We start from the raw sequence: 207,217 nt of genomic DNA, 5'->3' as shown, positions 1-207,217 counted from the left end.
CCGATGTGACCACCTTGGCTTTTGTCAAGAGAGTTGTAAGTAGGGTACAAGATTGCCTACAGCCACATCACCCTGAATGCGCTCGATCTCGTCTGATATCGGATGCTAAGCAGGGTCAGGCCTGGTTAGTACATGGATGGGAGACCGCCTGGGAATACCAGGTGCCGTAGGCTTTTTTCCATTATGTTGTTGGCTTTGGCGACCTGCTGTATTTTTCCTCTCGATTGCCCGAGGTGACCACCTTGGCTTTTGTCAAGAGAGTTGTAAGTAGGGTGCAAGATCACCTGCGGCCACATCACCCTGAATGCGCTCGATCTCATCTGATCTCGAATGCTAAGCAGGGTCGGGCCTGGTTAGTACCTGGATGGGAGACCGCTTGGTAATACCAGGTGCCGTAGGCTTTTTTCCATTATGTTGTTGGCTTTGGCGACCTGCTGTATTTTTCCTCTCGATTGCCTGAGGTGACCACCTTGGCTTTTGACAAGAGAGTTGTAAGTAGGGAGCAAGATTGCCTACGGCCACATCACCCTGAATGCGCTCGATCTCATCTGATCTCGGATGCTAAGCAGGGTCGGGCCTGGTTAGTACCTGGATGGGAGACCGCCTGGGAATACCAGGTGCCGTAGGCTTTTTTCCATTATGTTGTTGGCTTTGGCGACCTGCTGTATTTTTCCTCTCGATTGCCCGAGGTGACCACCTTGGCTTTTGTCAAGAGAGTTGTAAGTAGGGTGCAAGATCGCCTACGGCCACATCACCCTGAATGCGCTTGCTCTCGTCTGATCTTGGATGCTAAGCAGGGTCGGGCCTGGTTAGTACCTGGATGGGAGACCGCCTGGGAATACCAGGTGCCGTAGGCTTTTTTCCATTATGTTGTTGGCTTTGGCGACCTGCTGTATTTTTCCTCTCGAATGCCCGAGGTGACCACCTTGGCTTTTGTCAAGAGAGTTGTAAGTAGGGTGCAAGATCGCCTACGGCCACATCACCCTGAATGCGCTCGCTCTCGTCTGATCTCAGATGCTAAGCAGAGTCGGGCCTGGTTAGTACCTGGATGGGAGACCGCCTGGGAATACCAGGTGCCGTAGGCTTTTTTCCATTATGTTGTTGGCTTTGGCGACCTCCTGTATTTTTCCTCTCGATTGCCGGAGGTGACCACCTTGGCTTTTGTCAAGAGAGTTGTAAGTAGGGTGCAAGATTGCCTACGGCCACATCACCCTGAATGCACTCGATCTCGTCTGATCTCAGATGCTAAGCAGGGTCAGGCCTGGTTATTACCTGGATGGGAGACCGCCTGGGAATTCCAGGTGCCGTAGGCTTTTTTCCATTATGTTGTTGGCTTTGGCGACCTTCTGTATTTTTCGTCTCGATTGCCCGAGGTGACCACCTTGGCTTTTGTCAAGAGAGTTGTAAGTAGGGTGCAAGATTGCCTACAGCCACATCACCCTGAATGCGCTCGATCTCGTTTGATCTTGGATGCTAAGCAGGGTCGGGCCTGTTTAGTACCTGGATGGGAGACCGCCTGGGAATACTAGGTGCCGTAGGCTTTTTTTCATTATGTTGTTGGCTTTGGCGACCTGCTGTATTTTTCCTCTCGATTGCCCGAGGTGACCACCTTGGCTTTTGTCAAGTGAGTTGTAAGTAGGGTGCAAGATCGCCTACGGCAACATCACCCTGAATGCGCTCGATCTCTTCTGATCTCGGATGCTAAGCAGGGTCAGGCCTGGTTAGTAACTCGATGGGAGACCGCCTGGGAATACTAGGTGCCGTAGGCTTTTTTCCATTATGTTGTTGGCTTTGGCGACCTGCTGTATTTTTCCTCTCGATTGCCCGAGGTGACCACCTTGGCTTTTGTCAAGAGAGTTGTAAGTAGGGTGCAAGATTGCCTACGGCCACATCACCCTGAATGCACTCGATCTCGTGATGCTAAGCAGGGTCGGGCCTGGTTAGTACCTGGATGGGAGACCGCCTGGGAATACCAGGTGCCGTAGGCTTTTTTCCATTATGTTGTTGGCTTTGGCGACCTGCTGTATTTTTCCTCTCGATTGCCCGAGGTGACCACCTTGGCTTTTGTCAAGAGAGTTGTAAGTAGGGTGCAAGATTGCCTACGGCCACATCACCCTGAATGCGCTCTATCTCGACTGATCTCGGATGCTAAGCAGCGTCGGGCCTGGTTAGTACCTGGATGGGAGACCGCCTGGGAATACCTGGTGCCGTAGGCTTTTTTCCATTATGTTGTTGGCTTTGGCGACCTGCTGTATTTTTCCTCTCGATTGCCCGAGGTGACCACCTTGGCTTTTGTCAAGAGAGTTGTAAGTAGGGTGCCAGATCACCTACGGCCACATCACCCTGAATGCGCTCGATCTCGTCTGATCTCGGATGCTAAGCAGGGTCGGGCCTGGTTAGTACCTGGATGGGAGACCGCCTGGGAATACCAGGTGCCGTAGGCTTTTTTCCATTATGTTGTTGGCTTTGGCGACCTGCTGTATTTTTCCTCTCGATTGGCCGAGGTGACCACCTTTGCTTTTGTCAAGAGAGTTGTAAGTAGGGTGCAAGATCGCCTATGGCCACATCACCCTGAATGCGCTCAATCTCGTCTGATCTCGGATGCTAAGCAGGGTCGGGCCTGGTTAGTACCTGAATGGGAGACCGCCAGGAATACCAGGTGCCGTAGGTTTTTTTCCATTATGTTGTTGGCTTTGGCGACCTGCTGTATTTTTCCTCTCGATTGCCCGAGGTGACCACCTTGGCTTTTGTCAAGAGAGTTGTAAGTAGGGTGCAAGATCGCCTACGGCCACATCACCCTGAATGCGCTCAATCTCGTCTGATCTCGGATGCTAAGCAGGGTCGGGCTGGTTAGTACCTGCATGGGAGACCGCCTGGGAATACCAGGTGCCGTAGGCTTTTTTCCATTATGTTGTTGGCTTTGGCGACCTGCTGTATTTTTCCTCTCGATTGCCCGAGGTGACCACCTTGGCTTTTGTCAAGAGAGTTGTAAGTAGGGTGCAAGGTCGCCTACGGCCACATCACCCTGAATGCGCTCGATCTCGTTTGATCTCGGATGCTAAGCAGGGTCGGGCCTGGTTAGTACCCGGATGGGAGACCGCCTGGGAATACCAGGTGCCGTAGGCTTTTATCCATTATGTTGTTGGCTTTGGCGACCTGCTGTATTTTTCCTCTCGATTGCCCGAGGTGACCACCTTGGCTTTTGTCAAGAGAGTTGTAAGTAGGAGGCAAGATCGCCTACGGCAACATCACCCTGAATGCGCTTGATCTCGTCTGATCTCGCCTGCTAAGCAGGGTCGGGCCTGGTTAGTACCTGGATGGGAGACCGCCTGGGAATACCAGGTGCCGTAGGCTTTTTTCCATTATGTTGTTGGCTTTGGCGACCTGCTGTATTTTTCCTCTCGATTGCCCGAGGTGACCACCTTGGCTTTTGTCAAGAGAGTTGTAAGTAAGGTGTAAGATTGCCTACGGCCACATCACCCTGAATGCGCTCGATCTCGTCTGATCTCGCATGCTAAGCAGGGTCGGGCCTGGTTAGTACCTGGATGGGAGACCGCCTGGAAATACCAGGTGCCGTAGGCTTTTTTCCATTATGTTGTTGGCTTTGGCGACCTGCTGTATTTTTCCTCTCTATTGCCCGAGGTGACCACCTTGGCTTTTGTCAAGAGAGTTGTAAGTAGGGTGTAAGATTGCCTACGGCCACATCACCCTGAATGCGCTCGATCTCGTCTGATCTCGGATGCTAAGCAGGGTCGGGCCTGGTTAGTACCTGGATGGGAGACCGTCTGGGAATACCAGGTGCCGTAGGCTTTTTTCCATTATGTTGTTGGCTTTGGCGACCTGCTGTAATTTTCCTCTTGATTGCCCGAGTTGACCACCTTGGCTTTTGTCAAGAGAGTTGTAAGTAGGGTGCAAGATCGCCTACTGCCACATCACCCTGAATGCGCTTGATTTCGTCTGATCTCGGATGCTAAGCAGGGTCGGGCCTGGTTAGTACCTGGATGGGAGACCGCCTGGGAATACCAGGTGCCGTAGGATTTTTCCATTATGTTGTTGGCTTTGGCGACCTGCTGTATTTTTCCTCTCGATTGCCCGAGGTGACCACCTTGGCTTTTGTCAAGAGAGTTGTAAGTAGGGTGCAAGATGGCCTACGGCCACATCACCCTAAAAGCGCGCAATCTCGTCTGATCTCGGATGCTAAGCAGGGTCGGGCCTGGTTAGTACCTGCATGGGAAACCGCCTGGGAATACCTGGTGCCGTAGGCTTTTTTCCATTATGTTGTTGGCTTTGGCGACCTGCTGTATTTTTCCTCTCGATTGCCCGAGGTGACCACCTTGGCTTTTGTCAAGAGAGTTGTAAGTAGGGTGCAAGATCGCCTACGGCCACATCACCCTGAATGCGCTTGATCTCGTCTGATCTTGCCTGCTAAGCAGGGTCGGGCCTGGTTAGTACCTGGATGGGAGACCGCCTGGGAATACCAGGTGCCGTAGGCTTTTTTCCATTATGTTGTTGGCTTTGGCGACCTGCTGTATTTTTCCTCTCGATTGCCCGAGGTGACCACCTTGGCTTTTGTCAAGAGAGTTGTAAGTAGGGTGCAAGATCGCCTACGGCCACATCACCCTGAATGCGCTCGATCTCGTTTGATCTCGGATGCTAAGCAGGGTCGGGCATGGTTAGTACCTGGATGGGAGACCGCCTGGGAATACCATGTGCCGTAGGCTTTTTTCCATTATGTTGTTGGCTTTGGTGACCTGCTGTATTTTTCCTCATGATTGCCCGAGGTGACCACCTTGGCTTTTGTCAAGAGAGTTGTAAGTAGGGTGCAAGATCGCCTACGGCCACATCACCATGAATGCGCACGATCTCGTCTTATCTCGGATGCTAAGCAGGGTCGCGCCTGGTTAGTACCTCGATGGGAGACCACCTGGGAATGCCAGGTGCCGTAGGCTTTTTTCCATTATGTTGTTGGCTTTGGCGACCTGCTGTATTTTTCCTCTCGATTGCCCGAGGTGACCACCTTGGCTTTTGTCAAGAGAGTTGTAAGTAGGGTGCAAGATCGCCTACGGCCAAATTACCCTGAATGCGCTAGATCTCGTCTGATCTCGGATGCTAAGCAGGGTCGGGCCTGGTTAGTACCTGGGTGGGAGACCTCCTGGGAATACCAGGTGCCGTAGGCTTTTGGCCATTATGTTGTTGGCTTTGGCGACCTGCTGTATTTTTCCTCTCGTTTGCCCGAGGTGACCACCTTGGCTTTTGTCAAGAGAGTTGTAAGTAGGGTGCAAGATCGCATACGGCCACATTACCCTGAATGCGCTCGATCTAGTCTGATCTCAGATGCTAAGCAGCGTCGGGCCTGGTTAGTACTTGGGTGGGAGACCACCTGGGAATATCAGGTGCCGTAGGCTTTTTTCCATTATGTTGTTGGCTTTGGCGACCTGCTGTATTTTTCCTCTCGATTGCCCGAGGTGACCACCTTGGCTTTTGTCAAGAGAGTTGTAAGTAGGGTGCAAGATCGCCTACGGACACATCACCCTGAATGCGCTCGATCTTGTCTGTTCTCGGATGCTAAGCAGGGTCAGGCCTGCTTAGTACCTGGTTGGGAGACCGCCTGGGAATAGAAGGTGCCGTAGGCATTTTTCCATTATGTTGTCGGCTTTGGCGACCTGCTATATTTTTCCTCTCGATTGCCCGAGGTGACCACCTTGGCTTTTTTCAAGAGAGTTGTAAGTAGTGTGCAAGATCGCCTACGGCCACATCACCCTGAATGCGCTCGATCTCGTCTGATCTCGGATGCTAAGCAGGGTCGGACCTGGTTAGTACCTGGATGGGAGACCGCCTGGGAATACCAGGTGCCATAGGCCTTTTTCCATTATGTTGTTGGCTTTGGCGACCTGCTGTATTTTTCCTCTCGATTGCCCGAGGTGACCACCTTGGCTTTTGTCAAGAGAGTTGTAAGTAGGGAGCAAGATCGCCTACAGCCACCTCACCCTGAATGCGCTCAATCTCATCTGATCTCGGATGCTAAGCAGGGTCGTGCCTGGTTAGTACCTGGATGGGAGACCACCTGGGAATACCAGGTGCCGTAGGCTTTTTTCCATTATGTTGTCGGCTTTGGCGACCTGCTGTATTTTTCCTCTCGATTGCCCGAGGTGACCACCTTGGCTTTTGTCAAGAGAGTTGTAAGTAGGGTGCAAGATCGCCTACGGCCACATCACCCTGAATGCGCTCGATCTCGTCTGATCTCAGATGCTAAGCAGGGTCGGGCCTGGTTAGTACCTGGATGGGAGACCGCCTGGGAATACCAGGTGCCGTAGGCTTTTTTCCATTATGTTGTTGGCTTTGGCGACCTGCTGTATTTTTACTCTCGATTGCCCGAGGTGACCACCTTGGCTGTTGTCAAGAGAGTTGTAAGTAGGGTGCAAGGTCGCCTACGGCCACATCACCCTGAATGCGCTCGATCTTGTCTGATCTCAGATGCTAAGCAGGGTCGGGCCTGGTTAGTACCTGGATGGGAGACCGCCTGGGAATACCAGGTGCCGTAGGCTTTTTTCCATTATGTTGTTGGCTTTGGCGACCTGCTGTATTTTTCCTCTCGATTGCCCGAGGTGACCACCTTTGCTTTTGTCAAGAGAGTTGTAAGTAGGGTGCAAGATCGCCTACGGCCACATCACCCTGAATGCGCTCTAACACATCTGATCTCGGATGCTAAGCAGGGTGTCGGGCCTGGTTAGTACCTGGATGGGAGACCGCCTGGGAATACCAGGTGCCGTAGGCTTTTTTCCATCATGTTGTTGGCTTTGGCGACCTGCTGTATTTTTCCTCTCGATTGCCCGAGGTGACCACCTTGGCTTTTGTCAAGAGAGTTGTAAGTAGGGTGCAAGATCGCCTACGGCCACATCACCCTGAATGCGCTCGATCTCGTCTGATCTCGGATGCTAAGCAGGGCCGGGCCTCGTTAGTACCTGGATGGCAGACCGCCTGGGAATACCAGGTGCCGTAGGCTTTTTTCCATTATGTTGTTGGCTTTGGCGACCTTCTGTATTTTTCCTCTCGATTGCCCGAGGTGACCACCTTGGCTTTTGTCAAGAGAGTTGTAAGTAGGGTGCAAGATCGCCTACGGCCACATCACCCTGAATGCGCTCGATCTCATCTGATCTCGGATGCTAAGCAGGGTGTCGGGCCTGGTTAGTACCTGGTTGGGAGACCGCCTGGGAATACCAGGTGCCGTAGGCTTTTTTCCATTATGTTGTTGGCTTTGGCGACCTGCTGTATTTTTCCTCTCGATTGCCCGAGGTGACCACCTTGGCTTTTGTCAAGAGAGTTGTAAGTAGGGTGCAAGATCGCCTACGGCCACATCACCCTGAATGGTCTCGATCTTGTCTGATCTCGGATGCTAAGCAGGGTCGGGCCTGGTTAGTACCTGGATGGCAGACCGCCTGGGAATACCAGGTGCCGTAGGCTTTTTTCCATTATGTTGTTGGCTTTGGCGACCTGCTGTATTTTTCCTCTCGATTGCCCGAGGTGACCACCTTGGCTTTTGTCAAGAGAGTTGTAAGTAGGATGCAAGATCGCCTATGGCCACATCACCCTGAATGCGCTCGATCTCGTCTGATCTTGGATGCTAAGCAGGGTCGGGCCTGGTTAGTACCTGGATGGGAAACCGCCTGTGAATACCAGGTGCCGTAGGCTTTTTTCCATTATGTTGTTGGCTTTGGCGACCTGCTGTATTTTTCCACTTGATTGCCCGAGGTGACCACCTTGGCTTTTGTCAAGAGAGTTGTAAGTAGGGTGCAAGATCTCCTACGGCCACATCACCCTGAATGCACTCAATCTCGTCTGATCTCGGATGTTAAGCAGGGTCGGGCCTGGTTAGTACCTGGATGGGAGACCGCCTGGGAATACCAGGTGCCGTAGGCTTTTTTCCGTTATGTTGTTGGCTTTGGCGACCTGCTGTATTTTTCCTCTCGATTGCCCGAGGTGACCACCTTGGCTTTTGTCAAGAGAGTTGTAAGTAGGGTGCAAGATCGCCTATGGCCACATCACCCTGAATGCGCTCGATTTCGTCTGATCTCGGATGCTAAGCAGGGTCGGGCCTGGTTAGTACCTGGATGGGAGACCGCCTGGGAATACCAGGTGCCGTAGTCTTTTTTCCATTATGTTGTTGGCTTTGGCGACCTGCTGTATTTTTCCTCTCGGTTGCCTGAGGTGACCACCTTGGCTTTTGTCAAGAGAGTTGTAAGTAGGGTGCAAGATCGCATATGGCCACATCACCCTGAATGCGCTCGATCTCGTCTGATCTCGGATGCTAAGCAGGGTCTGGTCTGGCCTGGTCTGGCCTGGTTAGTACCTGGATGGGAGACCGCCTGGGAATACCAGGTGCCGTAGGCTTTTTTCCATTATGTTGTTGGCTTTTAGCGACCTGCTGTATTTTTCCTCTCGATTGCCCAAAGGTGACCACCTTGGCTTTTGTCAAGAGAGTTGTAAGTAGGGTGCAAGATCGCCTACGGCCACATCACCCTGAATGCGCTTGATCTCGTCTGATCTCGGATGCTAAGCAGGGTCGGGCCTGGTTAGTACCTGCATGGGAGACCGCTTGGGAATACCAGGTGCCGTAGGCTTTTTTCCATTATGTTGTTGGCTTTGGCGACCTGCTGTATTTTTCCTCTCGATTGCCCGAGGTGACCACCTTGGCTTTTGTCAAGAGAGTTGTAAGTAGCGTGCAAGATCGCCTACGGCCACATCACCCTGAATGCGCTCGATCTCGTCTGATCTCGGATGCTAAGCAGGGTCGGGCCTGGTTAGTACCTGGATGGGAGACCACCTGGGAATACCAGGAGCCGTAGGCTTTTTTCCATTATGTTGTTGGCTTTGGCGACCTGCTGTATTTTTCCTCTCGTTTGCCTGAGGTGACCACCTTGGCTTTTGTGAAGAAAGTTGTAAGTAGGGTGCAAGATCGCCTACGGCCACATCACCCTGAATACGCTCGATCTCGTCTGATCTCGGATGCAAAGCAGGGTCGGGCCTGGTTAGTACCTGGATGGGAGACCGCTTGGGAATACCAGGTGCCGTAGGCTTTTTTCCATTATGTTGTTGGCTTTGGCGACCTGCTGTATTTTTCCTCTCGATTGCCCGAGGTGACCACCTTGGCTTTTGTCAAGAGAGTTGTAAGTAGGGTGCAAGATCGCCTACGGCCACATCACCCTGAATTTGCTCAATCTCATCTGATCTCGGATGCTAAGCAGGGTCGGGCCTGGTTAGTATCTGGATGGGAGACCGCCTGGGAATACCAGGTGCCGTAGGCTTTTTTCCATTATGTTGTTGGCTTTGGCGACCTGCTGTATTTTTCCTCTCGATTGCCCGAGGTGACCACCTTGGCTTTTGTCAAGAGAGTTGTAAGTAGGGTGCAAGATTGCCTACAGCCACATCACCCTGAATGCGCTCGATCTCGTCTGATCTCGGATGCTAAGCAGGGTCGGGCCTGGTTAATACCTGGATGGGATACCGCCTAAGAATACCAGGTGCCGTAGGCTTTTTTCCGTTATGTTGTTGGCTTTGGCGACCTGCTGTATTTTTCCTCTCGATTGCCCGAGGTGACCACCTTGGCTTTTGTCAAGAGAGTTGTAAGTAGGGTGCAAGATTGCCTACGGCCACATCACCCTGAATGCGCTCGATCTCGTCTGATCTCGGATGCTAAGCAGGGTCGGGCCTGGTTAGTACCTGGATGGGAGACCGCCTCGGAATACCAGGTGCCGTAGGCTTTTTTCCATTATGTTGTTGGCTTTGGCGACCTGCTGTATTTTTCCTCTCGTTTGCCCGAGGTGACCACCTTGGCTTTTGTCAAGAGAGTTGTAAGTAGGGTGCAAGATTGCCTACAGCCACATCACCCTGAATGCGCTCGATCTCGTCTGATCTCGGATGCTAAGCAGGGTCGGGCCTGGTTAATACCTGGATGGGATACCGCCTAAGAATACCAGGTGCCGTAGGCTTTTTTCCGTTATGTTGTTGGCTTTGGCGACCTGCTGTATTTTTCCTCTCGATTGCCCGAGGTGACCACCTTGGCTTTTGTCAAGAGAGTTGTAAGTAGGGTGCAAGATCGCCTACGGCCACATCACCCTGAATGCGCTCGATCTCGTCTGATATCGGATGCTAAGCAGGGACAGGCCTGGTTAGTACCTGGATGGGAGACCACCTGGGAATACCAGGTGCCGTAGGCTTTCTTCCATTATGTTGTTGGCTTTGGCAACCTGCTGTATTTTTCCTCTCGTTTGCCTGAGGTGACCACCTTGGCTTTTGTCAAGAGAGTTGTAAGTAGGGTGCAAGATCGCCTACGGCCACATCACCCTGAATACGCTCGATCTCGTCTTATCTCGGATGCAAAGCAGGGTCGGGCCTGGTTAGTACCTGGATTGGAGACCGCCTGGGAATACCAGGTGCCGTAGGCTTTTTTCCATTATGTTGTTGGCTTTGGCGACCTGCTGTACTTTTCCTCTCGATTGCCCGAGGTGACCACCTTGGCTTTTGTCAAGAGAGTTGTAAGTAGAGTGCAAGATCGCCTACGGCCACATTACCCTGAATGCGCTCGATCTTGTCTGATCTTGGATGCTAAGCAGGGTCGGGCCTGGTTAGTACCTGGATGGGAGACCGCCTGGGAATACCAGGTGCCGTAGGCTTTTTTCCGTTATGTTGTTGGCTTTGGCGACCTGCTGTATTTTTCCTCTCTATTGCCCGAGGTGACCACCTTGGCTTTTGTCAAGAGAGTTGTAAGTAGGGTGCAAGATCGCCTACGGCCACATCACCCTGAATGCGCTCGATCTCGTCTGTTCTCGGATGCTAAGCAGGGTCGTGCCTACTTAGTACCTGGATGGGAGACCGCCTGGGATTACCAGGTGCCGTAGGCTTTTTTCCATTATGTTGTTGGCTTTGGCGACCTGCTGTATTTTTCCTCTCCATTCTCCGAGGTGACCACCTTGGCTTTTGTCAAGAGAGTTGAAGGTAGGGTGCAAGATTGCTTACGGCCACATCACCCTGAATGCGCTCGATCTCGTCTGATCTCGGATGCTAAGCAGGGTCGGGCCTGGTTAGTACCTGGATGGGACACCACCTGGGAATACCAGGTGCCGTAGGCTTTTTTCCATTATGTTGTTGGCTTTGGCGACCTGCTTTATTTTTCCTCTCGTTTGCCCTAGGTGACCACCTTGGCTTTTGTCAAGAGAGTTGTAAGTAGGGTGCAAGATTGCCTATGGCCACATCACCCTGAATACGCTCGATCTCGTCTGATCTCGGATGCAAAGCAGGGTCGGGCCTGGTTAGTACCTGGATGGGAGACCGCCTGGGAATACCAGGTGCCGTAGGCTTTTTTCCATTATGTTATTGGCTTTGGCGACCTGCTGTATTTTTCCTCTCGATTGCCCGAGGTGACCACCTTGGCTTTTGTCAAGAGAGTTGTAAGTAGCGTGCAAGATCGCCTACGGCCACATCACCCTGAATGTGCTCGATCTCGTCTGATCTCGGATGCTAAGCAGGGTCGGGCCTGGTTAGTACCTGCATGGGAGACCGCCTGGGAGTACCAGGTGCCGTAGGCTTTTTTCCATTATGTTGTTGGCTTTGGCGACCTGCTGTATTTTTCCTCTCGATTGCCCGAGGTGACCACCTTGGCTTTTGTCAAGAGAGTTGTAAGTAGGGTGCAAGATCGCCTACGGCCACATCACCCTAAATGCGCTTGATCTCATCTGATCTCGGATGCTAAGCAGGGTCTGGCCTGGTTAGTTCCTGGATGGGAGACCGCCTGGGAATACCAGGTGCCGTAGGCTTTTTTCCATTATGTTGTTGGCTTTGGCGACCTGCTGTATTTTTCCTCTCGTTTGCCTGAGGTGACCACCTTGGCTTTTGTCAAGAAAGTTGTAAGTAGGGTGCAAGATCGCCTACGGCCACATCACCCTGAATACGCTCGATCTCGTCTGATCTCGGATGCAAAGCAGGGTCGGGCCTGGTTAGTACCTGGATGGGAGACCGCTTGGGAATACCAGGTGCCGTAGGCTTTTTTCCATTATGTTGTTGGCTTTGGCGACCTGCTGTATTTTTCCTCTCGATTGCCCGAGGTGACCACCTTGGCTTTTGTCAAGAGAGTTGTAAGTAGGGTGCAAGATCGCCTACGGCCACATCACCCTGAATTTGCTCAATCTCATCTGATCTCGGATGCTAAGCAGGGTCGGGCCTGGTTAGTATCTGGATGGGAGACCGCCTCGGAATACCAGGTGCCGTAGGCTTTTTTCCATTATGTTGTTGGCTTTGGCGACCTGCTGTATTTTTCCTCTCGTTTGCCCGAGGTGACCACCTTGGCTTTTGTCAAGAGAGTTGTAAGTAGGGTGCACGATTGCCTACAGCCACATCACCCTGAATGCGCTCGATCTCGTCTGATCTCGGATGCTAAGCAGGGTTGGGCCTGGTTAATACCTGGATGGGATACCGCCTAAGAATACCAGGTGCCGTAGGCTTTTTTCCGTTATGTTGTTGGCTTTGGCGACCTGCTGTATTTTTCCTCTCGATTGCCCGAGGTGACCACCTTGGCTTTTGTCAAGAGAGTTGTAAGTAGGGTGCAAGATCGCCTACGGCCACATCACCCTGAATGCGCTCGATCTCGTCTGATATCGGATGCTAAGCAGGGACAGGCCTGGTTAGTACCTGGATGGGAGACCACCTGGGAATACCAGGTGCCGTAGGCTTTCTTCCATTATGTTGTTGGCTTTGGCAACCTGCTGTATTTTTCCTCTCGTTTGCCTGAGGTGACCACCTTGGCTTTTGTCAAGAGAGTTGTAAGTAGGGTGCAAGATCGCCTACGGCCACATCACCCTGAATACGCTCGATCTCGTCTTATCTCGGATGCAAAGCAGGGTCGGGCCTGGTTAGTACCTGGATTGGAGACCGCCTGGGAATACCAGGTGCCGTAGGCTTTTTTCCATTATGTTGTTGGCTTTGGCGACCTGCTGTATTTTTCCTCTCGATTGCCCGAGGTGACCACCTTGGCTTTTGTCAAGAGAGTTGTAAGTAGGGTGCAAGATCGCCTACGGCCACATTACCCTGAATGCGCTCGATCTTGTCTGATCTCGGATGCTAAGCAGGGTCGGGCCTGGTTAGTACCTGGATGGGAGACCGCCTGGGAATACCAGGTGCCGTAGGCTTTTTTCCGTTATGTTGTTGGCTTTGGCGACCTGCTGTATTTTTCCTCTCTATTGCCCGAGGTGACCACCTTGGCTTTTGTCAAGAGAGTTGTAAGTAGGGTGCAAGATCGCCTACGGCCACATCACCCTGAATGCGCTCGATCTCGTCTGTTCTCGGATGCTAAGCAGGGTCGTGCCTACTTAGTACCTGGATGGGAGACCGCCTGGGAATACCAGGTGCCGTAGGCTTTTTTCCATTATGTTGTTGGCTTTGGCGACCTGCTGTATTTTTCCTCTCCATTCTCCGAGGTGACCACCTTGGCTTTTGTCAAGAGAGTTGAAGGTAGGGTGCAAGATTGCCTACGGCCACATCACCCTGAATGCGCTCGATCTCGTCTGATCTCGGATGCTAAGCAGGGTCGGGCCTGGTTAGTACCTGGATGGGACACCACCTGGGAATACCAGGTGCCGTAGGCTTTTTTCCATTATGTTGTTGGCTTTGGCGACCTGCTTTATTTTTCCTCTCGTTTGCCCTAGGTGACCACCTTGGCTTTTGTCAAGAGAGTTGTAAGTAGGGTGCAAGATTGCCTATGGCCACATCACCCTGAATACGCTCGATCTCGTCTGATCTCGGATGCAAAGCAGGGTCGGGCCTGGTTAGTACCTGGATGGGAGACCGCCTGGGAATACCAGGTGCCGTAGGCTTTTTTCCATTATGTTATTGGCTTTGGCGACCTGCTGTATTTTTCCTCTCGATTGCCCGAGGTGACCACCTTGGCTTTTGTCAAGAGAGTTGTAAGTAGCGTGCAAGATCGCCTACGGCCACATCACCCTGAATGTGCTCGATCTCGTCTGATCTCGGATGCTAAGCAGGGTCGGGCCTGGTTAGTACCTGCATGGGAGACCGCCTGGGAGTACCAGGTGCCGTAGGCTTTTTTCCATTATGTTGTTGGCTTTGGCGACCTGCTGTATTTTTCCTCTCGATTGCCCGAGGTGACCACCTTGGCTTTTGTCAAGAGAGTTGTAAGTAGGGTGCAAGATCACCTACGGCCACATCACCCTAAATGCGCTTGATCTCGTCTGATCTCGGATGCTAAGCAGGGTCTGGCCTGGTTAGTACCTGGATGGGAGACCGCCTGGGAATACCAGGTGCCGTAGGCTTTTTTCCATTATGTTGTTGGCTTTGGCGACCTGCTGTATTTTTCCTCTCGATTCTCCGAGGTGACCACCTTGGCTTTTGTCAAGAGAGTTGTAAGTAGGGTGCAAGATTGCCTACGGCCACATCACCCTGAATACGCTCGATCTCGTCTGATCTCGGATGCAAAGCAGGGTCGGGCCTGGTTAGTACCTGGATGGGAGACCGCCTGGGAATACCAGGTGCCGTAGGCTTTTTTCCATTATGTTATTGGCTTTGGCGACCTGCTGTATTTTTCCTCTCGATTGCCCGAGGTGACCACCTTGGCTTTTGTCAAGAGAGTTGTAAGTAGGGTGTAAGATCGCCTACGGCCATATCACCCTGAATTTGCTCGATCTCATCTGATCTCGGATGCTAAGCAGGGTCGGGCCTGGTTAGTATCTGGATGGGAGACCGCCTGGGAATACCAGGTGCCGTAGGCTTTTTCCATTATGTTGTTGGCTTTGGCGACCTGCTGTATTTTTCCTCTTGATTGCCCGAGGTGACCACCTTGGCTTTTGTCAAGAGAGTTGTAAGTAGGGTGCAAGATCGCCTACGGCCACATCACCCTGAATTTGCTCGATCTCATCTGATCTCAGATGCTAAGCAGGGTCGGGCCTGGTTAGTATCTGGATGGGAGACCGCCTGGGAATACCAGGTGCCGTAGGCTTTTTTCCATTATGTTGTTGGCTTTGGCGACCTGCTGTATTTTTCCTCTTGATTGCCCGAGGTGACCACCTTGGCTTTTGTCAAGAGAGTTGTAAGTAGGGTGCAAGATTGCCTACGGCCACATCACCCTGAATGCGCTCTATCTCGTCTGATCTCGGATGCTAAGCAGGGTCGGGCCTGGTTAGTACCTGGATGGGAGACCACCTGGGAATACCAGGTGCCGTAGGCTTTTTTCCATTATGTTGTTGGCTTTGGCGACCTGCTGTATTTTTCCTCTCGATTGCCCGAGGTGACCACCTTGGCTTTTGTCAAGAGAGTTGTAAGTAGGGTGCAAGATCACCTATGGCCACATCACCCTGAATTTGCTCGATCTCATCTGATCTCAGATGCTAAGCAGGGTCGGCCTGGTTAGTACATGGATGGGAGACCGCCTGGGAATACCAGGTGCCGTAGGCTTTTTTCCATTATGTTGTTGGCTTTGGCGAACTGCTGTATTTTTCCTCTCGATTTCCCAAAAGTGACCACCTGGGCTTTTGTCAAGAGAGTTGTAAGTAGGGTGCAAGATCGCCTACGGCCACATCACCCTGAATGCGCTTGATCTCGTCTGATCTCGGATGATAAGCAGGGTCGGGCCTGGTTAGTACCTGGATGGGAGACCGCCTGGGAATACCAGGTGCCGTAGGCTTTTTTCCATTATGTTGTTGGCTTTATCGACCTGCTTTATTTTTCCTCTCGTTTGCCCGAGGTGACCACCTTGGCTTTTGTCAAGAGAGTTGTAAGTAGGGTGCAAGATCGCCTACGGCCACATCACCCTGAATACGGTCGATCTCGTCTGATCTCGGTTGCTAAGCAGGGTCGGGCCTGGTTAGTACCTGGATGGGAGACCGCCTGGGAATACCAGGTGCCGTAGGCTTTTTTCCATTATGTTGTTGGCTTTGGCGACCTGCTGTATTTTTCCTCTCGATTGCCCGAGGTGACCACCTTGGCTTTTGTCAAGAGAGTTGTAAGTAGGGTGCAAGATTGCCTACAGCCACATCACCCTGAATGCACTCGATCTCGTCTGATCTCGGATGCTAAGCAGAGTCGGGCCTGGTTAGTACCTGGATGGGAGACCGCCTGGGAATACCAGGTGCCGTAGGCTTTTTTCCGTTATGTTGTTGGCTTTGGCGACCTGCTGTATTTTTCCTCTCGATTGCCCGAGGTGACCACCTTGGCTTTTGTCAAGAGAGTTGTAAGTAGGGTGCAAGATCGCCTATGGCCATATCGCACTGAATGCGCTCGATCTCGTCTGATCTTGGATGCTAAGCAGGGTCGGGCCTGGTTAGTACCTGGATGGGAGACCGCCTGGGAATACCATGTGCTGTAGACCTTTTTCCATTATGTTGTTGGCTTTGGCGACCTGCATTATTCTTCCTCTCGATTGTCCGAGGTGACCACCTTGGCTTTTGTCAAGAGAGTTGTAAGTAGGGTGCAAAATCGCTTATGGCCACATCACCCTGAATGCGCTCGATCTCGTCTGATCTCGGATGCTAAACAGGGTCGGGCCTGGTTAGTACCTGGATGGGAGACCGCCTGGGAATACCAGGTGCCGTAGGCTTTTTTCCATTATGTTGTTGGCTTTATCGACCTGCTTTATTTTTCCTCTCGTTTGCCCGAGGTGACCACCTTGGCTTTTGTCAAGAGAGTTGTAAGTAGGGTGCAAGATCGCCTACGGCCACATCACCCTGAATACGCTCGATCTCGTCTGATCTCGGATGCAAAGCAGGGTCGGGCCTGGTTAGTACCTGGATGGGAGACCGCCTGGGAATACCAGGTGCCGTAGGCTTTTTTCCATTATGTTGTTGGCTTTGGCGACCTGCTGTATTTTTCCTCTCGATTGCCCGAGGTGACCACCTTGGCTTTTGTCAAGAGAGTTGTAAGTAGGGTGCAAGATCGCTTACGGCCACATCACCCTGAATTTGCTCGATCTCATCTGATCTCGGATGCTAAGCAGCGTCGGGCCTGGTTAGTACCCGGATGGGAGACTGCCTGGGAATACCAGGTGCCGTAGGATATTTTCCATTATGTTGTTGGCTTTGGCGACCTGCTGTATTTTTCCTCTCGAATGCCCGAGGTGACCACCTTGGCTTTTGTCAAGAGAGTTGTAAGTAGTGTGCTAGATTGCCTACGGCCACATCACCATGAATGCGCTTGATCTCGTCTGATCTCGGATGCTAAGCAGGGTCGGGCCTGGTTAGTACCTGGATGGGAGACCGCCTGGGAATGCCACGTGCCGTAGGCTTTTTTCCATTACGTTGTTGGCTTTGGCGACCTGCTGTATTTTTCCTCTCGCATGCCCGAGGTGGCCACCTTGGCTTTTGTCAAGAGAGTTGTAAGTAGGGGGCAAGAACGCCTACGTCCACATCACCCTGAATGCGGTCGATCTCGTCTGATCTCGGATGCTAAGCAGGGTCGGGCCTGGTTAGTACCTGGGTGGGTGACCGCCTGGGAATACCAGGTGCCATAGGGTTTTTTCCATTATGTTGTTGGCTTTGGCGACCTGCTGTATTTTTCCTCTCGCTTGCCCGAGGTGGCCACCTTGGCTTTTGTCAAGAGAGTTGTAAGTAGGGTGCAAGGTCGCCTACAGCCACATCACCCTGAATGCGCTCGATCTCGTCTAATCTCGGATGCTAAGCAGGGTCGGGCCTGGTTAGTACCTGGATGGGAGACTGCCTTGGAATACCAGGTGCCGTAGGATTTTTTCCATTATGTTGTTGGCTTTGGCGACCTGCTGTATTTTTCCTCTCGATAGCCCGAGGTGACCACCTTGGCTTTTGTCAAGAGAGTTGTAAGTAGGGTGCAAGATCGCCTACGGCCACATCACCCTGAATGCGCTCCATCTCGTCTGATCTTGGATGCTAAGCAGGGTCAGGCCTGGTTAGTACCTGGATGGGAGACCGCCTGGGAATACCAGGTGCCGTAGGCTTTTTTCCATTATGTTGTTGGCTTTGGCGACCTGCTGTATTTTTCCTCTCGATTGCCCGAGGTGACCACCTTGGCTTTTGTCAAGAGAGTTGTAAGTAGGGTGCAAGATCGCCTACGGCCACATCACCCTGAATGCGCTCGATCTCGTCTGATCTCGGATGCTAAGCAGGGTCGTGCCTGGTTAGTACCTGGATGGGAGACCGCCTGGGAATACCAGGTGCCGTAGGCTTTTTTCCATTATGTTGTTGGCTTTGGCGACCTGCTGTATTTTTCCTCTCGATTGCCCGAGGTGACCACCTCGGCTTTTGTCAAGAGAGTTGTAAGTAGGGTGCAAGATCGCCTACGGCCACATCACCCTGAATGCGCTTGATCTCGTCTGATCTCAGATGCTAAGCAGGGTCGGGCCTGGTTAGTACCTGGATGGGAGACCGCCTGTGAATACCAGGTGCTGTAGGCTTTTTTCCATTATGTTGTTGGCTTTGGCGACCTGCTGTATTTTTCCTCTCGATTGCCCGAGGTGACCACCTTGGCTTTTGTCAAGAGAGTTGTAAGTAGGGTGCAAGATCGCCTACGGCCACATCACCCTGAATGCGCTCGATCTCGTCTGATCTCGCATGCTAAGCAGGGTCTGGTCTGGTTAGTACCTGGATGAGAGACCGCCTGGGAAAACCAGGTGCCGTCGGCTTTTTTCCATTATGTTGTTGGCTTTGGCGACCTGCTGTATTTTTCCTCTCCATTGCCCGAGGTGACCACCTTGGTTTTTGTCAAGAGAGTTGTAAGTAGGGTGCAAGATCACCTACAGATACATCACCCTGAATGCGCTCGATCTCGTCTGATCTCGCATGCTAAGCAGGGTCGGGCCTGGTTAGTACCTGGATGGGAGACCGCCTGGGAATACCAAGTGCCGTAGGCTTTTTCCATTATGTTGTTGGCTTTGGCGACCTGCTGTATTTTTCCTCTCGATTGCCCGAGGTGACCACCTTGGTTTTTGTCAAGAGAGTTGTAAGTAGGGTGCAAGATCGCCTACGGCCACATCACCCTGAATGCGCTCAATCTCGTCTGATCTCGGATGCTAAGCAGGGTCAGGCCTGGTTAGTACCTGGATGGCAGACTGCCTGGGAATACCAGGTGCAGTCGGCTTTTTTCCATTATGTTGTTGGCTTTGGCGACCTGCTGTATTTTTCCTCTCGATTGCCCGAGGTGACCACCTTGGCTTTTGTCAAGAGAGTTGTAAGTAGGGTGCAAGATCGCGTACGGCCACATAACCCTGAATGTGCTCGATCTCGTCTGATCTCGGATGCTAAGCAGGGTCGGGCCTGGTTAGCACTTGGATGGGAGACCGCCTGGGAATACCAGGTGCCGTATGCTTTTTTCCATTATGTTGTTGGCTTTGGCGACCTGCTGTATTTTTCCTCTCGATTGCCCGAGGTGACCACCTTGGCTTTTGTCAAGAGAATTGTAAGTAGGGTGCAAGATCGCCTATGGCCACATCCCCCTGAATGTGCTCAATCTCGTCTGATCTTGGATGCTAAGCAGCGTCGGGCCTGGTTAGTACCTGGTTGGGTGACCGCCTGGGAATACCAGGTGCCGTAGGCTTTTTTCCATTATGTTGTTGGCTTTGGCGACCTGCTGTATTTTTCCTCTCGATTGTCCAAGGTGACCACCTTGGCTTTTGTGAAGAGAGTTGTAAGTAGGGTGCAAAATCACCTACTGCCACATCACCCTGAATGCGCTCGATCTCGTCTGATCTCGCATGCTAAGCAGGGTCGGGCCTGGTTAGTACCTGGATGGGAGACCGCCTGGGAATACCAGGTGCCGTAGGCTTTTTTCCATTATGTTGTTGGCTTTGGCGACCTGCTGTATTTTTCCTCTCGATTGCCCGAGGTGACCACCTTGGCTTTTGTCAAGAGAGTTGTAAGTAGGGTGCAAGATTGCCTACAGCCACATCACCCTGAATGCACTCGATCTCGTCTGATCTCGGATGCTAAGCAGAGTCGGGCCTGGTTAGTACCTGGATGGGAGACCGCCTGGGAATACCAGGTGCCGTAGGCTTTTTTCCGTTATGTTGTTGGCTTTGGCGACCTGCTGTATTTTTCCTCTCGATTGCCCGAGGTGACCACCTTGGCTTTTGTCAAGAGAGTTGTAAGTAGGGTGCAAGATCGCCTATGGCCATATCGCACTGAATGCGCTCGATCTCGTCTGATCTTGGATGCTAAGCAGGGTCGGGCCTGGTTAGTACCTGGATGGGAGACCGCCTGGGAATACCATGTGCTGTAGACCTTTTTCCATTATGTTGTTGGCTTTGGCGACCTGCATTATTCTTCCTCTCGATTGTCCGAGGTGACCACCTTGGCTTTTGTCAAGAGAGTTGTAAGTAGGGTGCAAAATCGCTTATGGCCACATCACCCTGAATGCGCTCGATCTCGTCTGATCTCGGATGCTAAACAGGGTCGGGCCTGGTTAGTACCTGGATGGGAGACCGCCTGGGAATACCAGGTGCCGTAGGCTTTTTTCCATTATGTTGTTGGCTTTATCGACCTGCTTTATTTTTCCTCTCGTTTGCCCGAGGTGACCACCTTGGCTTTTGTCAAGAGAGTTGTAAGTAGGGTGCAAGATCGCCTACGGCCACATCACCCTGAATACGCTCGATCTCGTCTGATCTCGGATGCAAAGCAGGGTCGGGCCTGGTTAGTACCTGGATGGGAGACCGCCTGGGAATACCAGGTGCCGTAGGCTTTTTTCCATTATGTTGTTGGCTTTGGCGACCTGCTGTATTTTTCCTCTCGATTGCCCGAGGTGACCACCTTGGCTTTTGTCAAGAGAGTTGTAAGTAGGGTGCAAGATCGCTTACGGCCACATCACCCTGAATTTGCTCGATCTCATCTGATCTCGGATGCTAAGCAGCGTCGGGCCTGGTTAGTACCCGGATGGGAGACTGCCTGGGAATACCAGGTGCCGTAGGATATTTTCCATTATGTTGTTGGCTTTGGCGACCTGCTGTATTTTTCCTCTCGAATGCCCGAGGTGACCACCTTGGCTTTTGTCAAGAGAGTTGTAAGTAGTGTGCTAGATTGCCTACGGCCACATCACCATGAATGCGCTTGATCTCGTCTGATCTCGGATGCTAAGCAGGGTCGGGCCTGGTTAGTACCTGGATGGGAGACCGCCTGGGAATGCCACGTGCCGTAGGCTTTTTTCCATTACGTTGTTGGCTTTGGCGACCTGCTGTATTTTTCCTCTCGCATGCCCGAGGTGGCCACCTTGGCTTTTGTCAAGAGAGTTGTAAGTAGGGGGCAAGAACGCCTACGTCCACATCACCCTGAATGCGGTCGATCTCGTCTGATCTCGGATGCTAAGCAGGGTCGGGCCTGGTTAGTACCTGGGTGGGTGACCGCCTGGGAATACCAGGTGCCATAGGGTTTTTTCCATTATGTTGTTGGCTTTGGCGACCTGCTGTATTTTTCCTCTCGCTTGCCCGAGGTGGCCACCTTGGCTTTTGTCAAGAGAGTTGTAAGTAGGGTGCAAGGTCGCCTACAGCCACATCACCCTGAATGCGCTCGATCTCGTCTAATCTCGGATGCTAAGCAGGGTCGGGCCTGGTTAGTACCTGGATGGGAGACTGCCTTGGAATACCAGGTGCCGTAGGATTTTTTCCATTATGTTGTTGGCTTTGGCGACCTGCTGTATTTTTCCTCTCGATAGCCCGAGGTGACCACCTTGGCTTTTGTCAAGAGAGTTGTAAGTAGGGTGCAAGATCGCCTACGGCCACATCACCCTGAATGCGCTCCATCTCGTCTGATCTTGGATGCTAAGCAGGGTCAGGCCTGGTTAGTACCTGGATGGGAGACCGCCTGGGAATACCAGGTGCCGTAGGCTTTTTTCCATTATGTTGTTGGCTTTGGCGACCTGCTGTATTTTTCCTCTCGATTGCCCGAGGTGACCACCTTGGCTTTTGTCAAGAGAGTTGTAAGTAGGGTGCAAGATCGCCTACGGCCACATCACCCTGAATGCGCTCGATCTCGTCTGATCTCGGATGCTAAGCAGGGTCGTGCCTGGTTAGTACCTGGATGGGAGACCGCCTGGGAATACCAGGTGCCGTAGGCTTTTTTCCATTATGTTGTTGGCTTTGGCGACCTGCTGTATTTTTCCTCTCGATTGCCCGAGGTGACCACCTCGGCTTTTGTCAAGAGAGTTGTAAGTAGGGTGCAAGATCGCCTACGGCCACATCACCCTGAATGCGCTTGATCTCGTCTGATCTCAGATGCTAAGCAGGGTCGGGCCTGGTTAGTACCTGGATGGGAGACCGCCTGTGAATACCAGGTGCTGTAGGCTTTTTTCCATTATGTTGTTGGCTTTGGCGACCTGCTGTATTTTTCCTCTCGATTGCCCGAGGTGACCACCTTGGCTTTTGTCAAGAGAGTTGTAAGTAGGGTGCAAGATCGCCTACGGCCACATCACCCTGAATGCGCTCGATCTCGTCTGATCTCGCATGCTAAGCAGGGTCTGGTCTGGTTAGTACCTGGATGAGAGACCGCCTGGGAAAACCAGGTGCCGTCGGCTTTTTTCCATTATGTTGTTGGCTTTGGCGACCTGCTGTATTTTTCCTCTCCATTGCCCGAGGTGACCACCTTGGTTTTTGTCAAGAGAGTTGTAAGTAGGGTGCAAGATCACCTACAGATACATCACCCTGAATGCGCTCGATCTCGTCTGATCTCGCATGCTAAGCAGGGTCGGGCCTGGTTAGTACCTGGATGGGAGACCGCCTGGGAATACCAAGTGCCGTAGGCTTTTTCCATTATGTTGTTGGCTTTGGCGACCTGCTGTATTTTTCCTCTCGATTGCCCGAGGTGACCACCTTGGTTTTTGTCAAGAGAGTTGTAAGTAGGGTGCAAGATCGCCTACGGCCACATCACCCTGAATGCGCTCAATCTCGTCTGATCTCGGATGCTAAGCAGGGTCAGGCCTGGTTAGTACCTGGATGGCAGACTGCCTGGGAATACCAGGTGCAGTCGGCTTTTTTCCATTATGTTGTTGGCTTTGGCGACCTGCTGTATTTTTCCTCTCGATTGCCCGAGGTGACCACCTTGGCTTTTGTCAAGAGAGTTGTAAGTAGGGTGCAAGATCGCGTACGGCCACATAACCCTGAATGTGCTCGATCTCGTCTGATCTCGGATGCTAAGCAGGGTCGGGCCTGGTTAGCACTTGGATGGGAGACCGCCTGGGAATACCAGGTGCCGTATGCTTTTTTCCATTATGTTGTTGGCTTTGGCGACCTGCTGTATTTTTCCTCTCGATTGCCCGAGGTGACCACCTTGGCTTTTGTCAAGAGAATTGTAAGTAGGGTGCAAGATCGCCTATGGCCACATCCCCCTGAATGTGCTCAATCTCGTCTGATCTTGGATGCTAAGCAGCGTCGGGCCTGGTTAGTACCTGGTTGGGTGACCGCCTGGGAATACCAGGTGCCGTAGGCTTTTTTCCATTATGTTGTTGGCTTTGGCGACCTGCTGTATTTTTCCTCTCGATTGTCCAAGGTGACCACCTTGGCTTTTGTGAAGAGAGTTGTAAGTAGGGTGCAAAATCACCTACTGCCACATCACCCTGAATGCGCTCGATCTCGTCTGATCTCGCATGCTAAGCAGGGTCGGGCCTGGTTAGTACCTGGATGGGAGACCGCCTGGGAATACCAGGTGCCGTAGGCTTTTTTCCATTATGTTGTTGGCTTTGGCGACCTGCTGTATTTTTCCTCTCGATTGCCCGAGGTGACCACCTTGGCTTTTGTCAAGAGAGTTGTAAGTAGGGTGCAAGATCGCTTACGGCCACATCACCCTGAATTTGCTCGATCTCATCTGATCTCGGATGCTAAGCAGCGTCGGGCCTGGTTAGTACCTGGATGGGAGACTGCCTGGGAATACCAGGTGCCGTAGGATATTTTCCATTATGTTGTTGGCTTTGGCGACCTGCTGTATTTTTCCTCTCGAATGCCCGAGGTGACCACCTTGGCTTTTGTCAAGAGAGTTGTAAGTAGTGTGCTAGATTGCCTACGGCCACATCACCATGAATGCGCTTGATCTCGTCTGATCTCGGATGCTAAGCAGGGTCGGGCCTGGTTAGTACCTGGATGGGAGACCGCCTGGGAATGCCACGTGCCGTAGGCTTTTTTCCATTACGTTGTTGGCTTTGGCGACCTGCTGTATTTTTCCTCTCGCATGCCCGAGGTGGCCACCTTGGCTTTTGTCAAGAGAGTTGTAAGTAGGGGGCAAGAACGCCTACGTCCACATCACCCTGAATGCGGTCGATCTCGTCTGATCTCGGATGCTAAGCAGGGTCGGGCCTGGTTAGTACCTGGGTGGGTGACCGCCTGGGAATACCAGGTGCCATAGGGTTTTTTCCATTATGTTGTTGGCTTTGGCGACCTGCTGTATTTTTCCTCTCGCTTGCCCGAGGTGGCCACCTTGGCTTTTGTCAAGAGAGTTGTAAGTAGGGTGCAAGGTCGCCTACAGCCACATCACCCTGAATGCGCTCGATCTCGTCTAATCTCGGATGCTAAGCAGGGTCGGGCCTGGTTAGTACCTGGATGGGAGACTGCCTTGGAATACCAGGTGCCGTAGGATTTTTTCCATTATGTTGTTGGCTTTGGCGACCTGCTGTATTTTTCCTCTCGATAGCCCGAGGTGACCACCTTGGCTTTTGTCAAGAGAGTTGTAAGTAGGGTGCAAGATCGCCTACGGCCACATCACCCTGAATGCGCTCCATCTCGTCTGATCTTGGATGCTAAGCAGGGTCAGGCCTGGTTAGTACCTGGATGGGAGACCGCCTGGGAATACCAGGTGCCGTAGGCTTTTTTCCATTATGTTGTTGGCTTTGGCGACCTGCTGTATTTTTCCTCTCGATTGCCCGAGGTGACCACCTTGGCTTTTGTCAAGAGAGTTGTAAGTAGGGTGCAAGATCGCCTACGGCCACATCACCCTGAATGCGCTCGATCTCGTCTGATCTCGGATGCTAAGCAGGGTCGTGCCTGGTTAGTACCTGGATGGGAGACCGCCTGGGAATACCAGGTGCCGTAGGCTTTTTTCCATTATGTTGTTGGCTTTGGCGACCTGCTGTATTTTTCCTCTCGATTGCCCGAGGTGACCACCTCGGCTTTTGTCAAGAGAGTTGTAAGTAGGGTGCAAGATCGCCTACGGCCACATCACCCTGAATGCGCTTGATCTCGTCTGATCTCAGATGCTAAGCAGGGTCGGGCCTGATTAGTACCTGGATGGGAGACCGCCTGTGAATACCAGGTGCTGTAGGCTTTTTTCCATTATGTTGTTGGCTTTGGCGACCTGCTGTATTTTTCCTCTCGATTGCCCGAGGTGACCACCTTGGCTTTTGTCAAGAGAGTTGTAAGTAGGGTGCAAGATCGCCTACGGCCACATCACCCTGAATGCGCTCGATCTCGTCTGATCTCGCATGCTAAGCAGGGTCTGGTCTGGTTAGTACCTGGATGAGAGACCGCCTGGGAAAACCAGGTGCCGTCGGCTTTTTTCCATTATGTTGTTGGCTTTGGCGACCTGCTGTATTTTCCGACTCGATTGCCCGAGGTGACCACCTTGGCTTTTGTCAAGAGAGTTGTAAGTAGGCTGCAAGATTGCTTACGGCCACATCACCCTGAATGCGCTTGATCTCGTCTGATCTCGGATGCTAAGCAGGATCGGGCCTGGTTAGTACCTGAATGGGAGACCGCCTGGCAATACCAGGTGCCGTAGGCTTTTTTCCATTATGTTGTTGGCTTTGGCGACCTGCTGTATTTTTCCTCTCCATTGCCCGAGGTGACCACCTTGGTTTTTGTCAAGAGAGTTGTAAGTAGGGTGCAAGATCACCTACAGATACATCACCCTGAATGCGCTCGATCTCGTCTGATCTCGCATGCTAAGCAGGGTCGGGCCTGGTTAGTACCTGGATGGGAGACCGCCTGGGAATACCAAGTGCCGTAGGCTTTTTCCATTATGTTGTTGGCTTTGGCGACCTGCTGTATTTTTCCTCTCGATTGCCCGAGGTGACCACCTTGGTTTTTGTCAAGAGAGTTGTAAGTAGGGTGCAAGATCGCCTACGGCCACATCACCCTGAATGCGCTCAATCTCATCTGATCTCGGATGCTAAGCAGGGTCAGGCCTGGTTAGTACCTGGATGGCAGACTGCCTGGGAATACCAGGTGCAGTCGGCTTTTTTCCATTATGTTGTTGGCTTTGGCGACCTGCTGTATTTTTCCTCTCGATTGCCCGAGGTGACCACCTTGGCTTTTGTCAAGAGAGTTGTAAGTAGGGTGCAAGATCGCGTACGGCCACATAACCCTGAATGTGCTCGATCTCGTCTGATCTCGGATGCTAAGCAGGGTCGGGCCTGGTTAGCACTTGGATGGGAGACCGCCTGGGAATACCAGGTGCCGTATGCTTTTTTCCATTATGTTGTTGGCTTTGGCGACCTGCTGTATTTTTCCTCTCGATTGCCCGAGGTGACCACCTTGGCTTTTGTCAAGAGAATTGTAAGTAGGGTGCAAGATCGCCTATGGCCACATCCCCCTGAATGTGCTCAATCTCGTCTGATCTTGGATGCTAAGCAGCGTCGGGCCTGGTTAGTACCTGGTTGGGTGACCGCCTGGGAATACCAGGTGCCGTAGGCTTTTTTCCATTATGTTGTTGGCTTTGGCGACCTGCTGTATTTTTCCTCTCGATTGTCCAAGGTGACCACCTTGGCTTTTGTGAAGAGAGTTGTAAGTAGGGTGCAAAATCACCTACTGCCACATCACCCTGAATGCGCTCGATCTCGTCTGATCTCGCATGCTAAGCAGGGTCGGGCCTGGTTAGTACCTGGATGGGAGACCGCCTGGGAATACCAGGTGCCGTAGGCTTTTTTCCATTATGTTGTTGGCTTTGGCGACCTGCTGTATTTTTCCTCTCGATTGCCCGAGGTGACCACCTTGGCTTTTGTCAAGAGAGTTGTAAGTAGGGTGCAAGATCGCCTACGGCCACATCACCTTGAATGCGCTCGATCTCGTCTGATCTCGGATGCTAAGCAGGGTCGTGCCTGGTTAGTACCTGGATGGGAGACCGCCTGGGAATACCAGGTGCCGTAGGCTTTTTTCCATTATGTTGTTGGCTTTGGCGACCTGCTGTATTTTTCCTCTCGATTGCCCGAGGTGACCACCTTGGCTTTTGTCAAGAGAGTTGTAAGTAGGGTGCAAGATCGCCTACGGCCACATCACCCTGAATGCGCTCGATCTCGTCTGATCTCGCATGCTAAGCAGGGTCGGGCCTGGTTAGTATCTGGATGGGAGACCGCCTGGGAATACCAGGTGCCGTAGGGTTTTTTCCATTATGTTGTTGGCTTTGGCGACCTGCTGTATTTTTCCTCTCGATTGCCCGAGGTGACCACCTTGGCTTTTGTCAAGAGAGTTGTAAGTAGGATGCAATATCGCCTACGGCCACATCACCCTGAATGCGCTCGATCTCGTCTGATCTCGCATGCTAAGCAGGGTCGGGCCTGGTTAGTACCTGGATGGGAGACCGCCTGGGAATACCAGGTGCCGTAGGCTTTTTTCCATTATGTTGTTGGCTTTGGCGACCTGCTGTATTTTTCCTCTCGATTGCCCGAGGTGACCACCTTGGCTTTTGTCAAGAGAGTTGTAAGTAGGGTGCAAGATCGCCTACGGCCACATCACCCTGAATGCGCTCGATTTTGTCTGATCTCGGATGCTAAGCAGGGTCGGGCCTGGTTAGTACCTGGATGGGAGACCGCCTGGGAATACCAGATGCCGTAGGCTATTTTCCATTATGTTGTTGGCTTTGGCGACCTGCTGTATTTTTCCTCTCCGTTGCCTGAGGTGACCACCTTGGCTTTTGTCAAGAGAGTTGTAAGTAGGGTGCAAGATCACCTACGGCCACATCACCCTGAATGCGCTCGATCTCGTCTGATCTCGGATGATAAGCAGGGTCGGGCCTGGTTAGTACCTCGATGGGAGACCGCCTGGGAATACCAGGTGCTGTAGGCTTTTTTCCATTATGTTGTTGGCTTTGGCGACCTGCTGTATTTTTCCTCTCGATTGCCCGAGGTGACCATCTTGGCTTTTGTCAAGAGAGTTGTAAGTAGGGTGCAAGACCGCCTACGGCCACATCACCCTGAATGCGCTCGATCTCGTCTGATCTCGGATGGTAAGCAGGGTCGCGCCTGGTTAGTACCTGGATGGGAGACCGCCTGGGAATACCAGGTGCCGTAGGCTTTTTTCCATTATGTTGTTGGCTTTGGCGACCTGCTGTATTTTTCCTCTCGATTGCCCGAGGTGACCACCTTGGCTTTTGTCAAGAGAGTTGTAAGTAGGGTGCAAGATCGCCTACTGCCACATCGCCCTGAATGCGCTCGATCTCGTTTGAGCTCGGATGCTAAGCAGGGTCGGGCCTGGTTAGTACCTGGATGGGAGACCGCCTGAGAATACTAGGTGCCATAGGCTTTTTTCCATTATGTTGTTGGCTTTGGCGACCTGCTGTATTTTTCCTCTCGATTGCCCGAGGTGACCACCTTGGCTTTTGTCAAGAGAGTTGTAAGTAGGGTGCAAGATCGCCTACTGCCACATCATCCTGCATGCGCTTGATCTCGTCTGATCTCGGATGCTAAGCAGGGTCGGGCCTGGTTAGTACCTGGATGGGAGACCGCCTGGGAATACCAGGTGCCGTAGGCTTTTTTCCATTTTGTTGTTGGCTTTGGCGACCTGCTGTATTTTTCCTCTCGATTGCCTGAAGTGACCACCTTGGCTTTTGTCAAGAGAGTTGTAAGTAGGGTTCAAGATTGCCTATGGCCACATCTCCCTGAATGCGCTCGATCTCGTCTAATCTCGGATGCTAAGCAGGGTCGGGCCTGGTTAGTACCTGAATGGGAGACCGCCTGGGAATACTAGGTGCCGTAGGCTTTTTTCCATTATGTTGTTGGCTTTGGCGACCTGCTGTATTTTTCCTCTCGATTGCCCGAGGTGACCACCTTGGCTTTTGTCAAGAGAGTTGTAAGTAGGGTGCAAGATCGCCTGCGGCCACATCTCCCTGAATGCGCTCGATCTCGTCTGATCTCGGATGCTAAGCAGGGTCAGGCCTGGTTAGTACATGGATGGGGGACCGCCTGGGAATACCAGGTGCCGTAGGCTTTTTTCCATTATGTTGTTGGCTTTGGCGACCTGCTGTATTTTTCCTCTCGATTGCCCGAGGTGACCACCTTGACTTTTGTCAAGAGAGTTGTAAGCAGGGTGCAAGATCACCTACGGCCACATCACCCTGAATGCGCTCGATCTCGTCTGATCTCGGATGATAAGCAGGGTCGGGCCTGGTTAGTACCTCGATGGGAGACCGCCTGGGAATACCAGGTGCTGTAGGCTTTTTTCCATTATGTTGTTGGCTTTGGCGACCTGCTGTATTTTTCCTCTCGATTGCCCGAGGTGACCATCTTGGCTTTTGTCAAGAGAGTTGTAAGTAGGGTGCAAGACCGCCTACGGCCACATCACCCTGAATGCGCTCGATCTCGTCTGATCTCGGATGGTAAGCAGGGTCGCGCCTGGTTAGTACCTGCATGGGAGACCGCCTGGGAATACCAGGTGCCGTAGGCTTTTTTCCATTATGTTGTTGGCTTTGGCGACCTGCTGTATTTTTCCTCTCGATCGAGCACATTCAGGGTGATGTGGCCGTAGGCGATCTTCCACCCTACTTACAACTCTCTTGACAAAAGCCAAGGTGGTCACCTCGGGCAATCGAGAGGAAAAATACAGCAGGTCGCCAAAGCCAACAACATAATGGAAAAAAGCCTGCGGCACCTGGTATTCCCAGGCGGTCTCCCATCCAGGTACTAACCAGGCCCGACCCTGCTTAGCATCCGAGATCAGACGAGATCGAGCGCATTCAGGGTGATGTGGCTGTAATCGATCTTGCACCCTACTTACAACTCTCTTGACAAAAGCCAAGGTGGTCACCTCGGGCAATCGAGAGGAAAAATACAGCAGGTCGCCAAAGCCAACAACATAATGGAAAAAAGCCTACGGCACCTGGTATTCCCAGGCGGTCTCCCATGCAGGTACTAACCAGGCCCGACCCTGATTAGCATCCGAGATCAGACGAGATCGAGCGCATTCAGGGTGATGTGGCTGTAGGCAATCTTGCACCCTACTTACAACTCTCTTGACAAAAGCCAAGGTAGTCACCTCGGGCAATAGAGAGGAAAAATACAGCAGGTCGCCAAAGCCAACAACATAATGGAAAAAAGCCTACGGCACCTGGTATTCCCAGGTGGTCTCCCATCCAGGTACTAACCAGGCCCGACCCTGCTTAGCATCCGAGATCAGACGAGATCGAGCGCATTCAGGGTGATGTGGCTGTAGGCGATCTTCCACCCTACTTACAACTCTCTTGACAAAAGCCAAGGTGGTCACCTCGGGCTATAGAGAGGAAAAATACAGCAGGTTGCCAAAGCCAACAACATAATGGAAAAAAGCCTACAGCACCTGGTGTTCCCAGGTGGTCTCCCATCCAGGTACTAACCAGGCCCGACCTTGCTTAGCATCCGAGATCAGACGAGATCGAGCGCATTCAGGGTGAGGTGGCTGTAGGCGATCTTCCACCCTACTTACAACTCTCTTGACAAAAGCCAAGGTGGTCACCTCGGGCTATAGAGAGGAAAAATACAGCAGGTCGCCAAAGCCAACAACATAATGGAAAAAAGCCTACGGCACCTGGTATTCCCAGGCGGTCTCCCATCCAGGTACTAACCAGGCCCGACCCTGCTGAGCATCCGAGATCAGACGAGATCGAGCGCATTCAGGGTGATGTGGCCGTAGGCGATCTTGCACCCTACTTACAACTCTCTTGACAAAAGCCAAGGCGGTCACCTCGGGCAATCGAGAGGAAAAATACAGCAGGTCGCCAAAGCCAACAACATAATGGAAAAAAGCCTACGGCACCTGGTATTCCCAGGCGGTCACCCATCCAGGTTCTAACCAGGCCCAACCCTGCTTAGCATCCAAGATCAGACGAGATCGAGCGCATTCAGGGTGATGTGGCCGTAATCGATCTTGCACCCTACTTACAACTCTCTTGACAAAAGCCGAGGTGGTCACCTCGGCAATCGAGAGGAAAAATACAGCAGGTCGCCAAAGCCAACAACATAATGGAGAAAAGCCTACGGCACCTGGTATTCCCAGGCGGTCTCCCATCCAGGTACTAACCAGGCCCGACCCTGCTTAGCATCTGCAATCAGACGAGATTGAGCGCATTCAGGGTTATGTGGCCGTAGGAGATCTTGCACCCTACTTACAACTCTCTTGACAAAAGCCAAGGTGGTCACCTCGGGCAATCGAGAGGAAAAATACAGCGGGTCACCCAAGCCAACAACATAATGGAAAAAAGCCTACGGCACATGGTATTCCCAGGCGGTCTCCCATCCAGGTACTAACGAGGCCCGACCCTGCTTAGCATCCGAGATCAGACGAGATCAAGCGCATTCAGGGTGATGTAGCCGTAGGCAATCTTGCACCCTACTTACAACTCTCTTGACAAAAGCCAAGGAGGTCACCTCGGGCAATCGAGAGGAAAAATACAGCAGGTCGCCAAAGCCAACAACATAATGGAAAAAAGCCTACGTCACCTGGTATTCCCAGGCGGTCTCCCATCCAGGTACTAACCAGGCCCGACCCTGCTTAGCATCAGAGATCAGAGGAGATTGAGCGCTTTCAGGGTGAAGTGGCCGTAGGCGATCTTGCACCCTACTTACAACTCTCTTGACAAAAGCCAAGGTGGTCACCTCGGGCAATCGAGAGGATAAATACAGCAGGTCGCCAAAGCCAACAACATAATGGAAAAAAGCCTACGGCACCTGGAATTCCCAGGCGGTCTCCCATCCAGGTACTAACCAGGCCCGACCCTGCTTAGCATCTGAGATCAGACGAGATCGAGAGCATTCAGGGTGATGTGGCCGTAATTGATCTTGTCCCCTACTTACAACTCTCTTGACAAAAGCCAAGGTGGTCACCTCGGGCAATCGAGAGGAAAAATACAGCAGGTCGCCAAAGCCAACAACATAATGGAAAAAAGCCTACGGCACATGGTATTCCCAGGCGGTCTCCCATCCAGGTACTAACCAGGCCCGACCCTGCTTAGCATCCGAGATCAGACGAGATCGAGAGCATTCAGGGTGATGTGGCCGTAATTGATCTTGTCCCCTACTTACAACTCTCTTGACAAAAGCCAAGGTGGTCACCTCGAGCAATCGAGAGGAAAAATACAGCAGGTCACCCAAGCCAACAACATAATGGAAAAAAGCCTACGGCACATGGTATTCCCAGGCGGTATCCCATCCAGGTACTAACCAGGCCTGACCCTGCTTAGCATCCGAGGTCAGATGAGATTGAGCGCATTCAGGGTGATGTGGCCGTGGTGATCTTACACCCTACTTACAACTCTCTTGACAAAAGCCAAGGTGGTCACCTCGGGCAATCATGAGGAAAAATACAGCAGGTCACCAAAGCCAACAACATAATGGAAAAAAGCCTACGGCACATGGTATTCCCAGGCGGTCTCCCATCCAGGTACTAACCATGCCCTACCCTGCTTAGCATCCGAGATCAGACGATATCGAGCGCATTCAGGGTGATGTGGCCGTAGGCGACCTTGCCCCCTACTTACAACTCTCTTGACAAAAGCCAAGGTGGTCACCTCGGGCAATCGAGAGGAAAAATACAGCAGGTCGCCAAAGCCAACAACATAATGGAAAAAAGCCTACGGCACCTGGTATTCCCAGGCGGTCTCCCATGCAGGTACAAACCAGGCCCGACCCTGCTTAGCATCCGAGATCAGACGAGATCGAGCGCATTCAGGGTGATGTGGCCGTAGGCGATCTTGCACCCTACTTACAACTCTCTTGACAAAAGCCAAGGTGGTCACCTCGGGCAATCGAGAGGAAAAATACAGCAGGTCGCCAAAGCCAACAACATAATGGAAAAAATCCTACAGCACCTGGTATTCCCAGGCGGTCTCCCATCCAGGTACTAACCAGGACCGACCCTCCTTAGCATCCGAGATCAAGCGCATTCAGGGTGATGTGGCCGCAGGCAATCTTGCACCCTACTTACAACTCTCTTGACAAAAGCCAAGGTGGTCACCTCTGGCAATCGAGAGGAAAAATACAGCAGGTCGCCAAAGCCAACAACATAATGGAAAAAAGCCTACGGCACCTGGTATTCCCATGCGGTCTCCCATCCAGGTACTAACCAGGCCAGACCCTGCTTAGCATCCGAGATCAGACGAGATCGAGTGCATTAAGGGTGATGTGGCCGTAGGCAATTTTGCACCCTACTTACAACTCTCTTGACAAAAGCCAAGGTGGTCACCTCGGGCAATCGAGAGGAAAAATACAGCAGGTCGCCAAAGCCAACAACATAATGGAAAAAAGCGTACGGCACCTGGTATTCCCAGGCGGTCTCCCATGCAGGTACTAACCAGGCCCGACCCTGCTTAGCATCCGAGATCAGACGAGATCGAGCGCATTCAGGGTGATGTGGCCGTAGGCGATCTTGCACCCTACTTACAACTCTCTTGACAAAAGCCAAGGTGGTCACCTCGGGCTATGGAGAGGAAAAATACAGCAGGTCGCCAAAGCCAACAACATAATGGAAAAAAGCCTGGGGGCGCATGCGCGAAGCTCACCATGACGGACGCATCCCGTTAGAGCTCCGCTCTCACCGCCGCAATCCCGAGCCATAGCACTGCATTCCCAGTCGGCAATCACCTCGATCTTTGAGGACCCACGTAGCGGACCGCCCTGTGCTTCTCCCGGAATGGTTCTGACCGGCCACCGGGGCAAAAATAAGCCGAAACCAATCAAAGAAGCACTGGCGCGTGCTTCCTCCAAAATGGCGGCGAAGGCCTCAGCGGCGGCCCAGCTCACTACCAGCCCGCAACATCATGGGAGCAGCGATGAGGAGGACACCTCCACGGAGTGTATGAACATACCGCAACCTACCTCACAGACAGGTATGTCCCAAGCAGACTTCTTGAAACACATGGAGACCATGCTCCACAAAGCCCTCAAAGCCACATCCGACCAAATAACAGACAGACTTACCCGTGAGATCCGTGACCTAGGCCAGCGCACAGCAGACCTCGAAACAAGGGCAGACGATACGGAACTCACAATACAAGAATTGGTCCGTGACCAAGCAAGCCTCCGAGATGACAACGCGGTCCTCCTATCCCGTTTAGAGGACGCAGAAAACCGCTCACGGAGATCAAATCTTCGCCTTCGTGGCATCCCCGAGACGGTAGACGACTTGCAGTCTTTTACGACCGCTCTCTTTCAGGAACTGTCCCCGTCGATCCCGATCGAACGTCTTGAATTCGATCGGATTCATAGAGCCTTAACGCGTCGTCAACCCGAAGGCCCTCCCCCGAGATATCATAGTGAAACTTCACTACTTCCGAACGAAAGAGCAACTGATTTCGGCCGCACGAAACAAACAAGATCTGCTATTCCAAGGCCACGCATATCAGCTCTTCACCGATCTTGCACCCTCGACGATTGCAAAGAGACGTGCCATGAAACCGCAGCTCCAAATATTGATGCAACATCAGATAAAATATGCTTGGCGCTTCCCTTTGCGCTCCACTTCTCCTTTCAAGGTCAACAACATACCTGTTCTTCATCCGAAGCCCTACAGAATTTATTGGAATCTCTCCACCTTGTGGCACCTGAACCTCGAGACACATCTCTCCCACGCACTCCAGCTCGTCCTGCTCCCTACTCCTATGCAGCCACACCAAGACGGAATCATCAAGCTACTCCAAGCTCCTCTTCTGCTAAGCGGGACACCCCGAAACGTTCCTCCAGCGTAGGCTTCCCTAGCCCGAAGGTCTTTATTCCCCGCTGAGAAACGCTCTTACCAGCTTTTTTGCCCTACTTTTTGCTTTGGCGTCCTCATTTTTTTGAGTCGTCAGTTCTTGGGACTTGCAAACCCTGATCTTCTCACAGTATTCTGTTTATCTCTTTTTCTTTTTGTTTTTTTGTTTTAGCATGGACATCTCTACCAACCATACGATTCTTATGATAGTTTCTCCACAGCTATATCGTAAAGCGAATCATATACTTCCCTTTCCCCCCCCCCTCCCCCCCCCTTTTTTTTTTTATTTTTTTATATATTTTTTATATATATATAATTTTTGATCTATTTTTACCCCCCATACTGTTACTTCACGGTTCACTTTTTACTGTGATTGAAACCCCTTTACACCTCTTTTATGTACACTTGAACTGCCACATTCATCTGGTAGAGTTTGTTGTTATTAAGTTTTGTTTTTTAACTATACTGTTAAATGTTACTTCAACGGGTACGCGGCGGTGAGCAGTCACTGCTCCCCCCATTTGTTGATGCACACTCCGCCTGCCCGCCCTCTGGTCGGGCGGACCGCAACACCAATTTGTTGGGCGGTGTGCCTTTGCTCGCACCGCCTCACACCTCTTCCCCCCTCCCTGCACAAACTTTTCCTGCTCTTACTTTTTCTTTTCCTCTGCTATACCCCTCCCTTTCTTTCTTCTTGGCTGGTCGGCCCACTCGGGCCCTAACGGGTCCCCCGAACATACTCTTTCCCTCACGCAATGGCCCCCCTGAACATTTTGTCCTTAAATGTTAAAGGACTTAACTCACCACAAAAACGGGTCAAGGCATTTCGCACGTTTCTTACCCTGAAGGCCGGCATAGTGGCCCTTCAGGAAACCCATTTCTCTAAGCACACTACCCCCAAATTCTTTCACTCCAAATATCCTCAGGTCTTTACAGCCTCCGCAGACACGAAACACAGAGGGGTCCTTCTTGCCTTTCACCATACCCTTCTATTCACCCCCGGAACCGAAATTAAAGACCCTGAGGGTCGATACCTTATACTCACAGGTCTACTCCAGGACACGGCTGTCACAATAGTCTTCTACTACGCTCCTAATACGAATCCCAACCCGTTCTTCTCCCACCTCCTTCAGGTCATCCGAACACACCACGTCGGTGCCCTATTTATGTGCGGTGATTCCAATCAAGTTCTTTACCCACACCTCGATAGGTCACCCTACTCCCCGGAACAACTGGCCCCCTCCATGAAACTCCGCAAACAATTTCAAAAGGCGGCACTTGTAGACACCTGGAGGGAATGTAATCCCCTTAAGAAAAACTATACCTTCTATTCTAATCCCCATAAGTCTTTCTCTAGAATAGACCATATCTTTATACCTGTAGCATCTGCTCCCACTCTCCTTCACTCACGCATTTACCCCATTACTTGGTCAGACCACTGCGCTACAATCACGACTGTTTCTTCCATTATCCCTCCTCCCGTTAGCAGAGAATGGAGCATGAATGAAACTCTCCTTTCCAACCAATCATATTGTCTAGATATCCAAGTAGCCCTCACGGAATACCTCACCCACAACACCACCCCAGGTATCTCCCCCACTCTCCTCTGGGAGGCTCACAAACCGGTTATTAGGGGCACGTGTATCTCTGTCGCCTCACAGCTCCAGAAGCTCAGGCAAGAGCGTTCCTCCCAACTAGAGGCCACCCTCCACCAACACTATCTCTCTTTCCAATCTGACCCTACGGTTTCTAATAGGTTGGCGTTCGAGAAAACTAAACTAGAGCTAGACCTACTTTTAACTGAAGAAGCTGATAAGCAACTCCGTAGATCCTCCCACACTGCTTACATTAAAGCCAACAAGCCCGATACTTTTTTGGCGATGCGTTTAAAGAACCCCGAGAAATCATATAAGCCCATAAGACTTCGAATATCACAAAGAGGTCCCACCAGTAACCCCGCTAAAATTCTCACTGAGTTCTCCACTCAATTGTCAAAGCTATACGCAGCCACATCATCCTTCCCTACTTCTCAAGCTGATGCCCTGCTCCGCCCTCTACAACTACCCCAGCTATCTCCTACAAATCTCGACACAATCGAAGCCCCTATTGCTTTATCTGAAGTATTGGCGGCCATCAAATCTCTCAAACCTCATAAGCGTCCCGGACCCGACGGATTACCTGCAGCCTACTACAAAAAATTCTCTGATACGCTAGCCCCAATCCTTACACACTCCTTTAATTCTATCCTCCAGGGTCAGTCTCTGGGCAGGGACACATTGACAGCCATTATCACCATGATCCCCAAACCCAATTCTGACCACTCAATTTGGTCCAATTTTAGGCCCATCTCTCTGCTCAACGTGGACATCAAGATCCTTGCCAAGGTCTTGGCCCTACGCCTGAACCCGATTATAGGTGGATTGATCCATAAAGACCAAGTGGGATTTATTCCCCAGAGGCAAGCTAGTGACAATATCCGTCGTGTGATTCTCCTCCAACATATAGCAAAATCGAGAAACATCCCTATGCATTTGCTCTCGCTTGATATACGCAAAGCGTTCGACACGGTATCCTGGCCATACCTTCACTATATTTTACAACGTTGGGGCTTCGGCCCCCATTTTCTAAGTTGGATAAACGCTTTGTATGCCCATCCCCAAGCTTACGTTAGATATGCTGGTTCACGCTCATCGCCCTTTCCCATTCAAAGGGGGACGAGACAGGGATGCCCCCTCTCCCCCATCCTATTTGCATTAGCAATAGAACCCCTGGCGGCTCTGATTAGGGCACACCCCGATATACGTGGTCTCGAGTTAGCTTCAACATCACATAAGTTATGCTTGTTTGCCGACGACGCCCTACTTTTCGTCACAACCCCCCACATTACTTTACCTAACCTCTGTAAGCTTCTAGATAGCTTCGCTACTATATCGGGCCTAGAAGTCAATCAAACTAAATCCAAGGCCCTCAATGTGTCCCTGCCAACAGATGACCTTAAACGGCTACAAAATAATTTCCCTTTCTTATGGTCCTCATCCTCCATCCCTTACCTAGGCATCCAATTGACGAACGACCCGTCCTCCCTCTACCGTACAAATTACCTTCCCTTACTCAAGAGATTTACGAGTATCTTGGCTTCTTGGCAGCCGCTTTGTGTCTCGTGGCTGGGTAGAATTACAGCGGTCAAGATGTCCCTTCTACCTAAATTACTCTACCTCTACAGAGTTCTCCCCACCACGGTTCCCCCGTATTTCCATCGTATCATGCAAAATAAAACCTTTAAATATATTTGGGAGCCGACCAGACCAAGGATTGCTAGATCTGTTCTCTTCCGCCACAAGACACAGGGCGGCCTAGGGGTGCCCAACTTCTTACAGTATTATAGAGCAGCTCAAGTGGCCCAACTAGCTCTTTACCATGCTACATCAGAAATTCCCTTGTGGGTTAGCCTTGAAGCTGTAGATGTCCACCCCATTGCCATTTCCAACCTACTCTGGTTACCCCATTCCAAGAGAGGCCCCCTCACAAATCCAGTTACCGTGCATTCCCTGAAAATTTGGGACGCTTCTCGTAAATCCTCCGCACTCATATCCACGCATACTCCATTGTTATCTATTTTTGGTAACCCGCTCTTCCCCCCGGCTCTCACTGAACCAGGCCTTTTTACAACCTGGTTCGGAGCAGGCATAACCAGAGTCTTAGACCTCTTGAGGGGCGGATCGCCAAAAACATTCCATGAACTCCAGGAACAATATCACCTTCCCAGTGTGGAATACTTCCGTTACCTTCAGATTCTACACTTCTTACAATCTCTCCCTAAGCCCAGCCCGACCCAACACCACATATCATTTTTTGAAAAAATATGCAACTCAGACCCACATGCCCCAGGTGTCATATCGCAATTATATGCTCACCTCAATTTCCCCCCCCCCGTCCCTCCCACCATACGCAACGAGGTGGTCGGCCGATCTGTCTATAGACCTAGACGTTGACGCCTGGTGCGAGATTTGGACTAATACCAAGAACGCATCTCAAAATGTTGTTGCCTCTGAGGCCAATTTTAAAGTATTAATGCGTTGGTACCTAGTGCCAGCTAGAATCGCCAAATACGTTCCAGGATACTCGGCGTTCTGTTTTAGGGGTTGTAACACTGCTGGCACCCACCTGCACATCTGATGGACGTGTCCGGTAGCCCAGCAATTCTGGGTAGCAGTGTTCCAAATGGCATCCACTTTATTCAAACTCACTTTACAGCCAGACCCTGTCTTCGCTCTACTCAATAAGTCTCCTGAATGTTGCACTCGCAATCAATTGAAACTTTTTCTCCAGCTTACAACTGCAGCGAAACAAACCATAGCACACGCCTGGAAAACCCCAACTTTACCCCTGCCTGCCGTTAAGAATAGGGTAACGCAGGCCATTATCCACAGTAGGACTGAAGCCAAATTCCTTGACCGCCTCCCCAAGCACAATAAAATCTGGCAACCATGGGCTGATCACTTTTTGCCTGTTAATGTCCACTTAGATGCATTGGACTGCTGATATAGCATGTTCAATACTACCCGAACTCTTGTTCTTTGTAGGCCCCCGTGCCTGGGTGGGTCGGCCAGCCCTTTCCCTCCTGTCTCACTCCCCTTCCCCTTCCCTGTTTCTCCCAGTCTTAGGCCGCGTACACACGCGCGGACTGTTTGCCCAACCTTGTTCGTCAAACAGTTTCGGCAAACAGTCCGCTCAAAATTTGCATGAGCGGACTTGCCCACACACGAGCGGACTGTTTCAGCGAACTGTTTGCCAAACAGTTCGCTCAACTTTTGAAATGAACGGACTCGCCCACGTAAGGAGGAGGCAAATCCGCCCATTTCGAGCGCGTGTACAGGTAGGCGGGGCCCGCGAAGGAGACGTCGCGGGCTCCGCCGCCTGGAATGGGCTTAAAGGGGAACCCCAACGCCGAAAAAAATCGGCGTGGGGGTTCCCCCAAAGTCCACACCAGACCCTTGTCCGAGCACGCTACCCGGCCGGCCAGGAAAGGGGGGCGAGCGAGCGCGCCCCCCCTCCTGAGCCGTACCAGGCCGCGTGCCCTCAACATGGGGGGGTGCCTTGGGGAAGGGGGGGCCGCGCGGCCCCCCCACCCCAAAGCACCTTGTCCCCATGTTGATGAGGACAAGGGCCTCTTCCCGACAACCCTGGCCGTTGGTTGTCGGGGTCTGCGGGCGGGGGGCTTATCGGAATCCGGGAGCCCCCTTTAAGAAGGGGGCCCCCGGATACCGGCCCCCCACCCTATGTGAATGAGTATGGGGTACAATGTACCCCTACCCATTCACCTGTGAAATAAAGTACAAAAAAAAACACAACACAGGGAAAAAATATTTTATTGCACAGCTCCGGGGATCTTCCGTCTTCGGGGGTCTTCTCGCCGGACTCCTCCGCTATCTGTGTGTAGCTCTTTTGCTAGCGGAGGAGTCCGGCTTTCTTCCTCCCCGCCGCCGGCCTCTTCTCCCGACTTCGGGGGTCTTGTCCCCCTCTTCGGTTCTTCTGCCGGGCCACCGCGCCTTCTTGTAGCTCTTTTGCAGGCGGTGGCCCGGTCTTCTGTCGCCGCTGCCTTCCGTTCTTCTGTCGCCGCCTTCGGTTCTTCTGCCGGGCCACCGCGCCTTCTTGTAGCTCTTTTACAGGCGGTGGCCCGGTCTTCTGTCGCCGCTGTCGTCGTCGCCGCCGCCGCCGCCTTCCGTTCTTGTTCTTCTTCTTGTTCTTCTTCTTCTTCTCCTGGAGATGTTGACTCGACGAGCTCTCCGGCCGGAATGCCAGGGACACGCTCCGCTGCCACTTATATAGTGACAATGGGGCGGTGTCACATGGCATATGTCACATGGGTTGGTCACATGGTGACCCCGCCCCCTTACGATGTCATAGTCCCCATGTGACATCAACCCATGTGACCAACCCATGTGACATATACCATGTGACACCGCCCCATTGTCACTATATAAGTGACCGCACAGCGCGGCTCTGGCATTCCGGCCGGAGAGCTCGTCGAGTCAACATCTCCAGGAGAAGAAGAAGAAGAAGAAGAAGAAGAAGAACAAGAACGGAAGGCGGCGGCGGCGGCGACGACGACAGCAGCGACAGAAGACCGGGCCACCGCCTGTAAAAGAGCTACAAGAAGGCGCGGTGGCCCGGCAGAAGAACCGAAGGCGGCGACAGAAGAACGGAAGGCAGCGGCGACAGAAGACCGGGCCACCGCCTGCAAAAGAGCTACAAGAAGGCGCGGTGGCCCGGCAGAAGAACCGAAGAGGGGGACAAGACCCCCGAAGTCGGGAGAAGAGGCCGGCGGCGGGGAGGAAGAAAGCCGGACTCCTCCGCTAGTAAAAGAGCTACACACAGATAGCGGAGGAGTCCGGCGAGAAGACCCCCGAAGACGGAAGACCCCCGGAGCTGTGCAATAAAATATTTTTTCCCTGTGTTGTGTTTTTTTTTGTACTTTATTTCACAGGTGAATGGGTAGGGGTACATTGTACCCCATACTCATTCACATAGGGTGGGGGGCCGGTATCCGGGGGCCCCCTTCTTAAAGGGGGCTCCCGGATTCCGATAAGCCCCCCGCCCGCAGACCCCGACAACCAACGGCCAGGGTTGTCGGGAAGAGGCCCTTGTCCTCATCAACATGGGGACAAGGTGCTTTGGGGTGGGGGGGCCGCGCGGCCCCCCCTTCCCCAAGGCACCCCCCCATGTTGAGGGCACGCGGCCTGGTACGGCTCAGGAGGGGGGGCGCGCTCGCTCGCCCCCCTTTCCTGGCCGGCCGGGTAGCGTGCTCGGACAAGGGTCTGGTGTGGACTTTGGGGGAACCCCCACGCCGATTTTTTTCGGCGTTGGGGTTCCCCTTTAAGCCCATTCCAGGAGGCGGAGCCCGCGACGTCTCCTTCGCGGGCCCCGCCTACCTGTACACGCGCTCGAAATGGGCGGACTTTCCGAGCGGGAACAGTTTGCTCATTTCGAAAGTAGCCTACACACGGGCGGACTGTTCGCTCAAACACAGTTTCAGCGGACAGTTTTTCGGAATCTCCGAAAGACTTTGTCCGTCCAACTGTCCGCTGAAACTGTCCGCTGAAAGCCCACACACGGGCGGACTGTCCGCCCAAACACTGTTCAGCGGACAAGGTTGGGCGAACAGTCCGCCCGTGTGTACGCGGCCTTACTTTCACACCTCTTGCTTTTCTTCCCCTTCTCCTAATATGTCCCCCTCACTGAAAATTGTCTATTACACAGGCCAACAATCCCTGCCTGGGATTGACCCACAAACTTAGGAAGGTTTTTTCCCTCGTTCTGAAGTTTCTATTATCTTATTACCTTCCTGTTCTCATATTTGTTGTGCATTTGTAATGTATCTTTTCATGCCTACTCTACTTTACTGTTCGGGTCTTGACACCCGTTGTATATGCAAAGTACTTGATACATTGTCGCAAAATGTTCTGTAATTCTGCACACCAACAAGTGAACTACACTGTGTAACTGTTATGATGCTTGTTAATAAAATATGTTTCAAGAAAAGCCTACGGCACCTGGTATTCCCAGGCGGTCTCCCATCTAGGTACTAACCAGGCCCGACCCTGCTTAGCATCCGAGATCAGACGAGATCGAGCGCATTCAGGGTGATGTGGCCGTAGGCGATCTTGCTCCCTACTTACAACTCTCTTGACAAAAGCCAAGGTGGTCAACTCGGGCAATCGAGAGGAAAAATACAGCAGGTCGCCAAAGCCAACAACATGTTGGAAAAAAGCCTACGGCACCTGGTATTCCCAGGCGGTCTCCCATCCAGATACTAACCAGGCCTGACCCTGCTTAGCATCCGAGATCAGACGAGATCGAGCGCATTCAGGGTGATGTGGCCGTAGGCAATCTTGCACCCTACTTGCAACTCTCTTGACAAAAGCCAAGGTGGTCACCTCGGGCAATCGAGAGGAAAAATACAGCAGGTCGCCAAAGCCAACAACATAATGGAAAAAAGTCTACGGCACCTGGTATTCCCAGGCGGTCTCCCATCCAGGTACTAACCAGGCCCGACCCTGCTTAGCATCCGAGATCAGACGAGATCGAGCGCATTCAGGGTGATGTGGCCGTAGGTGATCTTGCACCCTACTTACAACTCTCTTGACAAAAGCCAAGGTGGTCACCTCGGGCAATCGAGAGGAAAAATACAGCAGGTCGCCAAAGCCAACAACATGATGGAAAAAAGCCTACGGCACCTAGTATTCCCAGGCGGTCTCCCATCCAGGTACTAACCAGGCCCGACCCTGCTTAGCATGCGAGATCAGACGAGATCAAGCGCATTCAGGGTGATGTGGCCGTAGGCGATCTTGCAACCTACTTACAACTCTCTTGACAAAAGCCAAGGTGGTCACCTCGGGCAATCATGAGGAAAAATACAGCAGGTCACCAAAGCCAACAACATAATGGAAAAAAGCCTACGGCACATGGTATTCCCAGGCGGTCTCCCATCCAGGTACTAACCATGCCCTACCCTGCTTAGCATCCGAGATCAGACGATATCGAGCGCATTCAGGGTGATGTGGCCGTAGGCGATCTTGCACCCTACTTACAACTCTCTTGACAAAAGCCAAGGTGGTCACCTCAGGCAATCGAGAGGAAAAATACAGCAGGTCGCCAAAGCCAACAACATAATGGAAAAAAGCCTACGGCACCTGGTATTCCCAGGCGGTCTCCCATGCAGGTACTAACCAGGCCCAACCCTGCTTAGCATCCGACATCAGACAAGATTGAGCGCATTCAGGGTGATGTGGCCGTAGGCAATCTTGCACCCTACTTACAACTCTCTTGACAAAAGGTAAGGTGGTCACCTCGGGCAATGGAGAGGAAAAATACAGCAGGTCGCCAAAGCCAACTACATAATGGAAAAAAGCCTACGGCACCTGGTATTCCCAGGCGGTCTCCCATCCAGGTTCTAACCAGGCCCGACCCTGCTTAGCATCCGAGATCAGACGAGATCGAGCGCATTCAGGGTGATGTGGCTGTAGGCGATCTTGCACCCTACTTACAACTCTCTTGACAAAAGCCAAGGTGGTCACCTCGGGCAATGATGAGGAAAAATACAGCAGGTCACCAAAGCCAACAACATAATGGAAAAAAGCCTACGGCACATGGTATTCCCAGGCGGTCTCCCATCCAGGTACTAACCATGCCCTACCCTGCTTAGCATCCGAGATCAGATGATATCGAGCGCATCCAGGGTGATGTGGCCATAGGCGATCTTGCACACTACTTACAACTCTCTTGACAAAAGGTAAGGTGGTCACCTCGGGCAATGGAGAGGAAAAATACAGCAGGTCGCCAAAGCCAACAACATAATGGAAAAAAGCCTACGGCACCTGGTATTCCCAGGCGGTCTCCCATCCAGGTTCTAACCAGGCCCGACCCTGCTTAGCATCCGAGATCAGACGAGATCGAGCGCATTCAGGGTGATGTGGCTGTAGGCGATCTTGCACCCTACTTACAACTCTCTTGACAAAAGCCAAGGTGGTCACCTCGGGCAATCGAGAGGAAAAATACAGCAGGTCGCCAAAGCCAACAACATAATGGAAAAAAGCCTACGGCACCTGGTATTCCCAGGCGATCTCCCATCCAGGTACTAACCAGGCCCGACCCTGTTTAGCATCCCAGATCAGACGAGATCGAGCGCATTCAGGGCGATGTAGCCGTAGGCGATCTTGCACCCTACTTACAACTCCCTTGACAAAAGCCAAGGTGGTCACCTCGGGCAATCGAGAGGAAAAATACAGCAGGTCGCCAAACCCAACAACATAATGGAAAAAAGCCTACGGCACCTGGTATTCCCAGGCGGTCTCCCATCCAGGTACCAACCAGGCCCAACCCTGCTAAGCATCCGAGATCAGACGTGATCGAGCGCAATCAGGGTGATGTGGCCGTAGGCAATCTTGCACCCTACTTACAACTCTCTTGACAAAAGCCAAGGTGGTCACCTCTTGCAATCGAGAGGAAAAATACAGCAGGTCGCCAAAGCCAACAACATAATGGAAAAAAGCCTACGGCACATGGTATTCCCAGGCGGTCTCCCATGCAGGTACTAACCAGTCCCGACCCTGCTTAGCGTGCGAAATCAGACGAGATCGAGCGCATTCTGGGTGATGTGGCCATAGGTGATCCTGCACCCTACTTACAACTCTCTTGACAAAAGCCAAGGTGGTCACCTCGGGCAATCGAGAGGAAAAATACAGCAGGTCGCCAAAGCCAACAACATAATGGAAAAAAGCCTACGGCACCTGGTATTCCCAGGCGGTCTCCCATCCAGGTACTAACCAGGCCCTACCCTGCTTAGCATCCGAGATCAGACGAGATCGAGCGCATTCAGGGTGATGTTGCCGTAGGCGATCTTGTACCCTACTTACAACTCTCTTGACAAAAGCCAAGGTGGTCACCTCGGGCAATTGAGAGGAAAAATACAGCAGGTCGCCAAAGCCAACAACATCATGGAAAAAAGCCTACGGCACCTGGTATTCACAGGCGGTCTCCTATCCAGGTACTAACCAGGCCCGACCCTGCTTAGCATCCGAGATCAGACGAGATCGAGCGCATTAAGGGTGATGTGGCCGCAGGCAATTTTGCACCCTACTTACAACTCTCTTGACAAAAGCCAAGGTGGTCACCTCGGGCAATCGAGAGGAAAAATACAGCAGGTCGCCAAAGCCAACAACATAATGGCAAAAAGCCTACGCCACCTGGTATTCCCAGGCGGTCTCCCATCCAGGTACTAACCAGGCCTGACCCTGCTTAGCATCCGAGATCAGACGAGATCGAGCGCATTCAGGGTGATGTGGCCGTAGGCAATCTTGCACCCTACTTACAACTCTCTTGACAAAAGCCAAGGTGGTCAACTCGGGCAAACAAGAGGAAAAATACAGCAGGTCGCCAAAGCCAACAACATAATGGAAAAAAGCCTACGGCACCTGGTATTCCCAGGCGGTCTCCCATCCAGGTAATAACCAGGCCCGACCCTGCTTAGCATCCGAGATCAGACGAGATCGAGCGCATTCAGGGTGATGTGGCCGTAGGCTATCTTGCAACCTACTTACAACTCTCTTGACAAAAGCCAAGGTGGTCACCTCGGGCAATCGAGAGGAAAAATACAGCAGGTCGCCAAAGCCAACAACATAATGGAAAAAAGCCTACGGCACCTGGTATTCCCAGGCGGTCTCCCATCCAGGTACTAACCAGGCCCGACCCTGCTTAGCATCCGAGATCAGACAAGATCGAGCGCATTCAGGGTAATGTGGCCGTAGGCAATCTTGCACCCTCCTTACAAATCTCTTGACAAAAGCCAAGGTGGTCACCTCGGGTAATCGAGAGGAAAAATACAGCAGGTCACCAAAGCCAACAACATAATGGAAATAAGCCTACGACACATGGTACTCCCAGGCGGTCTCCCATCGAGGTACTAACCAGGCCCGACCCTGCTTAGCTTCCGAGATCAGATGATATCGTGCGCATTCAGGGTGATGTGGCCGTAGGCGATCTTGCACCCTACTTACAACTCTCTTGACAAAAGCCAAGGTGGTCACCTCAGGCAAACGAGAGGAAAAATAGAGCAGGTCGCCAAAGCCAACAACATAATGGAAAAAAGACTACGGCAACTGGTATTCCCAGGCGGTCTCCCATCCAGGTACTAACCAGGCCTGACCCTGCTTAGCATCCGAGATCAGACGAGATCGAGCACATTCAAGGTGATGTGGCCGTAGGTGATCTTGCACCCTACTTACAACTCTCTTGACAAAAGCCAAGGTGGTCACCTCGGGCAATCGAGAGGAAAAATACAGCAGGTCGCCAAAGCCAACAACATAATGGAAAAAAGCCTTCGGCACCTGGTATTCCCAGGCGGTCTCCCATCCAGGTACTAACCAGGCCCGACCCTGCTTAGCATCCGAGATCAGATGAGATCGAGCACATTCCGGGTGATGTGGCCGTAGGCGATCTGCACCCTACTTACAACTCTCTTGACAAAAGCCAGGTGGTCACCTCGGGCAATCGAGAGTTAAAATACAGCAGGTCGCCAAAGCCAACAACATAATGGAAAAAAGCCTACGGCACCTGGTATTCCCAGGTGGTTTCCCATCCAGGTACTAACCAGGCCCGACCCTGCTTAGCATCCGAGATCAGACGAGATCGAGCGCATTCAGGGTGATGTGGCCGTAGGCCATCTTGCACCCTACTTACAACTGTCTTGACAAAAGCCAAGGTGGTCACCTCTTGCAATCGAGAGGAAAAATACAGCAGGTCGCCAAAGCCAACAACATAATGGAAAAAAGCCTACGGCACCTGGTATTCCCAGGCGGTCTCCCATCCAGGTACTAACCAGGCCCGACCCTGCTTAGCATCCGAGATCAGATGAGATCGAGCGCATTCAGGGTGATGTGGCCATAGGCGATCTTTGCACCCTACTTACAACTCTCTTGACAAAAGCCAAGGTGGTCACCTCGGGCAATCGAGAGGAAAAATACAGCAGGTCGCCAAAGCCAACAACATAATGGAAAAAAGCCTACGGCACCTGGTATTCCCAGGCGGTCTCCTATCCAGGTACTAGCCAGGCCCGACCCTGCTTAGCATCCGAGATCAGATGAGATTGAGCGCATTCAGGGTGATGTGGCCGTAGGAGATCTTGCACCCTACTTACAACTCTCTTGACAAAAGCCAAGGTGGTCACCTCGGGCAATCGAAAGGAAAAATACAGCAGTTCGCCAAAGCCAACAACGTAATGGAAAAAGCCTACGGCACCTGATATTCCCAGGCGGTCTCCCATCCAGGTACTAACCAGGCCCGACTCTGCTTAGCATCCGAGATCAGACGAGATCGAGCGCATTCAGGGTGATGTGGCCGTAGGCGATTTTGCACCCTACTTACAACTCTCTTGACAAAAGCCAAGGTGGTCACCTCGGGCAATCGAGAGGAAAAATACAGCAGGTCGCCAAAGCCAACAACATAATGGAAAAAAGCCTACCGCACCTGGTATTCCCAGGCTGTCTCCCATCCAGGTACTAACCAGGCCCGACCCAGCTTAGCATCCGAGATCAGACGAGATCGAGCGCATTCAGTTTGATGTGGCCGTAGCAGATCTTGCACCCTACTTACAACTCTCTTGACAAAAGCCAAGGTGATCACCTCGGGCAATCGAAAGGAAAAATACAGCAGTTCGCCAAAGCCAACAACATAATGGAAAAAAGCCTACGGCACCTGGTATTCCCAGGCGGTCTCCCATCCAGGAACTAACCAGGCCCAACCCTGCTTAACATCCGAGATCAGACGAGATCAAGCGCATTCAGGGTGATGTGGCCGTAGGCGATCTTGCACCCTACTTACAACTCTCTTGACAAAAGCCAAGGTGGTCACCTCGGGCAATCGAGAGGGAAAATACAGCAGGTCGCCAAAGCCAACAACATAATGAAAAAAAGCCTACGGCACCTGGTAATCCCAGGCTGTCTCCAATCCAGGTACTAACCAGGCCCGACCCTGCTTAGCATCCGAGGTCAGACAAGATCGAGCGCATTCAGGGTAATGTGGCCGTAGGCAATCTTGCACCCTACTTACAAATCTCTTGACAAAAGCCAAGGTGGTCACCTCGGGTAATCGAGAGGAAAAATACAGCAGGTCACCAAAGCCAACAACATAATGGAAAAAAGCCTACGACACATGGTATTCCCAGGCGGTCTCCCATCGAGGTACTAACCAGGCCCGACCCTGCTTAGCTTCCGAGATCAGACGAGATCGTGCGCATTAAGGGTGATGTGGCCGTAGGCGATCTTGCACCCTACTTACAACTCTCTTGACAAAAGCCAAGGTGGTCACCTCAGGCAAACGAGAGGAAAAATAGAGCAGGTCGCCAAAGCCAACAACATAATGGAAAAAAGACTACGGCAACTGGTATTCCCAGGCGGTCTCCCATCCAGGTACTAACCAGGCCTGCCCCTGCTTAGCATCCGAGATCAGACGAGATCGAGCGCATTCAGGGTGATGTGGCCGTAGGCGATCTGCACCCTACTTACAACTCTCTTGACAAAAGCCAGGTGGTCACCTCGGGCAATCGAGAGTTAAAATACAGCAGGTCGCCAAAGCCAACAACATAATGGAAAAAAGCCTACGGCACCTGGTATTCCCAGGCGGTCTTCCATCCAGGTACTAACCAGGCACGACCCTGCTTAGCATCCGAGATCAGACAAGATCGAGCGCATTCAGGGTGATGTGGCCATAGGCAAACTTGCACCCTACTTACAACTCTCTTGACAAAAGCCAAGGTGGTCACCTCGGGCAATCGAGAGGAAAAATACAGCAGGTCGCCAAAGCCAACAACATAATGGAAAAAAGCCTACGGCACCTGGTATTCCCAGGCGCTCTCCCATCCAGTTACTAACCAGGCCCGACCCTGCTTAGCATCTGAGATCAGACGAGATCGAGTGCATTCAGGGTGATGTGGCCGTAGGCGATCTTGCACCCTACTTACAACTCTCTTGACAAAAGCCAAGGTGGTCACCTCGGGCAATCGAGAGGAAAAATACGGCAGGTCGCCAAAGCCAACAACATAATGGAAAAAAGCCTACGGCACCTGGTATTCCCAGGCGGTCTCCCATCCAGGTACTAGCCAGGCCCGACCCTGCTTAGCATCCGAGATCAGACGAGATTGAGCGCATTCATGGTGATGTGGCCGTAGGCGATCTTGCTCCCTACTTACAACTCTCTTGACAAAAGCCAAGGTGGTCAACTCGGGCAATCGAGAGGAAAAATACAGCAGGTCGCCAAAGCCAACAACATAATGGAAAAAAGCCTATGGCACCTGGTATTCCCAGGCGGTCTCCCATCCAGGTACTAACCAGGCCCTACCCTGCTTAGCATCCGAGATCAGACGAGATCGAGCGCATTCAGGGTGATGTGACCGTAGGCGATATTGCACCCTACTTACAACTCTCTTGACAAAAGCCAAGGTGGTCACCTCGGGCAAACGAGAGGAAAAATACAGCAGGTCGCTAAAGCCAACAACATAATGGAAAAAAGCCTACGGCACCGGGTATTCCCAGGCGGTCTCCCATCCAGGTACTAACCAGGCTCGACCCTGTTTAGCATCCGAGATCAGACGAGATCGAGCGCATTCAGGGTCATGTGGCCGCAGGCGATCTTGCACCCTACTTACAACTCTCTTGACAAAAGCCAAGGTGGTCACCTCGGGCAATCGAGAGGAAAAATACAGCAGGTCGCCAAAGCCAACAACATAATGGAAAAAAGCCTACGGCACCTGGTATTCCCAGGCGGTTTACCATTCAGGTACTAACCAGGCCCGACCCTGCTTAGCATCCGAGATCAGACGAGATCGAGCGCATACAGAGAGATGTGGCCGTAGGCGATCTTGCACCCTACTTACAACTTTCTTGACAAAAGCCAAGGTGGTCACCTCGGGCAATCGAGAGGAAAAATACAGCAGGTCGCCAAATCCAACAACATAATGGAAAAAAGCCTACGGCACCTGGTATTCCCAGGCGGTCTCCCATCCAGGTACTAACCAGGCCCGACCCTGCTTAGCATCCGAGATCAGACGAGATCGAGCACATTCAGGGTGATGTGGCCATAGGCAATCTTGCACCCTACTTACAACTCTCTTAACAAAAGCCAAGGTGGTCACCTCGGGAAATCGAGAGGAAAAATACAGCAGGTCGCCAAAGCCAACAACATAATGGAAAAAAGCCTACGGCACCTGGTATTCCCAGGCGGTCTCCCATCCAGGTACTAACAAGGCCCGACCCTGCTTAGCATCCGAGATCAGACGAGATCGAGCGCATTCAGGGTGATGTGGCTGTAGGCAATCTTGCACCCTATTTACAACTCTCTTGACAAAAGCCAAGGTGGTCACCTCGGGCAATCGAGAGGAAAAATACAGCAGGTCGCCAAAGCCAACAACATAATGGAAAAAAGCCTACGGCACCTGGTATTCCCAGGCGGTTTCCCATCCAGGTACTAACCAGGCCCGACCCTGCTTAGCATCCGAGATCAGACGAGATCGAGCGCATACAGAGAGATGTGGCCGTAGGCGATCTTGCACCCTACTTACAACTCTCTTGACAAAAGCCAAGGTGGTCACCTCGGGCAATCGAGAGGAAAAATACAGCAGGTCGCCAAATCCAACAACATAATGGAAAAAAGCCTACGGCACCTGGTATTCCCAGGCGGTCTCCCATCCAGGTACTAACCAGGCCGGACCCTGCTTAGCATCCGAAATCAGACGAGATCGAGCACATTCAGGGTGATGTGACCGTAGGCGATCTTGCACCCTACTTACAACTCTCTTGACAAAAGCCAAGGTGGTCACCTCGGGAAATCGAGAGGAAAAATACAGCAGGTCGCCAAAGCCAACAACATAATGGAAAAAAGACTAAGGCACCTGGTATTCCCAGGCGGTCTCCCATCCAGGTACTAACCAGGCCCGACCCTGCTTAGCATCCGAGATCAGACGAGATTGAGCGCATTCAGGGTGATGTGGCCGTAGGCGATCTTGCCCCCTACTTACAACTCTCTTGACAAAAGCCAAGGTGGTCACCTCGGGCAATCAAGAGGAAAAATACAGCAGGTCGCCAAAGCCAACAACATGATGGAAAAAAGCCTACGGCACCTGGTATTCCCAGGCGGTCTCCCATCCAGGTACTAACGAGGCCCAACCCTGCTTAGCATCTGAGATCAGACGAGATCGAGCGCATTCAGGGTGATGTTGCCGTATGCGATCTTGCACCCTACTTACAACTCTCTTGACAAAAGCCAAGGTGGTCACCTCGGGAAATCGAGAGGAAAAATACAGCAGGTCCCCAAAGCCAACAACATAATGGAAAAAAGCCTACGGCACCTGGTATTCCCAGGCGGTCTACCATCCAGGTACTAACCAGGCCCGACCGGGCTTAGCATCCGAGATCAGACGAGATCGAGCGCATTCAGGGTGATGTGGCCGTAGGCAATCTTGCACCCTACTTACAACTCTCTTGACAAAAGCCAAGGTGGTCACCTCGGGCAATCGAGAGGAAAAATAGAGCAGGTCGCCAAAGCCAACAACATAATGGAAAAAAGCCTAAGGCACCTGGTATTCCCAGGCGGTCTCCCATCCAGGTACTAACCAGGCCCGACCCTGCTTAGCATCCGAGATCAGACGAGATCGAGCGCTTTCAGGGTGATGTGGCCGTAGGCGATCTTGCACCCTACTTACAACTCTCTTGACAAAAGCCAAGGTGGTCACCTAGGGCAATCGAGAGGAAAAATACAGCAGGTCGCCAAAGCCAACAACATGATGGAAAAAAGCCTACGGCACCTGGTATTCCCAGGCGGTCTCCCATCCAGGTACTAACCAGGCCCAACCCTGCTTAGCATCTGAGATCAGACGAGATCGAGCGCATTCAGGGTGATGCTGCCGTATGCGATCTTGCACCCTACTTACAACTCTCTTGACAAAAGCCAAGGTGGTCACCTCAGGCAATCGAAAGGAAAAATACAGCAGTTCGTCAAAGCCAACAACATAATGGAAAAAAGCCTACGGCACCTGGTATTCCCAGGCGGTCTCCCATCCAGGTACTAACCAGGCCCGACCCTGCTTAGCATACGAGATCAGATGAGATCGAGCGCATTCAGGGTGATGTGGCCGTAGGCGATCTTGCACCCTACTTACAACTCTCTTGACAAAAGCCAAGGTGGTCACCTCGGGCAATCGAGAGGAAAAATACACCAGGTCGCCAAAGCCAACAACATAATGGAAAAAAGCCTACGGCACCTGGTATTCCCAGGCGGTCTCCCATCCAGGTACTAACCAGGCCAGACCCTGCTTAGCATCCGAGATCAGATGAGATCGAGCGCATTCAGGGTGATGTGGCCGTAGGCGATCTTGCCCCCTACTTACAACTCTCTTGACAAAAGCCAAGGTGGTCACCTCGGGCAATCGAGAGGAAAAATACAGCAGGTCGCCAAAGCCAACAACATAATGGAAAAAAGCCTACGGCACCTGCTATTCCCAGGCGGTCTCCCATCCAGGTACTAACCAGGCCCGACCCTGCTTAACATCCGAGATCAGACAAGATCGAGCGCATTCAAAGTGTTCTGGCCGTAGGCGATCTTGCACCCTACTTACAACTCTCTTGACAAAAGCCAAGGTGGTCACCTCGAGAGGAAAAATACAGCAGGTCGCCAAAGCCAACAACATAATGGAAAAAAGCCTACGGCACCTGGTATTCCCAGGCGGTCTCCCATCCAGGTACTAACCAGGCCCGACCCTGCTAAGGATCCGATATCAGACGAGATTGAGCGCATTCAGGGTGATGTGGCCACAGGCAATCTTGCACCCTACTTACAACTCTCTTGACAAAAGCCAAGGTGGTCACCTCGGGCAATCGAGAGGAAAAATACAGCAGGTCGCCAAAGCCAACAACATAATGGAAAAAAGCCTATGGCACCTAGTATTCCCAGGCGGTCTCCCATCCAGGTACTAACCAGGCCCGACCCTGCTTAGCATCCGAGATCAGACGAGATCGAGCGCATTCAGGGTGATGTGGCCGTAGGCGATCTTGCACCATACTTACAACTCTCTTGACAAAAGCCAAGGTGGTCACCTCGGGCAATCGAGAGGAAAAATACAGCAGGTCGCCAAAGCCAACAACATAATGGAAAAAAGCCCATGGCACCTGGTATTCCCAGGCGGTCTGCCATCCAGGTACTAACCAGGCCCGACCCTGCTTAGCATCCGAGATCAGACGAGATCGAGCGCATTCAGGGTGATGTGGCCGTAGGCGATCTTGCACCATACTTACAACTCTCTTGACAAAAGCCAAGGTGGTCACCTCGGGCAATCGAGAGGAAAAATACAGCAGGTCGCCAAAGCCAACAACATAATGGAAAAAAAGCCGACGGCACCTGGTATTCCCAGGCGGTCTCCCATCCAGGTACTAACCAGGCCAGACCCTGCTTAGCATCCGAGATCAGATGAGATCGAGCGCATTCAGGGTGATGTGGCCGTAGGCGATCTTGCCCCCTACTTACAACTCTCTTGACAAAAGCCAAGGTGGTCACCTCGGGCAATCGAGAGGAAAAATACAGCAGGTCGCCAAAGCCAACAACATAATGGAAAAAAGCCTACGGCACCTGCTATTCCCAGGCGGTCTCCCATCCAGGTACTAACCAGGCCCGACCCTGCTTAACATCCGAGATCAGACAAGATCGAGCGCATTCAGAGTGTTCTGGCCGTAGGCGATCTTGCACCCTACTTACAACTCTCTTGACAAAAGCCAAGGTGGTCACCTCGAGAGGAAAAATACAGCAGGTCGCCAAAGCCAACAACATAATGGAAAAAAGCCTATGGCACCTGGTATTCCCAGGCGGTCTCCCATCCAGGTACTAACCAGGCCCGACCCTGCTAAGGATCCGAAATCAGACGAGATTGAGCGCATTCAGGGTGATGTGGCCACAGGCAATCTTGCACCCTACTTACAACTCTCTTGACAAAAGCCAAGGTGGTCACCTCGGGCAATCGAGAGGAAAAATACAGCAGGTCGCCAAAGCCAACAACATAATGGAAAAAAGCCTATGGCACCTAGTATTCCCAGGCGGTCTCCCATCCAGGTACTAACCAGGCCCGACCCTGCTTAGCATCCGAGATCAGACGAGATCGAGCGCATTCAGGGTGATGTGGCCGTAGGCGATCTTGCACCCTACTTACAACTCTCTTGACAAAAGCCTAGGTGGTCACCTCGGGCAATCGAGAGGAAAAATACAGCAGGTCGCCAAAGCCAACAACATAATGGAAAAAAGCCTACGGCACCTGGTATTCCCAGGCGATCTCCCATCCAGGTACTAACCAGGCTCGACCCTGCTTAGCATCCGAGATCAGATGAGATTGAGCGCATTCAGGGTGATGTGGCCGTAGGCAATCTTGAACCCTACTTACAACTCTCTTTACAAAAGCCAAGGTGGTCACCTCGGGCAATCAAGAGGAAAAATACAGCAGGTCGCCAAAGCCAACAACATAATGGAAAAAAGCCTATGGCACCAGGTATTCCCAGGCGGTCTCCCATCCAGGTACTAACCAGGCCCGACCCTGCTTAGCATCCGAGATCGAGCGCATTCAGGGTGATGTGGCTGTAGGCGATCTTGCACCCTACTTACAACTCTCTTGACAAAAGCCAAGGTGGTCACCTCGGGCAATCGAGAGGAAAAATACAGCAGGTCGCCAAAGCCAACAACATAATGGAAAAAAGCCTACGGCACCTGGTATTCCCAGGCGGTCTCCCATCCAGGTACTAACCAGGCGTGATCCTGCTTAGCATCCGAGATCAGACGAGATCGAGCGCATTCAGGGTGATGTGGCCGTAGGCGGTCTTGCACCCTACTTACAACTCTCTTGACAAAAGCCAAGGTGGTCACCTCGGGCAATGGAGGGGAAAAATACAGCAGGTCGCCAAAGCCAACAACATAATGGAAAAAAGCCTACAGCACCTGGTATTCCCAGGCGGTCTCCCATCCAGGTACTAACCAGGCCCGACCCTGCTTATCATCCGAGATCAGACGAGATCGAGCGCATTCAGGGTGATGTGGCCGTAGGCGATCTTGCACCCTGCTTACAACTCTCTTGACAAAAGTCAAGGTGGTCACCTCGGGCAATCGAGAGGAAAAATACAGCAGGTCGCCAAAGCCAACAACATAATGGAAAAAAGCCTACGGCACCTGGTATTCCCAGGCGGTCTCCCATCCAGGTACTAACCAGGCCCGACCCTGCTTAGCATCCGAGATCAGATGAGATTGAGCGCATTCAGGGTGATGTGGCCGCAGGCGATCTTGCACCCTACTTACAACTCTCTTGACAAAAGCCAAGGTGGTCACCTCGGGCAATCGAGAGGAAAAATACAGCAGGTCGCCAAAGCCAACAACATAATGGAAAAAAGCCTATGGCACCTGGTATTCCCAGGCGGTCTCCTATCCAGGTACTAACCAGGCCCGACCCTGCTTAGCATCTGAGATCGAGCGCATTCAGGGTGATGTGGCTGTAGGCGATCTTGTGCCCCACTTACAACTCTCTTGACAAAAGCCAAGGTGGTCACCTCGGGCAATCGAGAGGAAAAATACAGCAGGTCGCCAAAGCCAACAACATAATGGAAAAAAGCCTACTGCACCTGGTATTCCCAGGCGGTCTCCCATCCAGGTACTAACCAGGCGCGACCCTGCTTAGCATCCGAGATCAGACGAGATCGAGCGCATTCAGGGTGATGTGGCCATAGGCGGTCTTGCACCCTACTTACAACTCTCTTGACAAAAGCCAAGGTGGTCACCTCGGGCAATCGAGAGGAAAAATACAGCAGGTCGCCAAAGCCAACAACATAATGGAAAAAAGCCTACAGCACCTGGTATTCCCAGGCGGTCTCCCATCCAGGTACTAACCAGGCCCGACCCTGCTTATCATCCGAGATCAGACGAGATCGAGCGCATTCAGGGTGATGTGGCCGTAGGCAATCTTGCACCCTGCTTACCTCTCTCTTGACAAAAGTCAAGGTGGTCACCTCGGGCAATCGAGAGGAAAAATACAGCAGGTCGCCAAAGCCAACAACATAATGGAAAAAAGCCTACGGCACCTGGTATTCCCAGGCGGTCTCCCATCCAGGTACTAACCAGGCCCGACCCTGCTTAGCATCCAAGATCAGACGAGATTGAGCGAATTCAGGGTGATGTGGCCGCAGGCGATCTTGCACCCTACTTACAACTCTCTTGACAAAAGCCAAGGTGGTCACCTCGGGCAATCGAGAGGAAAAATACAGCAGGTCGCCAAAGCCAACAACATAATGGAAAAAAAACCTACGGCACCTGGTATTCCCAGGCGGTCTCCCATCCAGGTATTAACCAGGCCTGACCCTGCTTAGCATCCGAGATCAGACGAGATCGAGCGCATTCAGGGTGATATGGCCGTAGGCGATCTTGCACCCTACTTACAACTCTCTTGACAACAGCCAAGGTGGTCACCTCGGGCAATCGAGAGGAAAAATACAGCAGGTCGCCAAAGCCAACAACATAATGGAAAAAAGCCTACGGCACCTGGTATTCCCAGGCGGTCTCCCATCCAGGTACTAACCAGGCCCGACCCTGCTTAGCATCCGAGATCAGACGAGATCGAGCGCATCCAGGGTGATATGGCCGTAGGCGGTCTTGCACCCTACTTACAACTCTCTTGACAAAAGCCAAGGTGGTCACCTCGGGCAATCGAGGGGAAAAATACAGCAGGTCGCCAAAGCCAACAACATAATGGAAAAAAGCCTACAGCACCTGGTATTCCCAGGCGGTCTCCCATCCAGGTACTAACCAGGCCCGACCCTGCTTTTCATAATCCGAGATCAGACGAGATCGAGCGCATTCAGGGTGATGTGGCCGTAGGCGATCTTGCACCCTGCTTACAACTCTCTTGACAACAGCCAAGGTGGTCACCTCGGGCAATCGAGAGGAAAAATACAGCAGGTCGCCAAAGCCAACAACATAATGGAAAAAAGCCTACGGCACCTGGTATTCCCAGGCGGTCTCCCATCCAGGTACTAACCAGGCCCGACCCTGCTTAGCATCCGAGATCAGACGAGATCGAGCGCATCCAGGGTGATATGGCCGTAGGCGGTCTTGCACCCTACTTACAACTCTCTTGACAAAAGCCAAGGTGGTTACCTCGGGCAATCGAGAGGAAAAATACAGCAGGTCGCCAAAGCCAACAACGTAATGGAAAAAAGCCTACGGCACCTGGTATTCCCAGGCGGACTCCCATCCAGGTACTAACCAGGCCCGAACCTGCTTAGCATCCGAGATCAGACGAGATCGAGCGCATTCAGGGTGATGTGGCCGTAGGCGATCTTGCACCCTACTTACAACTCTCTTGACAAAAGCCAAGGTGGTCACCTCGGGCAATCGAGAGGAAAAATACAGCAGGTCGCCAAAGCCAACAACATAATGGAAAAAAGCCTACGGCACCTGGTATTCCCAGGCGGTTTACCATTCAGGTACTAACCAGGCCCGACCCTGCTTAGCATCCGAGATCAGACGAGATCGAGCGCATTCAGGGTGATGTGGCCGTAAGCGATCTTGCACCCTACTTACAACTCTCTTGACAAAAGCCAAGGTGGTCACCTCGGGCAATCGAGAGAAAAAATACAGCAGGTCACCAAAGCCAACAACATAATGGAAAAAAGCCTACGGCACCTGGTATTCCCAGGCGGACTCCCATCCAGGTACTAACCAGGCCCGACCCTGCATAGCATCCGAGATCAGACGAGATCGAGCGCATTAAGGGTGATGTGGCCGCAGGCAATTTTGCACCCTACTTACAACTCTCTTGACAAAAGCCAAGGTGGTCACCTCGGGCAATCGAGAGGAAAAATACAGCAGGTCGCCAAAGCCAACAACATAATGGTGAAAAAGCCTACGGCACCTGGTATTCCCAGGCAGTCTCCCATCCAGGTACTAACCAGGCCCGACCCTGCTTAGCATCAGAGATCAGATGAGATCGAGCGCATTCAGGGTGATGTGGCCATAGGTGATCTTGCACCCTACTTACAACTCTCTTGACAAAAGCCAAGGTGGTCACCTCGGGCAATCGAGAGGAAAAATACAGCAGGTCGCCAAAGCCAACAACATAATGGAAAAAAGCCTACGGCACATGGTATTCCCAGGCGGTCTCTCATCCAGTTACTAACAAGGCCCGACCCTGCTTAGCATCCGAGATCAGAAGAGATCAAGCGCATTCAGGGTGATGTGGCCATAGGCGATCTTGCACCCTACTTACAACTCTCTTGACAAAAGCCAAGGTGGTCACCTCGGGCAATCGAGAGGAAAAATACAGCAGGTCGCCAAAGCCAACAACATAATGGAAAAAAGCCTACGGCACCTGGTATTCCCAGGCGGTCTCCCATTCAGGTACTAACCAGGCCCGAGCCTGCTTAGCATGTGAGAACAGACGAGATCGAGCGCATTCAGGGTGATGTGGCCGTAGGCGATCTTGCACCCTACTTACAACTCTCTTGACAAAAGCCAAGGTGGTCACCTCGGGCAATCGAGAGGAAAAATACAGCAGGTCGCCAAAGCCAACAACATAATGGAAAAAAGCCCATGGCACCTGGTATTCGCAGGCGGTCTGCCATCCAGGTACTAACCAGGCCCGACCCTGCTTAGCATCCGAGATCAGACGAGATCGAGCGCATTCAGGGTGATGTGGCCGTAGGCGATCTTGCACCATACTTACAACTCTCTTGACAAAAGCCAAGGTGGTCACCTCGGGCAATCGAGAGGAAAAATACAGCAGGTCGCCAAAGCCAACAACATAATGGAAAAAAAGCCGACGGCACCTGGTATTCCCAGGCGGTCTCCCATCCAGGTACTAACCAGGCCAGACCCTGCTTAGCATCCGAGATCAGATGAGATCGAGCGCATTCAGGGTGATGTGGCCGTAGGCGATCTTGCCCCCTACTTACAACTCTCTTGACAAAAGCCAAGGTGGTCACCTCGGGCAATCGAGAGGAAAAATACAGCAGGTCGCCAAAGCCAACAACATAATGGAAAAAAGCCTACGGCACCTGGTATTCCCAGGCGGTCTCCCATCCAGGTACTAACCAGGCCCGACCCTGCTTAACATCCGAGATCAGACAAGATCGAGCGCATTCAGAGTGTTCTGGCCGTAGGCGATCTTGCACCCTACTTACAACTCTCTTGACAAAAGCCAAGGTGGTCACCTCGGGCAATCGAGAGGAAAAATACAGCAGGTCGCCAAAGCCAACAACGTAATGGAAAAAAGCCTACGGCACCTGGTATTCCCAGGCGGACTCCCATCCAGGTACTAACCAGGCCCGAACCTGCTTAGCATCCGAGATCAGACGAGATCGAGCGCATTCAGGGTGATGTGGCCGTAGGCGATCTTGCACCCTACTTACAACTCTCTTGACAAAAGCCAAGGTGGTCACCTCGGGCAATCGAGAGGAAAAATACAGCAGGTCGCCAAAGCCAACAACATAATGGAAAAAAGCCTACGGCACCTGGTATTCCCAGGCGGTTTACCATTCAGGTACTAACCAGGCCCGACCCTGCTTAGCATCCGAGATCAGACGAGATCGAGCGCATTCAGGGTGATGTGGCCGTAAGCGATCTTGCACCCTACTTACAACTCTCTTGACAAAAGCCAAGGTGGTCACCTCGGGCAATCGAGAGAAAAAATACAGCAGGTCACCAAAGCCAACAACATAATGGAAAAAAGCCTACGGCACCTGGTATTCCCAGGCGGACTCCCATCCAGGTACTAACCAGGCCCGACCCTGCATAGCATCCGAGATCAGACGAGATCGAGCGCATTAAGGGTGATGTGGCCGCAGGCAATTTTGCACCCTACTTACAACTCTCTTGACAAAAGCCAAGGTGGTCACCTCGGGCAATCGAGAGGAAAAATACAGCAGGTCGCCAAAGCCAACAACATAATGGTGAAAAAGCCTACGGCACCTGGTATTCCCAGGCAGTCTCCCATCCAGGTACTAACCAGGCCCGACCCTGCTTAGCATCAGAGATCAGATGAGATCGAGCGCATTCAGGGTGATGTGGCCATAGGTGATCTTGCACCCTACTTACAACTCTCTTGACAAAAGCCAAGGTGGTCACCTCGGGCAATCGAGAGGAAAAATACAGCAGGTCGCCAAAGCCAACAACATAATGGAAAAAAGCCTACGGCACATGGTATTCCCAGGCGGTCTCTCATCCAGTTACTAACAAGGCCCGACCCTGCTTAGCATCCGAGATCAGAAGAGATCAAGCGCATTCAGGGTGATGTGGCCATAGGCGATCTTGCACCCTACTTACAACTCTCTTGACAAAAGCCAAGGTGGTCACCTCGGGCAATCGAGAGGAAAAATACAGCAGGTCGCCAAAGCCAACAACATAATGGAAAAAAGCCTACGGCACCTGGTATTCCCAGGCGGTCTCCCATTCAGGTACTAACCAGGCCCGAGCCTGCTTAGCATGTGAGAACAGACGAGATCGAGCGCATTCAGGGTGATGTGGCCGTAGGCGATCTTGCACCCTACTTACAACTCTCTTGACAAAAGCCAAGGTGGTCACCTCGGGCAATCGAGAGGAAAAATACAGCAGGTCGCCAAAGCCAACAACATAATGGAAAAAAGCCCATGGCACCTGGTATTCCCAGGCGGTCTGCCATCCAGGTACTAACCAGGCCCGACCCTGCTTAGCATCCGAGATCAGACGAGATCGAGCGCATTCAGGGTGATGTGGCCGTAGGCGATCTTGCACCATACTTACAACTCTCTTGACAAAAGCCAAGGTGGTCACCTCGGGCAATCGAGAGGAAAAATACAGCAGGTCGCCAAAGCCAACAACATAATGGAAAAAAAGCCGACGGCACCTGGTATTCCCAGGCGGTCTCCCATCCAGGTACTAACCAGGCCAGACCCTGCTTAGCATCCGAGATCAGATGAGATCGAGCGCATTCAGGGTGATGTGGCCGTAGGCGATCTTGCCCCCTACTTACAACTCTCTTGACAAAAGCCAAGGTGGTCACCTCGGGCAATCGAGAGGAAAAATACAGCAGGTCGCCAAAGCCAACAACCTAATGGAAAAAAGCCTACGGCACCTGCTATTCCCAGGCGGTCTCCCATCCAGGTACTAACCAGGCCCGACCCTGCTTAACATCCGAGATCAGACAAGATCGAGCGCATTCAGAGTGTTCTGGCCGTAGGCGATCTTGCACCCTATTTACAACTCTCTTGACAAAAGCCAAGGTGGTCACCTCGAGAGGAAAAATACAGCAGGTCGCCAAAGCCAACAACATAATGGAAAAAAGCCTACGGCACCTGGTATTCCCAGGCGGTCTCCCATCCAGGTACTAACCAGGCCCGACCCTGCTAAGGATCCGAAATCAGACGAGATTGAGCGCATTCAGGGTGATGTGGCCACAGGCAATCTTGCACCCTACTTACAACTCTCTTGACAAAAGCCAAGGTGGTCACCTCGGGCAATCGAGACGAAAAATACAGCAGGTCGCCAAAGCCAACAACATAATGGAAAAAAGCCTATGGCACCTAGTATTCCCAGGCGGTCTCCCATCCAGGTACTAACCAGGCCCGACCCTGCTTAGCATCTGAGATCAGACGAGATCGAGCGCATTCAGGGTGATGTTGCCGTATGCGATCTTGCACCCTACTTACAACTCTCTTGACAAAAGCCAAGGTGGTCACCTCGGGCAATCGAGAGGAAAAATACAGCAGGTCGCCAAAGCCAACAACATAATGGAAAAAAGCCTAAGGCACCTGGTATTCCCAGGCGGTCTCCCATCCAGGTACTAACAAGGCCCGACCCTGCTTAGCATCCGAGATCAGACGAGATCGAGCGCATTCAGGGTGATGTGGCCGTAGGCAATCTTGCACCCTATTTACAACTCTCTTGACAAAAGCCAAGGTGGTCACCTCGGGCAATCGAGAGGAAAAATACAGCAGGTCGCCAAAGCCAACAACATAATGGAAAAAAGCCTACGGCACCTGGTATTCCCAGGCGGTTTCCCATCCAGGTACTAACCAGGCCCGGCCCTGCTTAGCATCCGAGATCAGACGAGATCGAGCGCATACAGAGAGATGTGGCCGTAGGCGATCTTGCACCCTACTTACAACTCTCTTGACAAAAGCCAAGGTGGTCACCTCGGGCAATCGAGAGGAAAAATACAGCAGGTCGCCAAATCCAACAACATAATGGAAAAAAGCCTACGGCACCTGGTATTCCCAGGCGGACTCCCATCCAGGTACTAACCAGGCCCGACCCTGCATAGCATCCGAGATCAGACGAGATCGAGCGCATTAAGGGTGATGTGGCCGCAGGCAATTTTGCACCCTACTTACAACTCTCTTGACAAAAGCCAAGGTGGTCACCTCGGGCAATCGAGAGGAAAAATACAGCAGGTCGCCAAAGCCAACAACATAATGGTGAAAAAGCCTACGGCACCTGGTATTCCCAGGCAGTCTCCCATCCAGGTACTAACCAGGCCCGACCCTGCTTAGCATCAGAGATCAGATGAGATCGAGCGCATTCAGGGTGATGTGGCCATAGGTGATCTTGCACCCTACTTACAACTCTCTTGACAAAAGCCAAGGTGGTCACCTCGGGCAATCGAGAGGAAAAATACAGCAGGTCGCCAAAGCCAACAACATAATGGAAAAAAGCCTACGGCACATGGTATTCCCAGGCGGTCTCTCATCCAGTTACTAACAAGGCCCGACCCTGCTTAGCATCCGAGATCAGAAGAGATCAAGCGCATTCAGGGTGATGTGGCCATAGGCGATCTTGCACCCTACTTACAACTCTCTTGACAAAAGCCAAGGTGGTCACCTCGGGCAATCGAGAGGAAAAATACAGCAGGTCGCCAAAGCCAACAACATAATGGAAAAAAGCCTACGGCACCTGGTATTCCCAGGCGGTCTCCCATTCAGGTACTAACCAGGCCCGAGCCTGCTTAGCATGTGAGAACAGACGAGATCGAGCGCATTCAGGGTGATGTGGCCGTAGGCGATCTTGCACCCTACTTACAACTCTCTTGACAAAAGCCAAGGTGGTCACCTCGGGCAATCGAGAGGAAAAATACAGCAGGTCGCCAAAGCCAACAACATAATGGAAAAAAGCCCATGGCACCTGGTATTCGCAGGCGGTCTGCCATCCAGGTACTAACCAGGCCCGACCCTGCTTAGCATCCGAGATCAGACGAGATCGAGCGCATTCAGGGTGATGCGGCCGTAGGCGATCTTGCACCATACTTACAACTCTCTTGACAAAAGCCAAGGTGGTCACCTCGGGCAATCGAGAGGAAAAATACAGCAGGTCGCCAAAGCCAACAACATAATGGAAAAAAAGCCGACGGCACCTGGTATTCCCAGGCGGTCTCCCATCCAGGTACTAACCAGGCCAGACCCTGCTTAGCATCCGAGATCAGATGAGATCGAGCGCATTCAGGGTGATGTGGCCGTAGGCGATCTTGCCCCCTACTTACAACTCTCTTGACAAAAGCCAAGGTGGTCACCTCGGGCAATCGAGAGGAAAAATACAGCAGGTCGCCAAAGCCAACAACATAATGGAAAAAAGCCTACGGCACCTGGTATTCCCAGGCGGTCTCCCATCCAGGTACTAACCAGGCCCGACCCTGCTTAACATCCGAGATCAGACAAGATCGAGCGCATTCAGAGTGTTCTGGCCGTAGGCGATCTTGCACCCTACTTACAACTCTCTTGACAAAAGCCAAGGTGGTCACCTCGGGCAATCGAGAGGAAAAATACAGCAGGTCGCCAAAGCCAACAACGTAATGGAAAAAAGCCTACGGCACCTGGTATTCCCAGGCGGACTCCCATCCAGGTACTAACCAGGCCCGAACCTGCTTAGCATCCGAGATCAGACGAGATCGAGCGCATTCAGGGTGATGTGGCCGTAGGCGATCTTGCACCCTACTTACAACTCTCTTGACAAAAGCCAAGGTGGTCACCTCGGGCAATCGAGAGGAAAAATACAGCAGGTCGCCAAAGCCAACAACATAATGGAAAAAAGCCTACGGCACCTGGTATTCCCAGGCGGTTTACCATTCAGGTACTAACCAGGCCCGACCCTGCTTAGCATCCGAGATCAGACGAGATCGAGCGCATTCAGGGTGATGTGGCCGTAAGCGATCTTGCACCCTACTTACAACTCTCTTGACAAAAGCCAAGGTGGTCACCTCGGGCAATCGAGAGAAAAAATACAGCAGGTCACCAAAGCCAACAACATAATGGAAAAAAGCCTACGGCACCTGGTATTCCCAGGCGGACTCCCATCCAGGTACTAACCAGGCCCGACCCTGCATAGCATCCGAGATCAGACGAGATCGAGCGCATTAAGGGTGATGTGGCCGCAGGCAATTTTGCACCCTACTTACAACTCTCTTGACAAAAGCCAAGGTGGTCACCTCGGGCAATCGAGAGGAAAAATACAGCAGGTCGCCAAAGCCAACAACATAATGGTGAAAAAGCCTATGGCACCTGGTATTCCCAGGCAGTCTCCCATCCAGGTACTAACCAGGCCCGACCCTGCTTAGCATCAGAGATCAGATGAGATCGAGCGCATTCAGGGTGATGTGGCCATAGGTGATCTTGCACCCTACTTACAACTCTCTTGACAAAAGCCAAGGTGGTCACCTCGAGAGGAATCGAGAGGAAATCGAGAGGAAAAATACAGCAGGTCGCCAAAGCCAACAACATAATGGAAAAAAGCCTACGGCACATGGTATTCCGAGGCGGTCTCTCATCCAGTTACTAACAAGGCCCGACCCTGCTTAGCATCCGAGATCAGAAGAGATCAAGCGCATTCAGGGTGATGTGGCCATAGGCGATCTTGCACCCTACTTACAACTCTCTTGACAAAAGCCAAGGTGGTCACCTCGGGCAATCGAGAGGAAAAATACAGCAGGTCGCCAAAGCCAACAACATAATGGAAAAAAGCCTACGGCACCTGGTATTCCCAGGCGGTCTCCCATTCAGGTACTAACCAGGCCCGAGCCTGCTTAGCATGTGAGAACAGACGAGATCGAGCGCATTCAGGGTGATGTGGCCGTAGGCGATCTTGCACCATACTTACAACTCTCTTGACAAAAGCCAAGGTGGTCACCTCGGGCAATCGAGAGGAAAAATACAGCAGGTCGCCAAAGCCAACAACATAATGGAAAAAAAGCCGACGGCACCTGGTATTCCCAGGCGGTCTCCCATCCAGGTACTAACCAGGCCAGACCCTGCTTAGCATCCGAGATCAGATGAGATCGAGCGCATTCAGGGTGATGTGGCCGTAGGCGATCTTGCCCCCTACTTACAACTCTCTTGACAAAAGCCAAGGTGGTCACCTCGGGCAATCGAGAGGAAAAATACAGCAGGTCGCCAAAGCCAACAACATAATGGAAAAAAGCCTACGGCACCTGCTATTCCCAGGCGGTCTCCCATCCAGGTACTAACCAGGCCCGACCCTGCTTAACATCCGAGATCAGACAAGATCGAGCGCATTCAGAGTGTTCTGGCCGTAGGCGATCTTGCACCCTATTTACAACTCTCTTGACAAAAGCCAAGGTGGTCACCTCGAGAGGAAAAATACAGCAGGTCGCCAAAGCCAACAACATAATGGAAAAAAGCCTACGGCACCTGGTATTCCCAGGCGGTCTCCCATCCAGGTACTAACCAGGCCCGACCCTGCTAAGGATCCGAAATCAGACGAGATTGAGCGCATTCAGGGTGATGTGGCCACAGGCAATCTTGCACCCTACTTACAACTCTCTTGACAAAAGCCAAGGTGGTCACCTCGGGCAATCGAGAGGAAAAATACAGCAGGTCGCCAAAGCCAACAACATAATGGAAAAAAGCCTATGGCACCTAGTATTCCCAGGCGGTCTCCCATCCAGGTACTAACCAGGCCCGACCCTGCTTAGCATCCGAGATCAGACGAGATCGAGCGCATTCAGGGTGATGTGGCCGTAGGCGATCTTGCACCATACTTACAACTCTCTTGACAAAAGCCAAGGTGGTCACCTCGGGCAATCGAGAGGAAAAATACAGCAGGTCGCCAAAGCCAACAACATAATGGAAAAAAGCCCATGGCACCTGGTATTCCCAGGCGGTCTGCCATCCAGGTACTAACCAGGCCCGACCCTGCTTAGCATCCGAGATCAGACGAGATCGAGCGCATTCAGGGTGATGTGGCCGTAGGCGATCTTGCACCATACTTACAACTCTCTTGACAAAAGCCAAGGTGGTCACCTCGGGCAATCGAGAGGAAAAATACAGCAGGTCGCCAAAGCCAACAACATAATGGAAAAAAAGCCGACGGCACCTGGTATTCCCAGGCGGTCTCCCATCCAGGTACTAACCAGGCCAGACCCTGCTTAGCATCCGAGATCAGACGAGATCGAGCGCATTAAGGGTGATGTGGCCGCAGGCAATTTTGCACCCTACTTACAACTCTCTTGACAAAAGCCAAGGTGGTCACCTCGGGCAATCGAGAGGAAAAATACAGCAGGTCGCCAAAGCCAACAACATAATGGTGAAAAAGCCTACGGCACCTGGTATTCCCAGGCAGTCTCCCATCCAGGTACTAACCAGGCCCGACCCTGCTTAGCATCAGAGATCAGATGAGATCGAGCGCATTCAGGGTGATGTGGCCATAGGTGATCTTGCACCCTACTTACAACTCTCTTGACAAAAGCCAAGGTGGTCACCTCGGGCAATCGAGAGGAAAAATACAGCAGGTCGCCAAAGCCAACAACATAATGGAAAAAAGCCTACGGCACATGGTATTCCCAGGCGGTCTCTCATCCAGTTACTAACAAGGCCCGACCCTGCTTAGCATCCGAGATCAGAAGAGATCAAGCGCATTCAGGGTGATGTGGCCATAGGCGATCTTGCACCCTACTTACAACTCTCTTGACAAAAGCCAAGGTGGTCACCTCGGGCAATCGAGAGGAAAAATACAGCAGGTCGCCAAAGCCAACAACATAATGGAAAAAAGCCTACGGCACCTGGTATTCCCAGGCGGTCTCCCATTCAGGTACTAACCAGGCCCGAGCCTGCATAGCATGTGAGAACAGACGAGATCGAGCGCATTCAGGGTGATGTGGCCGTAGGCGATCTTGCACCCTACTTACAACTCTCTTGACAAAAGCCAAGGTGGTCACCTCGGGCAATCGAGAGGAAAAATACAGCAGGTCGCCAAAGCCAACAACATAATGGAAAAAAGCCCATGGCACCTGGTATTCGCAGGCGGTCTGCCATCCAGGTACTAACCAGGCCCGACCCTGCTTAGCATCCGAGATCAGACGAGATCGAGCGCATTCAGGGTGATGTGGCCGTAGGCGATCTTGCACCATACTTACAACTCTCTTGACAAAAGCCAAGGTGGTCACCTCGGGCAATCGAGAGGAAAAATACAGCAGGTCGCCAAAGCCAACAACATAATGGAAAAAAAGCCGACGGCACCTGGTATTCCCAGGCGGTCTCCCATCCAGGTACTAACCAGGCCAGACCCTGCTTAGCATCCGAGATCAGATGAGATCGAGCGCATTCAGGGTGATGTGGCCGTAGGCGATCTTGCCCCCTACTTACAACTCTCTTGACAAAAGCCAAGGTGGTCACCTCGGGCAATCGAGAGGAAAAATACAGCAGGTCGCCAAAGCCAACAACATAATGGAAAAAAGCCTACGGCACCTGGTATTCCCAGGCGGTCTCCCATCCAGGTACTAACCAGGCCCGACCCTGCTTAACATCCGAGATCAGACAAGATCGAGCGCATTCAGAGTGTTCTGGCCGTAGGCGATCTTGCACCCTACTTACAACTCTCTTGACAAAAGCCAAGGTGGTCACCTCGGGCAATCGAGAGGAAAAATACAGCAGGTCGCCAAAGCCAACAACGTAATGGAAAAAAGCCTACGGCACCTGGTATTCCCAGGCGGACTCCCATCCAGGTACTAACCAGGCCCGAACCTGCTTAGCATCCGAGATCAGACGAGATCGAGCGCATTCAGGGTGATGTGGCCGTAGGCGATCTTGCACCCTACTTACAACTCTCTTGACAAAAGCCAAGGTGGTCACCTCGGGCAATCGAGAGGAAAAATACAGCAGGTCGCCAAAGCCAACAACATAATGGAAAAAAGCCTACGGCACCTGGTATTCCCAGGCGGTTTACCATTCAGGTACTAACCAGGCCCGACCCTGCTTAGCATCCGAGATCAGACGAGATCGAGCGCATTCAGGGTGATGTGGCCGTAAGCGATCTTGCACCCTACTTACAACTCTCTTGACAAAAGCCAAGGTGGTCACCTCGGGCAATCGAGAGAAAAAATACAGCAGGTCACCAAAGCCAACAACATAATGGAAAAAAGCCTACGGCACCTGGTATTCCCAGGCGGACTCCCATCCAGGTACTAACCAGGCCCGACCCTGCATAGCATCCGAGATCAGACGAGATCGAGCGCATTAAGGGTGATGTGGCCGCAGGCAATTTTGCACCCTACTTACAACTCTCTTGACAAAAGCCAAGGTGGTCACCTCGGGCAATCGAGAGGAAAAATACAGCAGGTCGCCAAAGCCAACAACATAATGGTGAAAAAGCCTACGGCACCTGGTATTCCCAGGCAGTCTCCCATCCAGGTACTAACCAGGCCCGACCCTGCTTAGCATCAGAGATCAGATGAGATCGAGCGCATTCAGGGTGATGTGGCCATAGGTGATCTTGCACCCTACTTACAACTCTCTTGACAAAAGCCAAGGTGGTCACCTCGGGCAATCGAGAGGAAAAATACAGCAGGTCGCCAAAGCCAACAACATAATGGAAAAAAGCCTACGGCACATGGTATTCCCAGGCGGTCTCTCATCCAGTTACTAACAAGGCCCGACCCTGCTTAGCATCCGAGATCAGAAGAGATCAAGCGCATTCAGGGTGATGTGGCCATAGGCGATCTTGCACCCTACTTACAACTCTCTTGACAAAAGCCAAGGTGGTCACCTCGGGCAATCGAGAGGAAAAATACAGCAGGTCGCCAAAGCCAACAACATAATGGAAAAAAGCCTACGGCACCTGGTATTCCCAGGCGGTCTCCCATTCAGGTACTAACCAGGCCCGAGCCTGCTTAGCATGTGAGAACAGACGAGATCGAGCGCATTCAGGGTGATGTGGCCGTAGGCGATCTTGCACCCTACTTACAACTCTCTTGACAAAAGCCAAGGTGGTCACCTCGGGCAATCGAGAGGAAAAATACAGCAGGTCGCCAAAGCCAACAACATAATGGAAAAAAGCCCATGGCACCTGGTATTCCCAGGCGGTCTGCCATCCAGGTACTAACCAGGCCCGACCCTGCTTAGCATCCGAGATCAGAAGAGATCGAGCGCATTCAGGGTGATGTGGCCGTAGGCGATCTTGCACCATACTTACAACTCTCTTGACAAAAGCCAAGGTGGTCACCTCGGGGAATCGAGAGGAAAAATACAGCAGGTCGCCAAAGCCAACAACATAATGGAAAAAAAGCCGACGGCACCTGGTATTCCCAGGCGGTCTCCCATCCAGGTACTAACCAGGCCAGACCCTGCTTAGCATCCGAGATCAGATGAGATCGAGCGCATTCAGGGTGATGTGGCCGTAGGCGATCTTGCCCCCTACTTACAACTCTCTTGACAAAAGCCAAGGTGGTCACCTCGGGCAATCGAGAGGAAAAATACAGCAGGTCGCCAAAGCCAACAACATAATGGAAAAAAGCCTACGGCACCTGCTATTCCCAGGCGGTCTCCCATCCAGGTACTAACCAGGCCCGACCCTGCTTAACATCCGAGATCAGACAAGATCGAGCGCATTCAGAGTGTTCTGGCCGTAGGCGATCTTGCACCCTATTTACAACTCTCTTGACAAAAGCCAAGGTGGTCACCTCGAGAGGAAAAATACAGCAGGTCGCCAAAGCCAACAACATAATGGAAAAAAGCCTACGGCACCTGGTATTCCCAGGCGGTCTCCCATCCAGGTACTAACCAGGCCCGACCCTGCTAAGGATCCGAAATCAGACGAGATTGAGCGCATTCAGGGTGATGTGGCCACAGGCAATCTTGCACCCTACTTACAACTCTCTTGACAAAAGCCAAGGTGGTCACCTCGGGCAATCGAGAGGAAAAATACAGCAGGTCGCCAAAGCCAACAACATAATGGAAAAAAGCCTATGGCACCTAGTATTCCCAGGCGGTCTCCCATCCAGGTACTAACCAGGCCCGACCCTGCTTAGCATCCGAGATCAGACGAGATCGAGCGCATTCAGGGTGATGTGGCCGTAGGCGATCTTGCACCATACTTACAACTCTCTTGACAAAAGCCAAGGTGGTCACCTCGGGCAATCGAGAGGAAAAATACAGCAGGTCGCCAAAGCCAACAACATAATGGAAAAAAGCCCATGGCACCTGGTATTCCCAGGCGGTCTGCCATCCAGGTACTAACCAGGCCCGACCCTGCTTAGCATCCGAGATCAGACGAGATCGAGCGCATTCAGGGTGATGTGGCCGTAGGCGATCTTGCACCATACTTACAACTCTCTTGACAAAAGCCAAGGTGGTCACCTCGGGCAATCGAGAGGAAAAATACAGCAGGTCGCCAAAGCCAACAACATAATGGAAAAAAAGCCGACGGCACCTGGTATTCCCAGGCGGTCTCCCATCCAGGTACTAACCAGGCCAGACCCTGCTTAGCATCCGAGATCAGATGAGATCGAGCGCATTCAGGGTGATGTGGCCGTAGGCGATCTTGCCCCCTACTTACAACTCTCTTGACAAAAGCCAAGGTGGTCACCTCGGGCAATCGAGAGGAAAAATACAGCAGGTCGCCAAAGCCAACAACATAATGGAAAAAAGCCTACGGCACCTGCTATTCCCAGGCGGTCTCCCATCCAGGTACTAACCAGGCCCGACCCTGCTTAACATCCGAGATCAGACAAGATCGAGCGCATTCAGAGTGTTCTGGCCGTAGGCGATCTTGCACCCTACTTACAACTCTCTTGACAAAAGCCAAGGTGGTCACCTCGAGAGGAAAAATACAGCAGGTCGCCAAAGCCAACAACATAATGGAAAAAAGCCTACGGCACCTGGTATTCCCAGGCGGTCTCCCATCCAGGTACTAACCAGGCCCGACCCTGCTAAGGATCCGAAATCAGACGAGATTGAGCGCATTCAGGGTGATGTGGCCACAGGCAATCTTGCACCCTACTTACAACTCTCTTGACAAAAGCCAAGGTGGTCACCTCGGGCAATCGAGAGGAAAAATACAGCAGGTCGCCAAAGCCAACAACATAATGGAAAAAAGCCTATGGCACCTAGTATTCCCAGGCGGTCTCCCATCCAGGTACTAACCAGGCCCGACCCTGCTTAGCATCCGAGATCAGACGAGATCGAGCGCATTCAGGGTGATGTGGCCGTAGGCGATCTTGCACCCTACTTACAACTCTCTTGACAAAAGCCTAGGTGGTCACCTCGGGCAATCGAGAGGAAAAATACAGCAGGTCGCCAAAGCCAACAACATAATGGAAAAAAGCCTACGGCACCTGGTATTCCCAGGCGATCTCCCATCCAGGTACTAACCAGGCTCGACCCTGCTTAGCATCCGAGATCAGATGAGATTGAGCGCATTCAGGGTGATGTGGCCGTAGGCAATCTTGAACCCTACTTACAACTCTCTTTACAAAAGCCAAGGTGGTCACCTCGGGCAATCGAGAGGAAAAATACAGCAGGTCGCCAAAGCCAACAACATAATGGAAAAAAGCCTATGGCACCAGGTATTCCCAGGCGGTCTCCCATCCAGGTACTAACCAGGCCCGACCCTGCTTAGCATCCGAGATCGAGCGCATTCAGGGTGATGTGGCTGTAGGCGATCTTGCACCCTACTTACAACTCTCTTGACAAAAGCCAAGGTGGTCACCTCGGGCAATCGAGAGGAAAAATACAGCAGGTCGCCAAAGCCAACAACATAATGGAAAAAAGCCTACGGCACCTGGTATTCCCAGGCGGTCTCCCATCCAGGTACTAACCAGGCGTGATCCTGCTTAGCATCCGAGATCAGACGAGATCGAGCGCATTCAGGGTGATGTGGCCGTAGGCGGTCTTGCACCCTACTTACAACTCTCTTGACAAAAGCCAAGGTGGTCACCTCGGGCAATCGAGGGGAAAAATACAGCAGGTCGCCAAAGCCAACAACATAATGGAAAAAAGCCTACAGCACCTGGTATTCCCAGGCGGTCTCCCATCCAGGTACTAACCAGGCCCGACCCTGCTTATCATCCGAGATCAGACGAGATCGAGCGCATTCAGGGTGATGTGGCTGTAGGCGATCTTGCACCCTGCTTACAACTCTCTTGACAAAAGTCAAGGTGGTCACCTCGGGCAATCGAGAGGAAAAATACAGCAGGTCGCCAAAGCCAACAACATAATGGAAAAAAGCCTACGGCACCTGGTATTCCCAGGCGGTCTCCCATCCAGGTACTAACCAGGCCCGACCCTGCTTAGCATCCGAGATCAGACGAGATTGAGCGCATTCAGGGTGATGTGGCCGCAGGCGATCTTGCACCCTACTTACAACTCTCTTGACAAAAGCCAAGGTGGTCACCTCGGGCAATCGAGAGGAAAAATACAGCAGGTCGCCAAAGCCAACAACATAATGGAAAAAAGCCTATGGCACCTGGTATTCCCAGGCGGTCTCCTATCCAGGTACTAACCAGGCCCGACCCTGCTTAGCATCTGAGATCGAGCGCATTCAGGGTGATGTGGCTGTAGGCGATCTTGCGCCCCACTTACAACTCTCTTGACAAAAGCCAAGGTGGTCACCTCGGGCAATCGAGAGGAAAAATACAGCAGGTCGCCAAAGCCAACAACATAATGGAAAAAATCCTACTGCACCTGGTATTCCCAGGCGGTCTCCCATCCAGGTACTAACCAGGCGCGACCCTGCTTAGCATCCGAGATCAGACGAGATCGAGCGCATTCAGGGTGATGTGGCCATAGGCGGTCTTGCACCCTACTTACAACTCTCTTGACAAAAGCCAAGGTGGTCACCTCGGGCAATCGAGAGGAAAAATACAGCAGGTCGCCAAAGCCAACAACATAATGGAAAAAAGCCTACAGCACCTGGTATTCCCAGGCGGTCTCCCATCCAGGTACTAACCAGGCCCGACCCTGCTTATCATCCGAGATCAGACGAGATCGAGCGCATTCAGGGTGATGTGGCCGTAGGCAATCTTGCACCCTGCTTACCTCTCTCTTGACAAAAGTCAAGGTGGTCACCTCGGGCAATCGAGAGGAAAAATACAGCAGGTCGCCAAAGCCAACAACATAATGGAAAAAAGCCTACGGCACCTGGTATTCCCAGGCGGTCTCCCATCCAGGTACTAACCAGGCCCGACCCTGCTTAGCATCCAAGATCAGACGAGATTGAGCGAATTCAGGGTGATGTGGCCGCAGGCGATCTTGCACCCTACTTACAACTCTCTTGACAAAAGCCAAGGTGGTCACCTCGGGCAATCGAGAGGAAAAATACAGCAGGTCGCCAAAGCCAACAACATAATGGAAAAAAAACCTACGGCACCTGGTATTCCCAGGCGGTCTCCCATCCAGGTATTAACCAGGCCTGACCCTGCTTAGCATCCGAGATCAGACGAGATCGAGCGCATTCAGGGTGATATGGCCATAGGCGATCTTGCACCCTACTTACAACTCTCTTGACAACAGCCAAGGTGGTCACCTCGGGCAATCGAGAGGAAAAATACAGCAGGTCGCCAAAGCCAACAACATAATGGAAAAAAGCCTACGGCACCTGGTATTCCCAGGCGGTCTCCCATCCAGGTACTAACCAGGCCCGACCCTGCTTAGCATCCGAGATCAGACGAGATCGAGCGTATTCAGGGTGATGTGGCTGTAGGCGATCTTGCACCCTACTTACAACTCTCTTGACAAAAGCCAAGCTGGTCACCTCGGGCAATCGAGAGGAAAAATACAGCAGGTCGTCAAAGCCAACAACATAATGGAAAAAAGCCTATGGCACCTGGTATTCCCAGGCGGTCTCCCATCCAGGTACTAACCAGGCCCGACCCTGCTTAGCATCCGAGATCAGGCGCATTCAGGGTGATGTGGCCATAGGCAATCTTACACCCTACTTACAACTCTCTTGACAAAAGCCAAGGTGGTCACCTCGGGCAATCGAGAGGAAAAATACAGCAGGTCGCCAAAGCCAACAACATAATGGATAAAAGAATACGGCACCTGGTATTCCCAGGTGGTCTCCCATCCAGATACTAACCAGGCCCGACCCTGCTTTGCATCCGAGATCAGACGAGATCGAGCGCATTCAGGATGATGTGGCCATAGGCAATCTTGCACCCTACTTACAACTCTCTTGACAAAAGCTAGGTTGGTCACCTCGGGCAATCGAGAGGAAAAATACAGCAGGTCGCCAAAGCCAACAACATAATGGAAAAAAGCCCACGGCACCTGGTATTCCCAGGCGGTCTCCCATCCAGGTACTAACCAGGCCCGACCCTGCTTAGCATCCGAGATCAGACGAGATCAAGTGCATTCAGGGTGATGTGGCCATAGGCAATCTTGCACCCTACTTACAACTCTCTTGACAAAAGCCAAGGTGGTCACCTCGGGCAATGGAGAGGAAAAATACAGCAGGTCGCCAAAGCCAACAACATAATGGAAAAAAGCCTACGGCACCTGGTATTCCCAGGCGGTCTCCCATCCAGGTAACAACCAGGCCCGACCCTGCTTAGCATCCGAGATCAGACGAGATCGAGCGCATTCAGTGTGATGTGGCCGTAGGCGATCTTGCATCCTACTTACAGCTCTCTTGACAAAAGCCAAGGTGGTCACCTCGGGCAATCGAGAGGAAAAATACAGCAGGTCGCCAAAGCCAACAACATAATGGAAAAAAGCCTACGGCACCTGGTATTCCCAGGCGGTCTCCCATCCAGGTACTAACCAGGCCCGAACCTGCTTAGCATCCGAGATCAGACGAGATCGAGCGCATTCAGGGTGATGTGGCCAAGGCGATCTTGCACCCTACTTACAACTCTCTTGACAAAAGCCAAGGTGGTCACCTCGGGCAATCGAGAGGAAAAATACAGCAGGTCGCCAAAGCCAACAACATAATGGAAAAAAGCCTACGGGACCTGGTAATCCCAGGCGGTCTCCCATCCAGGTACTAACCAGGCCCGACCCTGCTTAGCATCTGAAATCAGACGAGATCGAGCGCATTCAGGGTGATGTGGCCGTAGGCGACCTTACCCCCTCCTTACAACTCTCTTGACAAAAGCCAAGGTGGTCACCTCGGGCAATCGAGAGGAAAAATACAGCAGGTCGGCAAAGCCAACAGCATAATGGAAAAAAGCCTACGGCACCTGGTATTCCCAGGCGGTGTCCCATCCAGGTACTAACCAGGCCCGACACTGCTTAGCATCCGAGATCAGACGAGATCGAGCGCATTCAGGGTGATGTGGCCGTAGGTGATCTTGCACCCTACTTACAACTCTCTTGACAAAAGCCAAGGTGGTCACCTCGGGAAATCGAGAGGAAAAATACAGCAGGTCGCCAAAGCAAACAACATAATGGAAAAAAGCCTACGGCACCTGGTATTCCCAGGCGGTCTCCCATCCAGTTACTAACCAGGCCCGACCCTGCTTAGCATCCGAGACCAGACAAAATTGAGTGCATTCAGGGTGATGTGGCCGTAGGCGATCTTGCACCCTACTTACAACTCTCTTGACAAAAGCCATGGTGGTCACCTCGGGCAATCGAGAGGAAAAATACAGCAGGTCGCCAAAGCCAACAACATAATGGAAAAAAGCCTACGGCACCTGGTATTCCCAGGCGGTCTCCCATCCAGGTACTAACCAGGCCCGTCCCTGCTTAGCATCCGAGATCAGACGAGATCGAGCGCATTCAGGGTGATTTGGCAGTAGGCGATCTTGCACCCTACTTACAACTCTCTAGACAAAAGCCAAGGTGGTCACCTCGGGCAATCGAGAGGAAAAATAAAGCAGGTCGCCAAAGCCCACAACATAATGGAAAATAGCCTATGGCACCGGGTATTCCCAGGCTTAGCATCCGAGATCAGACGAGATCGAGCGCATTCAGGGTGATGTGGCTGTAGGCGATCTTGCACCCTACTTACAACTCTCTTGACAAAAGCCAAGGTGGTCACCTCGGGCAATCGAGAGGAAAAATACAGCAGGTCGCCAAAGCCAACAACATAATGGAAAAGAGCCTACGGCACCTGGTATTCCCAGGCGGTCTCCCATCCAGGTACTAACCAGGCCAGACCCTGCTTAGCATCCGAGATCAGACGAGATCGAGCGCATTCAGGTTGATGTGGCTGTAGGCGATCTTGCAACCTACTTACAACTCTCTTTACAAAAGCCAAGGTGGTCACCTCGGGCAATCGAGAGGAAAAATACAGCAGGTAGTCAAACCCAACAACATAATGGAAAAAAGCCTACGGCACCTGGTATTTCCAGGCGGTCTCCCATCCAGGTACTAACCAGGCCCGACCCTGCTTAGCATCCGAGATCAGACGAGATCGAGCGCATTCAGGGTGATGTGGCCCTAGGTGATCTTACTCCCTACTTACAACTCTCTTGACAAAAGCCAAGGTGGTCACCTCGGGCAATCGAGAGGAAAAATACAGCAGGTCGCCAAAGCCAACAACATAATGGAAAAAAGCCTACGGCACCTGGTATTCCCAGGCGGTCTCCCATCCAGGTACTAACCAGGCCCGACCCTGCTTAGCATCCGAGATCAGACGAGATCGAGCGCATTCAGGGTGATGTGGCCATAGGCAATCTTGCACCCTACTTAAAACTCTCTTGACAAAAGCCAAGGTGGTCACCTCGGGCAATGGAGAGAAAAAATACAGCAGGTCGCCAAAGCCAACAACATAATGGAAAAAAGCCTACGGCACCTGGTATTCCCAGGCGGTCTCCCATCCAGGTATTAACCAGGCACAACCCTGCTTAGCATCCGACGTCAGACGAGATCGAGCGCATTCAGGGTGATGTGGCCGTAGACGATCTTGCATACTACTTACAACTCTCTTGACAAAAGCCAAGGTGGTCACCTCGGGCAATCGAGAGAAAAAATATAGCAGGTCGCCAAAGCCAACAACATAATGGAAAAAAGCCTACGGCACCCGGTATTCCCAGGCGGTCTCCCATCCAGGTACTAACCAGGCCCGACGCTGCTTAGCATCCGAGATCAGACGAGATCGAGTGCATTCAGGGTGACGTGGCCGTAGGCGATCTTGCACCCTACTTACAACTCTCTTGACAAAAGCCAAGGTGGTCACCTCGGGCAATGGAGAGGAAAAATACAGCAGGTCGCCAAAGCCAACAACATAATGGAAAAAAGCCTACGGCACCTGGTATTCCCAGGCGGTCTCCCATCCAGGTAACAACCAGGCCCGACCCTGCTTAGCATCCGAGATCAGACGAGATCGAGCGCATTCAGTGTGATGTGGCCGTAGGCGATCTTGCATCCTACTTACAGCTCTCTTGACAAAAGCCAAGGTGGTCACCTCGGGCAATCGAGAGGAAAAATACAGCAGGTCGCCAAAGCCAACAACATAATGGAAAAAAGCCTACGGCACCTGGTATTCCCAGGCGGTCTCCCATCCAGGTACTAACCAGGCCCGAACCTGCTTAGCATCCGAGATCAGACGAGATCGAGCGCATTCAGGGTGATGTGGCCAAGGCGATCTTGCACCCTACTTACAACTCTCTTGACAAAAGCCAAGGTGGTCACCTCGGGCAATCGAGAGGAAAAATACAGCAGGTCGCCAAAGCCAACAACATAATGGAAAAAAGCCTACGGGACCTGGTAATCCCAGGCGGTCTCCCATCCAGGTACTAACCAGGCCCGACCCTGCTTAGCATCTGAAATCAGACGAGATCGAGCGCATTCAGGGTGATGTGGCCGTAGGCGACCTTACCCCCTCCTTACAACTCTCTTGACAAAAGCCAAGGTGGTCACCTCGGGCAATCGAGAGGAAAAATACAGCAGGTCGGCAAAGCCAACAGCATAATGGAAAAAAGCCTACGGCACCTGGTATTCCCAGGCGGTGTCCCATCCAGGTACTAACCAGGCCCGACACTGCTTAGCATCCGAGATCAGACGAGATCGAGCGCATTCAGGGTGATGTGGCCGTAGGTGATCTTGCACCCTACTTACAACTCTCTTGACAAAAGCCAAGGTGGTCACCTCGGGAAATCGAGAGGAAAAATACAGCAGGTCGCCAAAGCAAACAACATAATGGAAAAAAGCCTACGGCACCTGGTATTCCCAGGCGGTCTCCCATCCAGTTACTAACCAGGCCCGACCCTGCTTAGCATCCGAGACCAGACAAAATTGAGTGCATTCAGGGTGATGTGGCCGTAGGCGATCTTGCACCCTACTTACAACTCTCTTGACAAAAGCCATGGTGGTCACCTCGGGCAATCGAGAGGAAAAATACAGCAGGTCGCCAAAGCCAACAACATAATGGAAAAAAGCCTACGGCACCTGGTATTCCCAGGCGGTCTCCCATCCAGGTACTAACCAGGCCCGTCCCTGCTTAGCATCCGAGATCAGACGAGATCGAGCGCATTCAGGGTGATTTGGCAGTAGGCGATCTTGCACCCTACTTACAACTCTCTAGACAAAAGCCAAGGTGGTCACCTCGGGCAATCGAGAGGAAAAATAAAGCAGGTCGCCAAAGCCCACAACATAATGGAAAATAGCCTATGGCACCGGGTATTCCCAGGCTTAGCATCCGAGATCAGACGAGATCGAGCGCATTCAGGGTGATGTGGCTGTAGGCGATCTTGCACCCTACTTACAACTCTCTTGACAAAAGCCAAGGTGGTCACCTCGGGCAATCGAGAGGAAAAATACAGCAGGTCGCCAAAGCCAACAACATAATGGAAAAGAGCCTACGGCACCTGGTATTCCCAGGCGGTCTCCCATCCAGGTACTAACCAGGCCAGACCCTGCTTAGCATCCGAGATCAGACGAGATCGAGCGCATTCAGGTTGATGTGGCTGTAGGCGATCTTGCAACCTACTTACAACTCTCTTTACAAAAGCCAAGGTGGTCACCTCGGGCAATCGAGAGGAAAAATACAGCAGGTAGTCAAACCCAACAACATAATGGAAAAAAGCCTACGGCACCTGGTATTCCCAGGCGGTCTACCATCCAGGTACTAACCAGACCCGACGCTGCTTAGCATCTGAGATCAGATGAGATCGAGTGCATTCAGGGTGATGTGGCCGTAGGCGATCTTGTATCCTACCTACAACTCTCTTGACAAAAGCCAAGGTGGTCACCTCGGGCAATCGAGAGGAAAAATACAGCAGGTCGCCAAAGCCAACAACATAATGGAAAAAAGCCTACGGCACCTGGTATTTCCAGGCGGTCTCCCATCCAGGTACTAACCAGGCCCGACCCTGCTTAGCATCCGAGATCAGACGAGATCGAGCGCATTCAGGGTGATGTGGCCCTAGGTGATCTTACACCCTACTTACAACTCTCTTGACAAAAGCCAAGGTGGTCACCTCGGGCAATCGAGAGGAAAAATACAGCAGGTCGCCAAAGCCAACAACATAATGGAAAAAAGCCTACGGCACCTGGTATTCCCAGGCGGTCTCCCATCCAGGTACTAACCAGGCCCGACCCTGCTTAGCATCCGAGATCAGACGAGATCGAGCGCATTCAGGGTGATGTGGCCATAGGCAATCTTGCACCCTACTTAAAACTCTCTTGACAAAAGCCAAGGTGGTCACCTCGGGCAATGGAGAGGAAAAATACAGCAGGTCGCCAAAGCCAACAACATAATGGAAAAAAGCCTACGGCACCTGGTATTCCCAGGCGGTCTCCCATCCAGGTATTAACCAGGCACAACCCTGCTTAGCATCCGACGTCAGACGAGATCGAGCGCATTCAGGGTGATGTGGCTGTAGGCAATCTTGCACCCTACTTACAACTCTCTTGACAAAAGCCAAGGTGGTCACCTCGGGCAAACGAGAGGAAAAATACAGCAGGTCGTCAAAGCCAACAACATAATGGAAAAAAGCCTACGGCACCTGGTATTCCCAGGCGGTCTCCCATCCAGGTACTAACCAGGCCCGACCATGCTTAGCATCCGAGATCAGACGAGATCGAGCGCATTCAGGGTGATGTGGCCGTAGGCGATCTTGCACCCTACTTACAACTCTCTTGACAAAAGCCAAGGTGCTCACCTCGGGCAAACGAGAGGAAAAATACAGCAGGTCGCCAAAGCCAACAACATAATGGAAAAAAGCCTACGGCACCTGGTATTCCCAGGCGGTCTCCCTTCCAGGTACTAGCCAGGCCCGACCCTGCTTAGCATCCGAGATCAGACGAGATCGAGCGCATTCAGGGTGATGTGGCCGTAGACGATCTTGCATACTACTTACAACTCTCTTGACAAAAGCCAAGGTGGTCACCTCGGGCAATCGAGAGAAAAAATATAGCAGGTCGCCAAAGCCAACAACATAATGGAAAAAAGCCTACGGCACCCGGTATTCCCAGGCGGTCTCCCATCCAGGTACTAACCAGGCCCGACGCTGCTTAGCATCCGAGATCAGACGAGATCGAGTGCATTCAGGGTGACGTGGCCGTAGGCGATCTTGCACCCTACTTACAACTCTCTTGACAAAAGCCAAGGTGGTCACCTCGGGCAATGGAGAGGAAAAATACAGCAGGTCGCCAAAGCCAACAACATAATAGAAAAAAGCCTACGGCACCCGGTATTCCAAGGCGGTCTCCCATCCAGGTACTAACCAGGCCCGACCCTCCTTAGCATCCGAAATCAGACGAGATCAAGTGCATTCAGGGTGATGTGGCCGTAGGCGACCTTGCACCCTACTTACAACTCTCTTGACAAAAGCCAAGGTGGTCACCTCGGGCAATCGAGAGGAAAAATACAGCAGGTCACCAAAGCCAAAAACATAATGGAAAAAATCCTACGGCACCTGGTATTCCCAGGCGGTCTCCCATCCAGGTACTAACCAGGCCCGACACTGCTTAGCATCCGAGATCAGACGAGATTGAGCGCATTCAGGGTGATGTGGCCGTAGGTGACCTTGCACCCTACTTACAACTCTCTTGACAAAAGCCAAGGTGGTCACCTCAGGGAATCGAGATGAAAAATACAGCAGGTCGCCAAATCCAACAACATAATGGAAAAAAGCCTACGGCACCTGGTATTCCCAGGCGGTCTCCCATCCAGGTACTAACCAGGCCCGACCCTGCTTAGCATCCGAGATCAGACGAGATCGAGCGCATTCAGGGTGATGTGGCCGTAGGCGATCTTGTTCCCTACTTACGACTCTCTTGACAAAAGCCAAGGTGGTCACCTCGGGCAATCGAGAGGAAAAATACAGCAGGTCGCCAAAGCCAACAACATAATGGAAAAAAGCCTACGGCACCTGGTATTCCCAGGCGGTCTCCCATACAGGTACTAACCAGGCCCAACCCTGCTTAGCATCCGAGATCAGACGAGATCACACGCATTCAGGGTGATGTGGCCGTAACTGATCTGGCACCCTACTTACAACTCTCTTGACAAAAGCCAAGGTGGTCACCTTGGGCAATCGAGAGGAAAAATACAGCAGGTCGCCAAAGCCAACGACATAATGGAAAAAAGCCTACGGCACCTGGTATCCCCAGGCGGTCTCCCATCCAGGTACTACCCAGGCCCGACCCTGCTTAGCATCCGAGATCAGATGAGATCGAGCGCATTCAGGGTGATGTGGCCGTAGGCGATCTTGCGATCTTGCGATCTTGCGATCTTGCACCCTACTTACAACTCTCTTGACAAAAGCCAAGGTGGTCACCTCGGGCAATCGAGAGGAAAAAAATACAGCAGGTCGCCAAAGCCAACAACATAATGGAAAAAAGCCTACGGCACATGGTATTCCCAGGCAGTCTCCCATGCAGGTACTAACCAGGCCCGACCCTGCTTAGCATCCGAGATCAGACGAGATCGAGCGCATTCAGGGTGATGTGGCCGTAGGCGATCTTGAACCCTACTTACAACTCTCTTGACAAAAGCCAAGGTGGTCACCTCGGGCAATCGAGAGGAAAAATACAGCAGGTCGCCAAAGCCAACAACATAATGGAAAAAAGCCTACGGCACCTGGTATTCCCAGGCGGTCTCCCATCCAGGTACTAACCAGGCCCGACCCTGCTTAGCATCCAAGATCAGACGAGATCGAGCACATTCAGGGTGATGTGGCTGTAGGCGATCTTGAACCCTACTTACAACTCTCTTGACAAAAGCCAAGGTGGTCACCTCGGGCAATCGAGAGGAAAAATACAGCAGGTCGCCAAAGCCAACAACATAATGGAAAAAAGCCTATGGCACCTGGTATTCCCAGGCGGTCTCCCATCCAGGTACTAACCAGGCCCGACCCTGCTTAGCAGCCGAGATCGAGCGCATTCAGGGTGATGTGGCCGTAGGCGATCTTGCACCCTACTTACAACTCTCTTGACAAAAGCCAAGGTGGTCACCTCGGGCAATCAAGAGGAAAAATACAGCAGGTCGCCAAAGCCAACAACATAATGGAAAAAAGCCTACGGCACCTGGTATTCCCAGGCGGTCTCCCATCCAGGTACTAACCAGGCCCGACCCTGCTTAGCATCCGAGATCAGACGATATCGAGCGCATTCAGGGTGATGTGGCTGTAGGCGATCTTGAACCCTACTTACAACTCTCTTGACAAAAGCCAAGGTGGTCACCTCGGGCAATCGAGAGGAAAAATACAGCAGGTCGCCAAAGCCAACAACATAATGGAAAAAAGCCTACGGCACCTGGTATTCCCAGGCGGTCTCCCATCCAGGTACTAACCAGGCCCGACCATGCTTAGCATCCGAGATCAGATGAGATCGAGCGCATTCAGGGTGATGTGGCCGTAGGCAATCTTGCATCCTACTTACAACTCTCTTGACAAAAGCCAAGGTGGTCACCTCAGGCAATCGAGAGGAAAAATACAGCAGGTCGCCAAAGCCAACAACATAATGGAAAAAAGCCTACGGCACCTGGTATTCCCAGGCGGTCTCCCATCGAGGTACTAACCAGGCCCGACCCTGCTTAGCATCAGAGATCAGAAGAGATCGAGCGCATTCAGAGTGATGTGGCCGTAGGCAATCTTGCACCCTACTTACAACTCTCTTGACAAAAGCCAAGGTGGTCACCTTGGGCAATCGAGAGGAAAAATACAGCAGGTCGCCAAAGCCAACAACATAATGGAAAAAAGCCTACGGCACCTGGTATTCCCAGGCGGTCTCCCAGGCGGTCTCCCATTCAGGTACTAACCAGGCCCGACCATGCTTAGCATCTGAGATCAGACGAGATCGAGCGCACTCATGGTGATGTTGCCGTAGGTGATCTTGCATCCTACTTACAACTCTCTTGACAAAAGCCAAGGTGTTCACCTCGGTCAATCGAGAGGAAAAATACAGCAGGTCGCCAAAGCCAACAACATAATGGAAAAAAGCCTACGGCACCTGGTATTCCCAGGCGGTCTCCCATGCAGGTACTAACCAGGCCCGACCCTGCTTAGCATCCGAGATCAGACGAGATGGAGCGCATTCAGGGTGATGTGGCCGTAGGCGATCTTGCACCCTACTTACAACTCTCTTGACAAAAGCCAAGGTGGTCACCTCGGGCAATCGAGAGGAAAAATACAGCAGGTCGCCAAAGCCAACAACATAATGGAAAAAAGCCTACGGCACCTGGTATTCCCAGGCGGTCTCGCATCCAGGTACTAACCAGGCCCGACCATGCTTAGCATCCGAGATCGAGCGCATTCAGGGTGATTTGGCCGTAGGCAATCTTGCACCCTACTTACAACTCTCTTGACAAAAGCCAAGGTGGTCACCTCGGGCAATCGAGAGGAAAAATACAGCAGGTCGCCAAAGCCAACAACATAATGGAATAAAGCCTACGGCACCTGGTATTCCCAGGCGGTCTCCCATCCAGGTACTAACCAGGCCCGACCCTGCTTAGCATCCGAGATCAGACGAGATCGAGCACATTCAGGGTGATTTGGCAGTAGGCGATCTTGCACCCTACTTACAACTCTCTAGACAAAAGCCAAGGTGGTCACCTCGGGCAATCGAGAGGAAAAATAAAGCAGGTCGCCAAAGCCCACAACATAATGGAAAATAGCCTATGGCACCGGGTATTCTCAGGCTTAGCATCCGAGATCAGACGAGATCGAGCGCATTCAGGGTGATGTGGCCGTAGGCTATCTTGCACCCTACTTACAACTCTCTTGACAAAAGCCAAGGTGGTCACCTCGGGCAATCAAGAGGAAAAATACAGCAGGTCGCCAAAGCCAACAACATAATGGAAAAAAGCCTACGGCACCTGGTATTCCCAGGCGGTCTCCCATTCAGGTACTAACCAGGCCAGACCCTGCTTAGCATCCGAGATCAGACGAGATCGAGCGCATTCAGGGTGATGTGGCTGTAGGCGATCTTGCACCCTACTTACAACTCTCTTTACAAAAGCCAAGGTGGTCACCTCGGGCAATGTAGAGGAAAAATACAGCAGGTCGCCAAAGCCAACAACATAATGGAAAAAAGCCTACGGCACCTGGTATTCCCAGGCGTTCTCCCATCCAGGTACTAACCAGGCCCGACCCTGCTTAGCATCTGAGATCAGATGAGATCGAGCGCATTCAGGGTGATGTGGCTGTAGACGATCTTGCACCCTACTTACAACTCTCTTGACAAAAGCCAAGGTGGTCACCTCGGGCAATCGAGAGGAAAAATACAGCAGGTCGCCAAAGCCAACAACATAATGGAAAAAAGCCTACGGCACCTGGTATTCCCAGGCGTTCTCCCATCCAGGTACTAACCAGGCCCGACCCTGCTTAGCATCCGAGATCAGATGAGATCGAGCGCATTCAGGGTGATGTGGCCGTAGGCGATCTTGCGATCTTGCGATCTTGCGATCTTGCACCCTACTTACAACTCTCTTGACAAAAGCCAAGGTGGTCACCTCGGGCAATCGAGAGGAAAAAAATACAGCAGGTCGCCAAAGCCAACAACATAATGGAAAAAAGCCTACGGCACATGGTATTCCCAGGCAGTCTCCCATGCAGGTACTAACCAGGCCCGACCCTGCTTAGCATCCGAGATCAGACGAGATCGAGCGCATTCAGGGTGATGTGGCCGTAGGCGATCTTAAACCCTACTTACAACTCTCTTGACAAAAGCCAAGGTGGTCACCTCGGGCAATCGAGAGGAAAAATACAGCAGGTCGCCAAAGCCAACAACATAATGGAAAAAAGCCTACGGCACCTGGTATTCCCAGGCGGTCTCCCATCCAGGTACTAACCAGGCCCGACCCTGCTTAGCATCCAAGATCAGACGAGATCGAGCACATTCAGGGTGATGTGGCTGTAGGCGATCTTGAACCCTACTTACAACTCTCTTGACAAAAGCCAAGGTGATCACCTCGGGCAATCGAGAGGAAAAATACAGCAGGTCGCCAAAGCCAACAACATAATGGAAAAAAGCCTATGGCACCTGGTATTCCCAGGCGGTCTCCCATCCAGGTACTAACCAGGCCCGACCCTGCTTAGCAGCCGAGATCGAGCGCATTCAGGGTGATGTGGCCGTAGGCGATCTTGCACCCTACTTACAACTCTCTTGACAAAAGCCAAGGTGGTCACCTCGGGCAATCAAGAGGAAAAATACAGCAGGTCGCCAAAGCCAACAACATAATGGAAAAAAGCCTACGGCACCTGGTATTCCCAGGCGGTCTCCCATCCAGGTACTAACCAGGCCCGACCCTGCTTAGCATCCGAGATCAGACGATATCGAGCGCATTCAGGGTGATGTGGCTGTAGGCGATCTTGAACCCTACTTACAACTCTCTTGACAAAAGCCAAGGTGGTCACCTCGGGCAATCGAGAGGAAAAATACAGCAGGTCGCCAAAGCCAACAACATAATGGAAAAAAGCCTACGGCACCTGGTATTCCCAGGCGGTCTCCCATCCAGGTACTAACCAGGCCCGACCATGCTTAGCATCCGAGATCAGATGAGATCGAGCGCATTCAGGGTGATGTGGCCGTAGGCAATCTTGCATCCTACTTACAACTCTCTTGACAAAAGCCAAGGTGGTCACCTCAGGCAATCGAGAGGAAAAATACAGCAGGTCGCCAAAGCCAACAACATAATGGAAAAAAGCCTACGGCACCTGGTATTCCCAGGCGGTCTCCCATCGAGGTACTAACCAGGCCCGACCCTGCTTAGCATCAGAGATCAGACGAGATCGAGCGCATTCAGAGTGATGTGGCCGTAGGCAATCTTGCACCCTACTTACAACTCTCTTGACAAAAGCCAAGGTGGTCACCTTGGGCAATCGAGAGGAAAAATACAGCAGGTCGCCAAAGCCAACAACATAATGGAAAAAAGCCTACGGCACCTGGTATTCCCAGGCGGTCTCCCAGGCGGTCTCCCATTCAGGTACTAACCAGGCCCAACCCTGCTTAGCATCTGAGATCAGACGAGATCGAGCGCACTCATGGTGATGTGGCCGTAGGCGATCTTGCATCCTACTTACAACTCTCTTGACAAAAGCCAAGGTGTTCACCTCGGGCAATCGAGAGGAAAAATACAGCAGGTCGCCAAAGCCAACAACATAATGGAAAAAAGCCTACGGCACCTGGTATTCCCAGGCGGTCTCCCATGCAGGTACTAACCAGGCCCGACCCTGCTTAGCATCCGAGATCAGACGAGATGGAGCGCATTCAGGGTGATGTGGCCGTAGGCGATCTTGCACCCTACTTACAACTCTCTTGACAAAAGCCAAGGTGGTCACCTCGGGCAATCGAGAGGAAAAATACAGCAGGTCGCCAAAGCCAACAACATAATGGAAAAAAGCCTACGGCACCTGGTATTCCCAGGCGGTCTCGCATCCAGGTACTAACCAGGCCCGACCATGCTTAGCATCCGAGATCGAGCGCATTCAGGGTGATTTGGCCGTAGGCAATCTTGCAACCTACTTACAACTCTCTTGACAAAAGCCAAGGTGGTCACCTCGGGCAATCGAGAGGAAAAATACAGCAGGTCGCCAAAGCCAACAACATAATGGAATAAAGCCTACGGCACCTGGTATTCCCAGGCGGTCTCCCATCCAGGTACTAACCAGGCCCGACCCTGCTTAGCATCCGAGATCAGACGAGATCGAGCGCATTCAGGGTGATTTGGCAGTAGGCGATCTTGCACCCTACTTACAACTCTCTAGACAAAAGCCAAGGTGGTCACCTCGGGCAATCGAGAGGAAAAATAAAGCAGGTCGCCAAAGCCCACAACATAATGGAAAATAGCCTATGGCACCGGGTATTCTCAGGCTTAGCATCCGAGATCAGACGAGATCGAGCGCATTCAGGGTGATGTGGCCGTAGGCTATCTTGCACCCTACTTACAACTCTCTTGACAAAAGCCAAGGTGGTCACCTCGGGCAATCAAGAGGAAAAATACAGCAGGTCGCCAAAGCCAACAACATAATGGAAAAAAGCCTACGGCACCAGGTATTCCCAGGCGGTCTCCCATTCAGGTACTAACCAGGCCAGACCCTGCTTAGCATCCGAGATCAGACGAGATCGAGCGCATTCAGGGTGATGTGGCTGTAGGCGATCTTGCACCCTACTTACAACTCTCTTTACAAAAGCCAAGGTGGTCACCTCGGGCAATCTAGAGGAAAAATACAGCAGGTCGCCAAAGCCAACAACATAATGGAAAAAAGCCTACGGCACCTGGTATTCCCAGGCGTTCTCCCATCCAGGTACTAACCAGGCCCGACCCTGCTTAGCATCCGAGATCAGATGAGATCGAGCGCATTCAGGGTGATGTGGCTGTAGACGATCTTGCACCCTACTTACAACTCTCTTGACAAAAGCCAAGGTGGTCACCTCGGGCAATCGAGAGGAAAAATACAGCAGGTCGCCAAAGCCAACAACATAATGGAAAAAAGCCTACGGCACCTGGTATTCCCAGGCGGTCTCCCATCCAGGTACTAACCAGGCCAGACGCTGCTCAGCATCCGAGATCAGACGAGATCGAGCGCATTCAGGGTGATTTGGCAGTAGGCGATCTTGCACCCTACTTACAACTCTCTAGACAAAAGCCAAGGTGGTCACCTCGGGCAATCGAGAGGAAAAATAAAGCAGGTCGCCAAAGCCCACAACATAATGGAAAATAGCCTATGGCACCGGGTATTCCCAGGCTTAGCATCCGAGATCAGACGAGATCGAGCGCATTCAGGGTGATGTGGCCGTAGGCGATCTTGCACCCTACTTACAACTCTCTTGACAAAAGCCAAGGTGGTCACCTCGGGCAATCGAGAGGAAAAATACAGCAGGTCACCAAAGCCAACAACATAATGGAAAAAAGCCTACGGCACCTGGTATTCCCAGGCGGTCCCCCATCCAGGTACTAACCAGGCCCGACCCTGCTTAGCATCCGAGATCAGACGAGATCGAGCGCATTCAGGGTGATGTGGCTGTAGGCGATCTTGCACCCTACTTACAACTCTCTTTACAAAAGCCAAGGTGGTCACCTCGGGCAATCGAGAGGAAAAATACAGCAGGTCGCCAAAGCCAACAACATAATGGAAAAAAGCCTACGGCACTCGGTATTCCCAGGCGGTCTCCCATCCAGGTACTAACCAGGCCTGACCCTGCTTAGCATCCGAGATCAGACGAGATTGAACGCATTCAGGGTGAAGTGGCCATAGGCGATCTTGCACCCTACTTAAAACTCTCTTGACAAAAGCCAAGGTGGTCACCTCGGGCAATGGAAAGGAAAAATACAGCAGGTCGCCAAAGCCAACAACATAATGGAAAAAAGCCTACGGCACCTGGTATTCCCAGGCGGTCTCCCATCCAGGTATTAACCAGGCCCGACCCTGCTTAGCATCCGACGTCAGATGAGATCGAGCGCATTCAGGGTGATGTGGCTGTAGGCGATCTTGCACCCTACTTACAACTCTCTTGACAAAAGCCAAGGTGGTCACCTCGGGCAAACGAGAGGAAAAATACAGCAGGTCGCCAAAGCCAACAACATAATGGAAAAAAGCCTACGGCACCTGGTATTCCCAGGCGGTCTCCCATCCAGGTACTAACCAGGCCCGACCCTGCTTAGCATCCGAGATCAGACGAGATCGAGCGCATTCAGGGTGATGTGGCCGTAGGCGATCTTGCACCCTACTTACAACTCTCTTGACAAAAGCCAAGGTGGTCACCTCGGGCAATCGAGAGGAAAAATACAGCAGGTCGCCAAAGCCAACAACATAATGGAAAAAAGCCTACGGCACCTGGTATTCCCAGGCGGTCTCCCATCCAAGTAGTAACCAGGCCCGACCCTGCTTAGCATCCGAGATCAGACGAGATCGAGCGCATTCAGGGTGATGAGGCCGTAGGCGATCTTGCACCCTACTTACAACTCTCTTGACAAAAGCCAAGGTGGTCACCTCGGGCAATCGAGAGGAAAAATATAGCAGGTCGCCAAAGCCAACAACATAATGGAAAAAAAGCCTACGGCACCCGGTATTCCCAGGCGGAATCCCATCCAGGTACTAACCAGGCCCGACGCTGCTTAGCATCCGAGATCAGACGAGATCGAGCGCATTCAGGCTGATGTGGCCGTAGGTGATCTTGCACCCTACTTACAACTCTCTTGACAAAAGCCAAGGTGGTCACCTCGGGCAATCGAGAGGAAAAATACAGCAGGTCGCCAAAGCCAACAACATAATGGAAAAAAGCCTACGGCACCTGGTATTCCCAGGCGGTCTCCCATCCAGGTACTAACCAGGCCCAACTCTGCTTAGCATCCGAGATCAGACGAGATTGAGCGCATTCAGGGTGATGTGGCCGTAGGCAATCTTGCACCCTACTTACAACTCTCTTGACAAAAGCCAAAGTGGTCACCTCGGGCAATCGAGAGGAAAAATACAGCAGGTCGCCAAAGCCAACAACATAATGGAAAAAAGCCTACGGCACCTGGTATTCCCAGGCGGTCTCCCATCCAGGTACTAACCAGGCCCGACCCTGCTTAGCATCCGAGATCAGATGAGATCGAGCGCATTCAGGGTGATGTGGCCGTAGGCGATCTTGCACCCTACTTACAACTCTCTTGACAAAAGCCAAGGTGGTCACCTCGGGCAATCGAGAGGAAAAATACAGCAGGTCGCCAAAGCCAACAACATAATGGAAAAAAGCCTACGGCACCTGGTATTCCCAGGCGGTCTCCCATCCAGGTACTAACCAGGCCCGACCCTTCTTAGCATCCGAGATCAGATGAGATCGAGCGCATTCAGGGTGATGTGGCCGTAGGCGATCTTGCACCCTACTTACAACTCTCTTGACAAAAGCCAAGGTGGTCACCTCGGGCAATTGAGAGGAAAAATACAGCAGGTCGCCAAAGCCAACAACATAATGGAAAAAAGCCTACGGCACCTGGTATTCCCAGGCGGTCTCCCATCCAGGTACTAACCAGGCCCGACCCTGCTTAGCATCCGAGACCAGACGAGATCGAGTGCATTCAGGGTGATGTGGCCGTAGGCGATCTTGCACCCTACTTACAACTATCTTGACAAAAGCCAAGGTGGTCACCTCGGGCAATCGAGAGGAAAAATACAGCAGGTCGCCAAAGCCAACAACATAATGGAAAAAAGCCTACGGCACCTGGTATTCCCAGGCGGTCTCCCATCCAAGTACTAACCAGGCCAGACCCTGCTTGGCATCCAAGATCAGACGAGATCGAGCGCATTCAGGGTGATTTGGCAGTAGGTGATCTTACACCCTACTTACAACTCTCTAGACAAAAGCCAAGGTGGTCACCTCGGGCAATCGAGAGGAAAAATAAAGCAGGTCGCCAAAGCCCACAACATAATGGAAAATAGCCTATGGCACCGGGTATTCCCAGGCTTAGCATCCGAGATCAGACGAGATCGAGCGCATTCAGGGTGATGTGGCCGTAGGCTATCTTGCACCCTACTTACAACTCTCTTGACAAAAGCCAAGGTGGTCACCTCGGGCAATCGAGAGGAAAAATACAGCAGGTCGCCAAAGCCAACAACATAATGGAAAAAAGCCTACGGCACCTGGTATTCCCAGGCGGTCTCCCATCCAGGTACTAACCAGGCCAGACCCTGCTTGGCATCCGAGATCAGACGAGATTGAGCGCATTCAGGGTGATGTGGCTGTAGGCGATCTTGCACCCTACTTGCAACTCTCTTTACAAAAGCCAAGGTTGTCACCTCGGGCAATCGAGAGGAAAAATACAGCAGGTCGCCAAAGCCAACAACATAATGGAAAAAAGCCTACGGCACCTGGTATTCCCAGGCGGTCTCCCATCCAGGTACTAACCAGGCCCGAACCTGCTTAGCATCCGAGATCAGATGAGATCGAGCGCATTCAGGGTGATGTGGCCGTAGGCGATCTTGCACCCTACTTACAACTCTCTTGACAAAAGCCAAGGTGGTCACCTCGGGCAATCGAGAGGAAAAATACAGCAGGTCGCCAAAGCCAACAACATAATGGAAAAAAGCCTACGGCACCTGGTATTTCCAGGTGGTCTCCCATCCAGGTGCTAACCAGGCCCGACCCTGCTTAGCATCCGAGATCAGACGAGATCGAGCGCATACAGGGTGATGTGGCCGTAGGCAATCTTACACCCTACTTACAACTCTCTTGACAAAAGCCAAGGTGGTCACCTCGGGCAATGGAGAGGAAAAATACAGCAGGTCGCCAAAGCCAACAACATAATGGAAAAAAGCCTACGGCACCTGGTATTCCCAGGCGGTCTCCCATCCAGGTACTAACCAGGCCCGACCCTGCTTAACATCCGAGATCAGATGAGATCGAGCGCATTCAGGGTGATGTGGCCGTAGGCAATCTTGCACCCTACTTACAACTCTCTTGACAAAAGCCAAGGTGGTCACCTCGGGCAATCGAGAGGAAAAATACAGCTGGTCGCCAAAGCCAACAACATAATGGAAAAAAGCCTACGGCACCTGGTATTTCCAGGCGGTCTCCCATCCAGGTACTAAGCAGGCCGGACCCTGCTTAGCATCCGAGATCAGACGAGATGGAGCGCATTCAGGGTGATGTGGCCGTAGGCGATCTTGCACCCTACTTACAACTCTCTTGACAAAAGCCAAGGTGGTCACCTCGGGCAATCGAGAGGAAAAATACAGCAGGTCGCCAAAGCCAACAACATAATGGAAAAAAGCCTACGGCACCTGGTATTCCCAGGCGGTCTCGCATCCAGGTACTAACCAGGCCCGACCCTGCTTAGCATCCGAGATCAGACGAGATCGAGCGCATTCAGGGTGATTTGGCCGTAGGCAATCTTGCACCCTACTTACAACTCTCTTGACAAAAGCCAAGGTGGTCACCTCGGGCAATCGAGAGGAAAAATACAGCAGGTCGCCAAAGCCAACAACATAATGGAATAAAGCCTACAGCACCTGGTATTCCCAGGCGGTCTCCCATCCAGGTACTAACCAGGCCCGACCCTGCTTAGCATCCGAGATCAGACGAGATCGAGCGCATTCAGGGTGATTTGGCAGTAGGCGATCTTGCACCCTACTTACAACTCTCTAGACAAAAGCCAAGGTGGTCACCTCGGGCAATCGAGAGGAAAAATAAAGCAGGTCGCCAAAGCCCACAACATAATGGAAAATAGCCTATGGCACCGGGTATTCTCAGGCTTAGCATCCGAGATCAGACGAGATCGAGCGCATTCAGGGTGATGTGGCCGTAGGCTATGTTGCACCCTACTTACAACTCTCTTGACAAAAGCCAAGGTGGTCACCTCGGGCAATCGAGAGGAAAAATACAGCAGGTCGCCAAAGCCAACAACATAATGGAAAAAAGCCTACGGCACCTGGTATTCCCAGGCGGTCTCCCATCCAGGTACTAACCAGGCCAGACCCTGCTTAGCATCCGAGATCAGACGAGATTGAGCGCATTCAGGGTGATGTGGCTGTAGGCGATCTTGTACCCTACTTGCACCCTACTTGCAACTCTCTTTACAAAAGCCAAGGTGGTCACCTCGGGCAATCTAGAGGAAAAATACAGCAGGTCGCCAAAGCCAACAACATAATGGAAAAAAGCCTACGGCACCTGGTATTCCCAGGCGGTCTCCCATCCAGGTACTAACCAGGCCCGAACCTGCTTAGCATCCGAGATCACATGAGATCGAGCGCATTCAGGGTGATGTGGCCTAAGGCGATCTTGCACCCTACTTACAACTCTCTTGACAAAAGCCAAGGTGGTCACCTCGGGCAATCGTGAGGAAAAATACAGCAGGTCGCCAAAGCCAACAACATAATGGAAAAAAGCCTACGGCACCTGGTATTTCCAGGTGGTCTCCCATCCAGGTGCTAACCAGGCCCGACCCTGCTTAGCATCCGAGATCAGACGAGATCGAGCGCATACAGGGTGATGTGGCCGTAGGCGATCTTACACCCTACTTACAACTCTCTTGACAAAAGCCAAGGTGGTCACCTCGGGCAATCGAGAGGAAAAATACAGCAGGTCGCCAAAGCCAACAACATAATGGAAAAAAGCCTACGGCACCTGGTATTCCCAGGCGGTCTCCCATCCAGGTACTAACCAGGCCCGACCCTGCTTAGCATCCGAGATCAGATGAGATCGAGCGCATTCAGGGAGATGTGGCCGTAGGCGATCTTGCACCCTACTTACAACTCTCTTGACAAAAGCCAAGGTGGTCACCTCGGGCAATCGAGAGGAAAAATACAGCTGGTCGCCAAAGCCAACAACATAATGGAAAAAAGCCTACGGCACCTGGTATTTCCAGGCGGTCTCCCATCCAGGTACTAAGCAGGCCGGACCCTGCTTAGCATCCGAGATCAGACGAGATGGAGCGCATTCAGGGTGATGTGGCCGTAGGCGATCTTGCACCCTACTTACAACTCTCTTGACAAAAGCCAAGGTGGTCACCTCGGGCAATCGAGAGGAAAAATACAGCAGGTCGCCAAAGCCAACAACATAATGGAAAAAAGCCTACGGCACCTGGTATTCCCAGGCGGTCTCGCATCCAGGTACTAACCAGGCCCGACCCTGCTTAGCATCCGAGATCAGACGAGATCGAGCGCATTCAGGGTGATTTGGCAGTAGGTGATCTTACACCCTACTTACAACTCTCTAGACAAAAGCCAAGGTGGTCACCTCGGGCAATCGAGAGGAAAAATAAAGCAGGTCGCCAAAGCCCACAACATAATGGAAAATAGCCTATGGCACCGGGTATTCCCAGGCTTAGCATGCGAGATCAGACGAGATCGAGCGCATTCAGGGTGATGTGGCCGTAGGCTATCTTGCACCCTACTTACAACTCTCTTGACAAAAGCCAAGGTGGTCACCTCGGGCAATCGAGAGGAAAAATACAGCTGGTCGCCAAAACCAACAACATAATGGAAAAAAGCCTACGGCACCTGGTATTCCCAGGCGGTCTCCCATCCAGGTACTAATCAGGCCCGACCCTGCTTAGCATCTGAGATCAGACTAGATGGAGCGCATTCAGGGTGACGTGGCCATAGGCGATCTTGCACCCTACTTACAACTCTCTTGACAAAAGCCAAGGTGGTCACCTCAGGCAATGGAGAGGAAAAATACAGCAGGTCGCCAAAGCCAACAACATAATGGAAAAAAGCCTACGGCACCTGGTATTCCCAGGCGGCCTCCCATCCAGGTACCAACCAGGCCCGACCCTGCTTTGCATACGAGAACGAGCACATTCAGGGTAATGTGGCCGTAGGCGATCTTGCACCCTATTTACAACTCTCTTGACAAAAGCCAAGGTGGTCAACTCGGGCAATCGAGAGGAAAAATACAGCAGGTCGCCAAAGCCAACAACATAATGGAAAAAAGCCTACTGCACCTGGTATTCCCAGGCGGTCTCCCATCCAGGTACTAACCAGGCCCGACCCTGCTTGGCATCCGAGATCAGACGAAATCGAGCGCATTCAGGGTGATGTGGCCGTAGGCGATCTTGCACCCTACTTACAACTCTCTTGACAAAAGCCAAGGTGGTCACCTCGGGCAATCGAGAGGAAAAATACAGCAGGTCGCCAAAGCCAACAACATAATGGAAAAAAACCTACGGCACCTGGTATTCCCAGGCGGTCTCCCATCCAGGTACTAACCAGGCCCGACCCTGCTTAGCATCCGAGATCAGACGAGATCGAGCGCATTCAGGGTGATGTTGCCGTAGGCGATCTTGCACCCTACTTACAACTGTCTTGACAAAAGCCAAGGTGGTCACCTCGGGCAATCGAGAGGAAAAATACAGCAGGTCGCCAAAACCAACAACATAATGGAAAAAAGCCTACGGCACCTGGTATTCGCAGGCGGTCTCCCATCCAGGTACTAACCAGGCACGACCCTGCTTAGCATCCGAGATCAGACGAGATCGAGCGCATTCAGGGTGATGTGGCCGTAGGCGATCTTGCACCCTACTTACAACTCTCTTGACAAAAGCCAAAGTGGTCACCTCGGGCAATCGAGAGGAAAAATACAGCAGGTCGCCAAAGCCAACAACATAATGGAAAAAAGCTTACGGCACCTGGTATTCCCAGGCGGTCTCCCATCCAGGTACTAACCAGGCCCGACCCTGCTTAGCATCCGAGATCAGACGAGATGGAGCGCATTCAGGGTGATGTTGCCGTAGGTGATCTTGCACCCTACTTACAACTGTCTTGACAAAAGCCAAGGTGGTCACCTCGGGCAATTGAGAGGAAAAATACAGCAGGTCGCCAAAACCAACAACATAATGGAAAAAAGCCTACGGCACCTGGTATTCCCAGGCGGTCTCCCATCCAGGTACTAACCAGGCCCGACCCTGCTTAGCATCCGAGACCAGACGCGATCGAGTGCATTCAGGGTGATGTGGCTGTAGGCGTTCTTGCACCCTACTTACAACTCTCTTGACAAAAGCCAAGGTGGTCACCTTGGGCAATCGAGAGGAAAAATACAGCAGGTCGCCAAAGCCAACAACATAATGGAAAAAAGCTTACGGCACCTGGTATTCCCAGGCGGTCTCCCATCCAGGTACTAACCAGGCCCGACCCTGCTTAGCATCCGAGATCAGACGAGATCGAGCGCATTCAGGGTGATGTTGCCGTAGGCGATCTTGCACCCTACTTACAACTGTCTTGACAAAAGCCAAGGTGGTCACCTCGGGCAATTGAGAGGAAAAATACAGCAGGTCGCCAAAACCAACAACATAATGGAAAAAAGCCTACGGCACCTGGTATTCCCAGGCGGTCTCCCATCCAGGTACTAACCAGGCCCGACCCTGCTTAGCATCCGAGACCAGACGCGATCGAGTGCATTCAGGGTGATGTGGCTGTAGGCGTTCTTGCATCCTACTTACAACTCTCTTGACAAAAGCCAAGGTGGTCACCTCGGGCAATCGAGAGGAAAAATACAGCTGGTCGCCAAAGCCAACAACATAATGGAAAAAAGCCTACGGCACCTGGTATTTCCAGGCGGTCTCCCATCCAGGTACTAAGCAGGCCGGACCCTGCTTAGCATCCGAGATCAGACGAGATGGAGCGCATTCAGGGTGATGTGGCCGTAGGCGATCTTGCACCCTACTTACAACTCTCTTGACAAAAGCCAAGGTGGTCACCTCGGGCAATCGAGAGGAAAAATACAGCAGGTCGCCAAAGCCAACAACATAATGGAAAAAAGCCTACGGCACCTGGTATTCCCAGGCGGTCTCGCATCCAGGTACTAACCAGGCCCGACCCTGCTTAGCATCCGAGATCAGACGAGATCGAGCGCATTCAGGGTGATTTGGCAGTAGGCGATCTTGCACTCTACTTACAACTCTCTAGACAAAAGCCAAGGTGGTCACCTCGGGCAATCGAGAGGAAAAATAAAGCAGGTCGCCAAAGCCCACAACATAATGGAAAATAGCCTATGGCACCGGGTATTCTCAGGCTTAGCATCGGAGATCAGACGAGATCGAGCGCATTCAGGGTGATGTGGCCGTAGGCTATGTTGCACCCTACTTACAACTCTCTTGACAAAAGCCAAGGTGGTCACCTCGGGCAATCGAGAGGAAAAATACAGCAGGTCGCCAAAGCCAACAACATAATGGAAAAAAGCCTACGGCACCTGGTATTCCCAGGCGGTCTCCCATCCAGGTACTAACCAGGCCAGACCCTGCTTAGCATCCGAGATCAGACGAGATTGAGCGCATTCAGGGTGATGTGGCTGTAGGCGATCTTGTACCCTACTTGCACCCTACTTGCAACTCTCTTTACAAAAGCCAAGGTGGTCACCTCGGGCAATCTAGAGGAAAAATACAGCAGGTCGCCAAAGCCAACAACATAATGGAAAAAAGCCTACGGCACCTGGTATTCCCAGGCGGTCTCCCATCCAGGTACTAACCAGGCCCGAACCTGCTTAGCATCCGAGATCACATGAGATCGAGCGCATTCAGGGTGATGTGGCCGTAGGCGATCTTGCACCCTACTTACAACTCTCTTGACAAAAGCCAAGGTGGTCACCTCGGGCAATCGAGAGGAAAAATACAGCAGGTCGCCAAAGCCAACAACATAATGGAAAAAAGCCTACGGCACCTGGTATTTCCAGGTGGTCTCCCATCCAGGTGCTAACCAGGCCCGACCCTGCTTAGCATCCGAGATCAGACGAGATCGAGCGCATACAGGGTGATGTGGCCGTAGGCGATCTTACACCCTACTTACAACTCTCTTGACAAAAGCCAAGGTGGTCACCTCGGGCAATCGAGAGGAAAAATACAGCAGGTCGCCAAAGCCAACAACATAATGGAAAAAAGCCTACGGCACCTGGTATTCCCAGGCGGTCTCCCATCCAGGTACTAACCAGGCCCGACCCTGCTTAGCATCCGAGATCAGATGAGATCGAGCGCATTCAGGGTGATGTGGCCGTAGGCGATCTTGCACCCTACTTACAACTCTCTTGACAAAAGCCAAGGTGGTCACCTCGGGCAATCGAGAGGAAAAATACAGCTGGTCGCCAAAGCCAACAACATAATGGAAAAAAGCCTACGGCACCTGGTATTTCCAGGCGGTCTCCCATCCAGGTACTAAGCAGGCCGGACCCTGCTTAGCATCCGAGATCAGACGAGATGGAGCGCATTCAGGGTGATGTGGCCGTAGGCGATCTTGCACCCTACTTACAACTCTCTTGACAAAAGCCAAGGTGGTCACCTCGGGCAATCGAGAGGAAAAATACAGCAGGTCGCCAAAGCCAACAACATAATGGAAAAAAGCCTACGGCACCTGGTATTCCCAGGCGGTCTCGCATCCAGGTACTAACCAGGCCCGACCCTGCTTAGCATCCGAGATCAGACGAGATCGAGCGCATTCAGGGTGATTTGGCAGTAGGTGATCTTACACCCTACTTACAACTCTCTAGACAAAAGCCAAGGTGGTCACCTCGGGCAATCGAGAGGAAAAATAAAGCAGGTCGCCAAAGCCCACAACATAATGGAAAATAGCCTATGGCACCGGGTATTCCCAGGCTTAGCATCCGAGATCAGACGAGATCGAGCGCATTCAGGGTGATGTGGCCGTAGGCTATCTTGCACCCTACTTACAACTCTCTTGACAAAAGCCAAGGTGGTCACCTCGGGCAATCGAGAGGAAAAATACAGCTGGTCGCCAAAACCAACAACATAATGGAAAAAAGCCTACGGCACCTGGTATTCCCAGGCGGTCTCCCATCCAGGTACTAACCAGGCCCGAACCTGCTTAGCATCCGAGATCACATGAGATCGAGCGCATTCAGGGTGATGTGGCCGTAGGCTATCTTGCACCCTACTTACAACTCTCTTGACAAAAGCCAAGGTGGTCACCTCGGGCAATCGAGAGGAAAAATACAGCTGGTCGCCAAAACCAACAACATAATGGAAAAAAGCCTACGGCACCTGGTATTCCCAGGCGGTCTCCCATCCAGGTACTAACCAGGCCCGAACCTGCTTAGCATCCGAGATCACATGAGATCGAGCGCATTCAGGGTGATGTGGCCGTAGGCGATCTTGCACCCTACTTACAACTCTCTTGACAAAAGCCAAGGTGGTCACCTCGGGCAATCGAGAGGAAAAATACAGCAGGTCGCCAAAGCCAACAACATAATGGAAAAAAGCCTACGGCACCTGGTATTTCCAGGTGGTCTCCCATCCAGGTGCTAACCAGGCCCGACCCTGCTTAGCATCCGAGATCAGACGAGATCGAGCGCATACAGGGTGATGTGGCCGTAGGCGATCTTGCACCCTACTTACAACTCTCTTGACAAAAGCCAAGGTGGTCACCTCGGGCAATCGAGAGGAAAAATACAGCAGGTCGCCAAAGCCAACAACATAATGGAAAAAAGCCTACGGCACCTGGTATTTCCAGGTGGTCTCCCATCCAGGTGCTAACCAGGCCCGACCCTGCTTAGCATCCGAGATCAGACGAGATCGAGCGCATACAGGGTGATGTGGCCGTAGGCGATCTTACACCCTACTTACAACTCTCTTGACAAAAGCCAAGGTGGTCACCTCGGGCAATCGAGAGGAAAAATACAGCAGGTCGCCAAAGCCAACAACATAATGGAAAAAAGCCTACGGCACCTGGTATTCCCAGGCGGTCTCCCATCCAGGTACTAACCAGGCCCGACCCTGCTTAGCATCCGAGATCAGATGAGATCGAGCGCATTCAGGGTGATGTGGCCGTAGGCGATCTTGCACCCTACTTACAACTCTCTTGACAAAAGCCAAGGTGGTCACCTCGGGCAATCGAGAGGAAAAATACAGCTGGTCGCCAAAGCCAACAACATAATGGAAAAAAGCCTACGGCACCTGGTATTTCCAGGCGGTCTCCCATCCAGGTACTAAGCAGGCCGGACCCTGCTTAGCATCCGAGATCAGACGAGATGGAGCGCATTCAGGGTGATGTGGCCGTAGGCGATCTTGCACCCTACTTACAACTCTCTTGACAAAAGCCAAGGTGGTCACCTCGGGCAATCGAGAGGAAAAATACAGCAGGTCGCCAAAGCCAACAACATAATGGAAAAAAGCCTACGGCACCTGGTATTCCCAGGCGGTCTCGCATCCAAGTACTAACCAGGCCCGACCCTGCTTAGCATCCGAGATCAGACGAGATCGAGCGCATTCAGGGTGATTTGGCAGTAGGTGATCTTACACCCTACTTACAACTCTCTAGACAAAAGCCAAGGTGGTCACCTCGGGCAATCGAGAGGAAAAATAAAGCAGGTCGCCAAAGCCCACAACATAATGGAAAATAGCCTATGGCACCGGGTATTCCCAGGCTTAGCATCCGAGATCAGACGAGATCGAGCGCATTCAGGGTGATGTGGCCGTAGGCTATCTTGCACCCTACTTACAACTCTCTTGACAAAAGCCAAGGTGGTCACCTCGGGCAATCGAGAGGAAAAATACAGCTGGTCGCCAAAACCAACAACATAATGGAAAAAAGCCTACGGCACCTGGTATTCCCAGGCGGTCTCCCATCCAGGTACTAACCAGGCCCGAACCTGCTTAGCATCCGAGATCACATGAGATCGAGCGCATTCAGGGTGATGTGGCCGTAGGCTATCTTGCACCCTACTTACAACTCTCTTGACAAAAGCCAAGGTGGTCACCTCGGGCAATCGAGAGGAAAAATACAGCTGGTCGCCAAAACCAACAACATAATGGAAAAAAGCCTACGGCACCTGGTATTCCCAGGCGGTCTCCCATCCAGGTACTAACCAGGCCCGAACCTGCTTAGCATCCGAGATCACATGAGATCGAGCGCATTCAGGGTGATGTGGCCGTAGGCGATCTTGCACCCTACTTACAACTCTCTTGACAAAAGCCAAGGTGGTCACCTCGGGCAATCGAGAGGAAAAATACAGCAGGTCGCCAAAGCCAACAACATAATGGAAAAAAGCCTACGGCACCTGGTATTTCCAGGTGGTCTCCCATCCAGGTGCTAACCAGGCCCGACCCTGCTTAGCATCCGAGATCAGACGAGATCGAGCGCATACAGGGTGATGTGGCCGTAGGCGATCTTACACCCTACTTACAACTCTCTTGACAAAAGCCAAGGTGGTCACCTCGGGCAATCGAGAGGAAAAATACAGCAGGTCGCCAAAGCCAACAACATGATGGAAAAAAGCCTACGGCACCTGGTATTCCCAGGCGGTCTCCCATCCAGGTACTAACCAGGCCCGACCCTGCTTAGCATCCGAGATCAGATGAGATCGAGCGCATTCAGGGTGATGTGGCCGTAGGCGATCTTGCACCCTACTTACAACTCTCTTGACAAAAGCCAAGGTGGTCACCTCGGGCAATCGAGAGGAAAAATACAGCTGGTCGCCAAAGCCAACAACATAATGGAAAAAAGCCTACGGCACCTGGTATTTCCAGGCGGTCTCCCATCCAGGTACTAAGCAGGCCGGACCCTGCTTAGCATCCGAGATCAGACGAGATGGAGCGCATTCAGGGTGATGTGGCCGTAGGCGATCTTGCACCCTACTTACAACTCTCTTGACAAAAGCCAAGGTGGTCACCTCGGGCAATCGAGAGGAAAAATACAGCAGGTCGCCAAAGCCAACAACATAATGGAAAAAAGCCTACGGCACCTGGTATTCCCAGGCGGTCTCGCATCCAGGTACTAACCAGGCCCGACCCTGCTTAGCATCCGAGATCAGACGAGATCGAGCGCATTCAGGGTGATTTGGCAGTAGGTGATCTTACACCCTACTTACAACTCTCTAGACAAAAGCCAAGGTGGTCACCTCGGGCAATCGAGAGGAAAAATAAAGCAGGTCGCCAAAGCCCACAACATAATGGAAAATAGCCTATGGCACCGGGTATTCCCAGGCTTAGCATCCGAGATCAGACGAGTTCGAGCGCATTCAGGGTGATGTGGCCGTAGGCTATCTTGCACCCTACTTACAACTCTCTTGACAAAAGCCAAGGTGGTCACCTCGGGCAATCGAGAGGAAAAATACAGCTGGTCGCCAAAACCAACAACATAATGGAAAAAAGCCTACGGCACCTGGTATTCCCAGGCGGTCTCCCATCCAGGTACTAATCAGGCCCGACCCTGCTTAGCATCTGAGATCAGACTAGATGGAGCGCATTCAGGGTGACGTGGCCATAGGCGATCTTGCACCCTACTTACAACTCTCTTGACAAAAGCCAAGGTGGTCACCTCAGGCAATGGAGAGGAAAAATACAGCAGGTCGCCAAAGCCAACAACATAATGGAAAAAAGCCTACGGCACCTGGTATTCCCAGGCGGCCTCCCATCCAGGTACCAACCAGGCCCGACCCTGCTTTGCATACGAGAACGAGCACATTCAGGGTAATGTGGCCGTAGGCGATCTTGCACCCTATTTACAACTCTCTTGACAAAAGCCAAGGTGGTCACCTCGGGCAATCGAGAGGAAAAATACAGCAGGTCGCCAAAGCCAACAACATAATGGAAAAAAGCCTACTGCACCTGGTATTCCCAGGCGGTCTCCCATCCAGGTACTAACCAGGCCCGACCCTGCTTGGCATCCGAGATCAGACGAGATCGAGCGCATTCAGGGTGATGTGGCCGTAGGCGATCTTGCACCCTACTTACAACTCTCTTGACAAAAGCCAAGGTGGTCACCTCGGGCAATCGAGAGGAAAAATACAGCAGGTCGCCAAAGCCAACAACATAATGGAAAAAAACCTACGGCACCTGGTATTCCCAGGCGGTCTCCCATCCAGGTACTAACCAGGCCCGACCCTGCTTAGCATCCGAGATCAGACGAGATCGAGCGCATTCAGGGTGATGTTGCCGTAGGCGATCTTGCACCCTACTTACAACTGTCTTGACAAAAGCCAAGGTGGTCACCTCGGGCAATCGAGAGGAAAAATACAGCAGGTCGCCAAAACCAACAACATAATGGAAAAAAGCCTACGGCACCTGGTATTCGCAGGCGGTCTCCCATCCAGGTACTAACCAGGCACGACCCTGCTTAGCATCCGAGATCAGACGAGATCGAGCGCATTCAGGGTGATGTGGCCGTAGGCGATCTTGCACCCTACTTACAACTCTCTTGACAAAAGCCAAAGTGGTCACCTCGGGCAATCGAGAGGAAAAATACAGCAGGTCGCCAAAGCCAACAACATAATGGAAAAAAGCTTACGGCACCTGGTATTCCCAGGCGGTCTCCCATCCAGGTACTAACCAGGCCCGACCCTGCTTAGCATCCGAGATCAGACGAGATGGAGCGCATTCAGGGTGATGTTGCCATAGGTGATCTTGCACCCTACTTACAACTGTCTTGACAAAAGCCAAGGTGGTCACCTCGGGCAATCGAGAGGAAAAATACAGCAGGTCGCCAAAGCCAACAACATAATGGAAAAAAGCCTACGGCACCTGGTATTCCCAGGCAGTCTCCCATCCAGGTACTAACCAGGCCCGACCCTGCTTAGCATCCGAGACCAGACGCGATCGAGTGCATTCAGGGTGATGTGGCTGTAGGCGTTCTTGCATCCTACTTACAACTCTCTTGACAAAAGCCAAGGTGGTCACCTCGGGCAATCGAGAGGAAAAATACAGCAGGTCGCCAAAGCCAACAACATAATGGGAAAAAAGCTTACGGCACCTGGTATTCCCAGGCGGTCTCCCATCCAGGTACTAACCAGGCCCGACCCTGCTTAGCATCCGAGATGGAGCGCATTCAGGGTGATGTGGCCGTATGCGATCTTGCACCCCACTTACAACTCACTTGACAAAAGCCAAGGTGGTCACCTCGGGCAATCGAGAGGAAAAATACAGCAGGTCGCCAAAGCCAACAACATAATGGAAAAAAGCCTACGGCACCTGGTATTCCCAGGCGGTCTCCCATCCAGGTACTAACCAGGCCCGACCCTGCTTAGCATCCGAGATCAGACGAGATCGAGCGCATTCAGGGTGATGTGGCCGTAGGCGATCTTGCACCCTACTTACAACTCTCTTGACAAAAGCCAAGGTGGTCACCTCGGGCAATCGAGTGGAAAAATACAGCAGTCGCCAAAGCCAACAACATAATGGAAAAAAGCCTACGGCACCTGGTATTCCCAGGCGGTCTCCCATCCTGGTACTAACCAGGCCCGACCCTGCTTAGCATCCGAGATCAGACGAGATCGAGCGCATTCAGGGTGATGTGGCCGTAGGCGATCTTGTGCCCTACTTACAACTCTCTTGACAAAAGCCAAGGTGGTCACCTCGGGCAATCGAGAGGAAAAATACAGCAGGTCGCCAAAGCCAACAACATAATGGAAAAAAGCCTACGGCACCTGGTATTCCCAGGCGGTCTCCCATCCAAGTACTAACCAGGCCCGACCCTGCTTAGCATCCGAGATCAGACGAGATCGAGCACATTCAGGGTGATGTGGCCGTAGGCGATCTTGCACCCTACTTACAACTCTCTTGACAAAAGCCAAGGTGGTCACCTCGGGCAATCGAGAGGAAAAATACAGCAGGTCGCCAAAGCCAACAACATAATGGAAAAAAGCCTACGGCACCTGGTATTCCCAGGCGGTCTCCCATCCAGGTACTAACCAGGCCCGACGCTGCTTAGCATCCGAGATCAGACGAGATAGAGCGCATTCAGGGTGATGTGGCCGTAGGCAACCTTGCACTCTACTTACAACTCTCTTGACAAAAGCCAAGGTGGTCACCTCGGGCAATCGAGAGGAAAAATACAGCAGGTCGCCAAAGCCAACAACATAATGGAAAAAAGCCTACGGCACCTGGTATTCCCAGGCAGTCTCCCACCCAGGTACTAACCAGGCCCGACCCTGCTTAGCATCCGAGATCAGGCGAGATTGAGCACATTCAGGATGATGTGGCCGTAAGAGATCTTGCACCCTACTTACAACTCTCTTGACAAAAGCCAAGGTGGTCACCTCGGGCAAACGAGAGGAAAAATACAGCAGGTCGCCAAAGCCAACAACATAATGGAAAAAAGCCTGCGGCACGTGGTATTCCCAGGCGGTCTCCCATCCAGGTACTAACCAGGCCCGACCCTGCTTAGCATCCGAAATCAGACGAGATCGAGCGCATTCAGGGTGATGTGGCCATAGGTGATCTTGCACCCTACTTACAACTCTCTTGACAAAAGCCAAGGTGGTCACCTCGGGCAATCGAGAGAAAAAATACAGCAGGTCGCCAAAGCCAACAACATAATGGAAATAAGCCCACGGCACCAGGTATTCCCAGGCGGTCTCCCATCCAGGTACTAACCAGGCCCGACCCTGCTTAGCATCCAAGATCAGACGAGATTGAGTGCATTCAGGGTGATGTGGCCGAAGGCAATCTTGCACCCTACTTACAACTCTCTTGACAAAAGCCAAGGTGGTCACCTCGGGCAATCGAGAGGAAAAATACAGCAGGTCGCCAAAGCCAACAACATAATGGAAAAAAGCCTACGGCACCTGGTATTCCAAGGCGGTCTCCCATCCAGGCACTAACCAGGCCCGACACTGCTTAGCATCTGAGATCAGACAAGAGCAAGCGCATTCAGGGTGATGTGGCCGTAGGCAATCTTGCACCCTACGTACAACTCTCTTGACAAAAGCCAAGGTGGTCACCTCGGGCAATCGAGAGGAAAAATACAGCAGGTCACCAAAGCCAACAACATAATGGAAAAAAGCCTACGGCACCTGGTATTCCCAGGCGGTCTCCCATCCAGGTACTAACCAGGCCCGACCCTGCTTAGCATCCGAGATCAGACGAGATCGAGCGCATTAAGGGTGATGTGGCCGTAGGCAATTTTGCACCCTTCTTACAACTCTCTTGACAAAAGCCAAGGTGGTCACCTCGGGCAATCGAGAGGAAAAATACAGCAGGTCGCCAAAGCCAACAACATAATGGAAAAAAGCCTACAGCACCTGGTATTCCCAGGCGGTCTCCCATCCAGGTACTAACCAGGCCCGACACCGCTTAGCATCCGAGATCAGACGAGGTCAAACGCATTCAGGGTGATGTGGCCGTAGGCGATCTTGCACCCTACTTACAACTCTTTTGACAAAAGCCAAGGTGGTCACCTCGGGCAATCGAGAGGAAAAATACAGCAGGTTGCTAAAGCCAACAACATAATAGAAAAAAGCCTACGGCACCTGGTATTCCCAGGCGGTCTAACATCCAGGTACTAACCAGGCCCGACCCTGCTTAGCATCCGAGATCAGACGAGATCGAGCGCATTCAGGGTGATGTGACCATAGGCGACCTTGCGATCTTGAAAAATACAGCAGGTCGCCAAAGCCAACAACATAATGGAAAAAACCCTACGGCACCTGGTATTCCCAGGCGGTCTCCCATCCAGGTACTAACCAGGCCCGACCCTGCTTAGCATCCGAGATCAGAAGAGATCGAGCGCTCTGAGGGTGATGCGGCCGCAGGCGATCTTGCACCCTACTTACAACTCTCTTGACAAAAGCCAAGGTGGTCACCTCGGCCAATCGAGAGGAAAAATACAGCAGGTCGCCAAAGCCAACAACATAATGGAAAAAAGCCTACGGCACCTGGTATTCCCAGGAGGTCTCCCATCCAGGTACTAACCAGGCCCGACCCTGCTTAGCATCCGAGAACAGACGAGATCGAGCGCATTCAGGGTGATGTGGCCACAGGCGATCTTGCACCCTACTTACAACTCTCTTGACAAAAGCCAAGGTGGTCACCTCGGGCAATCGAGAGGAAAAATACAGCAGGTCGCCAAAGCCAACAACATAATGGAAAAAAGCCTACGGCACCTGGTATTCCCAGGCGGTCTCCCATCCAGGTACTAACCAGGCCCGACCCTGCTTAGCATCCAAGATCAGACAAGATCGAGCGCATTAAGGGTGATGTGGCCGTAGGCAATTTTGCACCCTTCTTACAACTCTCTTGACAAAAGCCAAGGTGGTCACCTCGGGCAATCGAGAGGAAAAATACAGCAGGTCGCCAAAGCCAACAACATAATGGAAAAAAGCCTACGGCACCTGGTATTCCCAGGCGGTCTCCCATCCAGGTACTAACCAGGCCCGACACCGCTTAGCATCCGAGATCAGACGAGATCAAGCGCATTCAGGGTGATGTGGCCGTAGGCGATCTTGCACCCTACTTACAACTCTCTTGACAAAAGCCAAGGTGGTCACCTCGGGCAATCAAGAGGAAAAATACAACAGGTCGCCAAAGCCAACAACATAATGGAAAAAAGCCTACGGCACCTGGTATTCCCAGGCGGTCTCCCATCCAGGTACCAACCAGGCCCGACCCTGCTTAGCATCCGAGATCAGACGAGATCGAGCGCATTAAGGGTGATGTGGCTGTAGGCGATCTTGCACCCTACTTACAACTCTCTTGACAAAAGCCAAGGTGGTCACCTCGGGCAATCGAGAGGAAAAATACAGCAGGTCGCCAAAGCCAACAACATAATGGAAAAAAGCCTACGGCACCTGGTATTCCCAGGCGGTCTCCCAGGCGGTCTCCCATCCAAGTACTAACCAGGCCCGACGCCGCTTAGCATCCGAGATCAGACGAGATAGAGCGCATTAAGGGTGATGTGGCCGTAGGCAATTTTGCACCCTTCTTACAACTCTCTTGACAAAAGCCAAGGTGGTCACCTCGGGCAATCGAGAGGAAAAATACAGCAGGTCGCCAAAGCCAACAACATAATGGAAAAAAGTCTGCGGCACCTGGTATTCCCAGGCGGTCTCCCATCCAGGTACTAACCAGGCCCGACCCTGCTTAGCATCCGAGATCAGACGAGATCGAGCGCATTCAGGGTGATGTGGCCATAGGCGATCTTGCACCCTACTTACAACTCTCTTGACAAAAACCAAGGTGGTCACCTCGGGCAAGCGAGAGGAAAAATACAGCAGGTCCCCAAAGCCAACAACATAATGGAAAAAAGCCTACGGCACCTGGTATTCCCAGGCGGTCTAACATCCAGGTACTAACAAGGCCCGACCCTGCTTAGCATCCGAGATCAGACGAGATCGAGCGCATTCAGGGTGATGTGGCCGTAGCCGATCTTGCACCCTACTTACAACTCTTTTGACAAAAGCCAAGGTGGTCACCTCGGGCAATCGAGAGGAAAAATACAGCAGGTTGCCAAAGCCAACAACATAATGGAAAAAAGCCTACGGCACCTGGTATTCCCAGGCGGTCTAACATCCAGGTACTAACCAGGCCCGACCCTGCTTAGCATACGAGATCAGAAGAGATCGAGCGCATTCAGGGTGATGTGACCGTAGGCGACCTTGCGATCTTGCACCCTACTTACAACTCTCTTGACAAAAGCCAAGGTGGTCACCTCGGGCAATCGAGAGGAAAAATACAACAGGTCGCCAAAGCCAACAACATAATGGAAAAAAGCCTACGGCACCTGGTATTCCCAGGCGGTCTCCCATCCAGGTACTAACCAGGCCCGACCCTGCTTAGCATCCGAGATCAGACGAGATCGAGCGCATTCAGAGAGATGTGGCCGTAGGCAATCTTGCACCCTACTTACAACTCTCTTGACAAAAGCCAAGGTGGTCACCTCGGGCAATCAAGAGGAAAAATACAGCAGGTCGCCAAAGCCAACAACATAATGGAAAAAACATTACGGCACCTGGTAATCCCAGGCGGTCTCCCATCCAGGTACTAACCAGGCCCGACCCTGCTTAGCATCCGAGATCAGACGAGATCGAGCGCTTTGAGGGTGATGTGGCCGCAGGCGATCTTGCACCCTACTTACAACTCTCTTGACAAAAGCCAAGGTGGTCACCTCGGGCAATCGAGAGGAAAAATACAGCAGGTCGCCAAAGCCAACAACATAATGGAAAAAAGCCTACGGCACCTGGTATTCCCAGGCGGTCTCCCATCCAGGTACTAACCAGGCCCGACCCTGCTTAGCATCCGAGATCAGACGAGATCGAGCGCATTCAGGGTGATGTGGCCACAGGCGATCTTGCACCCTACTTACAACTCTCTTGACAAAAGCCAAGGTGGTCACCTCGGGCAATCGAGAGGAAAAATACAGCAGGTCGCCAAAGCCAACAACATAATGGAAAAAAGCCTACGGCACCTGGTATTCCCAGGCGGTCTCCCATCCAGGTACTAACCAGGCCCGACCCTGCTTAGCATCCGAGATCAGACGAGATCGAGCGCATTAAGGGTGATGTGGCCGTAGGCAATTTTGCACCCTTCTTACAACTCTCTTGACAAAAGCCAAGGTGGTCACCTCGGGCAATCGAGAGGAAAAATACAGCAGGTCGCCAAAGCCAACAACATAATGGAAAAAAGCCTACAGCACCTGGTATTCCCAGGCGGTCTCCCATCCAGGTACTAACCAGGCCCGACACCGCTTAGCATCCGAGATCAGACGAGGTCAAACGCATTCAGGGTGATGTGGCCGTAGGCGATCTTGCACCCTACTTACAACTCTTTTGACAAAAGCCAAGGTGGTCACCTCGGGCAATCGAGAGGAAAAATACAGCAGGTTGCTAAAGCCAACAACATAATAGAAAAAAGCCTACGGCACCTGGTATTCCCAGGCGGTCTAACATCCAGGTACTAACCAGGCCCGACCCTGCTTAGCATCCGAGATCAGACGAGATCGAGCGCATTCAGGGTGATGTGACCATAGGCGACCTTGCGATCTTGAAAAATACAGCAGGTCGCCAAAGCCAACAACATAATGGAAAAAACCCTACGGCACCTGGTATTCCCAGGCGGTCTCCCATCCAGGTACTAACCAGGCCCGACCCTGCTTAGCATCCGAGATCAGAAGAGATCGAGCGCTCTGAGGGTGATGCGGCCGCAGGCGATCTTGCACCCTACTTACAACTCTCTTGACAAAAGCCAAGGTGGTCACCTCGGCCAATCGAGAGGAAAAATACAGCAGGTCGCCAAAGCCAACAACATAATGGAAAAAAGCCTACGGCACCTGGTATTCCCAGGAGGTCTCCCATCCAGGTACTAACCAGGCCCGACCCTGCTTAGCATCCGAGAACAGACGAGATCGAGCGCATTCAGGGTGATGTGGCCACAGGCGATCTTGCACCCTACTTACAACTCTCTTGACAAAAGCCAAGGTGGTCACCTCGGGCAATCGAGAGGAAAAATACAGCAGGTCGCCAAAGCCAACAACATAATGGAAAAAAGCCTACGGCACCTGGTATTCCCAGGCGGTCTCCCATCCAGGTACTAACCAGGCCCGACCCTGCTTAGCATCCAAGATCAGACAAGATCGAGCGCATTAAGGGTGATGTGGCCGTAGGCAATTTTGCACCCTTCTTACAACTCTCTTGACAAAAGCCAAGGTGGTCACCTCGGGCAATCGAGAGGAAAAATACAGCAGGTCGCCAAAGCCAACAACATAATGGAAAAAAGCCTACGGCACCTGGTATTCCCAGGCGGTCTCCCATCCAGGTACTAACCAGGCCCGACACCGCTTAGCATCCGAGATCAGACGAGATCAAGCGCATTCAGGGTGATGTGGCCGTAGGCGATCTTGCACCCTACTTACAACTCTCTTGACAAAAGCCAAGGTGGTCACCTCGGGCAATCAAGAGGAAAAATACAACAGGTCGCCAAAGCCAACAACATAATGGAAAAAATCCTACGGCACCTGGTATTCCCAGGCGGTCTCCCATCCAGGTACTAACCAGGCCCGACCCTGCTTAGCATCCGAGATCAGACGAGATCGAGCGCATTCAGGGAGATGTGGCCGTAGGCAATCTTGCACCCTACTTACAACTCTCTTGACAAAAGCCAAGGTGGTCACCTCGGGCAATCGAGAGGAAAAATACAGCAGGTCGCCAAAGCCAACAACATAATGGAAAAAAGCCTACGGCACCTGGTATTCCCAGGCGGTCTCCCATCCAGGTACTAACCAGGCCCGACCCTGCTTAGCATCCGAGATCAGACGAGATCGAGCGCATTCAGGGTGATGTGGCCATAGGCGTTCTTACACCCTACTTACAACTCTCTTGACAAAAGCCAAGGTGGTCACCTCGGGAAATCGAGAGGAAAAATACAGCAGGTCGCCAAAGCCAACAACATAATGGAAAAAACCCTACGGCACCTGGTATTCCCAGGCGGTCTCCCATCCAGGTGCTAACCAGGCCCGACCCTGCTTAGCATCCGAGATCAGACGAGATCGAGCGCTTTCAGGGTGATGTGGCCGTAGGCGATCTTGCACCCTACTTACAACTCTCTTGACAAAAGCCAAGGTGGTCACCTCGGGCAATCGAGAGGAAAAATACAGCAGGTCGCCAAAGCCAACAACATAATGGAAAAAAGCCTACGGCACCTGGTATTTCCAGGCGGTCTCCCATCCAGGTACTAACCAGGCCCAACCCTGCTTAGCATCCGAGATCAGACGAGATCGAGCGCATTCAGGGTGATGTGGCCGCAGGCGATCGTGCACACTACTTACAACTCTCTTGACAAAAGCCAAGGTGGTCACCTCGGGCCAACGAGAGGAAAAATACAGCAGGTCGCCAAAGCCAACAACATAATGGAAAAAAGCCTACGGCACCTGGTATTCCCAGGCGGTCTCCCATCCAGGTACTAACCAGGCCCGACGCTGCTTAGCATCCGAGATCAGATGAGATCGAGCGCATTCAGGGTGATGTGGCCGTAGGCAACCTTCCATCCTACTTACAACTCTCTTGACAAAAGCCAAGGTGGTCACCTCGGGCAATCGAGAGGAAAAACACAGCAGGTCGCCAAAGCCAACAACATAATGGAAAAAAGCCTACGGCACCTGGCATTCCCAGGCGGTCTCCCATCCAGGTACTAACCAGGCCCGACCCTGCTTAGCATCCGAGATCAGACGAGATCGAGCGCATTCAGGGTGATGTGGCCGTAGGCGATCTTGCACCCTACTTACAACTCTCTTGACAAAAGCCAAGGTGGTCACCTCGGGCAATCAAGAGGAAAAATACAACAGGTCGCCAAAGCCAACAACATAATGGAAAAAAGCCTACGGCACCTGGTATTCCCAGGCGGTTTCCCATCCAGGTACTAACCAGGCCCGACCCTGCTTAGCATCCGAGATCAGACGAGATCGAGCGCATTCAGGGAGATGTGGCCGTAGGCGATCTTGCACCCTACTTACAACTCTCTTGACAAAAGCCAAGGTGGTCACCTCGGGCAATCGAGAGGAAAAATACAGCAGGTCGCCAAAGCCAACAACGTAATGGAAAAAAGCCTACGGCACCTGGTATTCCCAGGCGGTCTCCCATCCAGGTACTAACCAGGCCCGAACCTGCTTAGCATCCGAGATCAGACGAGATCGAGCGCATTCAGGGTGATGTGGCCGTAGGCGATCTTGCACCCTACTTACAACTCTCTTGACAAAAGCCAAGGTGGTCACCTCGGGCAATCGAGAGGAAAAATACAGCAGGTCGCCAAAGCCAACAACATAATGGAAAAAAGCCTACGGCACCTGGTATTCCCAGGCGGTCTCCCATCCAGGTACTAACCAGGCCCGACGCTGCTTAGCATCCGAGATCAGACGAGATCGAGCGCATTCAGGGTGATGTGGCCGTAGGCAACCTTGCATCCTACTTACAACTCTCTTGACAAAAGCCAAGGTGGTCACCTCGGGCAATCGAGAGGAAAAATACAGCAGGTCGCCAAAGCCAACAACATAATGGAAAAAAGTCTACGGCACCTGGTATTCCCAGGCGGTCTCCCATCCAGGTACTAACCAGGCCCGACCCTGCTTAGCATCCGAGATCAGACGAGATCGAGCGCATTCAGGGTGATGTGGCCGCAGGCGATCTTGCACCCTACTTACAACTCTCTTGACAAAAGCCAAGGTGGTCACCTCGGGCAATCGAGAGGAAAAATACAGCAGGTCGCCAAAGCTAACAACATAATGGAAAAAAGCCTACGGCACCTGGTATTCCCAGGCGGTCTCCCATCCAGGTACTAACCAGGCCCGACCCTGCTTAGCATCCGAGATCAGACGAGATCGAGCGCATTCAGGGTGATGTGGTCGTAGGCGATCTTGCACCCTACTTACAACTCTCTTGACAAAAGCCAAGGTGGTCACCTCGGGCAATCAAGAGGAAAAATACAACAGGTCGCCAAAGCCAACAACATAATGGAAAAAAGCCTACGGCACCTGGTATTCCCAGGCGGTTTCCCATCCAGGTACTAACCAGGCCCGACCCTGCTTAGCATCCGAGATCAGACGAGATCGAGCGCATTCAGGGAGATGTGGCCGTAGGCGATCTTGCACCCTACTTACAACTCTCTTGACAAAAGCCAAGGTGGTCACCTCGGGCAATCGAGAGGAAAAATACAGCAGGTCGCCAAAGCCAACAACGTAATGGAAAAAAGCCTACGGCACCTGGTATTCCCAGGCGGTCTCCCATCCAGGTACTAACCAGGCCCGAACCTGCTTAGCATCCGAGATCGAGCGCATTCAGGGTGATGTGGCCGTAGGCGATCTTGCACCCTACTTACAACTCTCTTGACAAAAGCCAAGGTGGTCACCTCGGGCAATCGAGAGGAAAAATACAGCAGGTCGCCAAAGCCAACAACATAATGGAAAAAAGCCTACGGCACCTGGTATTCCCAGGCGGTCTCCCATCCAGGTACTAACCAGGCCCGACGCTGCTTAGCATCCGAGATCAGACGAGATCGAGCGCATTCAGGGTGATGTGGCCGTAGGCAACCTTGCATCCTACTTACAACTCTCTTGACAAAAGCCAAGGTGGTCACCTCGGGCAATCGAGAGGAAAAATACAGCAGGTCGCCAAAGCCAACAACATAATGGAAAAAAGTCTACGGCACCTGGTATTCCCAGGCGGTCTCCCATCCAGGTACTAACCAGGCCCGACCCTGCTTAACATCCGAGATCAGACGAGATCGAGCGCATTCAGGGTGATGTGGCCGCAGGCGATCTTGCACCCTACTTACAACTCTCTTGACAAAAGCCAAGGTGGTCACCTCGGGCAATCGAGAGGAAAAATACAGCAGGTCGCCAAAGCCAACAACATAATGGAAAAAAGCCTACGGCACCTGGTATTCCCAGGCGGTCTCCCATCCAGGTACTAACCAGGCCCGACCCTGCTTAGCATCCGAGATCAGACGAGATCGAGCGCATTCAGCGTGATGTGGCCGTAGGCGATCTTGCACCCTACTTACAACTCTCTTGACAAAAGCCAAGGTGGTCACCTCGGGCAATCAAGAGGAAAAATACAACAGGTCGCCAAAGCCAACAACATAATGGAAAAAAGCCTACGGCACCTGGTATTCCCAGGCGGTTTCCCATCCGGGTACTAACCAGGCCCGACCCTGCTCAGCATCCGAGATCAGACGAGATCGAGCGCATTCAGGGAGATGTGGCCGTAGGCGATCTTGCACCCTACTTACAACTCTCTTGACAAAAGCCAAGGTGGTCACCTCGGGCAACCGAGAGGAAAAATACAGCAGGTCGCCAAAGCCAACAACGTAATGGAAAAAAGCCTACGGCACCTGGTATTCCCAGGCGGTCTCCCATCCAGGTACTAACCAGGCCCGAACCTGCTTAGCATCCGAGATCAGACGAGATCAAGCGCATTCAGGGTGATGTGGCCATAGGCGATGTTGTACCCTACTTACAACTCTCTTGACAAAAGCCAAGGTGGTCACCTCGGGCATTCGAGAGGAAAAATACAGCAGGTCGCCAAAGCCAACAACATGATGGAAAAAAGCCTACGGCACCTGGTATTCCCAGGCGGTCTCCCATCCAGGTACTAACCAGGCCCAACCCTGCTTAGCATCTGAAATCAGACGAGATCGAGCGCATGCAGGGTGATGTGGCCGTAGGTGATTTTGCATCCTACTTACAACTCCATTGACAAAAGCCAAGGTGGTCACCTCGGGCAATCGAGAGGAAAAAAATACAGCAGGTCGCCAAAGCCAACAACATAATGGAAAAAAGCCTACGGTACCTGGTATTCCCAGGCGGTCTCCCATCCAGGAACTAACCAGGCCCAACCCTGCTTAGCATCCGAGATCAGACGAGATCGAGCGCATTCAGGGTGATGTGGCCGTAGGCGATCTTGCACCCTACTTACAACTCTCTTGACAAAAACCAAGGTGATCACCTCGGGCAATCGAGAGGAAAAATACAGCAGGTCGCCAAAGCCAACAACATAATGGAAAAAAGCCTACGGCACCTGGTATTCCCAGGCGGTCTCCCATCCAGGTACTAAGCAGGCCCGACCCTGCTTAGCATCCGAGATCAGACGAGATCGAGCGCATTCAGGGTGATGTGGCCATAGGTGATCTTGCACCCTACTTACAACTCTCTTGACAAAAGCCAAGGTGGTCACCTCGGGTAATCGAGAGGAAAAATACAGCAGGTCGCCAAAGCCAACAACATAATGGAAAAAAAGCCGACGGCACCTGGTATTCCCAGGCGGTCTCCCATCCAGGTACTAACCATGCCCTACCCTGCTTAGCATCCGAGATCAGACGATATCGAGCGCATTCAGGGTGATGTGGCCGTAGGCGATCTTGCCCCCTACTTACAACTCTCTTGACAAAAGCAAAGGTGGTCACCTCGGGCAATCGAGAGGAAAAATACAGCAGGTCGCCAAAGCCAACAACATAATGGAAAAAAGCCTACGGCACCTGGTATTCCCAGGCGGTCTCCCATCCAGGTACTAACCAGGCCCGACCCTGCTTAGCATCCAAGATCAGACGAGATCGAGCGCATTCAGGGTGATGTGGCCGTAGGCGACCTTGCACCCTACTTACAACTCTCTTGACAAAAGCCAAGGTGGTCACCTCGGGCAATCGAGAGGAAAAATACAGCAGGACGCCAAAGCCAACAACATAATGGAAAAAAGCCTACGGCACCTGGTATTCCCAGGCGGTCTCCCATCCAGGTACTAACCAGGCCCGACCCTGCTTAGCATCCGAGATCAGACGAGATCGAGCGCATTCAGGGTGATGTGGGCGTGGGCGTAGGCGATCTTGCACCCTCCTTACAACTCTCTTGACAAAAGCCAAGGTGGTCACCTCAGGCAATCGAGAGGAAAAATACAGCAGGACGCCAAAGCCAACAACATAATGGAAAAAAGCCTACGGCACCTGGTATTCCCAGGCGGTCTAACATCCAGGTACTAACCAGGCCCGACCCTGCTTAGCATCCGAGATCAGAAGAGATCGAGCGCATTCAGGGTGATGTGACCGTAGGCGACCTTGCGATCTTGCACCCTACTTACAACTCTCTTGACAAAAGCCAAGGTGGTCACCTCGGGCAATCGAGAGGAAAAATACAGCAGGTCGCCAAAGCCAACAACATAATGGAAAAAAGCCTACGGCACCTGGTATTCCCAGGCGGTCTCCCATCCAGGTACTAACCAGGCCCGACCCTGCTTAGCATCCGAGATCAGACGAGATCGAGCGCATTCAGAGAGATGTGGCCGTAGGCGATCTTGCACCCTACTTACAACTCTCTTGACAAAAGCCAAGGTGGTCACCTCGGGCAATCGAGAGGAAAAATACAGCAGGTCGCCAAAGCCAACAACATAATGGAAAAAAGCCTACGGCACCTGGTATTTCCAGGCGGTCTCCCATCCAGGTACTAAGCAGGCCGGACCCTGCTTAGCATCCGAGATCAGACGAGATGGAGCGCATTCAGGGTGATGTGGCCGTAGGCGATCTTGCACCCTACTTACAACTCTCTTGACAAAAGCCAAGGTGGTCACCTCGGGCAATCAAGAGGAAAAATACAACAGGTCGCCAAAGCCAACAACATAATGGAAAAAAGCCTACGGCACCTGGTATTCCCAGGCGGTTTCCCATCCAGGTCATAACCAGGCCCGACCCTGCTTAGCATCCGAGATCAGACGAGATCGAGCGCATTCAGCGTGATGTGGCCGTAGGCGATCTTGCACCCTACTTACAACTCTCTTGACAAAAGCCAAGGTGGTCACCTCGGGCAATCAAGAGGAAAAATACAACAGGTCGCCAAAGCCAACAACATAATGGAAAAAAGCCTACGGCACCTGGTATTCCCAGGCGGTTTCCCATCCAGGTACTAACCAGGCCCGACCCTGCTTAGCATCCGAGATCAGACGAGATCGAGCGCATTCAGGGTGATGTGGCCGCAGGCGATCTTGCACCCTACTTACAACTCTCTTGACAAAAGCCAAGGTGGTCACCTCGGGCAATCGAGAGGAAAAATACAGCAGGTCGCCAAAGCCAACAACATAATGGAAAAAAGCCTACGGCACCTGGTATTCCCAGGCGGTCTCCCATCCAGGTACTAACCAGGCCCGACCCTGCTTAGCATCCGAGATCAGACGAGATCGAGCGCATTCAGCGTGATGTGGCCGTAGGCGATCTTGCACCCTACTTACAACTCTCTTGACAAAAGCCAAGGTGGTCACCTCGGGCAATCAAGAGGAAAAATACAACAGGTCGCCAAAGCCAACAACATAATGGAAAAAAGCCTACGGCACCTGGTATTCCCAGGCGGTTTCCCATCCGGGTACTAACCAGGCCCGACCCTGCTCAGCATCCGAGATCAGACGAGATCGAGCGCATTCAGAGAGATGTGGCCGTAGGCGATCTTGCACCCTACTTACAACTCTCTTGACAAAAGCCAAGGTGGTCACCTCGGGCAATCGAGAGGAAAAATACAGCAGGTCGCCAAAGCCAACAACGTAATGGAAAAAAGCCTACGGCACCTGGTATTCCCAGGCGGTCTCCCATCCAGGTACTAACCAGGCCCGAACCTGCTTAGCATCCGAGATCAGACGAGATCAAGCGCATTCAGGGTGATGTGGCCATAGGCGATGTTGCACCCTACTTACAACTCCATTGACAAAAGCCAAGGTGGTCACCTCGGGCAATCGAGAGGAAAAAAATACAGCAGGTCGCCAAAGCCAACAACATAATGGAAAAAAGCCTACGGTACCTGGTATTCCCAGGCGGTCTCCCATCCAGGAACTAACCAGGCCCAACCCTGCTTAGCATCCGAGATCAGACGAGATCGAGCGCATTCAGGGTGATGTGGCCGTAGGCGATCTTGCACCCTACTTACAACTCTCTTGACAAAAACCAAGGTGATCACCTCGGGCAATCGAGAGGAAAAATACAGCAGGTCGCCAAAGCCAACAACATAATGGAAAAAAGCCTACGGCACCTGGTATTCCCAGGCGGTCTCCCATCCAGGTACTAAGCAGGCCCGACCCTGCTTAGCATCCGAGATCAGACGAGATCGAGCGCATTCAGGGTGATGTGGCCATAGGTGATCTTGCTCCCTACTTACAACTCTCTTGACAAAAGCCAAGGTGGTCACCTCGGGTAATCGAGAGGAAAAATACAGCAGGTCGCCAAAGCCAACAACATAATGGAAAAAAAGCCGACGGCACCGGGTATTCCCAGGCGGTCTCCCATCCAGGTACTAACCATGCCCTACCCTGCTTAGCATCCGAGATCAGACGATATCGAGCGCATTCAGGGTGATGTGGCCGTAGGCGATCTTGCCCCCTACTTACAACTCTCTTGACAAAAGCAAAGGTGGTCACCTCGGGCAATCGAGAGGAAAAATACAGCAGGTCGCCAAAGCCAACAACATAATGGAAAAAAGCCTACGGCACCTGGTATTCCCAGGCGGTCTCCCATCCAGGTACTAACCAGGCCCGACCCTGCTTAGCATCCAAGATCAGACGAGATCGAGCGCATTCAGGGTGATGTGGCCGTAGGCGACCTTGCACCCTACTTACAACTCTCTTGACAAAAGCCAAGGTGGTCACCTCGGGCAATCGAGAGGAAAAATACAGCAGGACGCCAAAGCCAACAACATAATGGAAAAAAGCCTACGGCACCTGGTATTCCCAGGCGGTCTCCCATCCAGGTACTAACCAGGCCCGACCCTGCTTAGCATCCGAGATCAGACGAGATCGAGCGCATTCAGGGTGATGTGGGCGTGGGCGTAGGCGATCTTGCACCCTACTTACAACTCTCTTGACAAAAGCCAAGGTGGTCACCTCGGGCAATCGAGAGGAAAAATACAGCAGGACGCCAAAGCCAACAACATAATGGAAAAAAGCCTACGGCACCTGGTATTCCCAGGCGGTCTAACATCCAGGTACTAACCAGGCCCGACCCTGCTTAGCATCCGAGATCAGAAGAGATCGAGCGCATTCAGGGTGATGTGACCGTAGGCGACCTTGCGATCTTGCACCCTACTTACAACTCTCTTGACAAAAGCCAAGGTGGTCACCTCGGGCAATCGAGAGGAAAAATACAGCAGGTCGCCAAAGCCAACAACATAATGGAAAAAAGCCTACGGCACCTGGTATTCCCAGGCGGTCTCCCATCCAGGTACTAACCAGGCCCGACCCTGCTTAGCATCCGAGATCAGACGAGATCGAGCGCATTCAGAGAGATGTGGCCGTAGGCGATCTTGCACCCTACTTACAACTCTCTTGACAAAAGCCAAGGTGGTCACCTCGGGCAATCGAGAGGAAAAATACAGCAGGTCGCCAAAGCCAACAACATAATGGAAAAGACCCTACGGCACCTGGTATTCCCAGGCGGTCTCCCATCCAGGTACTAACCAGGCCCGACCCTGCTTAGCATCCGAGATCAGACGAGATCGAGCGCTTTGAGGGTGATGTGGCCGCAGGCGATCTTGCACCCTACTTACAACTCTCTTGACAAAAGCCAAGGTGGTCACCTCGGGCAATCGAGTGGAAAAATACAGCAGGTCGCCAAAGCCAACAACATAATGGAAAAAAGCCTACGGCACCTGATATTCCCAGGTGGTCTCCCACCCAGGTACTAACCAGGCCCGACCCTGCTTAGCATCCGAGATCAGACGAGATCAAGCGCATTCAGGATGATGTGGCCGTAGGCGATCTTACACCCTACTTACAACTCTCTTGACAAAAGCCAAGGTGGTCTCCTCGGGCAATCGAGAGGAAAAATACAGCACGTCGCCAAAGCCAACATCATAATGGAAAAAAGCCTACGGCATGTGGTATTCCCAGGCGGTCTACCATCCAGGTACTAACCAGGCCCGACCCTGCTTAGCATCCGAGATCAGACGAGATCGAGCGCATTCAGGGTGATGTGGCCATAGGCGATCTTGCACCCTACTCACAACTCTCTTGACAAAAGCCAAGGTGGTCACCTCGGGCAATCGAGAGGAAAAATACAGCAGGTACCCAAAGCCAACAACATAATGGAAAAAAGCCTACGGCACCTGGTATTCCCAGGCGGTCTCCCATCCAGGTACTAACCAGGCCTTACCCTGCTTAGCATCCGAGATCAGACGAGATTGAGCGCATTCAGGGTGATGTGGCCGTAGGCAATTTTGCACCCTACTTACAACTCTCTTGACAAAAGCCAAGGTGGTCTCCTCGGGCAATCGAGAGGAAAAATACAGCACGTCGCCAAAGCCAACAACATAATGGAAAAAAGCCTACGTTACCTGGTATTCCCAGGCGGTCTCCTATCCAGGTACTAACCAGGCCCGACCCTGCTTAGCATCCAAGATCAGACGAGATCAAGCGCATTCAGGGTGATATGCCTGTAGGCGATCTTGCACCCTACTTACAACTCTCTTGACAAAAGCCAAGGTGGTCACCTCGGGCAATCGAGAGGAAAAATACAGCAGGTACCCAAAGCCAACAACATAATGGAAAAAAGCCTACGGCACCTGGTATTCCCAGGCGGTCTCCCATCCAGGTACTAACCAGGCCTTACCCTGCTTAGCATCCGAGATCAGACGAGATTGAGCGCTTTCAGGGTGATGTGGCCGTAGGCAATTTTGCACCCTACTTACAACTCTCTTGACAAAAGCCAAGGTGGTCACCTCGGGCAATTGAGAGGAAAAATACAGCAGGTCGCCAAAGCCAACAAAATAATGGAAAAAAGCCTACGGCACCTGGTATTCCCAGGCGGTCTCCCATCCACGATCCAGGTACTAACCAGGCCCGACCCTGCTTAGCATCCGAGAGCAGACGAGATCGAGCGCATTCAGGGTGATGTGGCCGTAGGCAATCTTGCACCCTACTTACAACTCTCTTGACAAAAGCCAAGGTGGTCACCTCGGGCAATGGAGAGGAAAAATACAGCAGGTCGCCAAAGCCAACAACATAATGGAAAAAAGCCTATGGCACCTGGTATTCCCAGGCGGTCTCCCATCCAGGTACTAACCAGGCCCGACCCTGCTTAGCATCCGAGATCAGACGAGATCGAGCGCATTCAGGGTGATGTGGCCGTAGGCGATCTTATACCCTACTTACAACTCTCTTGACAAAAGCCAAGGTGGTCACCTCGGGCAATTGAGAGGAAAAATACAGCAGGTCGCCAAAGCCAACAACATAATGGAAAAAAGCCTACGGCACCTGGTATTCCCAGGCGGTCTCCCATCCAGGTACTAACCAGGCCCGACCCTGCTTAGCATCCGAGATCAGACGAGATCGAGCGCATTCAGCGTGATGTGGCCGTAGGCGATCTTGCACCCTACTTACAACTCTCTTGACAAAAGCCAAGGTGGTCTCCTCGGGCAATCGAGAGGAAAAATACAGCACGTCGCCAAAGCCAACAACATAATGGAAAAAAGCCTACGTTACCTGGTATTCCCAGGCGGTCTCCTATCCAGGTACTAACCAGGCCCGACCCTGCTTAGCATCCAAGATCAGACGAGATCAAGCGCATTCAGGGTGATATGCCTGTAGGCGATCTTGCACCCTACTTACAACTCTCTTGACAAAAGCCAAGGTGGTCACCTCGGGCAATCGAGAGGAAAAATACAGCAGGTACCCAAAGCCAACAACATAATGGAAAAAAGCCTACGGCACCTGGTATTCCCAGGCGGTCTCCCATCCAGGTACTAACCAGGCCTTACCCTGCTTAGCATCCGAGATCAGACGAGATTGAGCGCATTCAGGGTGATGTGGCCGTAGGCAATTTTGCACCCTACTTACAACTCTCTTGACAAAAGCCAAGGTGGTCACCTCGGGCAATTGAGAGGAAAAATACAGCAGGTCGCCAAAGCCAACAAAATAATGGAAAAAAGCCTACGGCACCTGGTATTCCCAGGCGGTCTCCCATCCACGATCCAGGTACTAACCAGGCCCGACCCTGCTTAGCATCCGAGAGCAGACGAGATCGAGCGCATTCAGGGTGATGTGGCCGTAGGCAATCTTGCACCCTACTTACAACTCTCTTGACAAAAGCCAAGGTGGTCACCTCGGGCAATGGAGAGGAAAAATACAGCAGGTCGCCAAAGCCAACAACATAATGGAAAAAAGCCTATGGCACCTGGTATTCCCAGGCGGTCTCCCATCCAGGTACTAACCAGGCCCGACCCTGCTTAGCATCCGAGATCAGACGAGATCGAGCGCATTCAGGGTGATGTGGCCGTAGGCGATCTTATACCCTACTTACAACTCTCTTGACAAAAGCCAAGGTGGTCACCTCGGGCAATTGAGAGGAAAAATACAGCAGGTCGCCAAAGCCAACAACATAATGGAAAAAAGCCTACGGCACCTGGTATTCCCAGGCGGTCTCCCATCCAGGTACTAACCAGGCCCGACCCTGCTTAGCATCCGAGATCAGACGAGATCGAGCGCATTCAGCGTGATGTGGCCGTAGGCGATCTTGCACCCTACTTACAACTCTCTTGACAAAAGCCAAGGTGGTCACCTCGGGCAATCAAGAGGAAAAATACAACAGGTCGCCAAAGCCAACAACATAATGGAAAAAAGCCTACGGCACCTGGTATTCCCAGGCGGTTTCCCATCCGGGTACTAACCAGGCCCGACCCTGCTCAGCATCCGAGATCAGACGAGATCGAGCGCATTCAGGGAGATGTGGCCGTAGGCGATCTTGCACCCTACTTACAACTCTCTTGACAAAAGCCAAGGTGGTCACCTCGGGCAATCGAGAGGAAAAATACAGCAGGTCGCCAAAGCCAACAACGTAATGGAAAAAAGCCTACGGCACCTGGTATTCCCAGGCGGTCTCCCATCCAGGTACTAACCAGGCCCGAACCTGCTTAGCATCCGAGATCAGACGAGATCAAGCGCATTCAGGGTGATGTGGCCATAGGCGATGTTGCACCCTACTTACAACTCTCTTGACAAAAGCCAAGGTGGTCACCTCGGGCAATCGAGAGGAAAAATACAGCAGGTCGCCAAAGCCAACAACATGATGGAAAAAAGCCTACGGCACCTGGTATTCCCAGGCGGTCTCCCATCCAGGTACTAACCAGGCCCAACCCTGCTTAGCATCTGAAATCAGACGAGATCGAGCGCATGCAGGGTGATGTGGCCGTAGGTGATTTTGCATCCTACTTACAACTCCATTGACAAAAGCCAAGGTGGTCACCTCGGGCAATCGAGAGGAAAAAAATACAGCAGGTCGCCAAAGCCAACAACATAATGGAAAAAAGCCTACGGTACCTGGTATTCCCAGGCGGTCTCCCATCCAGGAACTAACCAGGCCCAACCCTGCTTAGCATCCGAGATCAGACGAGATCGAGCGCATTCAGGGTGATGTGGCCGTAGGCGATCTTGCACCCTACTTACAACTCTCTTGACAAAAACCAAGGTGATCACCTCGGGCAATCGAGAGGAAAAATACAGCAGGTCGCCAAAGCCAACAACATAATGGAAAAAAGCCTACGGCACCTGGTATTCCCAGGCGGTCTCCCATCCAGGTACTAAGCAGGCCCGACCCTGCTTAGCATCCGAGATCAGACGAGATCGAGCGCATTCAGGGTGATGTGGCCGTAGGCGATCTTGCCCCCTACTTACAACTCTCTTGACAAAAGCAAAGGTGGTCACCTCGGGCAATCGAGAGGAAAAATACAGCAGGTCGCCAAAGCCAACAACATAATGGAAAAAAGCCTACGGCACCTGGTATTCCCAGGCGGTCTCCCATCCAGGTACTAACCAGGCCCGACCCTGCTTAGCATCCAAGATCAGACGAGATCGAGCGCATTCAGGGTGATGTGGCCGTAGGCGACCTTGCACCCTACTTACAACTCTCTTGACAAAAGCCAAGGTGGTCACCTCGGGCAATCGAGAGGAAAAATACAGCAGGACGCCAAAGCCAACAACATAATGGAAAAAAGCCTACGGCACCTGGTATTCCCAGGCGGTCTCCCATCCAGGTACTAACCAGGCCCGACCCTGCTTAGCATCCGAGATCAGACGAGATCGAGCGCATTCAGGGTGATGTGGGCGTGGGCGTAGGCGATCTTGCACCCTACTTACAACTCTCTTGACAAAAGCCAAGGTGGTCACCTCGGGCAATCGAGAGGAAAAATACAGCAGGACGCCAAAGCCAACAACATAATGGAAAAAAGCCTACGGCACCTGGTATTCCCAGGCGGTCTAACATCCAGGTACTAACCAGGCCCGACCCTGCTTAGCATCCGAGATCATTAGAGATCGAGCGCATTCAGGGTGATGTGACCGTAGGCGACCTTGCGATCTTGCACCCTACTTACAACTCTCTTGACAAAAGCCAAGGTGGTCACCTCGGGCAATCGAGAGGAAAAATACAGCAGGTCGCCAAAGCCAACAACATAATGGAAAAAAGCCTACGGCACCTGGTATTCCCAGGCGGTCTCCCATCCAGGTACTAACCAGGCCCGACCCTGCTTAGCATCCGAGATCAGACGAGATCGAGCGCATTCAGAGAGATGTGGCCGTAGGGGATCTTGCACCCTACTTACAACTCTCTTGACAAAAGCCAAGGTGGTCACCTCGGGCAATCGAGAGGAAAAATACAGCAGGTCGCCAAAGCCAACAACATAATGGAAAAAAGCCTACGGCACCTGATATTCCCAGGTGGTCTCCCACCCAGGTACTAACCAGGCCCGACCCTGCTTAGCATCCGAGATCAGACGAGATCAAGCGCATTCAGGATGATGTGGCCGTAGGCGATCTTACACCCTACTTACAACTCTCTTGACAAAAGCCAAGATGGTCTCCTCGGGCAATCGAGAGGAAAAATACAGCACGTCGCCAAAGCCAACAACATAATGGAAAAAAGCCTACGGCATGTGGTATTCCCAGGCGGTCTACCATCCAGGTACTAACCAGGCCCGACCCTGCTTAGCATCCGAGATCAGACGAGATCGAGCGCATTCAGGGTGATGTGGCCATAGGCGATCTTGCACCCTACTCACAACTCTCTTGACAAAAGCCAAGGTGGTCACCTCGGGCAATCGAGAGGAAAAATACAGCAGGTCGCCAAAGCCAACAACATAATGGAAAAAAGCCTACGTTACCTGGTATTCCCAGGCGGTCTCCTATCCAGGTACTAACCAGGCCCGACCCTGCTTAGCATCCAAGATCAGACGAGATCAAGCGCATTCAGGGTGATATGCCTGTAGGCGATCTTGCACCCTACTTACAACTCTCTTGACAAAAGCCAAGGTGGTCACCTCGGGCAATCGAGAGGAAAAATACAGCAGGTACCCAAAGCCAACAACATAATGGAAAAAAGCCTACGGCACCTGGTATTCCCAGGCGGTCTCCCATCCAAGTACTAACCAGGCCTGACCCTGCTTAGCATCCGAGATCAGACGAGATTGAGCGCATTCAGGGTGATGTGGCCGTAGGCAATTTTGCACCCTACTTACAACTCTCTTGACAAAAGCCAAGGTGGTCACCTCGGGCAATTGAGAGGAAAAATACAGCAGGTCGCCAAAGCCAACAACATAATGGAAAAAAGCCTACGGCACCTGGTATTCCCAGGCGGTCTCCCATCCACGATCCAGGTACTAACCAGGCCCGACCCTGCTTAGCATCCGAGAGCAGACGAGATCGAGCGCATTCAGGGTGATGTGGCCGTAGGCAATCTTGCACCCTACTTACAACTCTCTTGACAAAAGCCAAGGTGGTCACCTCGGGCAATGGAGAGGAAAAATACAGCAGGTCGCCAAAGCCAACAACATAATGGAAAAAAGCCTATGGCACCTGGTATTCCCAGGCGGTCTCCCATCCAGGTACTAACCAGGCCCGACCCTGCTTAGCATCCGAGATCAGACGAGATCGAGCGCATTCAGGGTGATGTGGCCGTAGGCGATCTTATACCCTACTTACAACTCTCTTGACAAAAGCCAAGGTGGTCACCTCGGGCAATTGAGAGGAAAAATACAGCAGGTCGCCAAAGCCAACAACATAATGGAAAAAAGCCTACGGCACCTGGTATTCCCAGGCGGTCTCCCATCCAGGATCCAGGTACTAACCAGGCCCGACCCTGCTTAGCATCCGAGAGCAGACGAGATCGAGCGCATTCAGGGTGATGTGGCCGTAGGCAATCTTGCACCCTACTTACAACTCTCTTGACAAAAGCCAAGGTGGTCACCTCGGGCAATAGAGAGGAAAAATACAGCAGGTCGCCAAAGCCAACAACATAATGGAAAAAAGCCTACGGCACCTGGTATTCCCATGCAGTCTCCCATCCAGGTACTAACCAGGCCCGACCCTGCTTAGCATCCAAGATCAGACGAGATCGAGCGCATTCAGGGGGATGTGGCATTAGGCGATCTTGCACCCTACTTACAACTCTCTTGACAAAAGCCAAGGTGGTCACCTCTTGCAATCGAGAGGAAAAATACAGCAGGTCGCCAAAGCCAACAACATAATGGAAAAAAGCCTACGGCACCTGGTATTCCCAGGCGGTCTCCCATCCAGGTACTAACCAGGCCCGACCCTGCTTAGCATCCGAGATCAGACGAGATCGAGCGCATTCAGGGTGATGTGGCCATAGGCGATCTTGCACCCTACTTACAACTCTCTTGACAAAAGCCAAGGTGGTCACCTCGGGCAATCGAGAGGAAAAATACAGCAGGTCGCCAAAGCCAACAACATAATGGAAAAAAGCCTACGGCACCTGGTATTCCCAGGTGGTCTCCTATCCAGGTACTAACCAGGCCCGACCCTGCTTAGCATCCGAGATCAGACGAGATGGAGCGCATTGGGGGTGATGTGGCCGTAGGCGATCTTGCTCCCTACTTACAACTCTCTTGACAAAAGCCAAGGTGGTCACCTCGGGCTATAGAGAGGAAAAATACAGCAGGTCGCCAAAGCCAACAACATAATGGAAAAAAGCCTACGGCACCTGGTATTCCCAGGCGGTCTCCCATCCAGGTACTAACCAGGCCTGACCCTGCTTAGCATCCAAGATCAGACGAGATCGAGCGCATTCAGGGTGATGTGGCCATAGACGATCTTGCACCCTACTTACAACTCTCTTGACAAAAGCCAAGGTGGTCACCTCGGGCAAACGAGAGGAAAAATACAGCAGGTCGCCAAAGCCAACAACATAATGGAAAAAAGCCTACGGCACCTGGTATTCCCAGGCGGTCTCCCATCCAGGTACTAACCAGGCCCGACCCTGCTTAGCATCCAATATCAGACGAGATCGAGCGCATTCAGGGTGATGTGGCCGTAGGCGATCTGGCACCCTACTTACAACTCTCTTGACAAAAGCCAAGGTGGTCACCTCGGGCAATCGAGAGGAAAAATACAGCAGGTCGCCAAAGCCAACAACATAATGGAAAAAAGCCTGCGGCACCAGGTATTCCCAGGCGGTCTCCCATCCAGGTACTAAGCAGGCCCGACCCTGCTTAGCATCCGAGATCAGACAAGATCAATCGCATTCAGGGTGATGTGGCCATAGGCGAACTTGCACCCTACTTACAACTCTCTTGACAAAAGCCAAGGTGGTCACCTCGGGCAATCGAGAGGAAAAATACAGCAGGACGCCAAAGCCAACAACATAATGGAAAAAAGCAGACGGCACCTGGTATTCCCAGGCGGTCTCCCATCCAGGTACTAACCAGGCCCGACCCTGCTTAGCATCCGAGATCAGACGAGATCGAGCGCATTCAGGGTGATGTGGCCGTAGGCGATCTTGCACCCTACTTACAACTCTCTTGACAAAAGCCAAGGTGGTCACCTCGGGCAAACGAGAGGAAAAATACAGCAGGTCGCCAAAGCCAACAACATAATGGAAAAAAGCCTACGGCACCTGGTATTCCCAGGCGGTCTCCCATCCAGGTACTAACCAGGCCCGACCCTGCTTAGCATCCGTGATCAGATGAGATCGAGCGCATTTATGGTGATGTGGCCATTGGCAATCTTGCACCCCACTTACAACTCTCTTGACAAAAGCCAAGGTGGTCACCTCGGGCAATCGAGAGGAAAAATACAGCAGGTCGCCAAAGCCAACAACATAATGGAAAAAAGCCTACAGCACCTGGTATTCCCAGGCGGTCTCCCATCCAGGTACTAACCAGGCATGAATCTGCTTAGCATCCGAGATCAGACGAGATCGAGCGCACTCAGGGTGATGTGGCCGTAGGCGATCTTGCACCCTACTTACAACTCTCTTGACAAAAGCCAAGGTGGTCACCTCGGGCAAACGAGAGGAAAAATACAGCAGGTCGCCAAAGCCAACAACATAATGGAAAAAAGCCTACGGCACCTGGTATTCCCAGGCGGTCTCCCATTCAGGTACTAACCAGGCCCGACACTGCTTAGCATCCGTGATCAGACGAGATCGAGCGCATTTATGGTGATATGGCCATAGGCAATCTTGCACCCTACTTACAACTCTCTTGACAAAAGCCAAGGTGGTCACCTCGGGCAATCGAGAGGAAAAATACAGCAGGTCGCCAAAGCCAACAACATAATTGAAAAAAGCCTACGGCACCTGGTATTCCCAGGCGGAATCCCATCCAGGTACTAACCAGGCCCGACCCTGCTTAGCATCCGAGATCAGACGAGATCGAGCGTATTCGGGGTGATGTGGCCGTAGGCAATCTTGCACCCTACTTACAACTCTCTTGACAAAAGCCAAGGTAGTCACCTCGGGCAAACGAGAGGAAAAATACAGCAGGTCGCCAAAGCCAACAACATAATGGAAAAAAGCCTACAGCACCTGGTATTCCCAGGCGGTCTCCCATCCAGGTACTAACCAGGCCCGACCCTGCTTAGGATCCGACATCAGACGAGATCAAGCACATTCAGGGTGATGTGGCTGTAGTCAATCTTGCACCCTACTTACAACTCTCTTGACAAAAGCCAAGGTGGTCACCTCGGGCAATCGAGAGGAAAAATACAGCAGGTCGCCAAAGCCAACAACATAATGGAAAAAAGCCTACGGCACCTGGTATTCCCAGGCGGTCTCCCATCCAGGTACTAACCAGGCCCGACCCTGCTAAGCATCCGAGATCAGATGAGATCGAGCGCATTCAGGGTGATGTGGCCGTAGGCGATCTTGCACCCTACTTACAACTCTCTTGACAAAAGCCAAGGTGGTCACCTCGGGCAATCGAAAGGAAAAATACAGCAGGTCGCCAAAGCCAACAACATAATGGAAAAAAGCCTACGGCAACTGGTATTCCCAGGCGGTCTCCCATCCAGGTACTAACCAGGCCCGACCCTGCTTAGCATCCGAGATCAGACGAGATCGAGTGCATTCAGGGTGATGTGGCGGTAGGCAATCTTGCACCCTACTTACAACTCTCTTGACAAAAGCCAAGGTGGTCACCTCGGGCAATCGAGAGGAAAAATACAGCAGGTCGCTAAAGCCAACAACATAATGGAAAAAAGCCTACGGCACCTGGTTTTCCCAGGCGGTCTCCCAACCAGGTACTAACCAGGCCCGACCGTGCTTAGCATCCGAGATCAGACGAGATCGAGCGCATTCAGGGTGATGGGGCGGTAGGCGATCTTGCACCCTACAGACAACTCTCTTGACAAAAGCCAAGGTGGTCACCTCGGGCAATCGAGAGGAAAAATACAGCAGGTCGCCAAAGCCAACAACATAATGGAAAAAAGCCTACGGCACCTGGAATTCCAAGGCGGTCTCCCATCCAGGTACTAACCAGGCCCGAGCCTGCTTAGCATCCGAGATGAGACGAGATGGAGCGCATTCGGGGTGATGTGGCCGTAGGCGATTTTGCACCCTACTTACAACTCTCTTGACAAAAGCCAAGGTGGTCACCTCGGGCAATGGAGAGGAAAAATACAGCAGGTCGCCAAAGCCAACAACATAATGGAAAAAAGCCTACGGCACCTGGTATTCCCAGGCGGTCTCCCATCCAGGTACTAACCAGGCCCGACCCTGCTTAGCATCCGAGATCAGACGAGATCGAGCGCATTCAGGATGATGTGGCCGTAGGCGATTTTGCACCCTACTTACAACTCTCTTGACAAAAGCCAAGGTGGTCACCTTAGGCAATCGAGAGGAAAAATACAGCAGGTCGCCAAAGCCAACAACATAATGGAAAAAAGCCTACGGCACCTGGTATTCCCAGGCGGTCTCCCATCTAGGTACTAACCAGGCCCGACCCTGCTTAGCATCCGAGATCAGACGAGATCGAGCACATTCAGGGTGATGTGGCCGTAGGCGATCTTCCACCCTACTTACAACTCTCTTGACAAAAGCCAAGGTGGTCACCTCGGGCAATCGAGAGGAAAAATACAGCAGGTCGCCAAAGCCAACAACATAATGGAAAAAAGCCTGCGGCACCTGGTATTCCCAGGCGGTCTCCCATCCAAGTACTAACCAGGCCCGACCCTGCTTATCATCCGAGATCAGACGAGATCGAGCGCATTCAGGGTGATGTGGCCATAATCGATCTTGCACCCTACTTACAACTCTCTTGACAAAAGCCAAGGTGGTCACCTCGGGCAATCGAGAGGAAAAATACAGCAGGTCGCCAAAGCCAACAACATAATGGAAAAAAGCCTACGGCACCTGGTATTCCCAGGCGGTCTCCCATTCAGGTTCTAACAAGGCCCGACTCCTGCCTAGCATCCGAGATCAGACGATATCGAGCGCATTCAGGGTGATGTGGCCATAGGCGATCTTGCGCTCTACTTACAACTCTCTTGACAAAAGCCAAGGTGGTCACCTCGGGCAATCATGAGGAAAAATACAGCAGGTCACCAAAGCCAACAACATAATGGAAAAAAGCCTACGGCACATGGTATTCCCAGGCGGTCTCCCATCCAGGTACTAACCAAGCCCTACCCTGCTTAGCATCCGAGATCAGACGATATCGAGCGCATTCAGGGTGATGTGGCTGTAGGCAATCTTGCACCCTACTTACAACTCTCTTGACAAAAGCCAAGATGGTCACCTCGGGCAATCGAGAGGAAAAATACCACAGGTCGCCAAAGCCAACAACATTATGGAAAAAAGCCTACGGCACCTGGTATTCCCAGGCGGTCTCCCATCCAGGTACTAACTAGGCCCGAACCTGCTTAGCATCCGAGATCAGACGAGATCGAGCGCATTCAGGGTGATGTGGCCGTAGGTGATCTTGCACCCTACTTACAACTCTCTTGACAAAAGCCAAGGTGGTCACCTCGGGCAATTGAGAGGAAAAATACAGCAGGTCACCAAAGCCAACAACATAATGGAAAAAAGCCTACGGCACATGGTATTCCCAGGTGGTCTCCCATCCAGGTACTAACCAGGCCCGACCCTGCTTAGCATCCGAGATCAGACGAGATCGAGCGCATTCAGGGTGATGTGGCCGTAGGCGACCTTGCGTCCTACTTACAACTCTCTTGATAAAAGCCAAGGTGGTCACCTCGGGCATTAGAGAGCAAAAATACAGCAGGTCGCCAAAGCCAACAACATAATGGAAAAAAGCCTGCGGCACCTGGTATTCCCAGGCCATCTCCCATCCAGGTACTAACCAGGCCCGACCCTGCTTAGCATCCGAGATCAGACGAGATCGAGCGCATTCAGGGTGATGTGGCCGTAGGCGGTCTTGCACCCTACTTACAACTCTCTTGACAAAAGCCAAGGTGGTCACCTCGGGCAATCGAGAGGAAAAATACAGCAGGTCGCCAAAGCCAACAATATAATGGAAAAAAGCCTACGGCACCTGGTATTCCCAGGCGGTCTCCCATCCAGGTACTAACCAGGCCCGACCCTGCTTAACATCAGAGATCAGACGAGATCGAGCGCATTCAGGGTGATGTGGCCGTAGGCGATCTTGCACCCTACTTACAACTCTCTTGACAAAAGCCAAGGTGGTCACCTCAGGCAATCGAGAGGAAAAATACAGCAGGTCGCCAAAGCCAACAACATAATGGCCAAAAGCCTACGGCACCTGGTATTCCCAGGCGGTCTCCCATCCAGGTACTAACCAGGCCCGACCCTGCTTAGCATTTGAGATCAGACGAGATCGAGCGCATTCAGGGTGATGTGGCCGTAGGCGATCTTGCGCCCTACTTACAACTCTCTTGACAAAAGCCAAGGTGGTCACCTCGGGCAATCGAGAGGAAAAATACAGCAGGTCGCCAAAGCCAACAACATAATGGAAAAAAGCCTACGGCACCTGGTATTCCCAGGCGGTCTCCCATCCAGGTACTAACCAGGCCCGACCCTGCTTAGCATCCGAGATCAGACGAGATCAGACGAGATCAAGCGCATTCAGGGAGATGTGGCTGTAGGCGATCTTGCACCCTACTTACAACTCTCTTGACAAAAGCCAAGGTGGTCACCTCGGGCAATCGAGAGATAAAATACAGCAGGTTGCCAAAGCCAACAACATAATGGAAAAAAGCCTACGGCACCTGGTATTCCCAGGCGGTCTCCCATCCAGGTACTAACCAGGCCCGACCTTGCTTAGCATCCAAGATCAGACGAGATCGAGCGCATTCAGGGTGATGCGGCCGTAGGTGATCTTGCACCCTACTTACAACTCTCTTGACAAAAGCCAAGGTGGTCACCTCAGGCAAACGAGAGGAAAAATACAGCAGGTCGCCAAAGCCAACAACATAATGGAAAAAAGCCTACGGCACCTGGTATTTCCAGGCGGTCTCCCATCCAGGTACTAACCAGGCCCGACCCTGCTTAGCATCCGAGATCAGACGAGATCGAGCGCATTCAGGGTGATGTGGCCGTAGGCAATCTAGCACCCTACTTACAACTCTCTTGACAAAAGCCAAGGTGGTCAGCTCGGGCAATCGAGAGGAAAAATACAGCAGGTCGCCAAGCCAATAACATAATGGAAAAAAGCCTACGGCACCTGGTATTCCCAGGCGGTCTCCCATCCAGGTACTAACCAGGCCCGACCCTGCTTAGCATCAGAGATCAGACGAGATCGAGCGCATTCAGGGTGATGTGGCCGTAGGCGATCTTGCACCCTACTTACAACTCTCTTGACAAAAGCCAAGGTGGTCACCTCAGGCAATCGAGAGGAAAAATACAGCAGGTCGCCAAAGCCAACAACATAATGGCCAAAAGCCTACGGCACCTGGTATTCCCAGGCGGTCTCCCATCCAGGTACTAACCAGGCCCGACCCTGCTTAGCATTCGAGATCAGACGAGATCGAGCGCATTCAGGGTGATGTGGCCGTAGGCGATCTTGCGCCCTACTTACAACTCTCTTGACAAAAGCCAAGGTGGTCACCTCGGGCAATTAAGAGGAAAAATACAGCAGGTCGCCAAAGCCAACAACATAATGGAAAAAAGCCTACAGCACCCGGTATTCCCAGGCGGTCTTCCATCCAGGTACTAACTAGGCCCGACCCTGCTTAGCATCCGAGATCAGACGAGATCGAGCGCATTCAGGGTGATGTGGCCGTAGGTGATCTTGCACCCTACTTACAACTCTCTTGACAAAAGCCAAGGTGGTCAGCTCGGGCAATCAAGAGGAAAAATACAGCAGGTCGCCAAAGCCAACAACATAATGGAAAAAAGCCTACGGCACCTGGTATTCCCAGGCGGTCTCCCATCCAGGTACTAACCAGGCCCGACCCTGCTTAGCATCAGAGATCAGACGAGATCGAGCGCATTTAGGGTGATGTGGCCGTAGGCGATCTTGCACCCTACTTACAACTCTCTTGACAAAAGCCAAGGTGGTCACCTCGGGCAATCGAGAGGAAAAATACAGCAGGTCGCCAAAGCCAACAACATAATGGCCAAAAGCCTACGGCACCTGGTATTCCCAGGCGGTCTCCCATCCGAGTACTAACCAGGCCCGACCCTGCTTAGCATTCGAGATCAGACGAGATCGAGCACATTCAGGGTGATTTGGCCGTAGACAATCTTGCACCCTACTTAAAACTCTCTTGACAAAAGCCAAGGTGGTCACCTCGGGCAATCGAGAGGAAAAATACAGCAGGTCACCAAAGCCAACAACATAATGGAACAAAGCCTACTGCACCCGGTATTCCCAGGCGGTCTTCCATCCAGGTACTAACTAGGCCCGACCATGCTTAGCATCCGAGATCAGACGAGATCGAGCGCATTCAGGGTGATGTGGCCGTAGGCGATCTTGCGTCCTACTTACAACTCTCTTGATAAAAGCCAAGGTGGTCACCTCGGGCAATCGAGAGGAAAAATACAGCAGGTCGCCAAAGCCAACAACATAATGGAAAAAAGCCTACGGCACCTGGTATTCCCAGGCGGTCTCCCATCCAGGTACTAACCAGGCCCGACCCTGCTTAGCATCAGAGATCAGACAAGATCGAGCGCATTCAGGGTGATGTGGCCGTAGGCGATCTTGCACCCTACTTACAACTCTCTTGACAAAAGCCAAGGTGGTCACCTCGGGCAATTGAGAGGAAAAATACAGCAGGTCGCCAAAGCCAACAACATAATGGAAAAAAGCCTATGGCACATGGTATTCCCAGGCCATCTCCCATCCAGGTACTAACCAGGCCCGACCCTGCTTAGCATCCGAAATCAGACGAGATCGAGCGCATTCAGGGTGATGTGGCCGTAGGCGGTCTTGTACCCTACTTACAACTCTCTTGACAAAAGCCAAGGTGGTCACCTCGGGCAATCGAGAGGAAAAATACAGCAGGTCGCCAAAGCCAACGACATAATGGAAAAAAGCCTACGGCACCTGGTATTCCCAGGCGGTCTCCCATCCAGGTACTAACCAGGCCCGACCCTGCTTAGCATCAGAGATCAGACGAGATCGAGCGCATTCAGGGTGATGTGGCCGTAGGCGATCTTGCACCCTACTTACAACTCTCTTGACAAAAGCCAAGGTGGTCACCTCAGGCAATCGAGAGGAAAAATACAGCAGGTCGCCAAAGCCAACAACATAATGGCCAAAAGCCTACGGCACCTGGTATTCCCAGGCGGTCTCCCATCCAGGTACTAACCAGGCCCGACCCTGCTTAGCATTCGAGATCAGACGAGATCAAGCGCATTCAGGGTGATGTGGCCGTAGGCGATCTTGCGCCCTACTTACAACTCTCTTGACAAAAGCCAAGGTGGTCACCTCGGGCAATTAAGAGGAAAAATACAGCAGGTCGCCAAAGCCAACAACATAATTGAACAAAACCTACAGCACCCGGTATTCCCAGGCGGTCTTCCATCCAGGTACTAACTAGGCCCGACCCTGCTTAGCATCCGAGATCAGACGAGATTGAGCGCATTCAGGGTGATGTGGCCGTAGGTGATCTTGCACCCTACTTACAACTCTCTTGACAAAAGCCAAGGTGGTCACCTCGGGCAATCGAGAGGAAAAATACAGCAGGTCGCCAAAGCCAACAACATAATGGAAAAAAGCCTACGGCACCTGGTATTCCCAGGAGGTCTCCCATCCAGGTACTAACCATGCCCGACCCTGCTTAGCATCCGAGATCAGACGAGATCGAGCGCATTCAGGGTGATGTGGCCCTAGGCGATCTTGCACCCTACTTACAACTCTCTTGACAAAAGCCAAGGTGGTCACCTCGGGCAATCGAGAGGAAAAATACAGCAGGTCGCCAAAGCCAACAACATAATGGAAAAATGCCTACGGCACCTGGTATTCCCAGGCGGTCTCCCATCCAGGTACTAACCAGGCCCGACCCTGCTTAGCATCCGAGATCAGATGAGATCGAGCGCATTCAGGGTGATGTGGCCGTAGGCAATCTTGCACCCTACTTACAACTCTCTTGACAAAAGCCAAGGTGGTCACCTCGGGCAATTGAGAGGAAAAATACAGCAGGTCGCCAAAGCCAACAACATAATGGAAAAATGCCTACGGCACCTGGTATTCCCAGGCGGTCTCCCATCCAGGTACTAACCAGGCCCGACCCTGCTTAGCATCCGAGATCAGATGAGATCGAGCGCATTCAGGGTGATGTGGCCGTAGGCAATCTTGCACCCTACTTACAACTCTCTTGACAAAAGCCAAGGTGGTCACCTCGGGCAATCGAGAGGAAAAATACAGCAGGTCGCCAAAGCCAACAACATAATGGAAAAAAGCCTACGGCACCTGGTATTCCCAGGCGGTCTCCCATTCAGGTTCTAACAAGGCCCGACTCCTGCCTAGCATCCGAGATCAGACGATATCGAGCGCATTCAGGGTGATGTGGCCATAGGCGATCTTGCGCTCTACTTACAACTCTCTTGACAAAAGCCAAGGTGGTCACCTCGGGCAATCATGAGGAAAAATACAGCAGGTCACCAAAGCCAACAACATAATGGAAAAAAGCCTACGGCACATGGTATTCCCAGGCGGTCTCCCATCCAGGTACTAACCAAGCCCTACCCTGCTTAGCATCCGAGATCAGACGATATCGAGCGCATTCAGGGTGATGTGGCTGTAGGCAATCTTGCACCCTACTTACAACTCTCTTGACAAAAGCCAAGATGGTCACCTCGGGCAATCGAGAGGAAAAATACCACAGGTCGCCAAAGCCAACAACATTATGGAAAAAAGCCTACGGCACCTGGTATTCCCAGGCGGTCTCCCATCCAGGTACTAACTAGGCCCGACCCTGCTTAGCATCCGAGATCAGACGAGATCGAGCGCATTCAGGGTGATGTGGCCGTAGGTGATCTTGCACCCTACTTACAACTCTCTTGACAAAAGCCAAGGTGGTCACCTCGGGCAATTGAGAGGAAAAATACAGCAGGTCACCAAAGCCAACAACATAATGGAAAAAAGCCTACGGCACATGGTATTCCCAGGTGGTCTCCCATCCAGGTACTAACCAGGCCCGACCCTGCTTAGCATCCGAGATCAGACGAGATCGAGCGCATTCAGGGTGATGTGGCCGTAGGCGACCTTGCGTCCTACTTACAACTCTCTTGATAAAAGCCAAGGTGGTCACCTCGGGCATTAGAGAGCAAAAATACAGCAGGTCGCCAAAGCCAACAACATAATGGAAAAAAGCCTGCGGCACCTGGTATTCCCAGGCCATCTCCCATCCAGGTACTAACCAGGCCCGACCCTGCTTAGCATCCGAGATCAGACGAGATCGAGCGCATTCAGGGTGATGTGGCCGTAGGCGATCTTGCACCCTACTTACAACTCTCTTGACAAAAGCCAAGGTGGTCACCTCAGGCAATCGAGAGGAAAAATACAGCAGGTCGCCAAAGCCAACAACATAATGGCCAAAAGCCTACGGCACCTGGTATTCCCAGGCGGTCTCCCATCCAGGTACTAACCAGGCCCGACCCTGCTTAGCATTTGAGATCAGACGAGATCGAGCGCATTCAGGGTGATGTGGCCGTAGGCGATCTTGCGCCCTACTTACAACTCTCTTGACAAAAGCCAAGGTGGTCACCTCGGGCAATCGAGAGGAAAAATACAGCAGGTCGCCAAAGCCAACAACATAATGGAAAAAAGCCTACGGCACCTGGTATTCCCAGGCGGTCTCCCATCCAGGTACTAACCAGGCCCGACCCTGCTTAGCATCCGAGATCAGACGAGATCAGACGAGATCAAGCGCATTCAGGGAGATGTGGCTGTAGGCGATCTTGCACCCTACTTACAACTCTCTTGACAAAAGCCAAGGTGGTCACCTCGGGCAATCGAGAGATAAAATACAGCAGGTTGCCAAAGCCAACAACATAATGGAAAAAAGCCTACGGCACCTGGTATTCCCAGGCGGTCTCCCATCCAGGTACTAACCAGGCCCGACCTTGCTTAGCATCCAAGATCAGACGAGATCAAGCGCATTCAGGGTGATGCGGCCGTAGGTGATCTTGCACCCTACTTACAACTCTCTTGACAAAAGCCAAGGTGGTCACCTCAGGCAAACGAGAGGAAAAATACAGCAGGTCGCCAAAGCCAACAACATAATGGAAAAAAGCCTACGGCACCTGGTATTTCCAGGCGGTCTCCCATCCAGGTACTAACCAGGCCCGACCCTGCTTAGCATCCGAGATCAGACGAGATCGAGCGCATTCAGGGTGATGTGGCCGTAGGCAATCTAGCACCCTACTTACAACTCTCTTGACAAAAGCCAAGGTGGTCAGCTCGGGCAATCGAGAGGAAAAATACAGCAGGTCGCCAAAGCCAATAACATAATGGAAAAAAGCCTACGGCACCTGGTATTCCCAGGCGGTCTCCCATCCAGGTACTAACCAGGCCCGACCCTGCTTAGCATCAGAGATCAGACGAGATCGAGCGCATTCAGGGTGATGTGGCCGTAGGCGATCTTGCACCCTACTTACAACTCTCTTGACAAAAGCCAAGGTGGTCACCTCAGGCAATCGAGAGGAAAAATACAGCAGGTCGCCAAAGCCAACAACATAATGGCCAAAAGCCTACGGCACCTGGTATTCCCAGGCGGTCTCCCATCCAGGTACTAACCAGGCCCGACCCTGCTTAGCATTCGAGATCAGACGAGATCGAGCGCATTCAGGGTGATGTGGCCGTAGGCGATCTTGTGCCCTACTTACAACTCTCTTGACAAAAGCCAAGGTGGTCACCTCGGGCAATTAAGAGGAAAAATACAGCAGGTCGCCAAAGCCAACAACATAATGGAACAAAGCCTACAGCACCCGGTATTCCCAGGCGGTCTTCCATCCAGGTACTAACTAGGCCCGACCCTGCTTAGCATCCGAGATCAGACGAGATCGAGCGCATTCAGGGTGATGTGGCCGTAGGTGATCTTGCACCCTACTTACAACTCTCTTGACAAAAGCCAAGGTGGTCACCTCGGGCAATCGAGAGGAAAAATACAGCAGGTCGCCAAAGCCAACAACATAATGGAAAAAAGCCTACGGCACCTGGTATTCCCAGGCGGTCTCCCATCCAGGTACTAACCATGCCCGACCCTGCTTAGCATCCGAGATCAGACGAGATCGAGCGCATTCAGGGTGATGTGGCCCTAGGCGATCTTGCACCCTACTTACAACTCTCTTGACAAAAGCCAAGGTGGTCACCTCGGGCAATCGAGAGGAAAAATACAGCAGGTCGCCAAAGCCAACAACATAATGGAAAAATGCCTACGGCACCTGGTATTCCCAGGCGGTCTCCCATCCAGGTACTAACCAGGCCCGACCCTGCTTAGCATCCGAGATCAGACGAGATCGAGCGCATTCAGGGTGATGTGGCCGTAGGCAATCTTGCACCCTACTTACAACTCTCTTGACAAAAGCCAAGGTGGTCACCTCGGGCAATCGAGAGGAAAAATACAGCAGGTCGCCAAAGCCAACAACATAATGGAAAAAAGCCTACGGCACCTGGTATTCCCAGGCGGTCTCCCATTCAGGTTCTAACAAGGCCCGACTCCTGCCTAGCATCCGAGATCAGACGATATCGAGCGCATTCAGGGTGATGTGGCCATAGGCGATCTTGCGCCCTACTTACAACTCTCTTGACAAAAGCCAAGGTGGTCACCTCGGGCAATCATGAGGAAAAATACAGCAGGTCACCAAAGCCAACAACATAATGGAAAAAAGCCTACGGCACATGGTATTCCCAGGCGGTCTCCCATCCAGGTACTAACCAAGCCCTACCCTGCTTAGCATCCGAGATCAGACGATATCGAGCGCATTCAGGGTGATGTGGCTGTAGGCAATCTTGCACCCTACTTACAACTCTCTTGACAAAAGCCAAGATGGTCACCTCAGGCAATCGAGAGGAAAAATACCACAGGTCGCCAAAGCCAACAACATTATGGAAAAAAGCCTACGGCACCTGGTATTCCCAGGCGGTCTCCCATCCAGGTACTAACTAGGCCCGACCCTGCTTAGCATCCGAGATCAGACGAGATCGAGCGCATTCAGGGTGATGTGGCCGTAGGTGATCTTGCACCCTACTTACAACTCTCTTGACAAAAGCCAAGGTGGTCACCTCGGGCAATCGAGAGGAAAAATACAGCAGGTCGCCAAAGCCAACAACATAATGGAAAAAAGCCTACGGCACCTGGTATTCCCAGGCGGTCTCCCATCCAGGTACTAACCATGCCCGACCCTGCTTAGCATCCGAGATCAGACGAGATCGAGCGCATTCAGGGTGATGTGGCCCTAGGCGATCTTGCACCCTACTTACAACTCTCTTGACAAAAGCCAAGGTGGTCACCTCGGGCAATCGAGAGGAAAAATACAGCAGGTCGCCAAAGCCAACAACATAATGGAAAAATGCCTACGGCACCTGGTATTCCCAGGCGGTCTCCCATCCAGGTACTAACCAGGCCCGACCCTGCTTAGCATCCGAGATCAGACGAGATCGAGCGCATTCAGGGTGATGTGGCCGTAGGCAATCTTGCACCCTACTTACAACTCTCTTGACAAAAGCCAAGGTGGTCACCTCGGGCAATCGAGAGGAAAAATACAGCAGGTCGCCAAAGCCAACAACATAATGGAAAAAAGCCTACGGCACCTGGTATTCCCAGGCGGTCTCCCATTCAGGTTCTAACAAGGCCCGACTCCTGCCTAGCATCCGAGATCAGACGATATCGAGCGCATTCAGGGTGATGTGGCCATAGGCGATCTTGCGCCCTACTTACAACTCTCTTGACAAAAGCCAAGGTGGTCACCTCGGGCAATCATGAGGAAAAATACAGCAGGTCACCAAAGCCAACAACATAATGGAAAAAAGCCTAAGGCACATGGTATTCCCAGGCGGTCTCCCATCCAGGTACTAACCAAGCCCTACCCTGCTTAGCATCCGAGATCAGACGATATCGAGCGCATTCAGGGTGATGTGGCTGTAGGCAATCTTGCACCCTACTTACAACTCTCTTGACAAAAGCCAAGATGGTCACCTCGGGCAATCGAGAGGAAAAATACCACAGGTCGCCAAAGCCAACAACATTATGGAAAAAAGCCTACGGCACCTGGTATTCCCAGGCGGTCTCCCATCCAGGTACTAACTAGGCCCGACCCTGCTTAGCATCCGAGATCAGACGAGATCGAGCGCATTCAGGGTGATGTGGCCGTAGGTGATCTTGCACCCTACTTACAACTCTCTTGACAAAAGCCAAGGTGGTCACCTCGGGCAATTGAGAGGAAAAATACAGCAGGTCGCCAAAGCCAACAACATAATGGAAAAAAGCCTACGGCACATGGTATTCCCAGGTGGTCTCCCATCCAGGTACTAACCAGGCCCGACCCTGCTTAGCATCCGAGATCAGACGAGATCGAGCGCATTCAGGGTGATGTGGCCGTAGGCGACCTTGCGTCCTACTTACAACTCTCTTGATAAAAGCCAAGGTGGTCACCTCGGGCATTAGAGAGCAAAAATACAGCAGGTCGCCAAAGCCAACAACATAATGGAAAAAAGCCTACGGCACCTGGTATTCCCAGGCCATCTCCCATCCAGGTACTAACCAGGCCCGACCCTGCTTAGCATCCGAGATCAGACGAGATCGAGCGCATTCAGGGTGATGTGGCCGTAGGCGGTCTTGCACCCTACTTACAACTCTCTTGACAAAAGCCAAGGTGGTCACCTCGGGCAATCGAGAGGAAAAATACAGCAGGTCGCCAAAGCCAACAACATAATGGAAAAAAGCCTACGGCACCTGGTATTCCCAGACGGTCTCCCATCCAGGTACTAACCAGGCCCGACCCTGCTTAACATCAGAGATCAGACGAGATCGAGCGCATTCAGGGTGATGTGGCCGTAGGCGATCTTGCACCCTACTTACAACTCTCTTGACAAAAGCCAAGGTGGTCACCTCAGGCAATCGAGAGGAAAAATACAGCAGGTCGCCAAAGCCAACAACATAATGGCCAAAAGCCTACGGCACCTGGTATTCCCAGGCGGTCTCCCATCCAGGTACTAACCAGGCCCGACCCTGCTTAGCATTCGAGATCAGACGAGATCGAGCGCATTCAGGGTGATGTGGCCGTAGGCGATCTTGCGCCCTACTTACAACTCTCTTGACAAAAGCCAAGGTGGTCACCTCGGGCAATCGAGAGGAAAAATACAGCAGGTCGCCAAAGCCAACAACATAATGGAAAAAAGCCTACGGCACCTGGTATTCCCAGGCGGTCTCCCATCCAGGTACTAACCAGGCCCGACCCTGCTTAGCATCCGAGATCAGACGAGATCAGACGAGATCAAGCGCATTCAGGGAGATGTGGCCGTAGGCGATCTTGCACCCTACTTACAACTCTCTTGACAAAAGCCAAGGTGGTCACCTCGGGCAATCGAGAGATAAAATACAGCAGGTTGCCAAAGCCAACAACATAATGGAAAAAAGCCTACGGCACCTGGTATTCCCAGGCGGTCTCCCATCCAGGTACTAACCAGGCCCGACCTTGCTTAGCATCCGAGATCAGACGAGATCGAGCGCATTCAGGGTGATGTGGCCGTAGGCGATCTCGCACCCTACTTACAACTCTCTTGACAAAAGCCAAGGTGGTCACCTCGGGCAATCGAGAGGAAAATACAGCAGGTCGCCAAAGCCAACAACATAATGGAAAAAAGCCTACGGCACCTGGTATTCCCAGGCGGTCTCCCATCCAGGTACTAACCAGGCCCGACCCTGCTTAGCATCCAAGATCAGACGAGATCGAGCGCATTCAGGGTGATGCGGCCGTAGGTGATCTTGCACCCTACTTACAACTCTCTTGACAAAAGCCAAGGTGGTCACCTCAGGCAAACGAGAGGAAAAATACAGCAGGTCGCCAAAGCCAACAACATAATGGAAAAAAGCCTACGGCACCTGGTATTCCCAGGCGGTCTCCCATCCAGGTACTAACCAGGCCCGACCCTGCTTAGCATCCAAGATCAGACGAGATCGAGCGCATTCAGGGTGATGCGGCCATAGGTGATCTTGCACCCTACTTACAACTCTCTTGACAAAAGCCAAGGTGGTCAGCTCGGGCAATCGAGAGGAAAAATACAGCAGGTCGCCAAAGCCAATAACATAATGGAAAAAAGCCTACGGCACCTGGTATTCCCAGGCGGTCTCCCATCCAGGTACTAACCAGGCCCGACCCTGCTTAGCATCCGAGATCAGACAAGATCGAGCGCATTTAGGGTGATGTGGCCGTAGGCGATCTTGCACCCTACTTACAACTCTCTTGACAAAAGCCAAGGTGGTCACCTCGGGCAATCGAGAGGAAAAATACAGCAGGTCGCCAAAGCCAACAACATAATGGAAAAAAGCCTACGGCACCTGGTATTCCCAGGCGGTCTCCCATCCAGGTACTAACCATGCCCGACCCTGCTTAGCATCCGAGATCAGACGAGATCGAGCGCATTCAGGGTGATGTGGCCCTAGGCGATCTTGCACCCTACTTACAACTCTCTTGACAAAAGCCAAGGTGGTCACCTCGGGCAATCGAGAGGAAAAATACAGCAGGTCGCCAAAGCCAACAACATAATGGAAAAAAGCCTACGGCACCTGGTATTCCCAGGCTGTCTCCCTTCCAGGTACTAACCAGGCCCGACCCTGCTTAGCATCCGAGATCAGACGAGATCGAGCGCATTCAGGGTGATGTGGCCGTAGGCGATCTTGCACCCTACTTACAACTCTCTTGACAAAAGCCAAGGTGGTCACCTCGGGCAATCGAGAGGAAAAATACAGCAGGTCACCAAAGCCAACAACATAATGGCCAAAAGCCTACGGCACCTGGTATTCCCAGGCGGTCTCCCATCCGGGTCGGGCCTGGTTAGTACCTGGATGGGAGACCGCCTGGGAATACCAGGTGCCGTAGGCTTTTTTCCATTATGTTGTTGGCTTTGGCGACCTGCTGTATTTTTCCTCTCGATTGCCCGAGGTGACCACCTTGGCTTTTGTCAAGAGAGTTGTAAGTAGGGTGCAAGATCACCTACAGCCACATCACCTACAGCCACATCACCTACCGCCACATCACCTACCGCCACATCACCTACCGCCACATCACCTACCGCCACATCCCCCTGAATGCGCTCGATTTCGTCTGATCTCGGATGCTAAGCAGGGTCAGGCCTGGTTAGTACCTGGATGGGAGACCGCCTGGGAATACCAGGTGCCGTAGGCTTTTTTCCATTATGTTGTTGGCTTTGGCGACCTGCTGTATTTTTCCTCTCGATTGCCCGAGGTGACCACCTTGGCTTTTGTCAAGAGAGTTGTAAGTAGAGTGCGAGATCGCCTACGGCCACATCACCCTGAGTGCGCTCGATCTCGTCTGATCTTGGATGCTAAGCAGGGTCGGGCCTGGTTAGTACCTGGATGGGAGACCCCCTGGGAATACCAGGTGCCGTAGACTTTTTTCCATTATGTTGTTGGCTTTGGCGACCTGCTGTATTTTTCCTCTCAATTGCCCGAGGTGACCACCTTGGCTTTTGTCAAGAGAGTTGTAAGTAGGGGGCCAGATCACCTACAGCCACATCATCCTAAATGCGCTCGATCTCGTCTGATCTCAGATGCTAAGCAGGGTCAGGCCTGGTTAGTACCTGGATGGGAGACCGCCTGGGAATACCAGGTGCCGTAGGCTTTTTTCCATTATGTTGTTGGCTTTGGCGACCTGCTGTATTTTTCCTCTCGATTGCCCGAGGTGACCACCTTGGCTTTTGTCAAGAGAGTTGTAAGTAGGGTGCAAGATCACCTACAGCCACATCACCTACAGCCACATCACCTACCGCCACATCACCTACCGCCACATCACCTACCGCCACATCCCCCTGAATGCGCTCGATTTCGTCTGATCTCGGATGCTAAGCAGGGTCAGGCCTGGTTAGTACCTGGATGGGAGACCGCCTGGGAATACCAGGTGCCGTAGGCTTTTTTCCATTATGTTGTTGGCTTTGGCGACCTGCTGTATTTTTCCTCTCGATTGCCCGAGGTGACCACCTTGGCTTTTGTCAAGAGAGTTGTAAGTAGAGTGCGAGATCGCCTACGGCCACATCACCCTGAGTGCGCTCGATCTCGTCTGATCTTGGATGCTAAGCAAGGTCGGGCCTGGTTAGTACCTGGATGGGAGACCGCCTGGGAATACCAGGTGCCGTAGGCTTTTTTCCATTATGTTGTTGGCTTTGGCAACCTGCTGTATTTTATCTCTCGATTGCCCGAGGTGACCACCTTGGCTGTTGTCAAGAGAGTTGTAAGTAGGGTGCAAGATCACCTACAGCCACATCACCTACAGCCACATCACCTACCGCCACATCACCTACCGCCACATCACCTACCGCCACATCCCCCTGAATGCGCTCGATTTCGTCTGATCTCGGATGCTAAGCAGGGTCAGGCCTGGTTAGTACCTGGATGGGAGACCGCCTGGGAATACCAGGTGCCGTAGACTTTTTTCCATTATGTTGTTGGCTTTGGCGACCTGCTGTATTTTTCCTCTCAATTGCCCGAGGTGACCACCTTGGCTTTTGTCAAGAGAGTTGTAAGTAGGGGGCCAGATCACCTACAGCCACATCATCCTAAATGCGCTCGATCTCGTCTGATCTCAGATGCTAAGCAGGGTCGGGCCTGGTTAGTACCTGGATGGGAGACCGCCTGGGAATACCAGGTGCCGTAGGCTTTTTTCCATTATGTTGTTGGCTTTGGCGACCTGCTGTATTTTTCCTCTCGATTGCCCGAGGTGACCACCTTGGCTTTTGTCAAGAGAGTTGTAAGTAGGGTGCAAGATCGCCTACGGCCACATCACCCTGAATGCGCTCGATCTCGTCTGATCTCGGATGCTAAGCAGGGTCGGGCCTGGTTAGTACCTGGATGGGAGACCGCCTGGGAATACCAGGTGCCGTAGGCTTTTTTCCATTATGTTGTTGGCTTTGGCGACCTGCTGTATTTTTCCTCTCGATTGCCCGAGGTGACCACCTTGGCTTTTGTCAAGAGAGTTGTAAATAGGAAGCAAGATCGCCTACGGCCACTTCACCCTGAATGCGCTCGATCTCGTCTGATCTCGGATGCTAAGCAGGGTCGGGCCTGGTTAGTACCTGGATAGGAGACCGCCTGGGAATACCAGGTGCCGTAGGCTTTTTTCCATTATGTTTTCGGCTTTGGCGACCTGCATTATTTTTCCTCTCGATTGCCCGAGGTGACCACCTTGGCTTTTGTCAAGAGAGTTGTAAGTAGGGTGCAAGATTGCCTACGGCCACATCACCCTAAATGCGCTCGATCTCGTCTGATCTCAGATGCTAAGCAGGGTCGGGTCTGGATAGTACCTGGATGGGAGACTGCCTGGGAATACCAGGTCCCGTAGGCTTTTTTCCATTATGTTTTTGGCTTTGGCGACCTGCTGTATTTTTCCTCTCGATTGCCCGAGGTGACCACCTTGGCTTTTGTCAAGAGAGTTGTAAGTAGGGTGCAAGGTCGCCTACGGCCACATCACCCTGAATGCACTCGATCTCGTCTGATCTCGGATGCTAAGCAGGGTCGGGCCTGGTTAGTACCTGGATAGGAGACCGCCTGGGAATACCAGGTGCCGTAGGCTTTTTTCCATTATGTTGTTGGCTTTGGCGACCTGCTGTATTTTTCCTCTCGATTGCCCGAGGTGACCACCTTGGCTTTTGTCAAGAAAGTTGTAAGTAGAGTGCAAGATCGCATGATCGCCTGATCGCCTACGTACATATCACCCTGAGTGTGCTCGATCTCGTCTGATCTCGGATGCTAAGTAGGGTGGGGCCTGGTTAGTACCTGGATGGGAGACCGCCTGGGAATACCAGGTGCCGTAGGCTTTTTTCCATTATGTTGTTGGCTTTGGCGACCTGCTGTATTTTTCCTCTCGATTGCCCAAGGTGACCACCTTGGCTTTTGTCAAGAGAGTTGTAAGTAGGGTTCAAGATTGCCTATGGCCACATCACCCTGAATGCACTCGATCTCGTCTGGTCTCGGATGCTAAGCAGGGTCGGGCCTGGTTAGTACCTGGATGGGAGACCGCCTGGGAATACCAGGTGCCGTAGGCTTTTTTCCATTATGTTGTTGGCTTTGGCGACCTGCTGTATTTTTCCTCTTGATTGCCCGAGGTGACCACCTTGGCTTTTGTCAAGAGAGTTGTAAGTAGGGTGCAAGATCGCCTACAGCCACATCACCCTGAATGCGCTCGATCTCGTCTGATCTCCGATGCTAAGCAGGGTCGGTTCTGGTTAGTACCTGGATGAGAGACCGCCTGGGAATACCAGGTGCCGTAGACTTTTTTCCATTATGTTGTTGGCTTTGGCGACCTGCTGTATTTTTCCTCTCGATTGCCCGAGGTGACCACCTTGGCTTTTGTCAAGAGAGTTGTAAGTAGGGTGCAAGATCGCCTACGGCCACATCACCCTGAATGCGCTCGATCTCGTCTGATCTCGGATGCTAAGCAGGGTCGGGCCTGGTTAGTACCTGGATGGGAGACTGCTTGGGAATACCAGGTGCCATAGGCTTTTTTCCATTATGTTGTTGGCTTTGGCAACCTGCTGTATTTTTCCTCTCGATTGCCCGAGGTGACCACCTTGGCTTTTGTCAAGAGAGTTGTAAGTAGGGTGCAAGATCGCCTATGGCCACATCACCCTGAATGCGCTCGATCTCATCTGATCTCGGATCCTAAGCAGGGTCGGGCCTGGTTAGTACATGGATGGGAGACCGCCTGGGAATACCAGGTGCCATAGGCTTTTTTCCATTATGTTTTTGGCTTTGGCGACCTGCTGTATTTTTCCTCTCGATTGCCCGAGGTGACCACCTTGGCTTTTGTCAAGAGAGTTGTAAGTAGGGTGTAAGATCGCCTTTGGCCACATAACCCTGAATGCGCTTGATCTCGTCTGATCTCGGATGCTAAGCAGGATCGGGCCTGGTTAGTACATGGATGGGAGACCGCTTGGGAATGCCAGGTGCCGTAGGCTTTTTTCCATTATGTTTTTGGCTTTGGCGACCTGCTGTATTTTTCCTCTCGATTGCCCGAGGTGACCACCTTGGCTTTTGTCAAGAGAGTTGTAAGTAGGGTGTAAGATCGCCTTTGGCCACATAACCCTGAATGCGCTTGATCTCATCTGATCTCGGATGCTAAGCAGGGTCGGGCCTGGCTAGTACCTGGATGGGAGACCGCCTGGGAATACCAGGTGCCGTAGGCTTTTTTCCATTATGTTGTTGGCTTTGGCGACCTGCTGTATTTTTCCTCTCGATTGCCCGAGGTGACCACCTTGGCTTTTGTCAAGAGAGTTGAAAGTAGGGTTCAAGATCGCCTACAGCCACATCACCCTGAATGCGCTCGATCTCGTCTGATCTCGGATGCTAAGCAGGGTCGACCCAGGTTAGTACCTGAATGGGAGACCGTCTGGGAATACCAGGTGCCGTAGGCTTTTTTCCATTATGTTGTTGGCTTTGGCGACCTGCTGTATTTTTCCTCTCTATTGCCCGAGGTGACCACCTTGGCTTATGTCAAGAGAGTTGTAAGTAACGTACAAGATCGCCTGCGGCCGCATCACCCTGAATGCGCTCGATCTCGTCTGATCTCGGATGCTAAGCAGGGTCGGGCCTGGTTAGTACCTGGATGGGAGACCACCTGGGAATACCACGTGCCGTAGGCTTTTTTCCATTATATTGTTGGCTTTGGCGACCTGCAGTATTTTTCCTCTTGATTGCCCGAGGTGACCACCTTGGCTTTTGTCAAGAAAGTTGTAAGTAGGGTGCAAGATCGCCTACGGCCACATCACCCTGAATGCGCTCGATCTCGTCTGATCTCGGATGCTAAGCAGGGTCGGGCCTGGTTAGTACCTGGATGGGAGACCGCCTGGGAATACCAGGTGCCGTAGGCTTTTTTCCATTATGTTGTTGGCTTTGGCGACCTGCTGTATTTTTCCTCTCGATTGCCCGAGGTGACCACCTTGGCTTTTGTCAAGAGAGTTGTAAGTAGGGTGCAAGGTCGCCTACGGCCACATCACCCTGAATGCGCTCGATCTCATCTGATCTCGGATGCTAAGCAGGGTCGGGCCTGGTTAGTACCTGGATGGGAGACCGCCTGGGAATACCAGGTGCCGTAGGCTTTTTTCCATTATGTTGTTGGCTTTGGCGACCTGCTGTATTTTTCCTCTTGATTGCCCGAGGTGACCACCTTGGCTTTTGTCAAAAGAGTTGTAAGTAGGGAGCAAGATCGCCTACGGCCACATCACCCTGAATGCGCTCGATCTCGTCTGATCTCGGATGCTAAGCAGGGTCAGGCCTGGTTAGTACCTGGATGGGAGACCGCCTGGCAATTCCAGGTGCCGTAGGCTTTATTCCATTATGTTGTTGGCTTTGGCGACCTGCTGTATTTTTCCTCTCGATTGCCCGAGGTGACCACCTTGGTTTTTGTCAAGAAAGTTGTAAGTAGGGTGCAAGATCGCCTACAGCCACATCACCCTGAATGCGCTCGATCTCGTCTGATCTCGGATGCTAAGCAGGGTCGGGCCTGGTTAGTATTTGGATGGGAGACCGCCTGGGAATACCAGGTGCTGTAGGCTTTTTTCCATTATGTTGTTGGCTTTGGCGACCTGCTGTATTTTTCCTCTCGATTGCCCGAGGTGACCACCTTGGCTTTTGTCAAGAGAGTTGTAAGTGGGGTGTCAGACTGCCTACGGCCACATCACCCTGAATGCGCTCGATCTCGTCTGATCTCGGATGCTAAGCAGGGTCGGGCCTGGTTAGTACCTGGATGGGAGACCGCCTGGGAATACCAGGTGCCGTAGGCTTTTTTCCATTATGTTGTTGGCTTTGGCGACCTGCTGTATTTTTCCTCTCGATTGCCCGAGGTGACCACCTTGGCTTTTGTCAAGAGAGTTGTAAGTAGGGCTAACGATTGCCTACGGCCACATCACCCTGAATGCACTTGATCTCGTCTGATCTCGGATGCTAAGCAGGGTCGGGCCTGGTTAGTACCTGGATGGGAGACCGCCTGGGAATACTAGGTGCCGTAGGCTTTTTTCCATTATGTTGTTGGCTTTGGCGACCTGCTGTATTTTTCCTCTCGATTGCCCGAGGTGACCACCTTGGCTTTTGTCAAGAGAGTTGTAAGTAGGGTGCAAGGTCGCCTACAGCCAGAACACCCTGAATGCGCTCGATCTCGTCTGATCTCGGATGCTAAGCAGGGTCGGGCCTGGTTAGTACCTGGATGGGAGACCGCCTGGGAATACCAGGTGCAGTAGGCTTTTTTCCATTATGTTGTTGGCTTTGACGACCTGCTGTATTTTTCCTCTCGATTGCCCGAGGTGACCACCTTGGCTTTTGTCAAGAGAGTTGTAAGTAGGGTGCAAGATCGCCTACGGCCACATCACCCTGAATGTGCTCGATCTCGTCTGATCTCGGATGATAAGCAGGGTCGGGCCTGGTTAGTACCTGGATGGGAGACCACCTGCGAATACCAGGTGCTGTAGGCTTTTTTCCATTATGTTGTTGGCTTTGGCGACCTGCTGTATTTTTCCTCTCGATTGACCGAGGTGACCACCTTGGCTTTTGTCAAGATAGTTGTAAGTAGGGTGCAAGATCGCCTATGGCCACATCACCCTGAATGCGCTCGATCTCGTCTGATCTCGGATGCTAAGCAGGGTCGGGCCTGGTTAGTACCTGGATGGGAGACCGACTGGGAATACCGGGTGCCGTAGGCTTTTTTCAATCATGTTGTTGGCTTTGGTGACCTGCTCTATTTTTCCTCTCGATTGCCCGAGGTGACCACCTTGGCTTTTGTCAAGAGAGTTGTAAGTAGGGTGCAAGATTGCTTACGGCCACATCACCCTGAATGCGTTCGATCTTGTTTAATCTCGGATGCTAAGCAGGGTCGGGCCTGGTTAGTACCTGGTTGGGAGACCGCCTGGGAATACCAGGTGCCGTAGGCTGTTATCCATTATGTTGTTGGCTTTGGCGACCTGCTGTATTTTTCCTCTCGATTGCCCGAAGTGACCACCTTGGCTTTTGTCAAGAGAGTTGTAAGTAGGGTGCAAGATTGCCTACGGCCACATCACCCTTAATGCGCTCGATCTCATCTGATCTTGGATGCTAAGCAGGGTCGGGCCTGGTTAGTACCTGGATGGGAGACCGCCTGGGAATTCCAGGTAACGTAGGCTTTTTTCCATTATGTTGTTGGCTTTGGCGACCTGCTGTATTTTTCCTCTTGATTGCCTGAGGTGACCACCTTGGCTTTTGTCAAGAGAGTTGTAAGTAGGGTGCAAGATCGCCTACAGCCACATCACCCTGAATGCGCTCGATCTCGTCTGATCTCGGATTCTAAGCAGGGTTGGGCCTGGTTAGTACCTGGATGGGAGACCGCCTGGGAATACCAGGTGCCGTAGGCTTTTTTCCATTATGTTGTTGGCTATGGCGACCTGCTGTATTTTTCCTCTCAATTGCCCGAGGTGACCACCTTGGCTTTTGTCAAGAGAGTTGTAAGTAGGGTGTAAGATCGCCTTTGGCCACATAACCCTGAATGCGCTTGATCTCGTCTGATCTCGGATGCTAAGCAGGGTCGGGCCGGGTTAGTACATGGATGGGAGACCGCTTGGGAATACCAGGTGCCGTAGGCTTTTTTCCATTATGTTTTTGGCTTTGGCGACCTGCTGTATTTTTCCTCTCGATTGCCCGAGGTGACCACCTTGGCTTTTGTCAAGAGAGTTGTAAGTAGGGTGTAAGATCGCCTTTGGCCACATAACCCTGAATGCGCTTGATCTCGTCTGATCTCGGATGCTAAGCAGGGTCGGGCCTGGCTAGTACCTGGATGGGAGACCGCCTGGGAATACCAGGTGCCGTAGGCTTTTTTCCATTATGTTGTTGGCTTTGGCGACCTGCTGTATTTTTCCTCTCGATTGCCCGAGGTGACCACCTTGGCTTTTGTCAAGAGAGTTGAAAGTAGGGTTCAAGATCGCCTACAGCCACATCACCCTGAATGCGCTCGATCTCGTCTGATCTCGGATGCTAAGCAGGGTCGACCCAGGTTAGTACCTGAATGGGAGACCGTCTGGGAATACCAGGTGCCGTAGGCTTTTTTCCATTATGTTGTTGGCTTTGGCGACCTGCTGTATTTTTCCTCTCTATTGCCCGAGGTGACCACCTTGGCTTATGTCAAGAGAGTTGTAAGTAACGTACAAGATCGCCTGCGGCCGCATCACCCTGAATGCGCTCGATCTCGTCTGATCTCAGATGCTAAGCAGGGTCGGGCCTGGTTAGTACCTGGATGGGAGACCACCTAGGAATACCACGTGCCGTAGGCTTTTTTCCATTATATTGTTGGCTTTGGCGACCTGCAGTATTTTTCCTCTCGATTGCCCGAGGTGACCACCTTGGCTTTTGTCAAGAGAGTTGTAAGTGGGGTGTCAGACTGCCTACGGCCACATCACCCTGAATGCGCTCGATCTCGTCTGATCTCGGATGCTAAGCAGGGTCGGGCCTGGTTAGTACCTGGATGGGAGACCGCCTGGGAATACCAGGTGCCGTAGGCTTTTTTCCATTATGTTGTTGGCTTTGGCGACCTGCTGTATTTTTCCTCTCGATTGCCCGAGGTGACCACCTTGGCTTTTGTCAAGAGAGTTGTAAGTAGGGCTAACGATTGCCTACGGCCACATCACCCTGAATGCACTTGATCTCGTCTGATCTCGGATGCTAAGCAGGGTCGGGCCTGGTTAGTACCTGGATGGGAGACCGCCTGGGAATACTAGGTGCCGTAGGCTTTTTTCCATTATGTTGTTGGCTTTGGCGACCTGCTGTATTTTTCCTCTCGATTGCCCGAGGTGACCACCTTGGCTTTTGTCAAGAGAGTTGTAAGTAGGGTGCAAGGTCGCCTACAGCCAGAACACCCTGAATGCGCTCGATCTCGTCTGATCTCGGATGCTAAGCAGGGTCGGGCCTGGTTAGTACCTGGATGGGAGACCGCCTGGGAATACCAGGTGCAGTAGGCTTTTTTCCATTATGTTGTTGGCTTTGACGACCTGCTGTATTTTTCCTCTCGATTGCCCGAGGTGACCACCTTGGCTTTTGTCAAGAGAGTTGTAAGTAGGGTGCAAGATCGCCTACGGCCACATCACCCTGAATGTGCTCGATCTCGTCTGATCTCGGATGATAAGCAGGGTCGGGCCTGGTTAGTACCTGGATGGGAGACCACCTGCGAATACCAGGTGCTGTAGGCTTTTTTCCATTATGTTGTTGGCTTTGGCGACCTGCTGTATTTTTCCTCTCGATTGGCCGAGGTGACCACCTTGGCTTTTGTCAAGATAGTTGTAAGTAGGGTGCAAGATCGCCTATGGCCACATCACCCTGAATGCGCTCGATCTCGTCTGATCTCGGATGCTAAGCAGGGTCGGGCCTGGTTAGTACCTGGATGGGAGACCGACTGGGAATACCGGGTGCCGTAGGCTTTTTTCAATCATGTTGTTGGCTTTGGTGACCTGCTCTATTTTTCCTCTCGATTGCCCGAGGTGACCACCTTGGCTTTTGTCAAGAGAGTTGTAAGTAGGGTGCAAGATTGCTTACGGCCACATCACCCTGAATGCGTTCGATCTTGTTTAATCTCGGATGCTAAGCAGGGTCGGGCCTGGTTAGTACCTGGTTGGGAGACCGCCTGGGAATACCAGGTGCCGTAGGCTGTTATCCATTATGTTGTTGGCTTTGGCGACCTGCTGTATTTTTCCTCTCGATTGCCCGAAGTGACCACCTTGGCTTTTGTCAAGAGAGTTGTAAGTAGGGTGCAAGATTGCCTACGGCCACATCACCCTTAATGCGCTCGATCTCATCTGATCTTGGATGCTAAGCAGGGTCGTGCCTGGTTAGTACCTGGATGGGAGACCGCCTGGGAATTCCAGGTAACGTAGGCTTTTTTCCATTATGTTGTTGGCTTTGGCGACCTGCTGTATTTTTCCTCTTGATTGCCTGAGGTGACCACCTTGGCTTTTGTCAAGAGAGTTGTAAGTAGGGTGCAAGATCGCCTACAGCCACATCACCCTGAATGCGCTCGATCTCGTCTGATCTCGGATTCTAAGCAGGGTTGGGCCTGGTTAGTACCTGGATGGGAGACCGCCTGGGAATACCAGGTGCCGTAGGCTTTTTTCCATTATGTTGTTGGCTATGGCGACCTGCTGTATTTTTCCTCTCAATTGCCCGAGGTGACCACCTTGGCTTTTGTCAAGAGAGTTGTAAGTAGGGTGTAAGATCGCCTTTGGCCACATAACCCTGAATGCGCTTGATCTCGTCTGATCTCGGATGCTAAGCAGGGTCGGGCCGGGTTAGTACATGGATGGGAGACCGCTTGGGAATACCAGGTGCCGTAGGCTTTTTTCCATTATGTTTTTGGCTTTGGCGACCTGCTGTATTTTTCCTCTCGATTGCCCGAGGTGACCACCTTGGCTTTTGTCAAGAGAGTTGTAAGTAGGGTGTAAGATCGCCTTTGGCCACATAACCCTGAATGCGCTTGATCTCGTCTGATCTCGGATGCTAAGCAGGGTCGGGCCTGGCTAGTACCTGGATGGGAGACCGCCTGGGAATACCAGGTGCCGTAGGCTTTTTTCCATTATGTTGTTGGCTTTGGCGACCTGCTGTATTTTTCCTCTCGATTGCCCGAGGTGACCACCTTGGCTTTTGTCAAGAGAGTTGAAAGTAGGGTTCAAGATCGCCTACAGCCACATCACCCTGAATGCGCTCGATCTCGTCTGATCTCGGATGCTAAGCAGGGTCGACCCAGGTTAGTACCTGAATGGGAGACCGTCTGGGAATACCAGGTGCCGTAGGCTTTTTTCCATTATGTTGTTGGCTTTGGCGACCTGCTGTATTTTTCCTCTCTATTGCCCGAGGTGACCACCTTGGCTTATGTCAAGAGAGTTGTAAGTAACGTACAAGATCGCCTGCGGCCGCATCACCCTGAATGCGCTCGATCTCGTCTGATCTCGGATGCTAAGCAGGGTCGGGCCTGGTTAGTACCTGGATGGGAGACCACCTGGGAATACCACGTGCCGTAGGCTTTTTTCCATTATATTGTTGGCTTTGGCGACCTGCAGTATTTTTCCTCTCGATTGCCCGAGGTGACCACCTTGGCTTTTGTCAAGAAAGATGTAAGTAGGGTGCAAGATCGCCTACGGCCACATCACCCTGAATGCGCTCGATCTCGTCTGATCTCGGATGCTAAGCAGGGTCGGGCCTGGTTAGTACCTGGATGGGAGACCGCCTGGGAATACCAGGTGCCGTAGGCTTTTTTCCATTATGTTGTTGGCTTTGGCGACCTGCTGTATTTTTCCTCTCGATTGCCCGAGGTGACCACCTTGGCTTTTGTCAAGAGAGTTGTAAGTAGGGTGCAAGGTCGCCTACGGCCACATCACCCTGAATGCGCTCGATCTCATCTGATCTCGGATGCTAAGCAGGGTCGGGCCTGGTTAGTACCTGGATGGGAGACCGCCTGGGAATACCAGGTGCCGTAGGCTTTTTTCCATTATGTTGTTGGCTTTGGCGACCTGCTGTATTTTTCCTCTTGATTGCCCGAGGTGACCACCTTGGCTTTTGTCAAAAGAGTTGTAAGTAGGGAGCAAGATCGCCTACGGCCAAATCACCCTGAATGCGCTCGATCTCGTCTGATCTCGGATGCTAAGCAGGGTCAGGCCTGGTTAGTACCTGGATGGGAGACCGCCTGGCAATTCCAGGTGCCGTAGGCTTTATTCCATTATGTTGTTGGCTTTGGCGACCTGCTGTATTTTTCCTCTCGATTGCGCGAGGTGACCACCTTGGTTTTTGTCAAGAAAGTTGTAAGTAGGGTGCAAGATCGCCTACAGCCACATCACCCTGAATGCGCTCGATCTCGTCTGATCTTGGATGCTAAGCAGGGTCGGGCCTGGTTAGTATTTGGATGGGAGACCGCCTGGGAATACCAGGTGCTGTAGGCTTTTTTCCATTATGTTGTTGGCTTTGGCGACCTGCTGTATTTTTCCTCTCGATTGCCCGAGGTGACCACCTTGGCTTTTGTCAAGAGAGTTGTAAGTGGGGTGCCAGACTGCCTACGGCCACATCACCCTGAATGCGCTCGATCTCGTCTGATCTCGGATGCTAAGCAGGGTCGGGCCTGGTTAGTACCTGGATGGGAGACCGCCTGGGAATACCAGGTGCCGTAGGCTTTTTTCCATTATGTTGTTGGCTTTGGCGACCTGCTGTATTTTTCCTCTCGATTGCCCGAGGTGACCACCTTGGCTTTTGTCAAGAGAGTTGTAAGTAGGGTGCAAGGTCGCCTACAGCCAGAACACCCTGAATGCGCTCGATCTCGTCTGATCTCGGATGCTAAGCAGGGTCGGGCCTGGTTAGTACCTGGATGGGAGACCGCCTGGGAATACCAGGTGCAGTAGGCTTTTTTCCATTATGTTGTTGGCTTTGACGACCTGCTGTATTTTTCCTCTCGATTGCCCGAGGTGACCACCTTGGCTTTTGTCAAGAGAGTTGTAAGTAGGGTGCAAGATCGCCTACGGCCACATCACCCTGAATGCGCTCGATCTCGTCTGATCTCGGATGATAAGCAGGGTCGGGCCTGGTTAGTACCTGGATGGGAGACCACCTGCGAATACCAGGTGCTGTAGGCTTTTTTCCATTATGTTGTTGGCTTTGGCGACCTGCTGTATTTTTCCTCTCGATTGGCCGAGGTGACCACCTTGGCTTTTGTCAAGATAGTTGTAAGTAGGGTGCAAGATCGCCTATGGCCACATCACCCTGAATGCGCTCGATCTCGTCTGATCTCGGATGCTAAGCAGGGTCGGGCCTGGTTAGTACCTGGATGGGAGACCGACTGGGAATACCGGGTGCCGTAGGCTTTTTTCAATCATGTTGTTGGCTTTGGTGACCTGCTCTATTTTTCCTCTCGATTGCCCGAGGTGACCACCTTGGCTTTTGTCAAGAGAGTTGTAAGTAGGGTGCAAGATTGCTTACGGCCACATCACCCTGAATGCGTTCGATCTTGTTTAATCTCGGATGCTAAGCAGGGTCGGGCCTGGTTAGTACCTGGTTGGGAGACCGCCTGGGAATACCAGGTGCCGTAGGCTGTTATCCATTATGTTGTTGGCTTTGGCGACCTGCTGTATTTTTCCTCTCGATTGCCCGAAGTGACCACCTTGGCTTTTGTCAAGAGAGTTGTAAGTAGGGTGCAAGATTGCCTACGGCCACATCACCCTTAATGCGCTCGATCTCGTCTGATCTTGGATGCTAAGCAGGGTCGGGCCTGGTTAGTACCTGGATGGGAGACCGCCTGGGAATTCCAGGTAACGTAGGCTTTTTTCCATTATGTTGTTGGCTTTGGCGACCTGCTGTATTTTTCCTCTTGATTGCCTGAGGTGACCACTTTGGCTTTTGTCAAGAGAGTTGTAAGTAGGGTGCAAGATCGCCTACAGCCACATCACCCTGAATGCGCTCGATCTCGTCTGATCTCGGATTCTAAGCAGGGTTGGGCCTGGTTAGTACCTGGATGGGAGACCGCCTGGGAATACCAGGTGCCGTAGGCTTTTTTCCATTATGTTGTTGGCTATGGCGACCTGCTGTATTTTTCCTCTCAATTGCCCGAGGTGACCACCTTGGCTTTTGTCAAGAGAGTTGTAAGTAGGATGCAAGATCGCCTACAGCCACATCACCCTGAATGCGCTCGATCTCGTCTGATCTCGGATGCTAAGCAGGGTCGGGCCTGGTTAGTACCTGGATGGGAGACCGCCTGGGAATACCAGGTGCCGTAGGCTTTTTTCCATTATGTTGTTGGCTTTGGCGACCTGCTGTATTTTTCCTCTCGATTGCCCGAGGTGACCACCTTGGCTTTTGTCAAGAGAGTTCTAAGTAGGGTGCAAGATCGCCTACAGCCACATCACCCTGAATGCGCTCGATCTTGGATGCTAAGCAGGGTCAGGCCTGGTTAGTACCTGGATGGGAGACCGCCTGGCAATTCCAGGTGCCGTAGGCTTTATTCCATTATGTTGTTGGCTTTGGCGACCTGCTGTATTTTTCCTCTTGATTGCCCGAGGTGACCACCTTGGTTTTTGTCAAGAAAGTTGTAAGTAGGGTGCAAGATCGCCTACAGCCACATCACCCTGAATGCGCTCGATCTCGTCTGATCTCGGATGCTAAGCAGGGTCGGGCCTGGTTAGTATTTGGATGGGAGACCGCCTGGGAATACCAGGTGCTGTAGGCTTTTTTCCATTATGTTGTTGGCTTTGGCGACCTGCTGTATTTTTCCTCTCGATTGCCCGAGCTGACCACCTTGGCTTTTGTCAAGAGAGTTGTAAGTAGGGTGCAAGTTCACCTACGGCCACATCACCCTGAATGCGCTCGATCTCGTCTGATCTTGGATGCTAAGCAGCGTCGGGCCTGGTTAGTACCTGGATGGGAGTCCGCCTGGGAATACCAGGTGCCGTAGGCTTTTTTCCATTATGTTGTTGGCTTTGGCGACTGTAAGGAACGATAGCAAGATAGACTCCATTTTGTATTAGATTTTATGTGTTACATGACCACTCTTGAATTCAGATATGAGCTTAAGTTGAAACTCACACATGTTTCTAGTGTTATCTATAGAAATGTTCTCGAGGTCATTTTGACATATATATATTAAGACTGTGGAGTTTGATTTAGCTCAGGCTTACGTTTGTTTTAGATAAGATAACGACATCTGTTCAAGAATACATATATTTTGTAGTAAAGATGATGTAAAAATTTGGCTCATGGCATCAGCTAATAAGTAAAATATTGACTGAAGCTATTTCTTCTGTATACGTGTAACACTTCAGAAACTCCTCCCTTGTTATCCCTAGACAGCATATAAGCCGGCATCTGGTATTGAATAAACAGGTATTACAAGTGAACACAGCAAACCAGTTTCCTGTTTCACTTATTGATATCTCCGGGCCTGGGGGTCTACGGAAGTCTTCCTGCATTACCTGAACCTATCTGGGTGGTCCTAGAAGCTGAATTTCCCTACAACTGGGGGCTCGTCCGGGATTAGAAAACATTAAGCAAACATCAGCTTAAGGGTAAGTTTTTAATTTGTCTTTATTGACAAAATATTCCTTACCCCAGCTCTGATTTAATGTTTTTCTAGACCCATAAATTAGTAGGGGATAGGATCACGCCAGAGGTTAATATTGGAGGGTTTTTGGGAAATCCACAAAGATAAGCAGTACTGCATACACATATATAGATACATTTCTTTTGGGAAGAAATATGAGAAGGTTAATGAGGAAATAGACTCCGGTGACCCCAAAATCTTTTGCTTATTCTTTCTATTGCTTAAAAACTATAAGATTATCTGTTGTGTGGGTCAGAAGGCTGCGTGGTAAAACAGTCGGCTCCCACTGTCAATATGGGTCAGAAACAAGGTAAAGAAGATCCTCCCCCTCTTCCCAACCCAGGAGAAACATGTAAAGATTTTGTAGCCAGAGTTTGTGGTACTAATTATGAATTTATAGTCCCATGGGTTTCAAATTTAGCGGGATGGACCGAAACCATGCACAGTGTAGACCCTTTTTCCCGGAATGGTAACAATGATAATTTTCATATGGATATGATTAAAGGATTGTGTTTAGGAGATAAGAGAACTTTCCCTTGGTACCCTGGGGATCCCCAATGGGATATGGATTATATGGAAAAGGGAGGGGAGAACTGGTTAAAATACGCCCCATATTGGTTTGAGAGGGAAAATAAGAAACAGAAAAAGCCCACCAAATGTCTAAGTAAGGAAGATTATGACCAGAAACATAGAGAAGAAGCCGATAGAAAGAGAGTTTTCCCTGACCCAACAGCCCCATCTCTGCCAACAGTCAGTCATCCTCCACCCGCATATGTACATGTCTATCCAAGTTTAGCAAAGGAAGATATTGATCTTCTGGCTGGACATTATGCAACCAGACAACGGCAGGTCCCTCCCGCTCCACAACCACAACAGCAGATCGTTCCTGCTCCACAACAAGATAGACAGCACCCACAGAGGAGAGAAGCGGGAGCCCAAGTCCAGGTAACTGAACCAGAAGATCAGGGAGCTATAGGAGAGGTAGTTTCACCACCTGGCCAAGAGCAGGAGGAAGAACAGGAAAACGCTGATAGGGATAAAATATTCAGTCCCCCTAAAACAAAGAGTGGAGCTGTATATTGTAACCCTAATCTCCAAGCGCCTTTCATGACCATTGGAAATGAAATATTGAAAAAGGCAATAGACATTGAGGACATTGACAGGATAGTAAAACATTGCCCCAAACCCACCGCCTCTGCAGGAGGTACTTTAACTTACTTAAAAAAGGCCTGTAAGGGTAGAAATTACACACAGGAAGATATGCGTCTTATCATTGATGGCATCATAGGACACACCAGTTCCTGGAACTGGGCAAATGTTGCAACTATAAACACTATTGACACTAGAAATGCGGGAACATATGGGTTAAACACAGTACCAGGTAGGAACACCATGTGGACGGAATTAGAGACTGAAATGATGAGAGTATTTAAAAATAAAAGTTCCCTCCCTACTGCCATAGCATGCAAACAAAAGTCAGGAGAGACTGTAGTTGAGTTCTGGAAAAGGTTTCATGAAAATTGGACAACAGAAGCTGGATTAGCTACAACTACTGATGTGGGAGCTTTGTTTATTCAAACTTATATGAATAATCTAAAACCCCAGTTCGCCTTGGTGGTCAAACAGATGATATCGGAATGGACCACACAGACGATTGACCAATTTCAGGAAACTTTAATACAGAAAGAAGCAGCAGGGTGTTTTGATGTAATAAAAGAGAAAGCAGTGAGTACCCATTATCAGGGTGGAGTGCAAGCCCAGCCTCCCCAAGTTAATGGTGGACAATGGGACAGTGGAAATAGAGGTAGAGGCAGAGGAAGAGGAAAAATAAGAGGGAAAGGACATGGTTTTTCCAAACCCCCCCAGCAGTCACGCACATGTTGTTTTAACTGTGGACAGGAGGGGCACTGGAGAAATCAATGTCCTTATGAATGGAATGACCCGAATACTCAAGATCAAGATCAAATGCATACACAGGGACCCCAATCTAGCCAACAGAATCAAGTTGCCCCAAAACAACAGGGTCCCCGATTCCCTATACAGTGGAATCAACAGCAACTGAAATGAAGCTGCCCAGAAGGTAGTATCCCAGCATTTCCCTTGATCTCACACTCTTACAATGAGCAACCAATTGTGACCTTATATGTTAAATATAGGCCTGTTCCGTTTTTAACCGATTCAGGAGCGACTCGGAGCACCCTCAGTGAGGACTACTACAGAGGTGAGACCAAAATTGCTGAACCTTCTATGGGAATTAATGGGATACTTACCAAAACATACAAAACACCGCCTTTACCAGTAAGTGATGGTGAAGGGGAAGGTGCAACAGTCTTGCATCATTGTTTCAGGATTATACCAAACTGTCCCGTGAACCTCTTGGGAAGAGATTTGATGGGAAGATTGGGTATAACACTGAAAATGACCACTGAAGGAGGGGTCTTCGTACACTCCAAGGTAATACCAATATATTACACTGAGGATAGTGATCTCCCTCCACCAGATGATCCGGTATGGTCTAAAAGCTCCTTGGATGTAGGTCTTATTTCTTGTACCCCATACAAGGCAACTTTAAAATCGTGGGCACAGCCGGTTTATCACAAACAATACCCCATTTCAAAAGAAAAAGAGGAAGGAGTTGCTCCAATGGTAGAAAGGTTCCTGCAGCAAGGAATTCTTAAAGAGATACTCTCACCCTACAACACCCCCATTAACCCAGTAAAGAAGCCGGATGGCTCTTACAGGTTTGTACAAGACCTCAGAGCTATAAACAACCTAGTGGTACCCATTGCTCCCATAGTGCCTGACGTGCCATCACTCCTAACCTCCATACCATCCGATGCAGAGTATTTTTCGGTCATTGACCTTTGTAATGCATTTTTTTCAGTTTCTGTTGACGAAGAGACACAACCTATTTTCTCGTTCAGTTTCAGAAAAAGGCAAATGACGTGGTGTCGAATGCCCATGGGATATGTAGACTCCCCTGTAGTATATACAGTGGCCCTCCAAGCAACCCTGCGGTCCTGGGCACCCCGCCATGGTTCCGTCCTACTTCAATATGTTGATGATTTGTTGTTGTGTAGTCCAAGCCAGAAAGCATGTAAAAATGATGGTTTAGATCTGTTAAATTGGTTAGCAGACAATGGTCACAAGGTTTCTAAGAAAAAGCTACAATGGTGTCAGGAAACTGTTGAATACCTTGGTTTTGTACTCTCCAAAGGAGAAAGGAAAATCAGTCACAAGAGAGCTGAGGCTCTCGTGGGTCTGCCCCGCCCACTTACTAAGAAGGACATGCTATCCTTTCTTGGTATGATTGGTTACTGCCGCCAATGGATACCTGATTGTTCCTACTATGATAATCTCCTGAGGCAAGCCACAGGTACTGACATGCCAGATTGTGTGAAATGGAATGATGAAATGTACAATGCTTTTGTGTATCTTAAAACTGCAATGGTCACAGCTCCTGGACTTGGACTACCTGAATATGGGAAAATGTTTCACTTGTTTGCAAGGGACAATTGTAAAACTATGGCGGGGGTCCTGGCCCAGGAGCATGGGGGCAAACTCCGCCCTATTGCGTTTTTTTCAAAGGTTGTGCCTATGCCGGTACAGGGCATGCCCGCATGTCTCAGAGCTCTTGCGTCGTGTGCGATGGTCGTGGAATTGGCTACATCATTCACTCTAGGACATGCCACCACACTGCATACCACTCACAATGTATCCATCCTACTAAAAAACATCCATACCCAGCACATGTCAGCCCAGAGGCTGAGCGGTTATGAAGTCATTTTACTTTCTAACCCAAAACTTGAGATAAAATATGCCTCTCCCACTTCTGGCCCAGTTCCAATCCTAAATGCCTTGCTAGGCTTGAAAGGTGAAGAAGATGAGGTAGTGCCTCAACATGAATGCATGGACCTCATCCACCAAGACACATCCCCGAGACCAGACATGTCTTCAACTGCTCTCCTTGGAGCACAGAATGTCTTCGTGGATGGGTCTTGTTCAAGACCAAATGATAATACATACCATGCAGGGTATGCTGTTGTTCAGCTGCCTGATAAAATACTGGAAGCAAACCCTGTCCCATTCCAATCAGCACAAGCTGCAGAACTTATAGCTCTTACTAGAGCTTGTCAGCTTTTTGAAGGGCAGGATGTCAACATTTACACAGACTCCAAGTACGCTTACGGCGTTGCACACGATTTTGGAGTTATATGGAAAAGGCGGGGCTACATAGCAGCAGATGGTAAATCCATCTCACACTCCACGCTTGTCACAAGTTTGCTAGAAGCTATACAATTGCCAAGGTCCATAGCTATATTACACTGTAGGGCACATACAGGGCAACAGGATGACATAGCCAAAGGCAACGCCTTAGCTGACAAAACAGCAAGAGAAGCAGCATTCACACAGCCTGCAAACACACAAATGCCATTACTCTCACCAGAAATTCCTCTTTTGGATCAAACATTGCGTGACCTCCAAGCATATGCCACAGACCAAGACATCCAGCAATGGAACTCAGCAGGTGTGCAGACAAGCCCAGAAACTGACCTTGTCTGCCAAGAGGGGAGACCATGTATCCCTGTAGCCAGCGCACCCATTTTTATTTCACAATACCATGGGATAGGTCACAGAGGGTGGAAAGTCACATGTGAACTTTTGGATAAGGATTTTTACATTCCAGGTCTTCCCTCTCTTGTAAAGGCATATGTTTCCAGATGCATCACATGCATTCGGAATAACCCTAGGAACCCTCACAAAGTAAAACATGAACATCTGATATATCCATCTACACCATTCACTCACCTGCAGATAGATTTCACACACATGCCCAAACTAGGTAAAAGACAAGAATTCTTGCTCGTAATTTTGGACGTATTTTCGAGATGGTTGGAGATATTTGTAACTACAAAGGAAGATGCACAAACAGTAGTGAGGATTCTGATACAAGAAATTATTCCAAGGTGGGGTTGCCCACTACAGATCAATTCTGACAATGGTCCTGCATTTGTGGCCAAAGTTTGTCAAGACCTGGTAAAAACACTGAAAATAGAATGGAAATTTCATATTCCTTACCACCCCCAGAGTTCAGGTATAGTGGAAAGGATGAACAGAACCATTAAGGATAAGATCAGGAAGGCCACTGGAGGTACGTATGCAAATTGGAAGAAGGTCCTCCCAGCTGTACTAGCCGAGATAAGAATGACACCCTCTAAAAAGACAGGATACTCTCCTTTTGAAGTCTTAATGGGTAGGCCATTCCCCACCCCATGGGCCAGACAGCCACTTATGATAGAAAGAGGGGACCTAGATCTTATTCAGGAAGAATATGTAAAAAAACTTATTGAAACTTTGGATCAAGTTGAAAGGAACGTTGCTCGCACCTCTCCTTCTTCTTCACAGGAACCTACACACCCTTTTCAGGTGGGTGACACCGTGGTGGTCCAGCAATTGAAACGCACCAAGAAACAGGAGTATCCCTTTGGACCCCCAACCACAGTGATCGCAGTTACCCGCACAGCTATTCTGGTAGAGGGACAACAGGCCTGGATTCATGCAAGTCGTGTAAAGAAGGTCAACCAGGAACCTAAGAAGCAAGGCAAAGACAAAGATAAAGCACAGAGAAGTGAAGCAGATAGTCAAGACTCTGAACAAGATGACTTTGCTTATTTCACCACGGACTTCTGGGAAGGCCTTGTGCCTCTTATGCTGGGCTGCCCTGATTGTGTTCCTGCCAACTTTGCTGATAACTAACTGTATTTATCATCCTGAAGATTTGGGACCCATAAAGAGTATTTGTGGAGCCTCTAACACTCTACAACAGAATAATATGAATAACACACATGACAGACACAAGAGAAATGAATACTCAGAAAGTTTTACCGATAAAATGTTATTATTGAAGTTTAAATATAGCTACGCCCAGAAGTCTGGATTTGAAAAATGTTGGATATGTAGTAAACTCCATCCTAGCACGGCTAGGATCCCCTTAATGGCCGTACCTCTAAACTTCACCCCTCTCCTTAATGGCACTCCTCCTGTCGTTCTTACAACTGTCACAAGAATGCTTTCAAATAATACCCTTACTTTCCAGATTATTGGTAGAAGTCATTTCCCAGACTGGTGTTTTAGGTTGGGAAACTCCACAAACGGAGCTGAAGTTTGCCAACAAGCTAACATTAACTTTTCAATGACATCAATTGAAAGTCCTTTCTTTCACACTTCAGAATCTGACCTAAACACCACTCTGATAAACTTTCTTAGCTCCAGTTCCGGTTCCACAGTAGGACAATTATTGTCGAGTTTAACCTTTTCCAGTCTTTCTGATGAAATGATGACAATATTCAACAAACGATCTTTAGCTCTAGGGAACAGTATTTATATTTGTTGTGGAAAAATCTGTCACCCTTGGATCCCCACTGAACCCCAAGGATGGTGTTATCTCGCAGCCCTAGTCCCCATCATGGGCGTAGTAGGAGATAGCAAGGGAAGACACCTCCTTGAAGCTAGCATGCATCCCAGGTACCCCCTCAAACACCGCAATAAAAGAGAGTTATTTCTTGAAAAAGATATGGCATGGGCTTGGTTCCCCTCATGGACTGGGTGGGGAATAGACTTCATGAAAAGGTTGAATAAATACACTGGAATCATTGATGAAGTAATGGAAAAGAATTCTGAGGATATTACTAATTTAAATATAGAAACTAGGGCAATTAGAAAACAATTAGAACTACACGAGTTAGCCATAGAAAGCATGAGTGCTGCTTTAACAGGGATATGTGAAAACACAGAAGATTATGAGTGTTGTACCTGGTTTCATAACACAAGTATTGAGGTACCGGATTACTATGATATAATTGCACAACACCGGAAAGAAGTAAGCAAATTACAAGATGAAGCTAGAAACATTGCTAAGACATGGGATCCTTTTGCAAACCTAAGTTCTGGAATAGGAATACTTACATGGTTAAAAAGTGCTGCCATAACTATAACTATGATTATTCTTTTTGTTTTGTTCCTATATGCCTGTTATAAGCTTATAATGTGCATAATTGTTAAGGCATCCCGAACCCCTGATCCTGCTGCTGCAAATAGAGTTTATCTTAGTATGTATTATGATAGAAGAAAGATTACATAACTGTGAAAGGTAGTGAGTCATATAAATGTCTCAAAGAGGGGAACTGTAAGGAACGATAGCAAGATAGACTCCATTTTGTATTAGATTTTATGTGTTACATGACCACTCTTGAATTCAGATATGAGCTTAAGTTGAAACTCACACATGTTTCTAGTGTTATCTATAGAAATGTTCTCGAGGTCATTTTGACATATATATATTAAGACTGTGGAGTTTGATTTAGCTCAGGCTTACGTTTGTTTTAGATAAGATAACGACATCTGTTCAAGAATACATATATTTTGTAGTAAAGATGATGTAAAAATTTGGCTCATGGCATCAGCTAATAAGTAAAATATTGACTGAAGCTATTTCTTCTGTATACGTGTAACACTTCAGAAACTCCTCCCTTGTTATCCCTAGACAGCATATAAGCCGGCATCTGGTATTGAATAAACAGGTATTACAAGTGAACACAGCAAACCAGTTTCCTGTTTCACTTATTGATATCTCCGGGCCTGGGGGTCTACGGAAGTCTTCCTGCATTACCTGAACCTATCTGGGTGGTCCTAGAAGCTGAATTTCCCTACAGCGACCTGCTGTATTTTATCTCTCGATTGCCCGAGGTGACCACCTTGGCTTTTGTCAAGAGAGTTGTAAGTACGGTGCAAGATCGCCTACAGCCACATCTCCCTGAATGCGCTTGATCTCGTCTGATCTCGTCTGATCTCGGATGCTAAGCAGGGTCGGGCCTGGTTAGTACCTGGATGGGAGACCGCCTGGGAATACCAGGTGCCGTAGGCTTTTGGCCATTATGTTGTTGGCTTTGGCGACCTGCTGTATTTTTCCTCTCGATTGCCCGAGCTGACCACCTTGGCTTTTGTCAAGAGAGTTGTAAGTAGGGTGCAAGATCGCCTATGGCCACATCACCCTGAATGCGCTCGATCTCGTCTGATCTCGGATGCTAAGCAGGTTCAGGCCTGGTTAGTACCTGGATGGGAGACCGCCTGGGAATACCAGGTGCCGTAGGCTTTTTTCCATTATGTTGTTGGCTTTGGCGACCTGCTGTATTTTTCCTCTCGATTGCCCGAGGTGACCACCTTGGCTTTTGTCAAGAGAGTTGTAAGTAGGGTGCAAGACCGCTTACGGCCACATCACCCTGAATGCGCTCGATCTCGTCTGATCTCGGATGCTAAGCAGGGTCGGGCCTGGTTAGTACCTGGATGGGAGACCGCCTGGGAATACCATGTGCCGTAGGCTTTTTTCCATTATGTTGTTGGCTTTGGCGACCTGCTGTATTTTTCCTCTCAATTGCCCGAGGTGACCACCTTGGCTTTTGTCAAGAGAGTTGTAAGTAGGGTGCAAGATCACCTACGGCCACATCACCCTGAATGCGCTCGATCTCGTCTGATCTCGGATGCTAAGCAGGGTCGGGCCTAGTTAGCACCTGGATGGAAGACCGCCTGGGAATACCGGGTGCTGTAGGCTTTGTTCCATTATGTTGTTGGCTTTGGTGACCTGCTGTATTTTTCCTCTCGATTGCCCGAGGTGACCACCTTGGCTTTTGTCAAGAGAGTTTTAAGTAGGGTGCAAGATTGCCTATGGCCAAGGCACCCTGAATGCGCTCGATCTCGTCTGATCTCGAATGCTAAGCAGGGTCGGGCCTGGTTATTACCCGGATGGGAGACCGCCTGGGAATACCAGGTGCCGTAGGCTTTTGGCCATTATGTTGTTGGCTTTGGCGACCTGCTGTATTTTTCCTCTCGATTGCCCGAGGTGACCACCTTGGCTTTTGTCAAGAGAGTTGTAAGTAGGGTGCAAGATTGCCTACGGCCACATCACCCTGAATGCGCTCGATCTCGTCTGATCTCGGATGCTAAGCAGGGTCGGGCCTGGTTAGTACCTGGATGGGAGACCGCCTGGGAATACCAGGTGCCGTAGGCTTTTTTCCATTATGTTGTTGGCTTTGGCGACCTGCTGTATTTTTCCTCTCGATTGCCCGAGGTGACCACCTTGGCTTTTGTCAAGAGAGTTGTAAGTAGGGTGCAAGATCATCTACGGCCACATCACCCTGAATGCGCTCGATCTCGTCTGATCTCGGATGCTAAGCAGGGTCGGGCCTGGTTAGTACCTGGATGGGAGACCGCCTGGGAATACCAGGTGCCGTAGGCTTTTTTCCATTATGTTGTTGGCTTTGGCGACCTGCTGTATTTTTCCTCTCGATTGCCCGAGGTGACCACCTTGGCTTTTGTCAAGAGAGTTGTAAGTAGGGTGCAAGATCGCCTAAGGCCACATCACCCTGAATGCGCTCGATCTCGTCTGATCTCGGATGCTAAGCAGGGTCTGGTCTGGTTAGTACCTGGATGGGTGACCGCCTGGGAATACCAGGTGCCGTAGGCTTTTTTCCATTATGTTGTTGGCTTTGGCGACCTGCTGTATTTTTCCTCTCTATTGCCCGAGGTGACCACCTTGGCTTTTTTCAAGAGAGTTGTAAGTAGGGTGCAAGATCGCCTACGGCCACATCAACCTGAAATCGCTCGATCTCATCTGATCTCGGATGCTAAGCAGGGTCACGCCTGGTTAGTACCTGGATGGGAGACCGCCTGGGAATAGCAGGTGCCGTAGGCTTTTTTCCATTATGTTGTTGGCTTTGGCGACCTGCTGTATTTTTCCTCTCGATTGCCCGAGGTGACCACCTTGGCTTTTGTCAAGAGAGTTGTAAGTAGGGTGCAAGATCGCCTACGGCCACATCACCCTGAATGCGCTCGATCTCGTCTGATCTAGGATGCTAAGCAGGGTCTTGCCTGGTTAGTACCTGGATGGGAGACTGCCTGGGAATACCAGGTGCCGTAGGCTTTTGGCCATTATGTTGTTGGCTTTGGCGACCTGCTGTATTTTTCCTTTCGATTGCCCGAGGTGACCACCTTGGCTTTTGTCAAGAGAGTTGTAAGTAGGGTGCAAGATCGCCTACGGCCACATCACCCTGAATGCGCTCGATCTCGTCTGATCTCGGATGCTAAGCAGGGTCGGGCCTGGTTAGTACCTGGATGGGAGACCGCCTGGGAATAGCAGGTGCCGTAGGCTTTTTTCCATTATGTTGTTGGCTTTGGCGACCTGCTGTATTTTTCCTCTCGATTGCCCGAGGTGACCACCTTGGCTTTTGTCAAGAGAGTTGTAAGTAGGGTGCAAGATTGCCTACAGCCACATCACCCTGAATGCGCTCGATCTCGGCTGATCTCGCATGCTAAGCAGGGTCGGGCCTGGTTAGTACCTGGATGGGAGACCGCCTGGGAATAGCAGGTGCCGTAGGCTTTTGGCCATTATGTTGTTGGCTTTGGCGACCTGCTGTATTTTTCCTTTCGATTGCCCGAGGTGACCACCTTGGCTTTTGTCAAGAGAGTTGTAAGTAGGGTGCAAGATCGCCTACGGCCACATCACCCTGAATGCGCTCGATCTCGTCTGATCTCGGATGCTAAGCAGGGTCGGGCCTGGTTAGTACCTGGATGGGAGACCGCCTGGGAATAGCAGGTGCCGTAGGCTTTTTTCCATTATGTTGTTGGCTTTGGCGACCTGCTGTATTTTTCCTCTCGATTGCCCGAGGTGACCACCTTGGCTTTTGTCAAGAGAGTTGTAAGTAGGGTGCAAGATTGCCTACAGCCACATCACCCTGAATGCGCTCGATCTCGTCTGATCTCGCATGCTAAGCAGGGTCGGGCCTGGTTAGTACCTGGATGGGAGACCGCCTGGGAATAGCAGGTGCCGTAGGCTTTTGGCCATTATGTTGTTGGCTTTGGCGACCTGCTGTATTTTTCCTCTCGATTGCCCGAGGTGACCACCTTGGCTTTTGTCAAGAGACTTGTAAGTAGGGTGCAAGATCGCCTACGGCCACATCACCCTGAATGCGCTCGATCTCGTCTGATCTAGGATGCTAAGCAGGGTCGGGCCTGGTTAGTACCTGGATGGGAGACTGCCTGGGAATACCAGGTGCCGTAGGCTTTTGGCCATTATGTTGTTGGCTTTGGCGACCTGCTGTATTTTTCCTTTCGATTGCCCGAGGTGACCACCTTGGCTTTTGTCAAGAGAGTTGTAAGTAGGGTGCAAGATCGCCTACGGCCACATCACCCTGAATGCGCTCGATCTCGTCTGATCTCGGATGCTAAGCAGGGTCGGGCCTGGTTAGTACCTGGATGGGAGACCGCCTGGGAATAGCAGGTGCCGTAGGCTTTTTTCCATTATGTTGTTGGCTTTGGCGACCTGCTGTATTTTTCCTCTCGATTGCCCGAGGTGACCACCTTGGCTTTTGTCAAGAGAGTTGTAAGTAGGGTGCAAGATCGCCTACGGCCACATCACCCTGAATGCGCTCGATCTCGTCTGATCTTGGATGCTAAGCAGGGTCGGGCCTGGTTAGTACCTGGATGGGAGACCGCCTGGGAATACCAGGTGCCGTAGGCTTCTTTCCATTATGTTGTTGGCTTTGGCGACCTGCTGTATTTTTCCTCTCGATTGCCCGAGGTTACCACCTTGGCTTTTGTCAAGAGAGTTGTAAGTAGAGTGCAAGATTACCTACGGCCACATCACCCTGAATGCGCTCAATCTTGTCTGATCTCGGATGCTAAGCAGAGTCGGGCCTGGTTAGTACCTGGATGGGAGACCGCCTGGGAATACCAGGTGCCGTAGGCTTCTTTCCATTATGTTGTTGGCTTTGGCGACCTGCTGTATTTTTCCTCTCGATTGCCCGAGGTTACCACCTTGGCTTTTGTCAAGAGAGTTGTAAGTAGAGCGCAAGATTGCCTACGGCCACATCACCCTGAATGCGCTCGATCTCGTCTGCTCTCGGATGCTAAGCAGGGTCGGGCCTGGTTAGTACCTGGATCCTGGATGGGAGACCGCCTGGGTATACCAGGTGCCGTAGGCTTTTTTCCATTATGTTGTTGGCTTTGGCGACCTGCTGTATTTTTCCTCTCGATTGCCCGAGGTGACCACCTTGGCTTTTGTCAAGAGAGTTGTAAGTAGGGTGCAAGATCGCCTACGGCCACATCACCCTGAATGCGCTCGATCTCGTCTGATCTAGGATGCTAAGCAGGGTCTTGCCTGGTTAGTACCTGGATGGGAGACTGCCTGGGAATACCAGGTGCCGTAGGCTTTTGGCCATTATGTTGTTGGCTTTGGCGACCTGCTGTATTTTTCCTTTCGATTGCCCGAGGTGACCACCTTGGCTTTTGTCAAGAGAGTTGTAAGTAGGGTGCAAGATCGCCTACGGCCACATCACCCTGAATGCGCTCGATCTCGTCTGATCTCGGATGCTAAGCAGGGTCGGGCCTGGTTAGTACCTGGATGGGAGACCGCCTGGGAATACCAGGTGCCGTAGGCTTTTTTCCATTATGTTGTTGGCTTTGGCGACCTGCTGTATTTTTCCTCTCGATTGCCCGAGGTGACCCCCTTGGCTTTTGTCAAGAGAGTTGTAAGTAGGGTGCAAGATCGCCTACGGCCACATCACCCTGAATGCGCTCGATCTCGTCTGATCTTGGATGCTAAGCAGGGTCGGGCCTGGTTAGTACCTGGATGGGAGACCGCCTGGGAATACCAGGTGCCGTAGGCTTCTTTCCATTATGTTGTTGGCTTTGGCGACCTGCTGTATTTTTCCTCTCGATTGCCCGAGGTTACCACCTTGGCTTTTGTCAAGAGAGTTGTAAGTAGAGTGCAAGATTGCCTACGGCCACATCACCCTGAATGCGCTCAAACTCGTCTGATCTCGGATGCTAAGCAGAGTCGGGCCTGGTTAGTACCTGGATGGGAGACCGCCTGGGAATACCAGGTGCCGTAGGCTTCTTTCCATTATGTTGTTGGCTTTGGCGACCTGCTGTATTTTTCCTCTCGATTGCCCGAGGTTACCACCTTGGCTTTTGTCAAGAGAGTTGTAAGTAGAGCGCAAGATTGCCTACGGCCACATCACCCTGAATGCGCTCGATCTCGTCTGCTCTCGGATGCTAAGCAGGGTCGGGCCTGGTTAGTACCTGCATCCTGGATGGGAGACCGCCTGGGAATACCAGGTGCCGTAGGCTTTTTTCCATTATGTTGTTGGCTTTGGCGACCTGCTGTATTTTTCCTCTCGATTGCCCGAGGTGACCACCTTGGCTTTTGTCAAGAGAGTTGTAAGTAGGGTGCAAGATCGCCTACGGCCACATCACCCTGAATGCGCTCGATCTCGTCTGATCTAGGATGCTAAGCAGGGTCTTGCCTGGTTAGTACCTGGATGGGAGACTGCCTGGGAATACCAGGTGCCGTAGGCTTTTGGCCATTATGTTGTTGGCTTTGGCGACCTGCTGTATTTTTCCTTTCGATTGCCCGAGGTGACCACCTTGGCTTTTGTCAAGAGAGTTGTAAGTAGGGTGCAAGATCGCTTACGGCCACATCACCCTGAATGCGCTCGATCTCGTCTGATCTCGGATGCTAAGCAGGGTCGGGCCTGGTTAGTACCTGGATGGGAGACCGCCTGGGAATACCAGGTGCCGTAGGCTTTTTTCCATTATGTTGTTGGCTTTGGCGACCTGCTGTATTTTTCCTCTCGATTGCCCGAGGTGACCACCTTGGCTTTTGTCAAGAGAGTTGTAAGTAGGGTGCAAGATCGCCTACGGCCACATCACCCTGAATGCGCTCGATCTCGTCTGATCTTGGATGCTAAGCAGGGTCGGGCCTGGTTAGTACCTGGATGGGAGACCGCCTGGGAATACCAGGTGCCGTAGGCTTCTTTCCATTATGTTGTTGGCTTTGGCGACCTGCTGTATTTTTCCTCTCGATTGCCCGAGGTTACCACCTTGGCTTTTGTCAAGAGAGTTGTAAGTAGAGTGAAAGATTGCCTACGGCCACATCACCCTGAATGCGCTCAATCTCGTCTGATCTCGGATGCTAAGCAGAGTCGGGCCTGGTTAGTACCTGGATGGGAGACCGCCTGGGAATACCAGGTGCCGTAGGCTTCTTTCCATTATGTTGTTGGCTTTGGCGACCTGCTGTATTTTTCCTCTCGATTGCCCGAGGTTACCACCTTGGCTTTTGTCAAGAGAGTTGTAAGTAGAGCGCAAGATTGCCTACGGCCACATCACCCTGAATGCGCTCGATCTCGTCTGCTCTCGGATGCTAAGCAGGGTCGGGCCTGGTTAGTACCTGGATCCTGGATGGGAGACCGCCTGGGAATACCAGGTGCCGTAGGCTTTTTTCCATTATGTTGTTGGCTTTGGCGACCTGCTGTATTTTTCCTCTCGATTGCCCGAGGTGACCACCTTGGCTTTTGTCAAGAGAGTTGTAAGTAGCGCGTAAGATCGCCTATGGCCACATCACCCTGAATGCGCTCGATCTTGTCTGATCTCGGATGCTAAGCAGGGTCGGGCCTGGTTAGTACCTGGATGGGAGACCGCCTGGGAATTCCAGGTGCCGTAGGCTTTTTTTCCATTATGTTGTTGGCTTTGGCGACCTGCTGTATTTTTCCTCTCCATTGCCCGAGGTGACCACCTTGGCTTTTGTCAAGAGAGTTGTAAGTAGGGTGCAAGATTGCCTACGGCCACATCACCCTGAATGCGCTCGATCTCGTCTGATCTCGAATGCTAAGCAGGGTCGGGCCTGGTTAGTACCTGGATGGGAGACCGCCTGGGAATACCAGGTGCCATTGGATTTTTTCCATTATGTTGTTGGCTTTGGCGACCTGCTGTATTTTTCCTCTCGATTGCCCGAGGTGACCACCTTGGCTTTTGTCAAGAGAGTTGTAAGTAGGGTGTAAGATCGCCTACGGCCACATCACCCTGAATGCGCTCGATCTCGTCTGGTCTCGGATGCTAAGCAGGTTCGGGCCTGGTTAGTACCTGGATGGGAGACCGCCTGGGAATACCAGGTGCCGTAGGCATTTTTTCATTATGTTGTTGGCTTTGGCGACCTGCTGTATTTTTCCTCTCGATTGCCCGAGGTGACCACCTTGGCTTTTGTCAAGAGAGTTGTAAGAAGGGTGCAAGATCGCCTGCGGCCACATCACCCTGAATGCGCTTGATTTCGTCTGATCTTGGATGCTAAGCAGGGTCGGGCCTGGTTAGTACCTGGATGGGAGACCGCCTGGGAATACCAGGTGCCGTAGGCTTTTTTCCATTATGTTGTTGGCTTTGACGACCTGCTGTATTTTTCCTCTCGTTTGCCCGAGGTGACCACCTTGGCTTTTGTCAAGAGAGTTGTAAGTAGAGTGCAAGGTCGCCTACGGCCACATCACCCTGAATGCGCTCGATCTCGTCTGATCTCGGATGCTAAGCAGGGTCGAGCCTGGTTAGTACCTGGATGGGAGACCGCCTGGGAATATCAGGTGCCGTAGGCTTTTTTCCATTATGTTGTTGGCTTTGGCGACCTGCTGTATTTTTCCTCTCGATTGCCCGAGGTGACCACATTGGCTTTTGTCAAGAGAGTTGTAAGTAGGGTGCAAGATGGCCTACGGCCACATCACCCTAAAAGCGCGCAATCTCGTCTGATCTCGGATGCTAAGCAGGGTCGGGCCTGGTTAGTACCTGGATGGGAGACCGCCTGGGAATACCAGGTGCCGTAGGCTTTTTTCCATTATGTTGTTGGCTTTGACGACCTGCTGTATTTTTCCTCTCGTTTGCCCGAGGTGACCACCTTGGCTTTTGTCAAGAGAGTTGTAAGTAGAGTGCAAGGTCGCCTACGGCCACATCACCCTGAATGCGCTCGATCTCGTCTGATCTCGGATGCTAAGCAGGGTCGAGCCTGGTTAGTACCTGGATGGGAGACCGCCTGGGAATACCAGGTGCCGTAGGCTTTTTTCCATTATGTTGTTGGCTTTGGCGACCTGCTGTATTTTTCCTCTCGATTGCCCGAGGTGACCACCTTGGCTTTTGTCAAGAGAGTTGTAAGTAGGGTGCAAGATCGCCTACGGCCACATCACCCTGAATGCGCTCGCTCTCGTCTGATCTCAGATGCTAAGCAGAGTCGGGCCTGGTTAGTACCTGGATGGGAGACCGCCTGGGAGTACCAGGTGCCGTAGGCTTTTTTCCATTATGTTGTTGGCTTTGGCGACCTCCTGTATTTTTCCTCTCGATTGCCGGAGGTGACCACCTTGGCTTTTGTCAAGAGAGTTGTAAGTAGGGTGCAAGATCGCCTACGGCCACATCACCCTGAATGCGCTCGATCTCGTCTGATCTCAGATGCTAAGCAGGGTCAGGCCTGGTTATTACCTGGATGGGAGACCGCCTGGGAATTCCAGGTGCCGTAGGCTTTTTTCCATTATGTTGTTGGCTTTGGCGACCTTCTGTATTTTTCGTCTCGATTGCCCGAGGTGACCACCTTGGCTTTTGTCAAGAGAGTTGTAAGTAGGGAGCAAGATTGCCTACAGCCACCTCACCCTGAATGCGCTCAATCTCATCTGATCTCGGATGCTAAGCAGGGTCGTGCCTGGTTAGTACCTGGATGGGAGACCACCTGGGAATACCAGGTGCCGTAGGCTTTTTTCCATTATGTTGTCGGCTTTGGCGACCTGCTGTATTTTTCCTCTCGATTGCCCGAGGTGACCACCTTGGCTTTTGTCAAGAGAGTTGTAAGTAGGGTGCAAGATTGCCTACGGCCACATCACCCTGAATGCGCTCGATCTCGTCTGATCTCGGATGCTAAGCAGGGTCGGGCCTGGTTAGTACCTGGATGGGAGACCGCCTGGGAATACCAGGTGCCGTAGGCTTTTTTCCATTATGTTGTTGGCTTTGGCGACCTGCTGTATTTTTCCTCTCCATTGCCCGAGGTGACCACCTTGGCTTTTGTCAAGAGAGTTGTAAGTAGGGTGCAAGATCGCCTACGGCTACATCACCCTGAATGCGCTCGATCTTGTCTAATCTCGGATGCTAAGCAGGGTCGGGCCTGGTTAGTACCTGCATGGGAGACCGCCTGGGAATACCAGGTGCCGTAGGCTTTTTTCCATTATGTTGTTGGCTTTGGCGACCTGCTGTATTTTTCCTCTCCATTGCCCGAGGTGACCACCTTGGCTTTTGTCAAGAGAGTTGTAAGTAGGATGCAAGATCGCCTACAGCCACATCACCCTGAATGCGCTCGATCTTGTCTGATCTCGGATGCTAAGCAGGGTCGGGCCTGGTTAGTACCTGGATGGGAGACCGCCTGGGAATACCGTGTGCCGTAGGCTTTTTTCCATTATGTTGTTGGCTTTGGCGACCTGCTGTATTTTTCCTCTCGATTGCCCGAGGTGACCACCTTGGCTTTTGTCAAGAGAGTTGTAAGTAGGGTGCAAGACCGCCTACGGCCACATCACCCTGAATGCGCTTGATCTCGTCTGATCTCGGATGCTAAGCAGGGTCGGGCCTGGTTAGTACCTGGATGGGTGACCGCCTGGGAATACCAGGTGCCGTAGGCTTTTTTCCATTATGTTGTTGGCTTTGGCGACCTGCTGTATTTTTCCTCTCTATTGCCCGAGGTGACCACCTTGGCTTTTGTCAAGAGAGTTGTAAGTAGGGTGCAAAGATCGCCTACGGCCACATCACCCTGAATGCGCTCGATCTCGTCTGATCTCGGATGCTAAGCAGGGTCAGGCCTGGTTAGTACCTGGATATGGAGACCACGTCCTTAACCTGGTTGTGCAGCGGTTCTTGGGCAGGTACCCGGGCTTACAGGATGTTCTGAAGCAGGCCAGGAAAGTCTGTGTGCATTTCCGCCGATCATTTAATGCCTGTGCTCGCCTGGCTGAGCTCCAAAAGGAGTTGAACCTGCCCAAGAACCGCCTTATATGTGACATGCCCACCAGGTGGAACTCAACGTTGGCCATGCTGCAGTGGCTGCACACGCAGCAGAGGGCCATCAATGAGTACCTGTGTGACTACGGCACCAAGACAGGGTAAGGGGAGCTCGGTTTTTTCTCACCACGCCAGTGGGGCATGATCAGGGATGCATGCACTGTCCTGTCACCGTTTGAGGAGGCCACAAGGATGGTGAGCAGTGACAGTGCATGCATCAGTGACACTGTACCTCTTGTCCACCTCTTGGAGCATACGCTGCGTGGAATAATGGACAGGGCACTTGAGGCAGAACAGAGGCAGGAAGAGGAGGACTTCCTTGCCTCTCAAGGCCCCCTTTATCCAGACAGTGTTCCTGCTGTGCCACCCATCACACAGGAAGAGGATGAGGAGGAGGAGGAGGAGGAGGATGATTGTGTCAGCATGGAGGTGGAGGCTGGCACTCAGCATCAGCAGCAGCAGCAGCCGCAGTCTTGTAGGGATGATTTACAGTCCCAAGAAACCCGTGGACTTGTACGTGGCTGGGAGGAGGTAGCTGCGGATCATGTTGTCCTTAGTGACCCAGAGGACTCCGGACCAAATGCCTCAGCTAACCTACGCTGCATGGCCTCCCTGATCCTGCAAAGCCTGCGGAAGGATCCTTGTATTCTTCGGATCAAGGAGAGGGACCATTACTGGCTGGCCACTCTCCTTGATCCACGGTACAAGGGTAAGGTTGCCGACCTTATCTTGCCGTCGCAGAGGGAGCACAGGATGAGACATCTCCGGGAGGCCTTGCAGAAAGGTCTGTGCAACACATTTCCAGAGACTGGGAGGTTACAAACTCCTGGTCCTGGACAACGTGTTGCTGAGGCATCGGTCAGAAGGAGCGGTGGAGAAGGTGGCCGTCTGACCGATGCTTTCAGGCAATTTTTTAGTCCGCAGCCCCAAGGTATGTACTTGGGGATGTTTTTGTTATTTGCGATTTATTTAGTTTACTTGAGGATTTTTTCCAATGGCCTATGTTATATAAGGCCTAATTGGAATAATGTCCTGTATATGAGAATGTTCCTTTCCTTCTTTATAGAGTTTTATGAAATTTTTAGACTTAAGAAATGGCCTGATGGTCTGATGATCTGACAGTGTCCTTTGCCCATGTGGAAGAGTAAGGTCGGGGAATGATGGTGGGCCCTCCTATGTTCTGGGTGCAGTTACTAGAACTGTGCGATCGGGTATGGGGGGTTGACCTTGTCCGATCGTGCTCTCCTAATGGGTAGGTATGCGACCGGATTGTACCATCAGATATGATCCCATTCAGAGAACAGGTCAGTTCTGATTCTCTAGAGTGTTTTTTAGTTTATTTTATTTTTAAGATTTTTTAATTCACAAAAAAGATCAAATGAGTATGAACCTATTTGTGAAACGGTTCGTGTCCGATTCCTTATAGCATTCGTGTATTTTATTTCATTTAGTTTCATTTAATGATCAGGGCGAACGATCATTTTTGCCCATTTCTAAAATGGCTGATTAGGAGCTGTAGCCAGGAGCTCGGAAGTGGGCGGTTACGTTCTGTAGCTAGTGAGTATTTAGGCGGTGGGTCAGCGCGCCGCCCGTACCCCAGGAAGAAGTCACTTTTGACGAAACTACGTAGGGTGAGCGGCGTGCTGACGTTACCGCCATTCCCCGTTGACCAGGAAGGACGGGCAGTGTTAATAGGAGAGAGCCGGCCGGCTCGTGATTGTACTTACGCTTGTACTCAACTGGAATTTGTGAGTTTGTTTTACTTTTATTTCGTTCGTATTAAATTTTTATGCGGAATTACGCTATGGGAGCCTTTCTTTCTTGTCTTATCTAAAAAATTCGGTGGAATGTGAGACGTTGTAAGAAAGAGATATAAGAGGTGGAGACGCCAGCAGAACCCATCGGAGAGACCAGGAACGATCGTTTTTTCTTCATGCCTGTATGATCTCCCTAAAAAGAGATCTTGGCAGCTGGTAAGCCTCATTGAAATAGGTGGTGGATAGAACTTCCTCTTTGGGCGCACCTGCTATACATCTGAAGGGTGTTTGTAAAGAGTCACTTCAAGGGACTTATTCCATACCTTCGTACTTCCCTCTCTTTGGACTTTTTATGTGCTTCAAGTTTGATGTTTTTTTTTTTTTTTTTTTTTTTTTTTTTTTATGTTTAAATTTTTTATTGAAGTATAGCAAATAATACATGAACTTAACTCCCTCGCAGGGGATTACAATGACGGTGTTGCAAGACAGGATTGAAAGCTCGGAGAGCAAAAAGACAAACCTAAGACAAACACTGAGAGACCTAAGGAGGAGATATGGACCCCTCCCAATAAGGAGGGGGTTCCCCGCCCGACACCAACAGTATCATCCGAATATTACATTTCGGTGTTCTAAGTAAACATCAATACGTGAGAAAATAGAAAAAAATAAAAAGAAACCTCCAGTCAGCATAAAAAAAAAAAAAAAACAATAAAAGGCCGCATAAAAAACATGAACAGCCGGAAACGACCTCTGGGAGGATCAAGGCCCCGACACCCCGACAGGGATCACGCTGTGTCGGGGTCTCGAAACCCCCCTAACCTGCTGATATAACCGGAGGACTATATGCCTAACATTAGCAAAAATTGACTGAGATAAGTAATGGATCAAGAGAACGTACAGTGAACTAGGTGCAGGCCTCTGAGAGTCCCAACTATTAACATAGCTACCATCAGCTTATGAAGAAAAGGCCCAGGAGTAGTGGGACCAACAGTGCGAAGCTAGTGAATCTAAGGCCACAAGGTGATAGAACAATAAAAATAAAATAAAATAAATAAGTAAAAAACTGCTATGACCTGTCCTGAGTCCCAAAAATCACCAAAACCCGGCTGAGCAGGGCATGGAGAGGGAGAGGATGTGGACAGGGTAGAGAAAGGAAAGAGTAGAAAGGAATAGGAAAGAGAAAGGGGAAAAAAGAGAGAGAGATAGGTGTACAGAGAGGTGTGCCTGGACCAAGGAGAGACCGTGGATAACATGATATAATATGGAACTGGGGGCTAAACAATAACCGAGCCCTGAGACTGGTCTTAAAGAAGGATCCCAATAAAGTTGGCCCAAGGTTCCCACACCCGCTTAAATTTGTCTATTTTGTCCAAAATTGAGTGAGAAGTTTTTTCGTTGAACATAATCCAAGTAATTTTTTGTTTAAATAATGGGAAGGAGACCCTGGGGGACTTCCAAGACCTGGCTATCGTCAGTTTAGCACCGATAAAGAAAAAATGAATCAGAACTCGGCTATGCTTAGTGGTTAGGGGTATCGCTTGATTCAGAAGGGCAATTGCAGGGGATTGCGGGATAACAAGACCAGTGACCCTACGAATAAGGCCAAAGGTCTTGTTCCAGAAGCTTCTAATCCTGGGGCACTCCCATAGAATATGGAGGAGCGACCCTAGATGGCCGCAGCCCCTAAAACACAGGGGCGAGGATTGGGGGTAAAATTTGGCCAGACGAGTCGGGACCAGATACCAGCGCGAGAAGACTTTGACGTCTGCCTCCATCAGAGAAATGTTAAGGATCCCCCTGAAGGCACTCGAGAAACAGGAGTGCCAAGTGTCCAGGTCCCATTCAATATCTAGGTCGCGTTCCCAGCTCAGCATGTAACTCGCCTTTTCCTTTGGATCGACCAAAGCAGAGTAGATCAGGGAAATGCCCCCCCTCACGTCCATGACTGACGAGCACCAAAGTTCATAAGGGGAAATAGAAAGGGGGAGGGGATGATGGGAAATCAGAGTGTGTAGGAAGTGGGAAATTTGGCGGAATCGAAATCTTTCTGAATCTGGCATCTCCAGTTTAGATATGCAATGCCCGAGTTTGAGTGGCCCAGACTGGTTGAGAAAGTGCCCTATTCTATAAAGGCCTTTATCTATCCACCACTGGAATGCTCTAACATCCCTCCCAGGTGGGAATGAGGGGTTATTGAAGAGATGTGTAAGAGGTCGCCAATCTGAGGTGAGAATGTTGGTCTTGAAAAGCGTGTCGCAAAGCGCAAAGGAATGGGAGAGGGTAGGGGCCATGATCGGGGGTCTAGATTTCGGGGGGCGCCACAACAGGTAATCAATAGTGTGTTTGGGGATAGCTTGTCTTTCCATAAGGAGCCAGTCAGGCTTTGGACCTCTGGAAAATACCGTAGAAATCTGGCAGAGTTGTGCCGCTTGGTAGTAACACCAGAGGTTAGGCAGCCCAAGCCCGCCTTTCCGTCTAGGTCTAAATAGCGTTGTCTTGGGGAGTCTGTGGTTAGACTTGCCCCAGGTAAATCTAATGATCGCTGACTGTAGGGTTTGGATGTGGGATTTGGGGACAGGTATCGGCAATGATCGGAAGAGATATAAAAGTCTAGGGAGAAGAGTCATCTTGACTGCATTGATCCTCCCAATCCATGACAGCTTGTGGAGAGACCACTGCTCTAGGTCCTGTTTGAGTTTCTTAAACATGGGTGGGTAGTTATGTTTATACAAGTGTTCGATGGTGTGCGTAAGCTGGACACCTAGATAGGTAATGGACGGGTTGCTCCAGGAGAAAGGGAAATGCTCCTTGAGCCTGTTAACAAGGTCTGAGGGGATAGAAACATTGAGGGCTGTCGATTTGGCCATATTAACTTGCAACCCGGATACCTCCCCAAATTTTCGGAGGAGTTGGAGAATGTTAGGAGTCGAGGTGAGGGGGGAGGTTATAAAGAGGAGGACATCGTCCGCAAACAGAGCGCATTTATGTGTTACCGTTCCGCATTTAACTCCCTGAATGTCTGGGTGGTTCCTAATGGAGATAGCTAAGGTTTCAATGCCGATGGCGAAGAGGAGGGGGGAGAGCGGGCACCCCTGTCTAGTACCTTTCCGAATCAGAAAGGGTTCGGAAAGGTGGCCCTGAAGTCTGATTCTAGCCTTAGGTTGGGAATAAAGGGCTCCCAGGAGATGGAGGAAATGTGGGCCGAAGCCCCATCTTTCTAGAACACTAAAAAGGTATGGCTAAGTGATAGTATCGAAAGCCTTTTGTAAATCTATTGAGAGGAGGAAGCCTTCCTGTGAGGGTCCCCCGTCCCAACCTGACTTAAGTAGAGAAATAATATCAACCGCCCTTCTTATCTGGTCCGGACCCTGCCTTCCTGGAATGAAGCCAACTTGGTCCTTATGGACATATGCTCCAATAAAGGAGCCCAAACGGTTCGAGAGAATTTTAGTCATTATCTTTAGGTCGTTATTAATCAAGGAGATAGGTCTGTAATTGCTGACCAGGCTCTGGTCTTTCCCCGGTTTTGGTATGACCGAAATGTACGCCAAGTTGGCTTCAGGGTCCAAGGGTGACGCTTTGTTCAGGGAATTAAAGAACCGGGCCAGATAAGGGGACAGGATCTCAGAGTAGGTCTTGTAATAAGAAGTGGAGAACCCATCAGGACCAGGGGCGGAGTTGTTCTTAAGAGTCTTAATGACTGCTTTAATTTCAGCTTCAGAGATGGGGGCTTCCATCATTGTGCGGTGTGCTTCTGAAATCTTGGGGAGGGGAATGTTATCCATAAAGGTGTTAGATGACTGAGTGTTGTCCGGGACAGGGCAGGAATAGAGCTTCGAATAGAATGCATGGAACGCATTCAAAATATGTTTTGGGTTTTGTGTGAGCGAGCCTGAAAGAGATTTGATTTTAGGGAGGGCCTGGGTTCTAAATTTAGGGGACAGCTTTGCTGCAAGGAGAGGACCAAATTTGTCGGAATTAAGATAAAATCTGCCCTGCGTCCAATGCAAATGTTTTTCGGCGCTAGAGGTAAGTGCAGTGTTGAGGGCAATTTTGGCTGTATCCAGCATAGCCAGGGAAGAGGCCGTGGGATGCTGCTTGTGTGCTTTACTTAAGGCCCGGAAATTTTTCTCTAGGTTAAGAATGTCGATGTGTTTTTCCCGCTTAAGACGCGAGGCAAGTTGTATAAACTTGCCCCTCATCACCGCTTTATGTGCCCCCCATAACACCCCGGGGGATATGTCTTCAGTATCGTTGGTGTGAAAGTATTCCTTGATGTCACATTCAAGGGCAGTACGATGAGCAGAGTTGGAAAGCAATGTTTCCTTCAGCCGCCATTGTGGAGTATGCGATTGGGAGAGGCAGCCCGAGATTTTCAGGATAACCAAGGAATGATCCGACCAAGGCACATCAACAATAGTAGCGTGAAGCGCATGGTGTATATCTGAGGAGTGAAGGAAGATATGGTCTATACGTGCGAATGTCCTATGTGGAGCAGAATAGTGGGTGTAGTCCTGGGACGAGGGATTGAGTTCCCTCCAGGAGTCGATCATGCCCAAGGCATGAAAGAGTCTAGCAATGCGGAGACTCTGTTTGGGAGGTCTTTTCAGGAGAGCTTTATTAGGGGCAGACTTGTCTAACACATGATCAAAGGCGACGTTAGAGTCGCCACCCATGAGAACCTTTCCTTCCAAATGAGGGGAAAGAAAGGTTAGCATGGAGGAAAAGAATTGAGATTGACCCTTGTTGGGAGCATAATAAGACACAAAAGAGAAGAGGGATCCATTGATATGTCCCTTGACTAAAATATATCTTCCCTCCCCATCCCTAATAACCTGGGACAGTGTGAAAGGGGTGCGTTTTGAAATTAGGATAGCTACTCCCCTCTTCTTGTCATCTGCATTGGCCAGAAAAAAGGTAGGGTAGTTACGGTGCAGGAAGGAGGGATTAAAGCTTTTAGGAAAATCCGTCTCTTGAATGAGGACGACATCCAGGCTCTTGGAATGGTAGCTGTGCAGAGCTTTGCGCCTTTTCATGGGAGAGTTTAGGCCCTGTGTATTATGAGATGCGATCCTTAGTGGTTGTGGTTTGGGATCATCATCAGCCATGGGTGTGAGGGAAAAAGTGCGAGTGCATGCCGGCTTTGCTTACCCGAACCAGGCGATCAATAGTCCCGACTTGTGAGATCCGATGATGACCCAGTATCCTAAAGGGTGTAAACCAGCTCGCTCTCCTTGGAGGCACCTGAGAGGGAAGAGAACCGTAAGTACCAGGAAGAAGGAAGGGACAGAGGAAAAGAGTGAAGAGAAAAAAGAAGAGAGATGGAGAGTCCAGACGGAAAAGCTGTCTGGATTCCCCAGGAGAGGTAGGGGGGGTTGCAGGTCCGAACCTGCTCCAAATCCCTCTGAGTGGCAGGGATCGGAAGGAGGGCAACCCGCAGCTGGGTTGCGGTCCCGGTGTCACCAAGGGGGGGTTAGGCCCCAGGGTAACAGCAGGTGGAGTGGCAAGCAGGCCCGCTCCGGCCGCGCGGCACTCGTCAAAAAAAAAGAAAAACAATAAAATGACACCTATAACAGGAAAAAAGGCACAACGTTATAAACATTGACAATTGGAATAACAAGTAGGTGTGACAACTTAAACATACACTTAGAAAACCTAGTGTAGGGGAAGGCCCCTAGGAAAGAGACACTCATACCCTGCGGGCATAATGAAGAACACTAACAGTGAGACTTAGTTGCAAAACAGGCATTCAGGGGCCTGAGGACAACCTCTGTGGAAGGGAGGGGGGGGGGTAGAAGGAGGGGGGTGGCGTGGGCCAGGTAGGGGCACTGTGGCCCTTCAGGAGAAATAGGTTGGGGGGGACCCCCAAGTCCACCTGGCCTGTAATATAAAAAGAAAGTTATCCATAAAAAAAACAAAAAACAGGAGGGGGGGGGGGGGGGGAAGTGGAATAAGTCAGTCCGAGGTGACTCAAAAGTCAAGGACGTGAGGACATCACTTCCAAAGGATCCGGATAGGATATAAAGAAGCAAGCAGACCCGTAAGGGTCAGAGGTGGAAGACGTTCATCTTGGGGGGACCGTGTCACGCTGTCTCTTAGGTTGCTGCTTGACCCAGAGGGGGGTCAGAGGGCTCGATGGAGGAGGTCTTTTGGAAGAGGCCGGGCGTGTGTCCATTTGTTCGGAAGAAGAATCCTGGGAGATGAGTCCTAAGTGGAGGAGCAAGCGTTCGCCACTCTGGAAATCTGTGAAGCTGTGCGACTTTTCCTTATAATGAAATTGTAGGCGGAAGGGGAAGGCCCATCTGTATTTAATCATCTTCTGGGAGAGAACATCAAGTAAAGGTTTTAGAGCCCTCCTTTTTTGGATTGTTGTGGGGGAAATGTCTGCAAAGATTTGGATTTTGACGCCATTAAAAAAGATATCTTCCTTGTTGCGTGACCTTTTCATTATTTCCTCCTTGACCCCATAGTAGTGTGGTTTGACCACAATGTCCCGAGGAAGGCCGTCTTTACAGGGAAGTTGCAGGACTCTGTGAGCTCTGTCTAATTCCAGCCTCTGGTCCGGGATGTCAGGGATAAGGATTTTAATCAAGGATTTAACAGTTTCAGGTATATCCTCTTGCGATTCTGGGATCCCTCTGATGCGAAAGTTATAACGTCTGCTCCTGTTCTCTAAATCGTCGATTTTCGAGAGGGCAGTGTCTAATTGATCTTGTAGTGTCTGGATACAAGCAGAATTCTGATTGGTGCGGGCTGCATTGTCATCCATTGTCTGCTCAATTAAGTCAATTCTGCTCCCCAAGCTCTGGATGTCAGCCTTAATAGCTGCTGTAATCTGAGCAGCATTTTGGGCCAGACCCACTGCCAGCATGTCAGAGAAACTGTTCAAGAGCTGAGACACATCAGGGGGATAGTTGGGCTGAATAGGGGTAGCTTGAGGAGACTCAGCCATGCAGCTGGGAGGGTTGGAAAGCGGGGAGAAAGGGTTATCCGACTGCAGCCTGCCCAGGAGAGATTCTGTGGATGCAGGAGAGGGGGAGAGATGCTGGGGGTTACTCACTGGAGCAGAAGGAGATGTCCCCAAGGTTGTTCCAGGTGGGGGGATTGCGGCCTCGCCGCGTGTTGCTATAGCCGCCGCCATCTTGGGAGGCTGAGTGTCCGTCAGGCCGAAGAGAAGTTTGCGGCTTACGTCTTTCCTAGACGTCTTCCCCGGCATTCAGAAAGTCGCCCCAACTGTTCCGGAGCACGGGGATGGTCTCCCCGAAGGTGTCCGCTAAAAAGCGCGCCGGGAAAGTGCCGCGGAAGGCCGGAGCGGTGCGGAGCTCCCGTTCAGAGCGTCTTCCCGGAAGTCCCGCGCATGCGCACCCAAGTTTGATGTTTTTATACACAATTTTTCTTGATAGTATACATTGTTTAATACTAGAATTTAACACGTCACATTGTTAATACTGTAATGTATAAGTTTTAGCGCAGCCTTATTTTTTGGGTTTGTGTCTAGTGTGGGTATCTCACATTGGGTTGCAGCAGGAATTTATACTGTTATTATTTATATTATCACTTTTAGAGTTTGTTTTCACCGGCTTAGGCCTTGTTTTGATTAATTGAGTTATCGTTTGGACAGCGCTGTTTTCCAAAAAGTTTTTTAGCCCCAAGGTATGATCGGTTCCAGCAACCATCGCCAGCGTCTGATTTACATGGTGCAGAAATACCTAGGGGCAAGGTCAGACTTGGACACCTTTCCCACCGAAAATCCTCTGGCTTACTGGGTCTTGAGAAAGGATCACTGGCCAGAGCATGCAATTGAGCTACTGGCCTGTCCTGCATCCAGCGTTCTTTCGGAACGCACCTTCAGTGCTGCTGGTGGCTTTGTTACCGATCACAGGGTGCCCCTGTCCACCGAATCAGTTGATCAACTGACCTTCATCAAGATGAATCAGTCTTGGATCACCCACAGTTACCAAGCACCTGAAGCTGATGTAACCGAATAATTTTTTTAGAAATATCACATCCCTTCAAGACTGCCTATGCTGATGCTGAGTGACTGTCCTGTTATGTTGATTGTCTATCCTCTTCCTCCTCCGCTGATATGTTGGAAAAACATTTTTGGTTCTGGGTGATGCCACCAGCCCAATTTTTTTGCCCCTCTTTAACAGGGGCATTTAATTACAATTTTTGATGCAATGCTTTGCAGCAGGGCTAATTCCTGCACTAAAACTAGAGTATATGGGAGAGGTTGCAGTGTCGTGGCACCATCACCAGTGCCTAAGGCCCAATTTTTCTGCCCCTGTTTAACAGGGGCATTTAATTACAATTTTTGATGCAATGCTTTGCAGCAGGGCTAATTCCTGCACTAAAACTAGAGTATATGGGAGAGGTTGCAGTGTCGTGGCACCAGCACCAGCACCTAAGGCCCAATTTTTCTGCCCCTGTTTAACAGGGGCGTTTAATTACAATTTTTGATGCAATGCTTTGCAGCAGGGCTAATTCCTGCACTAAAACTAGAGTATATGGGAGAGGTTGCAGTGTCGTGGCACCAGCACCAGTGCCTAAGACCCAATTTTTCTGCCCCTGTTTAACAGGGCGTTTAACCACTTGCCGCCCGCCCTATAGGCAATTGACAGTGGCAAAGTGGTTTCATAATCCTGATCGGACGTCATATGACGTGATCAGGATTATGAGCCCCCGGGGGCGCGCATCGCGGCGATCGTTGTTGCGGGGTGTCAGTCTGACACCCGGCAACTACGATCTCGGTAAAGAGTCTCCGACGGAGACTCTTTACCACGTGATCAGCCGTGTCCAATCACGGCTGATCACAATGTAAATGGGAAGAGCCGGTGATCGGCTTTTCCTCACTCGCATCTGTCAGACGCGAGTAGAGGAGAGCCGATCGGCTGCTCCTCTGACAGGGGGGGTCTGTGCTGATCGATTATCAGCACAGCCCCCCAGAGGATGCCCACACTGGACCACCAGGGATGCCACCAGACCACCAGGGAAAAGGTAATCCTCCCTAGACCACCAGGGATGCCAGTCAGCACAATGGATGCCAATCAGTGCCCATAATGGATGCCAATCAGTGCCCACAATGGGCATCACTGATTGGCCTGCATTATTGTTTGGCACTGATTGGCATCTATTAGTATAGTATAACACCAATGCCGCCTATGAGTGCCCACCTGTGCCGCCTATCAGTGCCCACCTGTGCCTCCTATCAGTGCCCACCCATGCCCATCTGTGCCGCCTATCCATGCCCATCTGTGCCGCCCATCCATGCCAATCCGTGCCAGCTATCAGTGCCAATTTGTGCCACCTATCAGTGTCCATCCGTGTCGCCCATCCATGTCGTCCATCAGTGCCGCCTATCAGTGCCGCCTATCAGTGCCACATATCAGTGTCCATCAATGCCACCTCATCAGTGCCACTTCATTGGTGCCACATCATTGGTGCCCATCAGTGCCGCCTTATTAGTGCCCATCAGTGTAGCCCCATCAGTGCCCATCAGTGAAGGAGAAAACGTACTTATTTACAAAGTTTTGAAACTGAAACAAAAAAAACATTTTTTTTTTCAGAATTTTCTGCATTTTTTAATTTGTAGCGCAAACAATAAAAACCGTAGAGGTGATCAAATACCACCAAAAGAAAGCTCTATTTGTGGGAAAAAATTTATAAAAATTTCATTTGGGTACAGTGTAGCATGACCGCGCAATTGTCATTCAAAGTGCGACAGCGCTGAAAGCTCAAAATTGGTCTGGGCAGGAAGGTGTTTAAGTGCCCGGTATTGAAGTGGTTTATTACAATTTTTGATGCAATGCTTTGCGGCAGGGCTAATTCCTGCACTAAAACTAGAGTATATGGGAGAGGTTGCAGTGTCGTGGCACCAGTGCCCAAGGCCCAATTTTTCTGCCCCTGTTTAACAGGGACATGTAATTACAATTCTTGATATAATATTTCACAGGAAGGCCTGTTCCTGTGCCCACCCAGAGTAACTGTGAGGACTTATAGTGTTGTAGCACCAGCACCACAACCACCAAAGGTCAATTTTTATAATCGTTCACAGCAGGGCGCTCCAGCGCCCACCAAGAGTCACTTTGAGGGCTTACAATGTTGTGGCAAAACCAACACCTTGTTCCGCCATTTCTGCAGAGCATATAGGGCAGGCCCCTACTTTCAAACATCCAACTTACAAACATCTCCTACTGCAAACGGAAGGAGACAACAGCAAGTGAGATGAAAAAAGACGGACGGCAAAACAAATTATACAGGGGTGATAACCCTTCCCTATGTTTTCCAAAAAGCTTAAAAATAGTTTTTTTGACTGGAGCTACACTTTAAAAATGTACCAGTTGAAAATTACAAACAGATTCAACTTAACACAACAAACCTACACAGTCCCTGTCTTGTTTGCACCGCCTGTATACTGCTGTTCTGGGTATATAGGGCCTGGGGGACACACGTATTTCCTTTTTTTAATATGGGTACGGGGTTCCCCTTAATAAAAACAAGACCCAAAGGGGCTGGTAATGGGCAGGGAGGGCTACCCATGCCATTTTTCTCAATGATTTTCAACCATATTGCAGGAACCAGATATAACATTAAAACCACAAGAAGTTTGAAATGACGTTATTTCCGTTAAATGTCATTTTGTGCAGGGACTGTTCTAAACACGGGAAACACATGGCACTTCACAGGCATACTATAGACACCCCCCAGGCACGATATTTAAAGGAATATTTCAATTTTTTTCCCTTTAATCGTCATTAAAATCAGTGCTCTCGCCAAAACGGCCATTTTTAAAACTTTTTTTTGCATTGACCCATGCCCCCTGGGGCAGAAGCCAGGTCCCCAAACCCTTTTTCGGACAGTATCTTGCATATTAGCCATTAAAATTAGCACTTTTAATTTCGGACGTTCGAGTCCCATAGACTTCAATGGGGTTCTAACCTTTGTACGAATTTGGGGTCCGTTCAAAAGTTCTGGTGCGAACGAACCGAGGGGTGTTCGGCTCATCCCTACTCAGGAGCAAGCACTGTTCCTTGCTGGTTGCAGTAGCGTGCAGCTATCATCTCAGCTACTTGGGAGGCTGAGGCTGTTGGATTGCTTGAGTCCAGGAGTTCTGATCTACCCTGTGCTATGTTGATTGGTTGTCCTGAACGCTAAGTTCATTATCAATATGGTGTTTCCAGGGGAGCCCAGAGCCAGCAGGTTGTCCTAAGGAGGGGTGAACCAGCCCAGGTTGAAGACAGAGCAGGTCAAAACCCTCGTGCTGATGATTAGTGGGATTGTGCCTGTGAATAGTTAGGGTAGAGCAGCCTGGACAATACAGACTTTTTTCCAACTATTAACTTTATTTTTATTCAGTGTTTCTATTATCTGTATTCCTCATTTATTTTGAAATATAAATTATAAAGTAGAAAATAGGTTGTAATGCAGATTACTGGTAGCCAGTCCCAGGGTGAAATTCCTGGGTGCCACTTATATACGCTCCTGTGATTGTGGTGGATCGCTCTCCCCGCAGTAAGACTGAGATGTTACGAATAGCTCCGGGTCTTGTTCTAACAATCCAAAGCCAATTGCTCCTGATCATGTGATCACTGTGATTACCCAGGGTTGTTTCTCCTCTGTGTAGGGGAAAAGATGCATTGTATCTTTTCCTCTTGGTAAAAGGGGAAGTCTGTAAACAAAAAAAAAAAAAAAAAAAAAGAAGACGAAAAAAGTCAGTTTAAAAAATAAAATAAAATACAGTTTAAGGCAGGGGTGCCCAACCTTTTGAAGAGCGAGGGCCACCTAAGCAAATTGGTAACCGGTCACGGGCCACAATGAGTGGAGCATGTGCATGGCAGTACACTCTACTCTTTTTTTTTGCGGATCGGATTGGAGGTAGGCGTTTGTAAACGGACACAAGTCCATTTACATCTGCTACTCTTTAGAGGTGAATGGAGGGTCCAAATGGGTCGGACTGACCGCGTGAAAGGGGCCTATGGCTCAGTGCAGGTAACCTTCAGGTGCACTGCTCTGCACCTGTGGATCAGTTTGAAAGCAGCCCAGTAACCACTGCAGAACAGATATGCCCATAGATACACTGTGATTTTAGTAATAAACTTACTATTAATAACAGTATTCTATTCTATTCCATCACAAAACAGGAGGTCGCAGGCCACATCAGAGGGCTCTGCGGGCCACATGCAGCCCCCGGGCCACTGGTTGGGCACCCCTGGTTTAAGGTGATTGTAAATTAAATAATTTTATTTTTTAAATAACAAGCATGTTATACTTACCCAAGCAGCCTGGATCATCCTCTTCTTGGGTCTCCCTTTGAGTGACCACCATAGCAATTGACTTTTGTGCATGATGGCTCTCAAGCCGGCTCTGTGTGTCCATAAGACCCATGCGCCCCTCTCACTGGCTGTGATTGACAGCAGGGGGAGCCAATGACTCACGTTGCTGTCTCTGAGCCAGTGAGGAGACAGACAGCCGAGAGAGTCTTGTGTACATCACTAGATCAGGCTCAGGTAAGTATAAGGAGGGGCTTGTGGGGGAAGCTAAATGCAGAAAGTTTTTATGTAAACAGCTTTCTGCCTTTAGAACCACTTTAACTAGATCAGGATCGGGTTTTGTGTCAGTGTAAGTGTCATTTGTATTAGTTAGTAGCACTTGTGTCTTCTTTTTAACCAGATTATCTATGTAGCTACGGTATGTGTCTTAGGTAGGAACTTATTATAGCGCAACTTTAATTTGGACTATATTATATTTAGTGTCAGTTTGTGTAGGGCAAAAAAAAGCATAAAGTTATTTCTAATCCCTGCTACAGATTAGGGTTGCCATCTTTTCGTCAAGCCAAACCCGAACACTTTAGCAACGCACGGGAATTTTTATTGCAGTACACGCTATAGACACTATATGATTGTAGGAGACTTGGGACACCTTTGAGTTACCCTAGGAGAGTAGTAAGGAGGTGCAGATAGCGCGCTGCAGTGAACAGTGGCTGTGGCCAAATTGTTTTAACAGTGGAGAGGGGGGTAGACTTAAAGGGACATGGTTAAATAAAACAAAAACATTTGAGTGACCATAAAATATGATTAGATTATTAAAAGAAATGTCACAATTAAAATATGAACCTAGCCTACCTTAAAAGTGGACACTATCAGTAGGGCAGTGGATGGTGTCAGTGGGAATGGGATGGTGTTAGTGGGGCAGAGGATGGTGTCAGTGGGCAGGGGACGTTGTCAATGGGCAGAGTGCGGTGTCAGTGGGGCAGAGTGCGGTGTCAGTGGGCAGAGTGAGGTGTCAGTGGGCAAAGTGAGGTGTCAGTGGGCAGAGTGTGGTGTCAGTGGGCAGTAGATGTGTCAGTGGGCAGTAGATGTGTCAGTGGGCAGTAGATGGTGTCAGTGGGCAGAATGTGGTGTCAGTGGGCATGGGATGGTGTTAGTGGGGCAGAGGATAGTGTTAGTGGGGCAGAGGATGGTGTCAGTGGGACAGAGTATGGTGTTAGTGTGTCAGTGGGGCAGTAGATGGTGTCAGTGGGCAGTAGATGGTGTCAGTGGGCAGAGTGCGTTGTCAGTGGGCAGAGTGCGTTGTCAGTGGGCAGAGTGCATTGTCAGTGGGCAGAGTGCATTGTCAGTGGGCAGAATGTATTGTCAGTGGGGCAGAGTGTGGTGTCAGTGGGGCAGAGTGCGGTGTCAGTGGGCAGTAGATGGTGTCAGTGGGCAGAGTGCATTGTCATTGGGCAGAGTGCATTGTCAGTGGGCAGAGTGCGGTGTCAGTGGGCAGTAGATGGTGTCAGTGGGCAGAGTGCATTGTCAGTGGGCAGAGTGCATTGTCTGTGGGCAGAGTGAGGTGTCAATGGGCAGAGTGAGGTGTCAGTGGGCAGAGTGAGGTGTCAGTGGGCAGAGTGCGGTGTCAGTGGGCAGTAGATGGTGTCAGTGGGCAGTAGATGGTGTCAGTGGGCAGAGTGCATTGTCAGTGGGCAGTAGATGGTGTCAGTGGGCAGTATATGGTGTCAGTGGGCAGAGTGCATTGTCAGTGGGCAGAGTGCATTGTCAGTGGGCAGAGTGCATTGTCAGTGGGCAGTAGATGGTGTCAGTGGGCAGAATGCATTGTCAGTGGGCAGAGTGCATTGGCAGTGGGCAGAGTGCATTGTCAGTGGGCAGAGTGAGGTGTCACTGGGCAGAGTGCGGTGTCAGTGGGCAGAGTGCATTGTCAGTGGGCAGAGTGCATTGTCAGTGGGCAGAGTGCATTGTCAAAGGGCAGAGTGCGGTGTCAGTGGGCAGAGCGCGGTGTCAGTGGGCAGTAGATGATGTCAGTGGGCAGAGTGCATTGTCAGTGGGCAGAGTGCATTGTCAGTGGGCAGAATGAGGTGTCAGTGGGCAGAGCGCGGTGTCAGTGGGCAGTAGATGGTGTCAGTGGGCAGAGTGCATTGTTAGTGGGCAGAGTGAGGTGTCAGTGGGCAGAGTGCGGTGTCAGTGTGCAGTAGATGGTGTCAGTGGGCAGAGTGCATTGTCAGTGGGCAGAGTGCATTGTCCGTGGGCAGAGTGAGGTGTCAGTGGGCAGAGCGCGGTGTCAGTGGGCAGTAGATGGTGTCAGTGGGCAGAGTGCATTGTCAGTGGGCAGAGTGCATTGTCTGTGGGCAGAGTGAGGTGTCAGTGGGCAGAGTGCATTGTCAATGAGCAGAGTGCATTGTCAATGAGCAGAGTGCATTGTCAATGGGCAGAGTGCGGTGTCAGTGGGCAGTAGTGCAGTGTCAGTGGGCAGTAGTGAAGTGTCAGTGAGGCAGAGTGTGGTGTCAGTGGGGCAGAGTGCGGTGTCAGTGGGGCAGTAGATGGTGTCAGTGGGCAGAGTGAGGTGTCAGTGGGCAGAGTGCATTGTCAGTGGGCAGAGTGAGGTGTCAGTGGGCAGAGTGCAGTGTCAGTGGGCAGTAGATGGTGTCAGTGGGCAGAGTGCATTGTCAGTGGGCAGAGTGCATTGTCAGTGGGCAGAGTGAGGTGTCAGTGGGCAGAGCGCGGTGTCAGTGGGCAGTAGATGGTGTCAGTGGGCAGAGTGCATTGTCAGTGGGCAGAGTGCATTGTCAGTGGGCAGAGTGAGGTGTCAGTGGGCAGAGTGCGGTGTCAGTGGGCAGTAGATGGTGTCAGTGGGCAGAGTGCATTGTCAGTGGGCAGAGTGAGGTGTCAGTGGGCAGAGCGCGGTGTCAGTGTGCAGTAGATGGTGTCAGTGGGCAGAGTGCATTGTCAGTGGGCAGAGTGCATTGTCTGTGGGCAGAGTGAGGTGTCAGTGGGCAGAGCGCGGTGTCAGTGGGCTGTAGATGGTGTCAGTGGGCAGAGTGCATTGTCAGTGGGCAGAGTGCATTGTCAGTGGGCAGAGTGAGGTGTCAGTGGGCAGAGTGCGGTGTCAGTGGGCAGTAGATGGTGTCAGTGGGCAGAGTGCATTGTCAGTGGGCAGAGTGAGGTGTCAGTGGGCAGAGCGCGGTGTCAGTGTGCAGTAGATGGTGTCAGTGGGCAGAGTGCATTGTCAGTGGGCAGAGTGCATTGTCTGTGGGCAGAGTGAGGTGTCAGTGGGCAGAGTGCATTGTCAATGGGCAGAGTGCATTGTCAATGAGCAGAGTGCATTGTCAATGGGCAGAGTGCGGTGTCAGTGGGCAGTAGTGCAGTGTCAGTGGGGCAGAGTGCGGTGTCAGTGGGGCAGAGTGCGGTGTCAGTGGGGCAGTAGATGGTGTCAGTGGGCAGTAGATGGTGTCAGTGGGGCAGAGTGCAGTGTCAGTGGGGCAGAGTGCGGTGTCAGTGGGGCAGAGTGCGGTGTCAGTGGGGCAGAGTGCGGTGTCAGTGGGGAGTAGATGGTGTCAGTGGGCAGAGTGCGGTGTCAGTGGGCAGAGTGCGTTGTCAGTGGGCCTAGTGCATTGTCAGTGGGCAGAATGTATTGTCAGTGGGGCAGAGTGCGGTGTCAGTGGGGCAGAGTGCGGTGTCAGTGGGCAGTAGATGGTGTCAGTGGGCAGTAGATGGTGTCAGTGGGCAGAGTGCGGTGTCAGTGGGCAGAGTGCGGTGTCAGTGGGCAGAGTGCATTGTCAGTGGGCAGAGTGCGGTGTCAGTGGGCAGTGTGCGGTGTCAGTGGGCAGTAGACGGTGTCAGTGGGCAGAGTGCATTGTCAGTGGGGCAGAGTGCGGTGTCAGTGGGGCAGAGTGCGGTGTCAGTGGGGCAGTAGATGGTGTCAGTGGGCAGTAGATGGTGTCAGTGGGCAGTAGATGGTGTCAGTGGGCAGAATGCATTGTCAGTGGGCAGAGTGCATTGTCAGTGGGCAGAGTGAGGTGTCAGTGGGCAGAGTGCGGTGTCAGTGGGCAGAGTGCATTGTCAATGGGCAGAGTGCATTGTCAATGGGCAGAGTGCGGTGTCAGTGGGCAGAGCGTGGTGTCAGTGGGCAGTAGATGGTGTCAGTGGGAAGAGTGCATTGTCAGTGGGCAGAGTGCATTGTCAGTGGGCAGAGTGAGGTGTCAGTGGGCAGAGTGAGGTGTCAGTGGGCAGAGTGCATTGTCAATGGGCAGAGTGCATTGTCAATGGGCAGAGTGTGGTGTCAGTGGGCAGTAGTGCAGTGTCAGTGGGGCAGAGTGCAGTGTCAGTGGGGCAGAGTGCGGTGTCAGTGGGCAGTAGATGGTGTCAGTGGGCAGTAGATGGTGTCAGTGGGCAGAGTGCGGTGTCAGTGGGCAGAGTGCGTTGTCAGTGGGCAGAGTGCATTGTCAGTGGGCAGAATGTATTGTCAGTGGGGCAGAGTGGGGTGTCAGTGGGGCAGAGTGCGGTGTCAGTGGGCAGTAGATTGTGTCAGTGGGCAGAGTGCGATGTCAGTGGGCAGAGTGCATTGTCAGTGGGCAGAGTGCATTGTCAGTGGGCAGAGTGAGGTGTCAGTGGGCAGAGTGAGGTGTCAGTGGGCAGAGCGCGGTGTCAGTGGGCAGTAGATGGTGTCAGTGGGCAGAGTGAGGTGTCAGTGGGCAGAGTGCATTGTCAATGGGCAGAGTGCATTGTCAATGAGCAGAGTGCATTGTCAATGGGCAGAGTGTGGTGTCAGTGGGCAGTAGTGCAGTGTCAGTGGGGCAGAGTGCGGTGTCAGTGGGGCAGAGTGCGGTGTCAGTGGGGCAGTAGATGGTGTCAGTGGGCAGTAGATGGTGTCAGTGGGGCAGAGTGCGGTGTCAGTGGGCAGAGTGAGGTGTCAGTGGGCAGTAGATGGTGTCAGTGGGCAGAGTGCATTGTCAGTGGGCAGTAGATGGTGTCAGTGGGCAGTATATGGTGTCAGTAGGCAGAGTGCATTGTCAGTGGGCAGAGTGCATTGTCAGTGGGCAGTAGATGGTGTCAGTGGGCAGAATGCATTGTCAGTGGGCAGAGTGCATTGGCAGTGGGCAGAGTGCATTGGCAGTGGGCAGAGTGCATTGTCAGTGGGCAGAGTGAGGTGTCAGTGGGCAGAGTGCGGTGTCAGTGGGCAGAGTGCATTGTCAATGGGCAGAGTGCGGTGTCAGTGGGCAGAGCGTGGTGTCAGTGGGCAGTAGATGGTGTCAGTGGGCAGAGTGCATTGTCAGTGGGCAGAGTGCATTGTCAGTGGGCAGAGTGAGGTGTCAGTGGGCAGAGTGCATTGTCAATGGGCAGAGTGCATTGTCAATGGGCAGAGTGTGGTGTCAGTGGGCAGTAGTGCGGTGTCAGTGGGGCAGAGTGCGGTGTCAGTGGGCAGTAGATGGTGTCAGTGGGCAGTAGTTGGTGTCAGTGGGCAGAGTGCGGTGTCAGTGGGCAGAGTGCGTTGTCAGTGGGCAGAGTGCATTGTCAGTGGGCAGAATGTATTGTCAGTGGGGCAGAGTGCGGTGTCAGTGGGGCAGAGTGCGGTGTCAGTGGGCAGCAGATGGTGTCAGTGGGCAGAGTGCGGTGTCAGTGGGCAGAGTGCATTGTCAGTGGGCAGAGTGCATTGTCAATGGGCAGAGTGTGGTGTCAGTGGACAGAGTGCGGTGTCAGTGGGCAGTAGATGGTGTCAGTGGGCAGTAGATGGTGTCAGCGGGCAGAGTGCATTGTCAGTGGGCAGTAGATGGTGTCAGTGGGCAGTAGATGGCGTCAGTGGGCAGAGTGCGATGTCAGTGGGCAGAGTGCATTGTCAGTGGGCAGAGTGCATTGTCAGTGGGCAGAGTGCGGTGTCAGTGGGCAGAGTGCGGTGTCAGTGGGCAGAGTGAGGTGTCAGTGGGCAGAATGCGGTGTCAGTGGACAGAATGCGGTGTCAGTGGGCAGAATGCGGTGTCAGTGGGCAGAGTGCATCGTCAGTGGGCAGTAGATGGTGTCAATGGGCAGTGGACTTTTAAAAATCATCAAAAAAATCAAAGCAATCCACAGGCACCCCATAAATAGAGAAGAAAAGATATTAAAGGCTACTGAGTGAGCACTGCACAATGAAGTAATGATGCCAGGATGGTACTGAAGATAGAACTAGACTACAATCTTTAATTAGCAGCCATGTCCCTGGAAAGACAAGCATGACAGTCCTACACTGGAGAGCTTGTGGACTGTGAACTGCAGGGAAGTAAAGGCCCTCAGCTCTGCACTTACCCAGCGGTCTGTCTGTGTCTCCTTAGCTCGCTCAGCAGGCTCTGTGTCTGTTCCTCTCGCGTTTTGGAAAGGTCACATGATTGGCTTGCAGAGGCCAAGGCTATGTGTCTGCATGGAGTAGGCACTGGCGACTGGCGTGTCTCTCCCCCCTCACAGCCGCCCTACAATGTGTCACAACTTAAGTTATTCAGTGCAGGAGTATAACTAGTAATGGTGGCGATCAGCGATTTTTATTGTGACTGCGACATTATAGCAGACACATCAGACATTTTTGACACATTTTTTGGACCATTGTCATTTATACATCAATCACTGCTATATAAATGCAGTGATTCCTGTGTAAATGACACTGGCAGTGAAGGGGTTAACCAGTGGGTGGCGGTGTTGGAGTTAAGTGTTCCTAGGGGTGTGTTACTAATTGTTGGGGGCTGGGCTTTAATTTAGTGAACACTGATCTTTGCTCCAATCAGAGATTAGCGTCACTAGTTGCTAGGCAGAACGGGGAGATGCTGTTTACAACAGCATTTCCTCGTTCAGCCGCCCCGTGAGACGATCGTAGGTATGCCCGCAGCGATCAAGGCTGCGGGACCCGTGACCGGACTCATGGGGGTCCTGACCAGGACACGAGTGCGCCGTCGCGATGGCAGGGCGGTATTAAAGATTGGACGTACCTGTACGCCAATATGCCTGCCCGTGCCATTCTGCCGATGTACATCGGCGTGCGCTGGTCGGGAACCAGTTAATGTGTCAATGAAAATTTTATCATTTTTTTCCCACAAATAGAGCTTTCTTTTGGTGGTATTTGATCACCTCTGCAATTTTTTATATTTTGTTAAAAAAATTAAAAAGGACCGATTTAAAAAAAAAAATACAAAAACGTTTTATATTTTTTAATAAATTTTTAATAAATTTTGCAAACAGGTAACTTTTCTCCTTCATTGATGTATGCTAATGAGGCTACACTGATGGGCGCTGATAGACTGCACTGGTGGGCACTGATAGACTGCACTGTTGGGCACTAATAGGGGCACTGATAGCTGGCACTTATGGGTGGCAGTGATGGACACTGATCGGCACTGGTAGGTGACACTGATAGGCAGCACTGCTAGGTGGCACTGAAGAGGCACTGATTGGCACCACTGGTGGGCATTGATAGGATGCACTTGTGGGCACTGAAAGGTGGCAATGATTGGTGGCACTGATTGGGGGTGGCAGGCGGTACTTGTGGGCATATATGAGGCAGCTTTTCCTCTTCCTCTTTGGGACCGATGTCCCTTCAAACAGGCTTTTTTTCTTCTCACGTTGTCAGTGTGAGAAGAAAAAAAACGATTACCGATCTTCTGTTTACATCACATGATCAGCTGTCATTGGCCGACAATTGATCACGTGGTAAGGGACCGGTATCGGCCCCTTACTTGGATCTGTGATCACTCAAGTCTCATTGACTCGGGTGATCACAGTGCGTGCCAATCAGCTTCTAACTTCAACTTGTTCAATGAAAGTTTTTGTAATCTCTTACAGCACACATTTTGCTACAGGTAACCCTATAATAAGGCTTTTACCTGTAGCTACCCCGGATATCTCCTGAACCTTAACGGTTTAGGAGATATCTCTGTATTTGCATGTATGTGTCGACGTCATCGTTACATGCACACTGAAGCAAATTGAAGCAACGGTACGTCCGTGCCATTGCTTTAGTGAGTGTACCATTACTGGCGGGTCCTGGGCGCATGCACGGGAATTACTTCATCGTAGCTCCGGCCAATCACAGCGCCGGAGCCCGCGATACCCGGAAGTAACTCCGGGAGCGATGTCGACCGCCAGAGCGGTGTACGAGGACGGCTGTGAGGGCTTTGTTCTTGGGTAAGTCATTCATAATGAGCTAGTATGCTATGAATACTAGCTCATTATGCCTTTATCTTGCAGGGTTTTTTTTGTCCTGGGGTTTACAACCACTTTAAAGAGGAGCTCCAGCTCCCCACCAAAAAAATATAAGTCGGCAGCTACAAATACTGTAGCTACTGACTTTTACTATTAGGACACTTACCTGTCCAGGGATGCCGCGGTGTCCTCACCCAAGCCGCCAGCTTGGGTAAGGGAAACGGCAGTGAAGTCTTATGGGTTCACAGCTGGTTTCCTACTTCGCTTGCGTGGATGGCAGGAATGGGAGTAGGTACCTGTCAAAGCCAGATAACCACCCCCCCCCCCCACCACCACAAGGTGCCAAATGTGACACCGGAAAGGGGGCAGACAAGAGGCACTTCCCCTTTTCAGTGGAGCTCCGCTTTAAGCTTTGCAAAAAAAAAAAATCCTGGAAGCTGACTGGTTTCTATGCAGAGCTGCACCAGATTTTGCATGCTCCAGTTATAATAAATCAGCCCCAATGGCTGAAAAGACAGCCAAACCTGCCCCTTGTACAGCTGTCAAGCTGGAACCTGTGGCTATATCCATGCAGCCACTGTATCCGGATTGCTATGAATAGATGTAAGCACAGATGTGTGGATAGGTACACCCATGGGAATGAAGCCCAAGAGCTCATTCACACTGTATGCATTTTTCTGCACTTTATCAACACCGGGCACTACAAGGTCATAGAGAAAACAATTGTTTTCCCTGTGCCCTGTTCATACTACAAAGCTGGCATGAGCTGGGTTGCAGTGCACTGCATATAAAATGCAGACTTGCAGCATTTTCCCGCAATGCACCAGAGCTCACATGAAGTCGCCATTCATTGCAGCTCTGCATACAAATGAGTGAAGGGCCAGTTCACACCAGGAATCGCACGGGGCCAAACTGAGCATTCCTGTGTGATTCACATGCAGTGCGATTTTTACCCATTTATTTTGAATGAGCTGAATCACACTGGACTGCACCAAAACTAGTGCATGCACTACTCTAAAAATGCACAGCAACCGGATCGCATGGTACTTCTGTAACATGTGATCCGGTGCCGGCAAATGCACTTCAACTCTGACCTGTGTTTCGGGTGCAGTTTATTTAACTGCTTGCCGACCAGCCGCCGCCATTATTATCGCAAAAAATGTCCCGGTCATTCAGCAGCCAAATCTTCCGGGGCTGAAGTGGTTAAAGTGTAACTAAAGGTAAAACTTTTTTTTTTTTTTAGATAGAGAGCAGAGGGATTAGAACACCTGTCGATTTTTATTGCTGTCTGTGCCCATGTTATGGAGATTCTCCCTCTATTTGTCCTGTTCGCCATTATCATTGAAAGCCAAAATAAAGAAGATCCCACATTTTGGATTGTCCCCTGAGAAGTAATAGAGGGGGATATCTTCCAATGGGGCATTAGTTCTGGTGACCTGGGGGGTCTCACAAGTAGGGTTGCCACCTTTTCTTCAAGCCAAACCCTAGCACTTCAGCGTTGCACAGCAATTTTTTTTCATAGTATGCGTAGATGTTGCTTTCAAATAACATTCCCCCTTTGCATCATAGTCCACAGAGTTTCCCCTTTACATCATAGTCCACAGAGTTCCCCCTTTACATAATAGTCCACAGAGTTCCCCCTTTACATCATAGTCCACAGAGTTCCCCCTTTACATCATAGTCCACAGAGTTCCCCCTTTACATCATAGTCCACAGAGTTCCCCCTTTACATCATAGACCACAGAGTTCCCCCTTTACATCATAGTCCACAGATTTCCCCTTTACATCTCAGACAGTCTGAAACCCGGACGCATGATTCCAAACCCGAACTGTCCAGGTGAATCCCAAACAGGTGGCAACCCTACTCCCAAGGGATTCCATTCATTTTCAGGCCTCTTCCCATGGAATTACAGTGATCAATACTGCCAGGAATACATCCCTATAAGTGGGTGTAATTGGACTTGCACCCGACTATATCCGCCCACCCCCAGATCTGTTGGACCAATTGGAATGATTTTTCACTTTTGTCTTTTTTTTGGCCATTGTATCATATTCACATGGGTTCTCATTATTCTATTGGCCATCACGGCACATACAAATGCACAGAAAAACAGGAACGCCTCATTTCCCATAAAGCAGAGCAACTGCAAAATTCTGAGCATTCTCACTGCACACGCATGCGTTGTTTTTCCATAAAAAACACTACAGTGTGAGTGAGCCCATTAACATGTTTGTTTCTTTTTTTGCTTGATGTGTTTGCCAATGAAATTGATGGGAATCCATCAAATCACTTCTCAACACGTGCACTGAGCTGCACACTGTGACGCAGGTGAATGCACCAAAGTACATGTTCATGTATAAGATAAGACATCCTCAATAGCTTGCATTGCAGCACCTCTCCAGCCCCCCCCCCCCCCCCCCATTCTTCCACAACTATTATATTATATATATATATATTATATTGTTGCACCTATTAGCTCCTGATTTGCCACTATTACCCCTGATGCGCCTAATTTGAACCTACATTTACTTTTGCACCATTTTTATGTTCATACACCGTTATTTGTTTCTAGATTTACTCATTATTATATTTATATTTTTATACATCGTTATTTATTTTTAGATTTACTCATAATTATATTTATATTTTTATACACCGTATTTATTTTTAGATTTACTCATTATTATATTTATTGTTTTTTTTTTCCTTTTTTCTACACCCTTTTTTATTTTTAATATGCATTTATTATTTTTATACACCCTGATTTGTAGTTATTTTTATATTTATTAATTATTATATTTATCATTATTATTTATTATTTTATCCACCCTTTTTTTATATTTATTCTTTACATTTATTCATAAATGTATCCTTTTTCATTTTTTAGATTCATTTTTATTCATTATCTTTATTATTTTTTATGTATATTTATAGTCTCTTATTTACTTATTTTATAATACTTTTGTTTATATTTAATTGACCTTTTTTTTTTTCATTCACAATCTTTTATTTAGATTTATTCATTATTAATGTCATCACGCACCCATTTTTTATTTTTATACACCGCTATTTATATTTACTCATTATTGTATTTTTTAATTTATTTTTTTTCTACACCCTTTTTTGTCCCCTAGTATTTACTAGCGCCTGGGTTGTCCCCAGGGGCGTAACTAGAAATCACAGGGCCCCATAGCAAAATGTTGTATGGGGCCCCCCCCCAAAAAAAAATAACTAATGCCATTGAACAACAGATTACCACACCCATGTGGCACAGTACCCAGGCAACAGCTTATATTCATTTCGAACAACAAAGTATGCAGTATACTGTATGCAGCCCCTGAAGGACACAGATTGCTGACCTCCATCAGTACAGTGCAGACCCCCCAGAAGTACAGACACCCCCTACCTCAGTGCAGAACCCCAGCAGTACAGACACCCCCTACCTCAGTGCAGAACCCCAGCAGTACAGACACCCTCCCAGTGCAGACACCCCCCTCAGTGCAGGACCCCCCTCAGTAGTACAGACCCCCCAGCAGTGCAGACACCCCCCTAGTGCAGACACCCCACTTAGTACAGACCCCCCCCCTCAGAGCAGGACCACCCCAGCAGTACAAATACCTCCCAGTGCAGACACCCCCCAGGCCAGACCACCCCCTCAGTACAGACCGACCCCAGTGCAGACACCCAGCTCAGTGCAGACACCCACCCTCAGTGCAGACCCCCCCTCAGTAGTGCAGACTCCCCCTCAGTGAAGACCCCCCTCAGTAGTGCAGAGACCCCCACTCAGTGCAGGACCCCCCAGCAGTGCAGACACCCCCTTATTACAGACACCCCCAGCATTGGAGACACCCCCCAGCATTGCAGACACCCCCCCTCAGTAGTGCAGACAACCCCCCCATTACAGACCCCCCTCTGTGCAGGACCCCCCAGCCGTGCAGACACCCCCCCAGCAGTGCAGGCTCCCCCCTCAGTAGTGCAGACACCCCACCTCAGTGCAGACCCCTTCAGTAGTGCAGACCCCCCTCAGTAGTGTAGACCCCCCTCAGTAGTGCAGACCCCCAAAGTAGTGCAGGACCCCCCTCAGTAGTGCAGGACCCCCCCTCAGTAGTGCAGGCTCCCCCCACAGTAGTGCAGACCCCCCCTCAGCACAGACCCTCCCCCTCAGTAGTGCAGACCCCCCCACAGTAATGTAGACTCCCCCTCAGTGCAGATCCCCCTCAGTAGTGCAGACCCCCCTAGTAGTGCAGGACCCCCCCCCCCCTCAGTAGTGCAGACTTCCCCCTCAGTAGTGCAGACCCTCACCCTCAGTAGTGCAGACCCTCCCCCTCAGTAGTGCAGACCCTCACCCTCAGTAGTGCAGACCCCCCTCCACAGAAATGTAGACTCCCCCTCAGTGCAGACCCCCCTATGTAGTGCAGACCCCCCTCAGTAGTGCAGACCCCCCTCAGTAGTGCAGGACCCCCCTCAGTAGTGCAGACCCCCCTCAGTAGTGTAGACCCCCCTCAGTAGTGCAGACTCCCCCAGTGCAGCAGACCCCCCTCAGTAGTGTAGACCCCGCTCAGTGCATCAGACCCCCCCTCAGTAGTGCAGACCCCCCTCAGTGCAGCAGACCCCCCTCAGTAGTGCAGACCCCCCTCAGTGCAGCAGACCCCCCTCAGTAGTGTAGACCCCCTCAGTGCAGCAGACCCCCCCTCAGTAGTGCAGACCCCCCTCAGTGCAGCAGACCCCCCTCAGTAGTGTAGACCCCCTCAGTGCAGCAGACCCCCCTCAGTAGTGCAGAACCCCTAGTAGTGCAGACTCCCCCAGTGCAGGACCCCCCTTAGTAGTGCAGACCCCCCTCAGTGCAGCAGACCCCCCTCAGTAGTGCAGACCCCTCTCAATGCAGGTCCCCCCTCAGTAGTGCAGACCCCCCTTAGTGCAGACCCCCCTCAGTGCAGCAGACACCCCCTCAGTAGTGCAGACCCCCCCTCAGTAGTGCAGACCCCCTCAGTGCAGCAGACCCCCCTCAGTAGTGCAGACCCCTCTAAATGCAGGTCCCCCCTCAGTAGTGCAGACCCCCCTCAGTGCAGCAGACCCCCCTCAGTAGTGCAGACCCCCCTCAGTGCTGGAGATCCCCCCAGTGCAGGACCCCCCTTAGTAGTGCAGACCCCCCTCAGTGCAGCAGACCCCCACTCAATGCAGACCCCCTCAGTAGTGCAGACCCCCCCTACATACCTTGCAGTCTGTGGGTTACTATGGTCGCACTCCGGTTGCCAAGGACGGGTGGTTGCTAAGCGACGCTAGGGTCCTTCCGAGTTACAGCTTGTACGCAGGTTTGATAGAGCAGAGAGCGTCCCTGCTGCTCAGCAGCGTGCGGGTGTAATTCTCAGTAATACCTGTAGATGGCAGTGTTGAGCCGATGACGTCACTGAGAATGCGTGCTTCAAGATTAAGAGAGTAACATATTATAAGTGCCGGGAGCGGTGGCGCCTCACGGTAGAAGCCGTCTCGGTGGGGCTGTTGGATTGGGCGTGTTGTCCATGAGTTCAAGCCTCGTGGGGAAATATGGCCAATCCACACAGCCCGCTTTTTTTTTTTCCTTCTTTAAAAAAAAAAATAATATATATATATATATATTTTATAAAATAAAAAACATAAATATAATAGAAAATAGAAAATATTATGTTTAAGGTTTTCATTTATTATTTTATACCCCTTTATTTACATTTTTATTCTAGAGCAGCCTAAATAATAATAAATAATAATAATAAAAATTAAAAAATTAAAAAATATAATAATATATAAATATAAAATATAATAATAATAAATAAAAAATATAAATATAATATATATAATAGAAAATAAATAGAAAATAAAATATTATATATTGTATTTAAGGTTTTTATTATTTTATATGTCAATGTTATTTTATATGCCAATGTTATCATTGGCAATAAAAAACATAAATATATTATATATAATATAAAATAAAATAAAAATGTATATTTAAGGTTTTTATTTATTATTTTATACCCCTTTATTTACATTTTTATTTCTATATTTACTAATTATTATATTTATTATTTTTATGCACTCTTATTTATATTTGTTTTTATATGTGAGTGATTGTTTTTATTTACACACACACCCTTATTTTTTTTTTATATTTAATCCTTTTTCTTTTTTTGTGTTTAGACACCTTTATTTATTTTTATTTTTTGAAATGTGTTTAAGTTTTTTAAATAAACACACAAAAAGAAAATGATAACATTGACAATAAACAAAAAGTTACATCACATATTCACAATCTTTTCTGCTTGATTTCATCACATTTATAGGATAATTATTTATAGTATAATTATTTATTTGCAGATTTTGTAAAAAAATTATTGCAGCATAATATATGTAAAAACATGTTGGAATAATTGTGTTGTAATAATTGCAGTTATTTATGAGGGAGAAATTCAATAATTATTTATCTCTACTTTTTTATTATTTATTAAGTATATTTTATATTATATATATTATATTTATGATTTTTATTTATTATTTTATACCCTTTTCTTAAAATTTTTTATTTATATATTTATTATTATTTTAATGTGATTGTTTTATTTACAAACCCGTATTTTTTTATATTTAATCTTTTTTCTTTTTTTTGTGTCCTCCTGTTTACTTCCGCAATGCGCTCTCCCGCGAGCACGCATCGGGAAAGTTCTGTGCTGACCATGTCCAAGGCACAGATTGCTGTAAATGGCCAATCGCAGCGGCCGTTTACAGCGCGATTGGCGTGTCCAATGAGAGATAATCTCATATGTAAACATATGAGATCATCTCTCATCACCGGCTCTCCCTCCTCACACAGAGACAGCGTGTGAGGAGGGAGAGATGAACCGCTTAGTCAGAGATGCAGCGGTTAGTGGGAAAAAATAAATAATAAATATAAAAAATGAAAATAAAGTGCCCATCTGTCCCCACTGCCACCTCTCCCCACTGCCATCTGTCCCCACTACCACCTGTCAGTGCCATCTGCCCCCAGTGCCACCTGTCAGTGCCATCTGCCCCCAGTGCCGCCTGTCATCAATGCCATCTGTCCCCAGTGCCACCTGTCGTCAGTGCCATGTGTCCCCAGTTCCACCTGTCGTCAGTGGCATCTGTCCCCAGTGTCATGTATAAGTGCCATCTGTAATCAGTGCCACGTATAAGTGCCATCTGTCATCAGTGCCACGTGTCATCAGTGCCACATAGTGCCATCTGTCATCAGTGCCACATCAGTGCCACGTGTCATCAGTGCCACATAGTGCCATCTGTCATCAGTGCCACATAGTGCTATCTGTCATCAGTGCCATATCAGTGTCATGTGTCATTGGTGTCACGTATTAGTGCCATCTGTCATCAGTGCCACGTATCAGTGCCATCTGTCAGTGTCACGTGCCATCTTTTATCAGTGTCACGTGTCATCAATGCCGCGTATCAGTGTCATCTGTCATCAGTGTCACGTGTCATCAGTGCCACGTATTAGTGCCACGTGTCA

The 207,217-nt window shown here is 51.2% G+C and overlaps 328 non-coding genes and 354 pseudogenes across 328 annotated transcripts; 235 read left to right on the top strand and 447 right to left on the bottom strand.

The window, feature by feature from the left end:
• Positions 1-54: 54 nt before the first annotated feature.
• Positions 55-173, top strand: LOC143978820 (5S ribosomal RNA; annotated as a pseudogene).
• Positions 174-282: 109 nt separating this feature from the next.
• Positions 283-401, top strand: LOC143977451 (5S ribosomal RNA). Its single transcript, XR_013273728.1, has one exon. It is a non-coding gene; the product is annotated as a 5S ribosomal RNA (ribosomal RNA).
• A 109-nt stretch (positions 402-510) lies between these two features.
• LOC143980138 (5S ribosomal RNA) lies at positions 511-629 on the top strand. Its single transcript, XR_013274280.1, has one exon. It is a non-coding gene; the product is annotated as a 5S ribosomal RNA (ribosomal RNA).
• Positions 630-738: 109 nt separating this feature from the next.
• LOC143978053 (5S ribosomal RNA) lies at positions 739-857 on the top strand (annotated as a pseudogene).
• A 109-nt stretch (positions 858-966) lies between these two features.
• LOC143978459 (5S ribosomal RNA) lies at positions 967-1,085 on the top strand (annotated as a pseudogene).
• Positions 1,086-1,194: 109 nt separating this feature from the next.
• LOC143978144 (5S ribosomal RNA) lies at positions 1,195-1,313 on the top strand (annotated as a pseudogene).
• A 109-nt stretch (positions 1,314-1,422) lies between these two features.
• LOC143978485 (5S ribosomal RNA) lies at positions 1,423-1,541 on the top strand (annotated as a pseudogene).
• Positions 1,542-1,650: 109 nt separating this feature from the next.
• On the top strand, positions 1,651-1,769 carry LOC143978949 (5S ribosomal RNA; annotated as a pseudogene).
• Positions 1,770-1,878: 109 nt separating this feature from the next.
• Positions 1,879-1,988, top strand: LOC143979247 (5S ribosomal RNA; annotated as a pseudogene).
• A 109-nt stretch (positions 1,989-2,097) lies between these two features.
• Positions 2,098-2,216, top strand: LOC143978629 (5S ribosomal RNA; annotated as a pseudogene).
• A 109-nt stretch (positions 2,217-2,325) lies between these two features.
• Positions 2,326-2,444, top strand: LOC143979942 (5S ribosomal RNA). Its single transcript, XR_013274150.1, has one exon. It is a non-coding gene; the product is annotated as a 5S ribosomal RNA (ribosomal RNA).
• Positions 2,445-2,553: 109 nt separating this feature from the next.
• LOC143979191 (5S ribosomal RNA) lies at positions 2,554-2,671 on the top strand (annotated as a pseudogene).
• Positions 2,672-2,780: 109 nt separating this feature from the next.
• LOC143978769 (5S ribosomal RNA) lies at positions 2,781-2,898 on the top strand (annotated as a pseudogene).
• Positions 2,899-3,007: 109 nt separating this feature from the next.
• Positions 3,008-3,126, top strand: LOC143979254 (5S ribosomal RNA). The gene has a single exon (XR_013274024.1). It is a non-coding gene; the product is annotated as a 5S ribosomal RNA (ribosomal RNA).
• A 109-nt stretch (positions 3,127-3,235) lies between these two features.
• Positions 3,236-3,354, top strand: LOC143977455 (5S ribosomal RNA). The gene has a single exon (XR_013273732.1). It is a non-coding gene; the product is annotated as a 5S ribosomal RNA (ribosomal RNA).
• Positions 3,355-3,463: 109 nt separating this feature from the next.
• LOC143976918 (5S ribosomal RNA) lies at positions 3,464-3,582 on the top strand. Its single transcript, XR_013273209.1, has one exon. It is a non-coding gene; the product is annotated as a 5S ribosomal RNA (ribosomal RNA).
• A 109-nt stretch (positions 3,583-3,691) lies between these two features.
• LOC143978174 (5S ribosomal RNA) lies at positions 3,692-3,810 on the top strand. Its single transcript, XR_013273907.1, has one exon. It is a non-coding gene; the product is annotated as a 5S ribosomal RNA (ribosomal RNA).
• A 109-nt stretch (positions 3,811-3,919) lies between these two features.
• Positions 3,920-4,038, top strand: LOC143978526 (5S ribosomal RNA; annotated as a pseudogene).
• A 108-nt stretch (positions 4,039-4,146) lies between these two features.
• LOC143978534 (5S ribosomal RNA) lies at positions 4,147-4,265 on the top strand (annotated as a pseudogene).
• Positions 4,266-4,374: 109 nt separating this feature from the next.
• On the top strand, positions 4,375-4,493 carry LOC143977748 (5S ribosomal RNA; annotated as a pseudogene).
• A 109-nt stretch (positions 4,494-4,602) lies between these two features.
• Positions 4,603-4,721, top strand: LOC143979892 (5S ribosomal RNA). The gene has a single exon (XR_013274104.1). It is a non-coding gene; the product is annotated as a 5S ribosomal RNA (ribosomal RNA).
• Positions 4,722-4,830: 109 nt separating this feature from the next.
• LOC143979034 (5S ribosomal RNA) lies at positions 4,831-4,949 on the top strand (annotated as a pseudogene).
• A 109-nt stretch (positions 4,950-5,058) lies between these two features.
• LOC143977049 (5S ribosomal RNA) lies at positions 5,059-5,177 on the top strand. Its single transcript, XR_013273335.1, has one exon. It is a non-coding gene; the product is annotated as a 5S ribosomal RNA (ribosomal RNA).
• Positions 5,178-5,286: 109 nt separating this feature from the next.
• Positions 5,287-5,405, top strand: LOC143979360 (5S ribosomal RNA; annotated as a pseudogene).
• A 109-nt stretch (positions 5,406-5,514) lies between these two features.
• LOC143979555 (5S ribosomal RNA) lies at positions 5,515-5,633 on the top strand (annotated as a pseudogene).
• Positions 5,634-5,742: 109 nt separating this feature from the next.
• LOC143976727 (5S ribosomal RNA) lies at positions 5,743-5,861 on the top strand. The gene has a single exon (XR_013273023.1). It is a non-coding gene; the product is annotated as a 5S ribosomal RNA (ribosomal RNA).
• Positions 5,862-5,970: 109 nt separating this feature from the next.
• Positions 5,971-6,089, top strand: LOC143978297 (5S ribosomal RNA; annotated as a pseudogene).
• Positions 6,090-6,198: 109 nt separating this feature from the next.
• Positions 6,199-6,317, top strand: LOC143976492 (5S ribosomal RNA). The gene has a single exon (XR_013272798.1). It is a non-coding gene; the product is annotated as a 5S ribosomal RNA (ribosomal RNA).
• Positions 6,318-6,426: 109 nt separating this feature from the next.
• On the top strand, positions 6,427-6,545 carry LOC143977344 (5S ribosomal RNA). Its single transcript, XR_013273627.1, has one exon. It is a non-coding gene; the product is annotated as a 5S ribosomal RNA (ribosomal RNA).
• Positions 6,546-6,654: 109 nt separating this feature from the next.
• LOC143978973 (5S ribosomal RNA) lies at positions 6,655-6,775 on the top strand (annotated as a pseudogene).
• Positions 6,776-6,884: 109 nt separating this feature from the next.
• Positions 6,885-7,003, top strand: LOC143978013 (5S ribosomal RNA; annotated as a pseudogene).
• Positions 7,004-7,112: 109 nt separating this feature from the next.
• Positions 7,113-7,233, top strand: LOC143977320 (5S ribosomal RNA). The gene has a single exon (XR_013273605.1). It is a non-coding gene; the product is annotated as a 5S ribosomal RNA (ribosomal RNA).
• Positions 7,234-7,342: 109 nt separating this feature from the next.
• Positions 7,343-7,461, top strand: LOC143978340 (5S ribosomal RNA; annotated as a pseudogene).
• Positions 7,462-7,570: 109 nt separating this feature from the next.
• On the top strand, positions 7,571-7,689 carry LOC143977771 (5S ribosomal RNA; annotated as a pseudogene).
• Positions 7,690-7,798: 109 nt separating this feature from the next.
• Positions 7,799-7,917, top strand: LOC143976642 (5S ribosomal RNA). Its single transcript, XR_013272941.1, has one exon. It is a non-coding gene; the product is annotated as a 5S ribosomal RNA (ribosomal RNA).
• A 109-nt stretch (positions 7,918-8,026) lies between these two features.
• Positions 8,027-8,145, top strand: LOC143976991 (5S ribosomal RNA). Its single transcript, XR_013273279.1, has one exon. It is a non-coding gene; the product is annotated as a 5S ribosomal RNA (ribosomal RNA).
• Positions 8,146-8,254: 109 nt separating this feature from the next.
• LOC143979668 (5S ribosomal RNA) lies at positions 8,255-8,388 on the top strand (annotated as a pseudogene).
• A 111-nt stretch (positions 8,389-8,499) lies between these two features.
• Positions 8,500-8,618, top strand: LOC143976830 (5S ribosomal RNA). The gene has a single exon (XR_013273123.1). It is a non-coding gene; the product is annotated as a 5S ribosomal RNA (ribosomal RNA).
• Positions 8,619-8,727: 109 nt separating this feature from the next.
• Positions 8,728-8,846, top strand: LOC143979907 (5S ribosomal RNA). Its single transcript, XR_013274118.1, has one exon. It is a non-coding gene; the product is annotated as a 5S ribosomal RNA (ribosomal RNA).
• Positions 8,847-8,955: 109 nt separating this feature from the next.
• LOC143976414 (5S ribosomal RNA) lies at positions 8,956-9,074 on the top strand. Its single transcript, XR_013272722.1, has one exon. It is a non-coding gene; the product is annotated as a 5S ribosomal RNA (ribosomal RNA).
• Positions 9,075-9,183: 109 nt separating this feature from the next.
• Positions 9,184-9,302, top strand: LOC143978141 (5S ribosomal RNA; annotated as a pseudogene).
• Positions 9,303-9,411: 109 nt separating this feature from the next.
• Positions 9,412-9,530, top strand: LOC143978783 (5S ribosomal RNA; annotated as a pseudogene).
• Positions 9,531-9,639: 109 nt separating this feature from the next.
• LOC143980113 (5S ribosomal RNA) lies at positions 9,640-9,758 on the top strand. The gene has a single exon (XR_013274256.1). It is a non-coding gene; the product is annotated as a 5S ribosomal RNA (ribosomal RNA).
• A 109-nt stretch (positions 9,759-9,867) lies between these two features.
• Positions 9,868-9,986, top strand: LOC143978782 (5S ribosomal RNA; annotated as a pseudogene).
• A 109-nt stretch (positions 9,987-10,095) lies between these two features.
• LOC143977738 (5S ribosomal RNA) lies at positions 10,096-10,214 on the top strand (annotated as a pseudogene).
• A 109-nt stretch (positions 10,215-10,323) lies between these two features.
• LOC143978852 (5S ribosomal RNA) lies at positions 10,324-10,442 on the top strand (annotated as a pseudogene).
• Positions 10,443-10,551: 109 nt separating this feature from the next.
• LOC143977716 (5S ribosomal RNA) lies at positions 10,552-10,670 on the top strand (annotated as a pseudogene).
• A 109-nt stretch (positions 10,671-10,779) lies between these two features.
• LOC143979105 (5S ribosomal RNA) lies at positions 10,780-10,898 on the top strand (annotated as a pseudogene).
• A 109-nt stretch (positions 10,899-11,007) lies between these two features.
• Positions 11,008-11,126, top strand: LOC143976411 (5S ribosomal RNA). Its single transcript, XR_013272719.1, has one exon. It is a non-coding gene; the product is annotated as a 5S ribosomal RNA (ribosomal RNA).
• A 109-nt stretch (positions 11,127-11,235) lies between these two features.
• On the top strand, positions 11,236-11,354 carry LOC143976553 (5S ribosomal RNA). Its single transcript, XR_013272856.1, has one exon. It is a non-coding gene; the product is annotated as a 5S ribosomal RNA (ribosomal RNA).
• Positions 11,355-11,463: 109 nt separating this feature from the next.
• On the top strand, positions 11,464-11,582 carry LOC143976897 (5S ribosomal RNA). The gene has a single exon (XR_013273188.1). It is a non-coding gene; the product is annotated as a 5S ribosomal RNA (ribosomal RNA).
• Positions 11,583-11,691: 109 nt separating this feature from the next.
• On the top strand, positions 11,692-11,810 carry LOC143978601 (5S ribosomal RNA; annotated as a pseudogene).
• A 109-nt stretch (positions 11,811-11,919) lies between these two features.
• LOC143976412 (5S ribosomal RNA) lies at positions 11,920-12,038 on the top strand. The gene has a single exon (XR_013272720.1). It is a non-coding gene; the product is annotated as a 5S ribosomal RNA (ribosomal RNA).
• Positions 12,039-12,147: 109 nt separating this feature from the next.
• On the top strand, positions 12,148-12,266 carry LOC143978647 (5S ribosomal RNA; annotated as a pseudogene).
• A 109-nt stretch (positions 12,267-12,375) lies between these two features.
• Positions 12,376-12,494, top strand: LOC143978645 (5S ribosomal RNA; annotated as a pseudogene).
• A 109-nt stretch (positions 12,495-12,603) lies between these two features.
• Positions 12,604-12,722, top strand: LOC143977737 (5S ribosomal RNA; annotated as a pseudogene).
• A 109-nt stretch (positions 12,723-12,831) lies between these two features.
• Positions 12,832-12,950, top strand: LOC143978851 (5S ribosomal RNA; annotated as a pseudogene).
• A 109-nt stretch (positions 12,951-13,059) lies between these two features.
• On the top strand, positions 13,060-13,178 carry LOC143976944 (5S ribosomal RNA). The gene has a single exon (XR_013273234.1). It is a non-coding gene; the product is annotated as a 5S ribosomal RNA (ribosomal RNA).
• Positions 13,179-13,287: 109 nt separating this feature from the next.
• Positions 13,288-13,406, top strand: LOC143978314 (5S ribosomal RNA; annotated as a pseudogene).
• Positions 13,407-13,515: 109 nt separating this feature from the next.
• Positions 13,516-13,634, top strand: LOC143979809 (5S ribosomal RNA). The gene has a single exon (XR_013274087.1). It is a non-coding gene; the product is annotated as a 5S ribosomal RNA (ribosomal RNA).
• Positions 13,635-13,743: 109 nt separating this feature from the next.
• Positions 13,744-13,862, top strand: LOC143976552 (5S ribosomal RNA). Its single transcript, XR_013272855.1, has one exon. It is a non-coding gene; the product is annotated as a 5S ribosomal RNA (ribosomal RNA).
• Positions 13,863-13,971: 109 nt separating this feature from the next.
• LOC143976895 (5S ribosomal RNA) lies at positions 13,972-14,090 on the top strand. Its single transcript, XR_013273186.1, has one exon. It is a non-coding gene; the product is annotated as a 5S ribosomal RNA (ribosomal RNA).
• A 109-nt stretch (positions 14,091-14,199) lies between these two features.
• On the top strand, positions 14,200-14,318 carry LOC143978554 (5S ribosomal RNA; annotated as a pseudogene).
• Positions 14,319-14,427: 109 nt separating this feature from the next.
• Positions 14,428-14,546, top strand: LOC143980109 (5S ribosomal RNA). The gene has a single exon (XR_013274253.1). It is a non-coding gene; the product is annotated as a 5S ribosomal RNA (ribosomal RNA).
• Positions 14,547-14,655: 109 nt separating this feature from the next.
• On the top strand, positions 14,656-14,774 carry LOC143976427 (5S ribosomal RNA). Its single transcript, XR_013272735.1, has one exon. It is a non-coding gene; the product is annotated as a 5S ribosomal RNA (ribosomal RNA).
• Positions 14,775-14,882: 108 nt separating this feature from the next.
• Positions 14,883-15,001, top strand: LOC143977948 (5S ribosomal RNA; annotated as a pseudogene).
• Positions 15,002-15,110: 109 nt separating this feature from the next.
• Positions 15,111-15,229, top strand: LOC143976880 (5S ribosomal RNA). Its single transcript, XR_013273172.1, has one exon. It is a non-coding gene; the product is annotated as a 5S ribosomal RNA (ribosomal RNA).
• A 109-nt stretch (positions 15,230-15,338) lies between these two features.
• Positions 15,339-15,456, top strand: LOC143979449 (5S ribosomal RNA; annotated as a pseudogene).
• Positions 15,457-15,566: 110 nt separating this feature from the next.
• On the top strand, positions 15,567-15,685 carry LOC143976537 (5S ribosomal RNA). The gene has a single exon (XR_013272841.1). It is a non-coding gene; the product is annotated as a 5S ribosomal RNA (ribosomal RNA).
• A 109-nt stretch (positions 15,686-15,794) lies between these two features.
• On the top strand, positions 15,795-15,913 carry LOC143977065 (5S ribosomal RNA). The gene has a single exon (XR_013273351.1). It is a non-coding gene; the product is annotated as a 5S ribosomal RNA (ribosomal RNA).
• Positions 15,914-16,022: 109 nt separating this feature from the next.
• Positions 16,023-16,141, top strand: LOC143976922 (5S ribosomal RNA). Its single transcript, XR_013273213.1, has one exon. It is a non-coding gene; the product is annotated as a 5S ribosomal RNA (ribosomal RNA).
• A 109-nt stretch (positions 16,142-16,250) lies between these two features.
• LOC143978596 (5S ribosomal RNA) lies at positions 16,251-16,369 on the top strand (annotated as a pseudogene).
• Positions 16,370-16,478: 109 nt separating this feature from the next.
• LOC143976578 (5S ribosomal RNA) lies at positions 16,479-16,597 on the top strand. The gene has a single exon (XR_013272879.1). It is a non-coding gene; the product is annotated as a 5S ribosomal RNA (ribosomal RNA).
• A 109-nt stretch (positions 16,598-16,706) lies between these two features.
• LOC143980108 (5S ribosomal RNA) lies at positions 16,707-16,825 on the top strand. The gene has a single exon (XR_013274252.1). It is a non-coding gene; the product is annotated as a 5S ribosomal RNA (ribosomal RNA).
• A 109-nt stretch (positions 16,826-16,934) lies between these two features.
• LOC143978976 (5S ribosomal RNA) lies at positions 16,935-17,053 on the top strand (annotated as a pseudogene).
• A 109-nt stretch (positions 17,054-17,162) lies between these two features.
• Positions 17,163-17,281, top strand: LOC143978365 (5S ribosomal RNA; annotated as a pseudogene).
• A 109-nt stretch (positions 17,282-17,390) lies between these two features.
• LOC143978839 (5S ribosomal RNA) lies at positions 17,391-17,509 on the top strand (annotated as a pseudogene).
• A 109-nt stretch (positions 17,510-17,618) lies between these two features.
• Positions 17,619-17,737, top strand: LOC143979137 (5S ribosomal RNA; annotated as a pseudogene).
• A 109-nt stretch (positions 17,738-17,846) lies between these two features.
• LOC143978080 (5S ribosomal RNA) lies at positions 17,847-17,965 on the top strand (annotated as a pseudogene).
• Positions 17,966-18,074: 109 nt separating this feature from the next.
• LOC143978752 (5S ribosomal RNA) lies at positions 18,075-18,193 on the top strand. Its single transcript, XR_013273974.1, has one exon. It is a non-coding gene; the product is annotated as a 5S ribosomal RNA (ribosomal RNA).
• A 109-nt stretch (positions 18,194-18,302) lies between these two features.
• Positions 18,303-18,421, top strand: LOC143976534 (5S ribosomal RNA). Its single transcript, XR_013272838.1, has one exon. It is a non-coding gene; the product is annotated as a 5S ribosomal RNA (ribosomal RNA).
• A 109-nt stretch (positions 18,422-18,530) lies between these two features.
• LOC143979204 (5S ribosomal RNA) lies at positions 18,531-18,649 on the top strand (annotated as a pseudogene).
• A 109-nt stretch (positions 18,650-18,758) lies between these two features.
• LOC143979272 (5S ribosomal RNA) lies at positions 18,759-18,877 on the top strand (annotated as a pseudogene).
• Positions 18,878-18,985: 108 nt separating this feature from the next.
• Positions 18,986-19,104, top strand: LOC143979549 (5S ribosomal RNA; annotated as a pseudogene).
• A 109-nt stretch (positions 19,105-19,213) lies between these two features.
• LOC143978678 (5S ribosomal RNA) lies at positions 19,214-19,332 on the top strand (annotated as a pseudogene).
• Positions 19,333-19,441: 109 nt separating this feature from the next.
• On the top strand, positions 19,442-19,560 carry LOC143978282 (5S ribosomal RNA; annotated as a pseudogene).
• A 109-nt stretch (positions 19,561-19,669) lies between these two features.
• LOC143977853 (5S ribosomal RNA) lies at positions 19,670-19,788 on the top strand (annotated as a pseudogene).
• A 109-nt stretch (positions 19,789-19,897) lies between these two features.
• On the top strand, positions 19,898-20,016 carry LOC143976921 (5S ribosomal RNA). The gene has a single exon (XR_013273212.1). It is a non-coding gene; the product is annotated as a 5S ribosomal RNA (ribosomal RNA).
• Positions 20,017-20,125: 109 nt separating this feature from the next.
• LOC143978595 (5S ribosomal RNA) lies at positions 20,126-20,244 on the top strand (annotated as a pseudogene).
• A 109-nt stretch (positions 20,245-20,353) lies between these two features.
• Positions 20,354-20,472, top strand: LOC143976577 (5S ribosomal RNA). The gene has a single exon (XR_013272878.1). It is a non-coding gene; the product is annotated as a 5S ribosomal RNA (ribosomal RNA).
• A 109-nt stretch (positions 20,473-20,581) lies between these two features.
• LOC143980107 (5S ribosomal RNA) lies at positions 20,582-20,700 on the top strand. Its single transcript, XR_013274251.1, has one exon. It is a non-coding gene; the product is annotated as a 5S ribosomal RNA (ribosomal RNA).
• Positions 20,701-20,809: 109 nt separating this feature from the next.
• Positions 20,810-20,928, top strand: LOC143978975 (5S ribosomal RNA; annotated as a pseudogene).
• Positions 20,929-21,037: 109 nt separating this feature from the next.
• LOC143978364 (5S ribosomal RNA) lies at positions 21,038-21,156 on the top strand (annotated as a pseudogene).
• A 109-nt stretch (positions 21,157-21,265) lies between these two features.
• On the top strand, positions 21,266-21,384 carry LOC143978838 (5S ribosomal RNA; annotated as a pseudogene).
• A 109-nt stretch (positions 21,385-21,493) lies between these two features.
• LOC143979136 (5S ribosomal RNA) lies at positions 21,494-21,612 on the top strand (annotated as a pseudogene).
• A 109-nt stretch (positions 21,613-21,721) lies between these two features.
• Positions 21,722-21,840, top strand: LOC143978077 (5S ribosomal RNA; annotated as a pseudogene).
• A 109-nt stretch (positions 21,841-21,949) lies between these two features.
• Positions 21,950-22,068, top strand: LOC143978740 (5S ribosomal RNA). The gene has a single exon (XR_013273972.1). It is a non-coding gene; the product is annotated as a 5S ribosomal RNA (ribosomal RNA).
• Positions 22,069-22,177: 109 nt separating this feature from the next.
• LOC143976533 (5S ribosomal RNA) lies at positions 22,178-22,296 on the top strand. Its single transcript, XR_013272837.1, has one exon. It is a non-coding gene; the product is annotated as a 5S ribosomal RNA (ribosomal RNA).
• A 109-nt stretch (positions 22,297-22,405) lies between these two features.
• LOC143979203 (5S ribosomal RNA) lies at positions 22,406-22,524 on the top strand (annotated as a pseudogene).
• Positions 22,525-22,633: 109 nt separating this feature from the next.
• LOC143979271 (5S ribosomal RNA) lies at positions 22,634-22,752 on the top strand (annotated as a pseudogene).
• Positions 22,753-22,860: 108 nt separating this feature from the next.
• LOC143979548 (5S ribosomal RNA) lies at positions 22,861-22,979 on the top strand (annotated as a pseudogene).
• Positions 22,980-23,088: 109 nt separating this feature from the next.
• On the top strand, positions 23,089-23,207 carry LOC143978677 (5S ribosomal RNA; annotated as a pseudogene).
• A 109-nt stretch (positions 23,208-23,316) lies between these two features.
• On the top strand, positions 23,317-23,435 carry LOC143978281 (5S ribosomal RNA; annotated as a pseudogene).
• Positions 23,436-23,544: 109 nt separating this feature from the next.
• Positions 23,545-23,663, top strand: LOC143977852 (5S ribosomal RNA; annotated as a pseudogene).
• Positions 23,664-23,772: 109 nt separating this feature from the next.
• LOC143978840 (5S ribosomal RNA) lies at positions 23,773-23,891 on the top strand (annotated as a pseudogene).
• Positions 23,892-24,000: 109 nt separating this feature from the next.
• LOC143978363 (5S ribosomal RNA) lies at positions 24,001-24,119 on the top strand (annotated as a pseudogene).
• Positions 24,120-24,228: 109 nt separating this feature from the next.
• Positions 24,229-24,347, top strand: LOC143978837 (5S ribosomal RNA; annotated as a pseudogene).
• A 109-nt stretch (positions 24,348-24,456) lies between these two features.
• Positions 24,457-24,575, top strand: LOC143979135 (5S ribosomal RNA; annotated as a pseudogene).
• A 109-nt stretch (positions 24,576-24,684) lies between these two features.
• LOC143978076 (5S ribosomal RNA) lies at positions 24,685-24,803 on the top strand (annotated as a pseudogene).
• Positions 24,804-24,912: 109 nt separating this feature from the next.
• Positions 24,913-25,031, top strand: LOC143978728 (5S ribosomal RNA). Its single transcript, XR_013273971.1, has one exon. It is a non-coding gene; the product is annotated as a 5S ribosomal RNA (ribosomal RNA).
• Positions 25,032-25,140: 109 nt separating this feature from the next.
• Positions 25,141-25,259, top strand: LOC143976695 (5S ribosomal RNA). The gene has a single exon (XR_013272992.1). It is a non-coding gene; the product is annotated as a 5S ribosomal RNA (ribosomal RNA).
• A 109-nt stretch (positions 25,260-25,368) lies between these two features.
• Positions 25,369-25,487, top strand: LOC143979202 (5S ribosomal RNA; annotated as a pseudogene).
• Positions 25,488-25,596: 109 nt separating this feature from the next.
• LOC143978784 (5S ribosomal RNA) lies at positions 25,597-25,715 on the top strand (annotated as a pseudogene).
• A 109-nt stretch (positions 25,716-25,824) lies between these two features.
• On the top strand, positions 25,825-25,943 carry LOC143979270 (5S ribosomal RNA; annotated as a pseudogene).
• Positions 25,944-26,051: 108 nt separating this feature from the next.
• On the top strand, positions 26,052-26,170 carry LOC143979492 (5S ribosomal RNA; annotated as a pseudogene).
• Positions 26,171-26,279: 109 nt separating this feature from the next.
• On the top strand, positions 26,280-26,398 carry LOC143978676 (5S ribosomal RNA; annotated as a pseudogene).
• A 109-nt stretch (positions 26,399-26,507) lies between these two features.
• On the top strand, positions 26,508-26,626 carry LOC143978280 (5S ribosomal RNA; annotated as a pseudogene).
• A 109-nt stretch (positions 26,627-26,735) lies between these two features.
• On the top strand, positions 26,736-26,854 carry LOC143977851 (5S ribosomal RNA; annotated as a pseudogene).
• Positions 26,855-26,963: 109 nt separating this feature from the next.
• On the top strand, positions 26,964-27,082 carry LOC143980127 (5S ribosomal RNA). Its single transcript, XR_013274270.1, has one exon. It is a non-coding gene; the product is annotated as a 5S ribosomal RNA (ribosomal RNA).
• A 109-nt stretch (positions 27,083-27,191) lies between these two features.
• On the top strand, positions 27,192-27,310 carry LOC143977625 (5S ribosomal RNA; annotated as a pseudogene).
• Positions 27,311-27,419: 109 nt separating this feature from the next.
• On the top strand, positions 27,420-27,538 carry LOC143979893 (5S ribosomal RNA). Its single transcript, XR_013274105.1, has one exon. It is a non-coding gene; the product is annotated as a 5S ribosomal RNA (ribosomal RNA).
• Positions 27,539-27,647: 109 nt separating this feature from the next.
• On the top strand, positions 27,648-27,766 carry LOC143978123 (5S ribosomal RNA; annotated as a pseudogene).
• Positions 27,767-27,875: 109 nt separating this feature from the next.
• Positions 27,876-27,994, top strand: LOC143976986 (5S ribosomal RNA). The gene has a single exon (XR_013273274.1). It is a non-coding gene; the product is annotated as a 5S ribosomal RNA (ribosomal RNA).
• A 109-nt stretch (positions 27,995-28,103) lies between these two features.
• On the top strand, positions 28,104-28,222 carry LOC143976585 (5S ribosomal RNA). Its single transcript, XR_013272886.1, has one exon. It is a non-coding gene; the product is annotated as a 5S ribosomal RNA (ribosomal RNA).
• Positions 28,223-28,331: 109 nt separating this feature from the next.
• LOC143979058 (5S ribosomal RNA) lies at positions 28,332-28,450 on the top strand (annotated as a pseudogene).
• A 109-nt stretch (positions 28,451-28,559) lies between these two features.
• On the top strand, positions 28,560-28,678 carry LOC143978039 (5S ribosomal RNA; annotated as a pseudogene).
• Positions 28,679-28,787: 109 nt separating this feature from the next.
• Positions 28,788-28,906, top strand: LOC143978170 (5S ribosomal RNA; annotated as a pseudogene).
• A 109-nt stretch (positions 28,907-29,015) lies between these two features.
• On the top strand, positions 29,016-29,134 carry LOC143977896 (5S ribosomal RNA; annotated as a pseudogene).
• A 109-nt stretch (positions 29,135-29,243) lies between these two features.
• LOC143976985 (5S ribosomal RNA) lies at positions 29,244-29,362 on the top strand. Its single transcript, XR_013273273.1, has one exon. It is a non-coding gene; the product is annotated as a 5S ribosomal RNA (ribosomal RNA).
• A 109-nt stretch (positions 29,363-29,471) lies between these two features.
• On the top strand, positions 29,472-29,590 carry LOC143977169 (5S ribosomal RNA). The gene has a single exon (XR_013273453.1). It is a non-coding gene; the product is annotated as a 5S ribosomal RNA (ribosomal RNA).
• Positions 29,591-29,782: 192 nt separating this feature from the next.
• Positions 29,783-29,901, bottom strand: LOC143978275 (5S ribosomal RNA; annotated as a pseudogene).
• A 109-nt stretch (positions 29,902-30,010) lies between these two features.
• Positions 30,011-30,129, bottom strand: LOC143977784 (5S ribosomal RNA; annotated as a pseudogene).
• A 109-nt stretch (positions 30,130-30,238) lies between these two features.
• LOC143976426 (5S ribosomal RNA) lies at positions 30,239-30,357 on the bottom strand. The gene has a single exon (XR_013272734.1). It is a non-coding gene; the product is annotated as a 5S ribosomal RNA (ribosomal RNA).
• Positions 30,358-30,466: 109 nt separating this feature from the next.
• LOC143977294 (5S ribosomal RNA) lies at positions 30,467-30,585 on the bottom strand. Its single transcript, XR_013273579.1, has one exon. It is a non-coding gene; the product is annotated as a 5S ribosomal RNA (ribosomal RNA).
• A 109-nt stretch (positions 30,586-30,694) lies between these two features.
• On the bottom strand, positions 30,695-30,813 carry LOC143976596 (5S ribosomal RNA). Its single transcript, XR_013272897.1, has one exon. It is a non-coding gene; the product is annotated as a 5S ribosomal RNA (ribosomal RNA).
• Positions 30,814-30,922: 109 nt separating this feature from the next.
• On the bottom strand, positions 30,923-31,041 carry LOC143978317 (5S ribosomal RNA; annotated as a pseudogene).
• A 108-nt stretch (positions 31,042-31,149) lies between these two features.
• Positions 31,150-31,268, bottom strand: LOC143979580 (5S ribosomal RNA; annotated as a pseudogene).
• A 109-nt stretch (positions 31,269-31,377) lies between these two features.
• Positions 31,378-31,496, bottom strand: LOC143978719 (5S ribosomal RNA; annotated as a pseudogene).
• Positions 31,497-31,605: 109 nt separating this feature from the next.
• LOC143979059 (5S ribosomal RNA) lies at positions 31,606-31,724 on the bottom strand (annotated as a pseudogene).
• A 109-nt stretch (positions 31,725-31,833) lies between these two features.
• On the bottom strand, positions 31,834-31,952 carry LOC143978184 (5S ribosomal RNA; annotated as a pseudogene).
• A 109-nt stretch (positions 31,953-32,061) lies between these two features.
• On the bottom strand, positions 32,062-32,180 carry LOC143978203 (5S ribosomal RNA; annotated as a pseudogene).
• A 109-nt stretch (positions 32,181-32,289) lies between these two features.
• LOC143979655 (5S ribosomal RNA) lies at positions 32,290-32,408 on the bottom strand (annotated as a pseudogene).
• Positions 32,409-32,516: 108 nt separating this feature from the next.
• Positions 32,517-32,635, bottom strand: LOC143977071 (5S ribosomal RNA). Its single transcript, XR_013273356.1, has one exon. It is a non-coding gene; the product is annotated as a 5S ribosomal RNA (ribosomal RNA).
• Positions 32,636-32,744: 109 nt separating this feature from the next.
• LOC143976644 (5S ribosomal RNA) lies at positions 32,745-32,863 on the bottom strand. The gene has a single exon (XR_013272942.1). It is a non-coding gene; the product is annotated as a 5S ribosomal RNA (ribosomal RNA).
• A 327-nt stretch (positions 32,864-33,190) lies between these two features.
• Positions 33,191-33,309, bottom strand: LOC143976915 (5S ribosomal RNA). The gene has a single exon (XR_013273207.1). It is a non-coding gene; the product is annotated as a 5S ribosomal RNA (ribosomal RNA).
• A 109-nt stretch (positions 33,310-33,418) lies between these two features.
• Positions 33,419-33,537, bottom strand: LOC143977063 (5S ribosomal RNA). Its single transcript, XR_013273349.1, has one exon. It is a non-coding gene; the product is annotated as a 5S ribosomal RNA (ribosomal RNA).
• An 8,868-nt stretch (positions 33,538-42,405) lies between these two features.
• On the bottom strand, positions 42,406-42,524 carry LOC143978138 (5S ribosomal RNA). The gene has a single exon (XR_013273903.1). It is a non-coding gene; the product is annotated as a 5S ribosomal RNA (ribosomal RNA).
• Positions 42,525-42,633: 109 nt separating this feature from the next.
• LOC143977149 (5S ribosomal RNA) lies at positions 42,634-42,752 on the bottom strand. The gene has a single exon (XR_013273434.1). It is a non-coding gene; the product is annotated as a 5S ribosomal RNA (ribosomal RNA).
• Positions 42,753-42,861: 109 nt separating this feature from the next.
• On the bottom strand, positions 42,862-42,980 carry LOC143976802 (5S ribosomal RNA). Its single transcript, XR_013273096.1, has one exon. It is a non-coding gene; the product is annotated as a 5S ribosomal RNA (ribosomal RNA).
• Positions 42,981-43,089: 109 nt separating this feature from the next.
• On the bottom strand, positions 43,090-43,208 carry LOC143977225 (5S ribosomal RNA). Its single transcript, XR_013273507.1, has one exon. It is a non-coding gene; the product is annotated as a 5S ribosomal RNA (ribosomal RNA).
• A 109-nt stretch (positions 43,209-43,317) lies between these two features.
• On the bottom strand, positions 43,318-43,436 carry LOC143977069 (5S ribosomal RNA). Its single transcript, XR_013273354.1, has one exon. It is a non-coding gene; the product is annotated as a 5S ribosomal RNA (ribosomal RNA).
• A 109-nt stretch (positions 43,437-43,545) lies between these two features.
• On the bottom strand, positions 43,546-43,664 carry LOC143978819 (5S ribosomal RNA; annotated as a pseudogene).
• Positions 43,665-43,773: 109 nt separating this feature from the next.
• On the bottom strand, positions 43,774-43,892 carry LOC143978023 (5S ribosomal RNA; annotated as a pseudogene).
• A 109-nt stretch (positions 43,893-44,001) lies between these two features.
• Positions 44,002-44,120, bottom strand: LOC143977139 (5S ribosomal RNA). Its single transcript, XR_013273424.1, has one exon. It is a non-coding gene; the product is annotated as a 5S ribosomal RNA (ribosomal RNA).
• A 109-nt stretch (positions 44,121-44,229) lies between these two features.
• On the bottom strand, positions 44,230-44,348 carry LOC143978022 (5S ribosomal RNA; annotated as a pseudogene).
• A 109-nt stretch (positions 44,349-44,457) lies between these two features.
• On the bottom strand, positions 44,458-44,576 carry LOC143978488 (5S ribosomal RNA; annotated as a pseudogene).
• Positions 44,577-44,685: 109 nt separating this feature from the next.
• On the bottom strand, positions 44,686-44,804 carry LOC143977543 (5S ribosomal RNA). The gene has a single exon (XR_013273818.1). It is a non-coding gene; the product is annotated as a 5S ribosomal RNA (ribosomal RNA).
• A 109-nt stretch (positions 44,805-44,913) lies between these two features.
• Positions 44,914-45,032, bottom strand: LOC143979647 (5S ribosomal RNA; annotated as a pseudogene).
• Positions 45,033-45,141: 109 nt separating this feature from the next.
• On the bottom strand, positions 45,142-45,260 carry LOC143978462 (5S ribosomal RNA). Its single transcript, XR_013273944.1, has one exon. It is a non-coding gene; the product is annotated as a 5S ribosomal RNA (ribosomal RNA).
• Positions 45,261-45,369: 109 nt separating this feature from the next.
• On the bottom strand, positions 45,370-45,488 carry LOC143977995 (5S ribosomal RNA; annotated as a pseudogene).
• A 109-nt stretch (positions 45,489-45,597) lies between these two features.
• Positions 45,598-45,716, bottom strand: LOC143977523 (5S ribosomal RNA). The gene has a single exon (XR_013273799.1). It is a non-coding gene; the product is annotated as a 5S ribosomal RNA (ribosomal RNA).
• Positions 45,717-45,825: 109 nt separating this feature from the next.
• Positions 45,826-45,944, bottom strand: LOC143976524 (5S ribosomal RNA). Its single transcript, XR_013272828.1, has one exon. It is a non-coding gene; the product is annotated as a 5S ribosomal RNA (ribosomal RNA).
• Positions 45,945-46,053: 109 nt separating this feature from the next.
• LOC143976942 (5S ribosomal RNA) lies at positions 46,054-46,172 on the bottom strand. The gene has a single exon (XR_013273232.1). It is a non-coding gene; the product is annotated as a 5S ribosomal RNA (ribosomal RNA).
• Positions 46,173-46,281: 109 nt separating this feature from the next.
• Positions 46,282-46,400, bottom strand: LOC143978387 (5S ribosomal RNA; annotated as a pseudogene).
• Positions 46,401-46,509: 109 nt separating this feature from the next.
• Positions 46,510-46,628, bottom strand: LOC143979144 (5S ribosomal RNA; annotated as a pseudogene).
• A 109-nt stretch (positions 46,629-46,737) lies between these two features.
• On the bottom strand, positions 46,738-46,856 carry LOC143977499 (5S ribosomal RNA). The gene has a single exon (XR_013273775.1). It is a non-coding gene; the product is annotated as a 5S ribosomal RNA (ribosomal RNA).
• A 107-nt stretch (positions 46,857-46,963) lies between these two features.
• On the bottom strand, positions 46,964-47,082 carry LOC143978659 (5S ribosomal RNA). The gene has a single exon (XR_013273965.1). It is a non-coding gene; the product is annotated as a 5S ribosomal RNA (ribosomal RNA).
• Positions 47,083-47,191: 109 nt separating this feature from the next.
• On the bottom strand, positions 47,192-47,310 carry LOC143977653 (5S ribosomal RNA). The gene has a single exon (XR_013273849.1). It is a non-coding gene; the product is annotated as a 5S ribosomal RNA (ribosomal RNA).
• A 110-nt stretch (positions 47,311-47,420) lies between these two features.
• On the bottom strand, positions 47,421-47,539 carry LOC143978034 (5S ribosomal RNA; annotated as a pseudogene).
• A 108-nt stretch (positions 47,540-47,647) lies between these two features.
• LOC143976693 (5S ribosomal RNA) lies at positions 47,648-47,766 on the bottom strand. Its single transcript, XR_013272990.1, has one exon. It is a non-coding gene; the product is annotated as a 5S ribosomal RNA (ribosomal RNA).
• Positions 47,767-47,875: 109 nt separating this feature from the next.
• Positions 47,876-47,994, bottom strand: LOC143979701 (5S ribosomal RNA; annotated as a pseudogene).
• A 109-nt stretch (positions 47,995-48,103) lies between these two features.
• Positions 48,104-48,222, bottom strand: LOC143976615 (5S ribosomal RNA). Its single transcript, XR_013272915.1, has one exon. It is a non-coding gene; the product is annotated as a 5S ribosomal RNA (ribosomal RNA).
• Positions 48,223-48,331: 109 nt separating this feature from the next.
• LOC143978792 (5S ribosomal RNA) lies at positions 48,332-48,450 on the bottom strand (annotated as a pseudogene).
• Positions 48,451-48,559: 109 nt separating this feature from the next.
• Positions 48,560-48,678, bottom strand: LOC143977438 (5S ribosomal RNA). Its single transcript, XR_013273716.1, has one exon. It is a non-coding gene; the product is annotated as a 5S ribosomal RNA (ribosomal RNA).
• A 109-nt stretch (positions 48,679-48,787) lies between these two features.
• LOC143978630 (5S ribosomal RNA) lies at positions 48,788-48,906 on the bottom strand (annotated as a pseudogene).
• A 107-nt stretch (positions 48,907-49,013) lies between these two features.
• Positions 49,014-49,132, bottom strand: LOC143977761 (5S ribosomal RNA; annotated as a pseudogene).
• Positions 49,133-49,241: 109 nt separating this feature from the next.
• LOC143978390 (5S ribosomal RNA) lies at positions 49,242-49,360 on the bottom strand (annotated as a pseudogene).
• Positions 49,361-49,469: 109 nt separating this feature from the next.
• On the bottom strand, positions 49,470-49,588 carry LOC143977651 (5S ribosomal RNA; annotated as a pseudogene).
• Positions 49,589-49,697: 109 nt separating this feature from the next.
• Positions 49,698-49,816, bottom strand: LOC143976430 (5S ribosomal RNA). The gene has a single exon (XR_013272738.1). It is a non-coding gene; the product is annotated as a 5S ribosomal RNA (ribosomal RNA).
• Positions 49,817-49,925: 109 nt separating this feature from the next.
• LOC143977224 (5S ribosomal RNA) lies at positions 49,926-50,044 on the bottom strand. The gene has a single exon (XR_013273506.1). It is a non-coding gene; the product is annotated as a 5S ribosomal RNA (ribosomal RNA).
• Positions 50,045-50,153: 109 nt separating this feature from the next.
• LOC143977808 (5S ribosomal RNA) lies at positions 50,154-50,272 on the bottom strand (annotated as a pseudogene).
• Positions 50,273-50,381: 109 nt separating this feature from the next.
• On the bottom strand, positions 50,382-50,500 carry LOC143976316 (5S ribosomal RNA). Its single transcript, XR_013272630.1, has one exon. It is a non-coding gene; the product is annotated as a 5S ribosomal RNA (ribosomal RNA).
• Positions 50,501-50,609: 109 nt separating this feature from the next.
• On the bottom strand, positions 50,610-50,728 carry LOC143977692 (5S ribosomal RNA; annotated as a pseudogene).
• Positions 50,729-50,837: 109 nt separating this feature from the next.
• Positions 50,838-50,956, bottom strand: LOC143976762 (5S ribosomal RNA). Its single transcript, XR_013273057.1, has one exon. It is a non-coding gene; the product is annotated as a 5S ribosomal RNA (ribosomal RNA).
• A 109-nt stretch (positions 50,957-51,065) lies between these two features.
• On the bottom strand, positions 51,066-51,184 carry LOC143978274 (5S ribosomal RNA; annotated as a pseudogene).
• Positions 51,185-51,293: 109 nt separating this feature from the next.
• LOC143978276 (5S ribosomal RNA) lies at positions 51,294-51,412 on the bottom strand (annotated as a pseudogene).
• Positions 51,413-51,521: 109 nt separating this feature from the next.
• On the bottom strand, positions 51,522-51,640 carry LOC143978711 (5S ribosomal RNA; annotated as a pseudogene).
• A 109-nt stretch (positions 51,641-51,749) lies between these two features.
• On the bottom strand, positions 51,750-51,868 carry LOC143977846 (5S ribosomal RNA; annotated as a pseudogene).
• Positions 51,869-51,977: 109 nt separating this feature from the next.
• LOC143976514 (5S ribosomal RNA) lies at positions 51,978-52,096 on the bottom strand. The gene has a single exon (XR_013272818.1). It is a non-coding gene; the product is annotated as a 5S ribosomal RNA (ribosomal RNA).
• A 109-nt stretch (positions 52,097-52,205) lies between these two features.
• On the bottom strand, positions 52,206-52,324 carry LOC143978145 (5S ribosomal RNA; annotated as a pseudogene).
• Positions 52,325-52,433: 109 nt separating this feature from the next.
• LOC143977698 (5S ribosomal RNA) lies at positions 52,434-52,552 on the bottom strand. The gene has a single exon (XR_013273853.1). It is a non-coding gene; the product is annotated as a 5S ribosomal RNA (ribosomal RNA).
• A 109-nt stretch (positions 52,553-52,661) lies between these two features.
• Positions 52,662-52,780, bottom strand: LOC143976443 (5S ribosomal RNA). Its single transcript, XR_013272751.1, has one exon. It is a non-coding gene; the product is annotated as a 5S ribosomal RNA (ribosomal RNA).
• Positions 52,781-52,889: 109 nt separating this feature from the next.
• On the bottom strand, positions 52,890-53,008 carry LOC143978384 (5S ribosomal RNA; annotated as a pseudogene).
• Positions 53,009-53,109: 101 nt separating this feature from the next.
• LOC143979482 (5S ribosomal RNA) lies at positions 53,110-53,228 on the bottom strand (annotated as a pseudogene).
• Positions 53,229-53,337: 109 nt separating this feature from the next.
• On the bottom strand, positions 53,338-53,456 carry LOC143977003 (5S ribosomal RNA). Its single transcript, XR_013273291.1, has one exon. It is a non-coding gene; the product is annotated as a 5S ribosomal RNA (ribosomal RNA).
• A 109-nt stretch (positions 53,457-53,565) lies between these two features.
• On the bottom strand, positions 53,566-53,684 carry LOC143977587 (5S ribosomal RNA; annotated as a pseudogene).
• A 110-nt stretch (positions 53,685-53,794) lies between these two features.
• Positions 53,795-53,913, bottom strand: LOC143977133 (5S ribosomal RNA). Its single transcript, XR_013273418.1, has one exon. It is a non-coding gene; the product is annotated as a 5S ribosomal RNA (ribosomal RNA).
• A 109-nt stretch (positions 53,914-54,022) lies between these two features.
• LOC143978113 (5S ribosomal RNA) lies at positions 54,023-54,141 on the bottom strand (annotated as a pseudogene).
• A 101-nt stretch (positions 54,142-54,242) lies between these two features.
• On the bottom strand, positions 54,243-54,361 carry LOC143979442 (5S ribosomal RNA; annotated as a pseudogene).
• A 109-nt stretch (positions 54,362-54,470) lies between these two features.
• On the bottom strand, positions 54,471-54,589 carry LOC143977002 (5S ribosomal RNA). Its single transcript, XR_013273290.1, has one exon. It is a non-coding gene; the product is annotated as a 5S ribosomal RNA (ribosomal RNA).
• A 109-nt stretch (positions 54,590-54,698) lies between these two features.
• On the bottom strand, positions 54,699-54,817 carry LOC143976686 (5S ribosomal RNA). Its single transcript, XR_013272983.1, has one exon. It is a non-coding gene; the product is annotated as a 5S ribosomal RNA (ribosomal RNA).
• A 109-nt stretch (positions 54,818-54,926) lies between these two features.
• LOC143979516 (5S ribosomal RNA) lies at positions 54,927-55,035 on the bottom strand (annotated as a pseudogene).
• A 109-nt stretch (positions 55,036-55,144) lies between these two features.
• Positions 55,145-55,263, bottom strand: LOC143977920 (5S ribosomal RNA; annotated as a pseudogene).
• Positions 55,264-55,372: 109 nt separating this feature from the next.
• On the bottom strand, positions 55,373-55,491 carry LOC143980048 (5S ribosomal RNA). Its single transcript, XR_013274194.1, has one exon. It is a non-coding gene; the product is annotated as a 5S ribosomal RNA (ribosomal RNA).
• Positions 55,492-55,600: 109 nt separating this feature from the next.
• LOC143976786 (5S ribosomal RNA) lies at positions 55,601-55,719 on the bottom strand. The gene has a single exon (XR_013273080.1). It is a non-coding gene; the product is annotated as a 5S ribosomal RNA (ribosomal RNA).
• A 109-nt stretch (positions 55,720-55,828) lies between these two features.
• On the bottom strand, positions 55,829-55,937 carry LOC143979870 (5S ribosomal RNA; annotated as a pseudogene).
• Positions 55,938-56,046: 109 nt separating this feature from the next.
• LOC143977450 (5S ribosomal RNA) lies at positions 56,047-56,165 on the bottom strand. Its single transcript, XR_013273727.1, has one exon. It is a non-coding gene; the product is annotated as a 5S ribosomal RNA (ribosomal RNA).
• A 109-nt stretch (positions 56,166-56,274) lies between these two features.
• LOC143980047 (5S ribosomal RNA) lies at positions 56,275-56,393 on the bottom strand. Its single transcript, XR_013274193.1, has one exon. It is a non-coding gene; the product is annotated as a 5S ribosomal RNA (ribosomal RNA).
• Positions 56,394-56,502: 109 nt separating this feature from the next.
• Positions 56,503-56,621, bottom strand: LOC143976967 (5S ribosomal RNA). The gene has a single exon (XR_013273256.1). It is a non-coding gene; the product is annotated as a 5S ribosomal RNA (ribosomal RNA).
• Positions 56,622-56,731: 110 nt separating this feature from the next.
• On the bottom strand, positions 56,732-56,850 carry LOC143977191 (5S ribosomal RNA). The gene has a single exon (XR_013273474.1). It is a non-coding gene; the product is annotated as a 5S ribosomal RNA (ribosomal RNA).
• A 109-nt stretch (positions 56,851-56,959) lies between these two features.
• LOC143980085 (5S ribosomal RNA) lies at positions 56,960-57,078 on the bottom strand. The gene has a single exon (XR_013274230.1). It is a non-coding gene; the product is annotated as a 5S ribosomal RNA (ribosomal RNA).
• A 109-nt stretch (positions 57,079-57,187) lies between these two features.
• On the bottom strand, positions 57,188-57,309 carry LOC143978470 (5S ribosomal RNA; annotated as a pseudogene).
• A 109-nt stretch (positions 57,310-57,418) lies between these two features.
• LOC143979742 (5S ribosomal RNA) lies at positions 57,419-57,537 on the bottom strand. Its single transcript, XR_013274077.1, has one exon. It is a non-coding gene; the product is annotated as a 5S ribosomal RNA (ribosomal RNA).
• Positions 57,538-57,646: 109 nt separating this feature from the next.
• Positions 57,647-57,765, bottom strand: LOC143977043 (5S ribosomal RNA). The gene has a single exon (XR_013273329.1). It is a non-coding gene; the product is annotated as a 5S ribosomal RNA (ribosomal RNA).
• Positions 57,766-57,874: 109 nt separating this feature from the next.
• LOC143977331 (5S ribosomal RNA) lies at positions 57,875-57,993 on the bottom strand. The gene has a single exon (XR_013273616.1). It is a non-coding gene; the product is annotated as a 5S ribosomal RNA (ribosomal RNA).
• A 109-nt stretch (positions 57,994-58,102) lies between these two features.
• LOC143978008 (5S ribosomal RNA) lies at positions 58,103-58,221 on the bottom strand (annotated as a pseudogene).
• A 110-nt stretch (positions 58,222-58,331) lies between these two features.
• LOC143977909 (5S ribosomal RNA) lies at positions 58,332-58,450 on the bottom strand (annotated as a pseudogene).
• Positions 58,451-58,559: 109 nt separating this feature from the next.
• On the bottom strand, positions 58,560-58,678 carry LOC143979605 (5S ribosomal RNA; annotated as a pseudogene).
• Positions 58,679-58,787: 109 nt separating this feature from the next.
• LOC143978886 (5S ribosomal RNA) lies at positions 58,788-58,906 on the bottom strand (annotated as a pseudogene).
• A 109-nt stretch (positions 58,907-59,015) lies between these two features.
• Positions 59,016-59,134, bottom strand: LOC143978389 (5S ribosomal RNA; annotated as a pseudogene).
• A 110-nt stretch (positions 59,135-59,244) lies between these two features.
• Positions 59,245-59,363, bottom strand: LOC143977132 (5S ribosomal RNA). The gene has a single exon (XR_013273417.1). It is a non-coding gene; the product is annotated as a 5S ribosomal RNA (ribosomal RNA).
• Positions 59,364-59,472: 109 nt separating this feature from the next.
• On the bottom strand, positions 59,473-59,591 carry LOC143977315 (5S ribosomal RNA). Its single transcript, XR_013273600.1, has one exon. It is a non-coding gene; the product is annotated as a 5S ribosomal RNA (ribosomal RNA).
• A 109-nt stretch (positions 59,592-59,700) lies between these two features.
• LOC143977042 (5S ribosomal RNA) lies at positions 59,701-59,819 on the bottom strand. Its single transcript, XR_013273328.1, has one exon. It is a non-coding gene; the product is annotated as a 5S ribosomal RNA (ribosomal RNA).
• A 109-nt stretch (positions 59,820-59,928) lies between these two features.
• On the bottom strand, positions 59,929-60,047 carry LOC143977330 (5S ribosomal RNA). The gene has a single exon (XR_013273615.1). It is a non-coding gene; the product is annotated as a 5S ribosomal RNA (ribosomal RNA).
• A 109-nt stretch (positions 60,048-60,156) lies between these two features.
• On the bottom strand, positions 60,157-60,275 carry LOC143978007 (5S ribosomal RNA; annotated as a pseudogene).
• Positions 60,276-60,385: 110 nt separating this feature from the next.
• LOC143977908 (5S ribosomal RNA) lies at positions 60,386-60,504 on the bottom strand (annotated as a pseudogene).
• A 109-nt stretch (positions 60,505-60,613) lies between these two features.
• LOC143979604 (5S ribosomal RNA) lies at positions 60,614-60,732 on the bottom strand (annotated as a pseudogene).
• Positions 60,733-60,841: 109 nt separating this feature from the next.
• LOC143978885 (5S ribosomal RNA) lies at positions 60,842-60,960 on the bottom strand (annotated as a pseudogene).
• A 109-nt stretch (positions 60,961-61,069) lies between these two features.
• Positions 61,070-61,188, bottom strand: LOC143977586 (5S ribosomal RNA; annotated as a pseudogene).
• Positions 61,189-61,298: 110 nt separating this feature from the next.
• On the bottom strand, positions 61,299-61,417 carry LOC143977130 (5S ribosomal RNA). Its single transcript, XR_013273415.1, has one exon. It is a non-coding gene; the product is annotated as a 5S ribosomal RNA (ribosomal RNA).
• Positions 61,418-61,526: 109 nt separating this feature from the next.
• LOC143978112 (5S ribosomal RNA) lies at positions 61,527-61,645 on the bottom strand (annotated as a pseudogene).
• A 101-nt stretch (positions 61,646-61,746) lies between these two features.
• LOC143979435 (5S ribosomal RNA) lies at positions 61,747-61,865 on the bottom strand (annotated as a pseudogene).
• A 109-nt stretch (positions 61,866-61,974) lies between these two features.
• On the bottom strand, positions 61,975-62,093 carry LOC143978887 (5S ribosomal RNA; annotated as a pseudogene).
• Positions 62,094-62,202: 109 nt separating this feature from the next.
• On the bottom strand, positions 62,203-62,321 carry LOC143977914 (5S ribosomal RNA; annotated as a pseudogene).
• A 109-nt stretch (positions 62,322-62,430) lies between these two features.
• LOC143976964 (5S ribosomal RNA) lies at positions 62,431-62,549 on the bottom strand. The gene has a single exon (XR_013273253.1). It is a non-coding gene; the product is annotated as a 5S ribosomal RNA (ribosomal RNA).
• Positions 62,550-62,658: 109 nt separating this feature from the next.
• Positions 62,659-62,777, bottom strand: LOC143978006 (5S ribosomal RNA; annotated as a pseudogene).
• A 110-nt stretch (positions 62,778-62,887) lies between these two features.
• LOC143977906 (5S ribosomal RNA) lies at positions 62,888-63,006 on the bottom strand (annotated as a pseudogene).
• Positions 63,007-63,115: 109 nt separating this feature from the next.
• Positions 63,116-63,234, bottom strand: LOC143979603 (5S ribosomal RNA; annotated as a pseudogene).
• Positions 63,235-63,343: 109 nt separating this feature from the next.
• On the bottom strand, positions 63,344-63,462 carry LOC143978884 (5S ribosomal RNA; annotated as a pseudogene).
• Positions 63,463-63,571: 109 nt separating this feature from the next.
• LOC143978836 (5S ribosomal RNA) lies at positions 63,572-63,690 on the bottom strand (annotated as a pseudogene).
• A 110-nt stretch (positions 63,691-63,800) lies between these two features.
• On the bottom strand, positions 63,801-63,919 carry LOC143977129 (5S ribosomal RNA). The gene has a single exon (XR_013273414.1). It is a non-coding gene; the product is annotated as a 5S ribosomal RNA (ribosomal RNA).
• Positions 63,920-64,028: 109 nt separating this feature from the next.
• Positions 64,029-64,147, bottom strand: LOC143977314 (5S ribosomal RNA). Its single transcript, XR_013273599.1, has one exon. It is a non-coding gene; the product is annotated as a 5S ribosomal RNA (ribosomal RNA).
• A 109-nt stretch (positions 64,148-64,256) lies between these two features.
• LOC143977041 (5S ribosomal RNA) lies at positions 64,257-64,375 on the bottom strand. Its single transcript, XR_013273327.1, has one exon. It is a non-coding gene; the product is annotated as a 5S ribosomal RNA (ribosomal RNA).
• A 109-nt stretch (positions 64,376-64,484) lies between these two features.
• Positions 64,485-64,603, bottom strand: LOC143977329 (5S ribosomal RNA). Its single transcript, XR_013273614.1, has one exon. It is a non-coding gene; the product is annotated as a 5S ribosomal RNA (ribosomal RNA).
• A 109-nt stretch (positions 64,604-64,712) lies between these two features.
• Positions 64,713-64,831, bottom strand: LOC143978005 (5S ribosomal RNA; annotated as a pseudogene).
• Positions 64,832-64,941: 110 nt separating this feature from the next.
• LOC143977937 (5S ribosomal RNA) lies at positions 64,942-65,060 on the bottom strand (annotated as a pseudogene).
• A 122-nt stretch (positions 65,061-65,182) lies between these two features.
• LOC143979734 (5S ribosomal RNA) lies at positions 65,183-65,301 on the bottom strand (annotated as a pseudogene).
• A 109-nt stretch (positions 65,302-65,410) lies between these two features.
• Positions 65,411-65,529, bottom strand: LOC143978883 (5S ribosomal RNA; annotated as a pseudogene).
• A 110-nt stretch (positions 65,530-65,639) lies between these two features.
• On the bottom strand, positions 65,640-65,758 carry LOC143977128 (5S ribosomal RNA). The gene has a single exon (XR_013273413.1). It is a non-coding gene; the product is annotated as a 5S ribosomal RNA (ribosomal RNA).
• A 109-nt stretch (positions 65,759-65,867) lies between these two features.
• LOC143978111 (5S ribosomal RNA) lies at positions 65,868-65,986 on the bottom strand (annotated as a pseudogene).
• Positions 65,987-66,087: 101 nt separating this feature from the next.
• LOC143979434 (5S ribosomal RNA) lies at positions 66,088-66,206 on the bottom strand (annotated as a pseudogene).
• Positions 66,207-66,315: 109 nt separating this feature from the next.
• LOC143977001 (5S ribosomal RNA) lies at positions 66,316-66,434 on the bottom strand. The gene has a single exon (XR_013273289.1). It is a non-coding gene; the product is annotated as a 5S ribosomal RNA (ribosomal RNA).
• A 109-nt stretch (positions 66,435-66,543) lies between these two features.
• LOC143977585 (5S ribosomal RNA) lies at positions 66,544-66,662 on the bottom strand (annotated as a pseudogene).
• Positions 66,663-66,772: 110 nt separating this feature from the next.
• On the bottom strand, positions 66,773-66,891 carry LOC143978217 (5S ribosomal RNA; annotated as a pseudogene).
• A 110-nt stretch (positions 66,892-67,001) lies between these two features.
• LOC143977904 (5S ribosomal RNA) lies at positions 67,002-67,120 on the bottom strand (annotated as a pseudogene).
• A 109-nt stretch (positions 67,121-67,229) lies between these two features.
• LOC143979602 (5S ribosomal RNA) lies at positions 67,230-67,348 on the bottom strand (annotated as a pseudogene).
• A 109-nt stretch (positions 67,349-67,457) lies between these two features.
• Positions 67,458-67,576, bottom strand: LOC143979405 (5S ribosomal RNA; annotated as a pseudogene).
• A 109-nt stretch (positions 67,577-67,685) lies between these two features.
• Positions 67,686-67,804, bottom strand: LOC143978388 (5S ribosomal RNA; annotated as a pseudogene).
• Positions 67,805-67,914: 110 nt separating this feature from the next.
• Positions 67,915-68,033, bottom strand: LOC143977127 (5S ribosomal RNA). Its single transcript, XR_013273412.1, has one exon. It is a non-coding gene; the product is annotated as a 5S ribosomal RNA (ribosomal RNA).
• A 109-nt stretch (positions 68,034-68,142) lies between these two features.
• LOC143977313 (5S ribosomal RNA) lies at positions 68,143-68,261 on the bottom strand. The gene has a single exon (XR_013273598.1). It is a non-coding gene; the product is annotated as a 5S ribosomal RNA (ribosomal RNA).
• Positions 68,262-68,370: 109 nt separating this feature from the next.
• On the bottom strand, positions 68,371-68,489 carry LOC143977040 (5S ribosomal RNA). Its single transcript, XR_013273326.1, has one exon. It is a non-coding gene; the product is annotated as a 5S ribosomal RNA (ribosomal RNA).
• A 109-nt stretch (positions 68,490-68,598) lies between these two features.
• LOC143977327 (5S ribosomal RNA) lies at positions 68,599-68,717 on the bottom strand. Its single transcript, XR_013273612.1, has one exon. It is a non-coding gene; the product is annotated as a 5S ribosomal RNA (ribosomal RNA).
• A 109-nt stretch (positions 68,718-68,826) lies between these two features.
• Positions 68,827-68,945, bottom strand: LOC143978004 (5S ribosomal RNA; annotated as a pseudogene).
• Positions 68,946-69,055: 110 nt separating this feature from the next.
• LOC143977903 (5S ribosomal RNA) lies at positions 69,056-69,174 on the bottom strand (annotated as a pseudogene).
• A 109-nt stretch (positions 69,175-69,283) lies between these two features.
• LOC143979600 (5S ribosomal RNA) lies at positions 69,284-69,402 on the bottom strand (annotated as a pseudogene).
• Positions 69,403-69,511: 109 nt separating this feature from the next.
• On the bottom strand, positions 69,512-69,630 carry LOC143978881 (5S ribosomal RNA; annotated as a pseudogene).
• Positions 69,631-69,739: 109 nt separating this feature from the next.
• On the bottom strand, positions 69,740-69,858 carry LOC143977978 (5S ribosomal RNA; annotated as a pseudogene).
• Positions 69,859-69,968: 110 nt separating this feature from the next.
• On the bottom strand, positions 69,969-70,087 carry LOC143977126 (5S ribosomal RNA). Its single transcript, XR_013273411.1, has one exon. It is a non-coding gene; the product is annotated as a 5S ribosomal RNA (ribosomal RNA).
• Positions 70,088-70,196: 109 nt separating this feature from the next.
• On the bottom strand, positions 70,197-70,315 carry LOC143978110 (5S ribosomal RNA; annotated as a pseudogene).
• Positions 70,316-70,416: 101 nt separating this feature from the next.
• Positions 70,417-70,535, bottom strand: LOC143979433 (5S ribosomal RNA; annotated as a pseudogene).
• Positions 70,536-70,644: 109 nt separating this feature from the next.
• LOC143976999 (5S ribosomal RNA) lies at positions 70,645-70,763 on the bottom strand. The gene has a single exon (XR_013273287.1). It is a non-coding gene; the product is annotated as a 5S ribosomal RNA (ribosomal RNA).
• Positions 70,764-70,872: 109 nt separating this feature from the next.
• On the bottom strand, positions 70,873-70,991 carry LOC143977583 (5S ribosomal RNA; annotated as a pseudogene).
• A 110-nt stretch (positions 70,992-71,101) lies between these two features.
• Positions 71,102-71,220, bottom strand: LOC143977124 (5S ribosomal RNA). Its single transcript, XR_013273409.1, has one exon. It is a non-coding gene; the product is annotated as a 5S ribosomal RNA (ribosomal RNA).
• Positions 71,221-71,329: 109 nt separating this feature from the next.
• LOC143978109 (5S ribosomal RNA) lies at positions 71,330-71,448 on the bottom strand (annotated as a pseudogene).
• A 101-nt stretch (positions 71,449-71,549) lies between these two features.
• On the bottom strand, positions 71,550-71,668 carry LOC143979432 (5S ribosomal RNA; annotated as a pseudogene).
• Positions 71,669-71,777: 109 nt separating this feature from the next.
• LOC143976998 (5S ribosomal RNA) lies at positions 71,778-71,896 on the bottom strand. The gene has a single exon (XR_013273286.1). It is a non-coding gene; the product is annotated as a 5S ribosomal RNA (ribosomal RNA).
• Positions 71,897-72,005: 109 nt separating this feature from the next.
• LOC143976685 (5S ribosomal RNA) lies at positions 72,006-72,124 on the bottom strand. The gene has a single exon (XR_013272982.1). It is a non-coding gene; the product is annotated as a 5S ribosomal RNA (ribosomal RNA).
• Positions 72,125-72,233: 109 nt separating this feature from the next.
• Positions 72,234-72,342, bottom strand: LOC143979515 (5S ribosomal RNA; annotated as a pseudogene).
• Positions 72,343-72,451: 109 nt separating this feature from the next.
• Positions 72,452-72,570, bottom strand: LOC143977919 (5S ribosomal RNA; annotated as a pseudogene).
• A 109-nt stretch (positions 72,571-72,679) lies between these two features.
• On the bottom strand, positions 72,680-72,798 carry LOC143980120 (5S ribosomal RNA). The gene has a single exon (XR_013274263.1). It is a non-coding gene; the product is annotated as a 5S ribosomal RNA (ribosomal RNA).
• A 109-nt stretch (positions 72,799-72,907) lies between these two features.
• LOC143977051 (5S ribosomal RNA) lies at positions 72,908-73,026 on the bottom strand. The gene has a single exon (XR_013273337.1). It is a non-coding gene; the product is annotated as a 5S ribosomal RNA (ribosomal RNA).
• A 109-nt stretch (positions 73,027-73,135) lies between these two features.
• On the bottom strand, positions 73,136-73,244 carry LOC143979869 (5S ribosomal RNA; annotated as a pseudogene).
• Positions 73,245-73,353: 109 nt separating this feature from the next.
• LOC143978201 (5S ribosomal RNA) lies at positions 73,354-73,472 on the bottom strand (annotated as a pseudogene).
• Positions 73,473-73,581: 109 nt separating this feature from the next.
• LOC143980046 (5S ribosomal RNA) lies at positions 73,582-73,700 on the bottom strand. The gene has a single exon (XR_013274192.1). It is a non-coding gene; the product is annotated as a 5S ribosomal RNA (ribosomal RNA).
• A 109-nt stretch (positions 73,701-73,809) lies between these two features.
• Positions 73,810-73,928, bottom strand: LOC143976965 (5S ribosomal RNA). Its single transcript, XR_013273254.1, has one exon. It is a non-coding gene; the product is annotated as a 5S ribosomal RNA (ribosomal RNA).
• Positions 73,929-74,038: 110 nt separating this feature from the next.
• LOC143977544 (5S ribosomal RNA) lies at positions 74,039-74,157 on the bottom strand. The gene has a single exon (XR_013273819.1). It is a non-coding gene; the product is annotated as a 5S ribosomal RNA (ribosomal RNA).
• A 109-nt stretch (positions 74,158-74,266) lies between these two features.
• Positions 74,267-74,385, bottom strand: LOC143976646 (5S ribosomal RNA). The gene has a single exon (XR_013272944.1). It is a non-coding gene; the product is annotated as a 5S ribosomal RNA (ribosomal RNA).
• A 109-nt stretch (positions 74,386-74,494) lies between these two features.
• LOC143979014 (5S ribosomal RNA) lies at positions 74,495-74,603 on the bottom strand (annotated as a pseudogene).
• Positions 74,604-74,712: 109 nt separating this feature from the next.
• On the bottom strand, positions 74,713-74,831 carry LOC143978565 (5S ribosomal RNA; annotated as a pseudogene).
• A 109-nt stretch (positions 74,832-74,940) lies between these two features.
• Positions 74,941-75,059, bottom strand: LOC143976442 (5S ribosomal RNA). Its single transcript, XR_013272750.1, has one exon. It is a non-coding gene; the product is annotated as a 5S ribosomal RNA (ribosomal RNA).
• Positions 75,060-75,168: 109 nt separating this feature from the next.
• LOC143978011 (5S ribosomal RNA) lies at positions 75,169-75,287 on the bottom strand (annotated as a pseudogene).
• Positions 75,288-75,396: 109 nt separating this feature from the next.
• On the bottom strand, positions 75,397-75,514 carry LOC143978847 (5S ribosomal RNA; annotated as a pseudogene).
• Positions 75,515-75,623: 109 nt separating this feature from the next.
• On the bottom strand, positions 75,624-75,742 carry LOC143979107 (5S ribosomal RNA; annotated as a pseudogene).
• A 109-nt stretch (positions 75,743-75,851) lies between these two features.
• Positions 75,852-75,970, bottom strand: LOC143977649 (5S ribosomal RNA; annotated as a pseudogene).
• Positions 75,971-76,079: 109 nt separating this feature from the next.
• LOC143979049 (5S ribosomal RNA) lies at positions 76,080-76,198 on the bottom strand (annotated as a pseudogene).
• Positions 76,199-76,307: 109 nt separating this feature from the next.
• Positions 76,308-76,426, bottom strand: LOC143977062 (5S ribosomal RNA). Its single transcript, XR_013273348.1, has one exon. It is a non-coding gene; the product is annotated as a 5S ribosomal RNA (ribosomal RNA).
• Positions 76,427-76,726: 300 nt separating this feature from the next.
• LOC143978517 (5S ribosomal RNA) lies at positions 76,727-76,845 on the bottom strand (annotated as a pseudogene).
• Positions 76,846-76,954: 109 nt separating this feature from the next.
• Positions 76,955-77,073, bottom strand: LOC143977760 (5S ribosomal RNA; annotated as a pseudogene).
• A 109-nt stretch (positions 77,074-77,182) lies between these two features.
• Positions 77,183-77,301, bottom strand: LOC143978591 (5S ribosomal RNA). The gene has a single exon (XR_013273958.1). It is a non-coding gene; the product is annotated as a 5S ribosomal RNA (ribosomal RNA).
• Positions 77,302-77,410: 109 nt separating this feature from the next.
• On the bottom strand, positions 77,411-77,529 carry LOC143978236 (5S ribosomal RNA; annotated as a pseudogene).
• Positions 77,530-77,638: 109 nt separating this feature from the next.
• Positions 77,639-77,757, bottom strand: LOC143976910 (5S ribosomal RNA). The gene has a single exon (XR_013273202.1). It is a non-coding gene; the product is annotated as a 5S ribosomal RNA (ribosomal RNA).
• Positions 77,758-77,866: 109 nt separating this feature from the next.
• LOC143978009 (5S ribosomal RNA) lies at positions 77,867-77,985 on the bottom strand (annotated as a pseudogene).
• Positions 77,986-78,094: 109 nt separating this feature from the next.
• Positions 78,095-78,212, bottom strand: LOC143978846 (5S ribosomal RNA; annotated as a pseudogene).
• A 109-nt stretch (positions 78,213-78,321) lies between these two features.
• Positions 78,322-78,440, bottom strand: LOC143979106 (5S ribosomal RNA; annotated as a pseudogene).
• A 109-nt stretch (positions 78,441-78,549) lies between these two features.
• On the bottom strand, positions 78,550-78,668 carry LOC143977648 (5S ribosomal RNA; annotated as a pseudogene).
• A 109-nt stretch (positions 78,669-78,777) lies between these two features.
• Positions 78,778-78,896, bottom strand: LOC143979048 (5S ribosomal RNA; annotated as a pseudogene).
• Positions 78,897-79,005: 109 nt separating this feature from the next.
• On the bottom strand, positions 79,006-79,124 carry LOC143977061 (5S ribosomal RNA). The gene has a single exon (XR_013273347.1). It is a non-coding gene; the product is annotated as a 5S ribosomal RNA (ribosomal RNA).
• Positions 79,125-79,424: 300 nt separating this feature from the next.
• On the bottom strand, positions 79,425-79,543 carry LOC143978516 (5S ribosomal RNA; annotated as a pseudogene).
• A 109-nt stretch (positions 79,544-79,652) lies between these two features.
• Positions 79,653-79,771, bottom strand: LOC143978192 (5S ribosomal RNA; annotated as a pseudogene).
• Positions 79,772-79,880: 109 nt separating this feature from the next.
• Positions 79,881-79,999, bottom strand: LOC143977759 (5S ribosomal RNA; annotated as a pseudogene).
• Positions 80,000-80,108: 109 nt separating this feature from the next.
• On the bottom strand, positions 80,109-80,227 carry LOC143978580 (5S ribosomal RNA). The gene has a single exon (XR_013273957.1). It is a non-coding gene; the product is annotated as a 5S ribosomal RNA (ribosomal RNA).
• Positions 80,228-80,336: 109 nt separating this feature from the next.
• Positions 80,337-80,455, bottom strand: LOC143978718 (5S ribosomal RNA; annotated as a pseudogene).
• Positions 80,456-80,564: 109 nt separating this feature from the next.
• Positions 80,565-80,683, bottom strand: LOC143976365 (5S ribosomal RNA). The gene has a single exon (XR_013272675.1). It is a non-coding gene; the product is annotated as a 5S ribosomal RNA (ribosomal RNA).
• Positions 80,684-80,792: 109 nt separating this feature from the next.
• Positions 80,793-80,911, bottom strand: LOC143976679 (5S ribosomal RNA). Its single transcript, XR_013272976.1, has one exon. It is a non-coding gene; the product is annotated as a 5S ribosomal RNA (ribosomal RNA).
• A 109-nt stretch (positions 80,912-81,020) lies between these two features.
• LOC143976909 (5S ribosomal RNA) lies at positions 81,021-81,139 on the bottom strand. Its single transcript, XR_013273200.1, has one exon. It is a non-coding gene; the product is annotated as a 5S ribosomal RNA (ribosomal RNA).
• Positions 81,140-81,248: 109 nt separating this feature from the next.
• Positions 81,249-81,367, bottom strand: LOC143978366 (5S ribosomal RNA; annotated as a pseudogene).
• A 109-nt stretch (positions 81,368-81,476) lies between these two features.
• LOC143978248 (5S ribosomal RNA) lies at positions 81,477-81,595 on the bottom strand (annotated as a pseudogene).
• A 109-nt stretch (positions 81,596-81,704) lies between these two features.
• On the bottom strand, positions 81,705-81,823 carry LOC143977376 (5S ribosomal RNA). Its single transcript, XR_013273657.1, has one exon. It is a non-coding gene; the product is annotated as a 5S ribosomal RNA (ribosomal RNA).
• Positions 81,824-81,932: 109 nt separating this feature from the next.
• On the bottom strand, positions 81,933-82,051 carry LOC143978927 (5S ribosomal RNA; annotated as a pseudogene).
• Positions 82,052-82,160: 109 nt separating this feature from the next.
• On the bottom strand, positions 82,161-82,279 carry LOC143979891 (5S ribosomal RNA). Its single transcript, XR_013274103.1, has one exon. It is a non-coding gene; the product is annotated as a 5S ribosomal RNA (ribosomal RNA).
• Positions 82,280-82,414: 135 nt separating this feature from the next.
• Positions 82,415-82,533, bottom strand: LOC143977880 (5S ribosomal RNA; annotated as a pseudogene).
• Positions 82,534-82,642: 109 nt separating this feature from the next.
• Positions 82,643-82,761, bottom strand: LOC143977695 (5S ribosomal RNA; annotated as a pseudogene).
• Positions 82,762-82,870: 109 nt separating this feature from the next.
• Positions 82,871-82,979, bottom strand: LOC143979366 (5S ribosomal RNA; annotated as a pseudogene).
• A 109-nt stretch (positions 82,980-83,088) lies between these two features.
• On the bottom strand, positions 83,089-83,207 carry LOC143977901 (5S ribosomal RNA; annotated as a pseudogene).
• Positions 83,208-83,316: 109 nt separating this feature from the next.
• On the bottom strand, positions 83,317-83,435 carry LOC143979903 (5S ribosomal RNA). The gene has a single exon (XR_013274114.1). It is a non-coding gene; the product is annotated as a 5S ribosomal RNA (ribosomal RNA).
• Positions 83,436-83,544: 109 nt separating this feature from the next.
• LOC143977507 (5S ribosomal RNA) lies at positions 83,545-83,663 on the bottom strand. The gene has a single exon (XR_013273783.1). It is a non-coding gene; the product is annotated as a 5S ribosomal RNA (ribosomal RNA).
• A 109-nt stretch (positions 83,664-83,772) lies between these two features.
• LOC143979537 (5S ribosomal RNA) lies at positions 83,773-83,903 on the bottom strand (annotated as a pseudogene).
• Positions 83,904-84,012: 109 nt separating this feature from the next.
• Positions 84,013-84,131, bottom strand: LOC143977727 (5S ribosomal RNA; annotated as a pseudogene).
• A 109-nt stretch (positions 84,132-84,240) lies between these two features.
• On the bottom strand, positions 84,241-84,349 carry LOC143979619 (5S ribosomal RNA; annotated as a pseudogene).
• Positions 84,350-84,458: 109 nt separating this feature from the next.
• On the bottom strand, positions 84,459-84,577 carry LOC143977141 (5S ribosomal RNA). The gene has a single exon (XR_013273426.1). It is a non-coding gene; the product is annotated as a 5S ribosomal RNA (ribosomal RNA).
• Positions 84,578-84,877: 300 nt separating this feature from the next.
• Positions 84,878-84,996, bottom strand: LOC143978062 (5S ribosomal RNA; annotated as a pseudogene).
• A 109-nt stretch (positions 84,997-85,105) lies between these two features.
• LOC143978627 (5S ribosomal RNA) lies at positions 85,106-85,224 on the bottom strand (annotated as a pseudogene).
• A 109-nt stretch (positions 85,225-85,333) lies between these two features.
• On the bottom strand, positions 85,334-85,452 carry LOC143976532 (5S ribosomal RNA). The gene has a single exon (XR_013272836.1). It is a non-coding gene; the product is annotated as a 5S ribosomal RNA (ribosomal RNA).
• Positions 85,453-85,587: 135 nt separating this feature from the next.
• LOC143977879 (5S ribosomal RNA) lies at positions 85,588-85,706 on the bottom strand (annotated as a pseudogene).
• Positions 85,707-85,815: 109 nt separating this feature from the next.
• On the bottom strand, positions 85,816-85,934 carry LOC143977693 (5S ribosomal RNA; annotated as a pseudogene).
• A 109-nt stretch (positions 85,935-86,043) lies between these two features.
• On the bottom strand, positions 86,044-86,152 carry LOC143979365 (5S ribosomal RNA; annotated as a pseudogene).
• A 109-nt stretch (positions 86,153-86,261) lies between these two features.
• LOC143977900 (5S ribosomal RNA) lies at positions 86,262-86,380 on the bottom strand (annotated as a pseudogene).
• Positions 86,381-86,489: 109 nt separating this feature from the next.
• LOC143979901 (5S ribosomal RNA) lies at positions 86,490-86,608 on the bottom strand. Its single transcript, XR_013274113.1, has one exon. It is a non-coding gene; the product is annotated as a 5S ribosomal RNA (ribosomal RNA).
• A 109-nt stretch (positions 86,609-86,717) lies between these two features.
• On the bottom strand, positions 86,718-86,836 carry LOC143977152 (5S ribosomal RNA). Its single transcript, XR_013273437.1, has one exon. It is a non-coding gene; the product is annotated as a 5S ribosomal RNA (ribosomal RNA).
• A 109-nt stretch (positions 86,837-86,945) lies between these two features.
• LOC143979436 (5S ribosomal RNA) lies at positions 86,946-87,076 on the bottom strand (annotated as a pseudogene).
• A 109-nt stretch (positions 87,077-87,185) lies between these two features.
• LOC143977726 (5S ribosomal RNA) lies at positions 87,186-87,304 on the bottom strand (annotated as a pseudogene).
• Positions 87,305-87,413: 109 nt separating this feature from the next.
• LOC143979618 (5S ribosomal RNA) lies at positions 87,414-87,522 on the bottom strand (annotated as a pseudogene).
• A 109-nt stretch (positions 87,523-87,631) lies between these two features.
• On the bottom strand, positions 87,632-87,750 carry LOC143976681 (5S ribosomal RNA). The gene has a single exon (XR_013272978.1). It is a non-coding gene; the product is annotated as a 5S ribosomal RNA (ribosomal RNA).
• Positions 87,751-88,050: 300 nt separating this feature from the next.
• On the bottom strand, positions 88,051-88,169 carry LOC143978095 (5S ribosomal RNA; annotated as a pseudogene).
• Positions 88,170-88,278: 109 nt separating this feature from the next.
• Positions 88,279-88,397, bottom strand: LOC143977848 (5S ribosomal RNA; annotated as a pseudogene).
• Positions 88,398-88,506: 109 nt separating this feature from the next.
• Positions 88,507-88,625, bottom strand: LOC143979283 (5S ribosomal RNA; annotated as a pseudogene).
• Positions 88,626-88,925: 300 nt separating this feature from the next.
• Positions 88,926-89,044, bottom strand: LOC143976591 (5S ribosomal RNA). The gene has a single exon (XR_013272892.1). It is a non-coding gene; the product is annotated as a 5S ribosomal RNA (ribosomal RNA).
• Positions 89,045-89,153: 109 nt separating this feature from the next.
• LOC143979430 (5S ribosomal RNA) lies at positions 89,154-89,272 on the bottom strand (annotated as a pseudogene).
• A 109-nt stretch (positions 89,273-89,381) lies between these two features.
• Positions 89,382-89,500, bottom strand: LOC143978455 (5S ribosomal RNA; annotated as a pseudogene).
• A 109-nt stretch (positions 89,501-89,609) lies between these two features.
• LOC143977364 (5S ribosomal RNA) lies at positions 89,610-89,728 on the bottom strand. The gene has a single exon (XR_013273646.1). It is a non-coding gene; the product is annotated as a 5S ribosomal RNA (ribosomal RNA).
• A 109-nt stretch (positions 89,729-89,837) lies between these two features.
• LOC143976924 (5S ribosomal RNA) lies at positions 89,838-89,956 on the bottom strand. The gene has a single exon (XR_013273215.1). It is a non-coding gene; the product is annotated as a 5S ribosomal RNA (ribosomal RNA).
• Positions 89,957-90,066: 110 nt separating this feature from the next.
• On the bottom strand, positions 90,067-90,185 carry LOC143979023 (5S ribosomal RNA; annotated as a pseudogene).
• A 109-nt stretch (positions 90,186-90,294) lies between these two features.
• LOC143977238 (5S ribosomal RNA) lies at positions 90,295-90,413 on the bottom strand. Its single transcript, XR_013273520.1, has one exon. It is a non-coding gene; the product is annotated as a 5S ribosomal RNA (ribosomal RNA).
• A 109-nt stretch (positions 90,414-90,522) lies between these two features.
• Positions 90,523-90,641, bottom strand: LOC143980126 (5S ribosomal RNA). Its single transcript, XR_013274269.1, has one exon. It is a non-coding gene; the product is annotated as a 5S ribosomal RNA (ribosomal RNA).
• A 109-nt stretch (positions 90,642-90,750) lies between these two features.
• LOC143980090 (5S ribosomal RNA) lies at positions 90,751-90,869 on the bottom strand. The gene has a single exon (XR_013274235.1). It is a non-coding gene; the product is annotated as a 5S ribosomal RNA (ribosomal RNA).
• A 109-nt stretch (positions 90,870-90,978) lies between these two features.
• On the bottom strand, positions 90,979-91,097 carry LOC143978010 (5S ribosomal RNA). Its single transcript, XR_013273889.1, has one exon. It is a non-coding gene; the product is annotated as a 5S ribosomal RNA (ribosomal RNA).
• A 109-nt stretch (positions 91,098-91,206) lies between these two features.
• LOC143979112 (5S ribosomal RNA) lies at positions 91,207-91,325 on the bottom strand (annotated as a pseudogene).
• Positions 91,326-91,625: 300 nt separating this feature from the next.
• Positions 91,626-91,744, bottom strand: LOC143978977 (5S ribosomal RNA; annotated as a pseudogene).
• A 109-nt stretch (positions 91,745-91,853) lies between these two features.
• On the bottom strand, positions 91,854-91,972 carry LOC143980143 (5S ribosomal RNA). Its single transcript, XR_013274285.1, has one exon. It is a non-coding gene; the product is annotated as a 5S ribosomal RNA (ribosomal RNA).
• Positions 91,973-92,081: 109 nt separating this feature from the next.
• On the bottom strand, positions 92,082-92,200 carry LOC143977865 (5S ribosomal RNA; annotated as a pseudogene).
• A 109-nt stretch (positions 92,201-92,309) lies between these two features.
• Positions 92,310-92,428, bottom strand: LOC143976902 (5S ribosomal RNA). The gene has a single exon (XR_013273193.1). It is a non-coding gene; the product is annotated as a 5S ribosomal RNA (ribosomal RNA).
• A 109-nt stretch (positions 92,429-92,537) lies between these two features.
• LOC143979381 (5S ribosomal RNA) lies at positions 92,538-92,656 on the bottom strand (annotated as a pseudogene).
• A 109-nt stretch (positions 92,657-92,765) lies between these two features.
• LOC143976941 (5S ribosomal RNA) lies at positions 92,766-92,884 on the bottom strand. Its single transcript, XR_013273231.1, has one exon. It is a non-coding gene; the product is annotated as a 5S ribosomal RNA (ribosomal RNA).
• A 109-nt stretch (positions 92,885-92,993) lies between these two features.
• Positions 92,994-93,112, bottom strand: LOC143976431 (5S ribosomal RNA). Its single transcript, XR_013272739.1, has one exon. It is a non-coding gene; the product is annotated as a 5S ribosomal RNA (ribosomal RNA).
• Positions 93,113-93,412: 300 nt separating this feature from the next.
• LOC143978635 (5S ribosomal RNA) lies at positions 93,413-93,531 on the bottom strand (annotated as a pseudogene).
• Positions 93,532-93,651: 120 nt separating this feature from the next.
• LOC143978577 (5S ribosomal RNA) lies at positions 93,652-93,770 on the bottom strand (annotated as a pseudogene).
• Positions 93,771-93,879: 109 nt separating this feature from the next.
• Positions 93,880-93,998, bottom strand: LOC143977864 (5S ribosomal RNA; annotated as a pseudogene).
• A 109-nt stretch (positions 93,999-94,107) lies between these two features.
• On the bottom strand, positions 94,108-94,226 carry LOC143976691 (5S ribosomal RNA). Its single transcript, XR_013272988.1, has one exon. It is a non-coding gene; the product is annotated as a 5S ribosomal RNA (ribosomal RNA).
• A 109-nt stretch (positions 94,227-94,335) lies between these two features.
• Positions 94,336-94,454, bottom strand: LOC143979380 (5S ribosomal RNA; annotated as a pseudogene).
• Positions 94,455-94,563: 109 nt separating this feature from the next.
• LOC143978583 (5S ribosomal RNA) lies at positions 94,564-94,682 on the bottom strand (annotated as a pseudogene).
• A 300-nt stretch (positions 94,683-94,982) lies between these two features.
• On the bottom strand, positions 94,983-95,101 carry LOC143979370 (5S ribosomal RNA; annotated as a pseudogene).
• A 327-nt stretch (positions 95,102-95,428) lies between these two features.
• Positions 95,429-95,547, bottom strand: LOC143977736 (5S ribosomal RNA; annotated as a pseudogene).
• A 109-nt stretch (positions 95,548-95,656) lies between these two features.
• LOC143976473 (5S ribosomal RNA) lies at positions 95,657-95,775 on the bottom strand. Its single transcript, XR_013272780.1, has one exon. It is a non-coding gene; the product is annotated as a 5S ribosomal RNA (ribosomal RNA).
• A 109-nt stretch (positions 95,776-95,884) lies between these two features.
• On the bottom strand, positions 95,885-96,003 carry LOC143976718 (5S ribosomal RNA). The gene has a single exon (XR_013273014.1). It is a non-coding gene; the product is annotated as a 5S ribosomal RNA (ribosomal RNA).
• A 109-nt stretch (positions 96,004-96,112) lies between these two features.
• On the bottom strand, positions 96,113-96,231 carry LOC143978725 (5S ribosomal RNA; annotated as a pseudogene).
• Positions 96,232-96,340: 109 nt separating this feature from the next.
• LOC143977123 (5S ribosomal RNA) lies at positions 96,341-96,459 on the bottom strand. Its single transcript, XR_013273408.1, has one exon. It is a non-coding gene; the product is annotated as a 5S ribosomal RNA (ribosomal RNA).
• Positions 96,460-96,568: 109 nt separating this feature from the next.
• LOC143976742 (5S ribosomal RNA) lies at positions 96,569-96,687 on the bottom strand. Its single transcript, XR_013273038.1, has one exon. It is a non-coding gene; the product is annotated as a 5S ribosomal RNA (ribosomal RNA).
• Positions 96,688-96,796: 109 nt separating this feature from the next.
• Positions 96,797-96,915, bottom strand: LOC143977122 (5S ribosomal RNA). Its single transcript, XR_013273407.1, has one exon. It is a non-coding gene; the product is annotated as a 5S ribosomal RNA (ribosomal RNA).
• Positions 96,916-97,024: 109 nt separating this feature from the next.
• LOC143979378 (5S ribosomal RNA) lies at positions 97,025-97,143 on the bottom strand (annotated as a pseudogene).
• A 109-nt stretch (positions 97,144-97,252) lies between these two features.
• LOC143978127 (5S ribosomal RNA) lies at positions 97,253-97,371 on the bottom strand (annotated as a pseudogene).
• Positions 97,372-97,671: 300 nt separating this feature from the next.
• LOC143978634 (5S ribosomal RNA) lies at positions 97,672-97,790 on the bottom strand (annotated as a pseudogene).
• A 120-nt stretch (positions 97,791-97,910) lies between these two features.
• Positions 97,911-98,029, bottom strand: LOC143976841 (5S ribosomal RNA). Its single transcript, XR_013273134.1, has one exon. It is a non-coding gene; the product is annotated as a 5S ribosomal RNA (ribosomal RNA).
• Positions 98,030-98,138: 109 nt separating this feature from the next.
• LOC143977863 (5S ribosomal RNA) lies at positions 98,139-98,257 on the bottom strand (annotated as a pseudogene).
• A 109-nt stretch (positions 98,258-98,366) lies between these two features.
• LOC143980115 (5S ribosomal RNA) lies at positions 98,367-98,485 on the bottom strand. The gene has a single exon (XR_013274258.1). It is a non-coding gene; the product is annotated as a 5S ribosomal RNA (ribosomal RNA).
• A 109-nt stretch (positions 98,486-98,594) lies between these two features.
• LOC143979377 (5S ribosomal RNA) lies at positions 98,595-98,713 on the bottom strand (annotated as a pseudogene).
• Positions 98,714-98,822: 109 nt separating this feature from the next.
• On the bottom strand, positions 98,823-98,941 carry LOC143978582 (5S ribosomal RNA; annotated as a pseudogene).
• A 300-nt stretch (positions 98,942-99,241) lies between these two features.
• LOC143976840 (5S ribosomal RNA) lies at positions 99,242-99,360 on the bottom strand. Its single transcript, XR_013273133.1, has one exon. It is a non-coding gene; the product is annotated as a 5S ribosomal RNA (ribosomal RNA).
• A 109-nt stretch (positions 99,361-99,469) lies between these two features.
• LOC143976838 (5S ribosomal RNA) lies at positions 99,470-99,588 on the bottom strand. Its single transcript, XR_013273131.1, has one exon. It is a non-coding gene; the product is annotated as a 5S ribosomal RNA (ribosomal RNA).
• Positions 99,589-99,697: 109 nt separating this feature from the next.
• LOC143977862 (5S ribosomal RNA) lies at positions 99,698-99,816 on the bottom strand (annotated as a pseudogene).
• A 109-nt stretch (positions 99,817-99,925) lies between these two features.
• Positions 99,926-100,044, bottom strand: LOC143977861 (5S ribosomal RNA; annotated as a pseudogene).
• Positions 100,045-100,153: 109 nt separating this feature from the next.
• On the bottom strand, positions 100,154-100,272 carry LOC143980103 (5S ribosomal RNA). Its single transcript, XR_013274247.1, has one exon. It is a non-coding gene; the product is annotated as a 5S ribosomal RNA (ribosomal RNA).
• Positions 100,273-100,381: 109 nt separating this feature from the next.
• LOC143979376 (5S ribosomal RNA) lies at positions 100,382-100,500 on the bottom strand (annotated as a pseudogene).
• Positions 100,501-100,609: 109 nt separating this feature from the next.
• LOC143978497 (5S ribosomal RNA) lies at positions 100,610-100,728 on the bottom strand (annotated as a pseudogene).
• Positions 100,729-101,028: 300 nt separating this feature from the next.
• Positions 101,029-101,147, bottom strand: LOC143976837 (5S ribosomal RNA). Its single transcript, XR_013273130.1, has one exon. It is a non-coding gene; the product is annotated as a 5S ribosomal RNA (ribosomal RNA).
• Positions 101,148-101,256: 109 nt separating this feature from the next.
• On the bottom strand, positions 101,257-101,375 carry LOC143976836 (5S ribosomal RNA). Its single transcript, XR_013273129.1, has one exon. It is a non-coding gene; the product is annotated as a 5S ribosomal RNA (ribosomal RNA).
• A 109-nt stretch (positions 101,376-101,484) lies between these two features.
• LOC143977859 (5S ribosomal RNA) lies at positions 101,485-101,603 on the bottom strand (annotated as a pseudogene).
• A 109-nt stretch (positions 101,604-101,712) lies between these two features.
• Positions 101,713-101,831, bottom strand: LOC143980091 (5S ribosomal RNA). The gene has a single exon (XR_013274236.1). It is a non-coding gene; the product is annotated as a 5S ribosomal RNA (ribosomal RNA).
• Positions 101,832-101,940: 109 nt separating this feature from the next.
• LOC143979375 (5S ribosomal RNA) lies at positions 101,941-102,059 on the bottom strand (annotated as a pseudogene).
• Positions 102,060-102,168: 109 nt separating this feature from the next.
• On the bottom strand, positions 102,169-102,287 carry LOC143978581 (5S ribosomal RNA; annotated as a pseudogene).
• A 300-nt stretch (positions 102,288-102,587) lies between these two features.
• Positions 102,588-102,706, bottom strand: LOC143979369 (5S ribosomal RNA; annotated as a pseudogene).
• A 327-nt stretch (positions 102,707-103,033) lies between these two features.
• On the bottom strand, positions 103,034-103,152 carry LOC143977083 (5S ribosomal RNA). The gene has a single exon (XR_013273368.1). It is a non-coding gene; the product is annotated as a 5S ribosomal RNA (ribosomal RNA).
• A 109-nt stretch (positions 103,153-103,261) lies between these two features.
• On the bottom strand, positions 103,262-103,380 carry LOC143976472 (5S ribosomal RNA). The gene has a single exon (XR_013272779.1). It is a non-coding gene; the product is annotated as a 5S ribosomal RNA (ribosomal RNA).
• A 109-nt stretch (positions 103,381-103,489) lies between these two features.
• On the bottom strand, positions 103,490-103,608 carry LOC143976717 (5S ribosomal RNA). The gene has a single exon (XR_013273013.1). It is a non-coding gene; the product is annotated as a 5S ribosomal RNA (ribosomal RNA).
• A 109-nt stretch (positions 103,609-103,717) lies between these two features.
• Positions 103,718-103,836, bottom strand: LOC143978958 (5S ribosomal RNA; annotated as a pseudogene).
• A 109-nt stretch (positions 103,837-103,945) lies between these two features.
• Positions 103,946-104,064, bottom strand: LOC143977824 (5S ribosomal RNA; annotated as a pseudogene).
• Positions 104,065-104,174: 110 nt separating this feature from the next.
• On the bottom strand, positions 104,175-104,283 carry LOC143979565 (5S ribosomal RNA; annotated as a pseudogene).
• Positions 104,284-104,392: 109 nt separating this feature from the next.
• LOC143977351 (5S ribosomal RNA) lies at positions 104,393-104,511 on the bottom strand. The gene has a single exon (XR_013273634.1). It is a non-coding gene; the product is annotated as a 5S ribosomal RNA (ribosomal RNA).
• A 108-nt stretch (positions 104,512-104,619) lies between these two features.
• LOC143976539 (5S ribosomal RNA) lies at positions 104,620-104,738 on the bottom strand. The gene has a single exon (XR_013272843.1). It is a non-coding gene; the product is annotated as a 5S ribosomal RNA (ribosomal RNA).
• Positions 104,739-104,847: 109 nt separating this feature from the next.
• LOC143978429 (5S ribosomal RNA) lies at positions 104,848-104,966 on the bottom strand. The gene has a single exon (XR_013273941.1). It is a non-coding gene; the product is annotated as a 5S ribosomal RNA (ribosomal RNA).
• Positions 104,967-105,075: 109 nt separating this feature from the next.
• LOC143977986 (5S ribosomal RNA) lies at positions 105,076-105,194 on the bottom strand (annotated as a pseudogene).
• Positions 105,195-105,303: 109 nt separating this feature from the next.
• Positions 105,304-105,422, bottom strand: LOC143979367 (5S ribosomal RNA; annotated as a pseudogene).
• A 109-nt stretch (positions 105,423-105,531) lies between these two features.
• Positions 105,532-105,650, bottom strand: LOC143978957 (5S ribosomal RNA; annotated as a pseudogene).
• Positions 105,651-105,759: 109 nt separating this feature from the next.
• LOC143976715 (5S ribosomal RNA) lies at positions 105,760-105,878 on the bottom strand. The gene has a single exon (XR_013273011.1). It is a non-coding gene; the product is annotated as a 5S ribosomal RNA (ribosomal RNA).
• A 109-nt stretch (positions 105,879-105,987) lies between these two features.
• LOC143979408 (5S ribosomal RNA) lies at positions 105,988-106,106 on the bottom strand (annotated as a pseudogene).
• Positions 106,107-106,215: 109 nt separating this feature from the next.
• On the bottom strand, positions 106,216-106,334 carry LOC143979311 (5S ribosomal RNA). Its single transcript, XR_013274029.1, has one exon. It is a non-coding gene; the product is annotated as a 5S ribosomal RNA (ribosomal RNA).
• A 109-nt stretch (positions 106,335-106,443) lies between these two features.
• Positions 106,444-106,562, bottom strand: LOC143978759 (5S ribosomal RNA; annotated as a pseudogene).
• A 109-nt stretch (positions 106,563-106,671) lies between these two features.
• On the bottom strand, positions 106,672-106,790 carry LOC143978046 (5S ribosomal RNA; annotated as a pseudogene).
• A 58-nt stretch (positions 106,791-106,848) lies between these two features.
• LOC143978707 (5S ribosomal RNA) lies at positions 106,849-106,967 on the bottom strand (annotated as a pseudogene).
• A 109-nt stretch (positions 106,968-107,076) lies between these two features.
• On the bottom strand, positions 107,077-107,195 carry LOC143976905 (5S ribosomal RNA). The gene has a single exon (XR_013273196.1). It is a non-coding gene; the product is annotated as a 5S ribosomal RNA (ribosomal RNA).
• Positions 107,196-107,304: 109 nt separating this feature from the next.
• On the bottom strand, positions 107,305-107,423 carry LOC143977566 (5S ribosomal RNA). The gene has a single exon (XR_013273840.1). It is a non-coding gene; the product is annotated as a 5S ribosomal RNA (ribosomal RNA).
• Positions 107,424-107,532: 109 nt separating this feature from the next.
• LOC143977241 (5S ribosomal RNA) lies at positions 107,533-107,651 on the bottom strand. Its single transcript, XR_013273524.1, has one exon. It is a non-coding gene; the product is annotated as a 5S ribosomal RNA (ribosomal RNA).
• A 109-nt stretch (positions 107,652-107,760) lies between these two features.
• Positions 107,761-107,879, bottom strand: LOC143977542 (5S ribosomal RNA). The gene has a single exon (XR_013273817.1). It is a non-coding gene; the product is annotated as a 5S ribosomal RNA (ribosomal RNA).
• A 109-nt stretch (positions 107,880-107,988) lies between these two features.
• LOC143979567 (5S ribosomal RNA) lies at positions 107,989-108,119 on the bottom strand (annotated as a pseudogene).
• Positions 108,120-108,228: 109 nt separating this feature from the next.
• On the bottom strand, positions 108,229-108,347 carry LOC143977368 (5S ribosomal RNA). The gene has a single exon (XR_013273650.1). It is a non-coding gene; the product is annotated as a 5S ribosomal RNA (ribosomal RNA).
• A 109-nt stretch (positions 108,348-108,456) lies between these two features.
• LOC143979039 (5S ribosomal RNA) lies at positions 108,457-108,575 on the bottom strand (annotated as a pseudogene).
• A 109-nt stretch (positions 108,576-108,684) lies between these two features.
• Positions 108,685-108,803, bottom strand: LOC143978358 (5S ribosomal RNA; annotated as a pseudogene).
• Positions 108,804-108,920: 117 nt separating this feature from the next.
• LOC143979924 (5S ribosomal RNA) lies at positions 108,921-109,039 on the bottom strand. The gene has a single exon (XR_013274135.1). It is a non-coding gene; the product is annotated as a 5S ribosomal RNA (ribosomal RNA).
• A 109-nt stretch (positions 109,040-109,148) lies between these two features.
• On the bottom strand, positions 109,149-109,267 carry LOC143979222 (5S ribosomal RNA; annotated as a pseudogene).
• Positions 109,268-109,376: 109 nt separating this feature from the next.
• Positions 109,377-109,495, bottom strand: LOC143980128 (5S ribosomal RNA). The gene has a single exon (XR_013274271.1). It is a non-coding gene; the product is annotated as a 5S ribosomal RNA (ribosomal RNA).
• A 109-nt stretch (positions 109,496-109,604) lies between these two features.
• LOC143979299 (5S ribosomal RNA) lies at positions 109,605-109,723 on the bottom strand. Its single transcript, XR_013274028.1, has one exon. It is a non-coding gene; the product is annotated as a 5S ribosomal RNA (ribosomal RNA).
• Positions 109,724-109,832: 109 nt separating this feature from the next.
• Positions 109,833-109,951, bottom strand: LOC143978758 (5S ribosomal RNA; annotated as a pseudogene).
• A 109-nt stretch (positions 109,952-110,060) lies between these two features.
• LOC143978045 (5S ribosomal RNA) lies at positions 110,061-110,179 on the bottom strand (annotated as a pseudogene).
• A 58-nt stretch (positions 110,180-110,237) lies between these two features.
• On the bottom strand, positions 110,238-110,356 carry LOC143978706 (5S ribosomal RNA; annotated as a pseudogene).
• A 109-nt stretch (positions 110,357-110,465) lies between these two features.
• LOC143976904 (5S ribosomal RNA) lies at positions 110,466-110,584 on the bottom strand. The gene has a single exon (XR_013273195.1). It is a non-coding gene; the product is annotated as a 5S ribosomal RNA (ribosomal RNA).
• A 109-nt stretch (positions 110,585-110,693) lies between these two features.
• LOC143977565 (5S ribosomal RNA) lies at positions 110,694-110,812 on the bottom strand. The gene has a single exon (XR_013273839.1). It is a non-coding gene; the product is annotated as a 5S ribosomal RNA (ribosomal RNA).
• A 109-nt stretch (positions 110,813-110,921) lies between these two features.
• Positions 110,922-111,040, bottom strand: LOC143977240 (5S ribosomal RNA). Its single transcript, XR_013273523.1, has one exon. It is a non-coding gene; the product is annotated as a 5S ribosomal RNA (ribosomal RNA).
• Positions 111,041-111,149: 109 nt separating this feature from the next.
• On the bottom strand, positions 111,150-111,268 carry LOC143976513 (5S ribosomal RNA). Its single transcript, XR_013272817.1, has one exon. It is a non-coding gene; the product is annotated as a 5S ribosomal RNA (ribosomal RNA).
• Positions 111,269-111,377: 109 nt separating this feature from the next.
• On the bottom strand, positions 111,378-111,496 carry LOC143978567 (5S ribosomal RNA). The gene has a single exon (XR_013273955.1). It is a non-coding gene; the product is annotated as a 5S ribosomal RNA (ribosomal RNA).
• Positions 111,497-111,605: 109 nt separating this feature from the next.
• On the bottom strand, positions 111,606-111,724 carry LOC143977467 (5S ribosomal RNA). The gene has a single exon (XR_013273743.1). It is a non-coding gene; the product is annotated as a 5S ribosomal RNA (ribosomal RNA).
• Positions 111,725-111,833: 109 nt separating this feature from the next.
• LOC143976550 (5S ribosomal RNA) lies at positions 111,834-111,952 on the bottom strand. Its single transcript, XR_013272853.1, has one exon. It is a non-coding gene; the product is annotated as a 5S ribosomal RNA (ribosomal RNA).
• Positions 111,953-112,061: 109 nt separating this feature from the next.
• LOC143976270 (5S ribosomal RNA) lies at positions 112,062-112,180 on the bottom strand. The gene has a single exon (XR_013272586.1). It is a non-coding gene; the product is annotated as a 5S ribosomal RNA (ribosomal RNA).
• A 109-nt stretch (positions 112,181-112,289) lies between these two features.
• LOC143978671 (5S ribosomal RNA) lies at positions 112,290-112,408 on the bottom strand. Its single transcript, XR_013273966.1, has one exon. It is a non-coding gene; the product is annotated as a 5S ribosomal RNA (ribosomal RNA).
• A 109-nt stretch (positions 112,409-112,517) lies between these two features.
• Positions 112,518-112,636, bottom strand: LOC143980045 (5S ribosomal RNA). The gene has a single exon (XR_013274191.1). It is a non-coding gene; the product is annotated as a 5S ribosomal RNA (ribosomal RNA).
• Positions 112,637-112,745: 109 nt separating this feature from the next.
• Positions 112,746-112,864, bottom strand: LOC143976530 (5S ribosomal RNA). The gene has a single exon (XR_013272834.1). It is a non-coding gene; the product is annotated as a 5S ribosomal RNA (ribosomal RNA).
• Positions 112,865-112,973: 109 nt separating this feature from the next.
• LOC143976541 (5S ribosomal RNA) lies at positions 112,974-113,092 on the bottom strand. Its single transcript, XR_013272845.1, has one exon. It is a non-coding gene; the product is annotated as a 5S ribosomal RNA (ribosomal RNA).
• A 109-nt stretch (positions 113,093-113,201) lies between these two features.
• LOC143976595 (5S ribosomal RNA) lies at positions 113,202-113,320 on the bottom strand. Its single transcript, XR_013272896.1, has one exon. It is a non-coding gene; the product is annotated as a 5S ribosomal RNA (ribosomal RNA).
• Positions 113,321-113,429: 109 nt separating this feature from the next.
• Positions 113,430-113,548, bottom strand: LOC143976294 (5S ribosomal RNA). The gene has a single exon (XR_013272609.1). It is a non-coding gene; the product is annotated as a 5S ribosomal RNA (ribosomal RNA).
• A 109-nt stretch (positions 113,549-113,657) lies between these two features.
• On the bottom strand, positions 113,658-113,776 carry LOC143980043 (5S ribosomal RNA). The gene has a single exon (XR_013274189.1). It is a non-coding gene; the product is annotated as a 5S ribosomal RNA (ribosomal RNA).
• Positions 113,777-113,885: 109 nt separating this feature from the next.
• Positions 113,886-113,994, bottom strand: LOC143979268 (5S ribosomal RNA; annotated as a pseudogene).
• A 109-nt stretch (positions 113,995-114,103) lies between these two features.
• On the bottom strand, positions 114,104-114,222 carry LOC143976540 (5S ribosomal RNA). The gene has a single exon (XR_013272844.1). It is a non-coding gene; the product is annotated as a 5S ribosomal RNA (ribosomal RNA).
• Positions 114,223-114,331: 109 nt separating this feature from the next.
• Positions 114,332-114,450, bottom strand: LOC143976417 (5S ribosomal RNA). Its single transcript, XR_013272725.1, has one exon. It is a non-coding gene; the product is annotated as a 5S ribosomal RNA (ribosomal RNA).
• A 109-nt stretch (positions 114,451-114,559) lies between these two features.
• Positions 114,560-114,678, bottom strand: LOC143976300 (5S ribosomal RNA). Its single transcript, XR_013272615.1, has one exon. It is a non-coding gene; the product is annotated as a 5S ribosomal RNA (ribosomal RNA).
• A 109-nt stretch (positions 114,679-114,787) lies between these two features.
• On the bottom strand, positions 114,788-114,906 carry LOC143977420 (5S ribosomal RNA). Its single transcript, XR_013273699.1, has one exon. It is a non-coding gene; the product is annotated as a 5S ribosomal RNA (ribosomal RNA).
• Positions 114,907-115,015: 109 nt separating this feature from the next.
• LOC143977402 (5S ribosomal RNA) lies at positions 115,016-115,134 on the bottom strand. Its single transcript, XR_013273682.1, has one exon. It is a non-coding gene; the product is annotated as a 5S ribosomal RNA (ribosomal RNA).
• A 109-nt stretch (positions 115,135-115,243) lies between these two features.
• On the bottom strand, positions 115,244-115,362 carry LOC143977975 (5S ribosomal RNA; annotated as a pseudogene).
• A 111-nt stretch (positions 115,363-115,473) lies between these two features.
• LOC143976847 (5S ribosomal RNA) lies at positions 115,474-115,592 on the bottom strand. The gene has a single exon (XR_013273140.1). It is a non-coding gene; the product is annotated as a 5S ribosomal RNA (ribosomal RNA).
• Positions 115,593-115,701: 109 nt separating this feature from the next.
• LOC143977281 (5S ribosomal RNA) lies at positions 115,702-115,820 on the bottom strand. Its single transcript, XR_013273566.1, has one exon. It is a non-coding gene; the product is annotated as a 5S ribosomal RNA (ribosomal RNA).
• Positions 115,821-115,930: 110 nt separating this feature from the next.
• On the bottom strand, positions 115,931-116,049 carry LOC143978442 (5S ribosomal RNA; annotated as a pseudogene).
• A 109-nt stretch (positions 116,050-116,158) lies between these two features.
• LOC143980141 (5S ribosomal RNA) lies at positions 116,159-116,277 on the bottom strand. Its single transcript, XR_013274283.1, has one exon. It is a non-coding gene; the product is annotated as a 5S ribosomal RNA (ribosomal RNA).
• Positions 116,278-116,386: 109 nt separating this feature from the next.
• On the bottom strand, positions 116,387-116,505 carry LOC143977394 (5S ribosomal RNA). The gene has a single exon (XR_013273675.1). It is a non-coding gene; the product is annotated as a 5S ribosomal RNA (ribosomal RNA).
• A 115-nt stretch (positions 116,506-116,620) lies between these two features.
• On the bottom strand, positions 116,621-116,739 carry LOC143978074 (5S ribosomal RNA; annotated as a pseudogene).
• Positions 116,740-116,856: 117 nt separating this feature from the next.
• On the bottom strand, positions 116,857-116,975 carry LOC143979923 (5S ribosomal RNA). Its single transcript, XR_013274134.1, has one exon. It is a non-coding gene; the product is annotated as a 5S ribosomal RNA (ribosomal RNA).
• A 109-nt stretch (positions 116,976-117,084) lies between these two features.
• On the bottom strand, positions 117,085-117,203 carry LOC143979374 (5S ribosomal RNA; annotated as a pseudogene).
• A 109-nt stretch (positions 117,204-117,312) lies between these two features.
• LOC143978904 (5S ribosomal RNA) lies at positions 117,313-117,431 on the bottom strand (annotated as a pseudogene).
• A 109-nt stretch (positions 117,432-117,540) lies between these two features.
• LOC143976344 (5S ribosomal RNA) lies at positions 117,541-117,659 on the bottom strand. The gene has a single exon (XR_013272656.1). It is a non-coding gene; the product is annotated as a 5S ribosomal RNA (ribosomal RNA).
• Positions 117,660-117,768: 109 nt separating this feature from the next.
• On the bottom strand, positions 117,769-117,887 carry LOC143976299 (5S ribosomal RNA). Its single transcript, XR_013272614.1, has one exon. It is a non-coding gene; the product is annotated as a 5S ribosomal RNA (ribosomal RNA).
• Positions 117,888-117,996: 109 nt separating this feature from the next.
• LOC143977858 (5S ribosomal RNA) lies at positions 117,997-118,115 on the bottom strand (annotated as a pseudogene).
• Positions 118,116-118,224: 109 nt separating this feature from the next.
• On the bottom strand, positions 118,225-118,343 carry LOC143977401 (5S ribosomal RNA). The gene has a single exon (XR_013273681.1). It is a non-coding gene; the product is annotated as a 5S ribosomal RNA (ribosomal RNA).
• A 111-nt stretch (positions 118,344-118,454) lies between these two features.
• On the bottom strand, positions 118,455-118,573 carry LOC143976846 (5S ribosomal RNA). The gene has a single exon (XR_013273139.1). It is a non-coding gene; the product is annotated as a 5S ribosomal RNA (ribosomal RNA).
• Positions 118,574-118,682: 109 nt separating this feature from the next.
• LOC143977280 (5S ribosomal RNA) lies at positions 118,683-118,801 on the bottom strand. The gene has a single exon (XR_013273565.1). It is a non-coding gene; the product is annotated as a 5S ribosomal RNA (ribosomal RNA).
• A 110-nt stretch (positions 118,802-118,911) lies between these two features.
• Positions 118,912-119,030, bottom strand: LOC143978590 (5S ribosomal RNA; annotated as a pseudogene).
• Positions 119,031-119,139: 109 nt separating this feature from the next.
• On the bottom strand, positions 119,140-119,258 carry LOC143980140 (5S ribosomal RNA). Its single transcript, XR_013274282.1, has one exon. It is a non-coding gene; the product is annotated as a 5S ribosomal RNA (ribosomal RNA).
• A 109-nt stretch (positions 119,259-119,367) lies between these two features.
• Positions 119,368-119,486, bottom strand: LOC143977393 (5S ribosomal RNA). The gene has a single exon (XR_013273674.1). It is a non-coding gene; the product is annotated as a 5S ribosomal RNA (ribosomal RNA).
• Positions 119,487-119,601: 115 nt separating this feature from the next.
• LOC143978073 (5S ribosomal RNA) lies at positions 119,602-119,720 on the bottom strand (annotated as a pseudogene).
• A 117-nt stretch (positions 119,721-119,837) lies between these two features.
• LOC143979922 (5S ribosomal RNA) lies at positions 119,838-119,956 on the bottom strand. The gene has a single exon (XR_013274133.1). It is a non-coding gene; the product is annotated as a 5S ribosomal RNA (ribosomal RNA).
• A 109-nt stretch (positions 119,957-120,065) lies between these two features.
• Positions 120,066-120,184, bottom strand: LOC143977418 (5S ribosomal RNA). Its single transcript, XR_013273697.1, has one exon. It is a non-coding gene; the product is annotated as a 5S ribosomal RNA (ribosomal RNA).
• Positions 120,185-120,293: 109 nt separating this feature from the next.
• Positions 120,294-120,412, bottom strand: LOC143976969 (5S ribosomal RNA). Its single transcript, XR_013273258.1, has one exon. It is a non-coding gene; the product is annotated as a 5S ribosomal RNA (ribosomal RNA).
• Positions 120,413-120,521: 109 nt separating this feature from the next.
• Positions 120,522-120,640, bottom strand: LOC143978641 (5S ribosomal RNA; annotated as a pseudogene).
• A 109-nt stretch (positions 120,641-120,749) lies between these two features.
• Positions 120,750-120,868, bottom strand: LOC143977449 (5S ribosomal RNA). The gene has a single exon (XR_013273726.1). It is a non-coding gene; the product is annotated as a 5S ribosomal RNA (ribosomal RNA).
• A 109-nt stretch (positions 120,869-120,977) lies between these two features.
• Positions 120,978-121,096, bottom strand: LOC143979298 (5S ribosomal RNA; annotated as a pseudogene).
• Positions 121,097-121,205: 109 nt separating this feature from the next.
• Positions 121,206-121,324, bottom strand: LOC143977229 (5S ribosomal RNA). The gene has a single exon (XR_013273511.1). It is a non-coding gene; the product is annotated as a 5S ribosomal RNA (ribosomal RNA).
• A 109-nt stretch (positions 121,325-121,433) lies between these two features.
• LOC143979022 (5S ribosomal RNA) lies at positions 121,434-121,559 on the bottom strand (annotated as a pseudogene).
• Positions 121,560-121,668: 109 nt separating this feature from the next.
• LOC143976359 (5S ribosomal RNA) lies at positions 121,669-121,787 on the bottom strand. The gene has a single exon (XR_013272670.1). It is a non-coding gene; the product is annotated as a 5S ribosomal RNA (ribosomal RNA).
• A 109-nt stretch (positions 121,788-121,896) lies between these two features.
• On the bottom strand, positions 121,897-122,015 carry LOC143976298 (5S ribosomal RNA). Its single transcript, XR_013272613.1, has one exon. It is a non-coding gene; the product is annotated as a 5S ribosomal RNA (ribosomal RNA).
• A 109-nt stretch (positions 122,016-122,124) lies between these two features.
• LOC143979297 (5S ribosomal RNA) lies at positions 122,125-122,243 on the bottom strand (annotated as a pseudogene).
• Positions 122,244-122,352: 109 nt separating this feature from the next.
• LOC143977448 (5S ribosomal RNA) lies at positions 122,353-122,471 on the bottom strand. The gene has a single exon (XR_013273725.1). It is a non-coding gene; the product is annotated as a 5S ribosomal RNA (ribosomal RNA).
• A 109-nt stretch (positions 122,472-122,580) lies between these two features.
• On the bottom strand, positions 122,581-122,706 carry LOC143979021 (5S ribosomal RNA; annotated as a pseudogene).
• Positions 122,707-122,815: 109 nt separating this feature from the next.
• On the bottom strand, positions 122,816-122,934 carry LOC143976358 (5S ribosomal RNA). Its single transcript, XR_013272669.1, has one exon. It is a non-coding gene; the product is annotated as a 5S ribosomal RNA (ribosomal RNA).
• A 109-nt stretch (positions 122,935-123,043) lies between these two features.
• LOC143976297 (5S ribosomal RNA) lies at positions 123,044-123,162 on the bottom strand. The gene has a single exon (XR_013272612.1). It is a non-coding gene; the product is annotated as a 5S ribosomal RNA (ribosomal RNA).
• Positions 123,163-123,271: 109 nt separating this feature from the next.
• Positions 123,272-123,390, bottom strand: LOC143977419 (5S ribosomal RNA). Its single transcript, XR_013273698.1, has one exon. It is a non-coding gene; the product is annotated as a 5S ribosomal RNA (ribosomal RNA).
• A 109-nt stretch (positions 123,391-123,499) lies between these two features.
• Positions 123,500-123,618, bottom strand: LOC143977400 (5S ribosomal RNA). Its single transcript, XR_013273680.1, has one exon. It is a non-coding gene; the product is annotated as a 5S ribosomal RNA (ribosomal RNA).
• A 109-nt stretch (positions 123,619-123,727) lies between these two features.
• LOC143977974 (5S ribosomal RNA) lies at positions 123,728-123,846 on the bottom strand (annotated as a pseudogene).
• A 111-nt stretch (positions 123,847-123,957) lies between these two features.
• LOC143976845 (5S ribosomal RNA) lies at positions 123,958-124,076 on the bottom strand. Its single transcript, XR_013273138.1, has one exon. It is a non-coding gene; the product is annotated as a 5S ribosomal RNA (ribosomal RNA).
• Positions 124,077-124,185: 109 nt separating this feature from the next.
• On the bottom strand, positions 124,186-124,304 carry LOC143976364 (5S ribosomal RNA). Its single transcript, XR_013272674.1, has one exon. It is a non-coding gene; the product is annotated as a 5S ribosomal RNA (ribosomal RNA).
• Positions 124,305-124,413: 109 nt separating this feature from the next.
• On the bottom strand, positions 124,414-124,532 carry LOC143980139 (5S ribosomal RNA). Its single transcript, XR_013274281.1, has one exon. It is a non-coding gene; the product is annotated as a 5S ribosomal RNA (ribosomal RNA).
• Positions 124,533-124,641: 109 nt separating this feature from the next.
• LOC143977392 (5S ribosomal RNA) lies at positions 124,642-124,760 on the bottom strand. Its single transcript, XR_013273673.1, has one exon. It is a non-coding gene; the product is annotated as a 5S ribosomal RNA (ribosomal RNA).
• A 115-nt stretch (positions 124,761-124,875) lies between these two features.
• On the bottom strand, positions 124,876-124,994 carry LOC143978954 (5S ribosomal RNA; annotated as a pseudogene).
• Positions 124,995-125,111: 117 nt separating this feature from the next.
• On the bottom strand, positions 125,112-125,230 carry LOC143976983 (5S ribosomal RNA). Its single transcript, XR_013273272.1, has one exon. It is a non-coding gene; the product is annotated as a 5S ribosomal RNA (ribosomal RNA).
• Positions 125,231-125,339: 109 nt separating this feature from the next.
• Positions 125,340-125,458, bottom strand: LOC143976968 (5S ribosomal RNA). The gene has a single exon (XR_013273257.1). It is a non-coding gene; the product is annotated as a 5S ribosomal RNA (ribosomal RNA).
• A 109-nt stretch (positions 125,459-125,567) lies between these two features.
• On the bottom strand, positions 125,568-125,686 carry LOC143978640 (5S ribosomal RNA; annotated as a pseudogene).
• Positions 125,687-125,795: 109 nt separating this feature from the next.
• Positions 125,796-125,914, bottom strand: LOC143979296 (5S ribosomal RNA; annotated as a pseudogene).
• Positions 125,915-126,023: 109 nt separating this feature from the next.
• On the bottom strand, positions 126,024-126,142 carry LOC143977454 (5S ribosomal RNA). The gene has a single exon (XR_013273731.1). It is a non-coding gene; the product is annotated as a 5S ribosomal RNA (ribosomal RNA).
• Positions 126,143-126,251: 109 nt separating this feature from the next.
• LOC143979018 (5S ribosomal RNA) lies at positions 126,252-126,377 on the bottom strand (annotated as a pseudogene).
• A 109-nt stretch (positions 126,378-126,486) lies between these two features.
• LOC143976357 (5S ribosomal RNA) lies at positions 126,487-126,605 on the bottom strand. The gene has a single exon (XR_013272668.1). It is a non-coding gene; the product is annotated as a 5S ribosomal RNA (ribosomal RNA).
• A 109-nt stretch (positions 126,606-126,714) lies between these two features.
• Positions 126,715-126,840, bottom strand: LOC143979025 (5S ribosomal RNA; annotated as a pseudogene).
• Positions 126,841-126,949: 109 nt separating this feature from the next.
• LOC143979186 (5S ribosomal RNA) lies at positions 126,950-127,068 on the bottom strand (annotated as a pseudogene).
• A 109-nt stretch (positions 127,069-127,177) lies between these two features.
• Positions 127,178-127,296, bottom strand: LOC143978555 (5S ribosomal RNA). Its single transcript, XR_013273954.1, has one exon. It is a non-coding gene; the product is annotated as a 5S ribosomal RNA (ribosomal RNA).
• A 109-nt stretch (positions 127,297-127,405) lies between these two features.
• LOC143979052 (5S ribosomal RNA) lies at positions 127,406-127,524 on the bottom strand (annotated as a pseudogene).
• A 109-nt stretch (positions 127,525-127,633) lies between these two features.
• Positions 127,634-127,752, bottom strand: LOC143977902 (5S ribosomal RNA; annotated as a pseudogene).
• Positions 127,753-127,861: 109 nt separating this feature from the next.
• LOC143977174 (5S ribosomal RNA) lies at positions 127,862-127,980 on the bottom strand. The gene has a single exon (XR_013273458.1). It is a non-coding gene; the product is annotated as a 5S ribosomal RNA (ribosomal RNA).
• A 109-nt stretch (positions 127,981-128,089) lies between these two features.
• LOC143979223 (5S ribosomal RNA) lies at positions 128,090-128,208 on the bottom strand (annotated as a pseudogene).
• Positions 128,209-128,317: 109 nt separating this feature from the next.
• LOC143976906 (5S ribosomal RNA) lies at positions 128,318-128,436 on the bottom strand. Its single transcript, XR_013273197.1, has one exon. It is a non-coding gene; the product is annotated as a 5S ribosomal RNA (ribosomal RNA).
• Positions 128,437-128,545: 109 nt separating this feature from the next.
• Positions 128,546-128,664, bottom strand: LOC143978722 (5S ribosomal RNA; annotated as a pseudogene).
• A 109-nt stretch (positions 128,665-128,773) lies between these two features.
• Positions 128,774-128,892, bottom strand: LOC143978970 (5S ribosomal RNA; annotated as a pseudogene).
• A 109-nt stretch (positions 128,893-129,001) lies between these two features.
• Positions 129,002-129,120, bottom strand: LOC143979031 (5S ribosomal RNA; annotated as a pseudogene).
• A 109-nt stretch (positions 129,121-129,229) lies between these two features.
• LOC143977346 (5S ribosomal RNA) lies at positions 129,230-129,348 on the bottom strand. The gene has a single exon (XR_013273629.1). It is a non-coding gene; the product is annotated as a 5S ribosomal RNA (ribosomal RNA).
• A 109-nt stretch (positions 129,349-129,457) lies between these two features.
• Positions 129,458-129,576, bottom strand: LOC143978969 (5S ribosomal RNA; annotated as a pseudogene).
• Positions 129,577-129,685: 109 nt separating this feature from the next.
• LOC143976349 (5S ribosomal RNA) lies at positions 129,686-129,804 on the bottom strand. The gene has a single exon (XR_013272660.1). It is a non-coding gene; the product is annotated as a 5S ribosomal RNA (ribosomal RNA).
• A 109-nt stretch (positions 129,805-129,913) lies between these two features.
• On the bottom strand, positions 129,914-130,032 carry LOC143977477 (5S ribosomal RNA). The gene has a single exon (XR_013273753.1). It is a non-coding gene; the product is annotated as a 5S ribosomal RNA (ribosomal RNA).
• Positions 130,033-130,141: 109 nt separating this feature from the next.
• LOC143978519 (5S ribosomal RNA) lies at positions 130,142-130,260 on the bottom strand (annotated as a pseudogene).
• A 109-nt stretch (positions 130,261-130,369) lies between these two features.
• On the bottom strand, positions 130,370-130,488 carry LOC143979629 (5S ribosomal RNA; annotated as a pseudogene).
• A 109-nt stretch (positions 130,489-130,597) lies between these two features.
• On the bottom strand, positions 130,598-130,716 carry LOC143979554 (5S ribosomal RNA). The gene has a single exon (XR_013274052.1). It is a non-coding gene; the product is annotated as a 5S ribosomal RNA (ribosomal RNA).
• A 109-nt stretch (positions 130,717-130,825) lies between these two features.
• On the bottom strand, positions 130,826-130,944 carry LOC143980104 (5S ribosomal RNA). Its single transcript, XR_013274248.1, has one exon. It is a non-coding gene; the product is annotated as a 5S ribosomal RNA (ribosomal RNA).
• Positions 130,945-131,053: 109 nt separating this feature from the next.
• On the bottom strand, positions 131,054-131,172 carry LOC143978060 (5S ribosomal RNA; annotated as a pseudogene).
• Positions 131,173-131,510: 338 nt separating this feature from the next.
• Positions 131,511-131,629, bottom strand: LOC143978512 (5S ribosomal RNA; annotated as a pseudogene).
• Positions 131,630-131,738: 109 nt separating this feature from the next.
• Positions 131,739-131,857, bottom strand: LOC143978020 (5S ribosomal RNA; annotated as a pseudogene).
• Positions 131,858-131,966: 109 nt separating this feature from the next.
• Positions 131,967-132,085, bottom strand: LOC143976520 (5S ribosomal RNA). The gene has a single exon (XR_013272824.1). It is a non-coding gene; the product is annotated as a 5S ribosomal RNA (ribosomal RNA).
• Positions 132,086-132,194: 109 nt separating this feature from the next.
• LOC143978231 (5S ribosomal RNA) lies at positions 132,195-132,313 on the bottom strand (annotated as a pseudogene).
• Positions 132,314-132,422: 109 nt separating this feature from the next.
• On the bottom strand, positions 132,423-132,541 carry LOC143976348 (5S ribosomal RNA). The gene has a single exon (XR_013272659.1). It is a non-coding gene; the product is annotated as a 5S ribosomal RNA (ribosomal RNA).
• Positions 132,542-132,650: 109 nt separating this feature from the next.
• LOC143976313 (5S ribosomal RNA) lies at positions 132,651-132,769 on the bottom strand. Its single transcript, XR_013272627.1, has one exon. It is a non-coding gene; the product is annotated as a 5S ribosomal RNA (ribosomal RNA).
• Positions 132,770-132,878: 109 nt separating this feature from the next.
• LOC143978893 (5S ribosomal RNA) lies at positions 132,879-133,007 on the bottom strand (annotated as a pseudogene).
• A 109-nt stretch (positions 133,008-133,116) lies between these two features.
• On the bottom strand, positions 133,117-133,235 carry LOC143978239 (5S ribosomal RNA; annotated as a pseudogene).
• A 109-nt stretch (positions 133,236-133,344) lies between these two features.
• Positions 133,345-133,463, bottom strand: LOC143976395 (5S ribosomal RNA). The gene has a single exon (XR_013272704.1). It is a non-coding gene; the product is annotated as a 5S ribosomal RNA (ribosomal RNA).
• Positions 133,464-133,571: 108 nt separating this feature from the next.
• On the bottom strand, positions 133,572-133,690 carry LOC143976547 (5S ribosomal RNA). The gene has a single exon (XR_013272851.1). It is a non-coding gene; the product is annotated as a 5S ribosomal RNA (ribosomal RNA).
• A 109-nt stretch (positions 133,691-133,799) lies between these two features.
• Positions 133,800-133,918, bottom strand: LOC143976528 (5S ribosomal RNA). The gene has a single exon (XR_013272832.1). It is a non-coding gene; the product is annotated as a 5S ribosomal RNA (ribosomal RNA).
• Positions 133,919-134,027: 109 nt separating this feature from the next.
• LOC143978041 (5S ribosomal RNA) lies at positions 134,028-134,146 on the bottom strand (annotated as a pseudogene).
• A 109-nt stretch (positions 134,147-134,255) lies between these two features.
• LOC143977338 (5S ribosomal RNA) lies at positions 134,256-134,374 on the bottom strand. The gene has a single exon (XR_013273622.1). It is a non-coding gene; the product is annotated as a 5S ribosomal RNA (ribosomal RNA).
• Positions 134,375-134,483: 109 nt separating this feature from the next.
• Positions 134,484-134,602, bottom strand: LOC143980119 (5S ribosomal RNA). Its single transcript, XR_013274262.1, has one exon. It is a non-coding gene; the product is annotated as a 5S ribosomal RNA (ribosomal RNA).
• A 109-nt stretch (positions 134,603-134,711) lies between these two features.
• Positions 134,712-134,830, bottom strand: LOC143978877 (5S ribosomal RNA; annotated as a pseudogene).
• Positions 134,831-134,939: 109 nt separating this feature from the next.
• On the bottom strand, positions 134,940-135,058 carry LOC143977405 (5S ribosomal RNA). Its single transcript, XR_013273685.1, has one exon. It is a non-coding gene; the product is annotated as a 5S ribosomal RNA (ribosomal RNA).
• Positions 135,059-135,167: 109 nt separating this feature from the next.
• On the bottom strand, positions 135,168-135,286 carry LOC143979353 (5S ribosomal RNA; annotated as a pseudogene).
• Positions 135,287-135,395: 109 nt separating this feature from the next.
• On the bottom strand, positions 135,396-135,514 carry LOC143976546 (5S ribosomal RNA). Its single transcript, XR_013272850.1, has one exon. It is a non-coding gene; the product is annotated as a 5S ribosomal RNA (ribosomal RNA).
• A 109-nt stretch (positions 135,515-135,623) lies between these two features.
• On the bottom strand, positions 135,624-135,742 carry LOC143978821 (5S ribosomal RNA). The gene has a single exon (XR_013273980.1). It is a non-coding gene; the product is annotated as a 5S ribosomal RNA (ribosomal RNA).
• A 109-nt stretch (positions 135,743-135,851) lies between these two features.
• Positions 135,852-135,970, bottom strand: LOC143978558 (5S ribosomal RNA; annotated as a pseudogene).
• Positions 135,971-136,079: 109 nt separating this feature from the next.
• Positions 136,080-136,198, bottom strand: LOC143977147 (5S ribosomal RNA). The gene has a single exon (XR_013273432.1). It is a non-coding gene; the product is annotated as a 5S ribosomal RNA (ribosomal RNA).
• A 109-nt stretch (positions 136,199-136,307) lies between these two features.
• Positions 136,308-136,426, bottom strand: LOC143976587 (5S ribosomal RNA). Its single transcript, XR_013272888.1, has one exon. It is a non-coding gene; the product is annotated as a 5S ribosomal RNA (ribosomal RNA).
• A 109-nt stretch (positions 136,427-136,535) lies between these two features.
• Positions 136,536-136,654, bottom strand: LOC143976576 (5S ribosomal RNA). Its single transcript, XR_013272877.1, has one exon. It is a non-coding gene; the product is annotated as a 5S ribosomal RNA (ribosomal RNA).
• Positions 136,655-136,992: 338 nt separating this feature from the next.
• On the bottom strand, positions 136,993-137,111 carry LOC143978511 (5S ribosomal RNA; annotated as a pseudogene).
• Positions 137,112-137,220: 109 nt separating this feature from the next.
• On the bottom strand, positions 137,221-137,339 carry LOC143976995 (5S ribosomal RNA). Its single transcript, XR_013273283.1, has one exon. It is a non-coding gene; the product is annotated as a 5S ribosomal RNA (ribosomal RNA).
• A 109-nt stretch (positions 137,340-137,448) lies between these two features.
• LOC143976519 (5S ribosomal RNA) lies at positions 137,449-137,567 on the bottom strand. Its single transcript, XR_013272823.1, has one exon. It is a non-coding gene; the product is annotated as a 5S ribosomal RNA (ribosomal RNA).
• Positions 137,568-137,676: 109 nt separating this feature from the next.
• On the bottom strand, positions 137,677-137,795 carry LOC143978230 (5S ribosomal RNA; annotated as a pseudogene).
• A 109-nt stretch (positions 137,796-137,904) lies between these two features.
• On the bottom strand, positions 137,905-138,023 carry LOC143976312 (5S ribosomal RNA). Its single transcript, XR_013272626.1, has one exon. It is a non-coding gene; the product is annotated as a 5S ribosomal RNA (ribosomal RNA).
• A 109-nt stretch (positions 138,024-138,132) lies between these two features.
• LOC143978892 (5S ribosomal RNA) lies at positions 138,133-138,261 on the bottom strand (annotated as a pseudogene).
• Positions 138,262-138,370: 109 nt separating this feature from the next.
• Positions 138,371-138,489, bottom strand: LOC143978668 (5S ribosomal RNA; annotated as a pseudogene).
• Positions 138,490-138,598: 109 nt separating this feature from the next.
• On the bottom strand, positions 138,599-138,717 carry LOC143976394 (5S ribosomal RNA). Its single transcript, XR_013272703.1, has one exon. It is a non-coding gene; the product is annotated as a 5S ribosomal RNA (ribosomal RNA).
• Positions 138,718-138,826: 109 nt separating this feature from the next.
• LOC143976545 (5S ribosomal RNA) lies at positions 138,827-138,945 on the bottom strand. Its single transcript, XR_013272849.1, has one exon. It is a non-coding gene; the product is annotated as a 5S ribosomal RNA (ribosomal RNA).
• Positions 138,946-139,054: 109 nt separating this feature from the next.
• Positions 139,055-139,173, bottom strand: LOC143976517 (5S ribosomal RNA). The gene has a single exon (XR_013272821.1). It is a non-coding gene; the product is annotated as a 5S ribosomal RNA (ribosomal RNA).
• A 109-nt stretch (positions 139,174-139,282) lies between these two features.
• On the bottom strand, positions 139,283-139,401 carry LOC143978040 (5S ribosomal RNA; annotated as a pseudogene).
• Positions 139,402-139,510: 109 nt separating this feature from the next.
• Positions 139,511-139,629, bottom strand: LOC143977302 (5S ribosomal RNA). The gene has a single exon (XR_013273587.1). It is a non-coding gene; the product is annotated as a 5S ribosomal RNA (ribosomal RNA).
• Positions 139,630-139,738: 109 nt separating this feature from the next.
• Positions 139,739-139,857, bottom strand: LOC143977813 (5S ribosomal RNA). The gene has a single exon (XR_013273870.1). It is a non-coding gene; the product is annotated as a 5S ribosomal RNA (ribosomal RNA).
• A 338-nt stretch (positions 139,858-140,195) lies between these two features.
• On the bottom strand, positions 140,196-140,314 carry LOC143978510 (5S ribosomal RNA; annotated as a pseudogene).
• A 109-nt stretch (positions 140,315-140,423) lies between these two features.
• Positions 140,424-140,542, bottom strand: LOC143976994 (5S ribosomal RNA). Its single transcript, XR_013273282.1, has one exon. It is a non-coding gene; the product is annotated as a 5S ribosomal RNA (ribosomal RNA).
• A 109-nt stretch (positions 140,543-140,651) lies between these two features.
• On the bottom strand, positions 140,652-140,770 carry LOC143977301 (5S ribosomal RNA). Its single transcript, XR_013273586.1, has one exon. It is a non-coding gene; the product is annotated as a 5S ribosomal RNA (ribosomal RNA).
• Positions 140,771-140,879: 109 nt separating this feature from the next.
• LOC143977802 (5S ribosomal RNA) lies at positions 140,880-140,998 on the bottom strand. Its single transcript, XR_013273867.1, has one exon. It is a non-coding gene; the product is annotated as a 5S ribosomal RNA (ribosomal RNA).
• Positions 140,999-141,336: 338 nt separating this feature from the next.
• On the bottom strand, positions 141,337-141,455 carry LOC143979179 (5S ribosomal RNA; annotated as a pseudogene).
• A 109-nt stretch (positions 141,456-141,564) lies between these two features.
• LOC143976993 (5S ribosomal RNA) lies at positions 141,565-141,683 on the bottom strand. Its single transcript, XR_013273281.1, has one exon. It is a non-coding gene; the product is annotated as a 5S ribosomal RNA (ribosomal RNA).
• Positions 141,684-141,792: 109 nt separating this feature from the next.
• On the bottom strand, positions 141,793-141,911 carry LOC143976518 (5S ribosomal RNA). Its single transcript, XR_013272822.1, has one exon. It is a non-coding gene; the product is annotated as a 5S ribosomal RNA (ribosomal RNA).
• A 109-nt stretch (positions 141,912-142,020) lies between these two features.
• Positions 142,021-142,139, bottom strand: LOC143977430 (5S ribosomal RNA). Its single transcript, XR_013273709.1, has one exon. It is a non-coding gene; the product is annotated as a 5S ribosomal RNA (ribosomal RNA).
• Positions 142,140-142,248: 109 nt separating this feature from the next.
• Positions 142,249-142,367, bottom strand: LOC143976588 (5S ribosomal RNA). The gene has a single exon (XR_013272889.1). It is a non-coding gene; the product is annotated as a 5S ribosomal RNA (ribosomal RNA).
• Positions 142,368-142,476: 109 nt separating this feature from the next.
• LOC143976506 (5S ribosomal RNA) lies at positions 142,477-142,595 on the bottom strand. The gene has a single exon (XR_013272810.1). It is a non-coding gene; the product is annotated as a 5S ribosomal RNA (ribosomal RNA).
• A 109-nt stretch (positions 142,596-142,704) lies between these two features.
• LOC143978189 (5S ribosomal RNA) lies at positions 142,705-142,833 on the bottom strand (annotated as a pseudogene).
• A 109-nt stretch (positions 142,834-142,942) lies between these two features.
• LOC143976314 (5S ribosomal RNA) lies at positions 142,943-143,061 on the bottom strand. Its single transcript, XR_013272628.1, has one exon. It is a non-coding gene; the product is annotated as a 5S ribosomal RNA (ribosomal RNA).
• Positions 143,062-143,169: 108 nt separating this feature from the next.
• Positions 143,170-143,288, bottom strand: LOC143977490 (5S ribosomal RNA). Its single transcript, XR_013273766.1, has one exon. It is a non-coding gene; the product is annotated as a 5S ribosomal RNA (ribosomal RNA).
• A 109-nt stretch (positions 143,289-143,397) lies between these two features.
• Positions 143,398-143,516, bottom strand: LOC143977876 (5S ribosomal RNA; annotated as a pseudogene).
• A 109-nt stretch (positions 143,517-143,625) lies between these two features.
• On the bottom strand, positions 143,626-143,744 carry LOC143977170 (5S ribosomal RNA). The gene has a single exon (XR_013273454.1). It is a non-coding gene; the product is annotated as a 5S ribosomal RNA (ribosomal RNA).
• A 109-nt stretch (positions 143,745-143,853) lies between these two features.
• LOC143977300 (5S ribosomal RNA) lies at positions 143,854-143,972 on the bottom strand. Its single transcript, XR_013273585.1, has one exon. It is a non-coding gene; the product is annotated as a 5S ribosomal RNA (ribosomal RNA).
• A 109-nt stretch (positions 143,973-144,081) lies between these two features.
• LOC143977600 (5S ribosomal RNA) lies at positions 144,082-144,200 on the bottom strand (annotated as a pseudogene).
• A 393-nt stretch (positions 144,201-144,593) lies between these two features.
• On the top strand, positions 144,594-144,712 carry LOC143978889 (5S ribosomal RNA; annotated as a pseudogene).
• Positions 144,713-144,821: 109 nt separating this feature from the next.
• Positions 144,822-144,940, top strand: LOC143977422 (5S ribosomal RNA). The gene has a single exon (XR_013273701.1). It is a non-coding gene; the product is annotated as a 5S ribosomal RNA (ribosomal RNA).
• Positions 144,941-145,049: 109 nt separating this feature from the next.
• On the top strand, positions 145,050-145,168 carry LOC143979407 (5S ribosomal RNA; annotated as a pseudogene).
• A 169-nt stretch (positions 145,169-145,337) lies between these two features.
• LOC143978888 (5S ribosomal RNA) lies at positions 145,338-145,456 on the top strand (annotated as a pseudogene).
• A 109-nt stretch (positions 145,457-145,565) lies between these two features.
• LOC143977508 (5S ribosomal RNA) lies at positions 145,566-145,684 on the top strand. The gene has a single exon (XR_013273784.1). It is a non-coding gene; the product is annotated as a 5S ribosomal RNA (ribosomal RNA).
• A 169-nt stretch (positions 145,685-145,853) lies between these two features.
• LOC143979216 (5S ribosomal RNA) lies at positions 145,854-145,972 on the top strand (annotated as a pseudogene).
• A 109-nt stretch (positions 145,973-146,081) lies between these two features.
• On the top strand, positions 146,082-146,200 carry LOC143978983 (5S ribosomal RNA; annotated as a pseudogene).
• Positions 146,201-146,309: 109 nt separating this feature from the next.
• On the top strand, positions 146,310-146,428 carry LOC143977340 (5S ribosomal RNA). The gene has a single exon (XR_013273624.1). It is a non-coding gene; the product is annotated as a 5S ribosomal RNA (ribosomal RNA).
• Positions 146,429-146,537: 109 nt separating this feature from the next.
• On the top strand, positions 146,538-146,656 carry LOC143976930 (5S ribosomal RNA). The gene has a single exon (XR_013273221.1). It is a non-coding gene; the product is annotated as a 5S ribosomal RNA (ribosomal RNA).
• A 109-nt stretch (positions 146,657-146,765) lies between these two features.
• LOC143979228 (5S ribosomal RNA) lies at positions 146,766-146,884 on the top strand (annotated as a pseudogene).
• Positions 146,885-146,993: 109 nt separating this feature from the next.
• LOC143979723 (5S ribosomal RNA) lies at positions 146,994-147,112 on the top strand. Its single transcript, XR_013274074.1, has one exon. It is a non-coding gene; the product is annotated as a 5S ribosomal RNA (ribosomal RNA).
• A 125-nt stretch (positions 147,113-147,237) lies between these two features.
• Positions 147,238-147,356, top strand: LOC143978509 (5S ribosomal RNA; annotated as a pseudogene).
• Positions 147,357-147,465: 109 nt separating this feature from the next.
• Positions 147,466-147,584, top strand: LOC143979899 (5S ribosomal RNA). The gene has a single exon (XR_013274111.1). It is a non-coding gene; the product is annotated as a 5S ribosomal RNA (ribosomal RNA).
• Positions 147,585-147,693: 109 nt separating this feature from the next.
• On the top strand, positions 147,694-147,812 carry LOC143979558 (5S ribosomal RNA; annotated as a pseudogene).
• A 109-nt stretch (positions 147,813-147,921) lies between these two features.
• LOC143977175 (5S ribosomal RNA) lies at positions 147,922-148,040 on the top strand. The gene has a single exon (XR_013273459.1). It is a non-coding gene; the product is annotated as a 5S ribosomal RNA (ribosomal RNA).
• A 109-nt stretch (positions 148,041-148,149) lies between these two features.
• LOC143977465 (5S ribosomal RNA) lies at positions 148,150-148,268 on the top strand. Its single transcript, XR_013273741.1, has one exon. It is a non-coding gene; the product is annotated as a 5S ribosomal RNA (ribosomal RNA).
• A 109-nt stretch (positions 148,269-148,377) lies between these two features.
• Positions 148,378-148,496, top strand: LOC143979431 (5S ribosomal RNA; annotated as a pseudogene).
• Positions 148,497-148,605: 109 nt separating this feature from the next.
• On the top strand, positions 148,606-148,724 carry LOC143978198 (5S ribosomal RNA; annotated as a pseudogene).
• Positions 148,725-148,833: 109 nt separating this feature from the next.
• LOC143977661 (5S ribosomal RNA) lies at positions 148,834-148,952 on the top strand (annotated as a pseudogene).
• A 109-nt stretch (positions 148,953-149,061) lies between these two features.
• LOC143977724 (5S ribosomal RNA) lies at positions 149,062-149,180 on the top strand (annotated as a pseudogene).
• A 109-nt stretch (positions 149,181-149,289) lies between these two features.
• Positions 149,290-149,408, top strand: LOC143977328 (5S ribosomal RNA). Its single transcript, XR_013273613.1, has one exon. It is a non-coding gene; the product is annotated as a 5S ribosomal RNA (ribosomal RNA).
• Positions 149,409-149,517: 109 nt separating this feature from the next.
• LOC143980079 (5S ribosomal RNA) lies at positions 149,518-149,636 on the top strand. The gene has a single exon (XR_013274224.1). It is a non-coding gene; the product is annotated as a 5S ribosomal RNA (ribosomal RNA).
• Positions 149,637-149,745: 109 nt separating this feature from the next.
• LOC143977924 (5S ribosomal RNA) lies at positions 149,746-149,864 on the top strand (annotated as a pseudogene).
• A 109-nt stretch (positions 149,865-149,973) lies between these two features.
• LOC143976308 (5S ribosomal RNA) lies at positions 149,974-150,092 on the top strand. The gene has a single exon (XR_013272622.1). It is a non-coding gene; the product is annotated as a 5S ribosomal RNA (ribosomal RNA).
• Positions 150,093-150,201: 109 nt separating this feature from the next.
• On the top strand, positions 150,202-150,320 carry LOC143977317 (5S ribosomal RNA). Its single transcript, XR_013273602.1, has one exon. It is a non-coding gene; the product is annotated as a 5S ribosomal RNA (ribosomal RNA).
• Positions 150,321-150,429: 109 nt separating this feature from the next.
• Positions 150,430-150,548, top strand: LOC143976326 (5S ribosomal RNA). Its single transcript, XR_013272640.1, has one exon. It is a non-coding gene; the product is annotated as a 5S ribosomal RNA (ribosomal RNA).
• A 109-nt stretch (positions 150,549-150,657) lies between these two features.
• On the top strand, positions 150,658-150,776 carry LOC143977349 (5S ribosomal RNA). The gene has a single exon (XR_013273632.1). It is a non-coding gene; the product is annotated as a 5S ribosomal RNA (ribosomal RNA).
• Positions 150,777-150,885: 109 nt separating this feature from the next.
• On the top strand, positions 150,886-151,004 carry LOC143977370 (5S ribosomal RNA). Its single transcript, XR_013273652.1, has one exon. It is a non-coding gene; the product is annotated as a 5S ribosomal RNA (ribosomal RNA).
• Positions 151,005-151,113: 109 nt separating this feature from the next.
• Positions 151,114-151,232, top strand: LOC143976604 (5S ribosomal RNA). Its single transcript, XR_013272905.1, has one exon. It is a non-coding gene; the product is annotated as a 5S ribosomal RNA (ribosomal RNA).
• A 109-nt stretch (positions 151,233-151,341) lies between these two features.
• Positions 151,342-151,460, top strand: LOC143978874 (5S ribosomal RNA; annotated as a pseudogene).
• Positions 151,461-151,569: 109 nt separating this feature from the next.
• LOC143978094 (5S ribosomal RNA) lies at positions 151,570-151,688 on the top strand (annotated as a pseudogene).
• Positions 151,689-151,797: 109 nt separating this feature from the next.
• Positions 151,798-151,916, top strand: LOC143977367 (5S ribosomal RNA). Its single transcript, XR_013273649.1, has one exon. It is a non-coding gene; the product is annotated as a 5S ribosomal RNA (ribosomal RNA).
• Positions 151,917-152,025: 109 nt separating this feature from the next.
• Positions 152,026-152,144, top strand: LOC143978871 (5S ribosomal RNA; annotated as a pseudogene).
• Positions 152,145-152,253: 109 nt separating this feature from the next.
• On the top strand, positions 152,254-152,372 carry LOC143978433 (5S ribosomal RNA; annotated as a pseudogene).
• Positions 152,373-152,481: 109 nt separating this feature from the next.
• On the top strand, positions 152,482-152,600 carry LOC143977660 (5S ribosomal RNA; annotated as a pseudogene).
• A 109-nt stretch (positions 152,601-152,709) lies between these two features.
• On the top strand, positions 152,710-152,828 carry LOC143978901 (5S ribosomal RNA; annotated as a pseudogene).
• A 109-nt stretch (positions 152,829-152,937) lies between these two features.
• Positions 152,938-153,056, top strand: LOC143977306 (5S ribosomal RNA). Its single transcript, XR_013273591.1, has one exon. It is a non-coding gene; the product is annotated as a 5S ribosomal RNA (ribosomal RNA).
• A 109-nt stretch (positions 153,057-153,165) lies between these two features.
• Positions 153,166-153,284, top strand: LOC143976325 (5S ribosomal RNA). Its single transcript, XR_013272639.1, has one exon. It is a non-coding gene; the product is annotated as a 5S ribosomal RNA (ribosomal RNA).
• Positions 153,285-153,393: 109 nt separating this feature from the next.
• LOC143977348 (5S ribosomal RNA) lies at positions 153,394-153,512 on the top strand. Its single transcript, XR_013273631.1, has one exon. It is a non-coding gene; the product is annotated as a 5S ribosomal RNA (ribosomal RNA).
• Positions 153,513-153,621: 109 nt separating this feature from the next.
• LOC143977369 (5S ribosomal RNA) lies at positions 153,622-153,740 on the top strand. Its single transcript, XR_013273651.1, has one exon. It is a non-coding gene; the product is annotated as a 5S ribosomal RNA (ribosomal RNA).
• Positions 153,741-153,849: 109 nt separating this feature from the next.
• Positions 153,850-153,968, top strand: LOC143976603 (5S ribosomal RNA). The gene has a single exon (XR_013272904.1). It is a non-coding gene; the product is annotated as a 5S ribosomal RNA (ribosomal RNA).
• Positions 153,969-154,077: 109 nt separating this feature from the next.
• On the top strand, positions 154,078-154,196 carry LOC143978873 (5S ribosomal RNA; annotated as a pseudogene).
• Positions 154,197-154,305: 109 nt separating this feature from the next.
• On the top strand, positions 154,306-154,424 carry LOC143978362 (5S ribosomal RNA; annotated as a pseudogene).
• A 109-nt stretch (positions 154,425-154,533) lies between these two features.
• LOC143977366 (5S ribosomal RNA) lies at positions 154,534-154,652 on the top strand. Its single transcript, XR_013273648.1, has one exon. It is a non-coding gene; the product is annotated as a 5S ribosomal RNA (ribosomal RNA).
• A 109-nt stretch (positions 154,653-154,761) lies between these two features.
• Positions 154,762-154,880, top strand: LOC143978870 (5S ribosomal RNA; annotated as a pseudogene).
• A 109-nt stretch (positions 154,881-154,989) lies between these two features.
• LOC143978432 (5S ribosomal RNA) lies at positions 154,990-155,108 on the top strand (annotated as a pseudogene).
• Positions 155,109-155,217: 109 nt separating this feature from the next.
• On the top strand, positions 155,218-155,336 carry LOC143977659 (5S ribosomal RNA; annotated as a pseudogene).
• A 109-nt stretch (positions 155,337-155,445) lies between these two features.
• Positions 155,446-155,564, top strand: LOC143977723 (5S ribosomal RNA; annotated as a pseudogene).
• Positions 155,565-155,673: 109 nt separating this feature from the next.
• LOC143977295 (5S ribosomal RNA) lies at positions 155,674-155,792 on the top strand. The gene has a single exon (XR_013273580.1). It is a non-coding gene; the product is annotated as a 5S ribosomal RNA (ribosomal RNA).
• Positions 155,793-155,901: 109 nt separating this feature from the next.
• On the top strand, positions 155,902-156,020 carry LOC143980067 (5S ribosomal RNA). The gene has a single exon (XR_013274212.1). It is a non-coding gene; the product is annotated as a 5S ribosomal RNA (ribosomal RNA).
• A 109-nt stretch (positions 156,021-156,129) lies between these two features.
• Positions 156,130-156,248, top strand: LOC143977943 (5S ribosomal RNA; annotated as a pseudogene).
• A 109-nt stretch (positions 156,249-156,357) lies between these two features.
• On the top strand, positions 156,358-156,476 carry LOC143977044 (5S ribosomal RNA). The gene has a single exon (XR_013273330.1). It is a non-coding gene; the product is annotated as a 5S ribosomal RNA (ribosomal RNA).
• A 109-nt stretch (positions 156,477-156,585) lies between these two features.
• On the top strand, positions 156,586-156,704 carry LOC143977284 (5S ribosomal RNA). Its single transcript, XR_013273569.1, has one exon. It is a non-coding gene; the product is annotated as a 5S ribosomal RNA (ribosomal RNA).
• Positions 156,705-156,813: 109 nt separating this feature from the next.
• On the top strand, positions 156,814-156,932 carry LOC143977347 (5S ribosomal RNA). Its single transcript, XR_013273630.1, has one exon. It is a non-coding gene; the product is annotated as a 5S ribosomal RNA (ribosomal RNA).
• A 109-nt stretch (positions 156,933-157,041) lies between these two features.
• On the top strand, positions 157,042-157,160 carry LOC143976917 (5S ribosomal RNA). Its single transcript, XR_013273208.1, has one exon. It is a non-coding gene; the product is annotated as a 5S ribosomal RNA (ribosomal RNA).
• Positions 157,161-157,269: 109 nt separating this feature from the next.
• LOC143976602 (5S ribosomal RNA) lies at positions 157,270-157,388 on the top strand. The gene has a single exon (XR_013272903.1). It is a non-coding gene; the product is annotated as a 5S ribosomal RNA (ribosomal RNA).
• Positions 157,389-157,497: 109 nt separating this feature from the next.
• Positions 157,498-157,616, top strand: LOC143978872 (5S ribosomal RNA; annotated as a pseudogene).
• Positions 157,617-157,725: 109 nt separating this feature from the next.
• On the top strand, positions 157,726-157,844 carry LOC143978255 (5S ribosomal RNA; annotated as a pseudogene).
• A 109-nt stretch (positions 157,845-157,953) lies between these two features.
• On the top strand, positions 157,954-158,072 carry LOC143977365 (5S ribosomal RNA). Its single transcript, XR_013273647.1, has one exon. It is a non-coding gene; the product is annotated as a 5S ribosomal RNA (ribosomal RNA).
• Positions 158,073-158,181: 109 nt separating this feature from the next.
• Positions 158,182-158,300, top strand: LOC143976505 (5S ribosomal RNA). The gene has a single exon (XR_013272809.1). It is a non-coding gene; the product is annotated as a 5S ribosomal RNA (ribosomal RNA).
• A 327-nt stretch (positions 158,301-158,627) lies between these two features.
• On the top strand, positions 158,628-158,746 carry LOC143976306 (5S ribosomal RNA). Its single transcript, XR_013272620.1, has one exon. It is a non-coding gene; the product is annotated as a 5S ribosomal RNA (ribosomal RNA).
• Positions 158,747-158,855: 109 nt separating this feature from the next.
• Positions 158,856-158,974, top strand: LOC143978326 (5S ribosomal RNA; annotated as a pseudogene).
• An 8,437-nt stretch (positions 158,975-167,411) lies between these two features.
• LOC143978890 (5S ribosomal RNA) lies at positions 167,412-167,540 on the top strand (annotated as a pseudogene).
• A 109-nt stretch (positions 167,541-167,649) lies between these two features.
• Positions 167,650-167,768, top strand: LOC143977842 (5S ribosomal RNA; annotated as a pseudogene).
• Positions 167,769-167,877: 109 nt separating this feature from the next.
• On the top strand, positions 167,878-167,996 carry LOC143976933 (5S ribosomal RNA). Its single transcript, XR_013273223.1, has one exon. It is a non-coding gene; the product is annotated as a 5S ribosomal RNA (ribosomal RNA).
• Positions 167,997-168,105: 109 nt separating this feature from the next.
• LOC143978985 (5S ribosomal RNA) lies at positions 168,106-168,224 on the top strand (annotated as a pseudogene).
• Positions 168,225-168,333: 109 nt separating this feature from the next.
• LOC143977993 (5S ribosomal RNA) lies at positions 168,334-168,452 on the top strand (annotated as a pseudogene).
• Positions 168,453-168,561: 109 nt separating this feature from the next.
• Positions 168,562-168,680, top strand: LOC143977273 (5S ribosomal RNA). The gene has a single exon (XR_013273557.1). It is a non-coding gene; the product is annotated as a 5S ribosomal RNA (ribosomal RNA).
• A 109-nt stretch (positions 168,681-168,789) lies between these two features.
• On the top strand, positions 168,790-168,908 carry LOC143976480 (5S ribosomal RNA). Its single transcript, XR_013272786.1, has one exon. It is a non-coding gene; the product is annotated as a 5S ribosomal RNA (ribosomal RNA).
• A 109-nt stretch (positions 168,909-169,017) lies between these two features.
• On the top strand, positions 169,018-169,136 carry LOC143978361 (5S ribosomal RNA; annotated as a pseudogene).
• A 109-nt stretch (positions 169,137-169,245) lies between these two features.
• LOC143978644 (5S ribosomal RNA) lies at positions 169,246-169,364 on the top strand (annotated as a pseudogene).
• Positions 169,365-169,473: 109 nt separating this feature from the next.
• Positions 169,474-169,592, top strand: LOC143978845 (5S ribosomal RNA; annotated as a pseudogene).
• Positions 169,593-169,701: 109 nt separating this feature from the next.
• On the top strand, positions 169,702-169,820 carry LOC143976291 (5S ribosomal RNA). Its single transcript, XR_013272606.1, has one exon. It is a non-coding gene; the product is annotated as a 5S ribosomal RNA (ribosomal RNA).
• Positions 169,821-169,929: 109 nt separating this feature from the next.
• LOC143978632 (5S ribosomal RNA) lies at positions 169,930-170,048 on the top strand (annotated as a pseudogene).
• A 109-nt stretch (positions 170,049-170,157) lies between these two features.
• On the top strand, positions 170,158-170,276 carry LOC143976290 (5S ribosomal RNA). The gene has a single exon (XR_013272605.1). It is a non-coding gene; the product is annotated as a 5S ribosomal RNA (ribosomal RNA).
• A 109-nt stretch (positions 170,277-170,385) lies between these two features.
• Positions 170,386-170,504, top strand: LOC143977817 (5S ribosomal RNA; annotated as a pseudogene).
• Positions 170,505-170,613: 109 nt separating this feature from the next.
• LOC143977545 (5S ribosomal RNA) lies at positions 170,614-170,732 on the top strand. Its single transcript, XR_013273820.1, has one exon. It is a non-coding gene; the product is annotated as a 5S ribosomal RNA (ribosomal RNA).
• A 109-nt stretch (positions 170,733-170,841) lies between these two features.
• On the top strand, positions 170,842-170,960 carry LOC143976289 (5S ribosomal RNA). Its single transcript, XR_013272604.1, has one exon. It is a non-coding gene; the product is annotated as a 5S ribosomal RNA (ribosomal RNA).
• A 109-nt stretch (positions 170,961-171,069) lies between these two features.
• On the top strand, positions 171,070-171,188 carry LOC143980136 (5S ribosomal RNA). The gene has a single exon (XR_013274279.1). It is a non-coding gene; the product is annotated as a 5S ribosomal RNA (ribosomal RNA).
• Positions 171,189-171,297: 109 nt separating this feature from the next.
• Positions 171,298-171,416, top strand: LOC143978739 (5S ribosomal RNA; annotated as a pseudogene).
• A 109-nt stretch (positions 171,417-171,525) lies between these two features.
• Positions 171,526-171,651, top strand: LOC143979420 (5S ribosomal RNA; annotated as a pseudogene).
• A 109-nt stretch (positions 171,652-171,760) lies between these two features.
• On the top strand, positions 171,761-171,879 carry LOC143978843 (5S ribosomal RNA; annotated as a pseudogene).
• Positions 171,880-171,988: 109 nt separating this feature from the next.
• On the top strand, positions 171,989-172,107 carry LOC143977262 (5S ribosomal RNA). Its single transcript, XR_013273546.1, has one exon. It is a non-coding gene; the product is annotated as a 5S ribosomal RNA (ribosomal RNA).
• A 109-nt stretch (positions 172,108-172,216) lies between these two features.
• LOC143980135 (5S ribosomal RNA) lies at positions 172,217-172,335 on the top strand. The gene has a single exon (XR_013274278.1). It is a non-coding gene; the product is annotated as a 5S ribosomal RNA (ribosomal RNA).
• Positions 172,336-172,444: 109 nt separating this feature from the next.
• On the top strand, positions 172,445-172,563 carry LOC143978156 (5S ribosomal RNA; annotated as a pseudogene).
• A 109-nt stretch (positions 172,564-172,672) lies between these two features.
• On the top strand, positions 172,673-172,798 carry LOC143979166 (5S ribosomal RNA; annotated as a pseudogene).
• A 109-nt stretch (positions 172,799-172,907) lies between these two features.
• LOC143978842 (5S ribosomal RNA) lies at positions 172,908-173,026 on the top strand (annotated as a pseudogene).
• Positions 173,027-173,135: 109 nt separating this feature from the next.
• On the top strand, positions 173,136-173,254 carry LOC143978787 (5S ribosomal RNA). Its single transcript, XR_013273977.1, has one exon. It is a non-coding gene; the product is annotated as a 5S ribosomal RNA (ribosomal RNA).
• A 109-nt stretch (positions 173,255-173,363) lies between these two features.
• On the top strand, positions 173,364-173,482 carry LOC143980134 (5S ribosomal RNA). The gene has a single exon (XR_013274277.1). It is a non-coding gene; the product is annotated as a 5S ribosomal RNA (ribosomal RNA).
• Positions 173,483-173,591: 109 nt separating this feature from the next.
• LOC143977469 (5S ribosomal RNA) lies at positions 173,592-173,710 on the top strand. Its single transcript, XR_013273745.1, has one exon. It is a non-coding gene; the product is annotated as a 5S ribosomal RNA (ribosomal RNA).
• Positions 173,711-173,819: 109 nt separating this feature from the next.
• Positions 173,820-173,945, top strand: LOC143979024 (5S ribosomal RNA; annotated as a pseudogene).
• A 109-nt stretch (positions 173,946-174,054) lies between these two features.
• LOC143976791 (5S ribosomal RNA) lies at positions 174,055-174,173 on the top strand. The gene has a single exon (XR_013273085.1). It is a non-coding gene; the product is annotated as a 5S ribosomal RNA (ribosomal RNA).
• Positions 174,174-174,283: 110 nt separating this feature from the next.
• LOC143977576 (5S ribosomal RNA) lies at positions 174,284-174,402 on the top strand (annotated as a pseudogene).
• Positions 174,403-174,511: 109 nt separating this feature from the next.
• LOC143977264 (5S ribosomal RNA) lies at positions 174,512-174,630 on the top strand. The gene has a single exon (XR_013273548.1). It is a non-coding gene; the product is annotated as a 5S ribosomal RNA (ribosomal RNA).
• A 109-nt stretch (positions 174,631-174,739) lies between these two features.
• LOC143977844 (5S ribosomal RNA) lies at positions 174,740-174,858 on the top strand (annotated as a pseudogene).
• A 109-nt stretch (positions 174,859-174,967) lies between these two features.
• LOC143977597 (5S ribosomal RNA) lies at positions 174,968-175,086 on the top strand. Its single transcript, XR_013273844.1, has one exon. It is a non-coding gene; the product is annotated as a 5S ribosomal RNA (ribosomal RNA).
• Positions 175,087-175,195: 109 nt separating this feature from the next.
• LOC143977557 (5S ribosomal RNA) lies at positions 175,196-175,314 on the top strand. The gene has a single exon (XR_013273831.1). It is a non-coding gene; the product is annotated as a 5S ribosomal RNA (ribosomal RNA).
• Positions 175,315-175,423: 109 nt separating this feature from the next.
• LOC143978978 (5S ribosomal RNA) lies at positions 175,424-175,542 on the top strand. The gene has a single exon (XR_013273995.1). It is a non-coding gene; the product is annotated as a 5S ribosomal RNA (ribosomal RNA).
• Positions 175,543-175,651: 109 nt separating this feature from the next.
• On the top strand, positions 175,652-175,770 carry LOC143978680 (5S ribosomal RNA; annotated as a pseudogene).
• A 109-nt stretch (positions 175,771-175,879) lies between these two features.
• On the top strand, positions 175,880-175,998 carry LOC143978445 (5S ribosomal RNA; annotated as a pseudogene).
• Positions 175,999-176,107: 109 nt separating this feature from the next.
• Positions 176,108-176,226, top strand: LOC143978296 (5S ribosomal RNA; annotated as a pseudogene).
• A 109-nt stretch (positions 176,227-176,335) lies between these two features.
• On the top strand, positions 176,336-176,454 carry LOC143977251 (5S ribosomal RNA). The gene has a single exon (XR_013273534.1). It is a non-coding gene; the product is annotated as a 5S ribosomal RNA (ribosomal RNA).
• A 109-nt stretch (positions 176,455-176,563) lies between these two features.
• Positions 176,564-176,682, top strand: LOC143978404 (5S ribosomal RNA; annotated as a pseudogene).
• Positions 176,683-176,791: 109 nt separating this feature from the next.
• Positions 176,792-176,910, top strand: LOC143978545 (5S ribosomal RNA; annotated as a pseudogene).
• A 109-nt stretch (positions 176,911-177,019) lies between these two features.
• Positions 177,020-177,138, top strand: LOC143978694 (5S ribosomal RNA). The gene has a single exon (XR_013273968.1). It is a non-coding gene; the product is annotated as a 5S ribosomal RNA (ribosomal RNA).
• The last annotated feature ends 30,079 nt before the right edge of the window (positions 177,139-207,217 follow it).

This window comes from Lithobates pipiens, unplaced genomic scaffold, assembly GCF_037356315.1.
Source record: "Lithobates pipiens isolate NorthernLeopardFrog02 unplaced genomic scaffold, aLitPip1_a1.2 Scaffold_13, whole genome shotgun sequence".
Taxonomy (NCBI): Eukaryota; Metazoa; Chordata; class Amphibia; order Anura; family Ranidae; genus Lithobates; species Lithobates pipiens.
The sequence above is the reverse complement of the archived record's forward strand: the minus strand, read 5'-3'. Positions and strand labels throughout refer to the sequence as shown.